At 38.8% G+C, this 288,358-nt stretch overlaps 2 protein-coding genes, 1 non-coding gene and 1 pseudogene across 21 annotated transcripts; 3 read left to right on the top strand and 1 right to left on the bottom strand.

Annotated features, from left to right (window-relative positions):
• Nucleotides 1-2,828, top strand: part of LOC112932746 (archaemetzincin-2 pseudogene) — a 6,698-nt pseudogene extending 3,870 nt beyond the window's left edge.
• Nucleotides 2,829-7,268: 4,440 nt separating this feature from the next.
• Nucleotides 7,269-90,902, bottom strand: SAP130 (Sin3A associated protein 130). Of its 8 annotated transcripts, none has more exons than XM_026015676.2 (21): nt 90,201-90,902; nt 88,451-88,568; nt 78,780-79,015; nt 77,901-78,059; nt 76,628-76,739; nt 75,251-75,375; nt 73,513-73,637; nt 61,866-62,013; nt 61,623-61,713; nt 61,321-61,425; nt 56,628-56,769; nt 53,582-53,703; nt 48,220-48,522; nt 47,352-47,529; nt 39,971-40,075; nt 25,685-26,043; nt 22,425-22,673; nt 22,122-22,247; nt 9,920-10,023; nt 8,690-8,803; nt 7,269-8,203 (listed from the first exon to the last, which is right to left on the bottom strand). In XM_026015676.2, exons 2-21 carry the CDS (start codon nt 88,560-88,562, stop codon nt 8,045-8,047), a joined length of 3,174 nt encoding a protein of 1,057 aa, XP_025871461.1. In that variant the 5' UTR covers nt 88,563-88,568; nt 90,201-90,902; the 3' UTR covers nt 7,269-8,044. The 8 variants fall into 8 exon arrangements, with proteins under 8 accessions (XP_025871461.1, XP_025871460.1, XP_025871462.1 ...); XM_026015675.2 differs by lacking the exon at nt 90,201-90,902 and adding an exon at nt 89,367-89,530; XM_026015677.2 differs by lacking the exon at nt 90,201-90,902 and adding an exon at nt 89,251-89,382.
• Nucleotides 33,298-33,451, top strand: LOC112932752 (small nucleolar RNA SNORA62/SNORA6 family). Its single transcript, XR_003237548.1, has one exon. It is a non-coding gene; the product is annotated as a small nucleolar RNA SNORA62/SNORA6 family (small nucleolar RNA).
• Nucleotides 90,903-143,108: 52,206 nt separating the features above from the next.
• UGGT1 (UDP-glucose glycoprotein glucosyltransferase 1) lies at nt 143,109-268,731 on the top strand. Of its 12 annotated transcripts, none has more exons than XM_072757444.1 (43): nt 143,165-143,450; nt 149,344-149,479; nt 151,935-152,028; nt 152,909-152,976; nt 153,763-153,845; nt 156,446-156,576; nt 164,715-164,827; nt 167,642-167,816; nt 169,568-169,664; nt 170,785-170,863; nt 172,998-173,098; nt 173,988-174,087; nt 175,415-175,475; nt 180,069-180,160; nt 181,616-181,766; nt 182,275-182,394; nt 183,675-183,760; nt 185,483-185,618; nt 187,923-188,054; nt 203,853-204,017; nt 219,810-219,930; nt 222,241-222,339; nt 223,112-223,135; nt 223,637-223,731; nt 225,796-226,002; nt 226,767-226,898; nt 227,704-227,834; nt 230,117-230,212; nt 237,338-237,440; nt 238,953-239,032; nt 240,311-240,500; nt 244,379-244,537; nt 245,037-245,122; nt 246,896-246,980; nt 248,218-248,306; nt 249,058-249,162; nt 250,308-250,392; nt 251,516-251,698; nt 253,516-253,676; nt 254,699-254,813; nt 261,462-261,578; nt 262,049-262,217; nt 264,249-268,731. In XM_072757444.1, exons 11-43 carry the CDS (start codon nt 173,068-173,070, stop codon nt 264,272-264,274), a joined length of 3,732 nt encoding a protein of 1,243 aa, XP_072613545.1. In that variant the 5' UTR covers nt 143,165-143,450; nt 149,344-149,479; nt 151,935-152,028; nt 152,909-152,976; nt 153,763-153,845; nt 156,446-156,576; nt 164,715-164,827; nt 167,642-167,816; nt 169,568-169,664; nt 170,785-170,863; nt 172,998-173,067; the 3' UTR covers nt 264,275-268,731. The 12 variants fall into 12 exon arrangements, with proteins under 12 accessions (XP_025871456.1, XP_072613542.1, XP_072613545.1 ...); XM_072757447.1 differs by lacking the exon at nt 151,935-152,028 and adding an exon at nt 143,946-144,040 and having other exon boundaries at nt 143,219-143,450; XM_072757443.1 differs by lacking the exon at nt 151,935-152,028 and having other exon boundaries at nt 143,199-143,450.
• The last annotated feature ends 19,627 nt before the right edge of the window (nt 268,732-288,358 follow it).

The following is a 288,358-nucleotide window of genomic DNA, read 5'->3' as shown; positions in this document are numbered from 1 at the left end:
AGGTAAAATAGATAAAATATTATATATACATATAACAGAATATTACTCAGGTATAAAAAGGAATGAAGTTTTGATGCATGCTACAGCCTGATTGAACCCTGAAAAGCTTATGCTAAGTGAAATAATCCAGACACAAAGGACAAATATTGTATGAATCCATTTACATGAGGTACATAAAGTAGGCAAATCCATAGAGACAGTTTAGAGACCACCAGGGGTTGGGGCAGGGGTAATGGTTACAAAGGGGTAATGAAAACATTTTGGAAACAGATGGTGGTGTTTACATAATGTTAGTGTAATTAGTGCCACTTAATTGTGTACTTAAAATGGTTAAAGTGGCAACTTTTATATTTATATATTGTTTACTGTAATTAAGAAATTAATAATGTAACATAAAAAACTACTGAAATATATACTTTAAATGAGTCAACTATATGATATGTGAATTATATTTCAGTCAAGCTGTTTCAAAATAAATAAAAACCATATTTAAAAAATCAGTTGTATCTGAGTTTAACAAATGAAAAACTTTGAATACTATAGAACATTGTTGAAAGAAATTAAATTAGAACTAAATAAACGGAAAGATAGTCCATGTTCACATATCGGAAAATTTAATATTAAGGTGGTAAAATTGCCAAATATATAGATTCAACATAATACCTATCAGAATCCCAGACAGACACTGCAGAAACTGACAGGCTGATTTTAACAATGACCTGGAAATTCAAAGGACCCAGGACAACCAGAACAATAGAATTTAGTTCAGGGGCACCTGGCTGGCTCAGTTTGTAAAGCATACAGCTGTTGATCTGGGGGTTTAAGTTTGAGCCCCACACTGTGTGTACAGATTACTTGAAAATAAAATATTCTAAAAAGTTGAGAGTTTAGAAGTAATTCTTCACATATATAACTAACTTCGACAAATTGCCAAGACAATTCCATGGTGAAAGAAGTCTTTTCTACACGTGGTAGTAGGAAGACTGGCAAGCCATCGGCAAAAGAATGAAGTTAGTCCCTCTACTTCACATTAGAGGCAAAAATTAATTCCAAATGGATGAAACTCCTAAATGAGAGTACAGGGAACAGGGCTTATTTGGGGGGCAATGAAAATATTCTAAAATTGATTGTGGTGATGGATGCCCAACACTGTGAATATAGTAAAAGTCATTGGATTATATACTTCAAGTAGGTGAAGCATATGATACTCCAAATACCTTCAAGTAGGTATTTTATCTGAATTATGACTCAAAAAATTTTAAAGATTTTTAGTAATCTCTACATCCAATATGGAGGTCTGAACTCATGACTCCAAGATCATGAGTTGAATACTCTTCCAACTGGGCCAGCAAGGCGCCTCTGTCTCAAATGTTTTTGTTTTTCTTAAGATTTAATTTATTTATTCAGGAGACACACAGAGACAGAGGCAGAGACACCAGCAGAGGGGGAAGCAGGCTCACTGGGGAGCCTGATACAGGACTCGAATCCGTGACTCCAGGATCAGACCTTGAGCCAAAGGCAGCCCCTCAATCACTGAGCCACCCAGGTGTCTCTCAAATGTTTTAAAAAAATAAAAAGAAAGGTTATCACTACTGATCCTGTGGACATGAAAAAGGTAATAAAGGAATGCTACAAAAAAATTCCATGCCCACAAATTTATTAACTTAGACAAAACAGTAAAATTCCTTGAAGGAAACTGTCAAAACTCATACAAGGAGAACTACGTCTATTTTAAAAATTGAATCAATAACTGGTAATTTTCCAAAAAAGAAAGTACCAGATCCAGATGTTTTCACTGATGAATCTGACCAAACATTTAAGGAAGAAATTATACCTATTCTCTACATTCCCCTCCAGAAAACAGAAGCAGAGAGAACACTTCCTAGCTCATTTCTATGATACCAGCATCATCCTGACCCTGATAAAGACCAGTACAAAAAAGAAACCATAGACCACTATCTCTCATGAACAGAGATGCAACTAAACATCAGCAACTTGAAGCTAACAATGTGTAAAAAGAACTATACACTATAATAAGTGGAATTTATTCCAGATATGCTGGTTTGATTGGCTGGTTCAATAATTTAAAAATCAATTAATGTAATCTACTACATAAACAAATTTGAAAAAGAAAACTCATATGATCATATCAGTGATATAGAAAAACACATGACAAAATCCACCATCCATTCTATGATCGAAAACTTGTGGAAAACTAGCAATAGAGGAGAACTTCCTCAACTTAATAAAGAACTTCTACAAAGGCCCCTACAGCTAACATTACACTTAATGGTGAGATATTGGAGACTTTATCCCTAAGATTGGAAATAAGGCAAGGATACTCCCTCTGACCACTCTTACTCAACATCTTACTGAAAGTCCTATCCAGTGCAATAAGATAAGGAAAAAGAAGTAAAGCTTATACAGACTGGGAAAGAAGAGATAAAACTGTATTTGTTCAAAGATGGCATTGTTTATGTAGAAAGTCCCCCCAAATTGACAAAAGAACTTTTGTTAATAGTAGCAACATCACAGCATACAAGGTTAATAGTATATAAATGTTGACTGATTTCCTATATACTACCAGTGAACAATTCAAAATTGATATTAAAAACACAGTACCATTTCCAATAGCATACACACACAATGAAATACATATAAATCTAATCAAATATGTACAAGATGTATATGAAGAAAATTACAAAATTCTTTTGAAAAAAATAAAATTCCTAAATAAATGGAGGTGTCCATATTTATGGACTAGAACATTTAACATTATTAAGAAGTCAACTCCCAACTCAATCTATAGTTTCTTTTTTAAAGTTTTTTTTTAAGATTTTATTTATTTATTCATGAGACACACACACACACACACACACACACACAGAGAGAGAGAGAGAGAGAGAGAGGGGGCAGAGACACAGGCAGAGGGAGAAGCAGGCTCCATGCAGGGAGCCCAACGTGGGACTTGATTCTTGGCCTCCAGGATCAGGCCCTGGGCTGAAGGCAGCACTAAACCGCTGAGCCACCCAGGTGCCCTCTTTTTTTAAAAAGATTTTATTTATTTAATTGACAGAGAGAGAGAGAGGGAGAAGAAATGGGTAGGAAATATCAGAAAGGGAGACAAAACATAAAGACTCCTAACTCTGGGAAACGAACTAGGGGTGGTGGAAGGGGAGGAGGGCAGGGGGTGGGGGTGAATGGGTGATGGGCACTGAGGGGGGCACTTGACGGGATGAGCACTGGGTGTTATTCTGTATGTTGGCAAATTGAACACCAATAAAAAATAAATTTATTATTAAAAGAGAGAGTGAGAAACAGACAGACAGACAGACACGGGCAGTGGGAGAAGCAGGCTCCAAGCACGGAGTCTGATACAGGACTCAGTCCCGGGACTCCAGGATCACATCCCGAGCCGAAGGCAGATGCTCAACTGCTAAACCACCCAGGCATCCCTGATCTGTAGTTTCTATGTAATCCTAATCCAAACTCCAGCAGCGTATTTCATAGCTATTAACAGATTCTAAAATTTATATGAAAAGACAAAAGACCCAGAATAGCTAACACAAAAGTGAAGAACAAAGTTAGAGAACTCATACTGCTCAACTTCAAGGCTTACTATAAAGCTAGTGATTGAAACAGAGTGGTAGTGGTGAAAGAATAAACAAGTACATCGACAGGACAGAGAACCCAGGATTGATGCCACACAAATACAGTCAACTGATCTTTGACAAATGAAGCAAGAGTGATTTAATGGAGACAGTCTTTCAACAAGTGATACTGGAATAATTGGAAGTACACACACACACACACACACACACACACACACACACGTACACAGACCTCACCACTGTCATAAAAAGTATCTCAAAATGGACCACAGACCTAAATGTAAAACACAAAAAACTATAAAACTTCTATAACAAAACATAAGAGAAAATCTAGGTGACCCTGGGTTTGGTGATGAGTCTTTAGATATAACTCAAAAGCACAATCCATACACAAATAAGAAATTGATGTTGTACTTCATTAAAGTGGAAACTTCCGCTCTTCAAAAGGCACTAGTGAGTAAATGGAAAGATGTGACGCAGACAGCAAGAGAGTATTTGCAAAATGCATATCTTTCTGAAAAAGGACTGGTATCCTAAGCATACAAAGAACTCTTAAAACTCAATCAGAAAACAACAATCTAATTAACATATGGGCAAAGATCTGAATAGATACCTCATCAAAAATGATATAAAGATGTTAAATGAGTATATGAAAAGTGCCTGGCATCATGTCATTAGGGAACTGCAAATAAAAGTGAGATACTACTATACACCTATTAGAATGGCTAAAATCCAGAACACGAACAACACTAAACATTGGAGAAGATGTGGAGCAACTGTCATTCATTGTTGGTGGGAATGTAAAATGGTACAGCCACTTGGGAAGACAGTTCCGAAGTTTCTTGCAAAACTAAACATAATTTTACCTTATGACCCAGCAATCACATTCCTCGGTTTTTACCCAACTGATTTGAAAACAAACAAAACTTGCATGCAAATTAATAGCAGCTCTACTCACAATGGTCAAAAACCAGAAGCAAGCAAGACGTCCTTCAGTAAGGAAATGAATAAACCTGCACATTCCCATAGACTCCCACTCGGCAGTAAAAAGGAACAATTTATGATACATATGACGAATGGATGAGCGTCAAATTATGACACAAATAAGTACGTACTCTAATTCCATTTGTCTGAAGTTCACAAACAGAAAAACTAATCTGTGACAATGGACAGATCAGTGTTTACCTTGGTAGGGGTCAGAGGTGTGTGGACTACAAAGGAGCACTCTTTCTGCGGTTATGGTAATGTCACATCTACCTGTATTCGGATGTTAGCTAAGGGTGTATATATTTGTCAAAAAAGCATAAAACTATTAAGATTTGGGGGGATCCCTGGGTGGCGCAGCAGTTTGGCGCCTGCCTTTGGCCCAGGGCATGATCCTGGAGACCCGGGATCGAATCCCATGTTGGGCTCCCGGTGCATGGAGCCTGCTTCTCCTTCTGCCTGTGTCTCTGCCTCTCTCTCTCTCTCTGTGACTATCATAAATAAATAAAAAAATTAAAAAAAAAACTGTTAAGATTTGGGTATTTTGCTCTGCATAATTATACCACAATAGAATTGGTTATTTGATAAAAGTCAAGATAGTGGCCATTTTGGGGGAGGTAGAGATTAGTGGTTAGGATGAAGCAGTTGTGGGCTTCTGAGATGACGCACAAAGTTCTATTTTTTACCCTGGGTAGTAATTTCATAGTTGTTCTTTAAAAAATTTATGAAGCTATACATTTGTTTCATGTAGTTTTCTATATCTGTGCTGTATTTTACAATAAAAAAGTATAAAATATACATCCTTACAAAGGTGTCTGTTTTTTCACAGGTTGGGTTGAACTACATAACCTTTAAATAACTTTTAAACTCTAAAATTGTGTGATTCTATATAATTACTGTGATAAAATACCATAAGGCATTTCCTATTTAATAAGATTCTGAAATATCCAGGTTTTTAAAAAAAAAGCATATGAAAGATTTTCTAGACAAAGCAGATGGGTTAAAACTCCCCCCCACCAAGATTTATGTTTCTTTGATTTTCTACTGTAGAGAACAGAAGCCAAATCCAAGTCTTATCTCAAATATATTTCCAATTCCTTTAATCTTTAAGTTTGTGAATGATAGTTTTCTGGACCAAGCGCTACTTGGTCTCTGGACCATCTCCTGCTTATAATTCCCTGGAAAGCACAACTAATATAATATCAGCAATTAAGATGTACAAACACATGTCCATGTAAAGAAGAGAAACGTACAGAACACTTGTATCTGTAATAACCAAAACCTGCTAACAACCCAAATGTCTTTCTACAGGTGAACGGATAAACCTGTAGAACATCCATGCAGTGGAGAGCTGGGTACTCAATAACGAAAAGTAATGAGCTCTAAAACACGGATACATCTCAGGATAAATTTCCATTATGCTGAGTCACAGAAACCACAGTCTCTCCTTTAAAGAATACATTGCATGATTTCACTCATACAATTCCAAACAATGCAAACTAATCTAGTGATAGAAAGCAGAAAAATGTTTATCTGAAGATAGGGAAGCAGGTAGGGGCAAGGAGAAGAAATCAGAGGCGCAAGGAGAAACCACTGGGACTGATGGAGATGTTCACGACCCTGACCGTGGTGACGGTGAAATGGGCATGCATATGCATCGGGGCTTATCATACTATATACTTTGAGATGTTTCATTTATTGTAGGTTAATCCTCAATAAAGCAGTTTTTAAACAACACAGTAAATGCAGACAAGACTCTCCCAACTTCTGTTTAAGGCAAGGAAATACTGAAAATGCTATTGTTCTAAGCTACATTGAAAAGCTTCCTTTGACCAGGGTTATCTAAATTTTGTTTAAATTGCGGTGACTTTTAGAGAATGCAGGTCAATAATGTGGGATCCCAAGTACCTGAATCATAGCCAGCACACCACATGAGATGACTGGGGCCGTAGTGTGCACAGGAAAAACTGAGGCAAAAGAACATTCTTCTAACAGTCTAGCACACTAGACTGGTGTTTAGCAAAAACAACCAATAACACCTTTTAAGGTCGGCTCTATATCTCAGTGAAACATTCTAGTGAAGCAGCCGTGATTATTTCTAGGACCTCCTAGCCTAGGCCACACAGGGCAGAAGTCTGTTTCAGGTGAGTAAGAGCGCTGGTCCCTGAGACCTGGTCAGAACTGGCACATACTCGTCTTAAATCTACTCAGGTCAGAGCAAAGCGGAGAGCTCCAGGCAGAGTTGGCGCCACAAGGTCTAAGGAAGAACATTCAGCTAGAAGGAGAAGGATGCCTGCTTATACTCAAAGGAGGCAAGCCTAGACTATACCATTTAGGTAGCTCGGAGGAAGCAAGAGTAACCTGGTGAAGAGAATCCACCCTCTGTGGCAGCTCCACCCCAACTCCTGCAGCCTTAATTGTCCTATAATCTGACCAATTTATAGCTGCAATGGGACAAAACAGTTTTATACTTAAGATAACCAAGAGCCAACAGACTTAACCATTGTGACAGCTTCAAAATACCAGGATAAATGGAACCCATTTATGTGGAATAACAAACCTTTAGCAGAGTGGACTCTCAACAATGTGTAAGAAATTACAGTAGGATGTACACTCACATGGTGATCAGCACAGCACTGATTTGCTTTATAAAAAAGATGCAAACTGCTCATGTACAAAAACCTCTTTGAGTCCTTTATTAACATTTGGAGATGTGCGGTACATACAATTAACAGCATCACACAGCTACAGAAGTACAAATAACCAAGAACGTACTTCAGAACAAGGATCTCAGAGCAACTTCAGATGTTGCCTGCTCTGAACCTCCACAAAAACCCAACTCTGACACACGTGGGACAGACGATATAACAATTTCACTTTGAAATGGTTCTTTAAAAAAAATGACAAGAATTAATAGTTCAAACCCTCTAGAGTGTGAGATGTGGCAAGTCTCTCGATGCCATGGCACTGCTGTAAAAGGCCAGCTCAGGCATTTGAAGGTCAGACAGAGTAAGAACCGGCTGGGATGAGGGGAAGAGGTTTGATGTTCAGTGTAGAGAGATAACAGATGGTCCAAGTGGATACTTTCAGTCCGGGCTCAGTATGGGTCCTGCAGGAATCCATCAGATAAATACAGTTTATAAACCAGAAGGCTGAAAGCCACCAGCCATTCATTTGTGTCACTGATTCTAACTGGCAGACACTGATGCATCAGGAGTCATTTATGACACAGCGAGTTTAAGAGGGATACGCCTGAAAGAGAGAATGGAGTTCACCGCGCCAGAACAGCTCTGATCCGTTTGTGCCACTGGGTCCCTCTGCTTTCTTGTGTGAATTAAGGAACACTTCCTTTATTTCAATGTTCCATTTTGAGAATAACCAAAACCCTCCCCCCACCCCTACCATCATTCTTCATAAATTCTGTTTCCAAAGTCTTGATTCTTCTGGGTCTAGACTTTTTCCTTTCGCTTCAATTTCGACACCTTCTTGACAGTCCCGTTCTTGTTTAGAAGCTTCAGGACACGGTCTTTATGATCTAAAACCTTAAGCATGGAGTCTCTAGCCTCACTGATCTGGTCCATCACAAGTTTACACCGCTGCATATTTCCCTGCAACATAAAACATCATAACCAATCAGTAATCAGGAGACCACCAGGCTTTCAAAAAACTTTTCACCTATAGAATGACACCATTTTGAGGCTTCCACATGGAAAAAATGTTTTAGTCTTTCTTAGTAATGCAAGCTAACGTAGTTTGTTTTTTCTTTTAAATGATGTATTTATTTTAGAGAGCAAGTGTGCATGAGCTAGGGGGTGGGTGAGTGCGTGGGAGGAACAGAGGGAGAGGGAGAGAATTTTAAGCAGATTCCCTGCCCAATGCATGGGAGCCCAATGCAGGGCTCGATCCCATGACCTGAGATTGTGACCTGAGCCAAAACCAAGAATTAGATGTTCAACCGACTGAGCCACCCAGGCATCACAAATACTAGGTTTTTACTCAAGATGTTAGTGAAAGGGAGGGAAATGGGAGAAGTAAGACTGTACAGTGACAATCCCATAAACTGGATGATCAGAGGGAAAACGGCTAAGTCAAACCTGTATCAGTTCATTTATTCGGTGTAGATCATCATCAGTTGCTGCTTTTTTCTTTGGGATAATCCCTTCTTGTAGGTTGGTGAGTCTTTCATAAACATCATGTTCTAGATTTGTCTGCAACACATAAGAGGAAGGGTATGATGGCCTCAGAGATACTCTTCCTTGCTAACCTCAGGCAAATGCACCCATGTTGAATCACTCCTGTAAACTGGTATGAGGGCTGTTTGGGTGACAGAATCCCTTCTCCTGAGGACTAGGGCACTAATGTACAGCAAGGGAAATTATCAACAACGATTAATAGAACAATCTGTCATAATATAGGGTCCATCTTCAAGGACAACTTTTAAATACTTCCCTGAATTTATAACTACTCTAAAAAATAAGTCTAAAGGTTTCATAGAAACATGCTTTTTCCAAGGTACAATAAGTAGCCATGGCACTACTTTTTTTTTTTTTTTTTTTTAGATACTCATAACAATATTCTTCAGATCACTGCTACTCCAAAGATGGAAAAACTTCATGAGGTTGTTGTTTTGATTGCTCCTCCTTCACCTCCATGGTGAGGGAAGGATTCCTGCCCTAGGATTATGGAAACAGAAACACCCCCCAACAGTGGACACATGAGATCAATAGCAGCGTCCTAGTCAATATAGTCACAGCCCAGGGGAGGAGGACACCACACAGCACACAAGGCCATGCAGGGGCTGCACTCAGGAACAGAGTGAACAAGCAGGGACTATAGGAGGCAGGTTTTGTAGTATTGGGAGGGATAGGTGTCCCCTGGTTACCATGGGAATGTGACAGTTTATCTGAACAATATTGTAAACTGGCAGGGACCTAAAGCCCAATAATCAAGAAGCAGTGGGAGTTGAGCCTGGTCCCTGTGATAAGGAGTATGGTGGGGAGCAAGGGCTTACAGTTAGGCCATTTGAGTCTCTCTGTTTTAGATTCACAGCAATACAAAATACTGAACCTTAACTGTAGGTCTTATAGCACAGTTGTTCAACGTACTTTGGTTCTGGGTACCAGACTAAGATATGTTTGGACTGTATCTATGGGATAGATATAATAATTATGATATTATATCATAAATTATACATATAAATTCTGCATGACCCACGTTAATTGGTCATGCTTCAGAATTACTCAAAAGGGAACACTCTAGAACTGAGATGTCTCCAGCATCTGTTCCCCTCTTCAGCAGGACATAACTGCTAGAACTCTACTTACCAGCTGTAGTAACTGAGCGGCACAGAGGTGAACTTTCCAGCCTTGAGCTCGACAGGATACCCCTTTCTGGTTAGCTATTTCCTGCAGCATAGCTTTCTTCTCTTCTGGAATCATAAAAAAAATAAAAAGTGTATTTCAATTTGTATAAAGCTAAAATAATCTGGATTCAAGCTACTGATGTTGCTACAGTTTTATCAATTATTTCTTTACTTAAATATCTTTAAATAATTCCTTTGCATTTAAGTCATTAGGAATAGAGGTAGTTTCTCCTTTTTGTTCATCCCTGAAGAATGCTGTAGAGACATACTCTGCTAATCTAGTGAGTTCAAAAGAGAACAAATTAATACTTTAATCTTTTAAAGGAAGGAAATGGTCTCTGATGGCTTAGAGCCTTGCTCATGTGTGATGCATGCAAGCGTGGAGAATTGGGCATGAAGTTTTAGAAGCTTTTTGGTGTTATCTAGATCTTGGAGAAATGAATCAAGTTTGAATAACATTTCACATCTGGATAGGAAGGTAACCAGAACTGTAGTCAAACAAATATGAAATGTATCATCTGGACTGGGGAGATGGAAACTAGGTTTGAGGGGTACTTGTCAAAGTGAGTTGAACTGTGTATGTGAAGCTTTAATTACTGTTTAACAACAACTTAAAATGCATTTATGCATTAATTAAAAAATTTTGGTAATTAAATGTACCAAATGTGCCACTGTGGTGGGGGTGTTGATAGTGGGGGGAAGCTGTGCATGTATGGGGACTGGGGGTAAATGGGAGATCCCTATACCTTATATTCAATTTTGTTGTGAACCTCAAACTGATCTAAGAAGTTCATCAATTAAAAATACAGAGCCCTATCTAGTAGGTGAGTATTAGCGTGCATATGATATAAAGACTTTTTTAACTTCTGAGGTAACTGGCGATTCACATGCAGTTAGTTGTAGGAAAGATCCTAAGTACTCTTTACCTGGTTTCCCCCAATGGCAGCATCTTGTAAAACTACAGTACAAACCATAATCACGATGATGATGAAGCCTGATTACTCAGATTTCACCAGTTGTGGCTGTACCTGTGTACCTCATTTTAAGCATCTGAAATAACTCTTTAGTTTGAAATAATTTTTTTAAAGATTTTTATTTTATTATTATTATTTTTTTAGATTTTATTTATTTACTCATGAGGGGACACACACACACACACACACACACACACACACACACACAGAAGCAGAGACACAGGCAGAGGGAGAAGCAGGCTCCATGCAGGAAGCCTGATGTGGGACTTGATCCTGGGACCTCCAGGATCACGCCCTGGACTGAAAGCAGTGCCAAACCGCTGAGCCACCCGGGCTGCCCCTAGTTTGAAATAATTATAGATACAGAGGAAGTTGCAAAGATGGTACAAGGATGTATCTGAAAAAGACTTGTATGTAGAACATATGAAAAACTCCTATAACTCAATAATAAAAGAAACCAATTAAAAAGGGCAAAGAATCTGAACAGATACTTCTCCAAAAAAGATATATAAATGGCCAGTAAGTATGTTCCAGCTTCTGGCTATTCCAAAAAAAGTTGCTACAAACAGCTATGTACAGATTTTTGTGGGGACACAGGTTTTCATTTTTCTGGGATAAATGCCCAGGAGTCTAACTGTTAGGTCATATGGTAAGTGTATGTTCTAGTTTTAATGAAACTGCCGAATGGTTTTCCAGAGCAGCTACCTCAGCAAAGTATGAGAGAAAACTGACCTGTGGTATGACAGTGCTCTGCTAACTTGCTCTCCAAGGAAATGGTGAAAATTTTAAAAATAACTAGACCTCTGGAAAGGCTCCTAAGGGAAAACAGAAAATCTATTCATGCCACATCTATTCAAGCATATCTGTGGTAAGAACAGTTCAGTCCATGGTATCTGAACTAAGACCCTTCCTCCTCTCCCTTTTTCCCTCCCAGCTCAGTGAAGTGAATATTCCATGCAGACTGCTGCCACCCAAAACATGGGGTTCCCTCTCCTCCAGCTGCTGGGTGGAAGGCTATCTTCCCAGGAGGAACAGGTCGCCAGCATTTCTCATACTGCTCCCCGCTACCTGTGGCTCAGGCTAAGTCCTAGGTGAGCACAACTGAGATGCAAGGGCGCTCTTCTTCTGTTCACTCTCTAATCTGGAATGGAGACTATCTTAGGGCAAAGCATCCTGAGAACAGTGGGCCCTGGGAGCCCTTCTGCTGCTTTGTGAATGGTGGTTTCATGCTAGGAGAGACAAGCCGAGAGGACCCTAGGCTGCTCACTCATCTTCTCCTCTACTGGATGCTCACTTCCTGGAGTGTGGTGTTACTTAGAGTGAGAGTAGCCACTGTCCTCACCTCACCTCCAGAGGCCTAGCTCAGAGATTCTGCCTGGGGGAGAAACAGCCCATAAAACAGGTACCTTCTAAACTGACTCCATTTGCTACAGACTAAAAAGTCAAAACCTAAAGGTGCTCCTAAGAACAATGGAGGCTGTAGTGTGAGGCATTTGGGAGATCTGTAGATCAAATAAAGATACAGCCTAGATGTGGGCTGACTAGTTCGTAGGAGAGCACAAAGAATAAGATGGTTGAGAGAAGCCCTTTTGGGGGCAGAACAAATATCAAACACTGACTTCAGTAACTACTCTGAAAGGAGCTATGATTTGACTGGAATAGTTTGCAGAGGAATATAAATTGTGTGTTCCAGAGCACATCTCAGTATTGTGTTCTGGTAGAGCAAATAGCACGCAATCAGCAGGGCTAATCAGCTGGGTGTGGTCAGGAAAAGAGTGGGCGAGAGCTCTACTGGTGCCACGGTCATCCCAGGGTGACTGCTGGCATACCTGAAGCTATGCCTCCCTGAGGAGCAACACTGAAGGCTCCACACACCTGGTGGTGGAGGTGATAAGATTTCACTAAAATAATCTAGCCAGTCACTACACAAATAAATAAGCAAAAAACAATAATAAGCTTGGGGTGGAGTGGGGAGAGAACAGCATTCAGAGTTTTCTAGAATGTTGTTTTCAATAAAAAATTATGAGGCATGCAAAGAAATAATAAAGTGTGACCCACACATGGCAGGGCAGGAACAGGCAACAGAAACGGCTTATATGAGTGACCAGATGTCAAATTTACCAGAAAAAGACTTCAATGCAGCCATCATAAATAAATTCACTGAATGGAAGGGATGTAGGAATGAAGCAGGATGTAGGAGTGAAGAAGGTATGATGATCATGTCAAATTAAGTAGAGAAATCAATAAAGAGGTAGAAACCATAAAAAGACAGGAATGGACATTCCGGAGTTATAAAGCAAATGAAATACTTAAACAATTCACTTAGAAGAGCACACCAGTGGATGTGAACTGGTACAGAAGAGAATCAGTCACGTCAAAGACAGGTGGGCAGAGATGATGCTGAAGAACTGAGAGCAAAAGGAATGAGAATAATAAGCAGGGCGTTGGAGAAATGTGAGAGACCCCAACACATGGGTAATGGGAATGCCAGGAGAAGAGAGAAAGAAGCAATATTCAAAGAAAAAAAATGGTTGAAATGTCTCAAATTTATTGAAAATTGAAAAATAACCTAAATATCCAAGAAACTCCAGGAACTCCAAATATGAGAAGTGCAACGACCTCACAGAATCAGCAGTTGAGCTTTAGGGAGAAACAAAGGAGACCAGAAGACAATGGGACTATAGGGTTCAAAGTGCTTAAAGGAATGTGTAAGATATCTAGTTTCTCTTCCTTCTCACCAGCATTTAGCATAATCAGTATTTCTTGTTTCAGCTATTTCTTTAATGGCTAGTGATGTTCAACATTTTTTTAAAAAATAAATTTTATGGGGGTGCCTGGGAGGCTCAGTTGGTTAAATGTTTGCCTTCAGCTCGGGTCATGATCCCAGGGTTCTGGGATCAAGCCCCATATCCGGCTCCCTGCTCAGAGGGAAGCCTGACTGTTCCTCGCCCTGGGTCCCTATCCCCCATCTTGTGCACATGCACGCCTTTTCTCTCTCTCAAATAAATAAATAAAATATTTAAAAAAATTACGGCCCAGGACCCAATGAGAATACTGTAGTATGTTTTACTTGTTATGTCTCCTTAGGCAACTCTTGGCTTGATGGTTTCTTAGACGGTCCTTGCTTCTGATGACCTGGGCAGTTCTGAAGAGTACTGGTCATTTTGCAGGATGCCTTCTATTTAGATTTGTCTGATGTTTCTCTCAGGATTAGAATGTAGTTATGAGAGGAGACATAGAGGGGAAGTGCCGATGCTATCAGAACCCATGACAGGTATATACTATTTAAAAAAATATTCCAGGGCAGCCTGGGTGGCTCAGCGGTTTAGCGCCACCTTCGGCCCAGGGCGTGATCCTGGAGACCCAGGATCGAGCCCCACGTCGGGCTCACTGCATGGAGTCTGCTTCTCCCTCTGCCTGTATCTCATGAATAAATAAATATTTAAAAAAAAATTCCAGTATAATTAACATACAGAGTTACATAATAGTTTCAGGTGTACAGTATAGTGACTCAACAACTCTGTATATTACTCTGTGCTCATCCTAAGTGCACTCTCAATCCTGTTCATCTATTTCACCACCCCCACCTACCTCCCCTCCGGTAGCCATAAGTTTCATCAGTTTGTCCTTGAACTATAGCTAAGAGTCTGTTTCTTGATTTGTCCCCTCTTTTTGTTTTTAAATTCCACATGACTGAAATCATATGGTGTTTGTCTTTGACTTATTTCACTTCGCATTATACCCTCTAGATTCATCCAAGTTGTTGAAATGGCAAGATTTTATTCATTTTTATGGCTCAGTAATATTCCCGTGTCTGTATATATGTATACATATATACATGTAAATATACATATATGCACTGTGCATGTGTGTGTATATATGTGTACACACACACACACATACACACACATCACATCGTTATCCATTCATCTGTCAGTGGACCCTTGGGCAGCTTCCATAGTTTGGCTATTGTAAATAATGCTGCAAAAACAAAAGGGTGCATATATCTTCTTAAATTAGCGTTTTCATATTCTTTGGGTAAATATCCAGTAGTGGAATTACTGGATCATATGGTAATTCTGTTTTTAACTTTTTAAGGTGCCTCCATACTGTTTTTCAGAGTGGCTGTGCCAGTTTGCATTCCCATCAATAGTGTGTGAGGGTTCCTTTTTCTCTACATCCTTGCCAAATTTGTTTCTTGTGTTTTTGATTTCAGCCATTCTGACAGGTGTGAGGTGGTATTTCATTGTGGTTTTGATTTGCATTTCCCTGATGAGTGATGCTGGGCATCTTGTCATGTGCCTGTTGGCCACCTGGATGTCTTCTTTGGAGAAATGTCTCTTCATGTCTTCTTTCCATTTTTTAATTGGATTTTTAAAAAAGATTTATTCATGAGAGACAGAGAGAGAGAGAGAGAGAGAGAGGCAGAGACACAGGCTGAGGGAGAACCAGGCTCCCTGCAAGGAGTCTGATGGGAGATTCAATCCCGGATCCTGGGATCATGCCCCAGTCCAAAGGCAGACACACAACCACTGAGCCACCCAAGCGTCCCAATTTTTTAACTGGATTATTTACAGTCTATTGTTGGGTTATATAAGTTCTTTATGCATTTAGGATACTAACCCTTTATCAGAGAGGTATCTCCTACCATTCAATAGGCTTTTAGTTTTGTTGATTGTTTCCTTCACTTTGCAGAAGTTTTTATTTTGATAAAGTCCCAAGAATGTCTAGTTTCCAACAAATTAGGAAGCGTGTTATGGCTAATGTCGGAGAAATTACGGACTGTTCTCTGGGATTTTTATGGTTTCAGGTCTGACATTTAGGTCCTTAATCCATTTTGAGTTTACTTTTGTGTATGGTGTAAGAAAGTGGTCCAGTTTCATTCCTTTACACGTGTCCAGTGTTCCCTATACCGTCTTTTTTTTTTTTTTTTTTAAGATTTTATTTATTCATGAGAGACACACAGAGAGAGAGGTAGAGACACAGAGGGAGAAGCAGGCCCAGTGCAGGGAGCCTGACGTGGGACTCGATCCTGGGTCTCCAGGATCACGCCCTGGGCTGAAGGCGGCGCTAAACCGCTGGGCCACCCGGGCTGCCCTTCCCTATACCATCTGTTGAAGGGACTATCTTTCATTTCATGGTATGACTTCAATTTTTAAAAATTTGTTACGAGTTGTTTTGTGGCCTAAAATGATCTATTCGGGAGAATGTTCCATGTGCACTTGAAGAGAATGTGTATTCTGCTGTTTTGGGATGGAACGTTCTGAATATGTTAGATCCACTTCGTCCACTTTGTTATTCAAAGCCGCTGCTTCCTTGTTGAGTTTGTTTGGATTATTTATCCATTGATTTAAGTGGGGTGCTAAAGTCCCCTACTATTATTGTTTTACTATTGACTATATCTTTGATGTTTGTTATTAGCTGCTTTATGTATTTGCATGCTCCCATGTAGGGTGCATGCAATTGTTAGATTTTCTTGTTGGTTCGCTTCCTTTATTATTATATGGTGTACTTCTTTTCTTTGTCTGTTACAGTCTCAGTTTTTTTTTTTTTAAAGATTTTATTTATTTATTTTTTTTACGAGACACACACACACACACACACACACACACACACACACACACACACGCAGGGGGAGAAGCAGGCTCCTCACAGGGAGCCTGATATGTGACTTGATCCCCAAACTGGGATCACGCCCTGAGCTAAAGGCAGATGCTCAATTGCTGAGCCACCCAGGCGTCCCTACAGTCTCAGTTTTATTATTTTATTTGTTTTTAAAGATTTTATTTATTCATGAGAGAGAGAGAGAGAGAGAGAGAGAAAGAAGGGCAGAGACATAGGCAGAGGGAGAGAGACATAGGCAGACATAGGCTCCCTGCATGGAGCCTGATGCGGGACTTGATCCCAGGACTCCAGGATCACGCCCTGAGTGGGAGGCAGGTGCTCAACTGCTGGGCCACCCAGGCGTCCCTACAGTCTATAGGGAATAAATACATACATTCTAGATATGAGCCCTTTATCAGATACATGGTTTGCTAATATTTTCTCCCAGGCAATAGTTTGTCTTTTCATCCTTCTGACAGAGTTTGTCACAAATAAAAAGTTTTTATTAAGTCCAATTTATTTTCCTTTTTCCTTCTGTGGATAATTTTTTGGTGTCATGTCTAGGAACTGTTCACTATGCTCTAGGTCCTGAAGATTTTATTCTAGGTTTTCCTCTAAAAGTTTAATAGTTATACATTTCATATTTAAATCTATTATCCATTTTGAGTTAACTTCTGTATAAAGTATGAGGATTAAGTTAAGGGTCATTGTCTCTCTTTTTTATACACATGTATGTCCAGCACCATTTGTTGAAAAAAGAAGACTCTTTCTTCCACTGATTTTTTTCTTTTTCCATTTGGTCAAAAATCAGTTGAGCATATTCGTGTAGATCTATTTCTGAATTTTCCATTCCAGTCATCTATATGTATATCCCTGGGCAGATACCACCCTGTTTAAGCTACTATAAACTCTATGCTTTAATATCAGAAAAAATGGGATGCCTGGGTGGCTCAGCAGTTGAGCATCTGCCTTTGGCTCAGGTTATGATCCTGGGGTCTGCTATCAAGTCCCACACTGGGCTCCTGCAGAAAGCCTGCTTCTCCCTCTGCCTGTGTCTCTGCCGGTCTCCCTCTCTCTCATGAATAAATAAAATCTTAAAAAAATAATACTATCAGGAAAAATGATTTCTTTTGTTTTTCAAGGTTATTTTAGCTATTCTACTTTCTATACCTTTACATAAAGTTTAGAGTAAGATTTACCTTTCTTTGAGTCTGGCAGAAACTGTATTAAACCTATTGATCAATCCAGGAAAACTTACACCTTTGAGTTTCAGCTCCATAAACATTGCATGTCTCTTCTTTATTCAGATCGCTTTTATCAGCATTTTAATGTTTACAGCAAACACATCCTGTACATGTTTTGCTAAATTTATATCTAAGTATGTCATTTTTAGAGGAACATCTGCAAATGGTATTGTTTTCAATAATAATTTGTGTAAGTTCATTCCAAACACCTAATTTTTGTGTGCTAACATTGTATCCTGTGACCTTCCTGAACTCATTTACTAGTTCCAGGTTTTTTTTTTGTGGAATTCTTGAGAATTTTTTTTTTTTTTGAGAATTTTTTATATAGATAATGGTGTCATTTGCAAACAGAGACAGTTTTATTTATTCCTTTGCAACCCATATAGTCTTTTATCTCTTTCTTGACTTATGGTGTGTCTAGAACTTCCAGAACTAACGTTGAATGACAGTAGTGAGAGAGAGAGGTCTTTTGGCTAATATCAGGTAGAAAGCATTCAGTCATTCACTGTTTTTTTATTTTTTATTTTTTTAAAGATTTTATTTATGAGAGAGAGAGAGAGAAAGAGAGAGAGAGAGAGAGAGGGGCAGAGAGGCAGAAGACACAGGCAGAGGGAGAAGCAGGCTCTGTGCAGGGAGCGCAACATGGGACTTGATCCCGGGTCTCCAGGATCACGCTCTGCGCTGAAGGTGGTTCTCAACTGCTGAGCCACCCGGGCTGCCCAGTCATTCACTGTTTTAAGTATAATGTTAGTTGCAGGTTTGTTGTAGATTTTTTGATCAAACTGAGGAAGTCTTCTTTCTCTGTTTTTGAGAGATTTATCATGTCTCAGAGATGAGACAGGAAAGAACAGTATGTGCAGATGGAGGCAGAAAGCTGGAATGATGGCGCTGCAAGCCAAATAATACCAAGGATTGCTGGCAACCAGCAGAAACTAAAATGAGGCAAGAGAGAGCATGATTCTGCAGACACCCTGATTTTGGGCTTCTGGCCTCCAGAACTCTGTAAGAATAAATCTGTAACTCTAGAGCACTGAGTTTGTGGTACTGTTATGGTAGCCCTAGAACATTAATACAGCTTGTTGATAATGGTGAATCAGTGACTTTCCAATGGTGACCCAGCCTCATGGAGCTGGACCAAACCCCACCCAATCAAAGTATAAAATGCTATTTATACATTGCTGTATTTAATTTGCTAACATTTTGTTAGGAGTTTTTGCACCTATATTCAGGAAGAATATAGATCATTAGTTTTCTATATTTGTACTCTTGTCTGATTTTTGTGTCAGGGAAATACTGGTTTCATAAAGTTAATATGGAAATGCTTCCTCCTATATTTTAGGAGAGATTATAAAGAACTGGAATTGATTCTTCCTTAAAAGTTTAGTAGAATTGGGACTCCTGGGTGGCTCGACAGTTGAGCATCTGCCTTCGACTTGGGGCATGATCCTGGGGTCCCGGGATCGAGTCCCAGATCGGGCTCCCTGCATGGAGCCTGCTTCTCCCTCTGCCTGTCTCTGTGTCTCTCATGAAAAAATAAATATAATCTTAAAAAAAAAAGTTTAGTAGAATTTCCTGATTAAAGTATCTGAAAATATGTATTTCTGTTTAGAAGCTTTAAAACTACAGGTTTAATTTATTCATTGGTTATAGGACTAACCAGATTGTGTATTTGCTTCTGGTTGAGTTTTGGTAGTTTGTGTTTTCAAGTAATTAGTCCACTTCATCCAAGTGTGTTTTATTTTCTGAGCATAAACTTGTTCAGTGTTTTCTTATACTTTTTTAAAAGGTTGCCCAATCTCTAGTAATGTCCTGTTCCATTCTTGATAGTCATGACTTGTATCTTTCATCTTTTTCAGTTTTGCTACTGACATTTTTTTTTTCAAAGAACCAACTTTTTGTTTCATTCATTTTATCATTTTCCTGTTTTCAATTTCATTGATTTCTCCTATCTTTACTACCTTCTTTGTTGCACTTGGCTTAAGTTTACTTTGTTCTTTTTCTTTCCTTTTTTTTTTTCTTTTTACTTTTTTGAGATAAGAACTTTGATGTAAGCATTTAATGCTATAGACTTCCCTGTTGGTACTTCTTTAGTGTCCTCCCTCCTACGTGTTCTGATATGTATTTATTTTCATTCAGTTTTATGTATTTTAAAATTTTTTCTTGAGATGCCCTTTTTGAGCAATTAAAGTTTTGAGATAGAGATTGCCCAAATGGAGGGCGGGGGGGGGGAGGGCAGAGAGAGGGAGAAGTAGACTTCCTGCTGAGCTGGGAGACGGACGACACAGGGCTCTATCCCCGTACCCTTAGATCATGACCTGAGCCAAAGGCAGATGCTTAACCTACTGAGCCACTGAGGCGTCCCTTGACCAATTATTTGGAAGTGTGTTATTTAGGAGTGGCCTGTGTGGTGCAGTCAATTAAGCATCTGACTCTTGGTTTTGGCTCAGGTTGTGATCTCAGGGTTGTGAGACGAGTCCCGTGCTGCACTCCACGTTGATCCTTCTCCCTCTGCCCTGCCACCTCCAATACATAAATAAATCTTTAAAAAAGAAAAAAAAAAGAAAAAAAAAAAGCATGTTGTTTAATTTCCATGGTTTGGAGGAGTTTCTGTTCTGTTACTGGAGAACTATTACTAGAAACTAGGAGTTTCTAGTTTGATTCCATTATGGTCAATGCAGATACCCTGTATGATTTCGATTCTCTTAAATTTGTTGAAGTTTATTTTATGATCCAGGATATGGTTTATGTTTTGTAGGCACCTGACACAATGTGTATTCTTTTGCTGTTAGAGTGTTCTATAAAGGCCTGTTAGATGTTGTTGGTTTTAGGTGTGTATTCCTTGTTATTTTCTGTCACGTAGTTTTACTAGTTGCTGAGAGGTATGATGTTGAAGTTTTAACCAGCACTGTTCACTTGCCTAGTTCTTTCAGCTGTCCTATTCCTGCTTTCATATACTCTGAAGCTCTTCATTTCTGTTGCCTGTACATTTTAACACTATGCAATGTCCTTCTTTGTCTCTAGTAATTTTCTTTCCTCTGAAGTCTACCTTATTTGACATTAACATAGCCACTCTTGCTTTATTTTTGCATTGTATTTATCATTTCCATCCTGCTACTGTCAATCTACTTATGTCATTGAATCTAAAGTGAGTTTCTTAAAGACAGAATATAGTTGGATCTTTTCTATCCACCCTGCCAATTGGTGTTTTAATTGTTATGTTCAGACTATTTACATTTAAGGTAATTACTAATATTGTAAGGCTGGCTAAGTCTGTCATGTTATTATTTGCTTTCTGCTTATTTCCTGTGCTTTTTGTCTTGTTTTTCTTTTTTTTCCTTCTTATGAAATTACCTGACCAATTTCAGTATCCCATCTTGATTTATTTATATGAACATGATTTTAAAGCTTGGGCAAAGCAGATCAATAGAGTTTAATAGTCAAGAGATTATTTGGATCAATACTTTCAGCTGTTACATTACCTTTCCTGAGATAGTTTTTGATGAGTGAGTCCCAGGAAGCCGTAATAATATTTCAGTATGGCTTAAAATGTTACCAGGCAATACTTTAAAACACTTCCCTGCTAGGATATGGAATTCTTGTGATGTGAAGAGATGTTTAGTGCCCTATGTCCTGCTTCCATCAAAGATCACCATTCTCTGACTTTTGGAAATCTAGCTTCTTTTCAGAGCTCAGGGTACACTCATGAGGAAGAGTTCCTGGAAGTGCAGTCACCTTTGTACTTCCATTCAGAGACTAAATTGTCAGAATCCTCATCTGCACTCACAGACATTAGACAATACCATCCAACTCTGATTCATCTTGAGGCTTCAGTGAAACCCTCAGAGAAGTTTCCAAGTAGAATTTATGTGAGGGAGTGGGAAATGTGACCAATTCCTTCAAACCGTATACTTCTCTGTGTAATGACTATATCTGAGATAATGAGACTTAATCTCAGTAGGAATATCTGTAGATATTTGCAAAGTACTATCAGCTATTTTTACTATATGTGGCTTTATTAAAATGTAATTCTCAGTAACAACAAACAAAATCATTTACTGAGGGCTTGCCCTGGACTATTTCAAGAGCTTCACATATGTTAAACAAAAGCCCTTCTGTAAAATAAACTTTCTGGGGCTTAGAATGTATGTACATCTGACATTCCTGGGATTAATGTGGACTATGTCAAATAACAATCTAGTACAGCTCTTCTGCAACTACTCTGGGAGCTAAAGAGGTCATCCTGTCACCATCAGGATTTTTTTGAAACTACGAAATTGTAATTCTGTCTATTGTCCTATGATTACATTATAGTCAAGTGAAAGACCAATTTCATCCAACTAACCTTTGACTCGGACATCACTGTATCGCTGAAAGTGGTGGTAAGCAGCTTTCCAGGGGTTCCGATAGTGACGGAGCAAAGTAATGGGAGGTCTTGGACGCACTGGAACATACCTCACACCTTCTTCATCTATTCAGAAGAAAAGAAAAGAAAGATATTAAATAACATATACTGTCAAGAATCCTCAAGTATAACCCCAAGAAGTGATCCCTAAGTGAAATCTAATTATGCAAACAGCCTCAGGATGAACTCCTGACTTAAGTGGGAAAGTTTCACATGACAACAGCTAGCCCAAGCGACCATTACCAATATACTCCTTGGGTGGAGACTTGCGCTTCTCAGCCTTCACCAAAAGACTCTTGGCAGTGGACTTCTCATCATCAGTGCTGTTCGTCTCCATCATATCCCCTTCTTCTGTTGAAATCACATGCTGCTGCTTTCGAGGCTTTTTCCTTGGGGAGGCACCAGGTGGTAGGTCACTTGTAGGCATGGACAGATTGTTAGCCAGCAATGCAAGAGATGGAGACACGGTGCTGGTAGCCAGGGGAGGAACTGCTGTCATAGGAAAAAAAAAGCACATACATGTATGGGAACCCCAAAATAAGAGAAAGCTTCACCTGATTTCCAACTAATAAGAATGGTTAAGAAGTCAGAAAAGAGAACTACCATTTACTGAGTCTTCTTATGAGCCAGGCACTGTGCTAATAAGCATTCTATTTATGGCAAAGGGTGCCAATTGCTAATATACCACAACTGCACCATCCTTAGAATGAGGACTCTCACATTTGCAGATGGGCACATTGCCACTCAGCTGAAAGGCTCTACTGATTTGCCTTTTATTTTTATTTTTTATTTATCTATTCATGAGAGATACAGAGAGAGAGAGAGAGAGAGAGAGAGAAGCAGAGACACAGGCAGAGGGAGAAGCAGGCTCCATGCAGGGAGCCCGACATGGGACCCGACCCTGGGTCTCCAGGCCCTGGGCCGACGGTGGCACTAAACCAATGGGTTGCCCAATGTGCTTCTTTTATAGATAGGTATGGCCATTTAAAAATAGAAGTGTGTTGCAGCATTCTTAAATAAATTTCCTTAAAAAAAGGTGTGACCTTCTATTCCTTGTCTTGTCACCCTGGAACTCAGATATAATAGCTGGAGTTCTAGCAGCTCTCCTGAATCAAAAGCATGAGGGCCAGGCAGTCCGGGTGGCTCAGCGGTTTGGCGCCGCCTTCGGCCCAGGGCATGATCCTGGAGACCTGGGATTGGGTCCCATGTTGGGCTCCCTGCATGGAGCCTGCTTCTCCCTATGCCTGTGTCTCTGCCTCTCTCTCTCTGTGTCTCTCATGAATAAATACATAGGATCTTAAAAAAAAAAAAAAAAAAAAGCATGAGGGCCAAACTAGGGGGCGGGGGTAGGAACTTGGATCCTTAATGATTTTATGGAGTCCACATACTATCCCTGCACTGTCTACCTGGACTGTCTTTGCTATTCTCTGAGCATAGCAGGCATGTTCCTGAGGCCTAGAGTTGTTCTTTTTTACAGATATCTTAATGACTAGCACTTTTTCAATGTTTCTATTCAAAGATCAGTTCCTCAATGAAGCTCTCCCTTTAAAACTTCTTAAAATCGGGATCCCTGGGTGGCACAGCGGTTTGGCGCCTGCCTTTGGCCCAGGGCGCGATCCTGGAGACCCGGGATCGAATCCCACGTCGGGCTCCCGGTGCATGGAGCCTGCTTCTCCCTCTGCCTGTGTCTCTGCCTCTCTCTCTCTCTCTCTCTCTGTGTGTGACTATCATAAATAAATAAAAATTAAAAAAATAAATAAATAAAACTTCTTAAAATCACAGCCCCAGCCCTAACTTTCCCTCATAGAACCATACTTCACTTTGTTGTGCTTCACTTCATTGTACCTTGCAGATACTGCATTTTTCAAAAATTGGAGGTTTGCGGAAACCCTGTATTAATAAGCAAGTCTATCAGCACCATTTTTCCAATAGCATTTGCTCACTTCATGTCTCTATATCACCTTTTGGTAACTCTCAGTATTTCACACTTTTTCATTATTATCATATTGGTTATGGTGGTTGTGATCAGTGATTATGACTCACAGAAAGCTCAGATGATGGTTAGCATTTTTAGCAATAAAATGTTTTTTAAATAAAGTATGTATATTAAGGAAAACAGGAACTATTCAAATCAAGAGAAAAGAACAGTAAAATTGAAAACACTTCATTTCCCCTCCTGAATTATCCATCGTGTCTTTCAATGAAGTGCTAAGGCTAAATATGGGTAAGACAGAAGAATATTTCATGGCATAATAAATGAAAACAAACAGGAGGTTTAATAACTGCAGACACAGCACAACCATGTGTCTTACTGAACAAACAGCATGGGGAATGGAGGCCTTTACACTGAAATGGTAAGAGGGCAATGCCGGCTAATTAGAGAACAAAATGATTTGCCATCCACTTTGACTTTATCTGTATTTCATAAATTTTGTACATTAAATACTATGTTTGTAGTCAGGGGAAGCAACATTTCTCAATAAATTACTTACATATAAAAAAGAAAACTTCCAAAATGATCTGCATTTCACACACTGGAAGTTTGGAGTCAAGAAGAGGCGGCATAGTAGGCAGTGAGTAGTTTTATTTTGCTAATCACATGTAAGTTTATCAAGAGAGTATTTTCAACAATGGAAATCTTGCTTCCCTGTGTAACCGGGCATAAAAATTGGCAGGGAATAAATTGTAAATAATTAGCACTTAGCTATGATCTTATTTTGATCCTTTTTCCTATTTTTAATTTTTTATGCTATAAATGCTTATAATAAGGAAAAAAGTTCAAATAAACATTATACCACAAGGAACTAGAAAAAAAAAGAAATTGGGACACTTGGGTGACTCAGTGGTTGAGCGTCTGCCTTTGGCTCAAGTCGTGATCCCAGGGTCCTGGGATGGAGTTCCACATCGTGCTCCCCGCAGGGAGCCTACTTCTCCTTCTGCCTCTGTGTCTGACTCTGTCTTTGTGTCTCTCATGAATAAATAAATAAATAAAATCTTAAAAAAAAAAAACACCAAAGAAACTTAACTGAAATTTAGTTGGGGAAGGAAATAACAAAGAAAAATGAAAAATAAATAAAATAGAGACCAGAATACATAACACTGAAAGTAATGGCCAGTTTTTTAAAAAAATAAGCAAAAACAAACAAAAAAGCATTGCTTTAGCTACATTAACTAAGGAAAAAAGAAGATTCAAAAACCAAAATGAGAAATAGAAGAGAAAACAATGTAACAGATAACCACAGAGGCTTTATTTCAGGATATTCTTACGGAAATGTTAATCTTTTTAATGATTTTGGTAAGAAATAAAATCAATGCTAAAAGGGCAGCAAAAATGGAAACCAAGTGGTCTTCCTTTCTTAAAATGAATGACAGGCAAATTTACAACAGGCACCAAGGGGTTAGGCTTCATAGTTGGGGGTCATGCAAGAGTCTGGCCCCTGAGGAGAGTCAGGAAAAGAGGAAGCAGGACATGCCAAGGAAGAGGACTCTGTGACTGAACCTACCAGAGACAGGTCTCATGATGTCCATTGGTTCTACTTCTTCTTTAACTTTTATCTCAGGTACCGGAGGGCCCAACACAGAGGACAGACTGCCAGCTACGGCAGCTGATGGTGGAGGGGCAGTCGCAATGGTAGTGACAGGGGGAGTGACGGGGACTGCTCCGGGAATGGTAGAGAGGGCGACAGCTGGCTGTGATGGGGGACTTGCAGCTGCGATCATGGTTGGGATGGTCGATGGAGGTTGCTGAGCTGTGGGAGGGACTGCAATGGTGGGCTGATCATTATTTTGACTGGACACAGTCTCCATGGACACAGTAACGGGAGTGGCCATCGATACGTGGATCTCTGACTTAGGTTTGGCACTGAAACACAAAAGCAAAGATAATGTAGCAAACATCTCAGAGGATGAGCATCAGATCTTTTTGTACTAGGTGTAGCACAACTTAGACTTTATTACTTGGTTCTAGAAATTGAATTTCTAAGGTAAGCTTTAAAAAAAATTCAAGTTTTAGAAATATCCTCTCCTTGTCTCACCCCCACCAAATTTAATAATAAATAAAATTAACTTAGAAAATAACATCTTAAAGAAATCACTCAAAGTCACATCATCAAAAGGCAAATAATTTTCACCCTGGTAGTGTTTTTTCTTCCAGAATTCCTTAATGCATATATTGTCTTAGGAAATTCCTTTTTTAAAAAAAATCACAATCGTACTTCTACTTTGTATGTAGTTTCTCATAAACCTATTTCTTATAGAAGAGGAAACTTAAATACATGGCAAAGATCCAAAAGAATATAAACTGAAAATAATTTTTCTCCACTTCACACACCCAGCCCTCTACCCAGAGGCATCACTCTTACAACTTTCCAGTTTATTTTACCAGAATACTCCAGGCATCTAAAGTAGCTACATATTTAATGTTTAAAACTGTATATCCTTTTTTTCCAGTTTTAGAAGTACCCACTCTTTATTACAAATTCTTTTTAAACATTATTTTAAAAAGTATTTAAAATATTCCCTCCACATTTTTTTAATAGATTTTATTTATTTATTCATGAGAGACACAGAGAGAGGTGGGGAGGGGGCAGAGACACAGGCAGAGGGAGATACAGGCTTCATGCAGGGAGCCCGATATGGGACTCGATCCCAGGACTCCAGGATCACGCCCCGGGCCAACGGTAGGCACCAAACCGCTGAGCCACCCAGGGAGCCCTCCCTCCACATTTTTTAAGGATTTTGTTTTTGTGGTACCAGTGGCTCAGTCAGTTAAGCATCAGACTCTTGTTTCCAGCTCAGGTCATGATCTCATGGGTCTTGAGACTGGGCCTATTAGTTGGGAATCTGCGCTCAGCAGAAAATCTGCTGAAAGATTCTCCACCTCTGCTCCTCCCCCCACTTCACACCTGCCCACATGTGTGCTCTCTCTCTCAAATACATTTTTTTAAAAAAGATTTTATTTATTAGAGAGAGCACGCAAGAGATGAGTGGAGAAGGGGGCAGAGGGAGAAGGAGACTCCTCACTGAGCAGAGAGCCCCACATGGGGATGGATCCCAGGACCCTGAGAGATCATGAACAGAGCTGAATGCAGCCACCCAACTGACTGTGTAAAGGCTTACCTACTTATAGTACTAGTAATGAAAATTCAGGATAGGAAAAGCTGTACAAAAGAGTACCGCTTAAGTTCAAGGCCAAAAACAATTGTATTTCCATAGGCAAAAAATTCAACACCAAACCAAACTTTATACCATACACAAAAATGAATTCAATGTGGGTCATAAATCTGAATGTAAGATGTAAAGCTATAAAAGTTTTATACAAAATACAAAAAAACCCTAGGATTATATATGTTATATAAACCCTATATCTTAGACATGATACCAAAAGCATAATCTAAAAGAAAAAAAAACAATAAATTGTGTTTTATTAAAGACTTTGTTTTGCTAAAGAGCACTTTAAGAGGTTGGAAAGACAAGCCAGATTGAAAAAAATTTTTGTGAAACACATTATGTTAATTCCACTATGTGAGGTACCCACAGTAGCCAAATTTATTGAAAAAGAAAGAATAGTGGCTCTCAGGGGGTAGGGCTGGGGAAAATGGGAGTGGTTGAATAATGGGTACTGAATTGCAGTTCTGCAAGATCAAAAAGATCTGGAGATGGTTGTATAACAGTGAGAATATGCATAACACCAAAGAAATGTACATGTAAAAATGGTTAAGACAAACATACAAACCAAAACATGTATCTATGATAAAAGAATTATATTCACAATTAATAAAGAAGTCTGTAAACTTAATACTAGGAAAACAGAATCTCATCAGAAAATGGGCAGGAAATATGAATGATAAACAGACACTTCACTAAAGAAATATCCAGGAGGCAAACAGGCATCTGAAAAGATGTTCAATACCATTAGTAGAGACGTACAAATTAAAGTCTAGATGATATGTCACCATATCTCTATCAGAATGGTAAAAATAGAATTTAAGACCTTTATAATGGCAAGCACAGAAAAAGATGTAGAGCAACTCGATCAACAACAACAAAAAAACTTCTAGCACTAATAAATGAGTTTAACAAGGTTTTAGGACAGAAGGATCTCACATGCTGCAGGTGGGAATTTAAAATCATCCACTTCTGCAAGAACATTTTAGAAGTTTCTTATAAAATGAAAAATACATGTAACTTAGCAACTGCACTCTCAGGATTTTTATACCAGAGAAATGAAAATATATGTCCATCAACAAAATTTTACATGACTATTCACAGCAGCTTTATTTGTAATAACCCCAAACGAGAAACAACCCCCATGAACTTCAATAAACAAATGGATAAACAATCTGGTACATATATGTGATGTAACATCACTTGCTCTAAAATGAACTATTGATACACGCTATAATTTGGATGGATCTCAAAAGTACTATGTTGGGTGAAAATAAGCCAGCATCATCAGGTTATTGTACGAGAAATACACACACACACACATATATATATTTGTGATTTATGAGATTCCATTTACATAAAACTCTCAAAATGAAATAATTCTAGTGGTGCAAAGCTAAGTGGCAAGCTGTTAGGTTTGGGGGAAGGTATGATTGCAAATAAGGGGATGTCTTTTGGCAACAAAACCAATTCACATTCTGATTATGATAATGGTTACATAAATCTATTCATGGGTGGAATTTCAAAGTAGTACACACCAATGGAAAAAAACTGGTGACATTTTATTAACATTTATAGTCAACAGCATTGTACTAATGCCAATTTTTTTTTAAGATTGTACTTATGTACTCGAGAGTGAGAAAGAACACGAACAGGGGGAGGGGCAGAGGGAGAAGCTAACTCCCTGCTGAGCAGCCAGCCCAACTTGGGCGAGGCTCGATCCCAGTACCCTGGGGATTATGACCTGAGCTGAAGGCAGACGCCCAACCAACTGAGCCACCCAGGTGCCCCTCTTTTTATTTCTGAGAGAGAGTGTGTGCACAAACACATAAGCAGGGTGAGGGGAGAGGGAGAGGGAGAAGCAGACTCCTGGCTGGACTCTATCCCAGGACTCTGGTATCATGACCTGAGCCCAAGGCACACACTTAACCAACTGAAACACCCAAGTGCCCAATTTTTTCATTTTGAAAAAGTACAAGGCTTATATGAGATGTAATCACTGGAGGGAGCTGGGTGAAGTGTACACAGGAACTTTCTGTATTATTTTTATAACTTCTACAAATCTTAAATTATTTCAAAATAATGGGGGTAGGGCACAGGTAAGGATTATTCTGGGATTAAAAAGAATTAAAAGATAAAGCATCCAGGAACAACAGCAAAAGTGTGGGAGTAAAGATCTCTGAAAATTCTTTCATAAAAACAAAAAACTGATAAAAAATACCAGAAACAATGTTTTCAGAACTCTGGAAATTAACAATTAAGCAAAATTATTCAAGAAAATCAGCTGAACCTTAGACCAATAAATTCTTGCCCAATTTCTGTTCCTTTATCTCTAATCATGGTATGCTTGCAAACCAACAGTTAATGCTCACAGTGAAAACCAGCAACCTGGCAGGTACCAGAGTGGTTAGAGTCCCTTCAAACCCTCTTTACCAGATAACTATAATTATATAACCTTTCTGGTTGCTCCATTTACAAGACTGTCTTATTTGACCTTGTCTGTTCAGTGTAAACAGCTTTTTCCTTACAGTTTGCTGGTAAAAATTAGACATAACTGATCAGTTTCCCAAATGACGGACAGGATGGTAACAGGCAGGGCAAACAATAAGCTACCCAGGCTGCCCCACTGAGCCATCCAGGCTGCCCAACTATCCAAAAAGCTTTAAAAGAAAAGTTGGAGAATGAAATGTCCACAGGGGCTTTGAGAAGCTCCAACGTATTTCTGATAATTTAGGAAACAACATATACGTGTAGGACTGTGTGCATACCCTAGATAGTGCTTATGCTGAGGAAAGAACTGAGAAGGACTCAAGTTCTCACTGTGACTGAGTGTCAGGCTCTGCGCAAGCAGGAAGAAGACAAGAAGACAGAGATGTAAAACTGCCTGCCTCGGGGTTGATGGGCCAATCCCAAGACACACACAGAGGCCTCTGGCAAAGAGGGGAGACTTACTGGTTCCAGACATTCAAGGAAATCTATTCAGTCATTAGCTGACCACAAAGCTAACACAGTAAAGAATTCAGTGGTCATGCTAGACAAAGGTATCAATTTTAAAGAATTATTGAAGTAAAACTCCCTAAACAAATAACCACAACTACAACAAGCAGCAACAAGAAACCCTGAGGAGTGGGAATCTAATTTCCAGAGTTGCCACATTATATTGTTTAAAATGTCCAGTTTTCAACAATAATTCCTAGGTATGTAAAGAAATAATGTATTATTCAAACACAGGGGAAAAAAGCAAGCAATAAAATTGTCACTGAGGATACAGAGATATTAGACTTACTGGTCGAGGAATGTAAGTTAGCTATTTTAAATATGTTCAAAGAACTAAAGGAGATCATGGCTTAAGAGCAACATAAAAATAGTATGTAAGCAAACATTAATAAAGAGACAGAGATTATAAAAAAAGACCAAAAAGAAATTCTGCAGTTGAACAGTATAAGAGCTGAAAGGAAAAAAAACCCTAACAGGGCTCATAAGTATATTTCAGGGGCGCCTGGCTGCCTAAGTCAGTAAAGCATGCAACTCTTGATCTTCGAGTGTTAAGTGTGAGCTCCATGCTGAGTACAGAGATTTAAAAAAATATATGGTAGTTAAAAAAAAAAAAAGCGTATTTCAGCAGCCATTAGAAAGAATCAATAAACTCAAGTATAGGTCAACTGAGATTATCCAGTCTGAGAAACTAAAAAAAAAAAAACAGATGGGGTAGGTACACAGGCAGAAAAATAAATAGAACTCAGAGATCTTTGGGACAGCAGTAAGTGTACCAACATACACATAATGGGAGTCCCAGAAACTAAGGAAAAAAAGGGGCAGAAAGAATGTCTGAAGAAAGTGGCCAAAAATCCCCTCAATTTGATGATAACCTTCCATCTATCTAAATGTTGAACCAACTCAAGTAGGAAAAACTGAAAGAACCCACACCTAGATACATAAGTAAATTGTCAAAATGCACAAGAAAGTAAAACTCTCTAACTTAATTACACCAGAAAGGTAATATATAGCAAAATATTAAGAATTAAAAAAAAAATTACTCATGAGAGAGACAGAGAGAGATAGAGAGAGGCAGAGACACAGGCAGAGGGAGAAGCAGGCTCCATGCAGGGAGCCTGACGTGGGACTTGATTCTGGGTCTCCAGGATCAGGCCCTGGGCTGAAGGCAGTGCTAAACTGCTGAGCCACCTGGGCTGCCCATTAAGAATAAATCTAGTTAGGGATCCCTGGGTGGCACAGCGGTTTGGTGCCTGCCTTTGGCCTAGGGCGCGATCCTGGAGACCCGGGATCGAATCCCACGTCGGGCTCCCGGTGCATGGAGCCTGCTTCTCCCTCTGCCTGTGTCTCTGCCTCTCTCTCTGTCTCTCTCTTTGTGTGACTATCATAAATAAATAAAAATTAAAAAAAAAAAGAATAAATCAGTTGAATAACACTGTTTTCTCTATTTTGCTCATTTACAGATTTTCATATTAAGAACTTCAAAAGAGAATTTTTAAAAAAAGATTTTATTTATTTATTAAAAGACGAGAGAGAGAGAGAGAGAGAAGCAGAGACACAGGCAGAGGGAAAAGCAGGCTCCCATAGGGAGCCTGATGCAGAACTCAATCCCGGATCCCGGGATCATGCCTTGAGCCAAAGGCAGATGCTCAACCACTGAGCCACCCAGGTGTCCCTTCAAAAGAGAATGTTATAAGATAAAGTTGAAGATATCACCTACAAAGAAAAAAGAGATTTTTAAAAATTAATTGAGAGAGCAAGTGCACGTGCACAAAAGGAAGAGGGGCAGAGGGAGGGAGAGTGAGAGAGACTCTGAGGCAGACTCTGTGCTGAGCCTGATGTGGGGCTCAATCTCATGACCCTGAGATCCTGATCTGAGCAGAAATCAAGAGTTGGATGCTTAATGGACTGAGCCACCCAGGTGCCCTGGAAAAGAGATTTTCAATTTAAACTTCTCCTAGCCATTGTATTATTTAAGAATGCAGGTAGGAATTTTGTTTATGGAAAGATGGCATAGACCTATTTTTTCCTGTTCTTCCTGCTAAGTATAGCTAAAAATTGTATTACACATAAAACAAACAAAACACATGTTGAAAGATGAAGACAGACTGGCTAGGAACCTCAGAACTAAAGTAATGACACAGCAGTCATTTCTTTGGGTTTTTTGCCTCATGTGTTCCAGACTGGGTCCTGGAGAGCCACAATATGGAAATGTCAAAGAGCACAGACAAAAGTCTTAAAAGTCTGCTCAAAGAACCAAGACAGGAGCAGCTCAGCAAGATGGGAAACTTTCAGACAGTAACTGCTCTACCCCAGTAAAATACCACAGAAACAAGTGTGGTCTCATCTCCATTCTCTCTTGCAAATCCTGTGGAGATCCCAGATTTCCACACTTGTCAGGCTATAATGAGTACCCCAATCCTCTCTGTACCATCTCACCACTGAAGTGGTGTCAGAAGAGGCCAAGTAGGGAATCTGGACTTCAATCTCCTACCTGGCAGTAAGGTGGCAATGTCTTTCTCTTCCTCAGCTGGGGTGATCTGAGAGGAGAACTGATAAAACATTAAGCTATCAATAAATTTCCGGGTCGTATAGGACCATACATGTTCAGATACAAATGGAAAAACACTCATTTAATCAAGAGTCAGGAAAATCACAACTTGAGTAGGAGATGAATGATGAAGGTATTATATAAGGACAGATATCAGAAAAATGTTTCAACAAGCAATGACAGATTCACTTGAAATAAAGGGGAAAAAAATCTCAGCAAAGAAATCAAAGTTGTAAAACAAAATCAAATGTAAATTATAGAACTGAAAAATACAATAACTGACCAAATAAACTCACTGGATATTGTCAATACTAGAATGCAGATAGAATCAGTGGGGTTGAGAACAGATCAATATAATTTACCCCATCTCAACAACACAGAGAAAGTAGACTTAAGAGTGAGTGCACTGCACACTGTTAGAGCTTGGGGTTGAGGCTGCTGGCTGGTCTACGAACTCAAAAGCGTAGGTAGTGTGCTACGTGAGGGTTAAGTCCTTTGCTAACACCACAAAGGTCTCTGGCTCAATGAGTGGAGTTTGATGGTAATTCTTGCTACCAGTAAAGATTGAGGCAGAATAAAGCCATTTTCTGATGTGCAAAAAACCCTCTGATGTCTTAAGTACTCCTCCTCTGCCACAAAAGAGATGCTCTAACAAATCAGAGTAAACCAAGGAAAAGAAATGTACAGTTGCCAGGGATGAGTTGAAGGGGACTCAGAGCATGATGGACAAAGAAAACACCAGGGAGAATAGCTAGGCACCAAGTCCAGAGAGCAACCAGCGCAGACTGGAGGAAGCAGAGGCAAGGCTTCAAGGAGGGAGGGATATAATCGAAAAAAAAATGGAACTGACAGATCTGCCTGTATTTGGAGGATTTCTCCAGGTTTGGTGGAGAGTCTGAGGATGTATTAGTGACTGACAGAAAAAAAAACTAAGCATACATAAGTAATAGCCTTATAGTACTATGTGCCTTCTTTTGAAATTCAATTTTTAAATTTATTTTAACAGTTTTTGGATTTATTTTCTACATCTATTTTCTAATATTTAAATTTTCCTTAATTTTTTTTGAATTGGTAATACATTCACGTTTTTAAAAATGTACTGAGAACTTTCCCTCCCTCCTTTAATTCCCTCATCTCCCCACACCACTCGACTTCAGTATTTCATTGAATCTAAGCTGCCAGTAATTGTACATCAAATTGCGTGCCACTTAAAAATAATATAAATAATATTAACGTGTCCTCAATTTTAAATAACCTATTTGTTTCTGAGATGCTGACATGTATGTTTGATCTTATTTGTCTCATAGTATGTTCTATATGGTTTTTGTTTTATCTTTGCTTCCTTTTTAAAATTTTGCTCACTTTTTCCATTTCTATCTTCTATGTCTATACTGTTTTCTATTTGAATTTGACCTTCATTCTGTGGTTTCTTCTGGATCTTTACTGAGTTCTGTTCCTTCACATGTCATCTGTTTTATGTCCTGTCATTTAGTCTTGGGAATCTGCATTTTATTTTTGTGTGTTTTCCTCTACTAAGGTGGTACTGACTTAAGTAATTTAAATTCATAGTCAGATTTTTAAAAATAAGCTTCATCTGTCCTGCTTTTCTGGTAAGTGTTCTTACTGAACAAATGAGTATATTTTGTTGCCCTTCTCCTACTTTTTAATTTTAGTTATCTGCACATGAATATTCTTTTATTACTCATCAGTGAATGAGTTGGGCTATTCCTAAAAACAGCAATTTACATGAGATTCCTTTCACTTGGGCGTGGGAGGGTGGGGGGACTGCTCTGATTTCAGCTAGTTATTTTTCACAGTCCAAATGCTCTCTTTAGGTGCCACAGAAACAGACTGCCAATTCCAAGTAAGGCCAGGTGGATGCCTCCCTGCGCAGGGCCCTACCTCAACAATCTACCCTGGAACTATACTCAGTCCAAGAAAGACTCTGCATATAGCCCCTCCTCACCCAAGTTACTGCATATATTGCTGCTTTCAAGGAATACACTTTTGTACTTCACAGAGTGCTCTTCACCTGGAGGAATTTTTTTCTCCCTATGACTTTAAAAGTAACTCCAGTGCTAGCTACTTAAAAAAACAAAAACAAAAACAAAAAAACAACTCTTTAAATAATGAAAGGTAATGTATTAAGTTTGTAAGATTTAGTATCTAAATTTGGGAACAATGTGGGGGAAATGAGAACACAGTTCATGACGATATAAACAGGTACTGTGATTGGAAATTGCATTTAAACTCTACATGTAATTTAGCCCAGTAATGCTACTTCCAGAAATATATTCCAAAATGTTTTCAAAGGGGTTCAATGATAAACAAAAATATTTATTGCATTACTTATTACAGTAGTAAATGGAAATAACTTTAGCGTTCATTAATGGAGGACTAATTGTAGCATCAACACGTCTGAGAATATCGCACAGTATAGGAATAGTCTCCTTTTCTAAGTTTTTCATTTTCCCAATCTCCTAAGATGACATGTCCTAACGTATGATCTTCATGCCACCTCTATTCTCAACTTATACTATCAACAGACTTTCCTCCACTCTTTTTTTTAAGATTGATTGATTGATTTATGAGAGAGAGAGAGAGACAGACAGACAGACAGAGAGAGAGGCAGAGACATAGGCAGAGAGAGAAGCAGGCTCCTTGTGTGGAGTCTGATGCGGGACTCAATCCCCAGACCCAGGATCATGCCCTGAGCCAAAGGCAGATGTTCAACCACTGAGCCACCCAGGCGTCCTTTTCCTCCACTCTCATGATGCTAAAAAACATATATCTGCTTATAATTCCCAGAACTTAATCATCACCATAGATCTCCATCTTCAATTCTTGAAATGGATCTACTTCAGAATTTTTTATCCAGCTATAGACTTGACATCTCCACTTGGCTGTGTCTAACCACATGAAGATCTCAAAATTTGAAAATATTTAAAACTAAACTCTTAGATTTTTTTCCCTTGTTATTCCCATAGGCTTCCTTACTTCCTATCTGTAGTTGCTTATGCAAAACCTCTTAGCCACTCATTGCCTTCCTCCCCTTCTATCTGTAAATTCTGTCAACTGTACTTTCAATACATATCCAGAATCTGAACTTTTTTTAAAAAAAATATTTATTTATTTGTGAAAGAGAGAGTTCTGTGCACACAGAAGAAGAGGGAGAAGCAGACTCCTTGCTGAGCAGGGAAACCGATGCGGGGCTCTATCCCAGGACCCTGAGATCATGACCTGAGCCAAAGGCAGATGCTTAACCGCCTGAGCCACCCAGGTGTCCCCTGAACTCTTTTTAAGACTTTTACTACCTCCATTCTGGTCCAAGCTGCTATGATAGTTTAAGGTTCCATCATCTCTCACTTGGTATCCCTGCTTCCACTTTTGCTTTCTTGCAGTTTATTCCCAGCATGAAGCCAGAGCAATCCTTTTAAAAGTCAAATCATGTCACTTCTATGGCTTAGCCTCTGATGGCTCTCAGTCTCACTCAGAATAAAATCCAAAGGATTCTGAATGGCCCACAAAGCCCTACATCATCTGGCCCTCAGTTATATCTCTGAACCATGTTGTGCAACTCTCCCCTTGCTCTATGTTGGTTTCTCTTGATGTCCCTTGTGTGTTCTTAACATACAGGCATTCTTGACTTTGTATAATACTGATATGTGTGAAGTGTATGTATACATGTGTAACTACATTATGCCAGTCCCCCAGCTGTCCAAATATCAGTTACCACTGTATATTAACTGTGAGTGGTTACATAAACTTGATGCAACTTTATGCAAACTTTGCAGCTAGCTCCTCAGTCCACAAATAACTATGTAACTAACAGATATGCATCACAATCTATGACCAATCACACCACTTCCTTTGAAGTATATTTGTGACTGGTCACTGCATACCTGTTAGTCAGTTTATGCAGATGGTAAAGTGTGGAGCTGTGCTGTCTCTTGTTTCCTAGAGATAAATCCAGGTGAAATTTTATGATACTGGATGATAGAGAGTGAAAATAAGCCAACAAAAATGAAAACCCAGGAAAAAACAGTAATTCTGAAAGTAAAATTGGATGTGATTAAAAGGTCTGAAACTTGCAACAACAAAGAAAAGAGAGGATAAGCCCTAGGGCTGTATGAAGATATGGTATGGACCATGTAGAGAGAATCCAATGAATATTAAAAAAAAAAAAAAAGGTAAAGTCATCTCATATCATCTTTCAGTTGAAATTACACCAGGAGGGTAGCCCGGGTGGCTCTGCGGTTTAGCGCTGCCTTCAGCCCAGGGCCTGATCCTGGAGACCCGGGATCGAGTCCTGCGTCGGGTTCCCTGCATGGAGCCTGCTTCTCCCTCTGTCTGTATCTCTGCAGACTCTCTCTTTCTCTCTGTTTCATGATTAAATAAAATCTAAGAAAAGAGAAAGAAAAGAAAAGAAAAGAAAGAAAGAAAGAAAGAAAGAAAGAAAGAAAGAAAGAAAGAAGAAAATAAAGGAAAGAAAGGAAAGAAAGGAAAGAAAGGAAGAAAGAAAGAAAGAAAGAAAGAAATTACACCAGGAACAGAAAGCCACTATGGTGAAATGAAGTATTTACTTCTATTCTGGATTATTGATTGATTAATCAATCAATCAATCTGAGTCATTCAGGCCGAAGTGTTACAGTTAGCTGCCACACTGAAAGAAAATGGCTACTTGGGATCCCTGGGTGGCTCAGCGGTTGAGCGTCTGCCTTTGGCCCAGGGCGTGATCCTGGCCTTGGGATCAAGTCCCACGTTGGGTTCCCTGCATGGAGCCTACTTCCCTCTCTGCCTATGTCTGCACCTCTCTCTCTCTGTGTCTCTCATGAATAAATAAATAAAAATCTTTAAAGAAAAAGAAAAAGAAAATAATCTTAGAAAGAAGAGAAAATGGCCACTTATAAGGACAATGAAAAGTAACAACAACAAATCCTTTTCTGGCCAATAAAGGCTGATTTATTCCAAAAGTTAATAAATTAACTCCAATTTGATTAATTAATGTTAAGCTATCTGGTGAAGCCACTAGCACAGTTAAAAGATGCTGCTGTGCAATGTGCATCTGGATTCCATGCATTAGTTAGGGCAGAGGGTTTTGATGAATGGGATGAAGATGTTCCTTGAAGTGATGCTGGCAAAAAGTTTCACATTAAAGGAAATTATCTCTTGGAAATAATTCGCCACCATTGAAAAGACAAAGGATAAAATGTCAGAAGCAGATCCAAATTTAGAAAAAAGCATGACAATTCACCAACACATGGAAGGACTGTTGTGCTCTTCATTGAGTTATACAATGTGAAGACAGCAAGCAATGCTCCAACTACTCTTGATTACTTTTTAGAAAGAAATAAAATATTTTTTAAAGATTTTATTTATTTATTCACAAGAGACACAGGCAGAGGGAGAAGCAGGCTCCATGCAGGGAGCCCAATGTGGGACTCGATCCTGGGATTCCAGGATCACGCCCTGGGCTGAAGGCAGGCACTAAACCACTGAGCCACCCAGGGATCCCCCAGAAATAAAACATATTATTTTATTATTTTTTAAGATTTTTATGTATTTATTCATGAGAGACAGAGAGAGAGTCAGAGACATAGGCAGAGGGAGAAGCAGGATCTCTGTGGGGAGCCTAATGCAGGACTGGGATCATGCCCCAAGCCAAAGGCAGAGGCTCAACCACTGAGCTACCCAGGCGCCCCAAAAGAGAAAACATTTTAATTCTCAGTGTTTCTCATGTTTAAATTACAGTGTACCAAATAAATGTTAGTTTTACTATTCACGGTAACTGACAATAATGAGTTTTGAGTATTTTCATAATGTTTTTAAAAGCACAGAATAAGCACAACCCCCACTGCCTAAAATTAAGGTAAGTTTTATAGCTTCTCCTTGCATGGTTATTTTTACTTTTCTGCACTAATATGCAAAGTAACAATTGCATGTCTTCCTACATCAAATTCTTGGCTCCTGCTCTTTCCTTGGCCTGACGTAGCTGGACATCAGAGAGCATGTGGCTGTTCCTTCATGCTCTTAAACTTCTGCTCAGAGAAGGCTTTCCAGAAAGCATCATCTGTCCAGAAAGCATCACTTCTTCCTCCCATTGCTTTACATTTCCTTCACACTGCCTTCTTTTTCTTCACATATTTATTTCTCCACACCCCCTAGAAAGTAAGCTAAAGGAGAACGGACACCTTGTCTTAGTCATTCTTCTACATTCCCAGATTCTAAAATGGTACCTGGCACACACAAAGCAATCATAATTTTTTCTTGAATGAAATTTTATGATATACATCACCACTGTAAGCTATTACTGATAAAAGTAAGAACTGCAAGATATAGAACAAACTAATCAGCAAAATCCTGTTTTTAAGACTCAATCTATTTACATGTGTACATAAATAAAGATGTGGAAAGATACTTAACAAAAATGTTACCAATCAATATGATTCTGGCTAGTGGTATTGGCAAGGTGGATGTAGAACAGGATAAAGATTTTCATTTTATACTTTAAATATTTTTATATTGTCTCTTTCACAAAGTAACATTACTTGTGAAATTAAAAATAAAGAAAACAGCATATATTAACTACTGCCATGATGCCATTTTAAAAAAAGACTATTTGAGAGAAAGAGAGTGAGAGCGTGAACAGGGAGAGGAGCAGAGTGGGAAAGAATCTCAAGCAGATTACATGCTGAGCACAAAGACCAATGTAGGGCTCAAACTCATGACCTTGAGGTCATGACCTGAGACCAAACCAAGAATCGGTCACTTAACTGACTGAGCCACCCTGGCACCACCCCATGATGCCATTTTTGATAGCAACAATAACTGGGTGTAACTGTGAGGCAGGCTCTATCCTTAGCACTTCAAAGGTACCATTTCATTTAAATATGTAAGAAATATCTAAGAATTACTATAAATAGTAATCGGAGAGGCTGAGCAATGTGTCCAGGTCACAGCTAGAAAGGATACAAAAAGATGCACACAGGCAAATTATGTAAAATTTGTCACATGTTAGACTTTTTCCTCTCTGATTATGTGTAGTTGGAAGCAAGAGTGATAACATTTATGTGCTCACCCTGCAGGCCTAGGTGACCCAGATGTACTCCGCATAGAGCTCTCCACTCGAGGGCTAGCCACTTCAGGAGGCTGAGGAGGAATGAGGGTTTTCCGAACTGCCATTCTGAAAAAGACCAGACAAACCCAGAAAACAACAGTCCGAGGGCATTAAAAGACAGGAAGTACATATTTGCTAGGCATACCTATGGCAAAATGAAAGCACTATATTGGCTAACCCATTTTTTTTTAAGTGGGTTTCAAAATTTTATCAAAGTAATATAGGTATATTATTGAAAAAGCCAAACTGCACTAAAATGCTTTTAACAAAATATGGCATGTCCCAACCCCATCCCTTCCCCATTTCCTGCCCATCTCTCTTCAGGAAGCAACCACTGTGACTCTTTTAGCTTCTACTTCTAGTATGTCACGTTTCCTTTCTACTCATTATCAAACTTGGAATCCATATTACGGGCTCATGATTATTATGTCTATGTATTTACACTGACCTAAGTTCCTCAAAGTCAAATGAAAAGAATTGATCAAGTTAATTAGTGTCAAGTGGGCCATGCAGTAGAGGCCACATATGGCTCAGACTGAGAACTGCTAGGCTCAGTAATGTGAAGCCGTGAGTAATCGTGACATGTTTAGTTCTGGCAGAGTGGTGGGAGCAAATGCTAGACAAGAATGGGTTGAGAGAAAATGGCTAGATCCAGAATATACCATTTTTCAAAGCCTAATTAATGGATCCAGATATTGATCATCAAGTCTGCTAGGATCTCAAAATGGGAGACCGTCATGTATCATTTTAATTTATAAAGTGATCTTGCAAAAAAAAAAAGATACATGAATCTAATCATTAAGTTTTAGATTCAAGTAATGAGAAAATGTGTGGAGAAGACAAGAACAGCAAAACTACACTACAAGGGTAGTGTGTTGAATTGTGGTCCCTAAAAATATATTCAAGTCCTAATCCCTGTACCTGTGAATATAAGTTAGAGATCTCAAAGTGAGGTCCTTCTAGCTTTAAGATATGTCCTAAATCCAATGATTGGTATCTTTATTGCAGAAAAGAGAGGGAGATTTTAAGACACCGAGACACAGGGAAAGCCATGTGAATCGGTCACGTGAGATTGGAGGGATGTGTCCCTAAGCCAAAGGTTTGCCAACAGTCACTGGAAGTTAGGAAGTTAGGAAGGAGGAAGAGGATTCTCTCTGGGTGCATTTTGAAGGAACTCTTTTTGACATCTTGATTTCACACTTCTAGCCATAGGAATTGTGAGAATAAATCTTTTATTTTTTTTAAAGATTTTATTTTTAAGCAACTTCTATTTTTTTTAAATTGGGAGTTGATGTCATTTAATTTTTAAAAGATTTTATTTATTTATTCAAGAGAGACAGAGATAGAGAGAGAGATAGAGAGAGGCAGAGACATAGGCAGAGGGAGAAGCAGGCTCCCTGCAAGGAGCCCAATGCAGGACTTGATCCCAGAACCCTGGGATCACGCCCTGAGCCAAAGGCAGACTCTCAACCGCTGAGCCATGCAGGTGTCCCTTAAGCAACTTCTATACCTAACTTGGGGCTCAGACTCACAACCCCAAGATTGAGATTTGCGCACTTCACCCACCAACTGAGCCAGCCAGGCACCTCTGTTAGAATAAATTTCTGTTGTTAAAAGAACAAATCTGTTGCCACCAGATTTGTAGCTCTAGGAAACTAATACAATGTGGATGCAATTGATAAAATCCAGGAAGAGAAAGGGAAAAGTCTATAGGACAAAAGATCAAGTTTCTTCAACAAATAAATTGCAAGGAAAAAAGATGAAGGAAACCTATAGAAGAGTCTTAGGAGACATATCAACTGATCACAATGTGGGCACCTGATCAGAATATTGATTCAAATAACTTAAAAACAAAAATTTGTGACATTTGAGACCACTGGAAATTTGAACGAGTAGGTATTTGAGATTACAAGATTATTCTATTTTTTAGTAAGTCCCTCAATACACACATGCTGAAATATATACAAATGAAATGACATGGCTGTCTGGGATTTGGTTCAAAATATGGTAGAAAGGAGTGAGTAGGCAGGTAGATTAAACAAAACTGGCCATGAGTTGATAAACTGATAACTGAAATTGAATGATGGGTACAGGTATACATTCATATGTTCAAAATTTTAATTTGTTTAAAGTTTTCCATAAAAAAAGTAAAAAAATAAACAAGACCAACTCTACTAACTCCCCAAAAGCAAAGAAAATAATCAAACCTAATGAGATACACCACTATATATCCACAGAATAACCAAACTTAAAGAATGTCAGTAACAAGTGTTGGTGATGAATGCAATGATCCCCACCTGCTGCTTAGACGGTACAGGGGTATAAACAAGTATAGCCTACAACTCAGCAGATCCCATCCTACATATGTAACAAATGCCATTTACCTATGTATCAAAGGTCATACACAAAAAACATTCAGGATCACATTATGGCCCCAAGCTGGAATCAACCCATAGATCTATGGATAAACTATGGTACTGTTATACAATGGCATTAACTATAGCAATAAAAAATTACAATCACATGCAATAACATGGATGAATTGTACTTTAAGCCCAGGGAAGGAAGGTGGAATCACACAAAAACATATAATACATAATTCAATAGAAGTTCAAAAAGAGGCAAAGCAAATTGAAAGGGTCAAAAGAAAAACTGGTTACTTTTGGGAGAAAGTGTTGGTAATATCGTTTTTCTTGACCTAGATAGTAGTTGTATGCTGTGTTCACCTGTGCTAATTACACCATACATGCATTATCTTTGCAGTTTTCCATACCTCAGTGAAAGTGCTGAGAGAGAAAGAAACTGAAAGAAAAACTGGAGTTAGCAAATATATGTAACTCCTTTATTTTCTTTGCAAATAGGAACAAAAAAATGGGGTAGGTAGTGAAGCAGTGTGGCTCAAAAGAAGGGTTTTAGGATGGAAGAAATGACAGCATGTGTATGCTGAAAAGGCTAATAAGTAAGTAGGAGAGAGAGAGAAGAGCTACAGCACTGTTCTCAGCAGGCTACAAAAGCTGAGGTCAGCGAAGCACCAAGAGTCCATCCAGAGTAACAGATGAGATGAGTAGAGCATGGGACACAGAGGCTGGCAGGTAAGGAGATGTAAGAGCTAGAGTTTGTGGAAGTTCTCTTTTGGGTGTTTCCATTTTTCTCAAAAGGTAGGGAACAAGTTCATCAGCTAGTAACGAACGTGGCTGAGGAAGGGTGGTTTTGAGAGGAGCAGAGGTAAAACAGCTGGTTCTGATGAGATGAAGCGGGGGGACAAGGAAGTGGGGGCTGTATGCAAGGAAGTGATTGTAATGGACTACGAAAGCCAAGTCAGAGAAAGCAGAGAAAGGCCATCCATGAAAAGCAGTGAGGAATAATGCAAAAGTGGTAGCATCAGTGGACTGAAGTTTCCCCGGTGAGTACCCCTGGAGTTGCAATATCCCTCTGGGGTGGTGAGAAGACAGAAGGTAGGCTGTGGGACACTGGAGGACAGAAGAGGTCAGAGAAGGCTTGAGTATGTGCTTATGGTATGTGCTGCTAATAGATGGAGGAGGACAGGGAAGCCTTCAAACAACTGAGAAGCCAGAGAGCTGGGCAATCATTTCGGACACAATGACAGCTAGATGTTATGGACCTTATGAAGGACATACAAACATACCTGCAAGTCAAACTGGAATCTGATTGAGCCTCTTGAGTGGCCCTGACCAACAAGGTAGCCTCTACCCATATGGGGCGTCTAAGCATTTAAATGGTAGCAAGTGTACCTAAGAGCAAAATTTTTAATGGTAATCTGCTTTAGTTATCTGAAAACTTTTCAGTGTGCCTGGAATAATGTGGCTATGTGACAGTATTTTTTCAACAGCAAATTTTATGAAATTGGAGTACAGACTGAGCACTTTCCAAGAGGGATGGCCTGAAAATAGAAGTAAGGCAAAAAGAGGACATCAACTCCACCATCAGGCCCAGTGACAGAAGAATGGGGGAGGAGAGACAGCCATACCATGGAGACAGTGCAGGAGCTGAGACCTGGGGGAGAGCCAGGTGCTAGTTAAAGAAGGCAGGCACACAGGGGTTGGTGACAGTCAGTGACAAATGAGAACAGTGTGTCCCATGGAGGAGGCAGCAGCCAGACTAACCCTGTGACCTCAAGCCTTTCAAGTCCACAGAAAAATGAGCATCATCCAGTGGGAAATAGGCAGACGCTCTACAAGGGTCTTTCTGGAAGAAGAAATGTGAATGTGTTCCTAGAGAAATGCAGACTACAGGGGGAAATCACGACCAGGACTGGGATCGAGGGAAATGCAGGCACTTGGATCTGTGATAGGGGGTGTTAGCTGATGGTTTGTTTTGGAAAGCACTTTGACAATATCTGTCAAAACTAAAAATGTACACACCCCTTGATCCAGAGTTTCCTCCTCTTGAAATTGTCCTAAAAGCTACTATGAGTCCGAAAGGGCCATGGAGGATAATGTCTGTCCTGGCAGTATTTGTTAAGAGCGAAAAATGAAAAACAACCCAAATGGTTTATCAGTAAGGCAGTGATTACATACATATACGATGGCCTATCTTTATACTGAAATACTATGTGTTCATTAAAGAAAAGAAAGTAGATCTGTATGTAACGATATGAAAAAATGTCTACTTTGTATGAAGAGAAAAAGCAAACCGTAAGATCATGAGTAATATTCCATTTTTCTAGAAAATGTTAAATACATAAAAAGAATTATGTTATCACCAAAAAAAAAAAAAAAAAAAGAAGGCAGGCACACTCAAAGAGGAAGAATACAGGGAATTCTCATGATGACAGACTCAACTATGGGGGCACAGCAGAAGGGTTATAGGGAGACAACAAAGTGTAAGAGAACAGGGAAGATCTTTAAGATCTTTTATCTCCAAGGTTGTGAAATTTCAAGATGTTTATCTTGGTGCTGGGGTATTTGTGTCCACAGCATCTACTGTGCTGGGCATTTCATGGTTATTTAAAATCAGGAAACTCATGCCCTTCACGTTTGGAAACTTTCTAAGAATTGTTTTTAAGTGATCTTCATCTTCTCTGATCACCTGCTGAAACTCCATTATTTAGAGGCTCTCCTCAACTGGTTCTTTTAATTTTCTTTTCTGTTTCCTATCTTTTTGTTTTTTTACTCTATTTTTGAGAGATTTCCTCAACTGTATTCTCCAACTCTTCTGAGCTCAATTTCTGCTCTCGTAGTTTAAATGTCAGGACACACTTTTTGTTTTCCAAATGTTCCTTTTGTACAATACTGCCTTCCTGTTTCATGAATATATCTTTTTTTGTCCTGTGAAGACAGCATTCATAGTTTTGGTCTTTACTTGCTTTTACTTTTATTCTCATTGTCTAGCCTCTGTATCTTCCAGGCTGTTTTCCAGTATGTCTTATGGTTTGTATCTTGCATTGTTAGAAGGCCCCTCAGATACCTGGTTATCCTTGGTTGTGTGTTCATGATTGTGAGTGGGGAACCAACACTGGTGGAAATTCTGAGCTTGAGGAAGAGAGGGAGAGAAAGGTGGGGAGGGGCAGAGGAACAGGGACAGAAAGTATCTTAAGCAGGCTCCATGCCCAGTGCAGAGCCCAATGCGGGGCTTGATCTCACAACCTGAAATCATGGCCTGAACCAAAATCCAGAGTTGGATACTTACCTGGGCCATCCACGTACCCCAGCCCTTGTCTATTTTAATTTTCACTGTAAGGTGATCTGATTCCTGATCTTATGAAATCCCTAGTGTTGGGATCTTTGCATCTTTCCCTCTGGGCTGGACAATCCCAGAAAGAAAGTGGAGTCTTCATCTCACTTTTTGCCTATAGCATTCAAATGCCAGGGTTCTGCCAGCTAAAAAGGGAGAAGAGGACTAGGGAGTCTCAGTACTCCACAAATCTGTTTCTGGTAAAAGACTCTTGGCCCACCCTTTGCTGATTGATCCCAATGCACCATCTGGAGAGTTTAATCCCCCTCCCCACTGGTTGCTGGGGTTGGAAGGAGCAGTGTACAACAAAGTACGGACAGAGAAGGGGATGCAGGGCTCTAATCTTCTCAAACAGATTTCAACTCAGCTTCCTTCTACCCCTGGTCCTTCCCATTCCTGGTCCTTCTGAAGACTCAGCAATTTCAATTTCAATTTCAATTCATATTCAATATTTCAATATGCTTCTCAATGTTCTCCATATACTTAACATTCAGCTTTCTCAGAGCTAAGTGAGTGATCACTCACCTACCTGCTTTCCAGCTTCAGAGTTTGGCTGCTGTTGCCTTCTCCTATTCTCCCCATACCTGTGTGTCTATATCTTTACTGAAAGCCTCTTTGCTAAAAGTTCTATAGGGTTTTGAGGGGACAAGAAATTTAGAAGTGTGTGTTCAACCTGCCATGTTAAGTATGAGCTTTGCCTTGCATTTTCATTGATAAGGTTCCTTTGCCACAGACTGACTTATCTTTAAAAGAGACTCTGGTGGGCAGCCCGGGTGGCTCAGCCGCTTAGCACCACTTTCGGCCCAGGGCATGATCCCAGAGACCTGGGATGGAGTCCCACGTCGGGCTCCCTGCATGGAGCCCGCTTCTCCCTCTGCCTGTGTCTCTGCCTCTCTTTCTCTCTCTGTGTCTCTCATGAATAAATAAATAAAATATTTAAAAAAAAAAAAGACTCTGGTGGAGGCAAAGCTCTGCACATCTGGAAACCCTATACAGATGCAGCAGCTTATGTTCTTGCTATGCTTTAACCATTATTGTCTTCTACTGTTGATGCACATTAGCTCAGTAGAGTCACAGAACTCTGCTCTCTAAAGTGTGACTGCCCATCTTCCACCTCTCAAGTTTTTAAGTTTCAGAGCATAGCATATATCTTCCTGCCCATGACCCACACCAACTCAGAGATTCTCTGGCAACACAGGGCACTCCTGTCACTGAATATGACCCTTATACTTAATACACCTGGGGTACTGCTTGCTCTGAGCAACAATCATGTTGGCGGATGAGGAAAAAAATACACAGTACACATTAATGTGCTTACCTAGACAAGCCTGAAGGGTATGTCAGAAGCTACTCAGAAAGTCTAGAATTAAACTCCCCAAACTAAAGAGAACTCCTAAAGGAGTATCCAACAACTACTTATAAAATGACCCTCCACAGGCTCATGGATTCTGACTGTCCTATAGTCTTTGCTGGGTAAGGCTCTACTGAATAAGCCTGCATTCAAGTTCTTTTGAAAGAGATTAAAAAATGCCACAGAAGATGAGAGATTATATATAGAGTTTGCTACCAGCACTGGAGGAGTGCCTACTGTTTCTACTAATTACATCCAGAAATAGAGGTGTCGTGCAGCATTACTGGATCTACCTACCCATCTGTGGCAGGTTTCTTCCGGAGGATACTGGGCCGGGGGGATGAACCCTGGGCGGGAGCGCTGCTGCCAGCACTCTGGCTGTGTGTCGGCACCACAGTTGTTGGTGCTGGAGCAGCGCTGAACGGATTGCTGATAGGGTTGGCTACAATCGTGGCTCCGTCTGCCAACACCACGGCTGGAGGACAGGGAGAGGGTGGGAGAGAACAATGAAAAAAAGGACACAAAAGAAACATTACTAAAATGTCACTTAAGACAAAAACAATTAGACTACCAGAATTAGAGTGCCTGTGTTATGACTGTCCAGTTTCAAGAAGGGAAGGGATGAACACAATGTTCATCTGCCTAAAAGCAGATGGCAAAGTGAGAGAGGTTACTAAGTCTACTGATGCATGATCAGTAACCATTTCTCTTTGCTTTATAATCATAATTACTAAAACATCAGATAAGATAAAGTACGTAGCATATTTCAAGAAATAATTTAGTTTTTGTGAAATATCACTGCCTCTCAATACCTAAAAAGGATACCAACAATCCTTAAAAATGATACATTAATTTTACAGCTTCATATACAACTCTAAAAAAAAATCTTAAATAGAATGAGAACACTGTAATAAGGTGAATTTGCTCTCTCAACTTTATGGAGTGCTTTAACACATGCAAACGCACATTTGGCTGTTTATGTATATATTTCTTAATGTTTACAATGACTCTGACAGATAAATTACAAGCAATTCATGTTAAAAAAGGGAAATTAAGGCACAGAGAAATTAATCGAGACTACCTAACCAAGATGTAGTAGAACCAGGATTTAAACCTAGTATCGCTCTTTCCTCCATACCAACTTCCATGCAAAAACTCAAATTACCTGAAGTCTTTCCTTCAGGTTGTGGCTGCTGAGTACCCATTGGTGCAGGCTGAAGTCCCTGTGTGCTGATAGGGGTTGCTGAGTGAATTCCCTGTGTGCCCATTGGTGCTGGCTGTATTCCTGGGGTCCCGATGGGGGCTGGCTGTATCCCCTGTGTACTGATGGGTGCTGGCTGGATCCCTTGGATATGTCGAGCATGAGAAGCATCTACTGTCATCAACTGCATGGGGTTTAGGTGGACCGTGGATGCTACCCCAACACCAGTTTGAGCTGTGATGGCAGAGTTTGGAGCCTGAGCGGAAACTGAAAATGATGCAGAAAGTGACTACAAGAATGTTAGCTCTGATTAGACACAGTCCACATAAAGAGAAAAACACTAAAATGAAAACAGAATTTTCCACCCTAAAAGATCTAAATCCTCAGTTTTGTGGTTTTTTATTTTTAAGAAGGAGAGAGAGAATCCTCAGCAGATTCCATACCCAGCACAGAGTCCAATGTGGGGTTTGATCTCATGACCCTGAGATCGTGACCTGAGCTGGAATCAAGAGTTGGATGCTCAGCCAACTGAGTCACCCAGGTGCCCTAGTTGTCGTCGTCGTCTTCTTTTTTTTTTTTTTTTCTTTAAGATTTATTTATGAGAGAGAGAGCGCGCACACACAAGTCGGGGTGGGGGGTGGGGAGGGAGAGGGAGAGAGAATTTCAAGTAGACTCAGTACAGAGCACAGAGTCTGATCTGGGGCTCAATTTCAAAATCTCAAGATCATGACCCAAGCCAAAACCGAGTCAGATGCCCAAATGACTATACCACCCAGGTGCCCCATAAATCTTATTTTTTCCCTAAGCACTACATAAAGCTCTATATATTAGAGTTTTTTCCCTCACTTCCTATCAGTTTGATATGATGTTGCTGCAGATTACTAGAAAGAGCATTAAAACAAGAAAAAAGAAATCATCTATTAAATTCCAAATAGGAACAGGCAACTGTGCTAAATAAAACTTCTGAGATACATCCGTAACTCCCACATCAAGAACCTTTGCTCTAATTGATGGAACCACCATCACAGGCATTTCTGATATATGGCAACTATGAATTTTAACTTCCACATATCCACTGAAGAGAGAGAACAAACAAGTTTCCTTTTTACTACTGTATATATTAAAAACAAACTTAACAACAACAGAACTGAAAACAACAGTATTCCCAGGAATCAAAAAAGAATTTCTACTATGGAAAGAATAATATAAATGATGTTTCTTCTCAGTCATCAAAACAATCCAGAAAAAGATATATGTACCCCATATTCACTGAAACATTATTGACAATAGCCAGGATATCAAAACAACCCAAAGGGTCCACTGAGGAATAAATGGGTAGAGAGAATGGGATCTCTATCTACACACACACACACACACACACACACACACACACAATTTAGCCTCAGAAAATTAAATCTTGCCACCCGTGACAACATGGATGGATCCTCAGGGCATTATGCTAAGTGAAATAAGCCAGACAAAGACAGAAAATCCCCGGTATGATCTCACTTATACATGGAATTTAAAAACAAATATAAACAAACCAAGTTCATAGATACAAAGAACAGATTGGTAGTTGCCAAAGGCAGGAAATGGGGGAGGGGGGTGGGAGACACAGGGAAGGGCATCAGAGATACAAACTGCCAGTCATAAAATAAGTAAGACATGGGGATGTAATGTACAGCATGGTGACCGTGGTTAACAATACTATATTGTACATCTGAAAGTTGCTAAGAGGATATTTCTTTAAGTTCTCATCACAAGAAAAAACAATTTGTAATTCTGTTGTCAATGGATGTTAACTAGACTTATGGTGATCATTTAATGATATACACAAATACCATATCATTATGTTGTACCTCTGAAGCTGTCAGTGATACCTCAATTAAAAAAAGGGGGAAACTATGTAATTTTATTTTATAAACCATATAGCAGTTAAGAAAAGGTAAATTGTTATCACCAATGAGAAAATTACAATGAAATGTTAGCACATTTAAATTCATAAGACTGGGCAGCCCAGGTGGCTCAGCGGTTTAGCGCCGCCTTCAGTCCAGGGTGTGATCTCGAAGACCCAGGATCGAGTCCCATGTTGGGCTCCCTGCATGGAGCCTCCTTCTCCCTCTGCCTGTGTCTCCGCCTCTCTCTCTCTCTCTGTGTCTCTATGAATAAATAAATAAAATCTTCTAAAAAAATAAATTCGTAACGACTGCTACATTGCAATTCTTCCCTTGTTGTAAAGAAAGAAAGAAAAAGAAAAAAAAGAACTAACCCCCCCAAATTATTAGTTTCTTCTTAAGAAGTGAGTAAACCTTTGCTTCTCAGTAACAGTTGTGGGCACTTGCCTGAACATGCAGTCTAGTCACCACTCCAAGCCTTTCAAGATCCAATCTCACTCCATGTTCTGCATCCTTACTCACACTACACTCCTGCCAAAACCAAACTGCTCTGTTCTAAGCACGTATTCTATGCTAATACTTTATTCACACACAGGAGGGTGTTCTCCCCAAATCCTACCCCACAGCTCTGTCCTGTGCATTGAGAGGTTTTCCAAATTTCACTTCCTTTAGGAAATCACTTCTGACCTCCAACCCTACCCTCTCAAATGGAAATAACCTCTCTTAACTCAAAAGCAGGCTAGCTTTGCTTAAGCCTCTTTTACTGGAACTTAGCACTTCCTAGTAAGGGCTTGTCATGTCCTCTCTCCCTATGATGCTCTAAGCTTATTTTAAGTGATCTGGTTAGAAGCCAACCTTACAAATAGAGCCTAACACAGAACTTTACATAGAACAACAGGGTTTCAATAAATATCTGAAATTACTAAATGCATGAATGAGGGTACCTGTGTGGCTCAGTTGGTTAAACATCTGCCTTAGGATCAGGTCCCTGCTGCTCAGGGGAGTCTGCTTCTCCCTCTGCCCCTCCCCCTGCTCATATTCTCTAATAAATAAAATCTTAGAAAAAAAATAAATGCATGAATGAATAAATGAATGGACTGGAAAACATCTCTGAAACAAATGAAATTTCAGGAACAATTTGAGAGGGATCAGTTACTTGCAAACTATACAGCTTATGCATATATATTCATACTTACATGTTTACATCTATATCTAATAACCAACAAGATTCGATCTTTATAAGTAACCAGAATCCATGAACAAATTGGTTTAATTTATCATAGACTATGTATTACAGTAATCTCATGTTTGGCCTATTATATATACAAATTTTCCTGTCCTCTCTGATTTGAAAACATCTGCTTTAAAATCATTCAAAAGGAGCCACTTGAAAACAGAAGATTGTAAGCTGGTTAAAAAAAATCACTTCTTTAGTTGCGTCCATGCATGCAAAGATCCACATGTCTGAGAAGTAACACATTACCCATCATCTGCACCAACAATGACAGTATTGGTATTGGAAGAAATAAACTGCTGTTGGCTGGATTATTCATTTTTCTGTGTTCCTATCCATCAGGACTACTGTAGTGGTGAAAGAAGTCACTTGGAAAAAATAATAATGTAGTGAAACAGATTGTTGGCAGGATCCCCAATACTTCTGACGGTGCTCTTACAATGGATTTTTACAAATAAATGTTTATATAAAATGATAGTGTCTGCATAGACTGTTCAGCTGAAGAGAGACTCTGCAGGTATTTTTCAGCTGAATAGTATTCAGAGAAATACATATTGGTCATGAGTTACCTTCCCCAGAAAGGCAACATGACTGCATTGTTATAGAAGTATCAACTGGCTGAGGAAGATTAATGAACCTGAAGGATGTGCTGTTACTGACAGCTGAGAATTTTCAACAATTAGTGTAACACACATACATGAAATTTACTTAACTGTTAACATGGTTCAACCATACTTTTTGCATCCTACTTCTGGCAATAATTAATTAAACATGGTTTTATCTTTATAGGACTGTTAATAAAGAACAGTTATATGTTTCCTTTAAAAAGATGTTATTAATCTGATGTACAGAAAATATGATAGAAAACTCAGAATAATTCATCAGCTATTTCCCCACATTACAATAAACCTTGGGAGGGGCGCCTAGATAGTGTTCAATTGGTTAAATGTCTGACTCTTGGTTTTGGCTCAGGTGGCAATCTCAGGGTTGTAAGATCAAATCCTGTGTCTGGCTCCATGTTCAGCATGGAGTCTGCTTGAGACTCTGCCTCTCCCTCTGCCCCCACCCTCACTCTCTCTCTCTCAAATAAATAAATCTTAAAAAAAATTAATATATAAGCCTTGGGGAAAGTTCTGTGGAAAAAAAACAACAAAAAACCCAATGCAGAGATTGAGGAATCTGTCTCCAAAGCTATTTAAATACCTTAGTATTTGGAAGTTTTAGACGAGCGTTGTCCAATGGAAACATAAATCATATGTGCAATTATAAATTTTCCAGTAGCCATATTAATAAAGTAAAAAGCAGGACAAATTAATTTTAATGATATACTTTAACTCAATATATTTCAAATATTACAATTTCAAAAAATAATCGTTATAAAAATAATTAGTAAGCTACTTTACATTCTCTTTTCCATACTGTTATTTTCAAAATTCAGGATATGTTTTACTAATAAAACACATTTCAAATCAGATACTGAGTTCAATTTTTATTAGAAATATTTTATTTGTATTTTGATTCAATACAATCTACAATTTTCAAACAGTTTCATAATCACTAAGTTGTTCCAAACATATTAAAAAATTCTCTAATTTGAATTAAGTTAAACAAAACAAAACAAAAAACATCAGTTTTTCATTTGTGCCAGGTCCCCCTTTAAGTACTCAATGGCTTGATGGAGCCCTGGCTGCAGTGATGGATCACACAGAAGGGCAATGCCCACAATCTGGGCAATCTGCCTCTCTTATGCCTAAAGTGAGTTTAGAGTCTCATAGGAAAAGAAAACACAAACTGTGAAGAGTAAGCACTGTTTTTTCTGGATTGGCAAAAAGAACACTATAAGTTGGGATGCTAAGTGTTGAGCAGAACTGGACTAATATTAAAAACACAACATATCACAAAACAGAAGCCCCATTAAAGTACAGGTTTTATCATTTTAACTGTACTGCCACTTCAAAGTATAACAAATTGGTAAATTATCATCCTCAGGGTGGGATAAAAACCATACAAATATACTAATAAGTGGATAGATCATAGAGATGTGATCTAAAACCTTAAAGCTTCAGATTTTAACCTTATCTGAATCTGAAGACAGAAGGTAGTTAAATCCATACTATAAATACCCACTCATCAACTTTGATCTCATTGCTTGCAAAAATTGGAATTTTAAAAGTTCTCCTAATAGCAGGGCTCATACCTGGATATTGTCGGATGGTAGACACAGAGCTGGTGATTGGGGTGTACGTGTGCGCAGCCAGTGGGTATGCAGAAGGTGGGTATGTTGGCAAAAAGTACTGGAACTGAACGGGAACAGATGGTCTATAGATGGAAGACAGATAATATGAAGCAAAACAGGACTATTTTCTTCTTCATTTTCAAATGATCCTATCCTCCAGATCCTCTTCACAACCTTATATGTCATGCCAACATTTCCTCAATTGTGTCCCAAAATAAACTGTTAGATCAAAGGACACACTTGAAGAGAGAGTATTTTTAAATGGGTATTTTAAATAACTACATCAATAAACATAAAAATACACACAGTAACAATGACCAAAGCTGACTCAAGAAAACTTAGTAATCAAAGGTTTTCTCTGCTAAATTCCACTTGAAAGACTCTAAGTTTACACTGTTTTTATTGGCAAATCTTATCAAACACATGTAAAACAGATAAACACAAACTTATACAAACTGATTCAGAAACCAGAAAGAGAAGAAACAAGATCTAATTTAATCAACACCGAAACTGGATAGGGAGAATAGGAGAAAAAATTATAAACAAATCTCATTCTCTACATCAATGTAAAAATTTCTAAATAAAATGGAATTAAGTACTGTATAAAACAAAATACATCATGATCAGATACAGTTTACCACAGGAAGAATGATTCAATATGAAAATTTCTATGAATGTTTTAGATCCTATTAAAATACTAAAAGAATCCTTTGAAATATCACAAAAGACATACAAAATTATTTAATAGAAATTAACATACTATATGTTAATTATACTAGAATTAAAGAAAAATTACTTCTCCCTTCCAATTTTTGACAGCATTCAATACTTATTCATATTATAAATACCTGAAAAATAGGAATGGGAAAAAACTCCATTCCTCAATTTGAAAACAGCCAACTACTAAAATCTATACTGAAATTTCCCAAGAATTCCCATTCAGGAATAAGATAAGAATGTTCACTATCTCTGGTCTATTGAACATCACATTGGAAGATCAGGAACAAGAAAAACACAAGTATGCAAAATGGAAATGAAAAAAATCACTCATCCATCAAAAAAACTGTCCTTTTTTTGTAGACAAACACCTACATAGGAAATCCAAGAGAATCTATAAACTTTTAGGCCTGTTAGGTGTGTTTAGCAAGGAGAGTAGACACAAAGACCAGTATATTAAAACCTATAAGGATTCCTACACACGATAATACTCAAACAAGAACATTTAAACATGGGGCGCCTGAGTGGCTCAGTTGGTTAAGCTTCTGCCTTCAGCTTAGGTCATGATCTCATTCTCTGTGAATGAGCTCTATGTTGGGCCCCCTGCTCAGTGGGGAGTCTGCTTCTACGTCTCCCTATACCCTTCCCCCTGTTTATGCTCTCTCTCTCAAATAAATAAAATGTTTTTTTTTTTTTTTAAAAAAAAAAGAACATTTAAAAACGATCCAATTCTGAACTTACTTCATATGCACTATACTGGGTTCTCACTAGAGGAGAAGAGATACAAATATGGAATGGGGAAGGTAATGGGGTTATACTAGAAGTATCAGCATGTCCTAAAAAGTTTTGTTTTTTTTAAAGATCTATTTATTCTAGAAAAAGTGAAAGAGTGAGTGTGCAAGCCGGGGAGGGGTAAAGGGAGAGGAAGAGATCCTCAAGTAGGCTCCCCACTCAAGCATGGAGATTGAGGAGGAGCTTGATCCCATGTCCCCGGGATCATGACCTGAGCCAAAACCAAGAGTCAGACACTTCACTGAGTGAGCCACCCAGGCACCCCTTAAGAGTTTTTATTACATCGCATACTTCCTATCTCTGCCTGCTAAAAGAGCCTGGAAAAAATGACAATCAGGTAGCAATGAACAGAGCTAAAGCCTAGATCCTGGTTTCTAACTGATAAAAAGGAACCAGGGTTCCCTGGAGAAATGGTAGATTACAGGCTCAGACAATGTGCAGGAGGAGCTTGGAGTATGCTTGCAGTGGGAAGTAAGGTAGGGCTACAATATTTGGGACACGGAAAACCCACAGGAAATGGTCTGAAGAAGCTCCCAGAGATGATCTGAGCATCAAAATAGATGACAATAATGGATTATAATAATAAACTAAATCCATGAGCCCACACTCATTTAAAATTAAAATATATGGGGATAGATAAAATTTATTTACATAATTTATTACACTTATACCAACTGATAAGTGTGGAAGAAATGATAGTTAGAAAAAAAAAAATCACTGTTTTGCAACCATCATACTGCAACCATCAACTTGATTCAGTGAAGAATCCTCAATAGATGGTAACACCACTGAGTGACAGGTTATTGAGGAATAGGGTATTTATAGTCTCAAAGTATTTCCACACATTAGTGGTTTACAAAGGAGAAAAATATATCTTTATAGCAAAAATCTGGCAAATATCACTTTCACTAGGTAATTAGTGCTGACTTGGCTAACAATGGGACATAGGGGTGGCATGAGCTCTCTGATATAATAACAGTGAGAAGAATGTATCACTTAAGTGGTATTTCCTTCAAAAACGTACAACCTGAATCTAACTATGAGGAAACAATCGAACAAGCTTGAACTGAAGAATATTCTATAAAAACAACTGGCCTATCTATACTCTTAAAAAAAAAAGTCACTATATGAAAGGGAATGGAAGGCTAAAGAATCATTTTAGTAACTGCACTGTGGTTAACGAGAAGGCCTTTGTTCTCTGGGGATGAAAATGAAGGTCATGTCGCTGCAACCCATACTCTCAAATCAGCTCAAAATCAATCAAACACAGAAATACACCAAACAAAGAAGCAGATACCAGCAGAACATCCATCAAAAGAAGAATGGCTAAATAAACATAGCACATTTTCATTAAACAAAACAAAAAATACGATTATTTTCAGGAGGAAATCTGAAAAGAAGTATATGTATACTATATTTGTGGGACATTTTGTGTTACTGAAAAATCAAAACAATTAATGACATAATGAGGTAGTGTAACTGGCACATTCCCTCCTACCTATTGTCACTTCGGGTTTCCATGGCCACAGGATTTGGAGAGGCCCGATGACCTGAAATGGGAATCAGGCTACTCCTCTCCGCAGGGTAATCAGGCTGGATCCGAGGAGAAGTATGTGTGATCTGCTGAGGCACCACCTTAGCTACAAATGCAAAATCCAATCACATTACCTCTCATAAGCTTTTATTGGCATGCCAAAACATTTTTTGGCCAGCAACAATCTTAAGAATGCAAACAGTAATAAAAAGCCTGGATCTTTAGTTTTAATCAAAATAAAAAAGGAAAGATAAGTACACATAAGGTTCAACTGAATTATTTCAATCCAGTAATCCACTGATACATTCATACTGTTATTTGTTAAAGCAGGGTTCAACATCAATTCTTTAACAAAAATACCAGAAATCAGGCCCCTTTTCCCTGACGTGGCTTCCTGGAGACCTTTTTTTAAAAAGGAGAAACATTTTTAATTAAAAAAAAAAATTCAAAAAAATAAAAAAATAAAAAAAAAATAAAAAAAATAAAAAAATAAAAAAAAATTCAACAAAATTTTGAATACTAACATGGCAAAGACCTTATTAGTGTTTATTCCAGGGACCATAGCTAATTAGTAATGAGTCATTTTAATTTCCAAGTCTCGGTTTCCTCATCTATGGGAAGGCCTTCTTCAGATAATCTTTTTATTTTTAAAATCCTTTCAATGTCTTGTGATTTTCCATAATACTTTATAGTAGACTCAAAATGACTATAAGAGTTTTCAAATCTAACCCGAGACTCAACTTTGCTTTCCTCTAGCATTTGCAATCAAGTTTTGTTTAGAAGGTACAGCTGAACTGGGACATACTTTACTGGTCTCACAGACCTAATTAACTCTGTGGGAGAATTTGGAAAGAAAAGCTGTGATCTACATTAGATATGTAGAGGGACATTAGATAGGTAGAGGGACAGCTACCATCTGTGTAAGACCCAAGTTACGCAATAACAGGTCCTTAAACACTGGAGCTAGGATGATGCCATCACATTACCCAAACTGCAGTGCACTGAACACCAAAGGTAAAGCCCACCATGATTCCCAGCTATTTCCTGAGGGAGGCAGCTAGAGAAGTTTCTGCAGATGATAGCTGGGATGCCCAATTCGACCACTGAGGATGACTTCTATTGGCTAAGGCAGAAGAAGCTGCCCTGACACATTTTCCATCAGTAGTAAGCAGAGGAGGAGTTGAGTGGGAAGCAATGAAGCCTTGTTTCTCCACTGTGCTCATAAAAGGTGGGAGAAAAGAACGTTCCCAATAGGAATGCACCTGTCATTTGGGAGAGTGGCTAACTACTGGTCGGTAAACCATACACATGAATTTATATCTGTATCTTTTTTTCTAATTAAAAAAAGTCACACATTACCAATTACTTTAAAAAAAGTCACACATTATCAATTACTTAAAAAAAAAGACTTAAGTTGAACATAATGCCACCTCCAAAGATGATCCCTGTTTTCTGAATGTTATGATCATCTGATTCTGCTTTTCAGAATTCTGATACCACTATCATATGTAGTATGGAGAGTATGGAGAAAATAAAGATGGTATTGGAAATGAACCTTTATTAAAGGCAAAAGCTCTATGCTCATGGCTAATCAGTCTTTTTTCCCCCTGACTCAACACATTCCTATTAGTAAAAATGGCTGAATTCAACATTTAATCTCACCCAGAGAAAGCGTTACTTGGAAAAAGCTGCTTAGGTGATTTTAATATATCCCCTAAACTGTCCCTTGAAAATCAATGCTCTACAGTTAGTATCAGGTTTTCTTTCTCAACTGAGGTACCTTTGTACAGGGATGCTATAGTGATGTAAAAAGAAGTATTTGATTTAGTATAAAAGAAGAAAAGAAAACCAGAGCTTAGCCTGATGGAACTTATTTTTTTTTTAAATTTTTTTTTAAATTTTTTTATTTATTTATGATAGTCACAGAGAGAGAGAGAGGCAGAGACACAGGCAGAGGGAGAAGCAGGCTCCATGCACCGGGAGCCCGACGTGGGATTCGATCCTGGGTCTCCAGGATCGCGCCCTGGGCCAAAGGCAGGAGCCAAACCGCTGCGCCACCCAGGGATCCCAGCCTGATGGAACTTAGACAAAATTTATCACATTAAGTGGTGGAGGTTAAATCTACTTGGACACTTCTGTCAAGTGATTTTCATATTTAGAATTTAGCAAATGGTTAACACTCAAAAATAGAATAGCTGGGAGTTATATAATACAATACCATAACTTAAGACAGGTAAAAAGTTGATAGTTGTAGCCCAATGAATACACATACTCCTGTCTCTTGGTACTCGGGAGTTTACTTCCACAGTGTGATTACTCAACAAGATACAGTGACATTAATAAGAACTAATCTCTAAGTATTTACAGAGAGGATTCGAGATGAAACCAGAGAGCCCCCCTATAGGGTACACCGCTTTCTCTTTACTGGTCTAATTTTCCTCATAGCTATAGATACGCCAGTGAGGCTGTTTACTATAAAAATGGCAAGAACAAGCCTGGCTCTGTCATCATAATGCTCAGGATAACTGATGACACTGTTAGACAGAGCCAGAAAATGGTGTGAAGTGACAGTATGGAACAAGCAACAATCTTTTTCAACAAAAGTGCATCAGTGCTAAAATCACACACACACTCCCACCCTCTACCCCACTCTTCTTTTCACAGGAGGGAATTAGCCTTCCCTTCAGGGAGGTATGAAAGAAGAACGCTCTTTTTGATGCCAAGGTGCAGTGAGTGGTTACATGAGAAAGAGCCAGCAGCAGTGTTTTCACTGCTAAAACGCTACTATGGGGGCAGCCCCAGTGGCTTAGCGGTTTGGTGCCCCCTTCGGCCCGGGGCGTGATCCTGGGGACCCAGGATCGAGTCCCGCGTCGGGCTCCCTGCATGGAGCCTGCTTCTCCCTCTGCCTGTGTCTCTGCCTCTCTCTCTCTGCCTCTCTCTCTCTCTGTGTGTGTCTCTCATGAATAAATAAAATCTTTAAAAAAAATAATAAAAAAAATAAAACCCTACTATGGGGCTAGTTCCAATTTAAGGACAGATGTGGCTGAGTTATCTAAGAGGAGGAAGGGCTTCCTGGGTCCTGCCATCATTATGGAAGTGTCCTCCAAGTTTGTGCAGAGGGATGTGAAGCTGTCTTACATGGGAAAGAGGGAGGGAGGGAAAGAAAGAAGGGATGGATGGATGGATGGAAGGAAGGAAGGAAGGAGAGAAGGAAGTAAGGAAGGAAGGAAGGAAAGAGAGAAGGAAGGAAGGAAGGAGAGAAGGAAGGAAGGAAGGAAGGAAGGAAGGAAGGAAGGAAGGAATTACCTACCTGCAGGTAAGGTAGATTTCTGACAGTTAAGTATGTCAGTGTATCATCTTACAAAATGCACTCTTCTAAAATGGTATGAAAAATATGGCATGGGCGCTTGGGTGGCTCAGTCAGTTAAGTGTCTGCCTTTGGCTCAGGTCATGATCCCAGACCACTGGGATGGAGTCCTGAGTCAGGCTCCTTACTCAGTGGAGAACCTGTTTCTCCTTTGCCCTCTGCCTGCTGTTCCCCTGGATTGTTCTCTCTCCCAAATAAAATCTTTAAAAAAAAAAAAAAAAAAAATGGCAGCTTTCCTACGTCTCTGGGAGTAACCAGTAGACATGCTGTCATACAACCAAGGTAAAGCTAGCACCAGAGACTAAACCTGGGGCTTGTGAATTAGAGAACAATGCTCTGCCTCAGAGGCCAGACTCTGCTTTGGAAGATGTGACAGTGAGATATCAGCCCCTAGGCGAGGGGTTGGCAACCTGTGGGCAAATCCTGCCTGATGCCTGTTCTTGTATGGCCCATGAACTATTATGTGGGTTCATACTATGGAGTGGTTAGGAGGGAAAAATCAAAAGAACACTTCATGACACATGAAAATGATATGAAATCCAAATGTCTATGTCCATAAAAAGTTCTACTGAAATACAGCCATGCTCATTTGTTTATATGTTATCCACAGTTCAGCAGTTGTGACACAGACCTATGAGGCCTACAAAGCCTAAAATATTTACTCTCTGACCCTCAAGGTTGTCAATCCCTGCTCTTAATGACTGTTGTTTGGCTGCCAGAAACTTTTCAAAGATTTTTTTTTTAATATTTAAAACACGTATTTAAAAGGAGAAAAAACAAAGCCTGTAAGAAACTTTACGATATTCGTGAAATATCCTGAGGTCAGATGAGAGTCAGATGAGAACCTAATGAGAACCTAGGGTAATATCAGCCTGAGGGTTATCCCCTGTCCTGCTTTGCATCACTCCAGAGATTTTTCCTAAACAATCCATCAGTCTACAAGTTCTCTTCATTCCAGATCCTTGCTTCTTTCTTGCTTTATCTGTGGATCTCATCTAACTATGTCCGTGAAGTTAACTTACTTCTTTAAAAGACATATAGGAGAGATAAAATCTGATGAATGAGGAGTCAAAGTTGTGTTAAAATAATGTTAACTTGCAGCTCTCTTTTCCCGACTATGGTCAATGCCAAGTCTGTATGACAAATATACTAAAAATGAAATTCAGTGTTGCTTTGAAAATCAACAATTTAAAAAAAACACAGCCCAATACTAGGCCTCTATATGAAGACCTAGTCAGAGGGGTTGAAAAATCCCTTTTAAGCGCTTTGTGAAGGCTGAAGGACACTTACCAACCGGGATGTTTGAGGTGGTCACAGCAGTAGCATGGGATGAATGTGAGGGCATTGTCATGGTAACAATTGTACTCGTGGGTGCTTGTGTGTGTGACACAGATCCTGAAATGGGAGAAAAAAAGTTTTTAACAATGGCCTCTACACACACTAAAGATTCTCAAAAACCTGAGAAAAGCTCTTGGGAAAAAGATAATTCTTCTAGTCTATTCTTTTTCTCTGACTGAAGCTGAGAAATGAAAAATTAGCTTACCACTCATGCCTCACACTTCCTGGCAGGAAGAGCAGGGTTGCTGACTTACCGGCCGTGGTTGCCGAAGGAATTGTATTGGTTGCCAAAATAGGTGCTACTGTTGCTGCGGCTACTGGTGTGCCAGTACTGAAGATAGTTTTCTGTGGGGAAGACATTCCACAACACAGTTATCAGTAAGAACATTCTCACCTTGGTCCAATTTAAGAGCAACTACTGTCTTCAACACTGCAAGTTTTGCACAATTCCGGTTTTAACCCAGAGCCTCCATAGACGGTTTCACCTCTGGTTTTACCTGCGCCATGGTATGTAGCTGCTGCTTTGGCGTCCCTAACGCAGGGTGAGATGGCAGTGTGATTCTTGTTGTTACATCCCGTGACTGGGCAGGACGCTGAATACTAATTGCTGCAGATGGTGGATGCTGGATAGACAAAGTTGGCCGACTGAAAAAGACGGAAAAGACATGATTTCTCTCTTGCCTCTAGACACAATGCAGGCAGTCAAAGCCATTTACTGTCTTGGACCATCGTCATACAGTTCTATTTCTTTGGTCTGTAAGGTCCATGAGTGAATCAATGAAGTAAATGGCTTGTCGGGTTTCTCTCCTAAAAAGTCTTGTAAACCTTATTTTCAAAGGTATCAATATGTGCCATGAACCGAATCAATGAAACCTTAGTCATTTTCAGCACTCTCAGGGTAGTTAACCAACACTCTAGGACAATCCTGAGTAAAAATTATTATAGCCTATATGCTTCATTACGTAAACAAAGCTGGAGATACACACTAGGGTTTTCACATTATGAGGATTACAGACAATCCTGATTAACAGCACCCTACCCCATGGCCCCCAAAGCACTAACCTGCTCCCAATATCCCATTTTTTCTTCAAAAGTTAGTTATGATTGTTTAATGATTAAAAGGGATATCGATAGAGAAAGCATGTCAAATTAACTGGCAGCAAGCTATTGAAATTGCAACAGTGGCATGAAACGGTGACATTTTAACAAAGTTGGCACCTCAAGTCAGAGGGGGAAGAATGGACTATTTAATAAATGTTGGGAAGCCTATGTAACCCTTTGGAAAAAATAAAATTGGATCCATGCTTCATGCATTACTACACCAGGATAAATAAGAGGATCAATGATTTTACAGCAAACTAAAAAGTACATGAGGAAAAGACAAGAATTCTTTTATAACTGCAGAGTGGAAGAGAGCTTTTTAATTACAACAGCTTTCAAAGTTCAAAAGCTAGGAAAGATTAAAAAAACTTGACTCTGTGAACAAATAAGCAAACCTACATAGTAAAACACACTACAAGCACGGTCAAAATACTCATAAATGAAAGTGTAATCTTTATGTAATAGGAGCTCCTTGCAGTCAACGAGAAAAGTAACAGCCCAATAAAAAAGCAAAGGATATGAGTAGCCAGTTCACTAAACGGAAAACACACGTGGCCCCTTAACAAAGAAAAAATGCTCACTCCCACTCACAGGAAAAGAAATACAATTTAAAATACACTGAGGGTAGCCCGGGTGGCCCAGGGCGTGATCCTGGAGATCTGGGATCGAGTCCCACGCTGGGCTCCCTGCATGGAGCCTGCTTCTCCTTCTGCCTGTTTCTGCCTCTCTCTCTTATGAATAAACAAATAAATAAAATCTTAAAAAAATACACTGAGATGTCACTGTTCACCTATCAGACTGGCAAAAATCCAAAAAATGGACATCATACTGTTGTTCAAGCTGGAAGGAAACAGGCACTTCTAAGCATTCCAGAGGGAGAGCAAAGGAAGGCAACTAGTATGTATCAAAAGTGTAACTGCATATATTCTCTGACTTACTTTCGGGAATTTATCCTACCGGTGTTCTTATATACACAGATAATGACTAAAGTATAAGGTTATTTTCACTACAATATTTACTTAAGATAGTAAAGTACCGGAAACACCTTCAAACCCATTCACATATACTGTACTGCTACTAAAAGAACAATGAAATGGGAAACTTTTTAAAAAAATTTAAAATCCATTAGCCAACATATAGCACATCATTAGTTTCAGATTCAGTTTTCAATAATTCATCAGCTGCACCCAGTGCTCAACCCATCACGTGCCCTCCTTAATACTCATTACCTGGTTACCTCATCCCCTGATTCACCTCCCCTTCAGCAACCCTCAGTTTGTTTCCCAGAGGTAAGAGTCTCTTATGGTTTGTGACCCTGATTTTTTTCTGTTCAGTTTTCCCTCCTTACCCTTATGGTCCTCTGTACTATTTCTTATATTCTGCATATGAGTGAAACCACATAATTGTCTTTCTCGGACTTCTTTCAGCATAATTCCCTCCAGTTCCATCCATATCAATGTAAATGGTAATGTAAATCGTATTTCATCCCTTCTGATGGCTGAGTTTCCCACTGTGTGTATGTGTGTGTGTGTAAAACTTCTTTATTCATTGATCTGTTGAAGAACATTCTGGACTCCTTCCACAGTTTGGCTATTGTGGACATTCCTGCTATGAACATTGGGGTGCAGGTGCCCTTCGTTTCACTACATCTGTATCTTCAGGGTAAATACCCAGTAGTGCAATTGCTGGGTCATCAGGTAACTCTATTTTTAACTTTCTGAGGAACCTCCATACTGCTTTCAAGAGTGGCTGTACCAGATTGCATTCCCAACAACAGTGTAGGAATGTTCCTTTTCTCCACATTCTTGCCAACATGTTTCCTGTCTTTTTCTTTTCTTTTCTTTTTAAGATTTTATTTATTTATTCACGAGAGACCAGAGAGAGATAGAGGCAGAGATACGGACAGAGGGAGAAACAGGCTCCATGCAGGGAGTCTGACATGGGACTCGATCCTCGGTCTCCAGGATCATGCCCTGGGCTGAAGGTGGCGCTAAACCGCTGAGCCACCAGGGCCGTCCTGTTTCCTGTCTTTTTAATTTTAGCCATTCTAATTGTTGTAAAGTGGTATTTCATTGTGGTTTTGATTTCTATTTCCCTGATGACAAATGGGGAGCCTTTTTTCATTTGTCTGTTGACCATTTGTATGTCTTCTTTGGAGAAATGTCTGTTCATATCTTCTGCCCATTTCTTGACTGGATTATGAGGTTTTTGGGTGTTGAGTTTGAGAAGTTCTTTATAGATCTTGAATACTAACCCTTTATCTGATATGTCATTTGCAAATGTTTTCTCCCTTTCTGTAGGTTGCCTTTTAGTTTTGTTGATGGTTTCCTTTGCTGTGCAGCTTTTTATCGTAATTAAGTTCCAGTACTTCATTTTTGCCTTTGTTTCCCTTGCCTTTAGAGACATATCTTACAAGAAGTTGCTGTGGCCTAGGTCAAAAAGGTTGCTGCATGTGTTCTCCTCTAGGATTTTGATGGGATTCCTGTCTCACATTTAGGTCTTCCATCCCTTTTGAGTTTATATTTGTATATGGTGTAAGAGAATAGTCCAGTTTCATTCTTCTGCATTTGGCTATCCAATTTTCCCAGCACCATTTATTGAAGAGATGGTCTTTTTTCCATTGGATATTCTTTCCTACTTTGTCAAGTATTAGCTGACCATGGAGTTGAGGGTCCATTTCTGGGTTCTCAAAATGGGAAACTTTCTTTTTTTTTTTTTTGGAAACTCTCAATACATGCTGTTATATTTAAAGTAAAGAGAATTTATGAATTAATTGAGAAAAAAGGATAAAAGAAAGAACTGCATTTGAATCTGACTATATTTAATGAACACTGGAAGGATATCCAATTAGTTACTACCAGGTAATTTAGAAAGGCAAAAGGGAAGGAACCTGGACAATGGTGGATGGGGGACAGAGAAGAGAGTGACACCCCTTACTACACACCTTTTTATGCTTTTATGTTTTGGAACCATGCAAATACAAATTAAAAAGAAGAAACAGGTAAGCTGAGCTGTTGAGGGTAAAAACTTGACTGGAACAGCACATGTCCAAACTAAGCAACGGTTTCATTATAAGGATTCTCTCTCAAAATGCTTTAAAAACAGACATGGCAGGATTATCAGTGAATAAAGTGTTCAAATGGAATGAAGGATGGTTTTCTCTCTGAAGAAAAACTAAATGCCTTATCATTCGAATTCAAAGGAAAACTGAAAAACTGGCTAGATACAACTATGCAACTTGGTGGAGCTCATTGAGAAGGCCTGCTACTAGAGACTGGATTTTTATGTTTTCCAGAATGAGCCATTTTCAAAGGCCCATTCCCTATGTTCACCCAAAATGTAAAGGACCTTGAAAGATTTCCCCTATGTGACTCACATCATATTCTCAAGTCAGAAAAAAAAAATCTAGAAACATAAAAACCTGGATGATCCTAAAAAGTCCTTTGGTCACTCATTTTAAGTCTACTATGCCTCTTCCACTAATCATTCTAAAAAGGTGGGAATGAGGAATGGATGTTCCCTGATAGTTTAAATGACCACTTTGAGATTTTGTTTAGGTTTCATTTTCTCTCTCCATATTATGGTAGAATCCAATTTTTATTATGAATAAATGCCCTAAGGTTATATCTAGAAACACAAAGAAGAAAAATACAAGCTCTGTGGCTATTCCACAGTTAGCCTTATCAGTCACCACCTGAGAAGTAGCATACTGGTTAAGATTATTGGACTAGATTAGCCTGTAGATGGTAGGCTGCTTCTGACCAGAATCTCTACTATCACAACTGAGAGTTCAAGTACTTCCGTGGCTCCTAAAATTACTGGAGATGACCATTACACCAGTTGTCGTGGGAATCCAAATGCATGCTGCAGCGTCACACATTTGGTACAATCCCTGTGGGATCAGCCTGTGGCAAATGGAGACTCAGACCTTGCTCAAAGTAACAGGATTCTGACCACTACTGGTCCAGTCAATAAATAGTAATTAGGACTTTGTTTTGCAGTCTGGCTTCTTCTCTGTATGCCTTCCACATTCTCTTCAAAGGTGACTTTAGAATAACATGAGAATGGGTATTTGCTGACACAGAGCAAATGCATAAACTTGTCACTGCAGTTATGAGGATGTCTCTGCAGCTTTACCAGGTAAAAATCCATTTTGGAGACTACAGTTTTAATAGTTGACAACCTAATACATGGACCACAGTGAGTGCTGTGTGAGACACCTGCACCCAGCACTTACAATAAAAACCATTCCAAGAGATACTTGTATATATGATTAAGATAATGACAAAATTTAGGACAGATAAACTTAAATATAAAAATAATTTTGAAGAGCCTCATAACAAAAAATAATGACAACATTCAAATCATCAGGAAAGGGTCTCCTCAATTCACCTTAAATATATTCCTATTGAAGATGTCTGGCTCATACAGAAAATACCTAAAAAAAGAATATATTAAGTATTTAAATACATTTTTAAAGTGCTTTTGACAGCACAGACTATAGTACATGGTAGTCTTTGACTTTCATTTATCCTTAATAGAAAAAAACCCCAAACGTTTCTATAATGTATGTTACATTTTAATTCCTTTACATATATTAATATATAAGTACTCCTTATAATGACCTGTAAGGTAGATAATATTATTTCTATTTTCTCTTTTCCCCCAAAGATTTATTCATTTATTTGAGACAGAGAGAAAGAAAGTATGTATGCACAAGCACAGGAGGAGCAGAGAGGGAGAGAGATTAAGCAGATTCCTCGCTGAGCATGGAGCCCGATGCAGGGCTTGATCCTAGGATCCTGAGATCATGACTTGAGCCAAAACCAAGAGTTAGACACTGAACTGATTGAGCCACCCAGGCATTGCCATTTTCTAGGTAGGGAAATTGAGGCATTTACTCTTTGGCTTAGTACTCCACTTCTGCAAACAGACCTTGAAAGTATACCATCACAAACATGCAATAGCATATGCCAAAATGTCCATCAGTACATCTATAAGCTGGGGTACAACACAGCTAAAAGTATTGACTTGGAGTCATCTTCCGAATATATTAAGAGAAAAATGCAAGGTACAGAAAAGTACATATAAATGCAACAAAAGAATGGAAACAAAGAAAATGTATGTGTTTATCTGTGTGTGTGTGTGTGTGTGTGTGTGTGTGTGTGTACTTCATAAAAAGAAACTCTGAGAAACCAAATCAGGGAATAGTAAAATGGTGACTAACCAAGAGCAGATGGCAACTTGGGTGGGGACAGGGTCACTTGTTAGTCCATCTTTTTGTATAGCTTTGATTTTTGAACCAAGTAATTTTTTTTACATGTTTTTTAAAAAGTTTAATCTCGAAGTACTAAATTAAAAATAAATTTAGACAAATAATCCTGACTATGTATTAAATTATAATGAACACACACTTAAAAGATAACCAAAAAACTAGGAACAGGTTATCTTAGAACGCAAAAGAATAAGAACGTGGGAAAAGGGTATCCGAGGGACAGGGAAGACAGTGATTCTCCTAACTGTATACCTTTTCATATATTTATATTTCAGAAATATGTGAATGTAAATTAAGAGAAAATGTTACTATATATTCCACAGAGAAAACAATCACTTCAAGGGATCTTTGAATACATTCCTACTCCATTTAGTGGGATCTAGTTCGAAGACAAAAAAAAACCTGGGAAGGTGTCTTAAACTTCACTTAGTCTTATTGTTAGTTTAATCTACAGAAAATAAGAAGTTAAGACATGTGAACTTGGGACTCTGAATTGTTACTCTGAAACTTTTTTTTTTTTAACATTACTGATCCAAACCTCAAGCAGTTATGTGTTAATGTCTTGAGGACACACAAGGTGTAAGAGAAAGGATGTACAAATAAAAAACTATAGAAAGAATAAACCTATAATGTTAAATTTCAGTTGGAAATAACAGTATGAAGACATGACTTTGTTTACTATATTGATTACCTCTGCCCACAGAAAGAGTCCAAAGGCAATGATACCCCAAGAGCAATGTGCACCACGAGCACCCAGATCTTGGGTTCTAATTACCATTCTCCACTAAAGAGAACCAAGAATCTTTGGAGAAATGGCTGATTTCAAGACTAGGAAAGCAGAAAAATAAAAAATGGCCTCATTTATCATGTACCAAAAAGAAGAAAATACTCAAAAGCCCAAGAGGAGTTATCAAAATGACACTCAAGCCAATTTGAAGGGGTTCTTACTAGCCAAATCTGGGGCAACTGGGAAAAAAAAGGATTTTCATTAAAATACACCTGAATCGATAATGGCAATTCTGCCCTACCCAAAAAAGATCAGAGATTAAGCAGGGTCCGTCAGATAGAAAGTGCTCCCAAGTTTATTGTCTTAAGTATACTCTTTCTCATACTGATGAGATTTTCCTTGATGGCCTCAATTTAGAAACTTCACCAATACGAAAATATGGGGTTAATTTATAATGAGTGAACTTGTGACTATCCTCCAGGGTTGAGCTGGATCTCAAGAAGTGAAAGAAGTTTTACTTCTTTAGAGCAAGGACAAAAGTATTGCAGGCAAAGACTGCCGGTTTGGGATTTGCTCTTACTCTCACAAACAGCAGCAAAACAAAAAGGAATGTAGTCTCCATCTTTGGCTACACTAAGAGATATCTGAAACCTCAAACCACAGAAGATGTAGCAGAATTGCCAAGCACAGTGACATCCAAAGAGGGACATAGGAACCAATGCAGATAGCATCTCTGCAGCTATAATTTAAGGGGCAAAATCAAGTCAAGTATAATTCTCCAAAGTGAGGAACACACTGACACAGAAAACCAAAAGCTTTTGTTTGTAACATTAGGAACTGTCAGTGAAGCAAGACCTAGACACGGACTGGTTCCAATATCCAAGAATCAGTGATGTAGGGCTGAAGTAGGAACCACACATACAGATAAGCACCATGTGAAAAACAGATTGTGGTGAGGGGAACCTGGCTGGCTCAGTGGGTAGAGCATGTGACTCTTGATCTCAGGGTCATGGGTTTAAGCCTCACGTTAGGTGCAGTTTCCTTTAAAAAACAGTAAGAAACAAACCCAAACAAATAAAAATAATAAAAATCTAGCATGTGGTGAGACCCAGGGAAGACAGAAATTGCCATCTAGGCAGGAGGAAAGTATAGTGAAAAAAAAAAAAAAACACAAACACAGTATCCTAAGTCATTAGGAAAATTTCCCCTAACTTGGTACACAGCTTAGCCTACAAGAACCAATTACAAATAGCTGATGCAGAGTAAGTTTAACTCCAATCAAAGATGAGTGCTCAGAAAGCAACCAGCACAAGATCTATTTTATGATGCTACAAGAAAAATGGTGGACAGAATAAGGGGAAGTTCACTAGAAACTCTTTCACTAAGGAGATGAAAATTGTACCATGAATGAGAAAAACTTAATGAGATAACTACTTCCATGAAATGAAAACACAAAGCAAAGATGTAAAAGCTTACAGGACATAATGACAAGACAACAGAAGGAGACAAAATAAATAGGCACAGATCAAGAGAGAAACAAGAAAATATCCAGCTGGGTCAGGAATGAAGGCAAAACTAAAAGTAGAGCATGACAGACAATGTTGGAAATTCAGGAAGAAACAGAGAAGACTGTGAGAAAATTAAGCAGAATTAAAAAGGAAAAAGTTATTAAAGATTAGATAAGGAAGTCATGCAAAAAAAAAAAAAAAAAGAAATCCAACAAGTACATTGTGTACCCCCTTACTAAGATGGAACAAAATGAACATATAAAGATACAATTCATAAATATAGTTTCACGCTGCAGATTAAAAAGGTACACCATGTTTCAGAACAAAATGATACATAATGGTCACTACAAAACACATGCCAGGTCACTGAAATTCAAAAATAAAGAATCTTAGGCAATCAGGCAAAAATATCAAGATTTTTTTAGGGGTTAAAAAAAAAATTAGGCTGGCCTTAGACTTATCCAGTTCTAGAAGGTAGAGGAAAAATAGTAATAAAGTACCTACAGAAAGAATAGAGAAACCAAAAGGATTATTAGCTAAACTACTGCTTAAGTATAATGATACCCACGCAAAATGATTTTAAACATGTGAAAACTCAAAATACTGGTCCTGTAAGTCCTTCTTGAAGATAAGTAATGGAAAATATATTTCATTCAATCAAGCAATGAACAACAAAAAATGATCAAAAAACTGGCAGAAAGGATTACTCTATTTAACACAAAGAGTAAGATCACTTAACTTTTGGGGGGAACTTTCCTTTGTTTCTATGCCTTGAACCAATTTAATTATCATTGGTTTATCTGGTCTTTGAGTCTGGTAGAATTCAGTGAAACTGTCTGGGCCTGGTGCTTTTCAGGAGATAAGACTTTGAAATTTTCTTCCATTTCTCCAATGAAAACTGGTCTATTTAAACTTTTTGGCTCCAGAATTCAAAGGGAGTTAGATATTAGAAATTTATCATTGTTATAGATTTAAGTAGAAAAATCATCTGGTCATTAGGATTTTTGTCTGTTTAACTAATATATTTCTAATGCCCAGAGTAATGACTACCACTACGTTAAAAATAGATTTGACAAAATTCAACATCCGTTTTTTATTAAAAACTGAATACACTGGAAAAGATACTTTGATCACATGGTTAAAAAAAAACTTGTTTCACTGTAAATACATTCATAACTTTTTTTTTTTACATTCATAACTTTTGAGTTTTCTCATACCATCTAAATATACGGAGGTAACAAAGTTAAAACAAATACACAGTATCTTATGTTGGGCTGTTGTATCTCTTTGTACCTCAGGCAATATACAGTGTCCTCATCTTACTAAAAAGGAGACTAAAGATCAGGAAAGTTGAGAAATGTGCCTAACATCACACAACTAGTGAATGATAGAGCTAATATGGTTAAATATAAGTCCTAGGTACACTTCTGCAGTCAAAAATTACTTCCTTCAGAGTTCTCTTCCAGACCCTCTTCTTACTCTATTCATTCCCCCTCAGAGACTCAGAAACCTCAAAACTTTAACTAGAGCCCACAGGCTGATGGACTTTCCAAACCCATTATCTCTGGCAACGGCATCTCTTCAACCACCTGCTGACCCTTGATGGATAAACTCAGTATCCCAAAAGTCAACATTTTCTAAAATTTATTTTCTTCCCTTAGTTCCTTTTTATTTACTTGGTCAAGGAAAAAAACAGGGAGGCATCTATACTCCCTCTTCCTTACCACTTGGTCCTGCCTCCAGCTGGCAATTCAAACTTATGGATGGTCTCTAGTCTGACAGCGTTAGGCTCCATGCCTACTACACCCCTTTTGTTCAGCGAATCACTTGTTTATTTTGCCAAATGCACCACATAACCAAATGCCTGAAGCAAGAAAGACCTTCTGGCAAGACTCACATCCCACTGCACCTCCCAACTTTCGCAGCCTTACCACAATATGGCTTGGGATCAGAAGGACAAACACCATTATGTCTTCACCCAATTTGGTCATTTCTAAGAAGTATCACAGATCACTCCTCATCAACCAGACTTTATCCCTGTATGGCTCTGTAGACCTCTTCCTTTTCAGACACCCAACCCTTCCAGTGCAGCTTCTGGACTTACATTTTACATTTAGCAAAATCCCCTACATCCTCAATTCTCTTCTCTAAATATATCCTTTACCTCCCTCTTTCCTAATGAATCTGGGTTCTCCTCTGAGAATACTCCTTCCCCCTCCAGCGCTCCCAACTGAGAGACATTTTTATCTCTCATAAACCTCTTCCCCATCTATACAGTTTTCCTAAAATTATCTCCTTCAGAACTCTTCCCTGGACTTCAAATTCATCTATTTACCAATCTCAGTGTCTCCACTTGGGGGCTCAAAGTCAGTACAAGCTTCCAATGCCCAAAACCAGTCTGAATTCCTCCCCAAACCCTACTCCTCCCACTGTTCCTCATCTCAAGTTACTGCAACTCCATCTTTCTAGCTACATAGGCCAACTAGCAGGGCCAGAATCCTGACTCTTCTTGTTCTCTCATTGCCCCTACATAATTCCTCTGAAATAAATCCTCAACCAACTTCAAAACTTTATTCTGAATCTAACCATGTCTTTCCATCTCCAGCAATGATCTCTTCTGGATTCCTGCATTCCCTTTTAAACCATATCTCCATTTCTAATTTTGCCTCTCCACAGCAGCCAGGCTGACCTAGCTAAAACTACAGATTATGACACAGCTACGCCCAAAACTCTACTTAAGCTTCCCATTGATTGCACCCCTGCAAAGTCTAAACCTATTGAGGGCTTCGTCAGCCCCTAAGTGATCTGAATACCCTATTACCTCCTAAAATAATCTCTTGGTGCTCTCCATTCGCCCCTTGCTTCTTCTAATATATGGTAAACACACGCCTGTCTCGGGGCCTTTAAACGCTTATTGTTCCCACTGCTTAGAATGCTCTTATCCCACACAGCCACATGGCTCACTTCATTACATCTTTCACTTTTCTGCTCCAGTCTATTGTTAACAACAGTCCTCCCAGATCACCTTACAGAAAACAGTAAGCCTATACTGCCAACCCTGTCACTCCAAATCTAATTCTTCCCCAAAATAGTTTTCACCATCTAAAACTTTTTTAAGATTTATTTATTTATTTATTCATTCATTCATTCATTCATTCATTCATTCATGAGAGACCCAGAGAGAGAGAGAGAGACAGAGACATAGAGGGAGAAGCAGGCTCCTCACAGGAAGCCTGATGTGGGACTCGATCCCTGGACTCAGGATCACACCTTGAGCCCAGGGCAGATGCTCAACCACTGAGCCACCCAGGCATCCCAAAACTTTTATTTGTATGGCTCTAGCCCCTAAGAAAGGAAACTCTAAGAGGGCAGGAATTTCTGGTTGTTTACTGCTTTAACTCCAGCACCTAGAATACTACACATAGCTTATAAAAAGTACTCAATAAATATTTACTGAGCTAAATGAAAGGAAGGAAAGGAAAAGAATGGAAAAAGGGAAGAGGAGACCCTGATCTTCAGACCCCCAAATATACCTAAGTGCTGAATCAGTAGCATGTGCTGCGGTTGTAGTAATGACTGGAGACTGAGCTCTCGTGGCTGAGACAGTTGCTACCACAGCAGGTGGGATGGTATTAGAGGTGGTCACAGGTGGACGAGACTACCAAGAGAAGAGAAAAAATACTTCATTTAAAACTAAAAGCAAAATAAAATACAGTAAGTCAAACACTTAAAGTATAATTTGAAACTTGAGCCTTCAAACAAGAATGTTTATGTCTGAATGAAAGTAAATTCTCAACATTCTGATTAAGGAATTCTCTTTTCATCCAACAAGCAGAATTACCATAAAATATCCTATTTTGGCTGGTTGCACTGTATAAATTCCTCCTTTCTAAAAAGGACTGGATGTAACATTTTGTCCTATTAATAGGAGTTGGGATCCAACCCTTCATTCTATGCCCACAGATTTGTTAATTCTGGTAGAGACACTTTAACACACAACCCAGCACTTTCCACATGGGACTATCAGTCGCTGGATGGAAATGCTGGCTCTCAGGCACTCTAAGTTAGCAAACACACAAAAAACAGCATTTGCCTGTGGAAGATTCAGGGTGCCCAGATGCTCTCTGGCTGTTTTCACATGGATATACTTCTCTTACCTTCCCCTATACTACATCTGTGTGTAAAATATTCACCAGACAAATGAGTTTCACCCTGGGCTTCACCTACTTGTCCACCATTGGTTCTTTTAATCATGTGAGCCCTCCTGAATAGTCCCTTTTTTACTCTGATACAGTTAAATTTGCAAATGCTGCCCATTCTGGATCTGCCTCTCACTTCCAGACTTTTTTACCTGCCGTGCCTACTGCTACAGTCTGTTGTCTCATAGGAGGATCATCATACTATCTTTAGTGAACTCCTTTTCCTGGTTCTTTCTCCCATCCTTTCTGTATACCATTTCCACTCCAGGGGCTTAATGAATCTCCAAATGTGTTTTGTTAGCCAGCAAGGTCTCTTATTTTGTTTTAAATTGAAAACTCTAGGCTGGGCATGTACTACCCCATGTCCTACTCAGCAGCTTTCCTTATTGTCTTAAACCTAGCTGTTACCAGTCTGGCCCCCAAAGTATCTGAATTTTCATCTCCTATCTGTGATTCAGCTACATTAGTCTTTCAAGGATATTTCCCTAATTGTATGTTACTGTGTTAAAAAAACTTGGTGGTTCTCTGCTGGGTACAAAATCAAATTCATACTCTGTATCTTAGAGCTCTGGATTTAGAGACATCACAATGTCACCTCATCATACACTACACCTCAGTAGTACTGAGGCCATAGATTTCCTTAAAAAAAAAGGTTGAAAAACACACGGTCTCTTCCTTGAAAAGCATACACATGCATAAAAATGTGCACAAAATATGTAGAGGCTCATAAATCCTGATCTGAATGAAAACCTCTCAGTTTTGGCTCGCCTCTAGTAAACACTGTACATTTTGCCACCACAGTCTTCCTCACCACTGTTCAGTTTTGCTCCCTTTCACTGCCTCTCACTTCTCTGAATCCCTGTTACCACATCCATCCCAGAGAAAGCTTCCCTTACCACCACTCTTCTAAATCCCTATGGCTAATTACATCACACTGTATATAACTCAACCTTCTTGACATCTTGGATCAAAAGTCACTTAGGGTCAAAGGACTCTCCCACGCTCTAACAGAGTCAGGAATTCAGAGTAGGCACTTAATACTTGCTAGGTGACCACCCACAACCCAACATGCCTGGATTGGTTGGTGAATGATGTGCTGCACTGCTGGTTGAGCCGTAGCAGCATTTGGCAACTGGGAAGTCGGCCTCAGGACTGTGGTTACTTTAGAACTGGACATCACAGCAGCAGCAGCTGCACCTGGAAAAAATTTTTTTCATTAGTATGGCTTCTGGGCTCACAATTTACACAGGTCCAGTTATATGCTCTAGGGAAATAGTGTGAATAGTTTCTAGACCTCAGTATGTCAAGTAGTGTACCTAAGGTGTTTTATATATATGCTTTCCTACCCTTACATAGATAATGAGGAATATGTGCACTCAAGGGTTATGATTCGATAAAATTAATAACCTGTGCTGCTTCTTCAATGACATTCTTAAACGAAACTGGATGCTGTTTTTTTTAACTGCAAGTATGTAGAAGTGAAGCACATTGAATAGCACAGTGTGGTGCCACTGCCTTCATTTAGGCCAAGGCTCCAGCACTGTAACCACTGGTGAGGGTTCAGTGCCTTTGTATCGTCAGTGTGAAGTCAACATGGTACAACAGGCAAATGATGTCTCAGTATTTTCACAAAAGTAGTTTTGACCTAACACAGACACTCTTGTGAACTTCATGCTGAGAAAAACTGAATTGTGTTATGACCAAGTAAACCTGGTTTTGTACTTATGAGCCTGATTTTCCCAAAGATGATTTTACAATCACCAATAGAAGGCTACAATTTCTGATCAAGTAGTTGAGAAAACTCATTCAGTTTAATATTTGACTACCTATTAGAACTTAATTGTAAGAATAAATTCATCTTACGGCTATGTTACTTGAGTAACTGTTATCAATAAACTTTAAGAATAATCCATGTTTGTATTTCTTTCTTTTTTTTTTAAATTTTTATTTATTTATGTATGATAGTCACAGAGAGAGAGAGATAGAGGCAGAGACACAGGCAGAGGGAGAAGCAGGCTCCATGCACCGGAAGCCCGATGTGGGACTCGATCCCGGGACTCCAGGATCACGCCCTGGGCCAAAGGCAGGCGCTAAACCGCTGCACCACCCAGGGATCCCTCTGACTTTCTTATTAATAATGAAGATCATTTTGGACTATCATAGCTTTGAGGAGTTCCTCATTATACAGGACAATCCTTAGACCATATTAAAATTTGAACTGCTTTAAGTTTACACATACCTTTAAGTTTACATACACACACAAACATACACGCACTTGTTGAAATACAACTATAATTTGCATTCTAGACCATGCTCAAAATGTGTCTTATTTCTGTTGTCCTGTCACTTTAATAAGATGATTCTAGAAATATTTTTTGTTAATGGTAACAAAAATCTCTTACCAAACGTATATTTGCCATCACATTTTAACAATTTGTGCAGTCTTTACCTCGAGGTAAATGGGAAGCTCCGATGTGAAGAGGGGGACCAGGAGCATTGCTGCGGATAATAGACATCTGTACATTTGTGGTCATGATGTGATGCAGGTTACTGGGATGCCCCTGCAAGAGACAGAACGTAATATTATTTTCATGTGCTTGGTTTTAGCCATTGATGCTTAGCCATTGCTTCTAGGTCAGCTGCCTCCAACTGTGGGTTGTTCCTTTTAGGCAGTGAGAATCCCAAGGGAAAGGATACACAACATATGCATGATGACCTATGCCAGCAGGCATGTAGTGACTGTGAGGGCCCTCCAACGCCTCAAGGCTAGCTGGCTAGCTTGTGTTAGGTCTCTAACAGATGGACACATATGACTGCCCACTTTGGGACACTCTCATCTTCAATATTAGTCTTTCACACTTGTTTTCTCTGCCTTGGCCAAAAGCTTATTTTTCCCTATTCTATTTCCTTTACATGCTACTGCATTCATCCATCCTTTATGCTATGCAGGACTTCTAAGTAAATGGCAATTAGCAGCCAGCAGGTACTCCCCTATGAGTTCTTCAGCTCCCTGCTTAGATGTCCCCTCTCACATGTTCCCAGGCCTGACACCATTCCCAGGTGGGGGTTCCAGTACTTCTGAAAGTACTCAGCAGTATGACAAAAGGAAGAAAACATAGTATGTCTTCTTGGAATACCAACTTTTTCTTGAAAACTTGAAGGGAAAGGTTTTAGATTCAGGTTTTTTTACTCAGTAATTCAAAATATTTAAATAAATCATATACATATTGTGGAGTAGGAGCAGAATTTCAGGAAAAAATTAAAGTTAAATCATGAAACTACAAAATAAGTGTTCATGACTGATAAGCTGCTTGACGGAACCTGCTAGGTGCCCAGGATACACATTCATTCTCCTCAGAGAAAATTCTAGAGAAGCACTACTGCCATGAGGCTATTCTCAATCCCACAAAACTGGACTCTGAGCACTCAAGGACACGGACTATCTTATCTAGATTTTTATCTCACACCAAAGGCAGTGCCTCACACACAGCAGATGCTCCATACATACTAGCCAAATGACAAACACCACTGTGCAGTGCATGTTAGTTTTACTCCCTGTAAACAGCCTTCTCTCTCAAACCTACCATCTCCCCCTTGCAGAGATCAGTGACCATTTAATTTTTTACTTAGTACAGTGCCCAATGTACTGCTGGCATTCAATAAATAATGATCAACAGTTTGGCATCTCTGTTTGAAAATCAGCAAATTAAGAGGAAAAAAACCTGTTGTCCACTGATTGTTGCCACAGGAATGGCTGAAGCTTGAGGGATGCTACTCTCCATGGTAACGGTAACCTGCCCTGGAACCTTGGGGGGAAGTGACAAGGTAGAAGGTGGAGCAGGAGCAATGGGACGGCTAGGCATGGTGGGCTTCGGGGGCGGCTGCAAACAGAAAACCACACGAAACATATCAATAGCTTTTTATGAGTGATGCATTCATTCTATAGTTAAAAGTACACAAATCAAACCTGGAGAACACCAGGAGAGATCTAGAAGCCTTATATATTTTATCTCTCAGCATCACAGCTTTTCCATTGAAGTACCGGCATTTCCATTTTACAGATGAGGAAACATACAAAGCAAGGCTATGTCACCTGCTCAAAGCCACACAGACCGTAAAAATTGGAACTGGGACCAAGGCCCAGATCGTATGGCTCACAGCCCACATTCTTTCTTCTATACAATTCTGCATCCTAAGTTTGGGTGGAAGTAAATAAAACTCCCAGTAACTGAGACGTAGCTACGAAGTAAAATACAAGGCAGTATTTTCGGATACCCCCGTATTACCAAGTTTTAAAACAAAATTTTGGAGAAGAGTGCCACTCCAAGATAAAATCTGAGTTAGCATGCCCATAACTTGAATAAAATCAATGTCAAAATGGACACTAGAAAAGATCCTGTGATGCCAACTGCCCAGCGGCACAAGACTAGGCACTGCAGAATAGCAGAGCTCTAAGTGACAGAGAAGAGCTATACTGGTGGGTCAAAAAGAAAACACTAAGATCCTGGATATGGCCTAAGACTTTGTGAAAATTGTCAGGAAGATTATTAGCCAGTCTTTTTAGCTGTGGTTTAATGTGAAATTTAAAACCTCTCCATTACCTTCATAAGTCCCTCCGAAAAGGAGAGTGGCACTGCTGGCGTCAGATGTGCTGGTGGGGCTGTCACTGTGACGGGTGTGCCCGATGCAACAGCATGGTGTGTAGACAACATCTGCACCTGTGGATAGGGCCTTACCACAACAGGCTCTTGCTTCTCTTCTCGGGACTGTAGGGAGCTGCTGGAACCCATGTGCTCCCTGGCAGTGACTTCAGCCTCTCGACTAGATTCATCATTGACTAGTAAGGACAGAAAGGGAGAAATAGCATGTCATATGCTTCCAATATTAATTAATATTAATGAATTACACAGCACATACAAGAGTGGCATTGGCATACAGGTAAATTACAGGGTTGATAAAGTGGCTATTTCCTTGTGAGATTTTCTTAAGGAGAATTTGGGCATTAGGTTCCCCAACAGATATCAAACCCAAGAGCCACACCCATGGAACACAGGCCTTTTTTTGGATATTGTAACTTTTCCACTCCTATGAACAAAGGGCCTGATAACTACCTAAAATGAACTCAAACAGTTGAAAGAGCAATAAAAAATATGACACTTTCATTTAAGACATTTATTTAAAAAGTTATAAGAACCTAACATTAGGGATGGTTGGGTGGCTGAGCAGTTGAGCATCTGCCTTTGGCTCAGGGCATGATCCTGGGGTCCAGGATCAAGTCCTGCACTGGGTTCCTTGCAGGGAGCCTGCTTCTCCCTCTGCCTATGTCTCTGGCTCTCATGAATAAATAAAATCTTTAAAAAAAAACACAAAAAAAACCCTAACATTAAAATGATAATTTAAATATAATTTATTTTATTTTTTAATTTTTTAAAAAGATGTTATTTATTTATTCATGAGAGACACACAGAGAGAGGCAGACACAGGCAGAAGGAAAAGCAGGCTCCCCGCAGAGAGCCCAATGTGGGACTCGATCATGCCCTGAGCCAAAGGCAGAAGCTCAACCACTGAGCCACCCAGGCATCCCCCTAAATACAATTTTTTAAAAGACTTTATTTATTTACTTGTGAGAGAGACGGCACAAGTATGCATGAGAGGGAGAAGCAGATTCCCCACCGAGTGTAAACTCCAGGACCCCGGGGTCATGACCCGAGTCAAAGTCAGCCAACTGAGCCACCTTGGTGCCTCTAAATATAATTCTTAAGTCCAAGAACATGTAGGTTTTCAAAACAAATGTCCTACAAAGCCAACATGGAAATATCCATCATTATTACAATGTACACAGCCTTTGAAACTCAACAATTCCACTTACGGGAATATATCCTATAGATATATGGCATATGTGTAAAATGACTTGCGTACAAGATTATTTGTTTCACCATTTTTATTCCTGTAAAGGAAGATTTAAAACCTACATGTCTATCAACAGGAGACTTGCTATCTATATAAATTATGTTATACTCCCATAACAGACCACCATGCAACTTATAAGAATAGAACAAGGAAGCTTTTTAGGTATCTCATGATAGTGAGCATTATGCAAAAATATCTAAGAATATATAGATGAAAAAACCAAGGTACAAAATAATGAAAAAGTAATGAAATACACACAAACATGTATGTGTTTATTTTCTTTTTTTTTTCTTTTTTTTTTTGTGTGTGTTTATTTTCTTATGTAGAAACATAACTCCCAAAGCATCTTGATTTTTTGATGGGAAAGAAAGTGGATTCTAACAGGGATAAGAGATACTTTTCACTGTACACTTTTTCTTTTTAAGATTTTATTTATTTATTGATGAGAGACACAGAGAGAGAGAGCAAGAGAGGCAGAGACACATGCAGGGAGCCTGATGTGGGACTTGATCCCAGGACTTCAGGATCACGCCCTGGGGTGAAGGCAGGCACTAAACCGCTGAGCCACCCAGGGATCCCAACACTGTACACTTTCTTTGGGAATTCTGGACCATGAGAACATGTAACCTATTTAAAATCTAAGTTAAAAAATCAAGGACCTAATTTAATGAAACAGTTTGTGAAAGTATTATCTCATACTTGTCTATCATTTCCCCAAAATAATATTAACAACTTTCTAAACATAGAGATTATACTTACATAAAAAGTTCAAGAATCCGTAAAACTGAAGAAAATAAACCTGTTCCCGAAGTCTATTCCCCAAAGGCACCAAGAGTTAGTATGTTGATAAAGCCTTCAGTTACTTCTCACCTCTTTAATTTTGGGTGGGTTTTATTTATATAGCTTTTCATTGAACTATAATTTTCATAAAGTGCACAAATGTTAATTGTACAGCTCAATGAACTTACACAAACTGAATATACCTAAGTAACCAACACCCACCTTAAGATGCAAAACATTCCCCAGAAGCCTTCTGTTTTGCTGGATTCCACTCACTATCCCTTCCAAGGGTACTCACTATCCTAACTCCTAGCACCACAGATTACCATTATTTATTTTTGAACTTTATATAAATAGACTCATAGCAACGTACCCTTTTGTATCTTGCTTCTTTCACTAATAGGTATGAGATCCACGTATGTCACTGCATGAGCTGCAGATTTTTCATTGTCAGTAATAGCAGGTCATTGTGGGAATCAATCACAAATTACCCATTTTACTATTGATAGGCATTACAATAGTTTTTAGTTTTTTGCTTTATATGAATAGTAGTGCTAGTAATATTCCCATATAGTCTTTTGATGAACTATTTACCATTTCTATTGGATAAACACCCAGAACTGAAACTGCTGAGTAATACTGAATATACACTACATCATTTAAAAAAATGCTAATTGAAATTCCATTGCATAGATATACTGTAGTTTTGTTTTGTTTTAAAGTATGCCCCAAGCCCAGCGTGGAGCCTACCTAGCTTGTAGCTAGAACTCATGACCGGAGATCAAGACCTGAGCTAAGATCAATAGACAGATGCTTAATCAATTAAGCCACCCACGTACCCCAACTATAGCTTTTTAAAGCATTATCACTGATGGGTTTTTAGGTTATTTCCAATTTTTTTTGCTAGTATCAACAACTCTGGGATAAAAATCCATATGTACTTGGAGCTCTTGTTCAATGATTTCCTTAGGAACAAAATTTCTGAAAGTACATGTGCTGAATGAAAAGACTGACGTATATCTTACATTTTGCTATATACTGATTTTTCTCCCTAGTCATTCAGATTTTTTTTTAAATTTTGATTTTTAAAACCACTTTATGGGTTACAGGTATTAAGAAGGGCATTTGTGAGGAGCACTAGTTGTTATATTTAAGTGATGAATCACTAAATTGTACACCTGAAACCAGTATTACCTGATATGTTAACTAACTAGAATTTAAAAAAAAACTTGGAATCAAAACAAATAAAACTACTTACTGATATACAATTTACATACAATAAAATGGCTATTCTAAGAGTGGAGAGTTCAACAAGAGTATTTTTAACTTTCTTACCAACAACCTATGAGCAGACTGGTTGGGTCAAACCAAGTAATTAACCACTTCCAAAGTGTTCTATCATGTTATATTCCCATCAACCAGTGTATTAGTGTTCTAGCAGCTCTTCATCCTCACAATTCTTGATACACAGATATTCTAGTGGGTATATAGTGGGTCTCTCATTGTGGTTTTAATTAGAATTTCCATGATGACTAGTGATGTTGAAATTCTTTAATAGGATCACAGGCCATTCATATATACATATCTTCCTTTGTGAAGTGTGTTTGTCTTTTGCCCATTTTTTTAGTCCATCAGCTTTACTGAGGTACAAGTTACATAAAAATCCACTAACCCTTTATACACAATTACACAAAATTCATAAAAGTAAACAGTACTACGGGGCTCCTGTGTGGCTCAGTCAGTTAGGCATCTGACTCTTGATTTCAGTTCTGGTCATTGATCTAAGGGTCGTGAGATCATGCTCTGTATCAGACTCCATGCTGGGTATGGAGTCTCCTCTCCCTCTGTCCCTACCCGCTCTCTAAAAAAAAACTATACAGAACTATAATCACAATACAGTACAATCATAATACAAAACATTTTCCATTATTCTCATTGGTTCATTCATACCCCTTTGCAGGCAATTCCCTCCCTCCTCCCACCCTCCTATCCCTTAAAAACCATTCATCTGCTTTCTAAGACTATAGCTTTGTGTTTTCTGGAATTTCATACAAACAGAATCATACAGTATGTGGTCTTTTGTTTTTTTTTTTTAAAGATTTACTTATTTTTTATTTATTTATTTTTAAATTTTTATTTATTTATGATAGTCACAGAGAGAGAGAGAGAGAGAGAGAGAGAGATTGAGAGAGAGAGAGAGGCAGAGACACAGGCAGAGGGAGAAGCAGGCTCCATGCACCGGGAGCCCGACGTGGGGATTCGATCCCCGGTCTCCAGGATCGCGCCCCAGGCCAAAGACAGGCGCCAAACCACTGCGCCACCCAGGGATCCCAAGATTTACTTATTTATCTGAGAGAGAGAGAGAAAGAGAGAGAGAGAGAGAGAGAGAGAGAGAGAGAGAGAGAGAGAGAGAAAATCCTAAGCAGATTCTTTGCTTAGCTCAAGGTGGGGCTTGATCCCAAGACCCTGAGACCACCATTTACGCTAGAACCAAGAGTTGGACGCTCAACTAACTGAGCCACCCAAGCACCAGAGTACAATATGTGGTCCTTCATGTCTGCTTCCTTCTCTTAGTACAGTTGACTCTTGAACACTGTCGGTTTCAATTACATGGCTCCACTCATATGTGGATTTTTTTTTTTTTTTGGATAAATACAGTACATTGCTATAAACTGTTTTTTTATGCTTTTCTTAAATTCTTTTCTCTGGCTTATTATAAAAATATAGCATATAATACAGATAAAAATATAAATATGGATTGATTGTTTATCAGTAAGGCTTCTTATTCAACAGTAGGCTATTAGTAGTTAAGTTTCTGGGGAGTCAAAGTTATACTCAAATTCCTGACTGCAAAGAGGGTCAGTGACCCCAACCCCCGGGTTATTCAAGGGTTAACTGTATTAATATTTTTGAGTTTCATCTATGTTGCTCTATATGCTAGCAGTTTCTTTTTAATGTTGTATTCCACTGTACATATAAACCAAACTTAAGTCACCAGCTAATAATTCCTGGGTTGTTTCCAGTTTTTGGCTGTTATGAATACAGTTTCTATGAACACTGAACTATGGGTCTTTGGACATATTTATCTTGGGTAAATAACTAGGAACAAGTTGCTGGGTTGTATGGTTAAGTTTATATTTAACTTTATAAGATACTGCCAAATCCTTTCCCAAAGTGTCTAGATTATCTGGCATTCCCCATCAACAATGTATGAATTCTACTTGCTCCACAAACACATCAAACTTGGTATTGTTGGTCTTTTAATTTTAGTCATTCTACTGGATGTGTACTATTTTGTGGTTTTAATTTGCATTGATCTGAAGACTAATATTACTAAGTATCTCATATGTGCTTACTGGACATTCAGATAGCATCTTTGGTGATGTGTCTATTCAAATATTTTGCCCATTAAAAAAAAAAAATCAGGGATGCCTGGGTGGCTCAGTGGTTAAGCATCTGCCTTTGGCTCAGGGTATAATCCCAGAGTCCTGGGATTGAGTCCTATATTGGGCTCCCTGTACGGAGCCTGCTTCTCCCTCTGCCTGTGTCTCTGCCTTTCCCTCCGTGTCTCTCATGAATAAATGAATGAAATCTTTAAAAAAAAAAATCAGGTTGTCTTACATAGCAAAAGCTACTGAGTTATAAGAGCTCTTTGTATATTCAGGATATAAATGTTCTGCAGATATATTTATTGCAGCCATCTTCTCAATTTGTGGCTTGCCTTTTTATTTTGTTAATAGTGTCTTCTGAAGAGTAGATATTTTGAATTTTGATAATGTATAATATACCCGTTGCTCTTGTAATTAGTATTAATCAGTGTTTTTTGAAACCTAAAGAATTTTTGCTCACCCCAAAGTCATAAGCAATTACCATATTTTCTTTTAGAAACTTTAAGTTTTACATTTAGAGATACACTATGACTTAATTCTTGTGTATGGCGAAAGTAAAGGTCAAGGTTCATTTTTTCCATATGGATACAGTTTTGTTGAAAAGACTATCATTTCCCTATTGAATTGCCTATGTATTTTTGTCGAAAATCAAACGACCATTATGTGTGGGTCTATTCCTGGATCCTCTATTTTCAATGGTCTGTATCTCTATTTTTATGCCAATATCATACTGTCTTGATTAGCATAGCTCTATAGCAAGTCTTGAAATAAGGTAGTAGAGTCCTCCAACTTTATTTTCTTTTTTAGGGGTCAAAATTACTTTGGCTATTGTTGGTCCTTCAATTTCCACATAAATATAAATTCAGACTGACAATTTTTACAAAAGAACAGGATAGGATTTTGATTAGAATTTTTTTCAATCTACAGATCCCATTGGGTAGAACAAGTATATTAAAAATACTGAGTGTTTCAATAGATGAACATGATTGGGCTCCTCATTTATCTAGGTTTTTCATTGTCCTCAGTCACATTTTTCAGTTTTCTAATCCCAAGTCCTATATAATACATTTTGTTAATTTTATCCTTGAGTGTTTTGTGGGGCTTTTTTTGGATGCTATTACAAATGATATTAAAAAATTTCACTGTTCATTGCTATTACTAAAAATATAATTGGTTTTTATACGTTTAATTTTCTTCCTGCAACCTTTACTGATTTCACTTACTAGTTCTAACACCTTTTTAAATATATGACCTTTACATAAGATCATATTGTGAACCTTCCGTGTTGTCCAAACAGATTTTCTCCTGATTAAATCTTTAAGGGAAACGGACAATTTCATAATTTTCCCCCAAATCTATCTGTCCGGGAAGACTGTGATTTTTGACAATTTCAGTACGATATAATGTACTGGCTATCTCCTGTTAAGCTCTTTTTAGAATCATTTAGGACCAAAAGAATCTTGAAAGAATAGTTAAGAAAACTTGCAATCCATACTTCTGAACTTTTTTTTTTTTTTTAAGATTTTATGGATTTATTCATGAGACACACAGAGAAAGAGGCAGAGACATAGGCAGAGATATAAGCAGGACTCGATCCCAGGATCATGAACTGAGCTACAGGCAGTCAACCACTGAGCTACCCAAGTACCCCCATACTTCTGAACTTTGAACGTATATTTAAAATCCTGATATGCTTCAGATCTCATATTAGTTCTTCTGATAAAAGCAATAGAAAATACAGAAAAATATTTAACTCCTTACGGAAAACTTGTTTTCTTTCTGAGAATCACTGAAGGAAAAAACATACACACTATTTAAAAGTGTCAAATTATAGGCAATTTTGGTCTAAGTCAATGATATCCCTCTCAACAAAATCTGAGGGCAATTATTGCTCATTGACACCATTTTTAATAATTAGCAAAATTCTCTGAAAATAGACATTCAAAAATATTCTTTTAAACTACTCTCCTTGGGGCAGCCCGGGTGGCTCAGTGGTTTAGCACGGCCTTCAGCCCAGGGCCTGATCCTGGAGACCTGGGATCGAGTCCCACATCGGGCTCCCTGCAAGGAGCCTGCTTCTCCCTCTGCCTGTCTCTGCCCCCCCCCCCCGTCTCATGAATAAATAAAATCTTAAAAAAAAATAAAAAATAAACTATTTTCCTTTAAATTATTCTATGAACTTATACCAAAGACAAAATATTGTCAAAAATATTTGTTAAGGAGCAAAGAAGTTTAAGTAGTTCTATAAGGACTTGCTGACTACTACTTTGTACCCTACAATGTAGCAAGTATAGTACATACAAAGGTACACAAGGTTCTAGGTTCCAGAACATGGTTCCAGCCTTCATTCTAGGCGGTCCTATCCCTGACTCTTGTGGTCTAGTCAGCAAAGACCTCTTAGAGAATATGATATCTGAGATGAAACCTCAAGGAATGACAGGAATTTATAAAATAAGTGAGTGTAAGAAGGAAGGAGACTGTGGCAAAAGGAACAGAATATATAAAGTCTACAGGTCAAAAATACTGGGAACGTTTTCTCATTTATTTAGAAAATGACTAGTTACTATTAAGCAGGAGACATAAAGTAGCTTAAAATTACTTCAAGTCCTAAGAGAACTAAGACAAATTTGTTACAAAAACTAAGTTGGAGGAGGGATAATGAGGCTGAAGCACCAGACAAAGGTCCATAACTCACATATAAGAGCCAGAGAGCGAGAGTGAGAGAGGGAGCAATAAAGATGATGTCTGTGTTCCTGGTTTGAACAATGAGCCCACAGTGGTACTTTACTTAGCAATGTCATCTTTTTACCTGATGTAGAGAGAAAAAAAAGACTACCTGATGGAGTACCTCAACTGCAGCCCCGTTAACTGGATTGGATAGTTTGTTGTAGGAGACTGTCCTGTCCATTTTGGATGTTTAGCAGCATCCTTGGCCTTTAAATATCAGATGCCAACAGCACCCCCTAGTTGTGACAACCAAAAACGTATCCACACATTGCCAAATACTCCCTGGACTGCAAAATCATCCCTGCTGAGGACCACTGATCTTTAGCATTCAAAGGGCATACAACTAAAAGCTAAATGTGTATATGTGTATATATTCAGTTGACCCCTGAACAATGAGGAGGTTAGGGGTGATGACCATACCTACAGTCGAAAATCTGCATATAACTTTTGACTCGCTAAGAGCTTAACTAATAACCTACTGCTGACTGGAAACCTTGCCTGTAACACTCGATTAACATATATTTTGTATATTATATCTTATATTCTTATAATAACGTAAGCTACAGAGAAAATATTAAAATCATAAGAAAGGCAAAATACATTTGTAGTGCTGTATTACCTTTGTTAGAAAATATCCACATGGACAGCCCGGGTGGCTCAGCGGTTTAGTGCTGCCCTCAGCCCAGGCTGTGATCCTGGAGACCCGGGATCGAGTACCACGTCGGGTTCCCTGCATGGAGCCTGCTTCTCCCCCTGCCTGTGCCTCTGCCTCTCTCTCTCTCTGTGTGCCTCTCATGAATAAATGAATACAATCTTAAAAAAGAAAATATCTACACATAATGGACTTGAACAGCTCAAACCTGTGTTTTTCAAGGGCTCACTGTACTTTTTTTTAAAACCTTCTTTCCTAGCTCATAGTCTCCTAAAAGGCAAGAATTATGCCTTACACACCTTTGGACTCCCTCATGGCACTATTACACCGCTTGGCCTTAAAGACCACATTAACGTAGTTCTCGTAGGCATGCTTTGTTCTAAGTTTCACATATACTCCAGTACATGTGAAAGGATTAAAAAAGAATTTTTATTTTTTATTTATTTTATTTTTTTAAAAAAAGAATTTTTAAAAACCCTTGTTTATTTATTCATTTTTAAGGCAGGGGGTGGGGCAGGGGAGAGAGAGGGAGAATCTTAAGTAGGCTTGATGCCCAGCACAGAGACTGAGGTGGGGCTCAATCTCACAACCCTGAGATCATGACTTTAGCTGAAATCAAGAGTCAGATGGTTAATCAACTGAGCCACCCAGGCGCCTCCGAAAACCTTGTTTACACTAGAATTGTAATATATCCTTTCTTCAAATTCAATAACCTAGTATTTCCTAAAACCCCACGAGGCATTTGCTAATTTTTAAATTAAAAAGCCTGCAATATTCTTAAAGAAGCGATATAGAGGAATATCACATATCTCACCTGTGGCAGCTGGGTTTATCAATCCTGCAGAACCACTGTTTGCAATCTGTGAAGGCGCCTGGCTTAGCCCAGTGGAAGGGGTTCCTAATCGAGGAAACTGTTGAGAACTCATTTCCACCTGCAGTGCATACAGTCATACGGTTATTACTAAATTCTCCCATTAGAATCAATGACGAGAAATCAAAGCATCTCCAATACCTATGCTGTCCCTCAGAAAAGCAAATGCAGCTTCATTCACCTGCAGCAATTACTTGTGGCCAACATATGCAGCAGAAATGGTCTAGATTCTGTAAGTGTTTAAGGGGCACGGGTTCGAGTAATAGTGAAATCATCTGGGCGGTGTTGAGGGAACTACGACACTCGGTAAACACTCATGGATTGCCACTGAAATAAACCAACACTGAATCCTGTACAACAGCCACATGACAGGTATTAGCACGATACACTATGTGTCCCATACACAGGTGTACGGGGAAGCGCACGCTCCTTTGCAATACTGAAGCTCCCACCACGGTGAGCACAACTGTCAGCAGCAAGTCAAGGGAGAGACCCGAGGGGAGATGCCCTGTTCCAAGAATCCAGAAACCTTACTCGCCTGCAGACCTGATCCCAAAGCAACTCTGAAATGCTTTTCCGCACAGGCCTCCCCTTACGGATCTCCTCCCTTCTCTCGCAGACCCCCTACCCCCGCCGGGCCGGAGACCCTCGCCCCTCTCCCTAGGCCACCCCCACTTCTCAGCAGCCTCGCTCTACCCACACTCCCGGTTCGCACACGGCCCCACCCCCACCCCCAAGCCCACCGCTGAGACCGCAGAACGCGGGTTCGCAGCGACACTCCGGGCGTCAGCGACTCTGTCTTGGCGAGGAGGGAGGCCGGCGTCCGGGGAGCCCCGGGGCAAGCGGCGCGCCTCTTTACCTGCAGCCACCGCCCGCCGCCCGCACCGCCCGCTTCCACCTCGCCGGGCTGGGGATGCCGCGGGGGGCCCATCTCGGTAACAGAGCTGGGCCCCCGGGTCGCGGAGAGGGCTCCTGCCCAGGCGCGCCTTGGCCCCGCCGCTGTCCGCCCCGCCGGCCCCGCGCACCCCGCCACGGCTGGGATCCAGCCTCCTTCCCCCGAGCCTGCCCCTACCTCCCCCGCCCGCCCATTGGCCCCACACCAGGCGCGTCACTCGCGGGGCCGCACCAATCCGCGGAGGCCTGCGCGCTCTGGTCCCGCCCCTCCCTCCCGCCGACTCCCAGCCAATCACGCGCGCGCCTCGCCGGGGCAGCCCAAAGCCCTCGAGGCCGAGCCAATGGCAGCGGAGGGCGAGCGCTCCCGGAGAGGGGGGCGGGGGGGCGGCAGGCCCCGCCCCGGCCGGGGTCTGAAAGCGGCGGGCGCAGGGCCCGGATGTGGAGAGTCACTTTAAACTGCTCCAGGAGCCAAACTCCCTGGGCCGCCCGCCCGCCGGCGCTCCCCCGGCCGCTCCACTCGCCCGCCAGGGCCCACGCCCGCCACGCCCCCGAGCCCGAGACAGCCCACCCCTCCCCGAGTCTCTCCCTTCCGCGCCGCAGGACCCCAGGTTCCTGCCGCCGGCCCAACCGCCGTGCTCAGCTCGAGAAAGAGCCTCGGTCTGAGCCGCAGGAGCCGAAGCGCCGCTGCCCTTCCCCAGGGACGCAGAGGGACGGACGCTGCAGCCCGGCTCGGCCGCCCCGCCCCCTCGTCTCCTCCCCTCCCCTCCCCTCCCCTCCCGGGCGCCCGTCCCGCCATTACCTGGGTGCTGCGCCGAGGGGCCGTCGCGCCACCTCGAGCTCGCTCCCGTGCGCTCTCCGCCTGCGGGGCCGACGTCCTCGGGCTCCGGACCAGCCGCCGCAGCCGGGGCGCTAGCACTCTGTCCCCCACCCCTCAGCCCAGCGCCGCTGCTTCCGCCGCCGTAACGAGCCTCTCCCCTATTGGCTGGGTCAAGCCCCGCCCCCCTCTGGGGAAGCCAGTCACCGCTCGGCGTGAGCGGGAGATCGGACGGGCCCGCCCACTGGGCCCGCGGGGGCCTCTGGGAAATGTAGTCTCTGGGGCCCGGAGGGCGGGCCTGGGCGGGATCTGCGGGCGACCCGGCCGGTGCAACACACCCCTTTGCTGCTAGGAGCGGGTTCTCTGCCTTTTTCCTTTGCCTCGTAAAGAGGTAGCGGATCCCACCCTTTTCCTCCACTGACGGCGCTAGACTTCATTTTCCCACGGGAGGTGCGGCACGGGCAGAGGGTGATGGAGGCCGACTGCAGCGGGGCGAAGAGGCCGCAGCAGGACCGAGGGTGGTCCTGCCTGTGCTCACTTCCCCGCGCCGCGTTGTGGGACTTGATGTCACCACCCAAGGCGACGGCTGGCGAAGCCTGCGCATCGCTGGAGGATCGGGCGCGCTGAACCGGAGCGGCTGTGCGGTGTGTGCAACCGGCGCGCCGCCCCGAGAGCCGTGCGCGGCTCCGCGAGGCAGCCCCAGGCCGTGCACCGGGGGTAAAGCCCGCTGGCTCCGAGCGGCCCCGGTGCACGACTCGGGCGCTGTGCACTGGCTCCGTCGGTCTAGGCTGCAAAGAAGCGAAGGGGATGGTGCTGCTTTGTTGTTGTTTCGTTTGGGGTAGACGATTGGAGTTTGCACACTTGTGCAAGTCTTTTTTTTTTTTTTTTAAGATTTTATTTATTTATTCACGAGAGACACACAGAGAGAGGCAAAGACACAGGCAGAGGGAGAAGCAGGCTGCATGCAGGGATCCCCTTGTGGGACTCGATCCCGGGTCTCCAGGGTCACGCCCTGGGCCAAAGGCAGGCTCTAAACCGCTGGGCCACCCAGGGATGCCCACCCTTGTGGAAGTCCTAGCCAAAAATCTTGAAGCAAAATTCGGATCTGTTAATAGACATTACCTGCCCCTTCTCCTTTCCCAGTCGGTAATTTAGGCCTGGAGTTTTGTGGCTAGTTAGAAATAAGTAGGGGTGGAGCTCCTCCTTCCTATCCTGCACAGCTGGGTAAGATAACTGCTTGCTAGGAAGACAGCAGCTCATAGCAACAAGGATGACTCTCAAGTACCCTCTCCTTCCTCAAGCTACTTTCCTTCCCTCTTCAAATTTCTTCTAAATGTAACTGATGTGATGCACTTGAGCCTCCTCTCTTGCTAGGCAGTCTATGACTCTTGCTGGATTCTGCTCCTGCCGCCCTTCTCAAACTGCTTCCCAAAAGTTGCCGGTGATCTGTTTTACGGAGTGGTCCTTGCTTAGCTCTTACCATGTCTTACCGACAGTAATTCCATTTAACGTTTATCCCGTGGCCTCTATAACCGCACTCCCTCCTGGTTCTACTCCTATCCGTATCAAGCTCCATTATACTTCTTTTTTTCTCACAAATACAGCACTCGCCAAGGGCCCAACCGTCTTATAATGCTCTACTATCTTCCTAACTAGTTTAATGCATTCTTGAAAATGACTCAAAATCTTATCCACACAGTGACTTCTCTCTGAGTTGTACACCTACAGTTCCACAAATATGTCTCCCAACCCTCTGAAAGGTAACGGATTGAACACCTTTTTTGATTTGCCTTATCTATGCCCTCCTTCTGATTTCTGGGTTTGATGAATGACATCACCATCCTCTCTGCCTTTGGTTTTATTGTTGTTATTTTTCACTTTTCTATCACCCAATGTCACCATATGTACCTCTGTACTGCCTTTCCGGTGGCTTCCATAATCTTGGCTCAAGCTTTCACTATTTCTTGTCTGGATTATAGTAGTGCTGTAATCGAGTGCCCCCACCTGAATCTCTTTCTACTCCCAATATGACCTCCACAGACTTCTCTTCCTAAAACATTAATCTGAGTCCATTCTTCCCTTCCATGATGTTCCAATGACTTCAGAATAAATCTTTAAATCCAGTATTGAAGGTCTTGATAATTTAGTCCCTCCAACTCAAACATAGGATACTCTCTCAACAGTAGTTTCCACCAATTCTCCACATAGTTTGACTTCCAGGGTTTTGCTCAAGGCTGATGTACCTTCTATAAGGCCTCAACCTTCAGCAATCACCTGGTAGAGTTCCACCAATTCTGCACTACCTACCTGGAAAGAAAATTATTTATCTTCTCCTACAAGCCTTCCTTGAACTCCTCCCCCGCCCCCCCCCCCCCCCCCACAGGATACTTTCTGAAACTTCTTCAGTACCTCTAATATAGCACTAATCTGTCTACTCTATATTCCTCCTGGAGTAGGCAGAGAGAGAAATTAATCATGTTTGTATCTCCAGTCAACAGGAAGGATTCAATAAATGTTTGCTGAGTATAGTCGCAAACACATCATAGTACATGGATGAAATCTGAGTTTTCCTCAGTTACTAGGGACAGCCTCTGCTGCTTTATTCATGCATGTCTCTTGTCCTTCATATCATGGACACTTGAAGGAAAATCCATGGTTATGTTGCTGGGTTTTAGAATCCCCACCACCGAGTTTGGTGTGCTGAAGGCACACCAAGACAATCCTTGTACCCCAGCTGGGCTGAGTCCTCCATACATCCCAAATATTCAAGCCTCCTGTCAGTTTCAGGTGCTTTTCTTGGGTCTAGATAATGATATTGCTCACATAAGGTAGTGTGGATGGATTGAGCAAAGACACCAACAAACACCACACACTGGGTGGTTATCTAAAGGAAGGCAAATAACTACTGCCCTCTACCAACAAAGAGGACAGGGTCTCAATGCAAGTGTCCTGTGGTAGTGAAGTGTCAGTGGGTGGCCTATAAGTGTTGGTGGAGCTGTAGTAGGCTTTTGGCACTGGGCTCCTATGGTTCTCAGTCTGTAAGAACCTGGGTGGTCTAATGATACTCCTTGTGGTTCCTCTCAGTCCAGATGCTCCCCTTGGCCCAACTCTTAAGCCAGAGAAATCTAGTCCCATCCAGTTCACTCATCTGTAAAGTGAGAATGCCATTACTTCTCTCCAACTTATTGTATAGATTAAATGAGCTATAGATATAAAGGATGTGATGTTTTTGAACTTTGTCATATCCACTGTTTTTATAACCTTCATCTGTTTATAACCTTCATCTGTCTCAGGCAAGACTCACCATGTATTACCTCCTGGCACCACATTCTGTACCACTGTCCTTACCCCAAATGTACATGTGCTAGGTATGGTGGATAGATCGTAAGATGACTCCTTATGATCCTCTTTCTGGTGTTTATTCCCTTGTGTAATTCCTTTCCCATGAATGTGAGAAGGACCTGCGATTTGTTCTAATAGAAGATGGCAAAGGGGATGAGATGTCACTTCCTTGACCATGTTATGTTCTATGAGACTGTTTTGCTGTCAGACTTGCTCTAGAGACTTCTATTTGGCCTGATAAAGCAGCCATGTGACATGGCAAGGAACCATAGGTGGCCTGGTAGGAACTGCAAGCAACCTCTAGGATTGGAGGGTGGCTTCCAGAAAACATCTGCAAGAGTTTAGACCTTCAGTCCTACACACCAAGGAAATAAGTTCTGCCAACAACTGGGTGAGCTTGGAAGCTGATTCTTCCTTAGTCAAGCTTCCAGATGAGAACCTAGTCCAGTTGATACCTTAATTGTCACACCTGGACTCTTGACCCACAGAAACTATGAGATAATAAATGTGTGTTGTGGGAGTCGGGTGGAGGATGGGGTAACTGGGTGATGGGCACTAAGGAGGGCACTTGATAGGATGAACACTGGGTATTATACTATATGTTGGAAAATTTAATTTAAAAATATTTTAAAAAATAAATGTGTGTTGTGTTAAGCTGCTAAGTTTGTGGTGGTTTGTTATGCAGCAATAGCTACCTAATACACCCAGGGTAGGTGGCATCTGACGCTAGGGCATCTCTTCTATAGGCTGTCTTGAAGGAATATTCTGTCCAAACGAGAAAGAATATAACTATCCAAACTTCTCAATTCTCTCCAGAATTTGAAAGTATATAATTTGAAAGTAGAATTTGAAATCTAGAGAAGAAGAGAAGGAGCAGAAGCTGAAAAGCCTGAGCTTCATGAAAGCCATGAGGAAAGTGAGCCAGAAATAGGCTGAAGCCATAGACAGAAAAGAGCAGCATGGAGTTCCTAAGGACAACTGGTCGTCAGGGGAAACCCATAAAAGCAGCAACACATGGGGGCCAATTCACCAGGCAGTGGAGGGGAGATGGATAAACACCTCTTAGAAAGTCAGAGCAACCAGCTGACTAAATCTCTTTACCTGACCAGGAGCCCTGTGGGTCTTCATCTACAGCCCACTCTTCATGAGCCAGAGTGAACCTATCTTCTTTATAGCCATTCACAACTTGTTGATAAATTCACATTAATTTGAGTGAGTCTCACTATAGCTGCCCAAACATGTCAAGGTGAAGTATGAAGTCTGAAAGTAGACAGTGAAGAGTTGATGTGGTGGGTGCATTATCTATAAAGATCTAGATTACTGTCTCCTGCTCTGCCAAATTTCATCTGCTGCCTCATGATCCAGGGTGGCAGCACTGGCTCCAGCCATCTACTACTCTATTTCCATGCAACCGGTTTAATGTTAAGTGGACTGCAATTCAGTTGTGACACTAACCATGCAGTTAGTGCGGGCCTCACAGGTGGAGGGCAGAGTCCTCCACAGGCTGCCTTTACTTCCGAAGCCAGCCACAAGTCTCAGGGAGTTCCCAGGCCACCTGCACTTTTAACTTAACTGGCTAAAAATTCAGGGTTTCCCACGAATTTGTTTAATAATTCACTAGAATGATTCACAAAACTCAGGAAAGCATTATAGTTACAGTTTCATTATAAAGGATACACATAGGGCGAGGTCTGAAAGGAAGGAAACACCTTCCATACCCTCTCTTTATAGAATTGGGGTGCATCACCCTCCCAGCACATCAGTGTGTTCACAAAACAGGATGCTCCTCTGAACTTCAATATCCAGAAACTCTATCAATGTTTCATTATGTAAGCATGATCACTTAAATCATTGGCCACATGATTGAATTCAACTCCAGCCCCTTTTTCATCCTCAAAGGTGAAAGTCCCTGCCCTCTGCCCCAATCCTAAAGCTGCAGGGGTCACCTTATTAACATAACAAAATCACCCTTATCATCCAGGAAATCCCAGATGTTTTTGAACCTTGATGCTAGGAACCCAGCACAAAGACCACACAAATTATTTAATATACCGCACCATTACATCTGTATTTTAGCCAGGACTAAGGAGTAAAGGAGCCCCACATCCCTTCCTCTTAAAGATACTTACTGGAAGCTGCACAGGACTATTCTGCTGATATCTAGTGGCTGGAACACAGACACTGTGTTGCAAGGGACCCTGGGGACTGCAGGTGTTTTCTTTGACAGCAATGTGTCTAGCTAAAAATTGAAGATACTATTTTTAGGAAAGGAGGGAAGATTGGTCATTCAGTAGGCAATGGGTGGTATTTGCACGGAACCCATGCAAAGGAGGGAGAGAAACACGAAAGGCAGAAAGTTTTTTCATTTCAGCCTCTGTGGGAAGTTGAGATGTCAAGGAACCCACTAACATCGCTGTGAACAGTTTCCATAGTAACAAATGCCAGTGTCCTGGCCCCCTCCCTTGAGATCTGGTGATGGCTTCCAGAAGCAGAACTGTGAGTATGACCACATTAGAGGCTAGGTTACTGCCTATGGTGTCAAGAAGGACAAGAGAAATCACCCCAGCATCCAGAGGCGAAGACAATAGCACACATCCCAATGGAACAGACAGGATGAATGGGCCACTTATTCCACCAATAGACTGAGTGACAGGCATTCTGCAGAGGCTAGTTACGCAGAGCCAAGGAAACAGATCCATCACCACCCTAGGAAGGCATTATATAAAGACAATAAAACTTCCCTGCAGAGGGGTAGACAGAGTTACAGAACTAATAAGCACTGACTGTTGTGACGATATCTTTCCTCCCAGGCTTGTGTGGCCATAGAAATCCCAGTGAAGAACCATTGTTCAAACACTTTTTGTAGAAGAATGTGACTGAACACTGCAATGAGCAACTGGTGTTTTGGCTAATCCATAGTGCTTCCTTTTTAGGGAAGTCTCATTCCCACAGCCCCACGTGATGTGATGACCATCACGTGGCCCTGTCCCCTGACCTCTTGGATGGGTGTAGGTCCTGCTGGAAGAGTGAGTCCTCTCCCACAACCTGGAAACTGGTGTGAAGACATGCAGAGATTGAATGAGAATGGAGCCCAGTCACCTCATGGCAGCCCTTTGAGGTTCCTGCTACACAGGATGCCAGAGAGGCCTGGGCTCCCACTCTTCCTGGAGTCTGCTCCTTATACTCTTCTTTGGGCTCTATGTGCTTTCCAGTATGTGTCTGAATTAGTTTTCTATTCTGTTATAGCAAATTACCACAAACTGAAAGAACCCACATTTATTGTCTTAGTGTTCCACAGGCCATCTGTCCAACGAGAATCTCACCTGGGGTCAGGCAGGCTGCTCTCTCTTCTGGAGGCTCTAGGGAGAATCCGTTTCCTCACTTTTTTGGGTTGGTGGCAGAATTCAGTTCCCTGTGGCTGTGGATCCAAGGCCTTGCTTTCCTACTGCTGTCAGCTAAGGGCTCACATTTCTTGGACGTGAGCCCCTTCCTCCATCTCTAAAGCCAGCGACGTAAGTTGGGTCTGTCTCATTTTTCAAATCTCCTCTCCTTCCATCTCATCTCTCTGAGCAAGCCAGGAGATATTCTCTGCCTTTAAAGACTCATGATTAAACCAGGCCTGCCAAGATAATGCAGGATAATCTCCCTATCTCAGGGTTTATATCCTTAATTATGTCTGCAAATTCTCTCTTGCCACGTAAGGCTCTATGGATTAGATATATGGTGGGCATCTTGGGTAGGCCATTATTCTTTGTACCACACTACATGTTTGACTAATTCCTGGAGGTTGGGGATCTGATTTCTATCCTGACTCTGCTTCTAGTCAACTGTCTGACCCTGGACCAGACACTTCCTGTCTTTATGCTAGCAGATCACACCAGGAGTTCATGTCTTGGTAAGCCGTGTTGACAGACTTGCGATACAAGTGACACAGGGCAAATGTAACAGGTTAGTTCCCTGGAGGAATCGGGGTAGATTAAGTATGATGGTGGAAGCAGAGCTGCTCCTAAGGAAGAGAGCCATGGGGCCAACTGGAGAGGCCAGACAGGAGCAGAAGCATTGGAGCTAAGGCAGGTTCATGAAGAAAGGATGAGGCAAGGCTATCATGCCAAGTGCCAATACAATGTGAGTGGGAAGTCAGGCAGCAACAGGGCACAGCCAGGCCAACAGGCAGCAGAGCCAGATCTCATATCTACTCCCTGGCCCTAAGACCTCTGCAGACTCCATGGGCCTTTTGCTCAGTCTGGCCCCTTCTGACTCTTGGTGGCCTTGTAGCATCAGGCCCTTTGAACAGTTGGGATGCGATCTCATTCCTGGACACATTCCTTACCTCCCTTTTCTCCTCCCACACAAAAGCCACAGGCCATATAAAAATCCAGCAGGCCCTCTCCTCAGGTGCCGAGACTTGCTCCAGGCCTTCCTTCTGCCCCTTCTACAAAGCCTTGTTTGGTAATTCCCTTGGAGTTCCCCACTGCCTAGCTACTTCCATTGACCACACTTTTGGTCAGCTAAGTCATTAGTTGGAATACAGCCCCTTCAGGAAGAAGACAAGCCACAAATGGACTTGGGGACCTTGTAGCCTCTCTTGGATCTGGACTAGGGAAAAGCTCAGGTGGCTTGCCGACCTGTCTGGGCCCTTTACTTCCTTCCTGATCCACACATCTTGAAATCACCTGACTTTCTCTGGTGCTAGGTTGAGCCATGCAGTTCAAAGACCTCTGTTCTTGAGCCTCTTTTTCAGGAAGTTGGCCTTGAGAAAAACTATCTGCTTCGGGAACAAGAACTCACTATGAAGGTCAACTTTAGGGGCTTGACTCTCTGAGATCAGCATCCTTGTAAAGAGTCCTCAGATGGTTCTAGAGCTGGCAGTCCTGCTTTTCAGTATTTGAGTATATCTTACTATTTGCTTTTTAAAATCATGACATTTATAAAAATTCTAATTCCAGCATAGTTAACGTGTAGTGCTATATTTGTTTCAGGTATACAATATAGTGATTCAAAAATTCCACATTTAACTCAATGCTTATCAAGATAATGTACACTTAATCTCTTTCAGTTATTTTACCCTTCTCCCAATCACCTCCCTTCTGATAACCATCAGTTTGTTCTCTATAGGTAAGAGTCTGTGTTTGGTTTGTCCCTCTCTTTTTTCCCTTTGTTCATTTGTTTTGTTTCCTAAATTCCACATATGACTGAAATAATGTAATATTTGTCTTTCTCTTGACTGGATTATTTAACTTAGCATAATGCACTCTAGCTTCACTCAGTTCCTCTTTATGGCTGAGTAATGTTCCATTATATACATAAACCACATTTTCTTTACCCATTTGTTTATCAAAGGACACCTAGGTTGCTCCCATAATTTGACTGTCATAAACAATGCTGCAATAAACATAGGGGTGCAGGTATCTCTTTGAATTAGTGTTCCCATATTCTTTGGATAAATACCCCAGTAGTGATTACTGGATCACAGGGTAGTTTTTTTTTTTTTTTTTTTTTTTTTTTTGAGGAACTTCCATACTGTTTTCCACAGTTTGCATTCTCACCAACAGTGCGTGAGGATTCCCATTTCTCCACATCCTTGGCAACACTTGCTGTTTCTTCTGTTTTTGTTTTTATGGCCATTCTGAAGGTGTGAGGTGATATCTTATTGTGGTTTTGATTTGCATTTTCCTGATGATATGTGATAGTGAGCATCTTTTCATGTGTCTGTCAGCCATCTGGATGTCTTTGGAGAAATGTGTCTTCATGTCTTCTGCCCATTTTTAATTGGATTATTTGTTTTTTGGGTGTTGAGTTGTATGTTTTTAATACTCTATTGGATATGTCATTTGCAACTATTTTCTCCCACTTTGTAGATTGTCTTTTAGTTTTGTTGGTTGTTTCCTTCACTATGCAGAAGATTTTTATTTTGTTGTAGTCCTAATAGTTTTTCTTTTGTTTCTTTGCTTCAGAAGACATATCTAGAAAGAAGTTGCTATAGCTGATGTCAAAGAGGTTACTGCCTGTGTTCTCCTCTAGGATTTTTATGTTTTCAGGTCTCACATTTAGGTCTTTAATCCATTTTAGTTTACTTTTATGTATAGTATAAGAAAGTGGTCCAGTTTCATTCTTTCACATGTAGCTGTCCTGTTTTCCTAACACCATTTATTGAAGAGACTGCATTTTTCTCATTGCATATTCTTGCCCCCTTTGTTGAAGATTAATTGACCACATAATTATGGGTTTATTTGTGGGCTTTCTAATCTGTTCTATTGATCTATGTGTTTATTTTTGTGTCAGTGCTATATTGTTTTGAGTGTTATTGCTTTGTCTGTACATCTGGAATTTTATCATGACCCTTTTATCTATGCCAATAAGAGTATTTTGGATGTAATGCAACTAATTTAGGCATTGGTCAGCTGTTCTGTATGCCTTTCTTGATTCAGTCTCTAATTTCTTCACTGTTCCCCCATCATCCTTCATGCTCTTTTCCCCTCAGCTCTGACAATGTCCCAGCTCCCTCCCATTTACTATGTCTCTACTCCCCCATGCCTCCCCCAAAAATGAGCAAGGACTAGGCAAAAAAGTATTCTGTGCAAGAGGAATATCAGAATACATCAAGAGCCAGAGTATGTCCCACATTGGCAGGGGAGAAATGGAAACTACTTTAGCTTGGTCCTTGGCCAGATTGGAGTTGCTTCCCTGAGTTAGTGTGGCACTGAGGGAGCCACACAGAGAGAGATAAAGAAGACTCCAGTACACATAGATCAATGGAACAGAATAGAGAACCCAGAAGTGGACCCTCAACTTTATGGTCAACTAATACTCGATAAAGGAGGAAAGACTATCCACTGGAAGAAAGACAGTCTCCTCAATAAATGGTGCTGGGAAAATTGGGCATCCACATGCAGCAGAATGAAACTAGACCACTCTCTTGCACCATACACAGAGATAAACTCAAAATGAATGAAAGATCTAAATGTGAGACAAGATTCCATCAAAATCCTAGAGGAGAACACAGGCAAAACCCTTTCTGAACTCGGCCACAGTAACTTCTTGCAAGATACATCCATGAAGGCAAAAGAAACAAAAGCAAAAATGAACTATTGGGACTTCATCAAGATAAGAAGCTTTTGCACAGCAAAGGATACAGTCAACAAAACTCAAAGACAACCTACAGATGGGAGAGGATATTTGCAAATGACCTATCAGATAAAGGGCTAGTATCCAAGATCTATAAAGAACTTATTAAACTCAACACCAAAGAAACAAACAATCCAATCATGAAATGGGCAAAAGACATGAACAGAAATCTCACAGAGGAAGACATGGACATGGCCAACATGCACATGAGAAAATGCTCCGCATCACTTGCCATCAGGGAAATACAAATCAAAACCACAATGAGATCCCACCTCACACCAGTGAGAATGGGGAACATTAACAAGGCAGGAAACCACAAATGTTGGAGAGGATGCGGAGAAAAGGGAACCCTCTTACACTGTTGGTGGGAATGTGAACTGGTGCAGCCACTCTGGAAAACTGTGTGGAGGTTCCTCAAAGAGTTAAAAATAGACCTGCCCTACGACCCAGCAATTGCACTGCTGGGGATTTACCCCAAAGATTCAGATGCAATGAAACTCCGGGACACCTGCACCCCGATGTTTCTAGCAGCAATGTCCACAATAGCCAAACTGTGGAAGGAGCCTCGGTGTCCATCGAAAGATGATGGATAAAGAAGATGTGGTCTATGTGTACAATGGAATATTCCTCAGCCATCAGAAATGACAAATACCCACCATGTGCTTCAACGTGGATGGAACTGGAGGGTATTATGCTGAGTGAAGTAAGTCAGTCAGAAAAGGACAAACATTATATGGTCTCATTCATTTGGGGAATATAAATAATAGTGAAAGGGAATAGAAGGGAAGGGAGAAGAAATGAGTGGGAAATATCAGGAAGGGAGACAGAACATGAAGACTCCTAACTCTGGGAAACGAACTAGGGGTGGGGGAAGGGGAGGAGGGCGGGGGGTGGGAGTGACTGGGTGACGGGCACTGGGGGTTATTCCATATGTTGGTAAATTGAACACCAATAAAAAATAAATTTAACAAACAAACAAAAAAAGACTCCAGTACAGGGACACCTGAGTGGCTCAGTGGTTGAACAGCTGCCATTGGCTCAGGTTGTGATCCTGGGATCCTGGGATCAAGTCTCACATCAGGCTCCCCTTGGCAACCCTGCTTCTCTCTCTGCCTATGTCTCTGCCTCTCTCTCTGTGTCTCTTATGAATAAATAAATAAAAAATATATTTTTTTAAAGTAGATCCCAGTACATCAGAAGTTATAGCTCCCAGGGATCTCCTGGATGGAGAGATTGAAGGCAAAGTAAATAGAAAAGTCTGGAGGGGTCAGGGAGACATTTTTAAATATTTACAAATGTTTGTATTTGAAATTTTTCCTTATTTTATGAATTTTGTGCACTTAAAGTAAAATGCCAGTACTAACACTTGTATTCCTGTATGAACCCAGATAAAACTGACAATACTGGACTTGTCCTCTTGTTCCACTATGGTAACCACTTCACCACTGCAGTCTTGAGTAGCTGAAATGGCCTTGGAGAGTCAGCACAAATGGGTGTAGGGATCTACCTCTTTCACATATCTATGGATATTGACGCAAAGTCAAATGGTCGCATATCTTGGAAAGTTAGAGAACAACAACTGAGCTAGTGAATATAGCAAGGTTATAGAGTATATGGGATCCATATATAACAATCAATTTATATCTATATAATAGCAATGAACTTCAAGAAATGAAATGTAAAAATAGTACTATTTATAATAACAAAAATAAAATACTTAGGGATAAATTTAACAAAATGTGTATATATAAAACACTGTATGTGTATATATAAAACACTGTATATTGAAAATCTCAAAAGATTGCTGAGAAAAAATGAAAAAACGAAATAAGTGATGATGTATATACCATGAGTTTGGATTAGTGGACTAAGTGTTAAAGTGACACTTTTCTCCACATTGATCTATGAATTCAACATAATCCCAATCAAAATCCTAGCAAACTTTTTGCAGACATTGAAAAGCTGGTTCCAAATGTATAAGGAGAGGGAAACCTGGATGGCACAGTTGGTTAAGCGTCAGACTCTTGATTTCGGTTTAGGTCATGATCTCAAGGTCATGAGATTAAGCCCCCTGCTAAGCCCTGCACTGAGCCCCCTCTTGAGCTCCATGCTGAGCATAGAGCCTGCTTAAGATTCTCTCCCTCTCCCTCTGCCCCTCCCTCCTTGCCCTCTGTCACTCTAAAAAAACAAAATAAAACAAAAAAACTCACATTGAACTTATAAATAAACCCTTTAAATATGTCTAAAAAAAGAAAAAAAAACTATTATCTCAATTTCTTAGTTGTTATATAAATATTCATGAAAATGCCTCAGTGTTATATTTAATGGCCTATTATGTGCCAAAAGAAGAGGACATCTAAGAAATACTCACCTATCATGTGTGAATATAGAACATGGGCTTCTTTTATGTCATTTTAAAATTTTGCAGTGTAGTTGACATATAATACACTAGTTTCAGGGGTACAACATACTGATTTTGTAATTATGTATACTACCAAATGCTCACCACAATACAGTTATCATCTTTCATCATGAAAGTTATTACAATATTATTGTTTATATTCCCTACACAGTACTTTATATCTTTGAGACTTATTTATTTTATAACTAGAAGTTTGTACCCTTTACCTATTTCACCTACACTTCCTGTCCCCCAATTTGACCACCATCAACTTGTTTTCCACATTTATGAGTCTCTTTCTGTTTTCTTGTTGTTGTTTATTTTGTTTTTTTTTTTTTTGGTTTCCACATATAAGTGAAATCATCTAGCATTTATCTTTCAGAGTCTGATTTATTTCACTTAGCAGAATACCTTCTATATCCATCCATATTGTCACAAAGGACAAGATGACTTTCTTTCTTATGGCTGAGTCCATTCACCTGTTAATGGATAGACACACAGATTGCTTGCATATGTTGGCTATTATAAGTAACGCTGCAACAAACATAGGGGTGCAAACACCTTTTTGAGTTAGTGTTTTCATTTTTTACTGATAAATACCCAGTAGTGGAATTACTGGATCCTATGGTAGTCTATTTTTAACTTTTTGAGGAATCTCCATACTGTTTTTCATAGTAGCTGAATCAATTTACATTTCTACCAACAGTGCATGAGAGGAAGTTCCCTTTGCTCCATATCCTCACCAAAACTTGTTGTTGCTTATGTTGCTGATTTTAGCCATTCTGACAGGTGTGTGGTGGATATCTCATTGTGGTTTTGATTCGTTTCCCTGATGACCTTTTTACATGTCTGTTGGCCATCTGGATGTCTTCTTTGGAAAAATGTCTATTCAGGTCCTTGGCCCATTTATTAATCACATTGGTTTTTTGGTGTTGAGTTGTATGAGTTCTCTACACATTTTGAACATTAATCCCTTATTAAATGGATCATTTGCAAATATCTTCTTCCATTCTGTAGGTTGTCTTTTTGTTTTGTGAATGGAACTATGCAAATTATTTTTAGTTTGATGTGGTCCAAATTGTTAATTTTTGCTTTGAGGAAAAATCCAACAAAAAAATGCTGCTAAGACCAATATATAAGAGTTATTGCCTGTGTTTTCTTTTAAAAGTTTTAGGAGAATTTACATTTAGAGGTTATTAATCTTTTTTGAATTTGCTTTTGTATACAATGTGAGAAAGCAGTCCAGTTTCATTCTTTTGCATGTATCTGTTTTCCCAACACCATTTGTTGAAGGGACTGTCTATTCCCCATTGTATATTCTTGCCTCTTTGGTTGAAGATTAATTGACCACATAAATGTGGGATTATTTCTGTGCTCTCTATTCTGTTCTATTGATATATGTGCCTATTTTTGTGCCTCTCCCATACTATTTTGATTACCATAGCTTTGTAGTATAGTTTGAAATCTGGAATTGTGATACTTCCAGCATATTTCTTAAGATTGCTTTGGCTGTTCAGAGTCTTTTGCAATTCCATATACACTTCAGGATTATGTGTTCTAGATATGTGACCACATCTTTTTTGAAAATTTTATTAATTTGGGAGAGAGAGAACATGGGTGGGGGGGTGAGAGGGGAAGAGGAAGAGGGAGAAACAGACTCCCAGCTGAGCAGGGAGCCCAATACAGGGCTTGATCCCAAGACCCTGAGATCATGGCCTGAGCCAAAGATGGATACTTAATCGGCTGAGCCACCCAGACACCCCTATACCACATCTTCTTTATCTGTTCATCAACTGATGGATACTTGGGCTATTTCCATACTTTGACTATTGTAGATAATGCTGCTATAAACATCAAGGTACATGTATCCTTTTGAATTAGTATTTTTGTATTCTTTTTTTTTTAAATTTTTTATTTATTTATTTATGATAGTCATACAGAGAGAAAGAGAGAGAGGCAGAGACACAGGCAGAGGGAGAAGCAGGCTCCATGCACCGGGAGCCCGATGTGGGACTCGATCCCGGGTCTCCAGGATCGCGCCCTGGGCCAAAGGCAGGCGCCAAACCGCTGCGCCACCCAGGGATCCCCCGTATTTTTGTATTCTTAAAATAAAATCTAGTAGTAAAAATCTAGTAGTGTGGTTGCTTGATAGCAGGGTAGTTCTATTTTTAACTTGTTGAGGACACTCCCTATTATTTTCCATAGTAACTGCACCTGTTTGCACTTTGCATTCCACCAACAGTGCAAGAGTGCTCCCTTTTCTCCACCTCCTCACCAACACTTGTTGTATCTTGTGTTGTTCATTTTGTTTTTTTTTTTTTTTACTTTTTAAAGATTTTATTCATTTATTCATGAGAGACACACAGAGAGAGGCAGAGACATAGGCAGAGGGAGAATTAGGCTCCCTGCAGGGAGCCCAATGCAGGACTTGATTCCAGGACCCTGGGATCATGACCTGAGCTGAAGGCAGACGCTCACCTACTGAGCCACCCAGGCATCCGTGTTGTTCATTTTAGACATTAAGACAGATGTAAGGTGGTATCTCATCATGGTTTTGATTTCTATTTCCTGGATGATAAGTGATGCCAAGCGTATTTTCATGTGTCTGTTGGCCATCTGTATGTCTTCTTTGGAAAAATGCCTATTCATGTCTTCTGCCCACTTTTCAATTAGACTATTCATTTTTTGAGACTTGAGTTATTTTGTTTTTCTTTAAGTAAACTCTGCATCTAATGGGGGGGCTTGAACTCATGACCCCACGATCAAGAGTTGCATGCTCTACAGACTGAGCCAGCCAGGTGCATCTAAGTGTTGAATTTTAGAAGTTCTTTATATGTTTTGGATACTAACCGTTTATCAGATAAGTCATTTGCAAATATCTTCTCCCATTCTGTAGGTTGCCTTTTAGTTTTGTCAAGTGTTTCTTCACTGTGCGGAAGATTTTTATTTTGATGTACTCCCAATAGTTTTTATTTTTGCTTTTGTTTCCTTCCCTTAGGAGACATATCTAAAAAGAAGTTGCTGTGGCCAACATCAAAGAAGTTACCAACTGTGTTCTTTTCTAGGATTTTTATGGTTTTAGGTCTCACATTAGGTCGTTGATCCATCCTTTTTAAAAAAAGATTTTATTTATTTATTTACTTGAGAGAGGGAGAGAGGAGGAACAGAGGGAGAGCTCAGAGCTGAGCTCAGAGTTCTATGCAGGGCTTGATCTCATGGTGCTGAGATCACAACCTGAACCAAAATCAAGAATTGGTTGCTTAACTGACTGAGCCACCCAGGTGCCCCAGGTCTTTGATTCATTTTGAGTTTACTTTTGTGTATGATGTAAGGAAGTGGTCCATTTTCATTCTTTTGCATGTTGCTGTCCACTTTTCCCAATGCAATTTGTTGAAGAGACAGTCTTTCTCCCATTAGATATTCTTTCCTGTTTGCCAAAAATTAATTGACCATATATTATATGACCACATATTCATGTCTCTTGTTTCTATTCTGTTCTATTGATCTATGTGTCTATATTTGTGGTAGTACCATACTGTTTAGATTACTGCAGCTTTTAATATAACTGGAAGTCTGGAACTGTTAATACCTCTGGCTTTGCTTTGCTTTTTCAAGATTGCTGTGGCAATGTAGGGTCTTCTGTGGTTCCACGCAATTTTAGGAATTTTCGTTTTAGCTTTGTGAAAACTACTGTTGGTATTTGATAGGGATTGCTTTAAATGTATAATTGCTTTGGGGAGTTTACACATATTAGCAATATTTGTTCTTCCAGTCCATGAGCATGGAATGTCTTTCCATTTCTTTGTGTCATTTTCAATTTCTTTCATCAGTGTTTCATAGTTTTGGAATATAGCTCTTTCACATCCTTGGTTAGGTTTATGCCTAGGTATCTTATTGTTTTTGGTGCAATTGTAAATGGGATTGATTCTTTAATTTCTCTTTCTGTTTAATTTGTTATTGGTGTATAAAAAGAAATGCAACAGATTTCCGTACACTGATTTTGTATCCTGTGACTTCACTGAATTCAGTGATCAATTCTAACAGCTGTTTGGTGAGTTTTTCAGAGTTTTAAAAAATATATATTATGTCACCTGCAAATAGTGAAAGTTTTACTTCTTCCTTCTTGATTTGGAGGCCTTTGATTTCTTTTTGCTGTCTGCTTTGCTCTGACCTCCAGTACTACGTTCAATAAGTGGTAAGAGGGCAGCCCGGGTGGCTCAGCGGTTTAGTGCCACCTTCATCCCAGGGCGTGATCCTGGAGGCCTGGGATCGAGTCCCACGTCGGGCTCCCTGCATGGAGCCTGCTTCTCCCTCTGCCTGTGTCTCTGCCTCTCTCTCTTCTCTGTGTGTCTCTCATGAATAAATAAATAAAATCTTAAAAAAAAATAAGTGGTAAGAGTGGACATCCCCATTTTGTTCCTGACTACAGAGGAAAACCTCTTGGTTTTTCCTTATTTAGGTTCATGTCAGCTGTGGGTTTTTCATGTATGGACTTTTATTATGCTGAGATATGTTCCCTCTAAATCTACTATTTGAGAGTTTTTTTTTTTTATCGTGAATGAATGTTGTACTTTGTCAAATGCTTTTTCTGCATCTATTGAAATGATGATATGGTTCTTATTCTTTTATTGCCATGAGGTAGAGCATTGGTTGATTTGCAAATATTGAACCACCCTTGCAACCTAGGAATAAATTCCACTTGATCATGGGGAATGACTTTTTTTTAGTGTATTGTTGGATTCAGTTTGCTAGTATTTTGTTGAGGATTTTTGCATCTATGTTCATCAGAGATATTGGCTTACAGTTTTCTTTTTTTTGTAGTGTCATTGTCTTATTTTGGTATCAGAGTAATGCTGGCCTCCTAGAATGAATTTGGAAGTTTGCCTTCCTTTTCTACTTTTTGGAATACTTTGACAAGGATAGGCATTAACTTTTCTTTAAATGTTTAGTAAAATTCAGCCATGAAGGCATCTGGTCCTGAGCTTTTGTTTGTTGGGAGTTTTTGTATTACTCATTCAATTTTGTCAGTAGTAATCTGTCTGTTCAGTTTTTCTATTTCTTCCTGATTCAGCTTTGGAAATTTATGTGTTTCTAGGAATTTATCCATTTCTACTAGGTTGTCCAATTTGTTGGCATAGAATTTTTCCTAGTAGCATCTAATAAAACTTTGTATTTCTGTGGTATTAGTTGTAACTTCTCCTCTTCTATTACTGATTTTATTCATTTTGGTTCTCTTTCTCTCTGATGAATTTTGTATTTTCAAAGAACCATCTTTTTATTTATTTTATTTATTTATTTTTACAAACATTTTATTTATTTATTCATGAGAGACACAGAGAGGGAGGCAGGCATAGGCAGAGAGAGAAGCAGGCTCCATTCAGGGATCCCAATGTGGGACTCGATCCTGGGACTCCAGGACCATGCCCTGGGTTGAAGGCAGATGCTCAACCACTGAGCCAACCAGGGATCCCCCATCTCTTAATTTTAGTGATGTTCTCTCTCTCTTTCTCTCTCTCTTTTTAGTCTCTGTTTAATTTACTTCCACTCTGATTTTCAGTATTTTCTTCCTTCTGTTACTTTTGGCTTTGTTCTTCTTTTTGTAGTTCCTTTAGGTGTGAGTTTAGATTTTTGCTTGAGACTTTTCTTATTTCTTGAGGTAGGCTTATGTCAGTATAAATTTTCTTCTTAGAACTGCTGATGCTGTAACTTAAGATTTTGAACCATGTGTTTCCATAATCATTTTTTAGGTATTATTTCCTCTTTGATTTCTTCATTGACCTCTTGGTTGTTTAGCAGCATGTTGTTTAGCCTCCATGTGTTTGTGATCCTTTTCAGGTTTTCTTCTTGTAATTGATTTCTAATTTGAATCTGTTGTGGTCGTAAAGATGCATGATATAATTTCAATCTTTTATTGAGACTTGTTTTGTGGACTAACATGTGACCTATCCTAGATAATGCTCTATGTGCGTCTGAAAATAATGTGTATTCTGGTGTTTTTTGGATGGAAGTTTCTGTATATATACCTGTTAAATCTATCCGGTCTATTCAAAGCCACTCTTTCTGGGGAACCGAGTGGCTCAGTTGGTTAAGCAGTTGCCTTCAGCTCAGGTCATGATCCCAAGGTCCTGGGATTGAGCCTGGAATCCAGGGCAAGATGGCAGAAGAGTAGGGTCCTCAATTTATCTGGTCCCACAAACTTACCTAGATAACTTTCAGAACATCCTGAACATCTATGAATTCAACCTGATATGTAATGAGAGAACAGCTGGAATGCTACAGAGAGAAAAAGGATTGCTTCTGACAAGGTAAGAAATCAGGCCTCGCATCAGGCTCCCTGCTCAGAGGGGAGTCTGCTTCTTCCTCTCCCTCTGCCCATCCTCACTGCTCGTGTTCTCTCCTTCCCTCTCTCTCTCTGTCTCTCAAAACTAAATAAGATCTTTTAAAACAATTGTCCACCTTTCTTCCTTAAAAAAAAAAAAAGCCACTTTTTCCTTATTGAATTTCTGTCTGGATGATATATCCATTGATATAAATAAGGTGTTAAAGTCTCTAATTATTATTGTATTACTGTCAAGTTTTCCCTTTATGTCTGTTAATACTTGCTTTATATATTTAAGTGCTATGTTGGATGCATAGATATTTACAATTATCATATCCTCTTATTGGATTGATTCCTCTATTATTATGTAATGCTATTCTTTGTCTATTGTTGGCCTTTATTTTAAAGTCTGTTTTGTCGAATATAAGTTTAGCTACCCCTAAGCTTTTCGTCATTTCCATTTGCATGGAATATTTTTTCTATCCCTTTTCTTTCAGTCTGTATGTGTCTTTATGTCGGGTCAGAAGTCACTGTCTTATAGACAATACTTAGATGGGTCTCTTTTTAATCCATTCACCCATGTTTTTTGATTGGATCTTTTAGACCATTTATATTTGAAGTAATTATTAGTAGGTATGTATTTATTGCCATTTTGTTAATTGTTTTCTGGTTGTTTTTATGGATTTCCTTTGTTCCTTTCTTTTTCTCTTGCTCTCTTCCTTTGTGAGTTGATGATTTTTTTTTTTTTTTTTTTTTGGTGTTGTGCTTGGTTTTCTTTCTTTTTGTTTTTTTGTCTATCTGTTACAGATATTTGGTTTGTGGTTGTCATGAGGTCCATATATAACATCCTATGTACATAGCGGTCAATATTAAGTTGACGGTTAAGTTTGAATATGTCCTAAAAGCACTCCTCTCCACAAGAGTACAAGAATGAGAGTTTCCTTTTTCTAGTTGAAAAGCAATCTCAAAAGAAAGAAAGAAAGAAAGAAAGAAAGAAAGAAAGAAAGAAAGAAAGAAAAGCAATCTCATTTGGAAAATATTTTAAAGATGTGATTTGAGCAACAAAATTGGTGTGTTTAATTAAGTTTTTATTCTTAATAAACTAAATTTGAAACCAGAGGGGAAGCATGATTTCAACATATTCAGGATATTTAAGGGTTCTAAAGACATTATTGTTAACAGCAAGTAAAAAAAAAAAAGTGATTGCCTTAGCTACAATATGAAGAAAATGTTACAATGAAGATAGTTTGAACAAACACAACTGGAGATATTTTTCTATCTCATATTATGTGTCTCAAACTTTTGTTCATCATTTTATACAAAAATTGAAACATTAAAGAAATACAGTTAGATAAAATACCCATTTACTGATAATTTAGTTAAACTTTGAGCTTGGAGAATGAACTGGTTTCTTATTTACCTTGAAGGATGACTATAAAATGTTAAGATGAAAAAATTTCATTTGTCAAGGAAAAAAGAATGTATCATTTCATTTTTTATAGTCACTGTTCTATTAGTATGAACTACAATTTTCAATGCTGACCAAATAAAAATCAAAAGACAGACTTGACAGTCCATCAGCTGTTCACATTGCATTGCCCCGTGTATTTCAAGCCATATTAAGCCTACTGATTAGCATGCTTACTCATTACAATGTATTTTTCTTAATTTGGGGGAGGATTTACTTGTTACAATTAAATATTAGTAAATAAGATTTTGTGTAAGTGTATTTATGATTTTACTTTACTATATGTTATAGGCTGAATTGTGTCCTCCACAAATTCATATCTTGATGTCTAAACTCCCAGTCCTTCAGAATGGGCATTTCAAAAGGCAATGTGGTTGACAAGAGGTCATTAAGGGTGGTTTCCTAATCCAGTCTGATTGGTGTCCTCACAAGAAGAGATTAGTTAGAACAGAGACACCAGGGTTTCAGGTGCACTGAGGAAAGTCATTTGGGGACACAGGCAGCCATCCTCAAACCGAGGGTAGAGCCTTCAGGAGAAACCAAATTTGCTGAGACTTTGATCTTGGGCTTTTAGCATCCAGAACTGTGAGACAATAACTTCCTGATATTTAAGCCATGCAATCAGTGATATTTTGTTTGGCAGCCTGAGCAAGCTATATACAATATATGCAATGGTAAGGGTATTGTTTTGTGAAATTTTAGTTTCAGTTGTGTGTATAGGTACTGAGTCTCAATGCAAGATGCATTTCTTATTATTGGTTACAGGCCAAAATATTTGAAAAACATTGAATTAGAAGAAATGAAGGATTTTGCCTCCCAGCTCTGAAACAAGCCAGTTGAACTGGATTATACTTGCACTAGGCAAACCTGGAGAAATTCTGGCCCCACTTTTCCCAGAGAGAAACTAAGGAAAAGAAATGGCTTACAAGGCTTTGTGTTCCTTGGAAAATAATTCTAGAATAGTGTTCTTTTTTAAAGAAAAAAAAAGTGTGTTTTAAAAAAAATATTATTTTTATTTATTTGAGAAAGAGAGCAAGTGAGAGAGAGAGAACACACACAAGGGGGGGAGGAGCAGAGAGGGAGAGAGAAGCTGACTCCCCGCTGAACAGGGCGCTTGATGCAGGGACTCCATCCAGGACCCTGATAACATGACCTGAGCCTAAGGAAGATGCTTAACTGCCTGAACCTTCTAGACACCTCTAGAATAGTGTTCTAAGGTGGAGTTTGGGGACAGAATTGACAAGGTCTGTGAACTTGGTTGAGAAAAAGGTACATATTTATTTTTTACTAATGTGTATCTCAAAATTACCTTTTCTATCAACTAAATAGAAAATGGAATGGAATAAATGGAAGCAACAGATTTCAATAATATTAGAAATACCTGTAACTTTGTCATCAGTAGAAATCAGACGTTTCATATCATGTCACACAAACTGTACCTTAATAGATTAATCACAACCATTATTATATCAAAAGTATAAGTAGATTTACTGATACAACTTATTATTTAATATATTAGTAAAGAAACACATGTATTACTATGTACAGATTTTAAATATATATACATATATGTACGTGTGTGTGTTTTTAAGAGAAAGGGGGGGGGCAGAAGGAGAGAGAAAATCCTAAGCAGGCTCCATGCCCAGTGTAGAGCCCAACATAGGGCTCAATCTCACAACCTTGAGACCATGATCTGAGCTGAAACCAAGAATTGGATGCTTAACTGGCTGAGCCACGCATGGCCACAAGGCCACCCAAAGAGTTGGGCCATTTGAAAAATAGCTTATATTGTCAGCAGCACAAATGGGAACTATTTCGTTTCAGGAGCCATGGACTTGTTCCTGCCTCCTGAGGATGTTTGGCTTACTTTTGCGGTTTCCCCAATCACATCATTTCATATTAGATCCCCCCTCATGACCTGAATGTGTAGCTCCATCCAAGGCCTTCTAGACTCCATATGTGCACACTGCCGTGGCTAACCTGCACCATCAGTGGCCATATAGGGTGTGTCCATCTGCCAAAGTGTGTCCTTGCACAGCCTGTCTTCCAGTTCACAGTAATTCGGATCTTCACCCATTGAGGTTTCCCCAGGCACACAACATTCCCATTCTGGCTTGCCCACCTGGTCAACACTGGGGGGAATGCCAAGCTACTACAAAGAACAGAGTGATACCTTCCAGTAACCACCCCTTTTTACTGGAGAGATCATCCTAAACAGAATGAGGGATAATTTAGCTCCTGCACAACCCATGTGTCAGTGGCACACTCTGGCCTCTAGAGGGATCCCTATGAATGAGGGAGAGAAGGAGAAGCAGTTCTGAGCCTCTGGGAACAGGAATCTGGAACCTTTCGTCACTAGCTGTCCTGGAGAATGGGGCTCATGTCTCATCCACATATCCTAAGTTCACTGATGTCCTTTAGTGTTCTTTGGGCAGGAATGCCTTACTTGATGTATCATGTCTAGTCTGTCTTCCCACCAGCCTTTGCCCACCGCCAACATTTATCTATGTGGGGGTCACAATGCAAATAGATTCTTGACTGCTTAGGCTCAGCCTAGCCCAAGTACCCAAGTACTTTGTACTAAAGAACCCCATCAGTGGAGGCTCCAGATTGTAACCAACAGATGTAATGGGTATATCTAGAAAACAAGAGTCAGGGACAAATGCATATCTCTAATCTCATCTGGTCTTCTATCTAGGAATAAACAATGCTCTGTATCATGTTCAGTTTTGTTTTCCCTTTACACTGATCGTTAGAAGCACTTCAATATGTTATTTTTCTTTTTTTACCTTTGTATTCAGAAATATTTCAAACACACAGAAGAGTTGAAAGAGTCACATAATGAACAGATATATTCCATCCATACATGTTAAAAATTCAACAATTTTTAACATTTTGCATGATCGTTTTTAACATTCTGTTGCCTTTGCACCCTTACCCGTCCCCTTATTTGTGTGTAGAATATTGTGTTGTCCGTAAATGCTCACTTCCTTCTCCATGGACCATTAGAAGGTAAGTTCAGACATCAAGATGCTTCATCCTAAAATACTTCAGTGTACATCTACTAGAACTGTCTCCCAGAAAACTTTCAAACCATAAAGGTTGTTCTAATGAGCTCCATATCCCCAAAGAATGCAGGCCTTTTGTTATTCAGCTGGGAGACTGGTTTTCTCAGCAGATACGTCAGCATTGGTGGGCACCAGGTGCCAGGCTGTTGCCTCTGGCTGCTCCCAAGGGCCAGCTGCTGGGCCTGCCTTTTATTGTTCTCCTGGGCCTAGTCCTGATTCTGATTGAGAACCCAGACACTCAGGGTCTGGGCTTCCCAGGCACAAATAACCTGCTTATCCTTCTATTTTATGTTTTAAATGTTACTCTTTTGAGTAGGGAATACATTCACATGTTGTAAAAGCATGAATAATGCAAAGTTTCCTCCCTATTGCCAGTCCCTTGCAACATTGTCCCGTCTCATAGCCCCTCTGTTCCCCTTCCTGGAGGAAACGAATCTTTTTAGCTTCTTGCAAGCCTTTCCCCAAATCGCTTATACGTTTACAAGCAAATATATGTATATGAATGGCTCCTTTTCACTACAGAAATGATAGCACATTATGCACACTGCTCTGTACCTATGTTTGTCAATAACTTAAAAAAAATATAACCAAAAGATAGGCACTATCCTATATTCGAAACTGGTACCTCAATTCAAACTGCTCTGTTGTACTCAAGCTTCAATGATCATATGTATATAAACACCACAGAAAGTGGTGTTTGCCCAGGGATCCTCCACTCTTACAAAGCGGTTTCCCCAGGAACTCCTGCCAAGTGCCATCAACAGAAATCCAAAATCCAAACTCCAAACTCCATATAATATAAAAGACAATCCTAGCCAGTACCAACGTAACCCTAATAATACAGTCCCAAGACCATGTCTTCCTAGCATGGTGTATACCATATTAAGTACCCCTTTCTAATATGTAACTTAACATAGAGGAGTAGTAGACAGCTCCTACATTTTGGAGCCTGCTGAAATAATTTATATTTGCAAATCCTAAACCCTTAGCCTGCCTACCCTGCCTTGCTCATTCCTTCCCCTGGAAACCACAATAAAAGCTATTGCTGGGCAGCCCGGGGGGCTCAGCAGTTTAGCGCTGCCTTCCACCTAGGGTGTGATCCTGGAGACCTGGGATCGAGTCTCACGTCAGGCTCCCTGCATGGAGCCTGTTCTCCCTCTGCCTGTGTCTGTGCCTCTCTGTGTGAGAGTGTGTGTGTCTCATGAATAAATAAATAAATAAAATCTTAAAAATAAAAATAAAAAGCTCTTGCCTAAGTTTTCCTCTTGTTCTCTTTATCGCCTGACGGATCTGGTGCTTCCCTTATGGCTCTCGATGGCATAGCATGCCCCTTCCTCTTATAAACTACAAGTAACTATCTTTTTTTAAGATTTGTTCAATCATTGTGTACAATCACCACAGATAAAATCATTACAGAATTTTTACTCCTTTTGTTGTTCAATCTCCAGCTCACTTCTTTTTTGCCAGCACCAACGCTGGCTTTTGCAGTCTGTTCTTGGTTCCTTTTGCTGTTTTCCTGAAGTCTTTCTCTTCTTGTACAGGCTGTGTCTTGCAAATCTATGTTTGGGTTTGTTTTTCTTTGTATAATTCAAGGAATCATAAATCATGCCAAAGCCAGTTGTCTTGCCAACCCACCAAAATGGGTTCTGAATCCAAATACAAAGATGGTATATGGTGTGGTCTTGTACACTTTGGCTGTTTTTTCCTGAATGTCTGTCTTAGGTACTGTTGCCTTTTTAGGGTGAAGAACATCAATGACCATCTACTTCTGCTGCAGTAGTCGGTTGGTCATGAGCTTCCTGGTCTGGATAGTTACTGTGTCGTTCATGATGGTGGCCAAGCTTCAAGCAGCCAGGGAGGGAAAAAACTATCTTTTCAATGGCAACCATTTCCTGGTCTAGTGGCCTCATTATATCTGGATAATATTTAAACCTGCATTTTAAAACAATCATGAAGCTTATATAATTAAAGGAAGGTATGGTAACATCTCAACTGAATGTTACTTAGAAGTTATATATCTGTGTAGGTGGAGTATGAGGGAGAATTGCAGTGGCCTGTCCAATACTAGATAAATTAAGTTAAATTATTCCCAAGACTAAATGGCAAAATGAGATTCAAAGTCAATGAATCTAATTCATGCTGATTTATTTATCAGGTAAACTGATCATTTAAAATAGAAAAAGCAGAACTAGCCATTTAATTTCTTTATTCATAAAAGGAAAATTTGACAGTTTTCTTAGTAGTCTTCAGATGTTCCTCCTGTTACAAGCAGTAAAGAGCGTGACATCTAGTTCTGTCTAGAAAAAGGTGTATCTTACAGATTCAACACAATTTCTATCAAAATATTGGTGAGCTTTTTGTAGAAACTGACAAGCCAAAATTTACATGGAAATACAAGGGATTCACAGTATCCAAAGCAATCTTAAAAAGAATAAAGCTAAAGGACTCGCATTTCCCTATTTCAAAACTTGCTACAAAGCTATGGTAATCAAACAGTGTGGTATTGGCATAGGATAGGTATATAGATCAATGGAATAAAATTGAGAATCTAAAAATAACCCCTTACACTGTGGTCAGTTAATTTCCTAAAATGGTGCCAACATAATTTAATGGGAGAAAGAATAGTCTTTTCAACAAATGGTGCTTGGGCACTGGATACTCACATGCTAAAGAATGAGGTTGGATCCTTTGCTTACATTGTACACAAAAAGGAGTTTCCAGTGGATTATATAAAACTGTAAAATTCTTCGACACAGGTCTGAGAAACACAGAAGTATGTCTTCATGAATTTAGGGTAGGCAAAGTCTTCTTAGGTGTCCATCAAAAAAGTGAAAAGACAGGGACGCTTAGCTGGCTCAGTTGGTAGAGCATGTACCTCTATCTCAGAGTTGTGAGTTTGAGCCCATGTTGTATGCAAAGCCAATTAAAAAAGGTAAAACACAATCCACAGAAAGGAAGAAAATATTTTCAAATCACATATCTGATAAGAAACTTATATCCAAAATATATAAAGAATCTTATATCTCAATAATAAAAATATAACCCAATAAAAATAGGCAAAGAATATGAACAGACATTTCTCTAAAGAAAGTATGCATGTGAAAAGATATTCAGCATTGTTAGTCATTAGGGAAATACAAATCAAAAGCACAATGAGATACCACGTCATATCCAGTGTGATGAATATAGTAAAAGGGAAAATAATATTGGTGAGGATATGGTGTATTTGGAACCCTCATTCACTGCTGATGGGAATGTAAAATGGTGCAGACATTTTGTAAAAAGATTGTCATTTTCTGAAACACAGAGTTGTTATATGAACATAAATTCCACTCTTATGTATGTCCTCTGGAGACCTGAAAATTTGTACATGAGCTTGCAGTGTTATTCATAATAGCCCCAAAGTGGAAACAATTCAAATGTCCATTAGCTGATAAATGGGTAAATCCATTGAGATATAGTGATACAATGGAATATTTGTTCAGTTATAAAAAGCAATGAAGTACTACATTTAATGCAATAAAGTGCTACAAATGGAAGAACTTTAAAAACATTATTCTAAGTGAAAGAAGTCAGTCACACAAGACTACATATTTTATGATTTCATTTGTATGAAATGTCAAAAAGAGCCAAACTCACGGAGACAGAAAATAGATTAATGGGAATGGGGGTGGAGAGTTGATGGGAAACGGGAAGTGGAGGCTAACAGGTGCAGGGTTGCTTTTACGGTCATAAAATATTCTAAAATTGATTGTGGGTGATGGTTGCACAGCTCTGTGAATACACTAAAAACCGCAGAATTGTACACTTAAGTGTGAATTGTAGTCATCTGAACTACATTACAATGAAGCTATTTTAAAAGTGTCTAACTTACCTATCTTAAATGCATAAATAAAATATTCATGCCAAAGGGTACCACACTTCCATTGTATGATGAAAAGAATGTTTTAAATCCAGTCGTCCTTAAACTTTGATATCGCTTAAGTTTTGCATTATGTTTTATGACATCATAGGTTATTACACGTAGCAATCTTTTACTTTATTATCCTAAAGTTAAGAAAATAAAAATAATAGTTACTTGAAAAAAGTTATTCCCAGTAGCCATTTTATTTTCCCAGAGAAATTAAACTTTCTAGATCTTAGTGTCTCCCTAGGCCAAATCTGTTAGCATAAGTCACTAATCAGACTTTGTTTTTGTTAATGAAACAAAGGGGCCATTTCCTAAATCCCAGATAGGCCTCTTCACTTAGAATATTATAGGAGGGTACTTCCCCTGACACATCACTGGCTTGGTGTTTTCCCTTTTTTTTTTTTTTTTAAATTTTATTTATCTATTCATGAGAGATAGATAGATAGATAGAGAGAGAGAGGCAGAGACATAGGCAGAGGGAGAAGCAGGATCCATGCAGGGAGCCCAATGTGGGACTCGATCCCAGGACCCGGGATCATGCCCTGAGCCAAAGGCAGATTCTCAACCGCTGAGCCACCCAGTCGTCCTGGTGTCTTCCCTTTTTGTCTGTGTTAATTGCTCTACCTACTCTCTTTGTTATGGTCCTCCATGGAAATGTGAAATATCTGTTAAAACCATCTTCTGAGAGCTGTAGGAGGATGAAGCACTGGAGATGGAAAATATAAGACAGGCATATTGGCTATTAGAATGTCCTTGAATTTCTCAACTTTTGTTGCAAATTTCTTTGAAGGAACTTGATAAGCCTTTTTAAATTTATAATTCTATTGTTTATTTTTTCATTTTTCAGGGTTTGCCTTCAAGGAGTGGTGCTGTTGTTTCTCATTCTTTTTATGAAGCAAAATATAGTAGTGACTTTAAGTTCCAAATAAAATATAAGTTCTTGCACCTTGCAAAAAGCATAGCATTTTGGTGGGCCACTTTGGATTGATTCTAGAGGGAACATATACATTTGAGTGTGTTGTCTGACCTGATTACTAACACATAATCTTTCAGTTTTGAGACAAACTCAGAGCAAAAGAAGGCCCTGCAGTTTATTTAACTTTATTGCTAGCTACTCTGCCACTTGAGCCTTATGACCCAGCAGATTCAGTGGCTCCCAAAATATTTCTGATATTTTTTTTTTATTTCTGATATTTTGATAGATACCATGGAGCTTCTGGAAAATCCCAATAGAGGACCTCAGCTCAGACTTCTAGGATTTTGGAGCAAAGAAATGCCCCTGAAATGCCATCTTGTGAAGACAGATATTCCCTTTCTGAGAAACAGCTCCTGATTTACTTCTGAGTCTTGATAGACACCAAAGGGAAACTCAATTATCATCTGACCTCAGTTGCTTATCCTGATCTGGGTATTACTGGGTCCATGAAGCCATAAAACTGGTCATGCATACTGATAATTCAACATCAAGTGAAAAAGTATATAGGAGATTGTGCATGAACATGTCCTGAGGACCCAAGTGAGTTATGAGAGCAAATGGCTTGGATTTCCATGGCAGTTACTTCTGCTGTATTTTTTTTTTTAATTTTTTATTATTTATGATAGTCACACACAGAGAGAGAGAGAGAGAGAGAGAGAGGCAGAGACACAGGCAGAGGGAGAAGCAGGCTCCATGCACCGGGAGCCCGACATGGGATTCGATCCCGGGTCTTCAGGATCGCGCCCTGGGCCAAAGGCAGGTGCCAAACCGCTGCGCCACCCAGGGATCCCACTTCTGCTGTATTGATACTTTCTCTCAACCCACATTATGGCCTCATGGGAAGTTTCCTATGACCAGTTGACTGAGAAGGACTAGTTTTCTTCTCAGGCTTGGTCTAGGAATCATTCTACATAATTTGCTAGTACTGATTTTAAGGTGTATTTGTGTTTTTTTTTTAATTTGGGAGGTATATTTAATTTTATTTTTATTTTAAAAAGATTTATTTATTTGAGACAGAGAAAGAGAGAGAGAGAGAGAGAGAGAGAGAGAGAGAGAGATTCAGGGGCAGAGGGAGACAGAATCTTAAGTAGACTCCAAATTGAGCCCAGAGCCTGACATGGGGCTTGGGAGCCCGACAAGATCATGACCCTGAGATCAAGACCTTAGCCAAAACTAAGAGTTGGATGTTTAACCAATTGCATCACCCAGGCACCCTGTTTTTGTCTGTTTTTAAAAATAATCTCTACACCAGATATGGGGCTTAAATTCACAATCCTGAGATCAGGATTGAGTCTCATGCTCTACCAACTGAGCCAGCCAGGTACCCCATTAAAATATATTTGTTAATGTTAACCTTGTAGCTTTAACTTTGCAGTATATCAAAAGTGGATTGTAATTGACCTAGAAAAGGAAGTGGACATCACTTAGAGACACAATGACTTACTTATAAGGACTCAAGATCTCTCTTAGGGAGAGCACAGGAAAATCTCTGATGGTACAAGGCAGCAGGATGTGTGGCAGAACTAGGATGATGGAATTATTATTGTTGGTTGGCATTTTAAATATGAGTGGAGGAGTATGCATGCATGCCAAGGTTTTATTATGAAAAAGTTTAGACTCACAGAAATTTGTGAATATAGTATACAGTTCACTTCTCTTTCCCTAATGTTAACAACTATATAATCACAGTACAATGATCAAAACTGGGGAATTAACAATGGTACCATACTATTAACGAAACTGTTGTGCAAACGTCTAACTTTTTTTAGGCCATCTATAGTGGCTTCTGTTTTACTGATGGAATCCTGGTTGACCAGCCGTCTTGTCATGATTGTATCTATATCCCTTCTGTGAACTAAAGACTGCTATCTGGTCTAATCAAAACTGTGGAGATCATAAAACCTGTAGTTTCCATCTTCATGCATCCAAATAATCTTTCCCAGCAGACTAGGCTGTTTGGACATGCCCTCCACCCCTGAGATTCTTCAAGTATAAGTGGTGTTAGAAGATTTTACTCAGGTCTTTCTTGAGTCCAACTGCAACACCAGACACTATGAGCAGAATACAGATCAGAGGAACTCTTATCCTATAACTTCTAGTATAAGAATTTGGGAGATTGATGTTTTCCAAAAGAGGCTGGATTTTACCTTTCTCACCCCATTCACACACATTTCCTGACAATAAAGTGAGAGGAAGGCATGATCCCTGATCCGAGAAGTAAAGAAAAAAGTGTAAAAAAAAAAAAAAAAGTCATTTCAACAAATGGTGTTGGATGGTCAACTAATCTTTGACAAAGCAAGAAGGAATATCCAATGGAAAAAAGACAGTCTTTTCAACAAATGGAGAAGTGGATAGCAACATGCAGGAGAATGAAACTGGATTACTTTCTTACACCATACACAAAAAGTAAATTCAAAATGGATGAAAAACCTAAGTGTAAGGCAAGAACCCATCAAAATCCTAAAGAAGAACACAGACAGCAATCTCTTTGCCCTCGGCCATAGCACCTTTTACTAGATACATTGCTAGATGCAAGGGAAACAAAAGCAAACATGAACTACTGGGACTTCATCAAGATAAAACCTCCTGCACAGAAAAGGAAACAATCGACAAAACTAAAAGCAGTCTCCAGCATGGGAGAAGATGATTTGTAAATGACATATCAGATAAAGGGCTGGTATCCCAAATCCATGAAGAACTTATCAAACTGAATACCCAAAAAACAAATAATCCAGTTAAGAAATGGGCAGAAGACACGAATAGGCACTTTTCCAAAGCTGATATCCAGATGACTAACAGACACATGAAAAAAATGCTCAATATCACTCATCATCAGGGAAATACAAAACAAAACCATGATGAGATACCACCTCATACCTGTCAGAATGGTTAAAATTAACAACACAAGGGGATCCGCTAGGTGGCTCAGCAGTTTAGCACCTGCCTTTGGCCTGGGACATGATTCTGGAGTCTCGGGATCGAGTCTCACATCAGGCTCCCTGCACGGAGCTTGCTTCTCCCTCTGCCTGTGTCTCTGCCTCTCGCTCTCTCTGTGTCTCTCATGAATAAATAAATAAAATCTTTAAAAAAATTAACAACACAAGGTACAACAGGTGTTGGTGAGGATGTAGGAGAAGAGGAATTCTCTTGCACTGTTGGTGGGAGTACAAACTGGTGCAGCCACTCTGGAGAACAGTATGGACATTCCTAAGAAAGTTAAAAATATAACTACCTGATCTAGCAATTCACTACTGGGTATTTTCCTAAAAGATACAAAAATATAGATTCAAAGAGGTACATGCATCCTGATGTTCATAGCAGCACTATCTACAAAGCCAAATTATGGAAAAAGCACAAACATTCATTAACTGATAAATGGATTAAGAATATGTTCATATATATATATTACTCAGCCATAAAAAGAATGAAATCTTGCCATTTGCAACAACATGGGTGGAGCTAGAGTATGTCATGCTAATTAAAATAATTTAGTCAGAGAAAGACAAATACTGTATATGATTTCAGTTACATGTGGAATTTAAGAAACAAAACAGATGAACATACAGGGAGGGAGAAAAAAGAGGGACAGAGAGGGAAACAAACCATATGAGACCCTTAACAATAGAGAACAGAGGATTGATGGAGGAATTAGATAGGGGATGGGTATTAAGGAGGGCACTTGTTATGATGAGGACTGGGTGTTGTATGTAAGTGATGAATCACTGAATTTTACTTCTGAAACCAATTTTGCACTGTATGTTAACTAACTAGAATTTAAATAAAATTTTGGAAAAAAAACCCCAAATGGTGCTGGGAAAACTGGATGTCCACCTTCAGAAGAATGATGTGGGACTCTTACCTAACACCATACACAAGAATTTTTAAAAAATATTTTATTTATTTATTCATGAGCGACAGAGAGAGAGAGAGAGAGAGGCAGAGAGAGAAGCAGGCTCCATGCAGGGAGCCCAATGTGGGACTTGATCCTGGGTCTCCAGGATCACACCCAGGGCTGAAGGTGGCGCTAAACCGCTGAGCCACCCAGGCTGCCCCATACACAAGAATTAATTCAAAATGTATCAAAGACCTACATATCAGACCTAAGCCTACGAAACCATAGAGTAAAACTTCATGACATTGGATTTGGCACAATTTATTGACAAGACACCAAAGGTACAGTCAACAACAAGAAAAGCAGACAGATTGGTCTTCACAAAAATTTAAAACTTTTGAGCAGCAAAAGACAATATCAACAGAACAAAAAGGCAATCCATAGAATGGAAGAAAGTATTTGCATGTCATATATTGACAAGAGATCAATATCCAGAATATCTAGAGAATTCCTAAAACTCAACAAAATAAAATCAAACAGCATGATTAAGAAAATGAACAAAAAACTCGAGTAGATATTCCTCCAAAGAAGACATCCAGATGGCCAACAAGTACATGAAAAATGCTCAACATCTCTCATAATGAGGGAAAAGCAAATCAAAGCCACAATGAAAACTACCTCCCGCTCATTTGGATAACTACTATCAAAAACAAAAAGCAAAACCCAATCAATCACGTGTTGAAGGATGTGTAGAAATTGGAACCCTTGTGCAGTGTTGGTGGGAATATAAGGTGGTGCAGCCTCTGTGGAGAACAGTAGAGCAGTTCCTCAAAAAATTAAAAATAAAATTATTATGTGATCCAGTAATTTGACTTCTGAATGCCCAAAAGACTGAAAGCAGAATCTCTCTCTCCTTTTTAAAAAAAGATTTTATTTATTTATTCATGAGAGACACAGAGAGAGGCAGAGACATAGGCAGAGGAAGAAACAGGCTCCCCTTAGGGACCCCAATGTGGGACTCGATCCCAAAACTCCAGGATCATAACCTGATCTGAAGGCAGACGCTCAACTGCTGAGCCACCCAGGTGTCCCTGAAAGCAGAATCTCAAAGAGATATTTGCACACCCATGCTAATGGAAGCATTATTCAGAAGAGTCAAAATAAGGAAGCAACCTAAGTGTACATCAATGGATGATGGATAAACAAAATGTGGTATATACACACAGTAGAATACTATTCAGCCCTAAAAAGGAAGGCAATTCTGATATATGTGGTAACGTGAATGAAACTTGAGTATTTCATGCTTAAGTGAAATAAGCGAGTCACAAAAAAGACAAATACTGTATAATTCCACTTCCATGAAATACTTAGAGTTGCCAAAATCGTAGAGACTGAAAGTAGAATGGTGGTTGCCAGGGTTAGGTGGAGGGGGGAATGCGAGCTTATGGTTTAGGTTATGGTTTGGATATATAGAGTTTCAGTTTCACAAAATGGAAAGAGCCATGAAATGGATGGTGCCTGTCATTACAGAACATTATGAATGTATTCAATACAACTGAATTATACACTTAAAAATGGTTAAGATGGTAAATTGTATGTTACTTCTCTCTGTTTCATTAAAGTTTCTGAGGTTTTAATTTGTTTTTTCATTTTTAGTATATTCCTCTGATTCTTTATTTTGATCGAATCTCTGTGTTGGTTTCTATGCGTTAGATGAAACAGCCACGCTGCCCAATCTTGAAGGAGTGACTTTGTGTAGCAAATGAAACTTTATCATTGAATCTTGCCTTAGCTCTTAGTTGTCTCTGAAACTTTTGTAACTTTTCCAAGCAGTGTGGTTTTTTAAAAAAAAGACTTATTTATTTATTTTAGAGAAAGAGAGAGAGAGAGACAGCAAGCCACAGAGAAAGAAAATCTCTAGCAGACTCCCTGCTGAGAATGGGGCCTGATGTAGGGCTCAATCTCATGACCCTGAGATTATGACCTGAGCTGAAATCAAGAATTGGATGCTTCCCCAACTGAGCCACCCAGGCACCCCTTGTCTTATTTTTAATAGTCCCCATTTTTTTGAGGGTATGCCAAGACCAGTCAGTGTCTCAAAGGGGAGGATCCCATCTAGCACCTAGATTCAGGATGTTTGGAAGCCAGACCTTCAGGCAGTAGCTTTTAGAATATATATGTGCAAATATATACAGTCCTGTGGGGACACAGGCATAATCCTGCAGACCACCAAGCCAGGTGATCTAGAGATATCTCCTTGGTGACAATTGCAAAAACTGGGGCTCCAGACAGGTATATGTAAGTTATTTAAAAAAAAAAAGATCTTTAAAATTTATTTACTTATTGGGAGGAGAGGAGCAGAGAGAGAGGGTGAGAGAAAACCCCAAGCAGACTCCATACTGAGCCCAGAGCCCAATGCGGGGCTTGATCCCACCACCCCGAGATCATAACCTGAGCTGAATTCAAGGGTTGGACACTCAACTGACTGAGCCACCCAGCAAGTTCCTTTTTGAGAGATACCAGTGAGCACAAGGGTGGCATCTACCGGCCTACTTCCCCAAGAGCACCTTTGTAGACTCTCAATGTGTGCCAAACCTGAAGCCTGTCTCTCAGGCTGAAGCTCCTGGACAAATAAATAGGCCACTTTCACAGAAGACTGGGATGGCATTTCAGTCAGCTGTTTGTGCAATGTCCTGGCTGTGGTATCCTGCAAAAACTGTCTGATGGTTACAATCCTGTGAGACACAAGAATGCAAGGAGATTGAAGATGACACAAACAAATGGAAAGATAGTCTATGCTCAAAAATTGGAAGAATCAATAACATTAAAATGTCCATAATACCGAAAGCAGGAAGGCAGGAAACCACAAATGTTGGAGAGGATGCGGAGAAAAGGGAACCCTCTTACACTGTTGGTGGGAATGTGAACTGGTGCAGCCACTCTGGAAAACTGTGTGGAGGTTCCTCAAAGAGTTAAAAATAGACCTGCCCTACGACCCAGCAATTGCACTGTTGGGGATTTACCCCAAAGATGCAGATGCAATGAAACGTCGGGACACCTGCACCCCGATGTTTCTAGCAGCAATGGCCACAATAGCCAAACTGTGGAAGGAGCCTCGGTGTCCATCGAAAGATGATGGATAAAGAAGATGTGGTCTATGTATACAATGGAATATTCCTCAGCCATTAGAAACGACAAATACCCACCATTTGCTTCAACGTGGATGGAACTGGAGGGTATTATGCTGAGTGAAGTAAGTCAATCGGAGAAGGACAAACAGTGTATGTTCTCATTCATTTGGGGAATATGAATAATAGTGAAAGGGAATATAAAGGAAGGGAAAAGAAATGTTGGGAAATATCAGGAAGGGAGACAGAACATGAAGACTCCTAACTCGGGGAAATGAACTAGGGGTGGTGGAAGGGGAGGAGGGCGGGGGTGGAGGGGAATGGGTGACGGGCACTGAGGTGGACACTTGACAGGATGAGCACTGGGTGTTTTTCTGTATGTTGGTAAATTGAACACCAATAAAAATTAATTAAAAAAAATACCGAAAGCAATCCACAGATTCAATGGAATCCCTATCAAAATACCAATAGTATGTTTTACAGAACTGGAACAAATAATTCTAAAATTTGTGTGGAACCACAAAAGACCTTGTATAGCCGAAGTAATCTTGAGAAAGAAGAACAGAGATGGAGGAATCACAATCCCAGATTTCAAAGTATACTACAAAGCTGTAGTAATCAACACAATATAGTACTGGCACAAAAATAGACACATAAATTAGTACAACAAAATAGTCCAGAAATAAACCCATGGTTTATGGTCAATTGGTCTATGATACATACAGGAAGCAATAATTGTATACAATGGGGAAAAGACAGTCCCTTCAATAAACAGTGTTAGGAAAACAGGACAGCTATAAGCAGAAGGATGAAGCTAGACGACTTTCTTATACCATATACAGAAATAAACTCAAAATGGATTAAAAACCTAAATATAAGACTTGAAATCATAAAACTCCTAAAAGAAAACATAGGGAGTAAACTTTTGGACATTGGCTTTAGCAATATTTATCTGGATCTATCTCCTCAGGCAAGGGAAACAAAAGCAAAATAAACAATGGAGACTACCTCAAATTAAAAAGCTTTTGGACAGCAGAGGAAACTATCAACAAAATGAAAAGGCAACCCACAGAATGGGAGAAGATATTTGTAAATGATATATCTGATGAAAGATTAATATCCAAAATAAGTGAAGAACTCATACAAATTAATACCAAAAACCCTAGGCTGATTAAAAAATGGGCAGAGGACCTGAAAAGACATTTTTCCTTTTTTTTTTTAAAGATTTTATTTATTTATTCACGAGAGACAGAGAAAGAGAGGCAGAGACACAGGCAGGGGGAGAAGCAGGCTCCATGCAAGGACGTTGAGACTCCATCCCTGGTCTCCAGGATCATGCCCTGGGCCGAAGGCGGCGCTAAACCGCTGAGCCACCCGGACTGCCCAGAAAAGACATTTTTCCAAAGAAGACATACAGATGGCCAGCAGACACGTTTGACATCACACTAATCACCAGGGAAACACAAATCAAAATCACCGCTTCACACCAGCCAGAATGGCTACTATTCAAAAGTATGTGACAATATAACAATTGTTGATGAGGATGTGGAGTAAAGTGAACCCTCTTGCACTATTGGTGGGGATGTAAATTGGGTTAACCACTATGAAAAACAGTACTGAGTTTCCTAAAATAAAATTAACCATAGAAATACCATATGATCCAGTAATTCCACTTCTGAGTATTTTCTGAAGAAAACTAAAACTAAAACTAATTAGACTAAAAAACTATTGTTTTAGTTTTCTTCAGAATGGATGGGTGGAGGATGGAGGTATATGCGTATATACAGATTCCATTGAATCTGTCGATTGCTTTCGAATGGATGAGGAAGATGTGGTGTGTATGTACAAAAGGATAGTACTCAGCCATAAAAAACAATGGAATCTTGCCATTTAGGACAACATGCATGGAACTAGAGGGTATTAGGCTAAGTGAAAGAAGTCAGACAGAGAAAGACAAGTACCTTATGATTTCACTGATATGCAGAATCTAAAGAGCAAAGCAGTGCAAAACAAAATAAAACAAAACAACTGGAAAAAGATTTGCAAATATAGACACATTGGTGGGGATCCGTGGGTGGCGCAGCGGTTTGGCGCCTGCCTTTGGCCCAGGGCGCGATCCTGGAGACCCGAGATCGAATCCCACATCAGGCTCCCGGTGCATGGAGCCTGCTTCTCCCTCTGCCTATGTCTCTGCCTCTCTCTCTCTCTCTCTGTGACTATCATAAATAAATAAAAAATTAAAAAAAAATTTTAGACACATTGGTGGTTGTCAGAAGGGAAAGGGGCAAGGGATGGGTGAAATAAGTGAAGAGGATTAAAAGATACAAACTTCCAGTTACAAAATAAATAATTCACTGGGATGAAAAATACAGCATGGGGGAATATAGAAGATAATTTAATAACTTTATATGATGACAGAAGGTAACTACACTTATGGTGAGTGTTTTATAATGTATATGATTATTGAATCACTATGTTGTATATCTGAAACTAATGTGACATGTGAACTATACTTGAATTGAAAAAATAAGGAAAATCTACAATTAAAATAGATAAATAAATGAAGATAAAATGAAAAAATAAACAAACAAACAAATATCCAAGCTCATAGTTACAGAGAATATATTGGTGATTGCCAGAGGCAGGGCGTTAGTGTGGGGGAAAAAAAGAACTCTTTCTCCTTTGGTTACAGTTCTGTGGGATCTAAGAGTGTAAGCTTTACTGGCCATTAGAGTCAGGTGATACAGAGTTGTCCCCTTGGCAACAGCTGCAAAAATCAGGGTGTTAGACCAGAGTATAATATTCTTTCTGGGAAATACTGGTGAGCTAGAGCAAGGCAGAGGAAGAGCATAAAAGCTGTGTTCACCAGCCTCCATTCCCCGAGGGCACCTTAGTGGGTCCCCAGCTGTTTGCTAATCCAGAAGCCCACCCATCAGGCTAGAGCTCCTAGACAAGCAAATAGGCCTCTTTCACAGAAAGACCGGCGTGTGCTTCAGTCTGCTGTGTGTGCAGTGCCCCTGGAGTGGTAGTCTGCCCAAAACTTCGATTATGATAGCCCCATAGCAGTGGGATTGGAAAGCCCCTATGACCTCCAGAGCCTGGTGATCAAGAGGTGTCTCCTGAGCAGTAGCTGCAAAACCCAAGGCACCAGACTCACGTAAAGCTTTCATTGGGGAGATCCTGGAGCTCTGAAGTATGACTGAGGGAGAGTAAAGTCGGCATCTGCTGGCTGGAATAAGGCAGAGGGATAGGACAAAGATGGTGCCCATCAGAGAGCAGGCCCCTAGATGTGTGCTAAATTAGAGGCCTGCCTCTCAGGCTGACATTTTAAAGTTAGCAAATGAGCCTCATTCACAGAAAGTCTGAATGCCTCTTGATCTCTTGATCGACTGCCTCTATACTGAGCCCTGGGGTTGGTGAGTCTATGTGAATCCTTTAAGAGCCATTCTTAGTTTGGTCTAGCCATGTGGGTTTTATGGACATGAGCCTCATTGGTTTTCAAAACTAGATGTATTTGGGGCTTGTCTCTCAGTTTTAGGTCATAAAAATTGGGGTTCCCAATGGAGGGTTCAAATCCTTTGCTTCTTGGGGAGAAGCTCCAGGCTTTGAGTTCCCTCCCAATTCCCTCCCAATTGAAATTCCCTCCCAGCTTCCCTCCCTGGTTACTGTGCCAGGGATGGGGTTTATGGTGAGATTGTACCCCAGGCTGTCTTACTTGCATTGATGTAGGCCTTCTCTTATTGGCTCTGTGTGTAGGAGTCACTGAGCCAGTTTTAGGTTTTTGTTTTGTTTTGTTTTGTTTTGTTTCAAAAGAAGTTCTTTCATATGTAGCTGTGGATTTGGTGTGTCCCTGGGAGTAATTGAGATCAGGACTTAAGAGTCCTGGCAATTCCTAAGTTGCCATCTTAAACCAGAACCTGGTAAATTTTATGTTATATGTATTTTATCACAATAAAAAAATTTGGAGAAAGAGGTAGTGTGGGCGACCACGAACTAGCTGGAGTAACGGAACCAAACCAGGCCCGGACTTGCGTCCCTCATTCATTCAAAAGGCTCGAGAGCCCAAAGGGTGAATAGTTGGTAGACGCTTGAGAAAGGGCTTGAGCAATGGTTCTCAGGGCTCGCTTGTGCGTGATCGCCCACATAACACAATAGATACAACTTATTCTGACCTGGTCATAAATGTAAATAAGGGTCTGTCTGTCCTTGCTGGTCTGTTTACCAGACCTAATATTCCTTTGAAGTATGCACATCTGGAGCAACCAGCTTATCTATTTACCAAGGTCTTCTGGCACCCGTGAGTCTGTCTTGCATGCTGAGAAAGGGGAACTTTGGAGGGTTTCACAAACCTGCTAAAAATAAACACCTTCTTGGCTTTGTTTTGCTCATGCTATAAAATGTTGTAAAACCTTGAATAAAGCTGGCACTGCTTGGACATCATCCACTGTGTCCCTCCTGTCCCCATCTCTTTACTTTTCTTTTATTTTCCTCATCCCCTTATCCTCAGGACCCTGATCGTGTTGCCACAGCGTGCACAAGAAGGTAGTGACTGCAAAGGAAGGAACAATGTACTATCTTATTCCCAGTAAACCTATAGGTGTTCTGCACGAGATCTTCGGGTTGCAGAGCTATGAGGAGCCAGTATACAGCTAAGGCCAGTTAACAACTCACAGCTGCCAGTGGGTCCCCACGGGACTAGAGCGACGGGAATACAAATGCCAGGACCTGGTGGTGCTTTCATGGAAGCACTCCCACAGTTTTGACTCTTGCTCTAGAGTAAGTGCAGTGAAGAAATAGGATGTTTAGAGACAGCATATGACCTCTTATGGCAGCCAATGAAGTAGAAGTTGATAGTAGCCAATGTTAACGCAACTTTTTAATATTAAAAATGCCCTGAAGCATGTGTAGTGTGTTCTATTGGTCAATTCTAGGGAGTCCCAGAATAGACCTGACATTCCTCTTTATTTTTTGTTAATGTTGAAATAAAATTTTCATAGATAAGGATTCTTATTACACTGGGGTACAATAGAATACACCATGACCTTAAGACACTCCAGGAGAGGGAAAGATAAAAGGGAGATTCAGTTGGAGTATGCAACTATCACCAAATTTTCAATTGGCAAGTTAATCTAAAGACAAAACAAACCAAGCCCTCTTCCCCAAACCAGTGAAAATATTACATTTATCATATTGGAGAGAAAGAAAAACTGGGTCCCTCAACATAAATACTAGAGGGGTGAATATAAGAACTAGATTATACCTTCAAATAAAGAAACTTTTCCAGTGAAGCATTCATAAGCTGGTTTATGCATTCAGTGAAGATTTAATCATATGTATTTTAAGCCCCACAGTGTTGTAGGCACGGGGAATACAGTTACAAACAAAACACATGAAATCTCTGCTCTTAGGGAGTTTAAATTCTTGGAGAGTGGGTGGAGACAGATCATATATGCTGTCTAGAAGAAACCTACTTTACAGATAAAAGCAACACAGGTAGGTTCAAAGTAGATGTTTAGCCTGGGTGGCTCAGTGGTTGAGCGTCTGCCTTTGGCTCAGGGCATGATCCCGGGGTCTGGGATCAGAGTCCCACATTGGGCTTCCTGTATGGAACCTGCTTCTCCCTCTGCCTGTGTTTCTGCCTCTCTCTCTCTGTGTCTCTCATGAATAAATAAATAAAATCTTAAAAAAAGTAAATGATTAAAAGAATAGATGATGTGAACACTAAGAACAAATGACATACCCCAGCTGTATTGGCAACATTAACACAAAAAAATACACTTCAGAACAAGGAATATTAGCAAAGACGGATATTGCATTACGATAAAGTGGTCAATTCACCAAGAAGACATAACAGTGTTAGGATATCTGCACCTAGCAATGGAGTTTTAAAATACATGTGGCAAATAGTGAAGGAAATAAAAGGAGAAACAGACAAATTCATTATTATATTTGGAATATATATTCCAAGTATTGATAGGAAAAGTAACACAGAACATTAGTAAGAACATAAAAATCCTGAACCACACCACCAACAAACTGACCTAGCCAGGATTTATAGAATACTTCATTTAAGTAATCTCTGCACCAAGCATGGGGCTGGAACTCACAACCCTGGGGTCAAGAGTCTCATGCTCTTCCAACTGAGCCAGCCAGGCACCCCAAGAAAAGCAATTTAAATACAAATTATGCAGAAAGAAGGAAATGAAGAGCAAACTTTAATGAAAATAAAGATAGAAAATCAATAGAGATAGCCACAGAAGGGAAAAGCTGGTTTTGTGAGAAGAGCAACTAAATGGATAAATCTCTAACTAGACTGGTAAGGAGAGAAAGAGAATGCACGAACTACCAATGCCAAGAATGAGACAGGTGACATATTTTAGCCATTCTACAGTTATTAAACAGACCAAAAGAGGAATATAAACTTTATGCTCCAAAATTTGATAATTTAGGACAGAGGTCAGCATGATATGGTTTCTGGGTTACATAAGCCTATGAGTTAAGAATGGTTTTTACATTTTTAAAAAGGTTGTAAAAGAAGAAGAAGGAACAGGAGGGATAGGGAGAGGAGAAGAAGAAAAGGAAGAAAAAAAGGAAGAAGAAGAAAAGAATGTATGACAGAGAATAATATAAAGTCTGCAAAGTCTTTAATATTTACTATTTGGTCTTTTATATAAAAAGATTCCTGATACTTAGATGAAATAGACAAATTCTTTGAAAAATTAAAATTACCAGTGATTGTAGAAGAAAAAACAGCCCGAATAGTGCTATGTGTATTAGGATGGGGTTTGTGCTAGGTAAGGTGTGTGAGGCTAAGTGAGGGTACCAAATCTGAAGAGGTACTTACTTTTGGGATCTTTCTAATTAAAGAAGGTGAATGCTTCTTAACTGTGCCACTCTGGAAAACATTTTGTCAATTTCCTAGAGTTAAATATATATTTATAATATTATCCTATAATATTATTCCTATGTATTTATCCAAAAGAAATGAAAACAAATGCTTCTACTAAATGTCATATGAGTGCTTAGTATAGCTCTATTCATAATCACCAAAACAACCCAAATGTTAAAAAACTGGTGAATGGACAAAAAAATTGTGTTAGATCTATTCAATGGAATACTACTGAGTGATAAAAAGGAATAGCACTACTGTTTCATGCCAAGTGTATGAATCTCATAAAGATTATCCTAAGTGAAAGAAGTTAGAATCAGAAGGCTGCACACTGCATGATTTCATTTGTGTAATGTTCTGATAATGGCGAAATTATAAGGATAGAAACACAGAGCCATAGTTGACAGGAGCTGGGGTAGTGGGAAGGGTTTGATGACAAAGGGGCAAGGGAAATTTTTGAGGGGTGATGAAATTGTCCTATACTAGGATTGTAGCGGTCATTACACAACTGAATATTATCATCAAAACACACAGAATTATTTATAAAAAAGAGTTAATTCTGTTATATATAAATTAGAATAATTCAAAGAAAGAAAAAAATGAGGAAGCTTTTTAAGAACATGCAGAGGGGATCCCTGGGTGGCGCAGCGGTTTGGCGCCTGCCTTTGACCCAGGGCGCGATCCTGGAGACCCGGGATCGAATCCCACGTCAGGCTCCCGGTGCATGGAGCCTGTTTCTCCCTCTGCCTGTGTCTCTGCCTCTCTCTCTCTCTCTCTCTCTGTGACTATCATAAATAAATAAAAATTAAAAAAAAAAAAAAAAAAAAAAAAAAAAAAAAAAAAAAGAACATGCAGAGAATTTCCAGGATACATTTTTAAGTGGGGGAAAAAAAGTGCAAAGTGCAAAAGAATACCTAAAATATGTTCACTTTTGGATAAAAGCAAGGAAAATAAGAAAATAAGTGAGAATATAGAAGATTGGAATAAGACTAGTAACCAAATGATTCAAATGACATTTTTAGAGCATTCTGTTCAACATGAGCAGAATACACATTCAAGCGTTCCCAGAACATTCATTGTGATAAAGCATATTGTTGTCTATGAAACAAGTCATAATAAATTTTAATAAGTTGAATCCTAGGAAGTATGTTTTCTGACTATAACAGAATTAAATTAGAAATCAGTAACAGGGGGACTCCTGGGTGGCTCAGTGACTGAGCATCTGCCTTTGGCTCAGGTCGTGATCCTGGCGTCCTGCAATCAAGTCCCGCATCGGGCTCCCCACGGGGAGCCTGCTTCTCCCTCTGCCTGTGTCGCTGCCTCTCTCTGTATGTCTCTCATAAATAAATAAATTCTTAAAAAAAAATAGAAAGGTATGTGGAAAATCCCCAAGTATTTGGAAATTAAATTAGTGAAAGAATTTGGGGGAAGAAATGTCAAATGTATTTCCAAATATATGCACTAGTGATCAGCTAAATTTTCCAGGCCTAGAAGGTGGTGCTTGCATGTAAAAGTTGTTTGTTAAAACAAAATCTCCTGAAGTAAAAAAATTATGCATAGGAGAAAGAGTAGAAGGAAAAACATGGAAATTTAGAAATGAAGATTTGTTTGGATGATAGAAATATAGGTTAATTTTTCTACACCTGAATTTTCCAATTTTTTTTTTTTTTTTAGCTAATGGGTTGTATTTTTTAATACCGAAAAGGATTACCACACAGAAATCTGAGGTATCAAAGAACTTCTTAGCACCTCTTAACTGGAGAGTTATCTCTTCCAAGAAGCTTTCCTAGACTTTCTTAGCTGCTTTGTGCCCTTTCTCTGCATACCACTGTGACCCAAGGTGGCCTCTGTCTCAGCCTTTCACCTGTTTTATAATCATCTGTGTCTATGCCTCTCTCCTCCCAATCTGGGCTCCTTGAGGGCAAAGATTTTTTCTGCACAGAGCAAGCATTAGTTTACTGGATGAATGAAAGAATGATAAATATACCATTTAACATTAGATATAACACCTATATTCTTTATACCATAGGTTACATTGGATACACCATCCCTCTTACATCAAGAAACAGGAAATGTGCGAGGAATTCTGTGAGACGGGGCTTTGGAATGGAACCAGAGGTGTGGCCACAGGATGTTGGTTCCAGAGGCCAGATACTATGTCAAAACCAAGCTGAACCTATCCCATATCAATGAGCCATGTTTGATCTCAAAACAAGGGATTTTGGAGCATGAGCCATGGGCATTAATAAGTTATAGAGGGTTCCTGCAAAGCTAATACAAGATGGCCTGGGTCCTTAAGGAAGATTATTCGGGTACCACATAAAGAACTGTCTTTCCCCTTTGGGATATCAGGGTCCTAACTGTGCCTAAGCAGGGGCATAGAGCAAGTTCAGCCCAGGCTGATGCCCCTGAACGTGCAACCTGGGTCCATGCTCAGAAAGTTGAATGTGAGCTCTAGAGAGGAAGAATGGGGACTGGAAAAGCTGGCCTGGAATGGGAAATAACTCAAGTAGTAGGAGGGCCTTCCATGGTCGTCTGGCCAACGTACTGCTGCATTATTTTAATTCCATATGGCCAAAGCTTTGCTCCATCACAGGAGACCTACAAGCATCATATCACCAACATTGCACAGAGCTCAGTGACAGTTACCCCGAGCAAAACTGCAGCTGGATGCCAACTCTACACCACAGAACTGCTGTGTGTCAATTGCAGGTTTTCCTTTTCACATTTAACAAATAACAAGTAAAGACTGGCAGGGATCTCTTTCTTTAGTATTCTTCTGGATTTACACCGAAATGTGAGTCCTGTGTGCTATTGTGTGTACCCAGATTTATGTAGAAATGTTAAAACACCATCTGGAAGAGCAAATGGCTCTTTGAAATCTGTGGAGAAGCACCAGATGGAAGCTTATAAGGCTCTTGCTCCCCACAGCCCTGCATCTAAAACATCCTCAAGTATGATTAAAAAAAAAAATCATCCACCAATCCTAGGCTTTGCTACTGATAAAATGTACACGTGTAAGGCTGCATTTCTGTGTTAATGTGGTGGGCAGAACAGTGGTCCTCAAATTTGTTCATGCTCTAATCCTCAGAATCTGTAAATGTTAGCTTAGAAGGCAAAAATGACTTTGCTGATGTGATTAAGGGTATGGACCCTCAGACAGGGAGATTATCCAAATGTCAGGATCTAATCACACGAGTCTTTAAAAGTGGCCAACTCTTCCAAGTTGCAATGAGAGAGATGCAGCAAAAGAGTCGGGGAATGGTAGAATGAGGAAGATTCAGTGCCCTGTTATTGGTCTGAGCTGTAGGGGGCTATGTGCATGGGTCAGAGAGAAGCCTCTAGTGGCCAGGGGCAGCCTAAGATGGCAAGGAAATGGGGACCGGAGTCCAACAGCCACAGGGAACTCAATTCTGCCAAAGCCAGAGTGAACAAAGAAGTGGGTGGGTGCTTCCCTGGAGTCTCAATAGAGGAATGCAGCTCTTCCACTATCTTGGTTACAGCCAGCAAGATCCACATTGGATTTCTGGCCCGTAGAAATGTAAGACAAAAATATTTATGTTGTTTTAAGTTTGTGGCGATTTGTTCTATTAGCAATAGAAAACTAACACAGGCAAGAAATCGTATACTGCATTTATTTAAAAGGTGAGAGCTTCTGAACCAGGGTTTTCAAATCTGTGGACCACAACGCATTAACCTGTGGGCTGTAACAAGTTTACCTTTTTTTGAGGTGTCCTTATTGTACCTTAGTAAAAAAAGAAAAAGAACAGAAAATATCACAGTGCATTTCCCAGATCCTGACCCCACAACTGTACCCATTGTGACAAATATTGTCACCAATTGTGACAAGATAGTGAGGGAGGCCGTACAAGGGATATAGGTGGGCTGCCGATCACGTTTCCAGCTCTTGTTTACTGATATCACTTGATTCAGTGGTAAATGACAACCAGTTTTGCCATTATCAAAAGGGAGGAGGTAGATTTGTAGAGTTTAATATTATCGTAATTTACAGTTGTGAAATGTGAGAATTTTACCTGCATTTAGTAAGTATGAGATTTCCCACTGAGTTTATCTATGAAGATTCACATAAGTTTCAACTAGATACATTCATAGTAACTTTGTCCTTGAGGGTTCTGGGATGGAATAAATTTGTGAACAGGCATTAAACAAAGTTATTCCTAATTTTTAGTTTATTTTTTCCCCTGGGATATATATATGCATATGAATAGAATAATACTTGACATAAACTTTGTAATCGTTTTTGCATGATTGAATGTGCAAGTGTAAAGTATTGTTTCATGAAATTTTTCAGTTTTGTAGATATGTTTATCAGCACTAGGTCATGATGTGAGATGTATTCTTGTATTTCAAACACTGCTCTAGATTGGTTCATTAGAATGCAGCTGCTATGCATAAATCTTATATTACGATCGAACAATCTGTGGTGTTGGGATTTTTTTTTTTTTTTTGGTTACCTGCTTATAAAGACAAAATATTAGGGAAAAAAAGAATTCCCAGTGAGTAGTTTTGTTCTCAAGGTATCATTGAGATATAGGCCTCCAGTTACCATGTGGGGTAGAGATTCTTCTTCCAAACCTCTATTTCTGGTCAGAGTAATGAGGATACAATTTCTAGTTGCTCTCTTTACTCCCAGCAAGGGGATCCCTTGCGCATCCAACTTCAGGTCTGCCTGGGCTGTTATACCCAAGGCGACTCTGTGCACCGGCACAGGGTCACACTTCTTTGTGGCTTTGAGCTGTGTAACAAATTATACAACACAGTGGCATTAAAAAATAAAAAAGAGACATTGTCGTACATAGTTTCTGTAAATCAGGAATTAGAGAATGGCTTAATGGGGTGATTCTGGCTTAGGGTCTCTCACGGGGTCAGAGTTAAGATATGGGGAAATATTGTAGGCATTTGACAACAGGAAGATCCAGTCCCATGAGACTGCAAAAGTGATGCCTGCTCTTGGTTCCAGGGCTCACTTCCTGCTCATGTAGATGTTTCCTCGGGGCTGCTTGACTCTCAACACCAATGTGGCAGTTGGCTTACCCCAACTGCAAGAGTGATGCAAGAGAAAGCAAGATGGAAATTGCAACGTTTTATGACTTAACATCAAAGAACATACTTCATAATTTCCAGACTATCCTTACTGGTAATGCAGGTCATCTGTGTTTGCTTGGGAAGGGACCACATAGGGTGTGAACACCAGGAGGCAAGAATCTTTGGAGGCCATTTCCAAACCTCCCCACAACCTCCTGAAGCAATGTTATACAGATAAACTATTTGAGGATGAATATAAATTGAGTTGAATCTATATTAAAAGAACAGTAAGGGATCCCTGGGTGGCGCAGCGGTTTAGCGCCTGTCTTTGGCCCAGGGCGCGATCCTGGAGACCCGGGATCAAATCCCACGTTGGGCTCCCGGTGCATGGAGCCTGCTTCTCCCTCTGCCTGTGTCTCTGCCTCTTTCTCTCTCTCTCTGTGACTATCATAAAAAAAAAAAAAAAAAGAACAGTAAGAAATCATTATGACACGGGCACCATATTGAAGAATCCTACGGCATAGAAATGCTTAGAGAAAATCAGGACTTGGAAACCATCCCTCCTCCCATTCCAAATGCCAAAGGCTTGTGTGATGATAGTTGGAAATTATTCTTCCAGTTGCCATGTGGAAATGCATCAAGTGATGACCTCTGACTGTTGTACATACTGTACATGTTGAACATCCAGATGATAGAGGGGGTCTGGCCAAGATGGATCAGGTGCAGCTAAAGTCTCCCAAAAGACTATTAGTATCTTCTCAGTTTGAGGAGGGTTCAACGGAGCCTCTCCAAGCGGAGTGGGGAGGGAGTGGCAATGAAGAGAGTCAGTTCTGTGTCTGGAGGGCTCGCTCACTCAGGAGCAAGAGCACGACATGCATCCTACAGAGCTGGTGAGCACCAGGGCTGATTCTTGAGTCTTGAGACATGGTGCAGCCTGCTCATCCCAAGGCCATGATCACCCCAAAGGTCAGGCTTTATCTTTATTTTTATTTATTTATTCATTCATTCATTTATTTATTTATTTATTTTATTGGAGTTCAATTTGCCAACATACAGCATAACACCCAGTGCTCATCCGGCCATGTGCCCCCCTCAGTGCCCATCACCCGGTCACCCCAAGCCCCCGCCCACCTCCCTTTCCACTACCCCTTGTTTGTTTCCCAGAGTTAGGTGTGTCTCATGAGGCTTTACCTTTAGACCCAACCAGGCCATAGCTAGTCAGTCTGTGGAATTAGGGCTTATTTGGGGGAGAAAGTAAAACCTGTTGGTACATGTGGACCTCACTACCCACATGCCAGTCAAGCCACTGCTACTGTCTCACAGGTGGGGACACATTCTAGGTGTTGCCTTTTGAAACTTCATCTGCATATTCTTTTGTCTCTTCTCCTTTTCTTCTACTTTATTTGGCCACATATTTAAAATATGTTTTGAAAATAAGTTCATTTACTTTTTCTTCAACAGGTAGTGTCACATGTTTTAAAATTTAGAGGCTATAAGAGTGATATAAAAGGACATAGAGTGACACTTTCCCTCCTATGCAGTGATGGTACATGTTTAACAACTTGCTTTAAAAAATGTGGCCTCATATCACAATATCATAAATCAGATGGCACCAGGTGTTTCTGTTGCCACAGCCCTGGGGCACAGGCCTGCTAAAATACAGCCTTCATTGGGACGCCTGGGTGGCTCAGGGATTGAGCATCTGCCTTTGGCTCAGGGTGTGATCCTGGTCAGGGGGATCCAGTCCCACATTGGGCTGTGAGGAGCCTGCTTTTTCCTCTGCCTATGCCTCTGCCTCTCTGTGTCTTTCATGAATATATACATAAAAATCTTAAAAAAAAAAAAAAAGACAGACCTCATAGGATGGATTACAAATGCTTGCCCTCCCATCAACCTTACCACCACATCAACAGGGCTGCTGTATAATAATGTGGATTACAGCGGACAGAACTATAATGATCAGGCTCTATTTAAGAAGCAGTTTCTAGGGGCACCTGGGTGGGTTAAGCATCTGCCTTTGGCTCAGGTCATGATCTCAGGGTCCTGGGATCCAGCCCCATGTCAGGCTCCTGGCTCAGCAGGAGCCTACTCCTCCCTCTCCTCTCTGCTTGTGCTCTCTCTTGCTATTTCTGTCTCTAATAAATAAATAAAATCTTAAAAAAACATGCAATTTCTAGGGAAACTCAAATATTACAGAGGAAACAAAAGCAAGGGCACTAGAGGAAATGGAGGTCTCTGACGTGTACAGCTGTGGCAAACAGTAAATACAGCCTAACAGCTGGCCAGAAAAACACAAAACTTCACACTGAGGCCTATTTACTTCAGTTCCTTTCACCCAGTATATTGTATGTGGGTTTTAAGCAAAAATTATAGGTATACAGGCAGAGATTTTGGAATTATCACAGTAGGATCTTTAAAGTCACTTTAACAAGCTAAGGGGTCTAATAGAAAAAGTGGATAATACACAAGAACTTCTTTGTCCTCACAAGATGGAAGGGCAAGGGAGGTCTCTAGGGTTTCTTCTTATAAGGGCACTACCCTCATTCATGAGGGTCCACTCTCCTGACCTAATCACCTCCCAAAAGCCCCACCTTTAAATACCACACACCGAGGGTTAGGATTTAACATATGAATTTTGGGAGGATGCAAATATTCAGTCTATAGCAGATGGTGAAAGAAGGTCAGTGGTTGCCTGGGTTTGGGGGGAGAAGTGTAGAGGTGAAGAATAATTATATGAGTGGTGAAATTATTCTGCATGAAACTTAAGGATAGATACGTGCTTTTATGCATTTGTGAAAACCCATAAAACTATACAATGCTGAATGAAACTTGATGTCATTTATGGACTTTAATTGATAACAATTTATCAATCTTATTTCCATGATTTGAGTTTTGGGAGTCCTTTATATATTTTATATACAAGTGTTTTGTCAGATATGTGGTTTGGAAATTATTCCCACTATTCCATTGTAGGGATATAATCCAAATGTACTACACTAATGCAAGATGTTAACAATAGGGCAAATTCTGTATCAGGTGTGGGAGGTGGGGTATGATGAATATGTGAAACTATATGTACTACCTGCTCAATTCTGTAAAATTAAAACTGTATTAACAATAAAATCTAGCAATTAGTTTTTAAAGTCGGAGTCTCATTTTTTCTCAATTTACAATGAGGAGAGAGGAATAGGTTATTTCTTATATTTTTTCCATCTTTAACATTTACGATTTCCCCCTTCTAAATACACTATTTTATTATTTTTTTATAAGATTTTATTTGAGAGAGAGAGAGAGAGCAAGCTTAAGTACAAGGTGGGGGAGGGGGAGAGGCAGAGGGAGCAGCAGACTCCCCTGCTAAGCAGGGAGCCTGGCATTGGGCTGGATCCCAGGAACCCGAGATCACCACGCGAGCCAAAGGCAGTCGTTTTACCGACTGAGCCACCAAAGTGCCCCTATACTTTATTTTTTGAAGCAGTTTTAGATTCATAGCAAAATAGAGCAGAAAGTAGAGTTCCAATAAACCTCCTGCCCCCCCAGAAGCACAACTTTCTCCACTATCAACATCCACAGTGATACATGTGTTATAATTCATAAACCTACCCTGACACAGTCTAATCACCCCAAATCTGTAGTTTATTGCAGGGTTCAGTCCTGGTGTACATTCTGTGGGTCTGACCCATGTATGATTATCTGTATTCTCTCTAGAAGATCCCACAGAATAGTCTCACTCTTAAGTCAATCAGAAAAGGACAAACATTATATGGTCTCGTTCACTTGGGGAATATAAAAATTAGTGAAGGGGAATAAAGGGAAAGGAGAGAAAATGAGTGAAAACATCAGTGAGGGTGACAAAACATGAGAGACTCCTAACTCTGGGAAACGAACAAGGGTAGTGGAAGTGGAGGTGGGCAGGGGGTTGGGGTGACTGGGTGATGGGCACCGAGGGGGGCACTTGATGGGATGAGCACTGGGTGTTATGCTAAATGTTGGCAAATTGAACTCCAATAGAAATTTTAAAAAGATAAATAAAAATAAAATGTAAACCCACAAAACAAATGATGGAAACAAAACAAAATAAAACAAAACAAAAAGAATAGTTTCACTCTCCTAGAAGTCCTCCACGCTCCACCTACTTGTCCCTCTTCCTTCACCCAACAGACAGCTCTGTGGAATGGTTCTGCATCTTGGTATTTACAGTGATTACACAATGTCTGCATGTGATAAAGTGACAGAACTAGACACACTTTTCTGGTTTTGATGTTGCGTTCCAAGTTACTTAAGATAAAGATCATTGGGGGAGCCTGGGTGAAGAAGGGTAGACGGGGCCTCACTATCTTTGCAGCTTCTTCTGATTGTGTAATTATCTCAAAATAAAAACCTAAAAAAAAAAAAATAAATAAAAAATCTGGTTTTGTTCAAATAAAACAGCATCGAATTTTCTGAGAAAGGTCTGGAAAAGCAGAAAGCCAACTTTCTTAGGAGCTCTGAGTTATCACGTGGTTGTACGTCATCACTGAGCAAACCTTGGTAGTGTCTATACATCTCAAGGCTGGAAACCAGGTGAAGACCCAACTCCTCTGGCCTAGAAGCATCACCTCGCTGCCGCGGTGGCACAGCGCATGCGCAGCTGTGACGTCCGCAGGGCGCGCTGTGCACCCGGAGAAGCATCACCTCGCTGCCGCGGTGGCACAGCGCATGCGCAGCTGTGAGGTCCGCGGGGCGCGCTGTGCAACCGGAGTAGCATCACCTCGCTGCCGCGGTGGCACAGCGCATGCGCAGCTGTGACGTCCGCAGGGCGCGCTGTGCACCCGGAGAAGCATCACCTCGCTGCCGCGGTGGCACAGCGCATGCGCAGCTGTGAGGTCCGCGGGGCGCGCTGTGCACCGGGAGAGGCGACTGCAGGTCACACTCGGACGCTTCTTGGGGACGTGCCATGAATGTTCAGTTTTCAGTTCATTTCGACTTGGTTACAAATATGCACTCCAGAGGGAGTATGACCTGCCCGGCGCGACATATTCTAAAACAATCTGGCACGGGGATTTATATTTGCCAAAAAAAAGTAAAAAGCAGAAAGGACAAAGCAGTCCTTGCACAGAGACCGCACCGCCATTGTACGTTAGATCGTTTCTTCCTGTCCCCGCGTCTCCGGGCGCGGCGGTCACCACCGTGGAGGCCAAGACGCTCAAAGCGTTAGCGATTTTGTCCGCCCGTTGTGCAGGGTTTAAGGATGTAGACGGTCGCACGCCCCCGTGCAAGCAGGAAAAGGGGCTGAAACCCGAACCCGGCTTCACCACCCCGCACGGTTTTCGGTCTCCGCAGGCAAGCGCGGGGCGGTCCTCCCGACCTTAGAGCCGCCACCCCCCTCCCCCACCCCGCCGCTCCCGCCGGCACACAGGAAGGCGGGGCCTCCGCGATCAAAGATGGCGACCACGGCCGCTCTGGGCTGCCCCGGCCGCGACTCGGCAGCCGGAAGTCCTCCGGCTCTCGGCAGCCGGAAGCGGAAGTAAGAGGCGGTCGGCAGTCGGGCTCTGCTGTGCGAGACCGGCTTGAGAGCCGAGCCGCGGGGAAGGAAGGCGCGTGTCGGCCGCTCACTGGCGCAGCGGCTGCGGGTGCCGTCACCGCCCCGCCCCGGCGTCGTCGCTGGCATCGTCGCGGACTGAGCGGGGCCCCAGCCTGGGCAGGAAGCGGGACTGGAGCACCGCGTGTGTCGCGGCTGCGCTGCCGGTGACAGGTACCCCCGGCGCGGCGTGGGGAGGTCGGGGGGACGGGGAGCGGGTCTGGGAGGCGCGGGGCGACCCTGTGCCCCGGTCACCTTGAGCCTCGGCTCCTCGCTGGACTCGCTGTCTCCTTCCGCGTGTCCGTCCTTCCCGGATTCGCGAGCGCCCGGAGTTGCCCTCGGTGGTTTGCAGGGAAGGAGACCGCGTGCCCGGGCGCAGGAGGTGGGGGAAGCGCCCCGACCCCGAGCAGGTGCAGGACTCCGGTTGCTGGACGACTGCGGCTTCTTTTTTATAGATTTCTGTTTTCTCTGAGATGAATTCGGGGGATGCCTGCTGGCCGTCGCTTTCATTGCACTACGAGGATCTGTTGGCCAGAAACTGGGCGACCCACTTTCACTTCTTGTGGGGCCTGCCAGAAGAATAAGGTCTTGGTCCATCGCCCGTACATTATGGATGTGAACCGTGGCTCGTTGGCCGAAATCTCTAGATTGTTTTGCATTTCTTACCAGATTCGAGAACTCGCACATTTTGTCCAGTTGAAGCCCGGAGCCCTTCTGCCTTGCCGTGCTGCACTGTGTCGGAGACGTTCATCCTGCACTCGCCAGCGAGTTTCAGTGCGATGTTTAAAGACACTTAAAATAGTTGCTTTACGACAGCACAGAATTTGGGTAGCCTTTCCACTCGGCTTGCTTTTGACAAACTTAGTTGACGCTTATTTAAAAAAAAAAAAATTTTTTTTTTTTCTAAATTTTTATTTATTTATGATAGTCACAGAGACACAGACACAGGCAGAGGGAGAAGCAGGCTCCATGCACCGGGAGCCCGATGTGGGAGTCGATCCTGGGACTCCAGGATCGCGCCCTGGGCCAAAGGCAGGCGCCAAACCGCTGCGCCACCCAGGGATCCCCTAAAAAAAGATCTTATTTTTACAGAGAGAGAGAGAGAGAGATAAGTGAGGGCGGAGGGAGAAGGGAAGAGAGAATCTCGAGTGACTCCGTGCTGCGCCTGAAGGGGTGAGGGGCTTGGTGTCAGGACCCTGAGATCACGACCTAAGTGGGAATCAGATTCTGAGTTTCACTGAACCACCCTGGCGCCTGACAGCTCATTTTTATTAAAGGAAGTAAACATTGCTTCTGTACAGGAGCAAAGCAACTTTACAGTGCACGTTAACTTTTTTTTTTTAATTTTTATTTATTTATGATAGTCACAGAGAGAGAGAGAGAGAGGCAGAGACACAGGCGGAGGGAGAAGCAGGCTCCATGCACCGGGAGCCTGATGTGGGATTCGATCCCGGGTCTCCAGGATTGCGCCCTGGGCCAAAGGCAGGCGCCAAACCGCTGCGCCACCCAGGGATCCCCCCCTGTGATAATTTTCATACCAGATGTATGGTAACTACTTTTGTAAAAAAATTAGATTTGTGTGGTTCACAGCAAATGGTTTTGCTAAGAGTTATAAATGCACATCGATTTTAATTATTTGGGAAGTAAATTTATTTCTTAAGGGTGCTTCCTAATATTTCACCTCACTGTTATGTATGTTGGAGCTCAGATGGATGTCTATGAACTTGTAGAGTGCAAGTTGGTTTTTTGAGTTTGATAGCATTATCTTCAGTTTAGACAGAATAAGAAGTTGGTGATTTAAAATTTTACGCCTCTTCTGTTTCCCAAAAACTGAAGTGTTTTCCACGATACAGTTTTTGTTAATATTTCCATTATCTTACTGTAGATCATTAACCAAGAGTTAGTCATTAATTTAAATTAAGGAAAATAACCCACAGACTAGATTTTACAAATAATACACTTAGGCCTAGGATTTATTAAAGAATGTTTTAATTTACCCACCATGCCACAAGCATTATGCTTGTGATCATGCAATACCACATTGTAAATTTTGACAGCTGTTATTTCTCACACTTTTTATATTAGCAACATTTAAAGACCACTAGGATCAGAGTGATAAGATTCTCATAAAATGAAGGCATTGTCAAACAAAAGGCCACTTCAGTGAAGTTCTTACTTATGCTTCTCTAAAACAGTCTTTCCCTGTAGTTTTACCTGTGGCATCAAAGATGTAGGGTTTGGGTATGAAAGCTCTTTTTTTTTCAGTCTTTTTTTTTTTTTTTTTTTTTTTGGAGGGGGGGTTATCTTAACAGGTGCTATATCTTGCCCCAAGAACTCTATCTCTTTTTAAACAGTTCAAGGGGATTTCTAGGTAAATTTTGGTGCACAGAGTTTTCGTTTTAACCATCCTTAAGTCCTAGGCTTTTTGTAGCATCTTTCTTCTTGGTGTCACACTCCTATTTGTTTTCCTTCCTTCTTTAAGGAATGAAGTCTGTATTCGTTTATTTCATTTTGAGTACCTCCTATGTTCCAGGCATTATGCTAGGCATGTGACTCTTACAGACAAAACTCCCTGCTCTTGAGGAGCTCACATTCTGTCCCCGAAGCAAGCCTGAATACACATCTGTCAGGCTGGTTGGTCAGTTCACTTTGGTCCCAGCTTCAGGCTGGCATGCTTGGTTTCAGGTTGAAACTGTGCCTTCCTCATCTACCTGTATCCCAAGGACTCTGCCCCTAGAAAGTTTCAGGTTGAAACTGTGCCTTCCTCATCTACCTGTATCCCAAGGACTCTGCCCCTAGAAAGTCAGTCTGGGTCCTCACAATATGGATTCTTACCCTTCCAAAACCAGAGAATCGGGAGATAGAGTGATAATTGTAAAAAACAGGCAGGCAGTTGTGGATTCCAAGCATTGCTGTTCATTAGGCAAGTTACTCAGCCTCTCTGAGCTTCCATTTTCTTATTTTTAAAGTGGGAATGAGAGTGTTCCATTATGCAGCATAGTTATAGAATATCTACTGTTTGCCAGGCAATGGTCTACTTGTTGTGGTGAACAAAGTGGATGTGGCTGCCACCGGTCAGGGACAATAGTTTCCTGGATAGTTGTGTGGAAGGACTAGATATTATGGTATTATATTATGGGACCCAGTGCTTGTCCCAGGCAGTTGCTCAGAAATGCTAATGTTCCCTAGTGGACCTTTTGTCCCTTACCACTGTGTGCAGCCTGCCTGGGGTTGCTGGCAGTGCTGTCCAGTTTCCAGTCCAGAATCATCACTTTTGGGATTACACATCTAGGCCCCTTTGGGACAAATTGTAAACAGAACTGTAGCACAGTACTGCTGGAACATAGTTCATGTATTCTCTTTCCAGTTTAGAAGTTTCGTGACTTTAGGGAGGATATTTTCCCCCTAACCACAGAAAATGTATTTCCAAGACATCTTTTTTGAGCCCATGTGATAACGATGCATTATTATTCTATAATTTAGAAGGTGGTTTCTTATGAGAACATCTTTTTTTTAAAAATAAATTAATTTTATATTGGTGTTCGATTTACCAACATACAGAATAACACCCAGTGCTCATCCCGTCAAGTGCCCCCCTCCGTGCCCGTCATGACCCCAGTCACCCCCACCCCCCCGCCCTCCTCCCCTTCCACCACCCCTAGTTCGTTTCCCCGAGTTAGGAGTCTTTTTCTTCTTATGAGAACATCTTTTACTAGAACAGTTAATTTGGTAGAGTACTTGGCACTACACAAAGTGATTTTCTTTTTTTTTTTTTTAAATTTTTTTTTTTTTAATTTATTTATGATAGTCACAGAGAGAGAGAGAGGCAGAGACACAGGCAGAGGGAGAAGCGGGCTCCATGCACCGGCAGCCCGACGTGGGATTCGATCCGGGGTCTCCAGGATCGCGCCCTGGGCCAAAGGCAGGCGCCAAACCGCTGCGCCACCCAGGGATCCCCACAAAGTGATTTTCATGTTGCTTTTTCATTCTCACAGTGTCCTGGTGTGGCAGATTCTGATATTCCTATTTCAGAGTCTGGGAGTCTAAGGGCCACAGGAAGTTATTAGGGAACTTGCTTATGGTTGAACTGCTAGTAAGTAGCAAACACAGTAATTTATCACAAGTCCCTTACTTTAAAAGGTTCTCTCTTTTCACTAACCAAATTTTTCTATCATGCAGAACAGGTTTCTGAGGCTGCAGTCCAGGGACCTGTAGAGGAGGGTGTCTAAGAGTTCTTGAGTGGTCTGAAATTATATGTAAAAGTTTGGGTCTTTGCTTGCCCCTCTGCAGGAAATGTGTAAGTTTTGTTACGTTCTGAAAGGGCCACCCTCCCCACTTCCCCAACCCCTACTCTAGCCAGAAATCACTGCTAACAGGTTTCAGTGTCAGGGGTCTAGTTGGTTAGCCCTAGGCTTTATAAATGTTGGTTATTTATATATTTGTGCTTATTTATAAATGGGATGTTAATATTATCAGTTAATTAAATCAATTAAGTGGGCAGTGCTTGAACTAAAGACTCTTAAAAGTAATAACGTTTCTATTTGGTTTAATTTATTTTTCTTTTGACCATTTGTTCTTTAGAGATATTTTGTGTTACTGAAGCAGGATGTTGGCACAAATAAATGTTAATGCTTTTTGTAAAAAGAGGATACTGACTGGTCCTACAAACAATAGCTTTTCCAACCAGTATCTCAAGAAATTGGGGTGAATCTGGGGTGAGCCTTACCAGACGTTAGCCTGCAGAAGCACAACTTTGGTTTGGTGTTTTCCACATATTTATGTCCTCTTTGGGTTTCCATTAAGTGGGTGGAACTTAGATGCTGACTTATCTAGTCCAGGGGAAGTCTGATTAAGGTTCTGTCAGGCAGACTTCTGAGATGAAAAATCAGGCCAAAGAAGCCTAAAGCTAGAGGCCTTTTTCTTTCTTTCTTTCTTTTTTTTTTTTTTTAAGATTTTATTTATTCATGAGAGACCCACAGAGAGAGGCAGAGACACAGGCAGAGGAAGAAGCAGACTCCCTGCAGGGAGCCCAATGTGGGACTTGATCCCAGGACTCCAGGATCATGCCCTGAGCCAAAGGCAGGTGCTCAACCGCTTAGCCACCCAGGGATCCCTGGAGGCCTTTTTCTGAAATGATCTGGACACCTCAGTATGCTTGAGGAGGTTACTGCTGGGAGTTCAGGAGGCCTGCAGTCAGTGGCCATGCCAATTTACCATCGACCCCGACTTCCTTATTTTGTAGATAGGGGCCCATTGAGTTCTAACATTTCTTCATTCTGTACCTTTGCTTTTACGTTCAAGGCCCATCTGTAAGCTCCCTAAGGCTCCAGTGACCAAACTGTGTAGCTTAGAGCAATGACAGTTTCTTGTCTGACAGTTTTGGATGCCAGACATTCTAAATAAAGGTGTCACAGGATCATGTTCCCTCAGAAGTCTGTAGGGGAAGGTCTGTCTTTGCTTCTTCCAGCATCGGCCAGCTCCAGATATTCTCTGGTTTGCAGTATTCCAGGGGCTGCCCCTGTCTTTCCTGGCATTTTCCCTGTGTCTCTTCACATGGTGTTTCCACTGCATGCCTGTCTCTCTCTCCACATTGTCCTTTTTTTGTATCACCAGTCATATTGGACCCACCCTATTGACCTTGTTTTAATGAGATTACCTCCGCTAAGACCCTATTTCCAAATAAGTTCATATTTCAGTGTGCTGGGGTTAGGACTTTGGGAGGACACCATTTAATATCCATCATTTACATTTTAATCTACCTCAGCTTTATTTACTCTCATGCTTTGTAATTTTGATTGTGTGCAACCACCTGGCTTTTATACCTGTGTATAGCATAGACTCCCCAGTAAATGAAATAGAGTCTTTGTAGGAAAGAGTCTATGATCTACACACTTTTAGTTATGTATTAGTCACTCAGCAAGTTGAAACCATGGAGATATTAGGTGCTGTTAAATTTCAGAAGCATTTCCATTTCTTTAATTTTCATGTTTATTTTGTGTCTTTAAGTATTAAGATTTAAATTTAAACATTTCTTTGTAGCAAAACCTTTTTTTTCCCCCCTTTTTAGGGGTTTGCAATAAAATGGGACTTCTGATTGTATTCATTGGACTATGGCTGTTTTCCTCAGTAAAGGCAGATTCAAAAGCCATTACAACTTCTCTTACGACAAAATGGTTTTCCACTCCATTGTTGTTAGAAGTCAGGTAAGAAGATGTCTTTTTTTTTTCTTTCATGTATTTAAGTAATAATGTAGGATCTGCTAGTGAGTATTCAGGAGGTTTTTTTAGGCAGTAAGATTGTCATCATCACATGCATTTGGTCAGCGCCTCTTTCGTTGTGCACTGTGCTGTATGCTAGTCAGAGGCTGTTAGAATATAGAATCTGTTGGTAGGACAGGATGATACTAATTCATAGAGATACTTAGGGACTTCTTTGGACAAATATATTGAATTGGTTACATTATCTTCTCAGAAACGTGTACCTGTGGTAATAAAGGAAGAGAGAGAATTGTACTTAAAGGAATTTTTCAATTTATTTGAAAAAAGTTTTAAGAGGTGTTTAATAAAAGAAGGGAGCTTGGCAAGATGAGGGAGAGAGGGCATGTGCCTTCTAAGAAGTTGAAAGAAGACCTCGAGATACAAGAGCAGAGAAGGGAGGCTGAGGACACAGCTGGATTTTATCTAAGATGTACGTGTTCTATTTTTTAACATCTCCAAAATTAAGAGACACTTTAATGAAATCAAGATGTTACCTTAAAATTAAAATTGGTAGCATTTTCCTTTTTAGTGTTTCATAAAAACAATAATATGCCTTAAAATTGATGGTTATCTTCAAATCAATAAAATACAATATGGTCAATGATTTCTTGGGAGATTTTGTATTCCAAGTGTATTTCTTAGTTAATGTTTATAATATAATTAATCAGATACCCCTCTTTTGGTCAGTTTTTTTGTTTATAGAGAGAAACTTATTGTATCTGAAGTAATATATAGCTAGGACTTGTAGAGAATAGTCCTAAAGTATAAATTTAGGTAGATTGAATGTCAAGCAGTTGGTAAATCTCAGATTCTGATAGTGCTAGAAATTTGAACTGTTGCATTACTTTACTTAATTTTGGTCTTTATACTCTTCAACTTAGAATTATGTCTTCTAACATTTCCTCCTTAATCCCTAGAAAAATGTGAATGAAGAGTTTTTGTTATGTTGACTGTAGTTATGAATAGCTGCATCTCCTAAGGAAACAGCTTCATTTGGTATTGATAAGAAGGCCAGTGGGAAAATAGGACTTGTAGGACCTGATTTTGACTTGCTGAGGAGCCTCATGGGCTTTTTGCTGATCAACTCTCTGTGCCTCCCTTTTCTCAGCAATAAAATGGCCAAAAGAAAGAATTCCTACTGCATTTATTTCATAGCAGGGTTACAATCTGATCACTGGGTTCCAGTATCAGAACTTTATTAGATAGAGGATAGTTTATAAAAGTTAAGCGACCAAAGGTTGTTTGACATCTAAACTGCCTGAGCCGGGACTTAGCTGAACTCTTTTCCCCCCCAATCCTATTTTGGATGATTTGTCTGGTATAAATCTAAGTGTTTGAGATTTACTATCACTTTCTAAATAATTTTGTGTAGTTAACTGTAACAGATGTTTTATAATACTCTGCTTGACATTCCTTAGTTCCACTCGGTTGTTCTCACACTAATTTTTTGGTTTTTGTCTCATTGTCTCAGAAGATTCTTATGGTACATACTTATGGGACTTTTGAAAAAGTATGTTAAAACTGTCAGCCTTAATTAATCCACTTTTTTTTTTCTGTTTCTTTGATCTCTGTGAAGTGAATAGTGTATACCACTTCCTTCACCAACTTTCCTCTCACAAACATTGCCCCTTTTCATAATTTCCTGGCCATTTGCCATTTTGGTTGGTTATTTTTAGTTCTCTTCTGTGGCTATTTGCAGACAGTTTGCCAAGGTAATGGGACATCTAGGCAACTCAGAAATAAGTTGTGCATATTTGAAATCCTCAATATTTACCTCCAGAGTTAGCTTAGGCCACCATTCTTCCCTCCCAGGTCCATGGCAGACATCAGTGGCGGATCACAGCACCGTCCATCTGAGTGAGGGTGATGGGACAGAATATTTTTCTACATATTGAGGCATGCGGCTACCACAGATATTTTGCCTTCCCTGTATCTAGCCCTTAGGGACTAAAAATATTCCCATGTATATTTTTAGATTAGGTGTGATCCTATTGAAGCGGTTGTAGCTTTCTGGTTGTTCATGAAGTGATACATATTTAATTGAAGTAGAACACTGAATATGTTTTGAACAGCCATAGTGACTAACAGAAATATTGTATAAGTAAAGTAGCATTAAAATTGAAACCAATAATCATTTATTGAGCACTGGATACTATAATGGCCCAAGAATGCAGCATGATAGAGATAAATCAAATAGATTGGAGTTTGCATTCCAGAATTTTCATTTGCTAGCTCTGTGCCCTTAAGCAAATCAGTAACCTCTCTGAGTTGTAGTTTTATTCTAAAAATGGTTATAACTCAGAATGGCTTTGAGGCTTTAAGGACATGGATGAATATGCCAAGCATAGTGCCTGTTACATAGTATGCCCACCTTAAATATTCATTTCCCTTCCCTTTCTAGTTCTGTATGGAAGGAAGACGAGTTCTGATCAACAGCTTTGGAAATCTAGAAAACAAGTTTGCTACCAGATTTATGCTATCTGGTGGACATTCAGGTGGTTTATAGTTTTTTTTTTTCTTTTGCCATAATTGAAAACTTTTTATTGTGATCTTTCAAAACATTTCTAAGTGGAGAGAGTGTGGTACGTATAATGTGCTCTCCCTCTACCTGTCACCCAGTTTTAGCAATTATCAACTGAAGTCCAGTAATCTAGCACCACCACTGCCACCCTCCTCCCTTATCCTACTGGAATATTTTAAAACAAATCCTGGACATCATATAATTTCATCTGAAAAACTATAGATGTTTTACTCAATGGAATAAGAAGCTAAAAAAAAAAAAATAGCAAAGCAAACAAACTGAATTATATTGTAAACAGATGGCAGCGTTCCTTTTAATAATATCTTGTATTGTTCTTACTGTTCTTGGATTAATTCAGTGGATCTAGTAATTAATTTTCTTAAGACTGTTTGAAACTTAGATGTTGTAAGACTTATTTATGCAGTGGGATGAAGAAGAACGTGTGTTTCAAGTTTTCTTGTAATTATATGAAGAACATATATGTATTTGTACATGGCCTTTACATGGAAGGCCTTAGCTTCAGTGAATTCTTCTCACCATTACAACCTTTGAGTGTATTATCCCCTACCCCTCTTCCACAAACTTATCTTGTAGACGCAGCTTTAATTAATGAATTTAGTGTTTATTTGCATATTACAATCTATTTGTCTTAGTATCTGTTTTCTTAGACCACAAGCTATTATAAGGCTAGTATGTTTTTCTTAGTTACTAGAAAGCCTAGAAAAGTTCCACATTCAAGGAGGTACTAAAGTATTTAATACATTATGATAATGGGTATTTTCAGAAACCTATTTTTAGAGAGGCTGTGTATTACCAGGAAATGTTTCTTATTTTTCCCATATTTCTGTGTCTAGCTGTGGAGTAGAGTGAGAGTTGTACATCCCAGTGTTGACAAGTAATGGGAAAGTCTTCCTTTGGCTAGGTAAGCTGAGATCCAGATCTGTAGTTTGCTTTAAGAAGTGAAAGATCACGCCTACATTGGTATTCTATCTCAGAGAAGAGAACCAATTGACATGAATCATTCAATCAGTACATGTGTTTTCTTTTAGGGATTTTATACTCTCCAATGAAAGGAAATTTAGAATGGCCATTATTTTAGATCTGTAAAGTCAAGAAAAAATGAAAGTGGTATTAAGTTCTAAGAACTTTATTAAACTGAAATTTGGTAATCTTGAAAATTTGGATTTATGGATGTTAAAAGATTACAACATGCTGCCTTTAGTCTCCTAGAGATTTTTCTAGGGTTCATGCTTTCCTTGGGAGAATCTTAGGCAAAACATATTTTTTTGTTCTTTGTGAAGTCTTTCAGAAAATAAATGAGCAGAACTAGTACCAGAATTATCAGTTCTTAATTCTGCTTCTACTACCAGCAGCATTATCACAAAACAGGGTTTCATAAGCTTTATTTATATTGGGACTCCCTTCTTGTTACATTAATCCAGGTTTCTTAAGGAATGTCTATTAAGCTATTAGTAGAGTAAGTGAATAAGTTACTAATAAGCTAATTAGTTATAAATAGCCAATACGCTAATAAGACTTGCTTATCATTAGGATATATATTATACATGCTCGTGTATAATATATGTTATAAAAGCCAAACTGTGGACATTTGTATACTTAAAAACCTCTTTTTGCTCTCTTTTGTAATGTAACTTATATTAGAGGATTTTATTATTTTATTTCTGATATTTCCTCCCTTTTCTCCCAGTGAGTTTTTAGCAGAAGACAGTCAAGAGAAATTTTGGAATTTTGTAGAAGCCAGTCAAAATATTGGATCATCTGATCATCACGGTAAAATTGAAGCAAATGCTTCTTTGACTTTGGTATCTGGGAAAATATTAGGAAAAAACGGTCTCTTTCATAGTATTTGTGGCATGGCAATTAATGGAAAACGTTTTTATTTTTAATGACTAGAGCTGTGATGGTAGCCCGCAGAGCCAATACAAACTAATACTTACTTCTGAAGCAGTTTATGACTTCTCCTATAAGTACTGTTTCTTCCCCACTTTGTCTTTGTTCTTTTGTGTTCTTTTATTAGAAGTGCTGTATAAATGTTTTGTAGAAGTCAAATTCATTTAAAATTATTTAGTATTAACATAATTACCATCAGTTTTGATTCCCTTTTTCTTTTGTTATGAATTAACTATACAACTTATCTGTTATCTGTTAGGTTTATTATCATTAATTTAGTGCCATTCAAAATGTTTCCCGTTAAGCCTGCCAGTCACCCACAACTTGAGTGTCAAGGTATCAAATTCATGACAATGTAAACTGTATCACTTGTTTACAGTTTATGATGTGCATTCATATTTTCTACCTCAATATAAGCTTTATAGAGTGTAAACATTACTAATCAAAGATGGGGATATATGGGTAGCTAAAACCTTGAATATTATATTGACAGGCTTTATTGAAGAGCAGATGTATGAAAACAGTGTGACTGCTATTAATATTTAACTGAATTTATTTTTACCTTTTTGATTTTTATTAAAAATAATGCAGATTTCAAAAGTCAAATCTGAATTTTTTTGTGATATTAGTACCTAAAGGTTTGAACTAACATCTGTAAGTTTGAGTTACATAATTTAGAGTCAATTGGAATTGTTTGCATTGTCAAAAAAAATTGTTTTACTTTTTGTTTACAATTTCATAAGCAAATTTATTGAAGTGGGTTTTATAATGAAATTTGAACTCTAACATTTAAAATGAAATTTGCTCAATTTAAATGATAATGTGTTCTTGGTTAAAGTTAGGGAGTTATGATTTCTTGGAAGTGATCATAAAAGTATGTTAAATATTTTATTTGAAATATTCATTGTTCTACCACCCAAAGGTGTTCACCATTAACATTCTGGCAACATTTTAAGTATTTCGTCTTTTTCTGCTTAAGAAGATGCTAATGCATTGTCAAACCTTTCATATGCTTTTTAAAATGTTAATTATATTCCTTAAAATTTTTTTTGATACATAATATGTGATTTAATAGTCAAGCTTATGAAAGGCTTAGACAGAAACATCTTGTTCTTTCCTTGTCCCCCCTCCTGTTTCTCCCCTGCTTTTTATAACTGTTTAACCTTCAGTGTTTTGTTTGTTTGTTTAAGATTTTATTTATTTGTTCATGAGAGACAGAGAGAGAGAGGCAGAGACACAGGCAGAGGGAGAAGCAGGCTCCACGTAGGTAACCTGACGTGGGACTCGATCCCAGGTCTCCAGGATCCTGCCCTGGGCTGAAGGTGGTGCTGAACTGCTGAGCCACCGGGGCTGCCCAACCTTCAGTTTTTTTAAACAACAAATACATACATATGTATTCTTATTTTTCATTATTTCTTAGAGTAAAAAAGATAGCTTACTATGTATAGTTGACCTTTGAATTAACGCATTTGAACTCCATGGGTCGACTTATACTCGGATTTTTTTGGTGTGTGACTACAGTATGGTACTTAAATGTATTTTCTCTTGTTTATGATTTTCTTAACATTTTCTTTAGCTTTGTTGTAAGATTACAGTATAAAATTATATATATAACATATAGAATGTATGTTAATTGACTTTTATGTTACTGGTATAGCTTCCTGTCAACAGTAGGCTGTTAGTAGTTAAGTTTTTGGGGAGTCAAAGTTATACATGGACTTTTGACTGTGGGGCAGTTGATGCCTCTAAACTGTGTTCACGGGTCAACTGCACGTTGTTTTGTACCTTGCACTTTAAGAATATATCCTGGGGATTTTTTCATACTGGTACATGTAACTTTTCTCCCCTCTGATAGTTTGTTTCAATTGTTTAAATATGCTTCTCCCCAAACTACCATTTCCTTAATATCCTTTAATACTTTGTACTTCTCATTATACAGCTCAGTTTTGTTGGGTTATTGATTAAGTAATAAACATGTTAGCATTGGGGATACAAAGATACGTTGGAGCCCCTCTTGGGGCTCAAAAACCATTTGGGGAGGGGTGGATAGTGAATAAATAATTTAGTGTATGATGTGATAAGTGAAAGAGGTAAGCAGAGAAATATTAAGGGACCAAAGAAGAGATGTACTTGGTCCAGTGAGGCATGGGGTAGGGATTGGGAGTGACTTTACAGAGTAAGTGATGTCATAACTGAATTCTTCCAGTGGAGATTAAGTAGAAGTTAGTCATCCAGGTAAGTGGGACACTTGCAGTCCAGGTAGAGGGAATAGTGTGAAAAAAGGAAAGAAGAGAGGAAGTGTCCAATTACTTTGTGTACTCTAGGGAATTCTAAGCATTTGACAATAGTTCAAGATAGGATAGTGGTAAAATTTTGCCATCATATACCTTTGTAACACATAGCTTTATACTTTGTGAACTATCTTATTTGGGTATGTCTAGTCCTATATAGTTACTTTGGTTAATTTGTTCCTTTGACAGGTACTGATTATTCCTATTATCATGCAATACTGGAAACTGCATTTCAGTTTCTGTCCCCTCTACAGCAGAATTTGTTGAAATTTTGTCTGTCCCTTCATTCTTACTCAGCTACAATTCAAGCCTTCCAGCAGGTAAGTTCAGTGCTTAGAGATAACAGTATTTTTTAGGGATTGTATAACATGATGATTGGATATATTGGGGTTGTCCTGGCATTGTGTTACAGAGCTATAATTTTTCTGCGTGAAATTTCTGACGATTTATGATTTGTTTAGAAAGCAAAGCTGACATTAGATCTTCAGATCACAGGTGTTTTTAAATAAAAAAACATAATTTGCACTCATTTTCATTTAAGAAAAAAGAAAAAATATCCACACAAAGATGAAACTACCAGACTTCATTTATACAACACAGCATAGGAGGTATAGTTTTGCTAAACCAATTGACTGTAAATCTGGATCACAGCCTTTAGATCTAAAGTTCACAGGGAAAAAAAAAAGGTTCACAGGAAATACAGGTGATGGGAAATATGAAGCAGGATCACAGGGGTAATAGTCAGGAAAATCCAGAATGTAGGAGACTTTGTAGTAAAACAGTCTGTTACTTCAACAAATATGTTATGAGGAAAGAAAAGAAGGAAGGAAAAACTTCAAGGGAGACTTAAAATATGTATCTGCTTAATGCAGTGTGTGGATCTTATTGGAATTTGAGTTGAACCAGACTCTCCTTGTAAAAAAAAAAAAAAGGTGAGAGACTCAAAGATGAGCACATACTGATCATATATTTGATGTAAAAGAAATGTTAATTTTAAAATCACTATTTTATTATAAAATAAAGTAGGCATAGAAAACCACTCACATGAATTATATTGTGTAATGAATTTTTGCAAAGTGAGCACTTGTAATTTTCCCCCAGATCAAGAAGTAGAACTTAGCCAGGCCCTCTGGCAGCCTACCCTTCTTGTGCTCTGCTCTCATTACAGCCACCTTTCACCCTCAACAGGAACTACTTTATCAACCTCTGTTGAAATGACTTGCTGTGTTTCTTTATCATTATGTTGTCTAAGAGTACATCTCCACACAGTAGTTTAGTATTGCTCAGTTTAAAAAATTTTGATAATGTTTTTGGTGGGTGGTGCTGAATTTATAGGTTCTTCCTCTCTTTTCTTTGAGTGACACGAACTGTTGGCCCTGTAAATTTTTTCAGTCTGTATTTTGGTGATCACATACTCATGATGCAGTTCAGCTTTTTTTGTCCTCTGTTTTTTTTTGCAAATTGGCAGCTGATCCAGAGGCTCAATGAGAATTGTGGTTTTTTTCCCCTTCGGCAAGTGTATAGGTAGTACACTGTTTCATTAGGAGACCTCTTCGATTTAGCAGCCATTACTGCTCTGTGCTTAATCTAGTAATTCTTTAGGTTGTAAAGTGGTGACTCTCATTCTTGTGTTGTTGTTCGTGGAATATGGATTTAAAGAGGTACCTCTCCTCACCTGGTACTGTTCACATGGGGATGGCAGAGTACATGCTTGATTCTTTCCTGTTGTTTACCAGGTTTTTGAATGAGTTTGATTCACTAGCATCTTTTTATTTTAACCATTTAAGTTTTTTCAAAAATTGTTTATTTATTCATGAGAGACAGAGAGAGAGAGAGAGAGAGAGAGAGAGAGAGGCAGAAACATAGCAGAGGGAGAGAAGCAGGCTCCATGCAGGGAGCCCGACGTGGGACTCAATCCCAGGTCTCCAGGATCACGCCCTGGGCTGAAGGCGGTGCTAAACCACTGAGCCACCCGGGCTGCCCAACCATTTAGTTTTTTGCTTCAACTTTTTTTTTATTGTGGGAAAATGTACATAATGTAAGATTTATCATCTTGGCTGTTAATTTAAGTGTACAGTTCAGTGGTATTCAGGACATTCTTGTTGTACAAGCATCACCACCATGCATCTTCAGAACTCCTTTCATCTTGCTATGCTGAAACTATATACTTTTCAAATAATAACTTCCCATCCCCCGTACCCACCCTTCCCATCCCTGGTAACCATCATTCTACTTTCTATCTCTGAGTTTGCCCATTTTGAATACCTCCTTCAAGTGGAATCATAATGGTGTTTGTCTTTTTGTGTCTGGCTTATTTCACGTAGCATAGTGTTTTTAAGGTTCATCCATGTGTGGCATGTATCAAAATTTAATTTCTTTGTATAACTGAATAATATTCCATTGGATGTATAGAACACATTTGATTATGTATGTCCTCTGTTGATGGACATTTGGATTGTTTCTGGCTTTGGCTATTGTGAATAATGCTGCTTGGAACATTGGTTTATGACTCTGTTTTCAGTTCTTTTGGGTGTGTACAAAAGAGCGTAATTCATGGATCCTGTGGCAATTCTGTGTTTAACATTTTAAGAATCACCAAACTTTTTCACAGCAGCTGCACCGTTTTACATTATCACCAGTAATGATCCAGGATTTCACTTTTTCCACATACTTCCCAACACTTTATTTTCTGTGTGTTTGATAATAGCTGCCCTCATGGATAGGAAGTTGTGTCTTGTGGTTTTGATTTTCATTTCCCTAGTGACCAAGGATGTGGAGCTTTTGTCCTTATTGTCCATCTGCGTATCTTCTCTGGAGATTTGCCCATTATTTGTTTTTACCTGTTTCTCAGGTAGATTATTTGTTTTTGTGTTGTGGTAGGGTATTTTTTTTATATATACATTGGGTTTTAGTCACTTACTAGATATATGCTTTTCAAATATTTTCTCATGTTCTATGGGTTGCGTTTTCACTGTTGATGGTGTTCATTGATAGACAAAATTTAAAATTTTGATGAAATCTGATTTATCTATTTTTTCTTTTGTTGCCTGTGCTTTTGGTATTATATCCAAAAATCATTACCAAATCCAATGTATGAAACTATGTTTTCTTCTAGAGTTCTGTAGTTACTGTATTAGCTCTCAAGTTAGGTCTTTGATCCATTTTGAATTAATTTTTGTATATGGTATAGAATAAGAGTCCATCTTCATTCTTTTGCATGTAGATACCTAGTTTTCCCAGCACCATTTGTCAAGAGACTGTCCTTTTTCTCTGGAATGGTCTTGGCACCCTTGTTGAAAATCAGTTGACTGTATAATATGAGGTTTTATTTTTGGAGTCTTTATTCTATTTCATTGGTTTATATATCTTTATTTATGAAAGTACTATACTGTTTTGAATGCTGAGCTTTGTGTTAATTTTGGAAAACAAAGTATGAGTCTTCTACTGAGTCCTTTTGATGCCATGCTGGTAGTCTTTGATTGCTTCCTTCCTATCTGATATGTAAGTAGTTTCAGATTTATCTTGTATATCTCTGTCCCTAGATTTGAGATCAGTTATTTCTCTAAGAGGCTAATTAAAGTTCTTTGTTTACCTGTTTGTTGTTTTCTTTGGTGGAAATGGTATTTTAAGAGCCCAGTGAAAGCACTAGGGGTTTTCATTGCAAATGGGTAGGTCATTGTTCTTAGGCCTTTTAAATGGATAGAGGTAGGAAGTGACTACATGTATCTAAAGGCAAAATATATAAAGCTATGTATAGATGAAATACTTCATCAGTTCATACTGATGTTTCCAATTCAAATTTAGGACTACTTTGTTATATCTTTATTCTTCCACACTAAGAATATTAGTTCTCAAAGTTATAAGGGATGATAGAATTAAACTATCTTATGGTTTGCTTGTTTTATCCACATTACATACGCAGTAACCTTAATAACAGTAGTCATACCGTTTCCACAATTATGTTTCCTTTCCCCTTCCCTTACCCTTTTCCTTTCCTTTCTGTTCTGTTCCATTTTTGAGTAGGCTTCATGCTGGGTGTGGAGCCCAAGGCAGGGCTTGAACTGAGATTAAGACCTGAGCTGAGAACAAGAGTCAGACTGAGAAGCCAACTAGGCGCCTCCACAATTACATTTCCTATAAACAGTTAAAAATTTTTCTTTTGGCATAATGATTGCCATTTTCCCTTCTCCCATTTAAAAAAATGAATATTTTTTACCTAGAACATAGATATTTCATATTATACTTTACCCTTCAACACTCATTTAGTCGTAGTTCTATAAATAATTTATATCTTAATGCTCCCCACTAGTCTTTTTGCTACATGTCTCTAGTCAGTTGGCTTTTCTGATTCTTGCTTCTGGTAGATTGCTCAAGAAGGGCTCAGGGGAACAATGTTTCCTCAGTTTTGCATGTTTATATATGTTAGATATAAAATCCTTAGTTTATATCTTCTTTCTTTGGCTAAAACCAGTTTTCTTTTTTTTCTCTTTTCTTTTCTTTTCTTTTTTTCTTTTCTTTTCTTTTTTCTTTTCTTTTCTTTTCTTTTTTTTTCTTTTCTTTTCTTTTCTTTTCTTTTCTTTTCTTTTCTTCTTTCTTCTTTCTTTCTTTCTTTTCTTTTCTTTTTTCTTTCTCTTTCTTTCTTTCTCTCTTTCTTTCTTTCTTTCCTTTTCTTTCTTTTTTTCTTTTCTTTTCTTTCTTTCTTCTTTCTTTCTTTCTTTCTTTCTTTCTTTCTTTCTTTCTTTCTTTCTTTCTTTCTTTCTTTCTTTCTTTCTTTTTTACTTATTTATTCATGAAAGACACACACACACACAGAGAGGCAGAGACACAGGGAGAGGGAGAAGCAGGCTCCATGCAGGGAGCCTGATGCGGGACTGGATCCTGGACTCCAGGATCGCACCCTGGGCGGAAGGCAGGCACTAAACTGCTGAGCCACCCAGGGATCCCCCTGAATTTCATTTTCTTTTAGCATAAAATCTTCCTGCAGAAAGTTGTATGATAATCTAATTTTCTTTCCCTTAAAATCTCTTTCTCTTTTTGTCTAGAGGCCCAAAGAATTTTTAATATTTTTTCAAAGTCATAATTTATTAGAATAAAGCTTACACTTTATAGCTGGAATATAACTTATACTAAATTCTAGTAAATTATGACTTTGAAGAAATTTGAAGAGTGATTATTCTGGGTTAATATTCCCAGGTATCCTATGTTCTTATTAATACAGAGTTTCAGATCATTTTTTATTTCAAGAAATTTTTTTAAAAACTTAAAATAGTTTGTTTTAGTCCCTTGTTTTGGAATTCATATTATCTCTATGTTGAATTTTCTTTGCTTAGTTTCATTGTCACTTTCTCTGAATTGCTTTCTCTTTTCTTTCTTTTTTTAAAAAAGATTTTATTTATTTATTCATGAGAGAGACACAGAGAGAGAGAGAGAGAGATAGGCAGAGACAGGCGGAGGGAGAAGCAGGATCCATGCAGGGAGCCCAATGCAGGTCTCAATCCCTGCACCCTGGGGTCACGCCCTGAGCCAAAGGCAGATGCTCAACCGCTGAGCCACACAGGCGTCCCTATTTCTTTATCATTTTAAAATATTTTCTCTTTTCATCTTTTGTTTTTCTTAAGTCATTACTTCTCATGTTTGTTTTTGTGCCCCTTCTAGTTTAATTTTCATTTCTACGCTGATTTTTCTTTTACAAATTTTCTCTTGAGTCTTTCACCTTCACCTCACTTCTGAGTTTTTCTGATTCTGCCTTAGGTTCTTAAAGAAGAACCTAAAAGCAGTATCATGTCTAATACGATTTTTTTGATATATTTTAACTTGTTTGAAATAGTAGTTCATATCTATTTTTTTTTTAAGATTTTATTTATTCATGAGAGACAGAGAGAGATAGAGAGAGAGAGAGGCAGAGACACAGGCTCCATGCAGGGAGCCCAAGGTGGACTCGATCCCGGGTCTCCAGAATCAGGCCCTGGGCTGAAGGTGGCACTAAACTGCTGAGCTACCTGGGCTGTCCCCGCATCTGTTTTTTGGCTGTGTATTTCTGACATGGCTTTATTGAGTATAGCTATGCTGTCCAATATGGTAGCCAGCCGCCATGTGTCAGTATTTAAATTTAAATAAGTTAAGATTAAATGAAATAAATTTAGCTCTTCAGTTGCATCAGCCATATTGTAAGTGTTTGATGGTCACTGGTGGCAAGTGCTACCACATTGGACAGTGTGGATATAGATTTCTGTTGTTGCTGAAATTTCTCTTGTACGGTCTTCATCTATAAAGATAAGGATGTTATTCTATTTCTCCTTCCAACTTTTCTTAGCTTTGTGAGGGATTTGACATTGGGACTTTTCTGCTCCTTCTGATGTGAAATGGGTTTTCCTGTACTTTTAAAGGTTGGCATGGCTTCCTCTTCTGTTTATTTTATAGGTAGTGTTAAAAAAACATGGTCGCTTTAAAAAAAAATGGTGGTATGGTTTTTGAGATTTCCTCTGTTCCCCTCCTGCACTTTCATTGGACTTTCTCTTTAGTTGTCTTAATATCTCTCTGATATTCAAGTTTTGTTGTACCCTCAGCAGCTTCTCCTTACAATGGGGCCCTGTCCTAGCAGGTACTCCTAGCTTGTGAGTTTTGAGAGCTCAGAGCAGCTAAATTGCACTAAGCCCTTTAACCTTTTCATGGGCCTCCTTGTGTTCACCTGGTACTAGATTGAACAAATGCGTTGGCCCACATACTTTGCAGTGAAAACCTGTTGGCTGTTTTGTTTTTTGTTGTCAGGATCATCAAAATCTGTTATTAAAACATCCCTCTGCTTCCTTCTCTATGGCATCTGATACCTGCAGGTCTTATGTCTTAGGGATATCTTTTCGCATTCATTTTGTCATAATGTGATCTGTTGACTATCTAGTTGCTCTGTTTTAATGAGGGAGCTTGGGAAAATTGAAAAACTATTGCCAGTTGCCATCTATGCAGAATTTTATTCCTTTTTAAAAGTGTGATAATGAGGTATTTAAAAAAAACTTTTATTGAGATAAACTGAACATTACAAATGAAATGTTATTTGGGATCTTGTCAAAGTGATCCATCCATTGGAGTGTGGCAGGAAGGTGCATGAAGTAAGATTGGCCATGAATTGATAATACTGAAGCTGGGTCCTGGATACAGGGGGGTTTATCATACTATTCTTTTCTTTGTCTTTGTAAGTTTTATAACTCATAAAAAAATCAAGACTGTAATGAAAAGATCTCATGTCAGTTTTTCATGGCAAGCTTTCCATTTCTATATCTCTGGATTATTTCTCTTAAATTTATAATTAATAGAAAAGGACATCTTAATATTATTGTATTACGTAAATGACATCAACGCACACAACATTGCTTGTCATTATATCCTTTGTTTTCCCATCTCATTGTACTCACTCTTCTCACCGTGACTCTCATTAGAAAGTTGCAGCTTGGGGATCCCTGGGTGGCGCAGCGGTTTGGCGCCTGCCTTTGGCCCGGGGCGCGATCCTGGAGACCCGGGATCGAATCCCACGTCGGGCTCCCGGTGCATGGAGCCCGCTTCTCCCTCTGCCTATGTCTCTGCTTCTCTCTCTCTCACTGTGTGCCTATCATAAATAAATAAAATTAAAAAAAAAAAAAAAAAAAAAAAGTTGCAGCTTGACTCATCTCATGCATTGGCATTTATGCATATTCACTTAAAATAAACTTATGTCTCATTCAACCTTTCCCTGAAATATCTTACTATGCTTTGTAGATAATTTTACCTTTTGTCTACATTCCTTTTTAGATCCAGGTTACTTATTTATTTAAAAGGTTTTATCTATTTATTTGAGAGAGAGAGAGAGCAAGAGAGCGTGCACACAAATGGGATAGTGGCAGGGGGAGGGAGAAGCAGGCTTCTAGCCAAGCAGAGCCTGATGGGCTTGATCCCTGAACCCTGAGATCATAACCCTGAGCTGAAGGCAGATACTTAAACCAGCTGAACCACCCAGGCATCCCAATCCAGTTACTTTTTTAGATTCTATGTCATCTTCCTGTTTCAGAGAGGGGATTCAAGTTAATTTGCATTTTATACTTATTATATGGGCCTAATACACTTAATAAGAACTGTGTAGTTGCACTTTGATGCTTGAAGTTGACATTTGTAAGGTTAGTTTTCTTCAAGGTACATACTGTGTCCCTGGACATCTTTTATTATTTTCTGGAGATAGAATTTAAAAATTCTCTTCTGGCGATATTAACATCTACCTCTTGGAGTGATATTGGGAGTAGCTAGGTGAAATAATATGTAGGAAACATAAAAACCCTTAAATCCTGTCACATCATGGGGGTTCAGTAGATGTTAATTTTTGTTTTTATTGATGTTATTTTATTGCCATCTGATTACCTATTTAGAGTAGTCACGTCCTTACTCTTCTTTGGTTAGAAATCATTGCAAGCATGTCTTGTGTCTTAAATGGCAGATAGCAGCTGATGAACCTCCACCAGAAGAATGTAACTCATTTTTCTCTGTGCATGGAAAGAAGACCTGTGATTTTGATACCCTTGAGACTCTTCTCCTCACGGCATCTGAAAGGTAGATTGTGTGTTTCTTTGTGTAAATGTCATGCATTGCATTATGCTTTCTTCTATATCAAATCCATCATTGGATTTTTCTGATGGGTTTTGTGGTCTGTAGGTACAGTTGCTTAGAGTATGGATTCTGGCGCCAGACTGACTAGATTTGAATCCCAGCTCCATTACTAAAAATAGTTTTGTAAACTTAGGTAAATTACTTAACCTTTCTTTTTCTATCTCATTTCGAAATGGAGATAATAAGAGTACTTAATGTAACTGTTATTATTTAGTAATAACTGAGAGATTACATAGGTGTTGTCATTAGCTTAGTAAAGAATTACCTGGTGTATTAAAGCAAGGGCCTGAAGTAATTATATTAATAATAATGATTTCTCAGGGTATTATTAGTTTCAGGCAAAGGAGACCATTTAAAAGATAATTGCAAGCTTAATTTGAATATTAAATTGGTAATTAAAAAAATATTTATCTATTCATGAGAGACACAGAGAGAGAGAGAGGCAGAGACATAGGCAGAGGGAGAAGCAGGCTCCATGCAGGAAGCCCAATGTGGGACTTGATCTCGGGATCACGCCCTGAGCCAAAGGCAGATGCTCAGCCACTGAGCCACCCAGGCATCCCTTAAACTGGTAATTAAAGGGCTGACTTTTTTGCTTAAAGTTATGTTTCCTGTGGTGGACAGATGTAACAGGTGCCTCTTGCTGTCTGGCTATGGCAATAATTGCATTGTACCTTTTCTCTACTGGCATTATAAATAGGATAACAGTGATCTCTCTGTGGTGTTACTCTGTTGATTCAGAAGAGCGTTTTAGGCAGGGTAGTTCTTTAGTAAGATTATCTGCCTGGCATATGTTCTCTGCTCACTAAATGGCATGAGAGCCTTTTACTCAGAATGACAACCAGAAAATGGGGTATGTGTTCCAGCTATACCTTCAGGTCAAGGAATGGACATTCGAAAATGGTTCATATGGTAAAGTAGTGCTCCCTTGGGGCAAACATAATTAATTGATTAAAAAAAAACTCTTTAACTTTTTTTTAAAAAAGATTTTATTTATTTATTTATGAGAGACGAGAGAGAGAGAGAGAGAGAGAGGCAGAGACACAGGCAGAAGGAGAGAGAGAGAGGCAGAGACACAGGCAGAAGGAGAAGCAGGCTCCATGCAGGGAGCCTGACGCGGGACTCGATCCCGGGACTCCAGGATCATGCCCTGGGCCGAAGGCAGGTGCTAAACCACTGAGCCACCCAGGGATCCCTACTCTTGAAACAATAATATAAGCCTTCGTAAAGAAAAGAGTGATAGTGTTTCCTCTTCTGAGAGGTGATAACTATTTTCAGTGGTTTGTCATAGTGTTTTGGAGTTTTTTTCTGTGGTTATAAATTTATACAGGTATGTAGGTTTATTTTTACAAGAGATTTCTTTCCAGTAGTGTATGTAGTGTATCTCCATATTTTTACCACATTCAAGATAACTATGTAAGAATGTCCTGTAGTTTTTTAGTGATAGTTTTAAAGTTGTTTTCTGTTTCGTTGTTTGTTTTTGTTATTATGGTAAGGCTATCGTGAACATCCTTATTTATACATTTTTACTTTCTGTGAAATAGTTTAATTATAGTTCATTGTAAGAGGGAATGGCAGATCATTAAGTCTGTGTAATAAGACTTATTAATATCTTTTTTTTTTTTTTTTTGAGAGAGAGAGAGATAGAAAGTGAGTGAATAAGAGGGGAGGGATGGAGGGTGGGAGCCCAAGCAGACTCTACATCTGACACAGAGCTCCATCTCACAACCCTGAGATCATGACCTGAGCAGAAATCAAGAGTTGGACACCCAACTGACTGAGCCACCCAGGCACCTGTGATCTCTTAATATCTTGATGCCATTGTTAAGGAATTGTTTTTGAGGGTGAAGTTTTGAAATTTGGGAGGAAACTTAAATGTTAAATCATTTAGTAGGAAGATCATTTAATAAAATGATAGAGGAGGGAGATGCTGTGGTTGGCAAGTTATATGCTTAAAGTCATCGTGCCTTTTCACATTATTTGTACTTATGTTTTCAGATAAAAGGATAATCTATTTAGGGTTGCCTGGGTGATGAAGTCAGTTAAGCATCTGACTCTTGATTTCAGCTCAGGTCCTGACCTCAGGGTCATGGGATTGAGCCCCTGAGTTGGGCACTGAGCTCAGTGTAGAGTCTGCTTGAGATTCTTTCTCCCCCTGTCTGTGCCCCTCCCCTTGCTCATGTTCTTTCTTTCTTTCTCTCTCTCCCTGAAATAGATAAATCTATTTTAGGTCAATAGATTTTATTTTAGATAAATCTAAAAAAATGATTATATAGTAGAATAGCTTACTAAAGTTTGGTATGCTTTTTCTGGCTTTCATCCTTCTTTAGGAATTGGTAACAATTACTAATCTTAAGTCCGCATTTTATAGTTAGTATTTATATAATGCATGTATTTTTATTATTTTCAGTCATGAATAAGTAAGACTCATATTTGACAGTATTCTTACTGTCAAAACTATTTCAGATTTTGATATTCTTGTATTATTAAGATACTTAAAATCTTAAATCATTGCTGCTGTAGCTATATCTTGTACTGTTTTTAAAGTTTAAGTATTTTTTTAAGTTTAGGGGCTGTAGGAGGATGGGTGAAATATGTATTGGGGATTAAGGAGTACACTTGTGATGAGCACCAGGTGATATATGGATTTGTTGAATCACTATATTGTACACCTGAAAAAATATAACAGTGTGTTAATTAAATGGACTTGAAATAAAAACTGAAACAAAACTTTAAGCTTTTGATATTTATTTTCAGACCCAAGCCTTTATTGTTCAAAGGAGATCACAGATACCCCTCATCTAATCTTGAAAGCCCAGTGGTGATTTTCTATTCTGAGATTGGTTATGAGGAATTTTATAATTTCCACCACCAACTTATATCAGAAAGCAATGCAGGCAAAATCAATTATGTATTCAGACATTATATACTTGTAAGTATTGATTTATTTTATAACTTCTGTAAATATTAATTTGCCCAGCATGACTTTGGCATGTAAGCTAATAATACCACCCCTTTATAAAATAAAATAATTTGAACTACTTTTCTTCATGTGCACATGGATTTGCACAAAGGAGGTACTTTTGCTTGCCTTTCTGAAGAAATAGAAAAGAATTATGATTAAAAAATGGCTTAATAAGATTTATATCATATTTAAATTTTTTTTTTTTAATTTTTTTATTTATTTATGATAGTCACAGAGAGAGAGAGAGAGAGGCAGAGACACAGGCGGAGGGAGAAGCAGGCTCCATGCACCGGGAGCCTGATGTGGGATTCGATCCCGGGTCTCCAGGATCGCGCCCTGGGCCAAAGGCAGGCGCCAAACCGCTGCGCCACCCAGGGATCCCTATATCATATTTAAAAATGTAGCATGTAATTTATATTTTCTAGGTTTAGTATAATCAGTGTACTGTGAAACTGATTTTTTTTTTAAAAACTGATCCTTAAATTTGGTTCCTTTCAAACCTTTTTCTTCATTTTGGAATGTTTTCATTTGATAGAAAGGGATTTCTAGAGAGGTAAAAACAAGTGAAATTGATTTAAAATTAAGTTTTAAAAATCTTTTGTAACATTTAGCATCTAATATATGTGTGTAAACACATTAGCCTTTAAAGTTTCTGTGTCATAATCTCAGTAAAATTGAGTGGTAAGTCCATACAAGTAAAATAAATTTTTTAAAAAAGATTTTATTTATTTATTCATGAGAGACAGGGACAGAAGCAGAGACATAAGCAGAGGGAGAAGCAGGTACTTTGTGGGAAGCCTGATGTGGGACTCTATCCCAGGACACTGGGATCATGACCTGAGCTGAAGGCAGATGCTCAACCACTCAGCCACCCAGGCGCCCCAAGTAAAATTTTTAAATGAAAATTTGTATGAACAGAAACAGATTAAAAAAAATACCCAGTTTTTGGCAACTGCTCTCCTTCTCCCTGCTTCCCAGACTTTATTTCTGTTTTTAAAGATTAAAATGTCTAAAGCTCCATCCTCATTCAGGATGGTGGTAAGCCTGTGACAGTGATAGCTGGTCAGCCTAAGCCCTACCTGAAGACATTTATTTATTTTTTTAATTTTTTTAAATTTTTTATTTATTTATAATAGTCACATAGAGAGAGAGAGAGGCAGAGACACAGGCAGAGGGAGAAGCAGGCTCCATGCACCGGGAGCCCGACGTGGGATTCGATCCCGGGTCTCTAGGATCGCGCCCTGGGCCAAAGGCAGGCGCCAAACCGCTGCGCCACCCAGGGATCCCCCTTTTTTTTTTTTTTTTTAATTTTTTATTTATTACCTGAAGACATTTAAATTCATTTAACAATGAACGCATAACACACATGATGCCAGCAAAGTACTGCTGGGTTTGAAACCTCATCAGTTTTCAGCTCTGCTATGTAGGTTCTGGAATTTCCTTTTCTTTTCTCCATTTTTTTCACACGATTTGGTTACTTTTGCCCTGTCAGCTGTCCCTTCATCTGGTTTTCCTTTTACTTTAGAATTCCCATTTCCATACTTGTGGCAGGATATTAATGAAGTCTAAAGGAGGCTTGAATTCTCATGGAAGTTTAAGTATACTTTGAGCGCATAATCCTAGTGGCATCTATGTGAAGTTAATACCCTCCACGTCCCCTTCACTGTGACATGTAAAGAGCCAGATGGTAATGATGGAATACTTAACTCTGCTTGCAGAATCCCAGGAAGGAGCCTGTTTACCTCTCTGGCTATGGTGTGGAATTGGCAATTAAGAGCACTGAGTACAAGGCCAAGGATGATACTCAGGTGAAAGGTGAATTTGTAAATTAAGACTGATGTGTTTTCTTTTTTTAAAATGTGAATGAAAGGGAATTTGTTTCCTGAAGGTAAAATAACAGATTTAGGAGTTTGATGAACCTGTGTTTGAATGCTGGTTCTGTTACCTCTGAGTTGGGTGATGTTAAGCAAATTCCATAGGTCCTAAATTTTTCCTTTGTAAAGTGTGGATAACAGTTTATGCGTCCTAAAGTATTTGTGAGGAGAGAATAAGATATATAGGTAAAGAAGGTGTAGCACAGTATTTTTGCACAAAAATTTCAATAATTGTAGCAGTTATTTATTGATGATGCATAGTTCACAAGTAGACATTGATTTGTGATCTAGTGTGAAATCTTAAATTATCATATACTTAATGAACAGTTTTGTTTTTTATTATTTTCTGCATTTAGAATAGTTTTTTATGAATATATTTCCTATTGTACTACTTTAGAGTTTTGAAGTCATTATTTCAGCCACAAGGTTTTTGTTTAGTTTTTTTTTTTTTTTTTTTTTTAAAGATTTTACTTATTTAATTCATGAGAGACACACAGAGAGAGGCAGAGACATAGCCAGAGGGAGAATCAGGCTCTCTGCGGGAAGCCTGATGTGAGACAGTATCCCAGGACCCTGGGGTTACCTTGAGCCATCTCTCAGCCACAAGTTTTATGTGCAGTCTATTATAATCGTTGTGAACTCACTTTAAAGAAAAAAATGATTGGGTAAATGGAGGATAGTCTAGTACATCATACTGTACTCAATAATTATATTTAGGTTTAGGTTCCCTAATTTCAAAGTCTTCAGAGTTTAGATAACCGAAAAATCCACTATTCATAATTTTAAAGGTATTAATTTTGAGCTTTTTAAAATATAAAATTTTCCAAAGTTTAAGGGGAAAATATATTTTTGCTTTATCCAGAATACAAAATACATTGAAAAACAAATTTATTCTGTTAAAAAGAAATTGCAAAGTGTTCATTGAAGTATTCAGTGTTTTAAATAGTATTAGAGTTTCAGGTGTTTCTAATTTGGTTTACATTACTCAAATTATATGAGGTTAATAACATTTTAATTTCTCTTCTGAACAATTAGACATGTATTTGCCTGTGCTTTTATAGGAACTGAGGTAAACACCACAGTGATTGGTGAAAATGATCCCATTGATGAAGTTCAAGGATTCCTCTTTGGAAAATTAAGGTATGGCATAGTCTTTTGGGAAATGCCCTTATTCTCTTTATGCTCTAGGCTTCCTCCCATTATAAGCATCATCTTTCTATTTACTGTCCAAAGTTACAGGTCTTGCAGTAATACTGTATATATGCAATCTGATATGAAGCAATTACCACTTCACTAACTGTGTAGTTTATGATCTCCAGGCATCTGTAGCATGTTATTATTAAATGATATTAGGGTGGCCTGCCTATGGCTTTAGTTGATTTCCTTTCTGAGCCTTGCAGTTGATGACAGAAAGTTACATGCCAGTTTTTGATTCACATAATAGGAGACATCTGATTGTTTCACCCAGTTTTTCCCAAGAGAATAAAAAGTATTTTAAGTGAAAGAGCTTATAGTTGTTTACTTAAACTAAGAATAGCCTGAAACAATGCAAAAACGGTGCAATAGATCTTATACATGTTCAGTTGAAATACATTAGACTTTGCTTTATATGAAAGGGGACAAAAGATGTTTTTTGAAGAAAATTTCATAGCCATTTTATGAAAGTGTCATAGAAATTTATAGCTGAAAATTCTTAGTTGTCATTTTAAGTGTTATTTCTGTTATGCCGTGATAATTGTTTAGAGCCTTGAATTCTGCTTTATCTGGAAATCTTAATTAGGACAGCTGCAGTGGGGTTTGGTTTTTGTTTGTTTTGTCTTTTTTTTTTTTTTTTTTTTGTAAAGGAATGGATCGTGAAGAAATATGTGTAGGCCCAGTTTCATGTACTTGAGCTTTATTTAACATTTGGCCCAGTGAAATGACTTAATCATATGAACAGGTTAGCAGAGGTGACTCAGTTCATGTTGAATTCTGCGCATGTCTTCAGTTCATCCTATGCATATGCATGTTTTTTGTGTTTAACATCAGTTTTAGCCTCATTAGTATACAGTCAGATTCCAATTTCATTGGACCCAGGTTTTCAGAGTTTCTTTTCATATTCATGTTTTTTATGTTTGGTTTCTGGATAGCATCATGATCTTATGTATTTAGAGCACAAAGGTAGTATGTAAAGCATTCAAGAGATTTTCTTATGTAGGTGTTCAGAATGGTTATTTAGCTGTCTAAAGTAATGGGACCATTTTCTGATAGTCTTAACATGAAGAAAAGTTTGTAGTAACTGACTGGAAATGGATTGCTTGGAAGGTGAAGAATCTGAGTAAATATTTTACTTTATGTATGTGGCATTTAAGAAATTTTGAATTTCTAGCACTTAAAAGTACAGAATTACTCTACCAACCATCTGTTGTCTGATCTAAATGATACATATCTACCTCTGATACCTTCTGTTTTACTAATTTTAAATAGAATGTACTCTATTTTGAGATAAAACTAAAGGAAATCCAATTATCTTGGTTAGTTTAAATTGTATTTTTTATGTGATTAAAGGATTTATGTGCATGTAGCTGAAAGAAATTCATTTTGGGACTGGCAACGATATATTTCCAGTTTTATTTTGAGAAAGTAGAAAGATTCAGTCTAGTATGGAAAATAATAGAATATACCCAGAATTGATTGTTGTAATTGTACTTGCTTTTCTGTTCCAAAGAACTATTAATCAAGTTTATGCCAACATATGCCTTTTACTTAAAAAAGAAACAAACAAGGGTTAAGCACCTACAGGTAGAGTTGAGGTTCCCTTTGTTCCTACTCTCAGTCCTGTCCCCTCTCCCCAACACAGAAAATCACTACTGTATTGATACTTCTTTTTAAAGATTTTATTTATTTATTCATGAGAGACACACAGAGAGAGAGAGGCAGAGACATAGGCAGAGGGTGAAGCAAGCTCCATGCAGGGAGCCCCATATGGGACTCGATCCCAGGACTCTGGGATCACTCCCTGAGCCAAAGGCAGACGCTCAACCACTGAGCCACCCAGGCGTCCCATGACTCAATTTTTAATCTGTAAGTTTTATGGTTTTTAAAATTATAATTTTCTATATTAACTTATTTTTCAAGAAAAATAATTATGCTTTAATATTTTTCCTATATTGTAGGAGTTTTCTCCTAATTGCTAAGGGGAGAAAAGCATGAAGATAAAATTGGAGCCAACTTCTAAATGTGCTTTTAGAAAGAAAAGGTACATTAATAAGACTTGATTTTATGTTTCTTTCAGAGACCTGCACCCTGACCTGAAGGGGCAGTTGAAAGAACTCAGAAAACACCTTGTGGAGAGCACCAATGAAATGGCACCTTTAAAAGTTTGGCAGTTGCAAGGTAATAAACATATAGAAGAATCACTGGTTTACTTTTTGACTAAATTTTATGGTATTAAGAAAATGTAGAATTAAAAATTAGTGTTCTTTATTTTTAAAGATTGTATTTATTTATTCATGAGAGACACAGAGAGAGAGAGGCAGAGACATAGGCAGGGAGAAGCAGGTCCCATGCAGGGAGCCCGATGTGGGACTTGATCCCGGACCCCGGAGATCTCGACTGAAGGCAGACACACTCAACACTGCTGAGCCACCCAAGTGTCCCTAATGCTATTTATTTGCCTGATTCCGAGGGTACACAGATTTTCAAGATAGAGTGATTATGATTAATCAGAAAAGTCCTTTTGTAGACAGATACTGTGCAGAAGTAGATGAGTGCCTGATCTTTATCTAAACAGATACATAAGTATAATAGTACAAACTTGTTTGTCTTAGTTTTTATGTTTCTTTATATATACATTTCTTAAACAGTGTATCAGTCAAATGTTAAAGAAGTATTAACATGGCAGGATATATTTGTGCTTTTCTGGTCCAAAGATCTGTCGTATTATTATTTTTAACATATTGTATTAAATCTTTTGCTATACTTTGTGGTATGTTGTAAATTCAGAAAAAGGAAAAAGATTTGGGACAGATTTATCTTGTGCTATGTAAATGTGTTAGTATGTATTTCAGTGTTTAAGCAAGTATAGCAAAGAAGGGCAACAATAAACATTCTAGGGTCTATGAAGTGAATACGAACTGAAATTAAACCATCTGTACTCTCTGAAATGGTTGTATTCTCAGGCATTCTCAGTTACCAAAAAATTGTGAGAAAGAAATGCATTTTTTTTTCTTATTTCTCTTTGCATTAGAATATGCACTTTCAATTGTATTTGACTTTGTTGCAGATCTCAGTTTCCAGACTGCTGCCCGAATCTTGGCTGCTCCTATTGAATTAGCTTTGGTGGTTATGAAGGATCTTAGTCAAAATTTTCCTACCAAAGCCAGGTAATAAAGAGTAAGGCTCTGAGACATTCTTCTTTGACACTATCTAATTACCTTTATGTTTACATTACATGCAAAACGAGGCAAGTAAAATATGAAAATGTTTAGGAAATTAAAGTTTTACTACCAGTACCATACTACTGATAGTGCTTTTTGGGAAGGTGGCAATACCATGTATATAGTGAGGTTGGAGAGACCCATCTAGCTTGTGTCCTTGGCTCTACCATTTGGTAGTTGTGTGATGTTTGCAAATAAGCAACCTCTCTTTACCTTACTTCCTCGGCAGTAAAATAGAAATAATTATACCTGCCTCTCAGGATTAGAGGAGTTAACAAAATCTGATGTATGCAGATGTACCTGCAAGCTCCTGAAGAGTTTCATATATATCATCTTATTCAAACTGGGTGAGGAAAATGAGTTCTAGAGGCTGACTTGTTCATTATGACACAATAAGATTTTGAATGCAGCTTTTTTTTTTTTTAAGATTTTATTTATTTATTCATGAGAGACGCACATAGAGAGAGAGAGAGAGAGAGAGAGAGGCACAGACATAGGCACAGGGAGAAGCAGACTCCATACAGGAAGCCCTATGTGGGACTCGATCCCAGGACTCCGGGATCACGCCCTGAGCCAAAGGCAGACGCTTAACTGCTGAGCCACCCAAGCGTCCCTTGAATGCCGCTTTTTGATACTGCTTTCAATTGTATAATGATCCTCCACATCACATAAGTAAATAATTTTAAAAGCCAAATTTTTAGAGACTATAACAACTTAAATGATTGCCAGTATTTTTCTTGAGTAACTGAACAGGTGTTTTGACTTCTGATGTGAGATATTTTATCAATAAATTTGTTTATTTGATTAGTCTTGGAAAATATTTCTTAGACAGGACTTATAAATCATATGGTACATTCTCATTTAGTTCAGCGTGCTATTGAAGATATACATGTAGAATTCCACCTCCATCAAAAGTGCTCAAATAGGATGAGCAGTCTGTCACCTTAATTTAACATTAGCCTTTAGCCTGTGAACAGTAGAGCTCATATATAGGAATAGAGTTACATATATTTAATTTAAGATCTTGGGAATAACTGCCCTTGCTTTAAAATACTGCTATTTCTGCTACTTTTCTGTGGTGTCATATCTTGTAATAATGAAAATATTATGTACACCTGAGTGGGGAAATATATTTGTAAAGATGAGGTTTTTTTTTTTCCATTTAGTTTTTTGTAAAGTATTGAGCAATGTGTTTTTTCATATCTAAATATAGGGAAATTGAAGACATTTATATCAAATGTTAACCTAAACACTAATATTTTTATTTCTTTAGAGCAATAACAAAAACGGCAGTGAGTTTGGAACTTAGAAGCGAAGTGGAAGAGAATCAGAAGGTATTACCCAGTGGAAAATCACTATTTTCCTTTCTGTTTTGTATTTTTAAAAATGAGGAAATCTGAGTTACATCAGTGACATTTAACAGTTTTACTCTCCTTTTATCAAGAATGGTAGTCTTTTATTTCTGTAATCTTTTTTTATATTTTTAATTTTTAATCAAAGTTGAATATTAATATAATTCGAACAAGAGTGCCTCAGTCATTTAAGCATCTGCCTCTTGATTTCAGCTCAGATCATGATCTTAGGGGTCCTGGGATCAAGCTCCGTCTTGGGTTCTGTGCTCATTGTATAGTCCTGCTTGTTCCTCTCCCTCTGCTCCTCTCTGCGCTTGGGCTTGTTCACATGTGCTCTCTCTCTCTCTCTTTCAAACAAACAATCTTAAAAAAAATCAGATGGTGCCACCACTTTGTTTATATAAACAGCATACTCCTAACATGATTTATTCCCTGTTTTATCCCCCTTGTCAGAAGTATTTACTATCAACACTTAGCTAATTGTTTTGATATTTATCCCCAGATTTCTAGCAAGTTTGAATTGGTACTGTTTTCCAGTTTCAAACTTTGTTTCAGCCTCCCATTACAAGGATGAAGTTTAAGTTTCTTTTACTGTCCCTCACCCCCATGTCTGCCATTAATCCATATTGGCACTTCCATGTCTCTCCATTTTCGTGTTGTAATTTTATCAATTTTTGTTCTGCTCCACTGTAGTCTGGTGGTTCTTTATGTCTAGGGCATACCAGTTATCCTGAGACCTTGCTTTAAAGCAATCTTTTGTTGGATCTCCTATTCTTGGATTCCAGGTCTTCTTTGTTTTTGGTTTACTTCCTTATTTTGGTGCAGCACATCATTCTTCATGAGAAAAGTTGTGTGCAAAATAAATTTCAGACTCTGAGAAATCAATTTTCCATTTCTGTTTTTATTGATAGATTGGCTGGGTATAGAATTCTATATTGGAAGTCATTTAGAAGTTTTGTTACTAGGTTAGGATGGGCCTGCTCCTTGGTGGGCAGGTTGAGACCATACCAGGTGGGTTGCCTCTGAGGTCATCTTTATTTGTATAAATAGGGAGGTTGTGGGGAATAATTTCCAAAGCCATGACTGTCCCAGTAGGGGTAAGCTGGCTCCTTCTTTAGGGTTTGGGATGAATATTCCCCAAACCAGGGATTTACATTGTAATGAAGCTGAGGATGTGGAGCACGTTTTGATTTTTCTGAATGGGTGTCATCTATCTTCCTCAATTGTTTCTTTTTCTGTTCCAGCAATTTGTTAGTTTCTAAACAGTAAAATTGCCTGTAGAACCTTTTAGGAGTTTCCTGAGTTCAGTAGGTCAGTCCTGAGTTCAGGTGGTCAAGGGTGGCAGTTTGAAAGGCCTTGCTTCTTGGAATTTTGGTTTCTGTTGTGAATATTGAGAAATCTGAACTTAGATCTGGTTTTTCTTTTCCAGAATTATTCACGATCTTTTCTTTGGCCCTAGTAATCCAAAATTTCACACTGTTCTTCCTTTAAAAAAAAAAAAAAATCTCTGTACTGTTAGGTGGTTAGTGGTCTTCAAATCTGGAAAGTAATTTCCTTTAATTTTGGGAAGTTTGCTTGAATTATTTCTTTGTCTCATTCCTTCTGCTTTCTCTCTTTTGTTTTTCTGGAATTCTTCAGTTTTAAGGTATTGCATCTCCTTGGCTAGTTTGACCAATTAAAAAAAATTTTTCCCCCCTATTTTCAATTCTTTTATATTTTTAAACTTTCTGGGAAAGATATTCAAGCCCTTTGGTTGACATTTTTCCTTTAGTTGTCAAATCTTTAATTTCTAAGGGATATTGTATTTAGATTCTTTTTATAGTGTTCTCTTACCTTTTGAATTATCAGTGGTGCATGTGTATGTTTTTTTCTCTCTTGCATCATCTGTTTTCTCTTAAGTTCACTTTCTTTTTGTCTTGGTTTCTTGCTTTAGTGTTAGAGGCTTTCCTTACATGTTTGGTGTGGTGATCTGCTCTTATTGAAGAGAATGGGCAGTAAAGAGCTGGTGGGAAGCCTTAAGGATGAGGCTTTTTGACTGTAGGCTTTCCTAGGTTGCCCCAGTGTCAGTATCCTGAAACCTCTCTTCTTGAGCTGTTCAGTCTCCAGAAAAGGATCTTCTGCCTGGAGGGTGAAGTCTGTCTGCCTGGGTGGGAGAAGCCCAGTAGGAAGAACATTAGGGAACTTATACTCAGTCCCCTGTTTTCATTATGGGATCCCTCCCCTCTTTGGGTTTCCCAAGTTTCAGGTTCTATCCTTCACTCTTTCCAGGGAATGAGCTTCCATTTTTTCTGGAGTAGAGGGAGTCATGACAGCAGTCATCTCGCTGCATGAAATCAGCAGGGGAGTCTGAGGGCTCTTATCTATAAAAAGCTGTCCACCAGAACTCATTTTTTAACTTAGTTATTACCCCCTTGTACATGTGTTCTTTGTGCTGTCAATCTTGATTGAGTCTTTTAAGGAGTTCCATAAAATAACTTGTGGTTTTAGTTGGCCGTTTCCACTACTGGCCTGGCATTTAGCTTTCTTAGGGTTGCTAAAACAGTTGCTATTCATGCAGCTCCTTTCTACCTTCTAAAATTAATTACCCTTTTTCTTTTTTGTTCTGTTTATTGTTTTGGATTTATGACTTTATAAAAGTCCCTTTTTAAAAAACTGACATTTTGGGATGCCTGGGTGGTTCAGTGGTTGAGCATCTGCCTTCAGCTCAGGTTGTGATCCCGGGGTCCTGGGATCAAGTCCTGTATTAGACTCCTTACAGGGAGCCTACTTCTCCCTCTGCCTGTGTCTCTGCCTCTCTCTGTGTCTCTCATGAATGAATAAATAAAATCTTTCCCCCCAAAAACAAACAAACAAACAAACAAACAAACAAAAAACCCTGACATTTCAACAGAGTTTCAGGAGGGAAAAAAAGAAATGCTTGTGTTCAGTCTAATATCTTTACCCCAGATTTTTAAAATGTTTGCATATGAGATATTAACTAATAGATTGGAGGAATAAGGAAACCAAATTTATCTCAGATGTTTACTAAATTGAAGAAACCTTATTGATAATTTTTTTTTTTTTAATTTACTTATTTATGATAGTCACAGAGAGAGAGAGAGAGGCAGAGACACAGGCAGAGGGAGAAGCAGGCTCCATGCACGGGGAGCCTGATGTGGGACTCGATCCCGGGTCTCCAGGATCGCGCCCTGGGCCAAAGGCAGGCGCCAAACCGCTGCGCCACCCAGGGATCCCCTTATTGATAATTTTTATTTACCTTTTTTTAGGGCTTTTTCCCCCACAAGAGAATAAAACACTAAATCACATAAACTGTAGTATTTCCTGGATTCTTTTTTTTTTTCATATTGTATTAAAGTATAAAATATGGAAGTATAAAACACGCAAAAATGTACACAAACCCTAAATCTTTAGTGTGATGAATTTTCACAAAGTGAACTTCAGTTTGTTACTAGCACTCAGATCTTGAAATAAATATGAGTTGTATTTATCAGTTCAGAATCAGTACTTCTTACAGTCAGAGGATGGCTTGGGTGTGAGTGGACCTAGACATGGAGTTTTTCTTTCCCATGTAAGAAATTTCCAGTTCTGAATTGATGTAACTCTCCAGTTTCCCCTTATTTTACTTGGCAGTTTAAGCCTTATAGGGAAAGAAGCAAAAGCTGTGGCTTCCTCATCGTTTTATGCTTCACTCATTGCAATATTGGACCTTAAAGTTTACTTCTCTTAGTTTGCTGATGACTGAGAAATGAAGGAAGTTCAGCAGTCCCTGTCTTCCTCCTCTTAGCACTGCGAGAACTGAGTTCTGTTTAGTATCTGAGTAATTTCTTCCCTTTGCTGTGTGGGTTAACTCCCTGTGGTGTGGAATATGAATAGTAGTCTCAGTTTCCTTGGAAGGAGAGTAATTAAATGGAAAGAAGTCAACAGAAGCTACAGCATGACATCCAAGCAGTGTGTCGGATGGGTCAGGCAGGTCTGAAGGGCTGTAGGGACTGCAGTCACCTGTGTGCCATGGCAGCCATGGTCTCAGGGAGTAGACCTGGTCTTGGAGAGTTAGGTTGCATGTAGGTGCTATCCTCAGGGCAGCAACTCAGTTTCTTAGTGTGCATTAGTTTGAAGGTTTAAGGGAGCTGTGGGGGTTTGAAACCATTTTAGATTAGATCCCTGGAGTTCATCAAGAAGGCCCAGCTATTAGTGACTGCTGCTACCACCTTGGTGTCACAAGCAGGGAAAAGTAATAGAAGTCCTCTTTTATGAAAAGTGACCCTCAGCGCTTGGCTTATTTAACCAATCTCCCTCTTCCTCCTTCCCCCAACATTATAGGAAACCATTGTATTAATCATGGTTGGAAGGAAGAAGGGAGGAGAGGTATATTTCTCATGAACCAGCAGTTTCATTACCATGAAATAAATGCTAAGAAGGGTCTTTGGGAGTACATAAAAGGAAATCTTAACCCAGCTTCAGGATTTTCTATAATACAAGGGTGCAGCATTTGTACATGAAATCAGAAATATGGAAGTTTTTGTTAAACATTCTCTTGCTGCTTCTTAACAATTTTTTTTTTTTTTAATATTTCAGTATTTCAAGGGAACTTTAGGATTACAGCCTGGAGATAGTGCACTGTTCATCAATGGACTTCATATTGATTTAGATACACAGGATATATTCAGGTATGGATAGTATTCTCTGGAAATGTTTCATAATGTTAGCTCCTTGTAACATGTTCAAATTGTTTTTCTTACTTGATGTGACATGTGTAAAGCCTAATGGCTTACTAGGTGCAGTGAGAGCACTTTAGGTAGGTTCAGGACTGGGATGGACATGATGATACTGTCATTTATCATAATGGACATTGAGGGCCCAAGTGTCTTCAGAGGATGCCTTTGAATATCTAGAGGGACGCTTGGGTGGCACAGTTAAGTAGCTGACTATTGGTTTTAGCTCAGGTGGTAATCTCTGGACTGTAATCTTAGGGCTGTGAGATTGAGGCCCACGTGGAGTATGCTTGGGTTTCTCCCTTTGCCTCTCTCCTCTTCCCTCCCTCCCTCCCTCCCTCCCTCCCTCCCTCCCTCCCTCCCTCTCTCTATGTCTGTCTGTCTCTCTCTCCTTTGTCTCTCAAATGGATAAATCTTTAAAAAAAAAAAAAAAAGTATTTCTTTTTTGTGTTGTTAAAATGTGGTTCAGGACTAACTTGCTCTTAGTTGGCTTCATGAATTTACAAGGAGGGGTGTGGATTGTTAGGTAGAATTCAGATTTTTGTCCATAGAATTAAGATTGACAGACTTGACACTGTGGCTTCATAATAGTAAAAATGAAAGTTATTGCTAATCCTTCAGAAGAACGAGTTCTCTCACAATAGGATATTTTATACATTATTTTAATTGAGCTTTTATGTTCTCCTACTTTTCAGAGTTAGTAAAATGGGTATGGATACTTTAAAAAATTGCCCAGATCTGTTTTTTTTTTTTTTAAGTAAAAAATAGACGCATATCTCTTTAATTTTTCAGAGTTTACAACTGAGTGCTTTGCTCATTTAAACAATTTTAGATGATACACAGGTAAAAGAACTAAGAAAAGTAAAGTCTTCATCCTGATTTCTTACTTCTTCCTCCTCCATATCTCTTCTACCTTTCCTAGCAAACCTCTTCGTTGGGTATAAATTCCTCCATACCTTTTACTGTGGTTGTAAGTGTGTGTACTTTGTAAATTGACACTGATGTAGTAATTTATGTTAAATCTATGTAATGTATTCTTTGAGATAAATTTTAAATTATGAGATAATTGTAGATTTATGTGCAGTTGTAAGAAATAATAGAGGTTACCATAGTGTTTTTTAAAAACATGCAGTATAAAATTCAGGTGAGGATTATTTAATCCTCAAATTGGGTGTTTATATTTAGAGATGTTTATATGTGGTAGATAACATTGATAAGTATAAATAAGAAGCAAGTCCTACCTACTTCGTTCTACATATTTTGACAAGATGAAGCAAGGGGAAGAACTCCTTTTTGTTTGTTTGTTTTTTTTATTTGAACAGAGCATTGTGTTTGAACTGATAAATTTTTTCATGGTGAGGTTTTTTTAAATAAAGTTTTTTCTACTAAATACCTTTTTTCCTCCCCCAGTCTGTTTGATGTATTGAGGAATGAAGCTCGGGTAATGGAGGGTCTGCATAGATTGGGAATAGAAGGCCTTTCTCTGCATAATGTTTTGAAGCTGAACATCCAGCCCTCTGAGGCTGACTATGCTGTAGACATCCGGAGTCCTGCTATTTCAGTAGGTATTCTGTTGGGGTGTCCAAGGAGCGTTCTAGCCAGGCATTTTGTTATGGTTTTCTCACTTGTCTTTTGTGAGAAGTAAGTTATTTCTCCCATCCCTTACTTACATTATTGGCATTAAACAGTGATTTAGAACAATTGCTTATGTGGGACTTTGTATATAAGATAAAGTAGTCTCTTAAATCCTCCAAAAAGTTAAATTATTATGTTTAATTTGGTTACGACAGTGATTTTTACACTTTTGTTTACCCCTAGAATTCAGCTTGAGTGTCTTTTGGGAAAAAGAATGCTAAGTTTGTATTTTCTCATTTGCATACAAGTTCTGTGTGATTTTTGTGTATGTATTTTTTGGCCAATCCTTCTTTAAAAGAACTTTGATTATTTTGTATTTAGAGGTCTTTCCTATGTGATTCTTCTTAAAATCATTTCAAGTCTTACTGTTATTTTTGGTAATTTCACTAATAGTAACTAAAGTGTATGCCCCATGTTGTGCTTTTTTTTCCTAGTGGATCAACAACTTGGAGGTTGACAGCAGATATAATTCATGGCCTTCTAGTCTACAAGAGTTGCTTCGACCCACCTTTCCTGGTGTTATCCGGCAGATAAGGAAAAACTTGCATAACATGGTGAGTAAAATTCCTTATTGTCTGGCAATGTGCTGTTTCTCCCTTGCCTTCTTCCCTGCCTTTCAGGCAAATCTAGACTATTCATTTTTCCCCTGTAGTAGCTGCTTCTTCCACCACTATGACCACTAAATATGTTCTTCTACCTCCATATTCAAACTGAAAGGGTTTTAAAATGTATTGATCATGTGTAAGGCTGTGAGATGTCACAGTAGCAATACTGCCTCCATCAAGTCATAAAAAATGTTCCTCATCCTTAACCTGAAAGTTTAGATTGTATTGTTTTAGTTTTTTTTAAAGATTTATTTATTTATTTTAGGGGGAGAGAGAGAGAGAGAGCATGTGTGTGCATGCAGGCAAGAACGGGGAGAGACAGAGGGAGAGGGACGGAGAGAGAATCTTAAGTGGATTCTGCACTGAGTGTGGAGATTGATGTGGGGCTTAATCTTAAGACCCTGAGAGCACAACCTGAGCTGAAACCAAGAATCTGACACTTCAGTGACTGTGCCGCCCAGGCACCCTTTGTTTTATTTTTAAGATATTTTTACTCAGAAGATGAATATGCCGCTATTCTTTTCCTTTAATATCTTAATTTCTAAAATTTCAATACATCTTTCTGTGAGCTCCTACTTGTTAGAGAGAGGAGAGGTTTTTAGTTGGCCTTCTTTTCCGCCTCTCATTTCTTCTTTTTCCACCATTTGCTCTTAGAGATTGGGGGCAGGTCACCTTCCCCGGAGCTTGCAAGGGAAACTATCCTCTATACTTGCCTCACTCTTGAAACTACTTCTTTTCCTTCCCAGTCAGTATTTCACTCTTTCTCTTATTATGTTTATTAAATGAGATTATAAATGTATTTAATGCACATCATGAGGTGTTAATACATGATAGTTTATTGTGGTCTAAAAATTGAATTCTGAATGAGTTCTTGATTAAAAGATGCTTAGAAATGAATACACAAGAAAGGTAATCTCTGTTCTCAAAGGTAAGAGAGTTAATAAAACCTGGGTTTTGTTAGGTGTCATAAAAGTATGGGTGTTGATAATCTGGAACACAGTTCCCATGTTATTAGCAGAACACCATGGAAAATGAGTTTGCTTTTCAGTACCATATTCTCTGAACATTAAGGAGGGAAACTGCTGTTTGTGTAACTCCTTTTATACGTGGTTCAAGAGTCACTGGGAAAAGATTACCTTTAAGTACAAAACGTAACAGCATTTTTATTGGCCCTGTGATATTTGAATAAATTTCATTTTATGTGTTCCCTTTTCCTTTCCCCTTCACAGGTTTTCATAGTTGATCCTCCTCATGAGACCACAGCAGAGTTGATTAACACAGCTGAGATGTTCCTCAGTAATCACATACCATTAAGGTAACACTGGTATTATTGTATGCTATAAACCTAATTAGCTAAGGTTTTGTTTGTCATTCTTAAGTGCAAGTCTGGTGCTATTAGATAAATAATAGTTGGATCAGGGATCCCTGGGTGGCTCAGTGGTTTAGCACCTGCCTTTGGCCCAGGGTGTAATCCTGGAGACCTGAGATCGAGTCCCGCATCGGGCTTCCTGCATGGAGCCTGCTTCTCCTTCTGCCTGTGTCTCTGCCTCTCTCTCTCTCTCTCTGTGTGTATATCATGAATAAATAAAAAATCTTAAAAAAAAAAAAATAGCTGGATCATTAATGGCAGTTGTATCTTTTGTTTAAGTATGAAGCAGTATCTTTTGAGTTAGAAAATTTGATTCTCAATGAATAAAAACTTACCACCACTGAATTATTAATAAATAGCCCATGTAAAAATAGACCATAGTCTCAGCTTGCTTCCCAGTGGATGGGAATTTTCCTAGGTAAGCGTCAACATAGCAAAGCCTATTTCCACTTTCAGCGAAGATAAAGAGCTCTGCCAACAGCTTCTTTAGACTGTTAAAGACCAGGTGTACATGCTGCTTTTTGTAGATGCAGACACACTTGTTTTATTTGCGTTGCCAAATCTACCAACAGCGTACTTGATTGGCTGGATTTTTCACTGTGCCTTTTAAGAACTGTGTTTTAATGCTTTATGTATGCGTATTAAGATATTTTCATGAATAATGTCAACAGAAAATTTGAATTCTTAGAAAACGTGAAAATAGAGAAGAAGAAAAGGCTAGTCAACAAATGTTGTGTGTGTTCTGTACCCAGCACTGAGCTAAATGCTGTGGATAGTATCTAAGCTGTATTCCTACCTCCTTGGAAAAAATACCGTATGTGATTTCATTCACTTAAAGATACTTGATCAGGTGCTAGGTTATGTCCTAGCTTTATAATTTCAGGGAAACCAAAGATTATAAACAAAGGTTATTTGGGCGAGACAAAGGTTTTATGGAACAGTTGGATATTAGTTAAGCTTTGAAGAAAATAGAGGGTTTTTATCATTCTTTTAATATGTAATAAACATTAATCTCTGTTGTAGCTTTTTGCCAACAGGTAATATAATGATTTTCATGTTTTCCATTTACCTATGATTTTCATCTTGCCTATGTTAAATAACCCCCCTTTTTATATATTTTCACATTCTGAAAATGTTCACTTCCCCTAAGTTTTGTTTAAAAACAAAATCCCCATCTAAAACTATAGTGAGGGGATCCCTGGGTGGCACAGCAGTTCGGCGCCTGCCTTTGGCCCAGGGTGCGATCCTGGAGACCCGGGATCGAATCCCACATTGGGCTCCCGGTGCATGGAGCCTGCTTCTCCCTCTGCCTATGTCTCTTCCTCTCTCTCTCTGTGTGACTATCATAAATAAATAAATAAATAAATAAATTTAAAACTATAGTGAAAGCCTTCATTTCGTTAAAGGCCTCATTTCACCATGTGGAACCAGTGTGCCTTAAGAGTTGCAAAGTCTAAACCACCTTTGGGAACCTGATTTTCTCTTCTTTGAGTGATGAATGCCTTTGCCAACCGTGTTAGAGTAGGATGTGAACTGTGCTTTTCAGAAGAGGAAGTTTTCAGTAGAGGAAGTTACAATATGTGAGTAGGATACAGGCATGCCATTCCTTTTAACCAGTTGCGTTTTTAAGTTCTTTTTCTTCTTTTTGCCCTTCCCCTTCTCCCTCAGAATTGGTTTAATCTTTGTGGTTAATGACTCTGAAGATGTTGATGGGATGCAAGATGCTGGAGTGGCTATTCTGAGAGCATATAATTATGTTGCTCAAGAAGTGGATGATTATCATGCCTTCCAAACGCTGATACATGTATGTTTTCAATCAAAATGGTGAATAATTTTCTTAATTTAACTCTAAGAAACAGTATGAGTTAAAAGGATTTTATGTTTCTATAAAGAGAAAAAGCTTGATAAATTATTCTCTCAACTTTTGTGTTTTATATTTAAGGAGTTGCTTTTACTGATTCACTGATGTTAGTAATAGATTGCTGTGATTTCAGCTAAGATAAGATTCCTTAGGAGCCCTACTAATATATCTTAGTCTTCTGCCTTTTGGTGATTTGAAATCACTAATTTTTTTTGGTAAATGTAATGTTCTCTTCTTGTTTAAAAAAATGTTTGCTTTTATCCCCTTTAAGGTCTTTATGATATTTTAATTCAATTTAATATTCAAATTATAAATTCTTATTGTCTGTTTTCTCTATATTTTTTGCCTTGGGAACTGAAATGCCCTAAGTTTTAAATATACTTAAGATATTCAAGTTCAAACAAGGAAGTCTGGTGTTTTCTTTTTTTCTATTTTTGAATATAAAAAATTTATAAGTAACAGTTGTTTTGCTTACAGATTAGTGGTAATTATTAGAAAACCATCTTTAAAGCAGTTGATTTTCACCACTTTTTAAAAAATTTATAAACATGTGAGCCTGCTGTTTATTATGTTTGTTATGTTTATTATTTAGAAATTCAGTCTGGGGCATTTTTTTATTAGTTAAAATGTTCATTTATTTATTTGGCTAACATCTATTAAAGACTTACCATTTGCCAGGCCTGCTACAAGCTGCAAGGAATACAAAGAAGAGTAAAATTTTCCCCGTCCTCAAAGACTTTGCAGTCTGGTGGGAGAGATGTCTGTGTAGGTGGTTAATGCAGTGTGGGAACCACAGCCAACTATGGCAACATCACGACCTCATTCCACTAGGGATGGCATTGTTTTGGAGTGGGAAGTTGTCCCAACTGAGTGTAGGAGGGAAAACAGAAGTCAGTTGAGCAATGGCTACAAATCAGAGGTAGTGATTCCCTGTTGTCCATTTGGCTTGAGCAGACCTGAGGGGGGGGAACCTAGTCATCGAGGCCATCAGCCAGGCAACGAGTGTCCGGTTTGCAGAAGTTAAACTCCAGTTAAAAACATTCTGATGCATGTATAGAGGCAGATCTAACAGAGTAAAGGTGGTGGCAGTGATAGTTTCTGAGCTCTTGTCGGGATCTCTGAGAGAGACGATGGTGAATTGCGGTTAGCAATAGAACTAGGGAGAAAGAAATAAGTTCAGAAGAAGCTGCTGAGGATGTGTTTTAAAGTCTGCTTTTTAAAGTTGGTCCACCACCCTGATAGCTGTGTATATGAAGGAAAGGATAATACGAGTTTTCATTTTTTAATATCTTTAATTGCAACAAGAAAAAACATTGTATGTGGATTGTAAAATTTTTAAAAATAATATTAAAGTGTATTGATTTAAAATTTCTCATTCTCTGCCTTCCCAAATCCTGCTCCTTAAAGGCAGACACTAGTAGAAGGTTGTCTTATGTCCTTCTAGGTGTTTAACTGTATGTATACAGAGACAGTTGTGTTATTTGGTTTATACCTGCTGTTTTAAAAACAAGGATTTTGCCATACATATAACTTTCTCCCCTAAACATCATGGCCATGAGTTTGTTTGTTTTTTTTTAAAGATTTTATTTATTTGTTCCTGAGAGATAGAGAGGCAGAGACATAGGCGGAGGGAGAAGCAGGCTCCCTGTGGGGAGCCCGATATGGGACTTGATCCCAGGACCCGTGGATCACGACCTGAACCAAAGGCAGATGCTCAACCACTGAGCCACCTAGGTGCCTCAAGGCCATGAGTTCTTATTTCAATGATTATATAAAGGCAGTCAGATTTTAAAAAAATTAACACATTTTTGCATTTGAGACTTAATATGAGTATGAACTAATTGGGTCGTTTTAAGAATATGTAGTTTCGGGCAGCCCTGGTAGCTTAGCGGTTTAGCGCTGCCTTCAGCCCAGGCCATGATCCTGGAGACCTGGGATCGAGTCCCATGTCAGGCTCCCTGCATGGAGCCTGCTTCTCCCTCTGCCTGTGTCTCTGCCTCTCTCTCTCTCTCTCTCTCTCTCTGTGTCTCTAATAAAGTCTTAAAAAAAAAAAAAGAATACGTAGTTTCTAATATAAGAAGATACCTTAAGGAAGTATATAAAAAAGGGAGAATTGCTAACATGTTCCATTTTACCTTTCGAGAAAAATAGCCGTGTTTTCGCTTTACATTCAGAAATCTTTTGTAATAAACATTCTGAAATTTGGATTTAAAAGTATATTTGATTACTTGATTTTTCTTTCTTCAGATATATAACAAAGTAAGGACTGGAGAAAAAGTAAAAGTTGAACATGTGGTCAGTGTCCTGGAAAAGAAGTATCCGTATGTTGAAGTGAATAGCATTTTGGGGATTGACTCTGCTTATGACCAGAACCGGAAGGTGAGAAATTCTTTGGCAGTTCTCATTGGACTGCAACGCTATTCTTTCCTTACCTCCCCTTTCTAGGGAGTTGTTATTAATAAAGGTAGTGGTGGTTCAAGTATTTAGGTACCTAGCATTTAACTTAGAAACCAGGTTACTTTTCTGTGTTTACGAATGCAGTTTATATTTCAATTTTGTGAAGATACCACTGATTTTTGGCTGGCATATTAACTGTTAAATTGAAAAACAAATTTTCTTCTTCACAGGTGCAGTGGTAGTACTTCTATGATGTATGTTCCACATAAAAGCTATTAGAAGTGTATGATGTATGACTTATCATATTTATGTATATCATTTATTTAGTTGTGTAGGCTAAAGATAAAAACATATTAAGAAACATAATAAGCAGAATGGGAAAGGGTGGTAATAAGGATATAGGGAAACATTTAAAATTTTTATTTAAAGATAATACTTTATTTTGTGAAACATTAAATACAGTTAAAAGGAACTTTATCTATTGCAAGCAGGAACAATGTAGTTGGTTTATTGAAAATAAATCTTCAGGCAAAGGATCTAAATACATTTCTGAGACATTTTAATTTAAAATAATAAAAATATTTATGAATTATTTTTTTTTACTTTTAAGTGAAGGACATATTTCTTGCTGGTTCAGTCTTGCTATTACTGGTTTTAGAAATGTATCCATTTCTTCTTGGTTTTCCAGTTTGTTGGTGTATAAATTCTTCATAGAAGTCTCATGATCCTTTGCATTTCTGTGGTGTCAGTTGTAATGTCTCCTGTTTTATTTCTTTTTTAAAAAATTTATTTTTATTTTTATTTTACATTCGTTTTTATTTAAGTTCGATTTGCTGACATATAGTCTAACACGCAGTGCTCATCCCATCAGGTGCCCTCCTCAGTGCCTGTCACCAAGTTACCCCATTCCCCCCACCCATCCCCCTTCCACAACCCTTTGTTTGTTTCTCAGAGTTAGGAGTCTATCACGGTTTGTCTCCCTCTCTAATTTTTCCCACTCAGTTCCCCTCCTTTCCCTTATAATCCCTTTCACTATTTCTTATATTCCACATATGAGTGAAATCATATGATTGTCCTTCTCAGATTGATTTATTGCATTTAGCATAATACCCTCCAGTTCCATCCACATCCAAGCAAATGGTGGGTATTCATTCGTCCTTTCTCATGGCTAATATTCCGTTGTATGTATAGACCACATCTTCTTTATCCATTCTTCTCTTGAGGGGCATCGTGGCTCTTTCCACAGTTTGTCTGTTGTGGACATTGATGCTATGAACATGGTGCAGGTGTCCCGGCGTTTCACTACAGTATCTTTGGGGTAAATCCCCAGTAGTGCAATTGCTGAGTCATAGGGCAGGTCTATTTTTAACTTCTTGAGGAACCTCTACACTGTTTTCCAGAGTGGCTACACCAGTTCACATTCCCACCAAGAGTGCAAGAGGGTTCCCCCTTGTCCACATCCTCTCCAACATTTGTTGTTTCCTGCCTTGTTTACTTTCGCCATTCTCACTGGTGTGAGGTGGTATTTCATTGTGGTTTTGATTTGTATTTCCCTGATGGCAAGTGATGCAGAGCATTTTCTCATGTGCATGTTGGCCATGTCTGTGTCTTCTTTGGTGAAATTTCTATTCATGTCTTTTGCCCATTTCATGATTGGATTGTTTGTTTCTTGGGTGTTGAATTTAATCAATTCTTTATAGATCTTGGATACTAGCCCTTTATCTGATAGGTCATTTGTAACTATCTTCTCCCATTCTGTAGGTTGTTTTTTTAGTTTGTTGATTGTTTCTTTCCGTGCAGAAGCTTTTTATCCTGATAAGTCACAGTAGTTCATTTTTGCCTTCATGGATGTATCTTGCAAGAAGTTGCTGTGGCCAAGTTCAAAAAGGGTGTTGCCTGTGTTCTCCTCTAGGATTTTGATGGATTCCTGTCTCACATTAGAGCTCTCAACCATTTTGAGTTTATCTTTGTGTATGGTGTAAGAGAATGGTCCAGGTTCATTCTTCTGCACGATGGCTGTCCAGTTTTCCCAACACCATTTTACTGTCCTTATCCCAGGGGATAATTGTTCCTGCTTTGTTGAAGATGAGTTGACCATAGAGTTGAGGGCCCATTTCTGGGTTCTCTGTTCTGTTCCATTGATCTATGTGTCTGTTCTTGTGCCTGTACCATACTGTCTTGATGATCACAGCTTTGAAATACAGCTTGAAGTCCAGAATTGTGATACCCCCAGCATTGGTTTTCTTTCTTTCCAGTATTCCCCTGGCTATTCAGGGTCTTTTCTGATTCCACACAAATCTTAAGATGATTTGCTCCAACTCTCTGAAGAAAGTCCATGGTATTTTGATAGGGATTGCATTGAACATGTAAATTGCCGTGGGTAGCATAGACATTTTCAAAATATTTATTTTTTCCAATCCATGAGCATGGAATATTTTTCCATCTCTTTATCTCTTCCTCAATTTCTTTCAGAAGTGTTCTGTAGTTTTTAGGGTATAGATCCTTGACCTCTTTGGTTAGGTTTATTCCTAGCTATCTTATGCTTTTGGGTGCAGTTGTGAATGGGATTGACTCCTTAATTTCTCTTTCTTCAGTCTCATTGTTTATATAGTAATGCCACTGATTTCTGGGCATTGATTTTGTGTTCTGCCACACTGCCGGATTGCTGTATGAGTTCTAGCAATCTTGGGGTGGAGACTTTTGGGTTTTCTATATATAGTATCATGTCATCTGTGAAGAGGGGGAGTTTGACTTTTTCTTTGCCAATTTGAATGCCTTTTATTTCTTTTTGTTGTCTGATTGCTGAGGCAGAATCAGACGACTTCTTCTTTCTTCTTTCTTCTTTCTTCCATTCTAGTACTATATTGAATAGCAGTGGTGAGAGTGGACATCCTGTTGTGTTCCTGATCTTAGGAGAAAGGTCTCAGTGTTTCCTCATTGATAATGATATTTGCTGTGGGCTCTTCATAAATGGCTTTTAAGATATAGAGGAATGTTCCTCTATCCCTTTGAAGAGTTTTGATCAGGAATGGATGCTGTATTTTGTCCAGTGCTTTCTCTGCATCTATTGACAGGATCATATGGTTCTTGTTTTTTCTCTTGTTGATATGATCAATCACATTGATTGCTTTAGGAGTGTTGAACCAGCCTTGCATCCTGGGGATAAATCCTACTTGGTCATGGTGAAAAATCTTCTTAATGTACTGTTGGATCCTATTGGCTAGTATCTTGGTGAGAATTTTCCCATCTGTGTTCGTCAGGGATATTGGTCTATAATTCTCCTTTTTGGTGAGGTCTTTGTCTGGTTTTGGAATTAAGGTGATGCTGGCCTCATAGAACGAGTTTGGAAGTATTCCATCCCTTTCTATCTTTCAGAACAGCTTTAGTAGGATAGGTATTGTTTCTTCTTTAAACATTTGATAGAATTCCCCTGGAAAGCCATCTGGCCCTGGACTTTTGTGTCTTGGGAGGTTTTTGATGACTGCTTCAGTTTCCTTGTTGGTTATTGGCCTGTTCAAGCTTTTTTTTTCTTCCTGTTCCAGTTTTGGTAATTTGTGGTTTTCCAGAAATGCATCCATTTCTTCTGGGTTGCCTTATTTGGCATATAGCTGCTCATAATACGTTTTAAAAATCATTTGTATATCCTTGTTATTGGTTGTGATCGCTCCTCCTTCATTCATAATTTTATTAATTTGAGTCCTTTTTCTTTTTAAGAAGACTGGTTAGGGGTTTATCTCTCTTATTAATTCTTTCAAAGAACCAAATCCTGGTTTTGTTGATCTGTTCTACAGTTCTTCTGGTCTCTATTTCATTGAGTTCTGTTCAAATCTATATTAACTATCTTCTGCTTGGTGTAGACTTTACTTTGCTGGTCTTTTCCAGTTCCCTTAGGTGCGAGGTTAGCTTGTGTATTTGAGTTTTTTCCAATGTTTTGAGGGATGCTTGTATTGTGATGTATTTCCCTCTCAGGACTGCTTTTGCTGTATCCCAAAGATTTTGAACAATTGTATCTCCATTCTCATTAGTTTCCATGAATCTTTTTAATTCTCCTCTAATTTCCTGGCTGACCCATTTGTCTTTTGTATGATGCTCTTTAACCTCCCTGTGTTTGAGTTTCTTCCAGATTTGTTCTTGTGATTTAGTTCTAGTTTCAAAGTATTGTGGTCTGAAAATATGCAGGGGACAATCCCAATCTTTTTGTATTGGTTGAAACCTGATTTGTGATACGAGACCGTATGTGGTGTAGTCTGGAGAAAGTTCCATGTGAACTTGAGAAGAATGTGTAGTCACGTTCAGATGGAAAGTTATATATATGTATATATCTGTGAAATCTATTTGGTCTAGTATATCAATTAAAGCCCTTGTTTCTTTGCTGATGTTCTGCTTAGAATATCTGTCATTTGCTGAAAGTGCCGTGTTGACGTCTACTACTGTTAGTGTATTATTATCTAAGTATGTCTTTACTTTGGTTATTAATTGATTGATATGCTTGGAAGCTCTCACATTAGGGGCATAAATATTCATGATTGTTAGGTCTTCCTTTTGGATAGACCCTTTAAGTCTGATATAGTGTGCTTCTTTATCTATTACAGTGTTTGGTATAAACTTAATCTGATATGAGGATTGCTACCCCAGCTTTCTTTTGAGGACTATTTGAATGGTAAATATTTCTGTACCCTTTCATTTTCAGGCTGTAGGTGTCCTTAGGTCTAACATGAGTCTCTTGTAGACAGCAAATAGATGGGTCCTGCTTTTTTATCCAGTCTGACACCCTGTGTCTTTTGATGGGATCATGTTCAGAGTAACTATTGAAAGATACGAATTTAGTGTCATCATATTACCTATGCAGTTCCTGTTTTTGTGAATTGTTTCTTTTGGGCTCCCTCTTTCTTTTACAGGGTCCCCCGTAATATTTCTTGCAGAGCTGGTTTGGTGGTCACAAATTCTTTCAGTTTCTGCCTATCCTGGAAGCTCTTTCTCTCTCCTTCTATTGTGAATGAGAGTCTTGCTGGATAGAGTATTCTTGGCTGAATGTTTGTCTCATCTATTATCCTGTATAGATCATGCCAGCCCTTTCTGGCCTGCCAGGTCTCTGTGGAGAGGTCTGCTGTTGATCTGATATTTCTTGCCATATAAGTTCAGAATTTCTTGTCACAAGCTGCTTTAAGAATTTTCTCTTTATTTTTGAAATTTGCAAGTTTCGCTATTAAATGTCGAGGTGTTGAACGATTTTTATTGATTTTTGGGGAGTCCTCTCTATCTCTTGGATCTCAATGCCTGTTTCCTTCCCCAGATTTGGGACGTTTTCAGCTATTGTTTGTTCAAATATAGTTTGTGGTCCTCTCTCTCAGCTTCTTCTGGAATCCCAGTTAGATGTATATTCTTCCTTCTCAGGCTATCATTTATTTCCCTAAGCCTTTTCTTGTGGGCTCTTAATTGTTTTTCTCTTTTTTCCTCAGCTTCCTTCCTACCATCAACTTGTCTTCTATGTTGCTCACTCTCTCTTTTACCTCATTAACCCTAGCAGTTAGAACATACAGTTTGGACTGCATCTCATTTAATCTGTTTTTAATTTTGGCATGTTTATATCTGAATTCTGCAATAACGAAGTGTCTAGATTCCTTTATGCCTTTTTCCAGAGCCACCAGTAGCTTTATAATTGTTTCTGAATTGGCTTTCTGACATGGTATTGAAGTCTGCATTTTGTAACTCTGTGGCAGAGTGTATTGTTTCCGGTTCTTTCTTTTGTGGTGAATTCTTCCTTCTAGTCAATTTATCCAGTGCAGAGTGGCTGTATGAGCAGGTTGAGTCAAAAATATCAACCATCACTTAAGTAAAATCCATCCTAGATGATTCTGAAATGATCAGAGACAAGAAAATAAAAGAAAAAGATCAGAACAAAATAAAACAAAAGAACCACTAAAGTGAAAAAAGGAATTTTAAAACAATGTGGTAAAAATAAAAAGCCAAAACCAAAAACAATGAAAAAAGGAACAGAAAAAAAAAAAAAAGGTAAAGAGGAAAAAAAAAAGGCAAGGGGGGATGGTAGTGGTGAGGAAGTAGTAGTAGAGAAAGAATGCAGTCTACCTGAGGGGTCCTATGAGGTGATCTTCTTGGTTTTGAGTGTGTTTTGTTCTGTATGTTAGAAGATTCTCAGTCCCAAATTTATATAAACCAGCAATACTTATAGAAACCCCAACATTGAACACTAAAACATAAAGAAGATAAAAGAAGGGGGCAGAATGGGAATGAAGAGAGAATATAATCTCACAGAATGAACCACACAGTGTTCCACTTGGTTCTGGGTGTATGTTGGTCATGTTTTAGAAGTGCTAATTTCCACCAGTGGAAAAAACAAGGCGAGGTAGAAAAGACAAAAACACAAAACAACCTGTATCTTGTATGTCTACCAAAATTAAATTGAATACGTTGAGGGGAATCCTGAGGTGAAAAATATGTTCAAGACATGTAATTATAGAAATTTGAAGGCAAAAATGAAAAGACTTAAAAATGAGTTGATGAAATTCTATAGTTAGGTGGGAAAAGAGAAAAAAGCATTGGAAAATTTTAGTATGATATAAAAATGAGTCATAATGGAAAAAGAAAAAAGGAAAAAAAAAGGGACCCTCTAGTTCTATATACTATTTTTCTTCTGTCATGGAAGTTTTCCAATGCTGTTTGTTGAGTAAACTTGCTTTCCCCTTTCCTTCCAGCAGTTCTTTTGGGGGTAGGGTCTGCTGTGCTGATTTCCAGGTGTTTGTGCCTGGTGGGAGATGTCCTGCCTCCGGGGTGCAGGGCTCAGTAAGAGCTGTTTATCCAGTGAGGCCTTTGTTCCCTAGAGGCTTGGCCTCTCACAGCCACAAGGTGAAACAAAGAGGAGCAACAACAATGGCGACAGCCAGATTTCCAGCTCTGGAGTTGGCTCCTAGCAAGTGACTAATGGCTGCTCTCAGTCTGCAGTGGGCTAGATGCTGTCGAGGCCAGAGCGGGTGCGCTGATCTGCACCGCTTGGGGGTGCCCAGCGGCAGGAGAGTTCTCCCTGTCTTGTGCCCTCCCTGATTCCACTTGTCCCAGGGGGAGCGCAGGATTGTGGGCCTTGTCCCCTTGGGCACCCTGGGATCCGGGGCCCTGTTCTGCTGGACTCGGTGGTCCTGGGGGCCACCTCTCCTGAAGGGAATAGGGCACAAACACCGTTGCCAGCCTCTAGGGTACAGGCAGCTCTGGAGCAGCCCATAACCTACTGGCTTCTCCCAAATGCCCCAAAGGTTGAGGCGCTCTTGGGCTTTACTGGTGTCAGACTGCAGTTTGGGGTGCGCTTTCCCCCAGGTGCCCCTCCCCTTAAAGTGACTCCGGAATTCTCTAGGTTTCACTGCCCCTCCGGCGATTCTGCCCGATTTCCCTGCTAAGCACTTTTCCATCAGGGAAAACTGCGCAGATTTTTAAAGTTCCCACTTCGCCAGGGCTGTTCTTCCTGTTGTGCGAGAAACAGATTGCGAATCCGAGAAACCACCAAGGAGCCGACACCAATGCAAGTACACGAGGGTTTATTTACAAGCTCGAGCTTGGGTCCAAGTGTACTCCATACAGCAGAGCAGGGACTTGGACCCCGAGGTGGGTTACAGCTGGGTTTTTTATGGGCTGGTCTAGGGGATCTTCAGAAGGAGTGGAGGAATTTTTTCTATTCCAATATGCGGGAAAGGATGGGAGAGTTTCTTAAGATCCGATACGGCATTCTCTGCCGAGGGCATTCTGAGCTTTATTGTCTTTCTGATATGGGATTCCCTGCCTAGGACAGTCTGCAGTTTGTCCTGTAAAGTTCAGCTCTTATTCCCAGGGACCTAAGATGGCTGTGCTTGTGCTAATGCTAAACTTGAGGTGGAATGGCCTTAATTTTTCTCGGCCTCCACACTTCCCTGCCCCAGAGGCTTTTGCAGCTCTGCTCTAGTCCTGCTAAGTCACAGTTCCCTTACCCCACTTCATTCTTTTTTATTTTTTTGCACCTTCCTCCCTTGTTAGAAGTGAAAACTTTTCTTTGGAACATTCCAGCTGTTCTCTCGTTAAATCTCAGGTCAAATTTGTAGGTGGTCAGGATGCTTTGAAAATTATCTACGTGGGACGCCTGGGTGGTTCAGCAGTTGAACATCTGCCTTTGGCTCAGAGCATGATCCTAGAGCCTCAGGATCGAGTCCCGCATCGGGCTCCCTGCATGGAACCTGCCTCTCGCTCTGCCTATGTCTCTCCCTCTCTCTCTCTGTGTCTCTCATGAATAAATAAATAAAATCTTTAAAGAAAAGAAAAAGAAAATTATCAATGTAAGTTTGTGAGGCCAGATGAGTTGAGGACCCCTACTCTTTTGCCATCTTGCCCCTCCTCTCTCCTGCTTTATTTCTGATTTTATTTAAATTTTTCTCTTTTTTCTTCATTTAGCTAAAGGTTTGCTAAATTTTTTTATTTTTTTAAAAAACAGCATAGTTTTACAAGACAGTTTGAACTTTCCATTTGTCTTTCTGGTCTCTGATCTTTGTTGCTTTCCTTCAGCAGTTTGGGTGTAGTTTCTTCCTTTTTTTTGTCTAGTTCCTAGAGGTATATATAGTTAAGCTTTTTACTTGAGATCTTTCTTTTTGCTTAATGTTAACATTTATCACTATAAAATGCCTTCTTAGACCTACTTTTGCTGTATCCTTTAAGTTTTGATGCATTGTTTCCATTTTAATTTTATTTCAAGGTATTTATTTCACTTTTGATTTATTCTTTGAGACTCACTGATTATCAAGGCATTTGTTAATTTCCACATATTTGCAAATTTTCCCGTTTTCCTCATGTTACTGATTTCTAGAAGATTTCATATGTGCTTTTGAAGCCATGTATTCTGCTGCTGTTGGATGGAGTATTCTGTATATATCTGTTAGGTCCATTTGGTTTACAGTATAATTAAAGTCCAGTATTTCCTTACTAATTTCTGTGTGGTTTATATATCCATTGTTCAACGTGAGGTATTGAATTCTTCACTGTACTCACATTGTGTTGTCTGTTTCTCCCTTGAGATTTGTTAATATTTGCTTAATATGTGTTGCCTGTACATACACTTAAAATTGTTATGCTTTCTCAATGAATTGGCCCCTTTACATAAGGATCTTTTTTTCCATGTGATTACAGTTTTGTGTTTAAACTCTTATTTTGTCTAATATAAATATAGCTACCCCTGCTGTCTTTCGGTTTCCATTTGCATGGAGTATTTTTTTCCATCACTTCACTTTGAGCCTATCTGTATCCTTAAAGCTATAATGAAACTCTTGTAGGTTTATATAGTTGACTCTTGTGGATTCATATAGTTGAATCTTGTTTTCTTTCTTTTTTCTTTGATCTACCCGGCTATGTTCTCTGCTCTTTGATTGGAGAATTTAACATTGTCACATTTAGAGTATTATTGATAGACTATTGATGTATTCCATAGATTATTTACAAACAAATGCCATTTTATTAGTTATTTTCTGGCTGTTTATGTTTCCCTTGTTCCTTTCTTCCTGCCTCTTTTGTGAATTGATTTTTCTGTAGTGGTATGCTTTGATCTCTTTCTCTTCATGTTTTGTGAAGCTACTGTAGATTTTTGCTTTGTTATTTTGAGACACTATACATCTTATGCATAGTGTCTGCTTTATGCTGCTGACATCTTTTATTGCATACAAAAATTTATTTACTCTTTTTTACTCTCTCCCTGTTTCTGTTTTTGTTGTCACAATTTATCTCTTTTTATATTGTGCATTCATGACCCAATTAGTATAGCTATAGTTATTTTCAAAACTCATGTCCCGTAACCTTTATATTAGAGGTAAGTGGCTAACACGTCTCCATTTTATAGTATATGAATATATACTTGTGTTTACCAATTTTATATATTTTCATATGTTTTTATGTTAGTATCATCCTTTCATTTCAGCTTGAAGAGGTCCTTTCACCATTTCCTGTAAAGCAAGTTTAGTGGTGATGAAGTGTCTTAGCTTTGATTTATCTATAAAAGTCTTTCTCCATTTCTAACGGATAATGTTGCCAGGCAGGATATCTTTGGTTAGCAGTGTTTACCTTTCAGCACTTGATATCATCCCACTCTTGCTTGGTCTGTAAGATTTCTTTTGGGAAGTCTGCTCTTGGCCTTCCCCGATAAGTGACAAGGTGTTTTCTGTTGCCGCTTTCAAGATTCTATCTTTGTCTTTGATTTTTGACAGTTTTCTTATGTGTCTTGCAGAGGATTTCTTTAAGTTGATTTTGTTTGGTGACCTATAAGCTTCATGAACTTGAATATAAAATCACTCCCCACATTTGGGGACTTCTCAGCCATTATTTCTTTAAGTAAACTTTTTAACACCTTCTCAAACCTCTTATCTCCTGGAACTCTAGTAATTTGGAAAACATCTAGATAACATTTTTTTCCTATTGTTTTTGTTGTTATTGTTATCCTCTGAGTGGATAATTTCAGAGTTCTTTTTAACTCACAGATTCTTTTTTCTGTTTGATCCATTCTGATATTAATGCTATTTCATTCTTCTTTCCAAAGAATTTATTGTATTCTTTAGCTCCAGAATATGTTTGGCTTTTTTTTTTTTTAAATGATTTCTCTCTCTCTCTTTCTCGTTAAACTTGAAATTTTGTGGGGTTTTTTTGTTGTTGTTGTTGTTGTTGTTGAATTATCTTTGTGTTTTCTTCTAGGTAATTGGGTTTCTTTTTAAAAAACTTTTTTGAATTCTTTATTAGGTAAATCATAGGTATCCACTTCTTTGGAATTGGGTACTGAATGATTATTGTGATCCTTTGGTGCAATTGTGCTTTTTTGATGTTCCTTGCAGTTTTGTTGCTTCTTTGCATTTGAGGTAGTAGTCACCTCCCATAGTCTCTACTAAACTGCCTTTGGGAGAGAAGTACCTTCTGTCAAACCTAGGAATTCTGAGGCTTTCTCAGGCCATCTGTGGATGTATATGCTCCATACTTATTCTTTCTTATACAGAATTCTTAACCGTGCCTAACTTTTGGAGTCTACATTGCCAAAGGCTGGGGTGCTGACTGTCCTTCTTTTGCTTTCCTTGAGGTGGCCATAAAGCTCCAGTATTTTTTCTCTGTTGCCCTCATGTTTGGGCTGGCTTTCTGTGCTTTCTCACTAGCCATCTGGTAAAGCTCACTCTTGCCACTACTGTAAGGAGCATATACAAGGAGCTGGACACAGGGTGAGGGTGAGTGTAGATGAGGTGTGCCAGTGAGCCATTTGGTGGGATCTGTGGCTGAAGTGTCCCCAGTGGTTCATGGGTGAGCTCTTGATGGAGTTTGTGATGCAGTAAGTATGATCCATCCTCTTTGAGTGCTTTCTGAGTACTATTGGCTGCCCTTTTCCAGCCTTTTTCTACCCCATTACACAGTTCACAATTCAGTACTCTCGATGGGTTAAGAGAAAAATGAGCTTTTTTGGCAGTGTTGCTTGTAGTGGGGGAAATCGACTGTTTGCTCACTTGTTCTCTGTTTCCCCAGCAGGAGACATCATAGGCCCAAAAAATCTTTCTTGGCCCTAAGCTGTGCTGGGGCCAAGTGAAGTCAGACTGTTGTTTTTATCTTCTCTGGTGCATCCAATCTCTTTTTTCTTTTGCTCCAGTGGTGTTTTGGAACTTCTTTTCTGGAAACCTGGACTTACACAGAGGTCTCTTGTCTGAAGGTGTGATTGTTTAAGACAGTTTTTTCTAGGGGTCCTCAGGCTGTGACTGGGAGGGGCTGGAGCCAGTTGATGAACCAATACAGAGTCCACAGCCAGGGTTGAACTTGTATGGCTGTTACCTGATGCATGGGTAAGTGAACTTCTTGGCATATGGTGCTGGATCCCAAAGCTTCCACAAAGGCACTTTTGTCTGTGGTTAAATGCTGACTTATTGTTCAGGATTGGGGGCACCAATGGTGTATGTCTTCTTCTTCAGCCATAATACTGATGTCACTCTTGCTTTAGTGTTGAGCTCCTTCGTTTTTAAGGTGTATTAAGTCAGATTTAGGGTTGCAGCTGGTCATGAGGTCTGTTCTGGGTAGACTGAACACAATTCCATTGTTCTGTTGTATCTTTCCATTTGCTCACTTGCCTTGTGTGTGTGTGTTTTAAATATTCATTCATTCATTCATTCATGAGAGACAGAGAGATTGGCAGAGACACAGGCAGAGGGAGAAGCATGGTCCCTGTAGGGACCCTGATATGGGACTCGGTCCCAGGACCCTGGGATCATGACCTGAGCCAAAGGCAGATGTTCAGCCACTGAGCTACCCAGGTGCTACCCCCACCTTATTTGTTTTTTAAAATAAAATAAAACTGATATGGTGCCCAGTAATTTTCTAGATAGACAAAAACAGCAAGAGGTAATGCTCTGTAGAAAAAGAATAGGTGAAATAAAAGGAAAGAAGGACCACTTTGGGAATATGAAAGAATTGAGGGAATTCATGAAGTTTTCTCATATTTTTCATTTGGAAAATGTTTATTTTTAATTTTTAATTTAATTTTTTTTTCCCCTGGAAGGGCGAAGTGCCTGATTTTGCCCCAGTGTGCTTGCTTGGTTGCTTTTTACCATTTTAACATTAGATCTCACTTGTTTAAATAATTTTTTTAATTCAAGTATAATTAACATACAGTATTATATTCATTTCAGATGTGTAATATAATGATACAACAGTTGTATACACTACTTGGTACTCGTCCTAAGTGTACTCTTGATCCCCTTTATCTATTTCACTGGTCTCACCTGGAAAACAGTTCCCTTTAATCTTCCTTCATCTTCCTGAAGGAACAGTACACATTGCATTTCTATTGTGGATGATTGCTGTATTAAAAGTATTTTCTTAGGGCACCTGGGTGGCTCAGAGGTTTAACGCCTGCCTTCAGCCCAGGGCATGATCCTGGAGTCCCAGGATCGAGTCCCACATCAGGCTCTCTGCATGGAGCCTGCTTCTCCCTGTTTGTCTCTGCCTCTCTCTCTCTCTCTCTCTTTCTCTTTCTCTTTCTCTTTCTCTTTCTCTTTCTCTTTCTCTTTCTCTCTCTCTGTGTCTCTCATGAATATACAAATAAAATCTTTAAAAAATAAATAAAAGTATTTTCTTGAGATATATTGGACAAATGGAGTATAAGGGTATTTTTATTACATGTGTTACAGTCTTCATTTTACTGATGTATCAGATAAATGTATTACAGACATAGCTCCTTAGTAGTTTCCGAGTCTTGGCTCTTTTCCTTATCTGTACTGATTAGAGGTCCTTCCCATGTAAGCAAATAACTTTATACCACTTAATTTCCTTGCTATTTGAGTAAACATACACTTTCATATTAAGGATGTTGTGAGAGTCTCAGAAGTCCTAAGAATCTAATGATTAATAAGACTTTCAAAACTGTAGTAGCTGTGCTTCCACGTGATAAAGACCACAAAAAAGATTGTTCTGAAATTTTTTAAAGGAGGAATAAATTCATTTAGCAATTGTTATTACACTTATAAATAACTGTACTGGAGTGTTTGGGTAGCTCGTTCAGGTTAGTGGCTGACTCTTGATTTCAGCTTAGGTCGTGATCTTAGGGCTGTGAGATGAGCCTTCATTGGGCTCTGTGCTAGGTGGGGAGCTTGGTTAAGGTTCTCTCTCTCCCTCTGCCCTTCTCCACCTTGTACGTGCACAGTCTCTCTCTCTCTCTTAAATAAAAATCTTAAAAAAAAAAAAATAGATACCTGTACCTTTTGTTATAAATTTGAAGCTATGATATCCTCTGTGTATGATATTTAAAAGTTGTAATTATTTGTACTAGAGTGTACAATTAAAGTAGAAATTTTAAACTGAAGATAATGTCTGATAGGTATATATATAGCTATATATATATATATCTATATATATCTATATATCTTTCAAGCTAATAAGATAATGATACTTAAGTCCTAATTTATACATGTAGACATTTTGCCTTTGGCATGTTAACTTTGAGTCCTTATTAATTTCAGTTATCATTTGTGAGTGGCTAATTCATAAGACCTTGCCTATAATTAATTAAGGTTTTTAAATTACAGTTAACATTTTTAGTTAGTATTGATAGAAATTCTTATGTAATTTTTAAGTTTGGCTTTTTGGTAATTAGACTGCATTCTGTTATTTGGTTGGTAAGTTATTTACAATTTGTAAGGAAGGAAGGTCTATATAGTCAAAACATCTCCTTCTTAACTCCTGATTTTCACTCATTTGCCATTTCTGGAGAAAACCAGTGTTACTTTTATTGTCTCTTAAGTTATTATTATTATTTTTAAAGATTTTATTTATTTATTTATGAGAAACACAGAGAGAGAGAGAGAGAGAGGCAGAGACATAGGCAGAGGGAGAAGCAGGCTCCATGCAGGGAGCCCGATGTGGGACTCGATCCCAGGACTCCCTGATCACGCCCTGGGCCAAAGGCAGGCGCTAAACCACCGAGCCACCCGGGCTGCCCTGTTGTCTCTTAGAGTTATAACGTGGGTTTGTTTTTTTTGTTGTTTGTTTGTTTGTTTTGTTGGGGGGATGATTTTTGAAACAAAGTATTTTAAAATTGAATTTTTAATGAATGTCTTTGAAATAGTTGAGACATTAAAGAACAGAATTAGCATGGTAAAAATTTTGGAAATGTAAATTTTAAAAGTATAAACTATGATATGTGGAAATGGCAGAAATAACATACAAGGCCTTTCTGCCTGTGCCATGTTCTCACCCATCTGGTAAGTGTTACTGTTATGGCTAGATCTGATTAGAAACTGAGCAGTGTGTTGCTGCTGCTGATTGTCAGTTACCCATTTGAAATACTTTTCTATTTATATATAAATACATATAATTTTGCTATTTTTCAGAGGTATTAGTTAAAAGATGTCTTAACAAGAATGTTATAAGGAATCCTTTTACACCTTGGGTAATTAAAGTTTTTACTGTGACAAGTTAGCTTTGGGGCTGTGGTTGATATCCAGGGGGAATGTATATCTATATATTGACCATCAGAGAAGAGTGCTCATCTTAGATATATTTGCTTTTTTGTTAGCCTAGCATTTTCCTCCTAAGGAACCTCTTTTGTCTTGGAGAAGAAGGAAAAAGATTGGGTTTAGTATTATCATAGAGCAATTTTTAAGCACTCTTTTACTACCAGTTTTGTTTTGTTTTCTAAAAGTGTAATTTGTTTGTCAGTGATAGGGATCTTTTAAATTTAGATTGGGGTGTAAATATTTCATCTTATCTGCCCAAGAGCACTCATAATTTATGGCAGTCTGTCATTGTGCTGCCCATTATGGTAGCCTCTAGTCGCATGTGGCTTTTAAAATGGAAATTAATTTAAATTTCAAGTGCTCAATAGTTACATGTGGTTAGTGGCTATTGCATTGGACAGCAAAGATAGAATATCTCCATCATTGTTGAAAGGTTTGTTATACAGCCTTGGCTTTAGTATATGTAATTAAGGTTTGGTAGCCTGGGTAGCTTAAAATTACCCTTACTGTGAAATCACTTCCTAATTTGCAAAGTTTTGTGGTTTTATAAAAACTCAGTAATTCAGGTTCAGATTACCCAGTTGGATATGAACTCTGTCTCTTCTGATATTTCTTTAAAGGTATTTCTTTAGTTATTTCTTGGTGATCATATTTCTGTTGATTTTACTTTTCCTATTAGCACATATGCATGAAAAATATGCTTTGTTCCATTTATCTTACAAAGGACAAAAGATATTATTTTTTTTTATTTTTTTTTGACAAAAGATATTTGTTGTCCCTTGTGTCTCAGGAAGCGAGAGGCTATTATGAACAGACTGGGGTTGGTCCATTGCCTGTTGTTCTGTTCAACGGAATGCCCTTTGAAAAGGAACAGTTAGATCCTGATGAGTTGGAAACCATCACAATGCACAAAATCCTGGAGACCACAACCTTCTTCCAAAGAGCAGTGTACTTGGTGAGTGGTAATTCAAGACTGATTTTGAAAGAGAATGGTTTGCTTATGTTTTTGTAATCTCTGTAGTAAGCCATAACATTCTTTAAGTATTATTAGTTTTTATATATCAGTTGTAATAAATATGTAAAAAATATATATATATTTACACATATACAGATATAATGAAAATATTCACAAGACTTTCTGTGAATTCTATTTGAAATAGCTAAGTTTATTGTTGTCAAGATTAAGTGTTTATTTAAAAAATTCTAAAGAACTTAGCATTTCCAATAGTCATTTGTTCTATTTGTAGGGGATTTTGACTTAGGAAAGGCTCACACATATATATATGTGTGTATATATACTTGTGTATATACAGTTATTGTTGAGATATAATTCACATGCCATAAAATTCAGTCTTTGAAGTGGACAATTCAGTGTATTTAGTGTGTACACAGAATTTATGCAACTATAACCTCTGTGAAATCTTAGAACATCATCATCACCCCCAAAGGCCAACACCCTGTAGCATTCGCTCTGCATTTGCCTCTACCCTAAACCCTAGCAACTTCAAATCTATTTTCTTTCTGTATGGATTTGCGTATTTGAGACATTTAATATAAATGGAATCATATAATATGTGGTCTAGTGTGTGTGATTTCTTTCATGTGTAATATTTTCAAGGTTATTCCAGTTGGAGTATGTGTTAGTACTTTTTATGGCCAAATAATAGTTCCTTGAGTGGATATAACACATCTTAAAAACCCACTAATCAGTTGATGCATATTTAGGTTTCCTCTCTGTGGCTACTTATGAATACAGTCATGTACAAGTTTTTGTGTAGACATAGGTTCTTATTTGTCTTGTGTGTATACCTAGAAGTGAAATTGCCTGTTTAGTCTTTTCCAAAGTGGCTGTACCATTATACATTGCTGCCGGCAATGTATGCAGGTTCTAATTTCTCCACATTCTAGCTGATACTTGATATTGTCTGTTTCTTTGACTATAGCCTAGTGGGTATTAAGTAATATCTCATTATGGTTTTTACCTGTGTTACTCGAAAACGAATAATGTTGAAAATTGTTTCCTGTACTTATTGACCATTTATATCTTTTTTGGAGAAATGTCTATGTGTTTAATTGACTAACTTGTTTTGTTATTTTGAGTTCTCTATGTGTTCTGGGTAGTAATCCCTTATATATAGAATTTCCCAGTGTTTTTCTAATTTGTCTTTTAAAGGACAGATGCTTTAAATATTGATTAAGTCCAATTTACTTTTTTTGTTGCTTGTGCTATTTGTGCCATATGTATGAGCTTATTCTAGGTCATGAAGATTGATACCTTTTATAGTTTTTTCTCTTAAACATTTAGTTCTTGGATGGATTTTCAGTTTTTGTATATGGTGTGAGGTAGGAGTCCACTTTTTTTTTTTTTTTTTTTGTCATATCCAGTTTGGCATGCAACTGGATGTCTTTTGGGATATGCAGTTGTCCTAGTACTGTTTATTGAAAAGAATGCTCTTCTCCCATTAAAGTGTCATGTCACTCTTGTAAAAAAATAAATTGACCATTAATATATAGATTTATTTATGAACTGCCTATTTTTCATTCACTTACATATTTGTTCTTATGTAAGTACTGCATGGTCTTTTTTTTTTTTTTTTTTAAGATTTTATTTATTCTTGAGAGACAGAGAGAGAGAGAGAGAGAGAGAGAGAGAGAGAGAGGCAGAGACAGGAAGAGGGAGAAGAGGCCCCGTGCAGGGGGCCTGACGTGGGACTCGATCCTGGGTCTCCAGGATCAGGCCCTGGGCCAAAGGTGGTGATACACTGCTGAGCCACCCGGACTGCCCAGTACTGCACAGTCTTAATTGTAATCAAGTATGAGTTTTCCAACTTTGGGTTTTTGTTTCTCTTTTTTAAAGATTGTTTGAACTATGTCATCTGCATTTTCATATGAATCTTAAAATTAACTTGTTAGTATTTGCAAAAAAGGGCTGCTGGGATTTTGTAGTAATTGCATTGAATCTGTAGATCAATTAGGAGAGTAATTAACATCTTAGTAACATTGAGTTTCTAACCCATGAACCCAGGATGTGTTTCCATTTATTTAGGTCTTGTTATTCTTTCAGTGATGTTTTGTTGTTTCCAATGAAGCATCCTTACTCTTCTTTCACTAAATTTATTGGCTAGTATTTTTTTGATGCTATTATAAATGGAATTATTTCCTTAATTTAATTTTTGGATGGTTCATTGATAGTGAATAGAAATACAATTGATTTTTATATATTGATCTTAGATGCTGCAACCTTGGGATTGTTAGTCCTACTAAAGCCTTTTTTTTTTTCTTTTAAAGAATTTATTTATTCATGAGAGACAGAGAGAGAGGCAGAGACACAGGTAGAGGGAGAAGCAGGCTCCATGCAGGGAGCCTGATGTGGGACTCGATCCTGGATCCTGGGATCATGCCCTGAGCCAAAGGCAGACGCTCAACCACTGAACCACCCAGGCGTCCCAGTTCTAAAGCTTTTTAAAAAAATTTCTATATAGAAAATCTTGTCATCTTACAGATGACAAAAACATGCCATCTATGATTAGAGTTAGTTTTGATTCTTCCAGTCAAATCAGGATATCTTTATCATTCAATCATTTATTTATTTATTTATTTATTTATTTATTTATTTATTTATTTATTTATTTGATTTATTTATTAGAGACACAGAGAGACAGGCAGAGGAAGAAACAGGTTCTATGCAGGGAGCCAGATGTGGGACTTGATCCCTAGTCTCCAGGATCAGGCCCTGGGCTGAAGGTGGCTCTAAATCGCTGAGCCCCCGGGCCGCCCTCATACCCTCTTTTGACTAGCTGTTAATCTTACTGAGGATCCAGTCTATGTTAGGAGTCTCTTCTCATTCCTGTTTTCAGAGTCCTTTATTTGTGTTTCATTTTTGACACTTCATTAATTTGTCTAAGTGTGGAACTGTGAATTTTTCCTATGTGGAGTACATTACATTTCTTAAATATCAAAATTAGGAGCTTTCCAATCATTGTTTCTTTTAGTAGTCTTTCTTCCTGTAATGACTTCTGACACCAGAACTATTCAGAGTTAGGCCAAATGTGATGTTTAAAGACACAGTTTGCCACAAGATTGCCCTCGCTTCACACGTCAGCCACAAATTTGGGAGTCCTCAAGTCACCCTCACTTAGTATGAACTGGCTAAGTTTTGGTAATTTGCTAGAATAGCTTACAGAGTTCAGGATAGTGCTATGCTTACAATTTGTGTTATGAAAATAAAATAATGCAAATGTGAACTAGCCAAAGGGTGAGGTGCATAGGGCAGGATTTCAGAAGGTTCCAAACATAAAGATTCTGTTATCTTCTCCCTGTGAGGTCAGGATACATTGCCCTTCCTGATTATTGGTGTGTAATGGCACATGGGATATTGCCAACCAAGGAAGCTCAGCCAAGTTTTGGTGTTCAGTTTTTATTGGGACTTCCTATGTAACCACGATTGATAGAATCATTGGCTGTGTGATTGAATTCAGTCTCTAGCCCCTCTTCCTGTTTCCAGAGTTCGGACTAATACTATGCTGCTCAAAATCCCAACCCTTTAGCCAGTTGGTTGGTCTTTCTGGCTTGGGCAGCCTTCATTGAGTTGTCTCATTAGCATAAACAGTCTAAAGGACCACCACCATGAGTCACCTTATTAGTATAAACTATCAGATGTGGTCTGATAGATAGGTCCTGGCATGAATAACAAAGATGCCACTACTATCACTCAGGAAACTCCAGAATTAAGAGGTTCCCTTATGAGGGCACCAGCCAAATTCTTTATTACACACATTCTCTTTCTTTTCTTTTTCTTTCTTTTCTTTCTTTCTTTCCTCTTCTTCTGGATAGATGCATGTATTGATACTTTCTCTTCCTTAAATGGAATGGTCTCAGTTGACATATCTTTAAATTAATTGTTTTTTTTGTTCTTTTTTACTGGTAATAGCAGTAAATTAGCTACTCACTAGCTAATTTAATACCTGCTAGTGTTAGCTAATAGCTAAAATCTGCTATTGAGTCTTTCTAGCAAATATTTAATTTCAGTTATTATATTTTTAACTCTGGTTTTTCTGTTTGGTTCTTTTACATAATTTCTTTCTCTTGATACAATCTGGTGAGATGTTAAGTCTTAAAGTTTCCTTTAGTTTGCTAGACAGTTTCCTTTAGTTTTTTAAAATATATTTAAAAGAGCTGATGTGAAGTTTTTGTGGAGTAAGTCCAATGGTTGGGCTATTTTAGGAATTATATGTGTTAGGTTTCTTTTCCTTAGTGTGGGTCATACAGTCTTTTTTTTTTTTTTTTGGCATGTCTTTTAAATTTTTGTTGATAATTGGACATTTTGACTAATATTATATTACACTTCTAGAAATCAGAGTCCTAGCTCTGCCAAGGTTTGTTGTTATGGTGGTTGGTTGTTTAGGGACTTTCCTATGCTAATTCTTTAAAGTCTGTATTCTTTGTCTTGTGTTGCCTCTTTTGTGTGTGTGTGTGTGTGTGTGTGTGTGTGTGTGTTGCCTCTTATGTCTCTGTTAGCTTATTGGTCAGCTATTAAATAAACAGAGATTTTCTTAAATGCATGAGTCCAAGAAAGTCTCTCATTTTTTCTCAGGAGTGTTTTGTGTACATGTTGGGATACACCTTCAATACTTACTTGACAATTTACTACTCTGCCATAGCCTTCAATTCCTACTTGAACAGATGGTCAGGTTAGTCAGAAGCAAGAGTGTTAGGACTGTCCAAGATTTTTTGTGGACATGCATTCAAACCTGGGCACTGTGCATGTGGCCTTTGAGGTTCCAAGGAATATGGGAGAGCTTTTCAAAACCCCTAATGGACATCTCATTCGCCACCTTTTTCTCTCATGTTTTTGACACTTGTCAGTCCAACTATTGTCACCACGTTAAGCAACTGAGACATTAAACAGTTGCTTCTGATTCTTTTTGAAAAGGTCGTCAGAAAAAAAAAAAAAAAAAAAAAAAAAAAGAAAAGAAAAGGTCGTCAGGAAAAAGCTATTGGCACTGAGTATGATCTAATTCAGCTCAACTAGAGAAAGAACACCTGGGAATATTCCCAGCTTGCTGGTTTTTACATTTATTTCAGGGCTATTGGTTTTCAAGATTCCTGTGTAGCTGGGTAGATAAGTAACAGGGCAAGTTAAAGTCTATGAAGGTTATTTTTCCTGCCAAGAATCAGCCATTTTCTCGAATAAAAGTCATTTGGAATTTTGTAAGCCTTTGGTTAATTTCCAGAGTTTTGAAAAAGTTTGATTTTTTCTCAGTGTCCTTGATGGTTTGTTTTTGAAATAGAGGCTTTTTAGAGATCTTCACTGGATCATTTCTGTTGAATGTCACTCACAAATACAGTATTTTTATTGTAGTAAAATATATGAAATATAAAATTTTACCATTTTAACCATTTTAAATTATGCATAGAGACATTAAGTAGGTATGGTGTTGTTTGACTTTTACTCTTCTATCTCCAGAATATTTTTATCACCTCCAGCACCAACTGTTTACCCACTAAGCAATAACTCTCATTGCTGGCTTTCATTAGCCACTGGTAAATACTCTTCTGCTTTTTGTGTTTTTGAGTTTGCCTATTCCAGATGACATCATAGGGTTTTTGTCAGTTTTGTGTCTTGCATATTTTAAGGTTCATATGTGTTGTAGCATGTATCAGAATTTCCTTCCTAAAAATTGAATTATATGTATATACCACATTTTATTTATCCATTCATGTATTGGACATTTGGGTTGTTTCCACCTATTGGTTACTGTGAATTAATGCTGCTCTGGACATTAGTGTGCAAATAATTGTTCAAATCTTTGCTTTCAGTATTTGGATATATACATAGTGGAATTGCTGGACTGTATGGTAAATCTGTCTAACATTTTGAGGAACTACCCTATTGTTTTTTAAAGCAGCCATACCATTTTACATTTCTACCACCAAATATGCAAAAATTTCATTTTTCTACATCCTCATTAATACTTGTTTAGTTTCTATTATTTTGATGATAACCATTTTAGTTGGTGTAAAGTGGTATCCCATCATGGTTTTTTTATTTGCATTTCCTTAAAGACTAATGGACTGAGTATGTTTTCATGTGCTTATTGGCCATTTGTTTATCTTCAGAGAAATGTCTATTCAAGTCCTTTATTTATTTTTGAACTAGGTTATTTTTTGTTGTTGAAGTATAGAGTTCCTTATATATTTTGGATATTTATCTCTTGTCATACACGATTTACAAATATTTTCCTCCATTCTATTGGTTGTCTTTCCACTTTTTAAATAGTGTCCTTTTATGCATAGAAGTATTGAATTTTGATGAAGTCCAACTTATTTGTTGTTTCTTTTGTTAACTATGATTTTGGTATCATATTTGAGAAATCATTGTCAAATCCAATGTCACGAAGATTTTCCCTAATGTTTTTTCCCAAAAGTTTTATAGTTATAGCTCTTATGTTTATGTCTTTGATCTATTTTGAGTTAATTTTTGTGTGTGGTGTGAGTATGTGAGTAAGGGCCCCACTTCATTCTTTTGCATATGGATATCCAGTTTTCCCAGCACCATTTGTTGAAAAGACCCAAAAAATATTTTTAAAAGCTACTTATCATGCTGATAATCCTTTCATAAAACAAGCAAACAAGAAAACAAACCCCAAACAAAAAGTATTGACTAAATTCTATTGCATGCTCCCTCATGAATAAGGTAGTTTTGTTAAGTAATTTGTTCTTCATGGAGCTACTAGAACAAAATATGAAAACATAGAGTTTTTTTTTTAATGAGTTTCACTTATTTTCCAAAGTTAAGGATAATCTAGAAGAAGTGATAATTATTCTCTTTGTTTAAATAATATTAATGAAAAGATAAAAGATAATTCAAACATGTTGGTTTTCCAGCATCTGTTTAAAACATTTCTTTTTCAACATTGTTGGATGTAAAAATTCAGAAGAGTTTTTGTTTTTCAGATATCTGTGGTTTATTATTATTTTTTTTAATTAATTTTTATTGGTGTTCAATTTACCAACATACAGAAAAACACCCAGTGCTCATCCCGTCAAGTGTCCACCTCAGTGCCCGTCACCCATTCCCCTCCAACACCCGCCCTCCTCCCCTTCCACCACCTTTAGTTCGTTTCCCCGAGTTAGGAGTCTTTATGTTCTGTCTCCCTTCCTGATATTTCCCAACATTTCTTTTCCCTTCCTTTATATTCCCTTTCACTATTATTTATATTCCCCAAATGAATGAGAACATACACTGTTTGTCCTTCTCCGATTGACTTATTTCACTCAGCATAATACCCTCCAGTTCCGTCCACGTAGAAGCAAATGGTGGGTATTTGTCGTTTCTAATGGCTGAGGAATATTCCATTGTATACATAAACCACATCTTCTTTATCCATTCATCTTTCGATGGACACCGAGGCTCCTTCCACAGTTTGGCTATTGCAGCCATTGCTGATAGAAACATCGGGGTGCAGGTGTCCCAACGTTTCATTGCATCTGAATCTTTGGGGTAAATCCCCAGAAGTGCAATTGCTGGGTCGTAGGGCAGGTCTATTTTTAACTCTTTGAGGAACCTCCACACAGTTTTCCAGAGTGGCTGCACCAGTTCACATTCCCACCAACAGTGTAAGAGGGTTCCCTTTTCTCCGCATCCTCTCCAACATTTGTTGTTTCCTGCCTTGTTAATTTTCCCCATTCTCACTGGTGTGAGGTGGGATCTCATTGTGGTTTTGATTTGTATTTCCCTGATGGCAAGTGATGCAGAGCATTTTCTCATGTGCATGTTGGCCATATCTATGTCTTCATCTGTGAGATTTCTCTTCATGTCTTTTGCCCATTTCATGATTGGATTGTTTGCTTCTTTGGTGTTGAGTTTAATAAGTTCTTTATAGATTTTGGAAACTAGCCCTTTATCTGATATGTCATTTGCAAATATCTTCTCCCATTCTGTAGGTTGTCTTTTAGTTTTGTTGACTGTATCCTTTGCTGTGCAAAAGCTTCTTATCTTGGTGAAGTCCCAATAGTTCATTTTTGCTTTTGTTTCTTTTGCCTTTGTGGATGTATCTTGCAAGAAGTTACTGTGGCCGAGCTCAAAAAGGGTGTTGCCTGTGTTCTCTTCTATGATTTTGATGGACTCTTGTCTCACATTTAGATCTCTCATCCATTTTGAGTTTATCTTTGTGTATGGTGAAAGAGAGTGGTCCAGTTTCATTCTTCTGCATGTGGATGTCCAATTTTCCCAGCACCATTTATTGAAGAGACTGTCTTTCTTCCAATGGATAGTCTTTCCTCCTTTATCAAATATTAGATGACCGTACATTTCAGGGTCCACTTCTGGGTTCTCTATTCTGTTCCATTGATCTATGTGTCTGTTTTTGTGCCAGTACCACACTGTCTTGATGACCACAGCTTTGTAGTACAACCTGAAATCTGGCATTGTGATGCCCCAGCTCTGGTTTTCTTTTTTAAAATTCCCCTGGCTATTCGGGGTCTTTTCTGATTCCACACAAATCTTAAAATAATTTGTTCTAACTCTCTGAAGAAAGTCCATGGTATTTTGATAGGGATTGCATTAAACGTGTAAATTGCCCTGGGTAACATTGACATTTTTACAATATTAATTCTGCCAATCCATGAGCATGGAATATTTTTCCATCTCTTTGTGTCTTCCTCAATTTCTTTCAGAAGTGTTCTATAGTTTTTAGGGTATAGATCTTTTACCTCTTTGGTTAGGTTTATTCCTAGGTATCTTATGCTTTTGGGTGCAATTCTAAATGGGATTGACTCCTTAATTTCTCTTTCTTCAGTCTCATTGTTAGTGTATAGAAATGCCATTGATTTCTGGGCATTGATTTTGTATCCTGCCACGCTACCAAATTGCTGTATGAGTTCTAGCAATCTTGGGGTGGAGGCTTTTGGGTTTTCTATGTAGAGTATCATGTCATCGGCGAAGAGGGAGAGTTTGACTTCTTCTTTGCCAATTTGAATGCCTTTAATGTCTTTTTGTTGTCTGATTGCTGAGGCGAGGACTTCCAGAACTATGTTGAACAGCAGTGGTGAGAGTGGACATCCCTGTCTTGCTCCTGATCTTAGGGGAAAGGCTCCCAGTGCTTCCCCATTGAGAATGATATTTGCTGTGGGCTTTTCGTAAATGGCTTTTAAGATGTCGAGAAAAGTTTCCTCTATCCCAACACTCTGAAGGGTTTTGATCAGGAATGGATGCTGTATTTTGTCAAATGCTTTCTCTGCATCTAATGAGAGTATCATATGGTTCTTGGTTTTTCTCTTGCTGATATGATGAATCACATTGATGGTTTTACGAGTGTTGAACCAGCCTTGTGTCCCAGGGATAAATCCTACTTGGTCATGGTGAATAATTTTCTTAATGTGTTGTTGGATCCTATTAGCTAGTATCTTGTTGAGAATTTTTGCATCCATGTTCATCAGGGATATTGGTCTGTAATTCTCCTTTTTGGTGGGGTCTTTGTCTGGTTTCGGAATTAAGGTGATGCTGGCCTCATAGAACGAATTTGGAAGTACTCCATCTCTTTCTATCTTTCCAAACAGCTTTAGTAGAATAGGTATGATTTCTTCTTTAAACGTTTGATAGAATTCCCCTGGGAAGCCATCTGGCCCTGGACTCTTGTGTCTTGGGAGGTTTTGATGACTGCTTCAATTTCCTCCCTGGTTATTGGCCTGTTGAGGTTTTCTATTTCTTCCTGCTTCAGTTTTGGTAGTTTGTGGCTTTCCAGGAATGCGTCCATTTCTTCTAGATTTCCTAATTTATTGGCGTACAGCTGTTCATAATATGTTTTTAAAATCGTTTGTATTTCCTTGGTGTTGGTAGTGATCTCTCCTTTCTCATTCATGATTTTATTAATTTGAGTCTTCTCTCTCTTCTTTTTAATAAGGTTGGCTAATGGTTTATCTATCTTATTAATTCTTTCAAAGAACCAACTCCTGGTTCTGTTGATCTGTTCCACAGTTCTTTTGGTCTCGATATCATTTAGTTCTGCTCGAATTTTAATTAACTGTCTTCTTCTGCTGGGGGTGGGGTCTATTTGTTGCTTTTTCTCTAGTTCCTTTATGTGTAAGGTGAGCTTTTGAATTTGAGTTCTTTCCAGTTTTTGAATGGATGCTTGTATTGCGATGTATTTCCCCCTCAGGACTGCTTTTGCTGCATCCCAAAGATTTTGAACGGTTGTATCTTCATTCTCATTAGTTTCCATGAATCTTTTTAATTCTTCCTTAATTTCCTGGTTGACCTTTTCATCTTTTAGCAGGATGGTCCTTAACCTCCACGTGTTTGTGGTCCTTCCAAACTTCTTGTTGTGATTGAGTTCTAATTTCAAGGCATTATGGTCGGAGAATATACAGGGGACTATCCCGATCTTTTGGTATCGGTTCAGACCCGATTTGTGACCCAGTATGTGGTCTATTCTGGAGAAAGTTCCATGTGCACTTGAGAAGAATGTGTATTCAGTTGAGTTTGGATGTAAAGTTCTGTAGATATCTGTGAAATCCATCTGGTCCAGTGTATCATTTAAAGCTCTTGTTTCTTTGGATATGTTGTGCTTGGAAGACCTATCTAGTATAGAGAGAGCTAGATTGAAGTCACCAAGTATAAGTGTATTATTATCAAAGTATTTCTTCAGTTTGGTTATTAATTGGTTTAAATATTTGGCAGCTCCCACATTCGGGGCATATATATTGAGGATTGTTAAGTCCTCTTGTTGGATAGATCCTTTGAGTATGAGATAGAGTTTGAGTATGAGATAGATAGATAGTCCCTCTTCATCTCTCACTATAGTCTTCGGGGTAAATTTTAATTTATCTGATATAAGGATGGCAACCCCTGCTTTCTTTTGAGGACCATTTGAATGGTAAATGGTTCTCCAACCTTTTATTTTCAGGTTGTAGGTGTCCTTCTGTCTAAAATGAGTCTCTTGTAGACAGCAAATAGATGGGTCCTGCTTTTTTATCCAGTCTGAAACCCTGCGCCTTTTGATGGGGTCATTAAGCCCGTTCACATTCAGAGTTACTATTGATAGATATGAGTTTAGTGTCATCATATCTATTCAGTCCTTGTTTTTGTGGATTGTTCCACTGAACTTCTTCTTAAAGGGGAATTTTAAGAGTCCCCCTTAAAATTTCTTGCAGAGCTGGTTTGGAGGTCACATATTCTTTCAGTTCCTGCCTGTATTGGAAGCTCTTTATCTCTCCTTCCATTTTGAATGAGAGCCTGGCTGGATAAAGTATTCTTGGTTGCATGTTTTTTTCATTTAGGACCCTGAATATATCCTGCCAGCCCTTTCTGGCCTGCCAGGTCTCTGTGGAGAGGTCTGCTGTTACCCTAATATTCCTCCCCATAAAAGTCAGGGACTTATTTTCTCTTGCTGCTTTAAGGATCTTCTCCTTATCTTTGGAATTTGCAAGCTTCACTATTAAATGTCGAGGTGTTGAACGGTTTTTGTTGATTTTAGGGGGGGATCTCTCTATTTCCTGGATCTGAATGCCTGTTTCCCTTCCCAGATTCGGAAAGTTTTCAGCTATGATTTGTTCAAATACGTATTCTGGCCCTCTGTCCCTTTCGGTGCCCTCGGGAACCCCAATTAAACGTAGGTTTTTCTTCCTCAGGCTGTCATTTATTTCCCTTAATCTATCCTCATGGTCTTTTAATTGCCTGTCTCTTTTTTCCTCAGTTTCCCTCTTTGCCATCAACTTGTCTTCTAAGTCACTCACTCGTTCTTCCACCTCGTTAACCCTCGTCGTTAGGACTTCTAGCTTGGATTGCATCTCATTTAATTGATTTTTAATTTCTGCCTGATTGGATCTAAATTCTGCAGTCATGAAGTCTCTTGAGTCCTTTATGGTTTTTTCTAGAGCCACCAGTAGCTGTATAATAGTGCTTCTGAATTGGCTTTCTGACATTGAATTGTAATCCAGATTTTGTAACCCTGTGGGAGAGAGGGCTGTTCCTGATTCTTTTTCTTGAGGTGAGGTTTTCCTTCTAGTCATTTTGCTCAGTGCAGAGTGGTGAAAAACAAGTTGTATTGGGAAAAGGAGAAAAAGAGAGAGAAGGAAAGAAAAGAGAAAAAGAAAAAAGAGAAAGAAGAAAAAAAAGGGGGGGGGGAAGAGAAGAAAAAGAGAAAGAGAAAGAAAGGAGAAAAAAGAAAAAAAAAAGGGTGGGGTGGGGTGGGGGAAGCAATCAGAAATCAAGAAGAAAGAAAGAAAAAAAAAGCACAAAACAAAAGAAAACAAAAACAAAAACAAACAAACAAAAAAACCACGGGGGAGTATCCTCCGATTCTGTATACTTTAAGTCCCTTGACTTCCCTTGGAACTGGTCCCTCTCTGGTCTTCTGGGGGTGGGGGGGCCCTGCTGTGCTGATTCTCAGGTGTGAGCACTTGGGGGAGCTGCTCTGCCCCTGCCTGGTGCAGGGCTCAGTGGGGGTTGTTCACCCCGTGAGGCCCCAGGAGGAAGCCACAGTGGCGGGGGCAGCTCTGCAGCCCTGGAGTCAGCTCCCGCAGTAGCTCCGGGGCTCTCCGTCTGTAGGGCCTGAGGGCTCCCGGGCGGGGCCGCTGATCTGCTCAGCTCCGGGCAGGAGCGTCCTCGCTGTCCTGGGCCCTCCCGGCCTCTGCCTGTCCCGGGGGGAGGCCGGATCCTGGGCTGTGTCCCGGCGCCCTGTGCTCCGGGGCCGGCGCTGTTGGACTCGCTCCCGCCCCGCAGCCGCCTCCGCGGAGCCGCCGCCCGAGCCCCTCCGAGCTGCTCCGGGTCCCGCGGTGCGCGCTGCAGCCCTTAGGGAGCTCGGGGCGCATCTCCCGGGGCGCAGGTGCCTGTTAGTGTCCCCGGAGCCCGAGGGCATCCCCGCCCTCCTGGGTCCTGCTCCAATTCCCCGGGGAGCCCCTTTCCGCCCGGGAAGGTTGGTGCAGCTCCTGCTCCTCCGGGACGGGGCTCTCCTGTCCTGGGGACACTCGCCCCGGCCTCAGCCCGGCTCCTCGCGGGCCCCTCCCCCTTGGATGCTTTTTTATCTCTTTTTTATTTTTTTTTTCCATCTTCCTACCATGATAGAAGCGCAAACTCTTCTCACTGTAGCGTTCCAGCTGGTCTCTCTTTAAATCTCAGGCCGAATTCGTAGATTTTCAGGATGATTGGATGGTTTTCTAGGTAATTAGTTGAGGACAGGTGACTTGGAGACCCTGCTCTTCCGGCATCTTGCCCCTCCCCCCGATATCTGTGGTTTAAATAGTCTTCCTTTGAATGCTAGTTTTCCTCTGCTTCTCCTTAAATTGCCAGTGAGAAGTTTGGTTTGCTCTAGCTAAAGAAAGTTTTATTTGAAATATTGTGACAAAAGTCAGATGTTCTCCTATATATATTTAGAAAATACTAAATTTGGGAGAATATTAAAGTGTCTAAAGTAAATATGAGAGTTGTTCCCTTCTTCAGAATCCCTGAAGAAATAGCTCTTTGTGTCCCCATATATATAGAAATATATATTTATATATGTATTTTTTAGCTTACCTTTCTTTTTTCTTTTTTTAAAAGATTTTATTTATTTATTCATAGAGACACAGCTAGAGAGAGAGAGAGAGACGCAGAGACACAGGCAGAGGGAGAAGCAGGCTCCACGCAGGGAGTCCGACATGGGACTTGATCCTGGGTCCCCAGGATCACACCCTGGGCTGAAGGCAGGTGCCATACTGCTGAGCCACCCAGGGATCCCTCTGGTTTTTTTATTTTTAAGAATGAACAATCATTTATTTCATCCCCTAATGTTGGACATTGCTTGTAGAATTTCACTGTTACAAATACTGCTGAAATGACTAGTCCTTTTTTTTTTTTTTTTTTTTTTAAGATTTTATTCATGAGAGAGAGAGAGAGAGAGAGAGGCAGAGATAGGTAGAGGGAGAAACAGGCTCCATGTAGGGAGCCCGATGTGGGACTTGATCCCGGGACTCCAGGGTCATGCCCTGAGCCGAAGGTAGATGCTTTAACTGCTAAGCCACCACGCGTCCCAAAATGACTAGTCTTATATGTATATCTTTATACCCCTTCTTTTTTTTTTGAGAAATACCAGTTATTGGAATTGTTTTGTCGAAGGGTCATGTACATTTAAGATTCTGAACTAGAGTCACTGTAAAAAGGTACGATAGGCAGATGGTGTGAAACTGAAGGTGTGAATAGAGGTGTGAATGCAGAGAAACTTTCACTCATTCACTCCTCTTTCCCTGCAACTTATCTTCTCTTTCTAGAAACAAGCTGTGTGTGTGTGTAGGTGGGCTGCATTAAAAGTTAAGTACATTTGAAATTTTGACAGATGTTACCAAATTGCCCTCCCTTAGCTAGTTAAGGCTTCTGAGTTGAATCAGGCCAGATTTATAATAGAGACCAAAGTTACATACATGGGCTTCCATATATTCTGAATCATCTAGTAACTTTGTAGTCTTGTATGATTGGTTCGTATATTCATTATTAGGTTATAGTTTGAGAATTGTATGAGTTTCTCTGGGTAAGTAGCCACAGAAGATGCCTCATTGCAGTTTTCTAGACTTGACTGTGTATATTTGATTTACATCTATCTCTCCCTTGAAAATTGCTTTAGGACAGCCCAGGTGGCTCAGTGGTTTAGCACCACCTTCAGCCTGGGGTTTGGTCCTGGAGACCCGGGATCGAGTTCCACGTCAGGCTTCTTGCATGGAGCCTGCATCTTTCTCTGCCTGTGTCTCTGCCTCTCTCTCTCTCTTTCGCTCTCTCTCTGGCCTCTCGTGAATAAATAAATAAATAATTTTTAAAAAAGAAAGAAAATTGCTTTAAAATACGGTTTTATATGAAATTTTTTGAGTGTGAAGAACTTGCTATTTATACTTGGCTTTGAGACCACCTTCATAAAGTACAAGTATTTCTATACATCTTGGAGGTATATAAAAGGGAAGAAAAAATGATAAATGAGTTCTAATCCCTGAAGTGTAATTATCACTCTGGAAATTACTTGGATGCCTGAGATTGAAAAAAGCTTGGGATGATTTTTGTTTTTTAAGATTTATTTATGTATTTGAGAGAGGAAAATGCGAGGGTGTACGGGAGGTGGGGGGGGCAGGGGAGAGGGAGTCTTAAACAGACACTGCTGAGCAAGAAGCCTGACATAGGACTTGATCTTACCACCCTGAGATTACAACCTGAACTGAAACCTACAGTCAGGCGCTCAACTGGCTGCACCATCCAGGCGCCCCTTGGAGTGATTTTTATTATAAAATACATTAACTGCTTGAGAGAAGGCATTTGGCTTTTCCTTTAGAATGAGGCTATGAGCAGATTGCAGGATGGATTTTTGAATTTGGTAACTCTTACCCAGTTTTCTAGAGCTTACTTATTTTGGGGGAAGCACAGTGGTGCATGGAGAGACAACATAGACATGGCTTTGCATTTCATACTTGAATCTCCTTAGGTCTATGACTTTGAATACGTTTGTTAACCTTTCTGTACTGTACCTCAGCTTCCATCTTTAAAACAAATGTCAATAACATTTGCCTCATGGTGTTGAAAGAATTAAAGATAATGTACATACATAACATGTCAAGCTGTGCTTAACAATAGGCACCTCTAACATGGAGACTTCTGTTTTTAGCTGTTATCGATACATAAGAACCTTTAATTGTAAAGTTAATAACTTTTTAGTTCCTAATAAATTATTATTGCTCTAATTTTTTTTAACATTTATCCCACCCCCATCTTGTTAATTTTTTTTTCTTGTAGGGTGAACTGTCCCATGATCAGGATGTGGTAGAGTATATCATGAATCAGCCAAATGTTGTTCCACGAATCAATTCTAGGATTTTGACATCCGAGCGAGAATACCTGGATTTAACAGCAACCAGTAAGGAGTGTTTCAGGAACAGCTTTGGGCTTTTTCTCATTTTTGTTTCAGAATCTTTGCATCTGTTTGATTGTAAAGTCCAGAAGATAACCCAAGATTGTGACACAGTGTTTTAATGTTTTACGTTTTCATTCATCACACATTTAGTTCATAACATGAGCCTCTAAATTCATAAGCGTTTCCTCCAAAAACAGAGAAATTCTTCCTGTATAAATCCTTATAAACTTTGAAAAGTATCCATTGTCTTTTTTTGTTTTTTAAGGGGAGGTAAGGTAGGGAGGGAGATAAAGAATCTTAACTAGGCTCCACACCTAGTGCAGAGCCTCTCACAACTCTGAAATCCTGACCTGAATCCTGAACCAAAATCAAGAGTAGGATGCTTAACTGACTGAGCCACCCAGGCACCCCTCATTGTTCTTTAAATGCCAGCTGTTAAGGCCTTAAGTGATGGGACTACATCTGTATTGTTAACTTTCTTAAGAGTAGTAAAGCTGTTAAGCAGCTGTCGATTCTTCAGCCTTGTTCTAGAATCAGCTAGCGGTGATGTGGACAAACAACTCAGGTGGTTTTACTCGGAGAGGCTAGGAATGAATGCCTATCTAAAACTAAACTTTCATTGAGATATAGTGTACATGCCATAAAACAGCCTTTTGAAACTTTATACAAGTGCACAATTTTTAGTGTATTCTCAAAGTTGTCTGATCATCACTGTCTAATTGTAGAACATATATCATGGCCCCTACCATGTACCCATTGGTAGTTACTCTCCATTTCCCCTTCCCCTACCCGCTCTGCAACCGCTGATCTAGTGTCTGTCTCTGAGGGAGTTTTCTGCTGGATGTTTTGTATAATTCTGAGTTTTCTGTGATTGGCTTCTTTTCCTTACCATGTTTTTAAGGTTTATCCATGTTGTAGCATGTCACAGTACTTTTTGCCTTTGTATGGCTAATTAATATTTTCTTACATGGATCGTCCACACTTGGCATACCTAATCCTTAGTTGATAGATGTTTGCATTATTTCCACAAGAATACCCTTTCAGAGGTAGTTGTGTGAAGGCTAGGTACAGTTTGTTCCATATGCCTTCCCTTGCGGCTCCGAAGGCCATTTGAACAAAGAGCTGGAAATAGGTGGAGCTGTGGTCACTTGCAGAAGTCTTACTCCACAAGAAAAGATAAATGTAACAAAGAAGTACAAGCCAGTGGCCTTTGCTATTGTGAGTGGGGTGTGATGCACACAGAGCTTTAGGTGTGCTTGTTACTTTATGGCACCCGACTCTAATCTGCTTGAAACTGAATGCCTTTTCTTTTAGACAGAGCAAGATGTACATCTCTGCTTATATTTGAAAAAAGGAAGTAGTCAGAAAGTGACCTAAACTGTTTCTTCATAATTAGGTTTTAGCTTTTTACCTAAAGTTTTAATAGAGTCAAGCAGTATTAGGAGCCTTTGTCCTAAGTTTTTGTAGTTTCCATCATTTAAAATTAAACTGTAAGGAGCTCTCTTTGAGGTATTCATGGATGAGGAGCACAACAATAGTTCTGTGTTTTGGATATCTTTCTCCATTGAATGTTGAAGTGATCAGCTGTGAAATGATGCTAGTTCATAGTGGCAAAAATGCAGTTTGCCTGGTAAACATTTTGGAGCTGTCAGTGGAGGAGCAGCTAGCATCCTTCTGACCCTGCAGTCATAGTTCCATGATTACCTACACAGCTGTTGGCCTTTGCTGTCCTGGGACCTTCTTAGAAGGAGACTGTTTTAAGGCTTTAAGGCTTTTGGTGCTTTTGTCCCCATGAGCTGTGTCTTACTTGCCATTTCTTTCCTTTTACTAGAATATTGAGTTTAAGGATAGTAGGTGCTTGGTATGGTCTGTTGAATGAAAGGATAGACAGGTGAGTAAGTGGACATAGATAGGAGGGGTAAATAAGCCAGCTGTACTTGGAGGATGGTGAGAGAAGAGTGACATTTGTGTTGGAGTGCAATAAGGCACGAGATTGAGGAGGTTCTTGGAGATAAAGGATGATACACGATGGAGACCATTTTGTATGTAGGAAGAAATTACTGGGTAGTTTAGATCAAAGGAATGACTTGATGAAAATGGGATTTTAGCAAAAGTAACTCGAGGGGAAATGATTGATAAGAGTGTTGATAAGATTGATTATTGAGGGCACTAATCAATAAACATGAAACAATAGATTTCACTCATGCATTTTTATAAATCTTGTATTATGGTCAAGTCAGATTATCAATTGAATATTAATGTTAGATTGAATTTAGTCACGTTAATTATAAATCTTTCAATTTTCTTTTCCAGATAACTTTTTTGTGGATGACTATGCTAGATTTAGTGTCTTGGATTCCCAAGGCAAGACTGCTGCTATTGCAAATAGTATGAACTATCTGACAAAGAAAGGTAATCAATTTTAGGCTTATCTTGGATTCAACTTTTTTTTCTTTCTTTTTTTAGTATTTTTAGAAATAACTCAGTCTTTAGTGTCTGTCAGATTCTGTCATTTTTTTATTAATAATTTCTTCAAATGATTTGAATCCAGAAAATACCTATTTAAAATTCAGTTCTTTATGTTTTTGAAAGTTTGGATGTTTTTATAAATTTTATTAGATATTAAGGTCAAATGAAAAGTTTTTTCATGATTCAAAATGGGAAAACATTTACTATGTAAACATGGGTTAATGGATTGAAAATTGATTTGACTTGCCTCTTCACTGACAACATTGAGTTAATTTTTTTTAGGGTTTATAAGATAAACTTGGTTCTAGGAATCCTTGTGTACATTTTAAAACTGATTTTAATGTGGAGTCAGTTATTTAGGCTAATATTGTGTGAAATTGATATCATTTTAATGACAGACAGATGCTTTCTTCCTCTGGTCTTTCTTATTATCCTTTCAAAGCACTGACTGTCATTTAAGGCAGCTATTTTTATCCATGCTATAGTCTTGTCCTAGAGAGAATTTCTGGCTTTCCAGATTACAGTAATTGCTCCATTTGGTTCCTCAAGGAAATTGTTCTGAGGGGTCCTGGAATAGTGCTATACCACTAAGGGGACTACAGAGCAGAGAGAAGATTGATCATATTAGGAATTATTTAAAATTTTGACTCTTATGATAGGCATCAGTTATAGCAATGACATTTTCTTCTACTCTTTTTCCTTTACCTCTGTCTAGGAATGTCCTCCAAGGAAATCTATGGTAACTTTAAATTTCAGAATGTTCGGTTTCTTTTCTTAATTATCTTATGTGATTTCAGGCAATGTTGTGATTCAGAATTTATTGACACTTTATTATGACATTTCTGGAACTTGTGGGTAACAGTAGATAATTTATCAAATGCAGATAAAATTTGTATAAATGTTTACAAAGAATTCTATTTTAGAAAATTACAAATTAATATGCTTAAAGACTAGATATGCTACCCACACGTTCAAAGATTATTTTTCATTGTATATGCTAACAGATGCCTAAATCACAGAATTAATAAATGCATGTTCCTAGTTTGTAATTAAGCCACATAGAAGGTTACCCTGCTTTTGTTTTAGTATAGAAGTTTTACTACTTTTGCTTTATATCTTTATTAAACTTGTCATTTTCTTATTTTTTGCATGGTTTTCAGAAATTTTTGGCTTAAATAATATTGAAACACAGAATGTGCTTTTTTCCCTCTGACTCTGTGTTGTTTTTGTTTTTCTATAGATGATTCTTTCATTAGGCCTGTAACTTTTTGGATTGTTGGGGATTTTGATAGCCCTTCTGGAAGACAATTACTGTATGATGCTATTAAACATCAGGCAAGTATCTACACCTTCATTCTGTGTGCTGATGTTACTGTACTAGATGGGAAGTGGGAGTCCTGCTTTTCTACTGCTTGAGGGAAAGGAGCATTGTTTCTCTGAAGGTCTGCCCACTAGTGAGAAAAGAGAGGAGACTGCAGTATTCTGACTTTACTTAAGGGTGTAGATTCTTTTAGAAAAAAGAAATAATGAGATCCTTATCATAGACAAATTTTTGTTGGGTGACTGTTCATGTTCTTTGTACAGAGATGCTGCAAAAATCAGGCTGTATATTGTGTGGGGGGAGGGAGGACCTTTACATTGAAGGAGGTCCAGATGTGGGGGAAATACCATGCAGATATCTTAGTGCTCATGTAATAGCAGATCTTGACACACAGAGGAATGCATATATAGATGGTCTGAAAGATACATTGCACATAAATTGTAGAACTTGAGTGAATGGCAAGGGTGAATGGTTGAGAAGAAACGGACTCTTCTAAAGAGTGTCATTGTCAGAGACTGAGCTGTTCCTTTTCCTGAGCAGTTTCAGATTGGATCTTCATCCAAATTTCACACCCTTCCCATGTTTCCTTGCCACCCTGTGTCCCAAGGAGGCTTATTGGAGTACTGAAATACCGAGGTGATTTCAACTTCCCTAACATGCTAAGTGCCTTTATTGTCTATAATTTTTGAGTGGTGATAGAGTGGGAGAACAAGAAGGGAGAATTGAAATTTTTTTTTTTCTTAATTTATTTTAGAGGAAGAGCACAAGTGGGAGGGGCAGGGAGAGGGAAAGAGAATCTCAAGCAGACTTCATGCTGAGCACACAGTCCTATGCGGGGCTTGATCTCAATGACTCTGAGATCATGACCTGAGCTGAAACCAGGAGTCAGGCACTTAACCAGCTATACCACCCAGGCACCCTAAGAAGTGAAATTTAAAAAAAATATATTTTAATTGAAGTAAAATATAGGATCAAAAGAAGTACACAAATCTTAGAATTACTTAATGTCACAAAGGGAACATCCAGATGGCCCACCACCCTGGTTTTAGACATAGAGCATTATCAAATTCCAGAAAGACCTCTCCTGCTTGTGTCTCCATCACCCCTCACATATTTGTTTGTGTTTCCTTTTATTAATCAACATTTTTGAGATTTATCCATGATATTACAAGTAGTGGTAGTTAGTTCTTTTTTCACTGTGCTGTATCATGTTATATGGCTGTACCACAAAGTTTTGTTTGTTCATTTAATCTTTTTGATGGATAGTCTTTTTTCTAGTTAGGGGCTATTCTGAAGAAGGTTGCTTTCACCGTTCTTATATGCATCTTTAGATATACCTTAGTATGAGTTTTTGTTGCTCATGTTTGTGACACAAGGTTTTATGGATCCCAGATAACTTTTCCAACATAGGTTCTTATCTTTTTACTCAGAGAGAGATTAATTTTTTTTTATTATTTTTTTATTTATTTATGATAGTCACAGAGAGAGAGAGAGACAGAGAGAGAGAGGCAGAGACACAGGCAGAGGGAGAAGCAGGCTCCATGCACCGGGAGCCCGATGGGGGATTCGATCCCGGGTCTCCAGGATCGCGCCCTGGGCCAAAGGCAGGCGCCAAACCGCTGCGCCACCCAGGGATCCCAGAGAGAGATTAATTTTTACAAGGAATCTGGGAAGGCCATGTGAACAAAGAAGTCTTTGAATAGAAACTGAAGATTGGTTGGGACTGAGGGAAGGAAGGATGGGATGGACTTGGGGTTTGCATGCCAACAGGAAGCATGGAGTGTGTTAGAGTGATACAAAATGTGTTGGGGAACATGGGACTCTGACAGCCTGTAATGGAGCTGTATATATAGGGATGGTAAGAAGTGGAAGTTGGAACGGTAGTTTTGGGACCAGTTCATGTAGGGGTTTGAAAACCTGGCTATAGCATTTAAATTTTATTCTGTATACAGAAGAGCAGTACCAAAGACTTTTAAGAGAGATTATATTTGCTTCTTAATAAAATACGAAGATGTTAATGTCACTCTTTAAGTTCAAAACATCTACTATATAACTCTTATTTCCCATTTTGCAAATAGAAATCCAGTAACAATGTTAGAATAAGCATGATCAATAATCCTAGTGAAGATATAAATTATAAGAACACTCAGATCTCCAGAGCAATCTGGGCAGCTCTCCAAACACAGACCTCCAACTCTGCTAAGAATTTCATCACAAAAATGGCCAAGGAGGAGACTGCAGAGGCCCTGGCTGCAGGAGCTGACATCGGGGAGTTCTCTGTCGGGGTAAGTCTCTGTGTGTTGCATGGAGCTGTCTTGTCTTGTTACTTTCCACAGAAATGCAGTCTCAGGGGCTGATGTATCTTGTTCATGATTGGGATTTGTGATTTTAGTACTGAGTTTCAGAGGATTTTTCTTTCTTTGGAAGTATCTTTCCAGGAAATAACAATTGTGCCACATTCCCTTTACCACTTTTAATACCTTTAAATAAAGTTTCAGGATTGAACTCTTAAATATTTTAAGCACAAAGCCATTTGTTTTGTATAGTTTTTAAAAGACAGGCAATATTTGATTTGTTTATAGAGCAAAAAACTATGATTGAAGCTTCTTATGAGTTAGAGGCTTACGTGTTCTTGATGTGTTCTGATATAAGCCCATATGTATTCATTATATAAGTTACTACCTTTTGAACTATTTCGTAATTTTAAAATTCTTACAAAATGATAAGTATATACTTGATGTTTCAGTTAGCAAAAAGGCTCTTAAAATTAGCAGGATTTTAAAATACAGAATAAAGATATGATGAAGAATAACTTGCCAATTGAACAATCACATAAAAGAATAGTTACAGGAAATAGGCATTACTTGATAAATTAGAGGGTGGGAGAAAATGGGAGGAGTAGAGAATTGAGACATCATTAATGTTAATTATTAAAATTAGTTCTGACTCTCCATTAAGAGATCATTTTATGATTTATTCATTATGATTATTCACTTTTATAGCTTGCTTAATAACAATTACTTTTCCTTAATAACAATTACTTTCCTAGGGCATGGATTTCAGTCTTTTTAAAGAGGTCTTTGAGTCTTCCAAAATGGATTTCATTTTGTCTCATGCCATGTACTGCAGGGATGTTCTGAAGCTGAAGAAGGGACAGAGGGCAGTGATCAGCAATGGACGGGTGAGGATTTTTTTGTCCTGAGACAAACTTGACTTCAGATTAGATCAGTGAGCAGTGTTGGTCGTGTTCTTCTCTGAAGCTAGTGAACTCCTCAAACAGAGCCACTCTTTCCAAAGGGAATTGGGGCTTATGCAGTGATGATGGTAGTTTCTGCACCCTTATTTCAAAGGTGATTTGCTTTTGACAGAAGCATCCTTATGTAAAACTAAAACCTTCTTGCTGTTTAATTATGTCCTGCCACATGTACAGTGGCGGCAGGAGTGTGTTGTCTCTCAGAGAATAAGCTGATAAGGCTTTGATACATGAAGTATACATCCATAGTGGGAACTGTGTTCATAGTTTTGTAGTCTCTGTCAACTTCAGTGGTGCAGGCTTAGACTATTTCATACATATCTGCAGCCAGGGACATGAAACTGGGGGTGGGGGGGTGGGGTACCAAACTTTGAACTCTTAGCACCAAGGGTGAAATCTCTGCTGTTACTCACTACACTGCATCTCTTGTTTGGTTCTGTTATTTATATCCAGTGAGAATCAATGAAACTCGCTATTTTGTTTTATTTCAGAGTTGCTTAACTATAAAAATATTGTGGAGTATACAAGTCTACATTCTGTAATTGAGGAATTGTTAAATAAGTAACTGGATGAGTTGATTTGGGTTTTATTTTTACCTTTTTCACTGATTTTATTAGATGTATACATGTCTTGGGTCTTTAAAGTGATTAGGTTTATAAGATAGCCTAAGGACAACAGAGTCCTTCTTTTCCACTTATAATGCTAGCACTGACTGCCCTGCTCCTCTTCACAGATCATTGGGCCACTGGAGGACAGTGAACTCTTTAATCAAGATGATTTCCACCTCCTAGAAAATATCATCTTAAAAACTTCGGGACAGAAAATCAAATCCCATATTCAACAGCTTCGGGTAGAAGAGGATGTGTAAGTTTTGCTGTGGAAGAAATTAATTAGTGAATGTCCTAGATACTGTGTTGAACTTTACTCCTGCTACCTATTTCATGGTGTTTATTTCCATTGTGAGCTCACACCTTTGAGATCAAGAGATGCACACTATACTAACTGAGCCACCCAGGTGCCCTTACTTTGCGCATTTTTTATTGTTTTTCTTTTACTGTTGAGTTATAGGAGTTCTATATAAATAAGTAAATATTCTGGGTATTGATCTCTTATGGATAGACAATATGCAAATATGGTCTCCCATTCCATGAGTTACATTTTCATTCTTTTGTTAGTGTCCTTTGGTGAAGAGTTGGAGGATATAAAGTTTGAAAGTTCTGGTTTTTTCCTTCATCTCTTTCATATACCTTCATGCTGCAGTGAAGTATTGACTTTGATAGCTGCCAGAGCAGTCCCTTTGCCAAGTCTTGTGATAGAGGAAGGAATCTTCTTTTATCTCAACCAAAAACAAGGCAACAGATAAAGAAGTTTCCTTCTACCTTAGTGGCTTTGTAGTGATGTCCCTTGTTCCAGCCTATGAAACACTTCCCTGATGTAGGCCAGGAGGTGCGCCCCTAACTTGAAACCATCATATCACGGCATAGGATTGGTGTGCTTTGCCCTTGGACTGTTCTTTCTCCTTTTGGACTATATAATGCCAGACTAGGCATGGAAGACTTGGCGTTTATTAAAGAGAGGTGGCACCATCTCTCGAGGGTTAATTGAGGGAAATAAGGTAGTCATAGGGCTACCTAAAGATAAACTAAAACTATTTGGGTTCTCAGAATTACCTTGCCTGCCTAGGGTTTTCATTAGTGCCATAGCTGCTCCACCTTGGAGAGGCCCCCTGTGATAGCCACAGCTTTCATTCATGGCCCAGACCTGCAGCCACAAGGCCATCCTCCACTTTCTGAAGTTCACTGTGGGCTGTTTGATCACAATTGCACTGACTAAACATAAGCGTGCTTTGTGAAACTTTAGGGGGTCTGTTGTTTGCCTGCTCACCCACGTCCACATTGCTTACTCAAGTCTACATAATCCAGCATTCCTTTAAATGTTTTGTGAGTGTTGACATATCACAGGATACAAGTGGCCTGTATTATATAGGTTCAGACTCAGTGAGAAGTACCAAGAGAGATAGTTTGATTTGGTTCAGTGAGAAAATGTATAGGCTTGTTTCCAGTTCAGATATATTCACAAGTGTTTTTTTTAGAATTCTTAAAATTCAGTCCTTGGTTCAGCAGATTCAAGCTTTTTTTTTCAGTCTTATGGTTTAGTTCACGATCTTCCTTGGTTAGAAATCAACTTTAGAAGAGGCAGGGAAAGCAGAAGTGCTTTTTTAAGTTGTTCACTGCAGTGTTGATTGTAATAGTGAAGTAGGAAGCAACCTAGATGTTTACTAGCCAGTTGGTGATTATTGTGTATCAGGAAATCTAATGATAGTCATTGAAAATATTGATGTACCCTATATGTATTAACTAACAAAAAGATGTTTGTAATATATGGTTAAATGAAAAAGCAGGTCATCAGGGGCACCTGGGTGGTTCAGTCGATTGAGCATCTGACTCTTGGTTTCAGTTCATGTCATGATCTCAGCGTTGTGGGATTGAGCTCCATTTTCAGCGTGGAGTCTGCTTGAGATTCTTTCCCTTTTCCTCTGCTCCTTCCCCAGCTCACAGTCTCTCTCTCTCTCTCTAAAGTAAATAAAATCTTAAAACAAAAAAAAGGAAAAGCAGGTTATCAAATAATATAATCCAACTTTTGTTTATATATATGTATATATTTTTAAAAATGTAGGAGAATTATGAACCAAAATGTCATTAATGCTTATTTCTTGATAATGATATTGTATATATATCAGTTTTCTCATTTTTTTCCTGAATTTTTTTTCAGTGAATTATTACTCTAATAATCCTAAAGACTAATAAAGCTATTTAGAAGCAGGTGAGGGAGAAGGTAAATAACACAAACTTACAGTCTATTATGGGCCAGGCCCTGAGCTTGGTGCTTTATAAAATGTTTAGCCGGTGCAATATTTACAAGTGTCATACAAAGTATGTACTATCCCCATTTCACATATGCAAAAATGCAGTATCTTCTTCAAGGTTATGAAACTACTCAGTTACAAAATCAGTAGTTTTTCTCTTGCCTATTGGTAAAAGTTCATATGTTCTTTAAACAATTTTGGTGGCATTCAATACTTAGACTGGTAATTGGAAAACTTTCAGTTAAAGAGATACTAAATTTTCACCAACCATGTCTTTCAGGGCAAGTGACTTGGTAATGAAGGTAGATGCTCTCCTGTCAGCTCAACCAAAAGGAGATGCAAGAATCGAATACCAGTTTTTTGAAGACCGACACAGGTACAGAATTAATATTGAATTTATGCATATTCTAGAATAAAATGGTAAAATTGCCTTTACCTCATCTCCTTTATTTTTCTATCTGAAGTGTGTATATAAGTTGTTTGAATGGAAAATTTTGCCTGGTTGTGCAGTTTTCATATATACTCATTTTCTTATGCAGAATTCATATACAGACTCAGTTGCATAAAAGTTGACATTTTTTCTAAATAAATCTGAAATACTTCTGACTGTACCCTTCTAGAAAACAGAAAGCATAAATAGAGAAAAATTAGTTGTAATTTTCTGATACCCAAAAATAAACACAGGGCACAGGGCACCCTACCAATGAAAACGATTTTGTTTTCAATAAAATAAAAATAAGTTTTAGCATTGTGAAAAAAAGTCCTTGCCTTTTGGTTCTGAGTTATTTATTTGAAAAGTTTCAAACCTAAAGAATAGTGGAAACATTTTTACAGTGAACACCTAGATATCTTTACCCTGGGTTCACCAGTTGTTAACATTATGCCACATTTATCTGTCATCTATGTGGGTTTGTTTGTGCATATGTATGTGTAGCACATAAAATGTATATTTATGTTTGCATACAAACATACGCGTACTTATATTTTTCCTGAACCATTTGAAGGTACATGGTAGACATCATTACACATCATGCCTGAATTCCTCAGCATGTTGTTTCCTGAGCACCAGGAGTGTCTCCACTATTGGCGTACCTTAGAGATTTAACCTTGAAGCAGTGATATTAAGTAGTACACAGTCCATATTCACATTTCTCCAAGGCCCCAGTAATGACCTTTGAAAACTGTTTTGTTCTTTGATTTGATTTGACCCAGATCACATGTTGCAGCTCTTTGTTGCGGGTCTCTTTTAGTCTCCTTAAATCCAGAACATTTCCCTACATGCTTTTTTTTTTTTTTTTTGTCTTTTATGACAATGACATTTTTTTTCCACGTTCTGAAGTTAGAGATTTATTTCAATACTTTACCACATACCAAATATCATGAAATCTATTTTATTTTATTTTATTATTATTTTTTTTACTGAAGTTCGATTTGCCAGCATATAGTACAACACCCAGTGCTCATCCCATTTTTATTATTATTATTTTTTTATTGAAGTTCGATTGGCCAACATACAGTACAACACCCAGTGCTCATCCCATCAAGTTCCCTCCTCAGTGCCTGTCACCCAGTTCCTCCTCTTCATTTTCAGGCTGGAGGTGTCCTTAGGTCTAAAATGAGTCTCTTGTGGACAGCAAATAGATGGGTCTTGCTTTTTTATCCAGTGCGATACCCTGAGTCTTTGGATGGGATCACTTAGCTCATTCACATTCAGAGTAACTATTGAAAGATATGAACTTAGTGTCATCATAATACTTATTCAGTCCCTGTTTCTGTGGATTATTTTTTTAGGCTTCCTCTTTCTTTTATAGGGTTCCCCTTAATATTTCTTACAGAGCTGGTGGTCACATATTCTTTCAGTTTCTACCTATCTTGGAAGCTCTTTATCTCTCCTTCTCTTCTGAATGAGAGCCTTGCTGGATAAAGTATTCTTGGCTGCATGATCTTCTCATTTAGGACCCTGAATATATCATTGCTAGCCCTCTCGGGCCTGCCAGGTGTCTGTGGAGAGGTCTGCTGTTAATCTGATATTTCTCCCTACATAAGTTAAGAATCTCTTATCTCACTCTGCTTTAAGGGTTTTCTCTTTATCTTTGGAATTTGCAAGTTTCACTATTAAATGTTGAGATGTTGAACAGTTTTTATTGATTTTCGGGAGGGGGTCCTCTCTATCTCTTGGATCTGAATGCCTGTTTCCTTCCCTAGATTTGGGAAATTCTCAGCTATGATTTGATCACATATACTTTGTGGTCCTCTCTCCCTCTCAGCCTCTTCTGGAGCCCCAATTATATTTAAATTCTTCCTTCTCAAGCTATCATTTATTTCCTTAAGCCTTTCCTCATGGTCTCTTAATTGTTTTTCTCTTTTTTCCTCAGTTTCCATCCTTACCATCAACTTGTCTTCTATGTCACTCAACTCTCTCTTCCACCTCATTCACCCTAGCAGTTAGAACATCCAGTTTGGATTGTATCTCTTTTAATCTGTTTTTAATTTCATCCTGTTTAGATCTCAATTCTGCTGTAACGAAGTGTCTAGAGGCCTTTATGCCTTTTTCCAGAGCCACCAGTAGCTTTATAATCATGCCTCTGAATTGGCTTTCTGACATCGAATTGAAATCCGCATTCTGTAACTCTATGGCAGAGAGTACTGTTTCCGGTTCTTTCTTTTGTGGTGAATTCTTCCTTCTAGTCATTTTGTCCAGTGCAGAGTGGCTGTATGAGCAGGCTGAGTCAAAAATATCAACCACGACTTAAGTAAAATTCACCCTAGATGATTCCAAAGAGGTCAGAGACCAGAAAATAAAAAAGATCAGAAAATAAAACTAAGGACCACTAAAGTGAAAAATTAAAAAAAAAAAAAAAAAAGTAGTAAAAAATAAAAGGCCAAAAACCCCAAAGAAAAAGAACAAAGAAAAAAAGAAAAGACAAAGAAGAGAAAAGGGGGTGCTGGGGGCTGAGGGTGGTGAAGAAGTGGTAGTGGAGGGAGAATGTAATCTACCTGAGGGGTCCTAGAGGGTGATCCCCTTAGTTCTGAATATGTTTTGTTTTGTATGTTAGAAGATGCTCAGTCCCAAATTTGTATAAACCAGAAATACTTATAGAAAGCCCCAACAATGACCACCAAAGCATAAGCAAGATAAAGGAGGGGAGCAGAATGGGAATGAAGAGAATATAATCTCACAGAATGAACCAGCACGGTATTCCACTTGGTTCTGGGTGTATGCTGGTCATGTTTTAGAAGGTATTAACTTCTGCCTTTGTAGAACAAAACAAGGTAGAGAAAACAAAAAACACAAAACAAAAACCTATATTTTGTATATCTCCTAAAATTAAATTGAATATGTTGAAAAGAATCCAGAAGTGAAAAATGTATCTAAGACATGTAATTATAGAAATATGAAGCCCAAAAAGGAAAAAACTTAAAAATGAAGAGTTGATAAAATATTGTAGTTAAGATGGTAAAAGAGAAAAAATATTGGAAATTTTTAGTCTGGTTTAAAAACGAGTTGTAATGGAAAAAGGAAAACAAAGGGGTACCTTCTAGTTCTATATACTATATTCCCTCGATTTTCCCTTGGTCTAGAGCTTTCCAGCGCTGCTTGGTCAAGAGCTTGCTCTTCCTTTTACTTCTAGCTGGTCTTCTGGGGGAGGGGCCTGCTGTGCTTATTGTCTGGTGTCTGTGCCTGGGTGGAGATGCCTGCCCCTCACCAGGTATAGGGCTCAGTGTGAGCTGTTTATCCTTGGTTGATCCCTCAGCAAGGTGTTTATTCCCTGGTGGCCCCGCCTCTCACAGGCAGAAGATGAAACGAGGAAAAACAACAATGGTGATGGCCAGATTTCCAGCTCTGGAGTCGAGCTCCCTGCGAGTAATTAATGCAGTCTCCCAATCCTCACTGGCATAGATGCTCCCGGGGCCAGCATAGGTGCACTGCTCTGCACAGCTTGGAGGTGCCCAGTGGCAGGAAAGTTCTCACTGTCCTGTGCATTCCCTGCTTCTACCTGTCCCAGGGGGAGCACAGGATCACTGGGTTTGTCCCCTTGGATCCCCTGGGATCTGGGACCCTGTGCCGTGGGACCCGCACTTCCAGGGTCCACCTCTGCTGAAGGGAACTGGGCATAGCCACCTCTGTCTGGAGCCGGCCCACCTAACCGACTGGCTTCTCCCAACTGCCCTGAGGGCTGCAGTGCTCTAGCCCTTTACCGATATTGAATGGAAGTTTGCGGTGCGCTTTACCCCTGGGTGCTCCTCTTCTTACAGTCACTCCAGGAATCTTGAAGCTTCACTGCCCCTCCTGGGAGTTTTTTTTTTTTTTAATAAATTTATTTTTATTGGTGTTCAATTTGTCAACATACAGAATAACACCCAGTGCTCATCCCGTCAAGTGCCCCCCTCAGTGCCCCAAAGGCTCCTCACGGTGTCCCTCCCCTACTTTATTCTTATGTCTTGTCTTTTCTTTTTTCTTTTTCTTTTTCTTTTTCTTTTTCTTTTCTTTCTTTTCTTTATTCCTTCCTTTCCTTCCTTCAAAAACTTTTCTCTATAGCATTCCAGCTGTTCTCTCTTTAAATCTCAGGTAAATTTGTAGGTGTTGAGGATGTTTTGAAAGTTATCTAGGTAAGTTGGTGGCACCAGGTTTGTTGAGGACCCCTTACCATCTTACCCTTCCTCCTCCTCTTTTTTTTAAGAGTCCAGGCCAGTTATCTTGTAGAATGTCCCACAGTCTGGGTCATCTCCTCTGGTTAGTCTTAAGATTAAGTTATCCTTAGGGAAGAATCCTTGCAGTTGATGTATATAGCCAGGCAGATTATATATCTTGATTGTGCCTTAGAGGTTTTAGATATTGAAGCTTGCATCATGCTCCTTTATGATTCTGATTTAATTAGTCTGGGGTAGATTGGACTTTGGTTTCATTGATCTGGGCTTTCTGACAGCCGGTTCTTGTGGGGATCAAATTTGACCAGACTTATTTGATGATTCAGGCTAGAGAGGAGACCCTCTCCTTTCTCCCTGGCTGTATGTTCTAATTTCTTACATTGTCATTGGGGGAAGACTTCTGGGCTCCTCGCTAGCCCTGGTTGGATTTTTCCCATTAGCACTCATCTTTTTATCATTGTATACTTTCAGGAAATAACTTACCCAGTTACCACCACAGGAAACATATTTCCTAATTGGCTTCCTATCTTGTTTGCCTTTCATGGCCCAGATAGTGAGTCCCGAGCAAGAATCTCTTCTTTTTAGAGCATCATTTTTTCCATGAGTTTTAAATAATTAAAATGCTCCAATTACAAATTCTATTATGAGACAAATTCTAATTAGAGAAATTCTTCTCATTGCGGTTGTGTTAAATAAGTGTTTGTTATATTTAAATCAGAAGTTTCTTATTTGTGTGAGAAATAGAAAGGTCTGAATTATTGCTTATGTTTATCCTTGCCCTTGAAGTGTGGCTCACAGAACAGCAACAGCATGAGCTAATCTTTAACATGAAATGATTGGTTTGGCTTTAACACACGTTTCTTCCCTTTCTTGTCTGTCACTTTTGGCCTAACTCTGGTCCTCTCTCTAATACAGCAAGTATCTTTCAACATGATATTGTTAGTTTATACTGTTCTCCATTTCCATACTGTTAGTTCTCTAATCTTGGTTTTTGTCTTATTCTCTTTTTTGTGATAGAAATGTGGAGTGGTTAAAAGAACACACAAGGTCAATTTCTGGTACTGCCTGTTGCGGATCACCTAGAACATTGGGTCAGAACATTAACTTGTCACACAGAACTCTACCCAAACCTACCAGGTTCACAGGTTTTGACCTGGGTGTGCCTTACTCAGATGCTATAGAGCATTGTTTGGGACGTTTCTTCTGGTTCCTTTTGTGAGAATTTATATAATGCCATTCTCTAGTGAGCTTCTCTGTCCAGAATTCTGGAATAGCACAGAGGTCCGGGTTATCTGAATGGCTCTCATACTTTGACTTTTACCTAGAGTTTGTTAAAGTGTAAATTGCCTGACCCACCCCCTGACTTTCTGATTCAGGAAGTCTGGATTGTTGCTGACAGTTTGTTTCTGACAAATTTCCAGATGAAGCTAATACTGCTGGTCTGGAGCCACACTTTGAAAACAGCTGTATTAGAGTGGGGAAAAAGGTTATTGTGGAATAATTATTGGCAGCTGGAAATTTTATCAAAAATTGAAAACATTTGCTTTGATAACAGGCACAAAGCTATTTTGATGGTTATTTCCAAAGCAGTTAAGATTTGAAATAGCCTTCATCACCATTTAAACTATAGTTCCTCAGTTTTATTAGTTACATTTTATTTTGTACTTTTGTTTTTCCTCCCACTGAGTAAATTGCTTTTGCACAGAACAGTAGTGATTAGCACCAGAACTACATTAAAATATTGTTGAGAGCAACCAGAGATAGGCATTGATTTGACAAATGTAGATTTTGGAAAATTGGATGTGTTTTAAAACCCTTTCAAGTTGATTCATTTTCAAAATGTATCAGAGGCTCCTCTTAAGTCATCTAAGTCAATATGACTTCAGAAGGAGGCCATGTGACTAGAAACAGCAGCTGGGAAGGTGCACCTTCTCCTCAGAAAACCTAGATGTACAACCTGACGTCTAAACGGCTACTGTTTTTCACTTACTAAGACAAAATATGTATGACTTAATGTCCTTGTAAAGGGACTCAGTTCTTTTGGAAATGCGATTAATAACATGTATTATGCACAAAAATATTTCTATCCTGTGACTCAGTAATCTCATGTCTAGGACTCTGTCAACTCTAAAGAAATTTCTAAGTATGAAAAAAACTTGTATGTATGGGGTTACTTATAGGTTGCAAAAGCCGTCCAAATGTCCAGCAATAAGGAATAGCTTAAGTAAACATGCCAGATTCACTTGGTATATTGAAGATTATTTCCTATTCAGGATGCTTGATGTGTAACAATATGGAAAAATGATTGTGATAAAGTGGTGGGGGAAGCAAGGATATTGTTCTAAAATTGCTAATATTCGTTAGGTATAGCTGCTCTTTATGGGCTTTTGAGAAGGTCTATGGAAAAAAATGCCACAGCATGGTTGGGTTGGGATGGCGAGATTTTATGATTATTTCCTTTTTCTCTCACAAGTTTTCTGTAATGTTCTTTGTATTATTTTTAAAAATCTATTTCTTCACTACTCATTACTCTTCTTGCCAAGAAATTAAAAAATTGGTATAGTGTTTATAATTGTCAAAAACAAACATCAGCTTTTAGCATCAAGCTGGTTTTCCTTCTCAACACATATCTCTTTGTTCATTTGGAGTGAACTTGAATCTTTAGCAGGTTTTGCAAACTTTTAGGTAGATATAATTACATGATTAACCACCATGTAACCTTACTGTTCTAGTAAACAAGTGTTTTTAGAAATGCTGAGAGGGCTGATAGGTTATATTGACCTTTTAAAAAAAAGTTAACTTGTTTTCTCTTTTCCACTAGATTAATGTTTTGTCTTTTTTATCTCTGTAGTGCAATTAAAATGAGACCAAAGGAAGGAGAGACGTATTTTGATGTCGTGGTTGTCATTGACCCTGTCACCAGAGAAGCACAGAGACTTGCCCCATTGCTCTTGGTAGGCATACCCTAAATGGCAGTTCACATTTCTTGGTCCCAGGCCCTGTGACTCTCTGAGTGTCATTGTTCCCCTGGTTATCTTCAGAGAGCACTGGAAAATGTTACAGGGCATCTTGGCAAAGCACAAATGTCTTCATAAATATTGATAATGGCTCTGCAAACAGCCTTATAACCTTGAAAGTTGGCACAAGTTTGGTTGGTTTCCTCATGTAATTTTTAAAAAATGTCCTATTTAGAGCAAGGTGTCTCTCTCTCTCTCTCTCTCTTTTTTTTTTTTTTTTTTTTTTAAGATTTTACTTATCTGGGATCCCTGGGTGGCGCAGCGGTTTAGCGCCTGCCTTTGGCCCAGGGCGCGATCCTGGAGATCCGGGATCGAATCCCATGTCGGGCTCCCGGTGCATGGAGCCTGCTTCTCCCTCTGCCTGTGTCTCTCTCTGCCTCTCTCTCTCTGTGTGTGACTATGATAAATAAATTTAAAAAAAAATTAAAAAAAAAAAAAAAGATTTTACTTATCTATTCATGAGAGACAGAGAAAGGCAGAGACATAGAGGGAGAAGTAGGCTCCCTGGGGGGAACCAGATATGGGACTCGATCTCCAGACCCAGGATCATGCCCTGAGCCAAAGGCTCAACCTCTGAGCCACTCAGGCGTCCCTAGAGCAAGATGTCTTTTAATTAAATTGATTTGGGGCAGCTTGGGTGGCTCAGCGGTTTACTGCAGCCTTCAGCCCAGGGCCTGATCCTGGAGACCCAGGATCGGGTCCTGTGTCGGGCTCCCTGCGTGGAGCCTGTTTCTCCCTCTGCCTGTGTCTCTGCCCTTCTCTCTGTGTCTCTCATGAATAAATAAATAAAATCTTTAAAAAAAATAATTAAATTGATTTTTTCCATATTTTGATTTATAATGAATAAGAGTTAAAAAGAGTAAAATAATTTTATCATTTTCCTTTTTAAAAACTAGCATTTTTTAGATTAGCATGTCTTGTAGATTTGTATATTACAATTTTAAGAAAATTTAAGAACTCTACCAAAAAGACAGTTGCCTCAACATCTTTTTTTTGAGTTGTATTTCTTTTTTGAGGTGACATTTAATTGACATATAATCAACTAACCTTTTGGTGGATGTGTGTATATAACGTTTTTCCTACTATAGTATTTAGACCATACTGATGAACCTTTAAAATTTTCCTTGTATAGACAGCTCTCCCATTATCCATCAGTTGCTTCATTACATGAGGAGGAGCAGTGATTTGCAGTAGCCCATTGGCCATGCTTTTGCCAAGTGATACGTGTTTGTGATTTAGATTGTGTGCCAGAGTTGTGATTTTCAGAAATTTCTCCAGTACAGATTTTATGGCTTTTATTACCTTTCTGTGTTTCTTGAGATATTAAGAGGTGTTAACTTAGTGTCAGAGTGGATGTTTCTGAAGAGAATATGTAAATATTTTGCCTCAAATATCAGTCACTTTCTATGTAGGAAAATTTTATGTTTTGTCCCTGGCTTACTCTTTTAGGTTTTAACCCAGCTGATCAACATGAATCTAAGAGTGTTTATGAACTGCCAATCTAAACTTTCTGACATGCCTTTAAAAAGGTAAAACAAACTGTTTAAGAAAATCAATTGAAAATGTGGTACTAAATCTGAGAGGTGATATTAAATGTTAAAGATCAAATGGGTTTATAGGTGGACTTCATGTTTGAAAAGATTGTCAACTGTATGTTCAGTTTTGCTCAATTTCTGCTCTCATCCACAGTTCTAAGAACTTAGTGTGGGCATGGAAGCATTTAAGTGGCATTAACTCAGGTTACTTGAGCCTGCCTGCCTCTCTCCCTCCCTCCCTTGGAATTTATGTAGTTCTTTAATTTTAGAGTATTTGGATCAATGTAGCTATTAAATTTACCTAGTTAAAAAAAATGTGCTGTGGTACAGAAAGACACTTGTCTGTTCCTTTTTATCTTAAAAGTGGAGCAGTTATTTCAAGTTGGAGTATATTTGTCAGAGGAAGCTCATTTGCATGTATCTTGAGAAGAAGAGCAGGCTTAGCTCTATGTTGTCTGAACCTTGGAATGGTCATTTATGAAGAAAGTTCTATAAAAAGATGTTAATAGTAATAGGGTAGCCATCTGCTGGGTCTGTGGGAAATTCCTGATGTGCAAATGTGCTGTGTTTGTGGGTTTTTTTTTTTTTAATTTTTATTTATTTACTTGAAAGAAAAAGAGAGAGCACAAGCCAGGAGGCGAGTTGAGAGGGAGAGATAGACTCCCTGCTGAGCAGGGCTCTACCCCAGGACCCTGGGATCCCTGCTGAGCAGGGCTCTACCCCAGGACCCTGGGATCACGACCAAGGCAGATGCTTACCAACTGAGCCTCCCAGGCGCCCCTGTATGTGCCATGTTTTAGAAGTTAGATTCTAAGTGAACTCAAGCACCGTTTGAAAGTGACTAAACCATTCTCAACCTCCACCATTGTCCTTGAGTAGGAGAAATGTTTAAACTGCTGCATGTAGTGTTTTCAGGGCTCACCTGAGAACCATTTAGGACTTTGTGTTTAAGAGAAAAATAAGTTTCTCTTACTGATGGGAGGCATGTGTTTAGGAAATTTTGTGACTCCAAACAACAGCCACCCTTACCAGTACCAGAAAGAATGACCTCTCCTCTCAATTCTCTTCCTCCTGCTCTTGCATCTGCAACAGCCACAGGAGGCATAATTAGGTCAAGAGATGGTATTGGATACACTTTTCCCAGTCTGGGAGGATACCCTTGCAAATCTAGTTTGTTTTATTTTAAGCTAGCTAGTGACCTGTGTGAATGCCTGTGAACTTAAAGACTATGGGAATACTAAAAAGACTCACTTTTTTTTTTTTTAATTTCAGCTTTTACAGATATGTCTTAGAACCAGAGATTTCTTTCACTCCAGACAATAGCTTTGCTAAGGGTCCAATAGCAAAATTTTTGGATATGCCACAGTCTCCTCTTTTCACCCTGAATTTGAACACACCGGAGAGTTGGATGGTGGAGTCTGTCAGAACACCGTATGATCTTGATAATATTTATTTAGAAGAGGTAAGAATGTCATTGCTCCTACATATGTAATCTCGTGTTGTAAAACTGTTTAAGATGGAGTGGTGGTAGTTTCTGACTGAACAGAGATGTCTATTATCACTTATAATTGTATTATTAAAAAATAATAGCTTCATTGAGATCTGTTTCACACACCATAAAATTCACTCTTTTAAAGTATACAGCTCAGTAGTTTTAGTATATTCACAAAATTGTTCAGCCATTACCACTACTTAGAAACTCCATACCCATTAGCAGTCATTCCCCATGACCCCTAGCAACCACTATTCTACATTCTGCCTCTGTGGATTTGCCTGTTCTAACATTTGATCTAAAGAGAATCATATATTTTTGTGACTGGCTTCTTTCACCTAAATTATTAGTTTTAAGGTTTGTCTATGTTGTAGCATGTATTAGTATTTAATTCTTTTTTATTGCCAGAAAATATTTTATTGTATAGATATATCACATTCTGTTTATCCATTCATTGATAGACATTTGGGTTGTTTCTACTTTTTGCCTATTATAAATAATGGCTGCTGTGAACATTCATGTCCAAGTTTTTGTAGATGTGCTTTTATTTCTCTTGGAATTGGTGGATCATACAGTAATTCTTTGTTTAATTAGTTGAGGGCCTGCCAAACTTTTCCAGGGTGAGTGCACCATTTTCCATTCCTGCCTATGATGTTGAACATTTTTTTCATGTGTTTATTGGCTTTATATTCTCTTTGGGGGAGAAATGTCTGTTCAATTCCTTTGCCTATTTTAAAATTTTTCCTTGTCTTTTTATTGTGGAACTGTAAGAGTTCTTTGTATATTCTGGATGCAAATCCCTTATCAAATACACGATTGGTAAATAATTTCTTTTTTTTTTTAATAATTTCTTTCATTCTGTTACCTGTCTTTTACTTTTTAGATAATGTTCTTTGAAGCACAAATGTTTCTAATCTTGATGAAATCTGTTTTGTTTTTAAGATTTTATTTATTTATTTATTTATTTATTTGAGAGAGAGAGAGAGAGAGAGAGAGAGAGAGAGAGAGAGAAAGGCAGAGACATAGGCAGAGGGAGAAGTAGACTCCATGCAGGAAGCATGATATGGTACTCAATCCCGGGACTCCGGGATCATGCCCTGACCCAAAGGCAGATGCTCAGTCGCTGAGCCACCCAGGTGTCCCTGTTTTTTTGTTGTTACCTGTGCTTTTGGTTGTATACCTGAGAAATCAGTGCTTAATCCTAGGTCACGAAGATTTACTCCTATAAGACTTTCAAAGTTTTAAACTCTTCCAATTAGGTCTTTTATTCATTTTGAGTTTTTTGTATATGGTATGAGGTATTACTACACCTTTCTTTGCATGTGAATATCCATTTGTCACAGTACTATTTGTTGAAAAGACTATTCTTTCCCCATTGAATGATCTTGGTACTACCTTTGTCAAAGTTCTGTTAAACCTACATGAATTTAATTCTAGACTCTCAGATCTATTCTCTTGATCTGTGTCTGTCCTTAGGCCACACTTGTCTTACTGTAGCTTTGTTGTGAGTTTTGAAACTGGTGAGTTTTCCAATTTTATTCTTATTTTTTTGGGATAGTTTGGCTATTTTGGTTTCTTTGTATTTTGGAATCAGCTTATTAATAGTTGTAGGAAAGGCTGCTGAGATTTTGATAGAGATTACATTAAATCCCTAGATCAGTTTGAAGAATATTGCCATCTTAACATTAAGTGTTCTGACCCATGAATATGGGATGCCTTTCCGTTTATTTGAGTCTTTAATTTCTTTCAGAAATGTTTTATAGGTCTTAGTATACAAGCTTATAAAAGATCATGTCATCTGCAGATAGAGGTAGTTTTATTTCTTCAAACAAAATATCTTTTATTTAACTTTCTTACCTATTTGGGAAAATATTAAATTACCAATTAATTCCTTTATTATGGATTTGTTTAGATTTTCTATCTCATCTTAAGTCAGTTTCTGGAGTTTGTGTCTCAGGAATTTATCCATTTTATCTAGATTATAATTGGTCTGTAGTTATAGCATTTTTCTACAGTCTTTTAAATTTAAGCTTAATAGTGATGTGTCTTTTTCCCTTGCTGATTTCAGTGAGTTGGCTCTTCTCTCTTTTTTTTTGTGGTCACTTTAATTAAAAGTTTGTCAGTTTGTTGATATTTTTGAAGAACCAGCTTTTGGCTTCATTGATCTGTTTTTCTCTGTTTTTCTGTTCTTTATTTCATTTATGTTCATATAACTATTTTGAGTGTCTAAGGTAAGTGGTCCTTTCCCTCAGTCCACTTTCAAAGATCGAGAGTTCACAAGTGTAGTTTCACTGATGTCTCTTTACAGCCCTCACTCTCTGTACCTGGCTCAGAGTGTATGAACAAAAGAATTAAAACACATGGTCTTTACTTACAAGGAGCTAATGGCATCTCAGAGCCTTCTTCCTTTTAAGATAACTGTCTCTGTGTCTGTCCTAAAGATCTCTTCCTAGAGTTGAAGCCTGTTTCCTGGCTCTTCTTCTTAGGAATTGGGAGATCAGGAACTTGAAGATAGTTATTAAAGGACTTCTCAGCCTTCTTTTCATTAGGGTCAAGAAGAATCTCACAGGTGCTAATAAGTGAGGGGAGAGTATGTGTACACATTTGCCTTATTCCCCACCTCAGACCTGTCTACCATATTTGTAACAAATGGGAAATACAGTCTTTGCCCTTGAAGAACCAACTTTTGGCGAGGAGATTGTACAATGGCCACAGAAAGCACTAAAGAGCAGTGCAAGAAGGCACAGAACAGATGCAGAGCAGCTCTCTTCCATATCCTTAGAGTTTTTGCTGCTATTTCCTAGGCTTTCTCTGTATCTGCTGAAAACAGAGCATGGGACTTGGTGAGCTTGTGGAGGTTTACCCCTTAGCTTTCATTATTATGCTTTTGGAATTCAGTGTTGCAGTAACACATTAAGTTCCAAATGGTGCATTATTAGCATTAGGTAGAATTACAGAGCCAAGTGTGAACTAGCCTGGGATAAAAACCCTTTAATTAACAAAAGCCAAGCTGCCCCAAGACCTTGCAATTATATTGTATTTTCTGCAAGGAATCAGTAATAATTTAGGCAATTGATGTAGAATATGAATGGTTTTATGTCATTATGGAGCTATGATACATTTTAGGTATTTGCATTTAGAACAGCATTAGTATTTTCAGCTATATCCTGTAGGCCAAGATGAATTTACAGTTTTCTCTGCTGTTCTTATTGTTATCTTCCTTATTCTTTAGCTTTTAGATCTATTTGTTCTTTTGACAGTGTATTTTACGTACTTTTCCCCATGCTACTTCCTAGATGATAATGTGATCTTTCCATCTGTACAGAACCTCCTTATTGTATTCTTTTTTTCCTGATTCTTTTCCCAACCCATCTGAGTTTTGAAAATTGTATACGGTTGTTAACCACCAGCATATCAAGATACTGAGCATTTCCATCACCCCAGAAAGTTCTCTTGTGCCCCTTTACAGGCATTCCCCTCCCCTTTCTGTCACTATAGTTTTGCTTTTCCTTAAATTTCTTAGAAATATGGCCATACAACGTATAGTCTTTTATGTCTGGCTTTGTTCACTTTGCACAAGGTGCTTGAAATCCGTGTTATTACATGTCTCAACAGTTTGTTTCTTTTTAAGATTTTATTTATTTATTCATGAGAGACACATGAGAGAGAGGCAGAGGGAGAAGCAGGCTCCCTGTGGGGAGCCCAATGCGGGACTCAATCCCAGGACCCTGGGATCATGACCTGAGCCAAAGGCAGATGCTCAACCACTGAGCTACCCATGTGCCCATAACAGTTTGGGTTTTTTTATTGGTGAGTAATTTTCAAGTGATTTAATTCTGCTGTTGCAGGTGGATAGTGTGGTGGCTGCTGAGTATGAGCTGGAGTACCTCTTACTAGAAGGTCACTGCTATGACATCACCACAGGCCAGCCCCCACGAGGACTGCAGTTTACATTAGGAACTTCAGCCAACCCAGTCATTGTGGATACCATTGTTATGGCCAATCTGGTAAATAAGCAGTACATCACGTGGTGGTATTGAGTCATATTAATTTGGACACTACGATTTATGATGAAGGAGTTTGTAATGTGAACATGAGGGAGATTAAAATCCATGTTCGACTGAATTTGGTCAATATAAAAATTATAAGTTAACCTTGTAGGTCAGAAGTACATGTCAGCCTAAAAAAAAATGCTAGAATATTTTTAATATTCTTTTCTAAGTAAAGTGGCCCCTGCAAATAAATTGCTTATGAGCTGACAGTGTTTTTCTTGGCTTTAAAGGTTTGTAGCTTATTCACACATGACACATTGATCCTTCACTCACAGATCAAGAACCCCCTTCTTGGCTTCACTGGCCTGTATTTTGCTAGTGTTTCTAATGTGTAGGGTTTTGTTTGTTTGTGTGTTGTTTTTTTAAAGAATTGCACCGAAATTATAACTATCCCTCGAAAACAGTATTTTGATATTTCAAAGAGAACTAAAATTTGTCTTTCTTCTTGCTGTAGGGCTACTTTCAGTTAAAAGCCAACCCGGGAGCTTGGATTCTCAGACTAAGGAAGGGTCGTTCTGAAGATATTTATAGAATCTACAGGTAGGATAAAGTGATGTAAGTGCTGTTTTTCCAGAACATTTTGTAAAGAATCAGCTTGAATTGAGTACTACACTGACAGCCAGGGAATAAGGATTTAATTTATGTATGATGAAACAGTGCAATTCTAGAAAATTGAGTACAGAAGAACTGTCAGGGTATGATAGGGCAATAACTGGTGTTAAATACTAGGAAGTGTAGTCAAATTTCACTCTTTAGTCTTTCCTTTGTGCTAATAGCATCTTTGAATCAGACCATTTTCTCACTGCAATGAAAACCATAGGCAGATGAAAAATTGAGTCATTTCAAGAAAGGAAAGAAAAAATGAATAACAGTTTTTTTCTACCTAGACAGTGTATTTCTGGACCCTGGGTGAATTGCAGATACACAATAAGTATAAGCTTTGGCCATGAAATCCGTAGTACTGGCACTGGCTTTCCCAGGCTGTGGGAGTATGGAAGTATGTCAGAGCATTTCGTTGGTTAAGGGTTTTTGCCTTGAGATTTGCTCTGACTGCCGATTAGTTTAAAAAAATTATACTGCCTTTTAAAAGGTATAATCTAAATTCTGCTTAACACAATTTAATTTTAAGCTATGTGAACAGAGTTCATGTCAATTTTTAGGGAGTGATTCCCATTACAGTGTATCTAAAATATTCTCTTGTGTCATCTTACTTCTATAGGATCTTTAGAGCAGTGTGGATTTTTGAACCTGTATTATAATAACAGATTCATAGTAAATACCAGGTTTTCTTCCAAGTAATGTTTTCCAAATATTGTTTTGTAGAATTTAATCCCATCATTAGAAGTTTTACTTGTTCTTCTTCTAAACTTTGTCCCTTTGTTTTCCTGGCTACTCTTTGCCTTCCCTAGCAGTGGGGAGTCCTCCTTTCTTCCTACTGTCTAGGGCTCCCTTTATCTTGGATATTCTCAGATTCTGGAGTATTTAATGTTCCCCCATTAGGAGTATTTCATGTTCCCCCATTAGAAACTTACCTTGCCTGAGAACTCTGCTCTCTGCTGGATTACAGTGAATGAATACAGTGAGTTCATATTTTGTTGTGGCTTTCTGCACTTAACACCTTGAAAATTGGTGCTTGGAAATTTTAGGCATTGCAGTTGATTGGGGATATCTTGTTTTTAATTATAAATATTTCTTCCTCTGCCGAAGCTCTGCCTGCAAATAGAGCTTATTATAGTTCTTATATATATATTCTCCAGAATATGGGCACTGGATTGAGTACAGGGCTTACAGTTGGCTGGTTGTGTGCCTCTAGGCAAAAGGATAGAGTAGATAGATGCCTGTACAGAACTCTGAAGTAGAGTCATGCTTTATTTGTCCATGAAAGAGTAGAGTAATGTGTTCCTAGTGATGGTTCAGAGTGGCTCATGCGCCTGGGCACTCCTTTATTGCTGGTACTGAGCTTGGCTCAGACTTTGTGAATATAGGCCTTGATTAAGTGCTCATCATGAGCTTGCCAGCACTGGCAGCTTTTCACTCTGTGAAAGGTAATTTAAAGAGGAGACTCAAGAAGGAGGTTTGGGTTGTGACTGATTAGAATGCTCAATGTTTGACGGATAGAGATTCTGACAAAGTGCTTTTGTGTAGCTTAAAGGGGCTTCCTACAGGTTGTGAGAAAATAATTTGTTCTGGAAAACTCCTTTATGATAAAGATGATGGACGAATATGGCAGATTGATGTCAGACCACTTACTGCATTTTGAGAATTGTAATTTGTAATGTCTGTCTTACTCTTTCCCTTTCTTTTCTCTCTAAGCCATGATGGCACAGATTCTCCTCCTGATGCTGATGAAGTTGTTGTTGTCCTCAACAACTTCAAGAGCAAAATTATTAAAGTGAAGGTGAGTTTAGTAATGCTAAGGCAGCCACTCTTTTATAGTGGGTAAAGGTGGCGATATTCTGGCATTCAATAGCTCTTACCTAGAAATAGATGGATGTGTTAACTGATAATGCTATCACCATGGTCATCGTTTTACAATATATATGCATATCAAATCATCACATTGTACACCTTCAATTTATATAATGTTTGTCAATTTTATGTCAGTAAAGCTGATGGGGGAAAAATCCAGCTTAAAACTTTAATTCATCCTTTGGAGTTTTATAGTGTTTATAGGAATGCCTTTTTTTTTTTTTTTTTTTTCCCCTGAGAGAGAGCATGTGCAGGGTAGGGTGGTGGGGATGGGGAGAGAGAGAGAGAGAGAGAGAGAGAGAGAGAGAGAATCCTAAGCAGGCCCCATGCCCAGTTGGAGACCAATGTGGGGCTCAATCTCACAATCCTGACATCATGATCTGAGCCAAAATCAAGAGTCAGACACTTAGCCAGCTGAGCCACCCACGTGCTCCAGAATACTTCTTTAAATGTAAAATGTCTTTTGTAAATATACATTTGTGGCTTTCTTCAACTGAGAGATGGCACCTTTTGGGAAATCTCAGTGAGAAATATCAGTCTCATTTTACATAAAGTGTTTTCCTAGATACGATTTTGCTTACATAGCCATAGTTCACATTACTGTTCATGACTGTTCTCAAAAAATTGAGAAGAAAATTTCAATGACAGTAATAAGTGGTAGCCCTCTTTCATTTCTTTTCACTTAGAATTTTGAAGTTCTTAGTGCCTTAAATTCAAGTAAAAGGTATTATGGAATAAATAATCATTACACACAGTAAAATGTAAGGCAGACCATACACGGTGGAGCAGAAAACTGGTCTCTGCTGGTGAGAAGATTGAACCTGTCTTTATCCTGGTAAATCCTGAAAACAGGCTGTGACATGAAGTGACTTCCTCCTGACCATGCTAATGCCAACTGCACACTTCCTCTGCAGCCAGCTGTCAGCTTGGTGAATGAGGCTTCTAATTTTGCTCAGATTCTGTTTCCTACACAGTAGAATTTAAGGTTCTGTGACCATTTTTCAAAGTAAAAACAAATTAAAAGAGGTTGCTGTCTCGTCACCTGAGGCTTTGGTATGATATGTTGAAGATGGTTCTGTTGAATTCATCTGTACTCCAGGTGGGTTGTCTGCTTGTGGGAGAATTCATTCCCTGTTGTTGATGGCACTCCTCGCATGTGGTTGCAGGTTCAGAAAAAGGCAGACATGGTGAATGAAGACTTGCTGAGTGATGGAACTATTGAGAATGAATCTGGATTTTGGGACTCCTTCAAATGGTAAATTGGCATCATTAAAAAAAAGTAAGATTTTTTAAGGAAAGACTGAGATATGACACCATCCCTCCCTTCTTTTGAGTATAAGAATCCCATCTGAGAAGAAATGTGTGGGAAATATCAGAAAGGGAGACAACATAAAGACTCCTAACTCTGGGAAACGAACCAGGGGTGGTGGAAGGGGAGGAGGGCGGTGGGTGGGGGTGAATGGGTGACAGGCACTGAGCGGGGCACTTGACGGGATGAGCACTGGGTGTTATTCTGTATGTTGGTAAATTGAACACCAATAAAAAATAAATTTATTATTAAAAAAAAAAAGAATCCCATCTGGGCCTTTCAGCATCTACACTCTGCCACCAAATCTTCTGCTTCTCTTTAGAGTAGATGTGTGTTTTCCACTGACAAAGTGAAGGAGGCTAATGTCCCCTTGTGGGGAAGTTACTTCCTGCCTCTCGTTGCGTTGTGCCTGTCCTTCCATTGAGCAGATCACATTCCGTGGAATCGCCTGTGTTCAGTCTGTCCCTGAAGCTACGTGGTAGCCTGCAGGCAGCATCCATCTCTTTACCCTGTGGTGGCTTGGTTGCCTTATGCCCTCTACGGGTGCCAGCAGATGCTTCACCGGCTCCTCCTGCACCCCCACCCCCCCAGGGAAGGAACTGGAATGGAAAACACCATCTCTGTAGCTCTTCCCTTAAAGGGCTATGTGTCTGTACTAGCATTTCAAGTGTTCTTGTTTTTACCTTTATTATTATAGGGGCTTTACAGGAGGACAGAAGACTGAGGAAGTGAAACAAGATAAAGATGACATAATTAATATTTTCTCTGTGGCATCTGGTCATCTCTATGAGAGATTTCTCCGGTTAGTCATGTTGATTATTTCAGTATATACCAATGAGTTTGTCACCATATTCTTATTTAGAGAATGTTTTATGGGATTCTGTCTATTACGTTTCTGTGTATCTGAAGCACTCTGAAGATTGTGAATATATCATTGTATTGTTTTGATCTGCTAGTCTCATAAAGTCTGGCTGTATCATAAATGCATCTTTGTGGATATTACAAGACTATAAACGTTTAATACCACTATGCACACATTATAAATAATTGGCCCCCAAGCATTGCTTAAGCCAGAAATTAGGAGGTTAACACAGAGAGTACAAGTAGAATAGGGCCTCCAAAGATGCAGAACACCTTTGTTTTATAGACATATTCAGAGGGTAAAGGGAGGCCTGAGGTCACCCAGCTAGAGCCACAGGGAAGTCACAGCCTTGGGCTGGTTGATGCAGTGGTGGCCAGGGGAAGGCTTGGCTGTGAATATGCTCCTTTACTTGAGGGAGTTTCCTAATGCCAGGGTTCACTTTACTTTTAACTTTCCGTGACAAATCTACTATGGAAAAGAATTAAACTATCATGTTAATCAGATTCAGCCCTCCCATTTCCAAGAAATAACTGACCTAAAATAGTTATGTCAAGTGTTAGTAATAATTTAATTAAGTTCCTTGACTCAGTTTGTTTTTGTCTGTTTTCAAAGTAGGAAATCATGACGCTGTTGCCATTTGCCATCCCCTGTCCTCTCCCTGTTCTCTTCCCTGGCGGGGTCTCTAATAGAGGCTGTGGGGGGCATGCAGCCACACAGAGCTGCTGTGGCCTTACAGGTTTTCTTTTCAGAGTCCTGTAGTGAGTTTACCACAAACTTTGTTACTTATTTGTACCGTAATTAAGACAGCAGTTCATGAAGCAAGTATATTTAAAGAATGTAACATGATTAAAACATTTGTCTTTATCAGATATATTTTTATGGGTGAGAAATACTCTTTCTTTTCCATCCATTGATAACCTTATAATAGCTGCAGTTTTCCATTTTCCATTAGTAAAGGTCTCTCTTTGCCATCAGTCTGCTCTGCCATGGAGAACACTTAATGGTTTCATGATTGACTCTACTTGATTTTGTTGACATTAAAAAACATTGAAAGATTATTATTACTATTTGCTTTTGTTTGACAGTATAATGATGCTATCAGTACTGAAGAACACTAAGACTCCTGTGAAATTCTGGTTCTTGAAGAATTATTTGTCTCCCACATTTAAGGTTTGTTTCTCAGGGGGAAGGAGAAGATTCTTGTTAAGGAGATATGAATGGAATGATATACTTTTTACTGCTTCTATGTTTTTGTATGATTAAAAATTTTCCTTTTGATTAGATTTCCTTAATTCAGTTGCATATATTTTTAAAATGATTTATCTTAAGTGATCTCTACATCTAAAGTGGAGCTCGAACTGGTGATCCTAAGGTCAAGAGTCACACACACTTCCGACTAAGCCAGCCTGGCACCCCCAGTTGCATATTTCTGTGTTCATTGCAGACTGGATTATTTTGGAGGAATAGTTGTTATGATACCACACACAAAATTCTGACCTTTTTGAAGCTTGGATAACATTGGAGGAGAATCTTTTGTGTTGATGAAATAACATTCTCTTCCTCTGAGCACATATATTATAAAGCACAATTAAGAAAGCATAGTGCTGGTTTCCAGTGAGGAGGATGATTCATTCTATCATGAGCAATTAACTACCCAGTGGTCTCTGGAAGTAATGTTCCCTATGTGCAAAATGAAAACAAGACTTGGAAAGTTTTCTGCTTTATTTATATTAGTTAGTATTTGTTATCTAAATTGATTTATATATATCTTTTGGTTGTTATTGTTCTATAGAATTTGCTGAACAACTTTTAATGTATTCAGCAGTATCTTTCCTAGATAGGCAATTCGCTTCTGATCCTCTGAAGGTACTTATATTTAGGATCTGAAAGACTTAACATAAATTTGTTCAGAATATTTGGATTGGCCATGTTATTTCCTGGGTTAGGCATAGGTATGAGAAAGGCTTTAAATCAATCCCAAACAACGTTTTACTGAAATCATGTTTTGACAGTTTTTTCCCATAAAACACACATATAAACACAAAAGCCCTTCATTGAAAGATTTGTCATTTCATGTGGTAATCAGAAGTCATAAAGAAATGGGGGTTTGACACAGTATTCTGTATTCTTTTATGTAGTCGTAGGTAAGTCAGGGTCAGATTTCTGTATTAGACTGCTCTTATGGTAAATGTGTTTTACTTGTTCCATAATCATGATGACTGATTTACATTATACAGTTGATTTTCTTCATCAAAATAAATGGTGGTTTGTTGTTTCCTATGTCCAAAAATAGGAGTTCATACCTTATATGGCAAATGAATACAATTTCCAATATGAACTTGTTCAGTACAAATGGCCCCGGTGGCTTCATCAACAGACTGAGAAACAGCGCATCATCTGGGGTTATAAGATCCTCTTCCTGGATGTGCTCTTCCCACTAGTTGTTGACAAATTCCTGTTTGTGGATGCTGATCAGGTAAGCTCTCTTACAAGCCAGATTTAAACAGTTTGCATTAAGGGCATTAGACTTCCTTTTCATTAAAAAAAAAAAAAAAAAAAAAAAAAAAAAAAAAAAAAAAAGACTTCCTTTTCATTTTTTAAATGATTTTTTCTTTTGTTTAAGATTTTATTTATTTATTCACAAGAGACACAGAAAGAGAGAGGCAGAGACACAGGCAGAGGGAGAGGCAGGCTCCCTCTGGGGAGCCTGATGTGGGACTTGATCCCAGGACCCCAGGACACGACCTGAGCCAAAGGCAGAGGCTCAACCACTGAGCCACGCAGGTGCCCCTGTTTTTCTAGTTACAGAAAAATACATGCTTATGATACATTATTTTAGGATATATGGAAAGTGACACCCAAATGTGTCACCTTTAAAGTTTGAATTTAATCTATCTCCTTTTCATCTTTTTTTTAATGCCTCTTTTGCACAGTTGTGATTACATCATGTATGCAGTTTTGTTTCTTACTTTAACTAAAAACTAAACTAAAACTAAAAACTGGAAGATTGAGGTTTAACAGTGCTTGCAATTATCTCCAACTTTTTACCCAAAAGCTAGGAGTTGTTGACATGGTTAAGAGAGGGGAAGCTCTAGTTGATAGATGCTTGGCCTTGATAATTTGGAAGTCTTCAGCTATTCTTCCCCGTGTCAAGATTTGACCAAAAGGAACACACTTTAGTTTTAAAACATACAAACTCAAAAAGTGTGATTATAGTTCTCCTTTACAGCCTTCCCCCTTACCCTGATCTGGCTGAAATCTGAGGTAATCATCTGAATGGAAGTGATATATAATATGTGTAAAAGCCATACGGCCAGAAACTTCATCTACCTCTTTGGAATTACCTGCCTCATCTGGCTCATGGTATCACAACTGGCTAGACCTGAAGCATGCTTTCTGGATTCTGATATAAGCACACTTACTCTTTATTGAGTACTTGATATGTGTCAGGCATCTTTCCACATTTGTCCATAAATTGATTAATGTAATCCTGTGGGGTCTCCATTTTACAGATGAGGAAACTCAGTCATAGAGAGGCTAAGTAGTGTAAATTTATTTTATTTCTGTCTTTTTGAATACTTAGAATACTGTGTGCCAGGCACCAGACAAAATAACTTACATGTTAGTGATGGCAGTCAGCTAATCAGTGTAAGAATCTGGGTTTAGATTGAGTCTACCCATAGACCCTGTGCTATTAACCTCAGAGCTACCCTCTGTAATGTCTCAGTGAGGTAGTCTGTACTTTTTTTTTTTAAAGATTTTATTTATTCATGAGAGACACAGGGAGAGAGAGGCAGAGACACAGGCAGAGGGAGAAGCAGGCTCCACGCAGGGAGCCTGATGCGAGACTCGATCCCGGGACTCCAGGATCACACCCTGGGCCAAAGGCAGGTGCTAAACCGCTGAGCCACCCAGGGATCCTGGTAGTCTGTATTTTAAAGAAACTGCTGTCTTTATGGCTATTTAACAAATGACTTGTGGGGCATCTACATGTCTCAGCTTGTTAAGTGTCTGACTCTTGATTTTGGCTCAGGTAGTGCTCTCATGGTCATGAGATGGAGCCCTGTGTTGGGCTCTGTGCTGGGCGTGAAGCCTGTTGAAGAGTCTCTCTCTTCCTTTCCCTCGCCCTTTGTATCTCTCTCTCTTGCTTTCTCTGTTTCTCTCTCTCCCTTTCCCCTTTACCCCTACCCCTTTTCTCTCTCTTACCTTCTTCCTCTCCTTTTCTTCCTCTAAAACACTCAAAACAAAACAAAACAAAAAAACCCAAATGACTTGGGATCTTCTTTTCTCCAGATTGTACGAACAGATCTGAAAGAGTTAAGAGATTTCAACTTGGATGGTGCTCCTTATGGCTATACTCCCTTCTGTGATAGCCGGAAAGAAATGGATGGCTACAGGTTCTGGAAATCAGGGTACTGGGCCAGTCATTTGGCTGGGCGAAAATATCATATCAGGTATTGAAAAAGCGATATTCCTAATGCTATTTGATTTTCTTTTCTTAAAAAATTTATTTTGCATATTAGAAATTGTGAGTAGGTAATAAATTAATATGGTTCAGAAATAAAAATTATAAAAAATATGTCATGAAAAAGAATCTTCCCAGTCCTTTCTGTCTTCTAGTCAGTTCCCACTTCTATAACAGATAATCTCTTCTATTAATTTATATATATCCTTCCAGAACTTAGTTCTTACATAAACAACTAGACTTCTTTTTTACACAAAATAATACCATCATATTTACAGTTTTGTGCCTTGTTTTATTTAATATCTCTATTAAATCTTATGTCAGTGAGTTGAGAGAGACCTTCCTTTACATCTACATATTATTCCAGTAGATATATGTTTTTTATGATCTTTTGCTGTGACATATGTCGTTGTAGTGAATAATTAGGTACATCACTTAGTATATTTCAGACATATCTGTAGGACAGAATCCTAGAAGTAGAACTGCTAGAACGGACTGTGTAATGTTACATTATCTGCTCTGGGCCGGATGTGGTTTGGAAGATCTAGAAGGTCAGGGGATGTGTAGGTAGCAGCATTTACAGAGATATCTATCTCTGAGGTTTGGTGATTTATCCTTAGTTATGTTCTTGGTCCAGAAGATCCATAACACTGTGGGGATTTTTTCCTGCAACATTTAAGACATCAGGGTATCTTTGATGATTAGCTTTTATTACTTTATCTGCTGACATTTCATAGAAGTTGTCTTTTGTCAGAGATTTAAGGCAGCTAAGTAAGGAAGATAGTTGAATAAGGAGGAGTGACAAAGTGAGCTTGTGATGGCAGAATATGGATTTTGCAATAATTTCCTGAGCATCTTTGAAGAGGCACGTACTGACCCTGAGCTGTACCATGAGGCCATAGTTCACTTTTTCAAAGAGCGGCCAGGATGTTTACCTGGTGACTGTTATTTAGTGAGGTTACTTTTGGTGCCACAATCCATGGTTATAACAAGTAGTTCTTCTCTATCCAGTGCACTGTATGTCGTGGATCTGAAGAAGTTTAGGAAAATAGCTGCTGGTGACAGACTCAGGGGACAGTACCAAGGTCTGAGTCAGGATCCTAACAGCCTGTCAAATCTTGATCAAGTAAGTGGCTATTTTTTTGGTTAACACTTTCAGTGATGGGTATGTAGTATTGTGTCAGGAATTATTTTCCTCTCTGTTCTCTCCTGTTAGGACAGTGTTTTGTTTCTTCGTGGAAAGGAATTGTGCAGTGTGTGCGTGTGGGACATTTTTATCTCTCCTGAAAAATGTCATAGTCATAGATGCCATAGATGTTGGTTTGGAAGGGAGATAGAAGGATGATGCGGCCTCTTCAAACCATTACCATATTTTTAAATTTTGTACCCACGGTAATCTGATAAATTTGTTTCTCTGCCTGCTAGGACCAATTTGTTTCTCTTTAGGAGCTAATTAACAAGGATTCACTGTATCTAGTCTCACAATTTCAATTTCCCTTTTTTCTGTGTCAAAAACCATGGGTTTTCTTAAGTTTAGCCAAATCAGTGTATTAGCTAAATATTTTTCAGAAGTGAGTCTAATAGTTTTAGATACCTAGTTTCACATATTTTGTTTTGCATGTCTGCTTTAAACATGTTAAAGCCTTTATTGTGATATATAGCATCTATGAAAGAAAGCATACAAAACAAAAATATACCAATATGTACATATTCACATGCATTAATTTCTTTGTGGAAATGCCTGTATGCCACCATCCAGTTCAAGAAATAGAACATTGCAAAAAAAGAAAAAAAAAAGAAAAAAGAAAAGAAAATAGAACATTGCTAGCATCCGAGCAGCCACCCTTCTCTAACAAAGGTGTCCAGCATCCTGACTTTTGTGGTAATCACCTCAATGCTTTATTTCTAAATTACTGCTTTAACATGTATCCTTAAATACTTTAGATTGTTTTTTTTTTTTTTTTTTTTAAATTTATGATAGTCACAGAGAGAGAGAGAGAGAGGCAGAGACACAGGCAGAGGGAGAAGCAGGCTCCATGCACTGGGAGCCTGATGTGGGATTCGATCCCGGGTCTCCAGGATCACGCCCTGGGCCAAAGGCAGGCGCCAAACCGCTGCGCCACCCAGGGATCCCTAGATTGGTTTTGAATGGTTTTTTCCTCCCTACCTCAGTATCTTAAAATATGCACTCTTCTGAGCTAATTTCTTTTGTTCAACATTATGTCTGTACAATCCATCCATTTTGTTGTGTGTAGTGGTACAGTGCTTTGTTTATCCAACATTTGGGTTGTTTTCCATTTTTTGTCTTCCATGGATAATGCTGCTGTGATCATTCGTGCAACTGTCTTGATGCACATGTACACATATTTCAGTTGTGTGTACAGCAACACATGGAATTACCAAGTCATCAGATTAGTGTATTTTTCTTTATTAGATGATCCTAAACAGTTTTCCAGAGTAGTTGTAATTTATGTTCCCACTAGCCATGTAAGAATTCCTATTGCTCATGTTTTGACCAGTATTTATTGTCAGTCTGTTAATTTGGTATATGTGAATCATTATCCTATGTGACTTTCATTTGGAGAGTTTTTTATGTTTATATTTAATATAATCATTAGTGAAGTAGAATTTACATCTGCCATTTAAATTTCCTTGTTACCTTTGCTATGTATTTTTGAGTTATTTTCTCAGTGGTTGTCTTGATGACTATCATTAACACTTTAACTTATGACAGTTTTTTAAGATTTTATTTATTTATTCATGATAGACACACAGAGAGAGAGGGGGAGAGAGAGACACAGAGACACAGGCAGAGGGAGAAGCAGGCTCCATGCAGGGAGCCCGATGCAGGACTTGATCCCGGGTCTCCAGGATCACACCCCAGGCTGAAGGCGGTGCTAAACCGCTGGGCCACCGGGGCTGCCCACTTATGATAATTTAGTTTGAGTTACTAACTACTTAATTTCAGTAGTATTCAAAAACTTTGTTCCTAAATAGCTGTGTTCCCCTCGTCCCCATACTTTTATTATCATACAATTTGTATTTTTATACATCATATGCTCACCAACACAGATTTATAATTATTACTGTTTGGAATTGTTTTTAAACTGGGGGGGGGGGAACTCTTCATAAGAAATACATTGATATTATCTTTTATATTTACCTACATACCTTTACTGCTGCTTTTAATTTTTTCACGTGTCTAGTGCTCTTCCGTTTCAGCCAGAAGACTCCCTATAATCTGTCTGATAGGATAGCCCTGGAGCTACAAACTCTTGAAGAATGTATAATTTTCTCCTTCATTGTTTTTTGATGAGTAATTTTGCTAGATATAAAATTCTTGCCTGACAGGTTTTTTTTTTTCCCCTTCTCATGTTTTTCTTTGAATCTATTGTTCCACAAATTCTTGGCCTCCATATTTTGTGATGAGAAGTTAGCATTAATCTTGAGAATCCCTTACCTGACAAGTCACTGTCTCTAGTCTTTTCTTTTGATGGTTTAATTATGATATAGCTAGGTTGGATCTCTTCTGAATTTATCCTGCTTGAAATTCATTGAGCTTGTGTAGATTAAGATTTTTCACCAAATTTGGAACATTCTGTTTCTTTAAGTATTATTTCTACCTCTTTCTCTCTCCTCTTGGGACTGCCATTGTATGTGTTCATGTATTTATTTGATGGTTTCCCACAGTTCTCTGAGGCTCTGTTTAGTTTTCTTCATTCTTCTCTCTGCTTCTGGATAATCTCAAGACTGAATAATCTCAATTGATTTATCTTCAGTTGACTGATTATTTTTTCTGCTGCTCAAATCTGTGGTTAAACCCATCTAGCGAAATTTCATTTAAATTATTGTGTTTTTCAACAGTGTATTTCCTGCTTGGTTCTTTTGTATAATTTGTATCTCTTTATTATCTAATTTTTGAAACATCATTCTCATATTTTCCTTTAGTTCTATTAGACATGGTTTCTTTTGTCCTATTTGAACATATTTAAGATACCTGATAAAGTCCTTGTGTTATAAATCCAATGTCTAGGCCACCAAAAGTATAGTTTCTGTTGATTGTTTTTTACCCCTGTATATGGGTTTTATATATTTGGTATTTTGCAAGTCTCTTCATTTTTGTTGAAAACTGAACATTTCAAGTAATATAGTGTGGCAACTCTGGAAATCAGACTTTCCCCCTCCCCCAGAGTTTGTTGCTGCTTATTGTAGTAGTAGTTGTTTTTGGAGTTCAAAACCATTTCTGTGAAGTCTGCATTTTTGGTTTGCTTGATTAGCTTAGTAGCTAAAATTGAACGGAGATTTCCTTAAGTGTTCAGAACCACTAAGATTTGCATTCTTTGCCATCAGTCTCTGGGTGTATGTTGGAACATGTGCTCAACAGTCTGCTTTTGTTTCTATTTGTTACTGGTGTCTAAAATTGCAGTTGATTTTTGTATTCAGCTACCCTGCTAATCTTATATACTTTTGTCTTTTCTATATATGTAAGTGTATCATCTACAGATAATGGCTGTTTTACTTTTTCTTTTCCAATCTTATGTTACAAAAACTTTTTTTTTTCTCGCTTTCAGTATTTATTGGGACTTCTATAATGTTGAATAGAAATGTTGATAGTGGACATTCTTGACTCAAAATGATGAACGCATTCAGCATTTCACCACTAAGTATAATGTTTGTTGTAGATGTTTTATAGATACCCATTATTCACATTGAGGAAGTTCTTTTTAGTGTTGGTTTGCTACTTTAAAAAAAAAAATCTTTTGTGTTAAATTTTGTTTTTGACATCTGTGATCATATGCTTTTCTTTTTTATTATAAATATAGTTAATTTTATACCTAAATATAATTTCTGAATTATATAATCAAACTTGATCATGATTTATAATTTTTTTATATAGTCCTGGATTCTGGGGGTATAAGTATTTATTTAAGAATTTTGCATTTATGTTTTTATGTGACATTGGCTTATAATATCTCTATCAGATTTTGGTATTGAGACTTAATGAAATGAGTTGGATTTTGTTTTTGTTTTTGTTTTAATTTACCTGTAATTGGTTTGTATAAGGTTGGCCTTATTTCTCTCTTAAATGCTTGGCCGAATTCACTAGTGAAGCCTCTAATTTCTTTGTGTTTAAATTATGATTCCAGTTTCTTTAATAGTTATGGGACTGTTGACATTTTCTGTTATTTCTTTTATCACTGTTTTTGTTAAGTTGTTTCTAAATTTCCTTAACATATTGTCATGAAATTGCTTTTACTATCCTTTCATTTTAAAAAACAATATAATTTTATTTCAATATAATTTATATATAGTGAAATGCTCAGATTTTAAGTGCACTGTGTAATTTTCTGATGATACACATCAGAAAATGTATATCCAGAGCCAGAATGCTTCCATTACTCCAGTTATCATTTTAAAGTCCATAGCATCTATACTGGTGTCCTCTCTTTCTCTTTTAAAAATTCCTGACATTGCTTATTGTGCTTTTTTTTTCCTTTATCACCTCGCCAAGAATTAAAGAAGCATCTTTATTTCACTGATTGTTCTTTATTGTTCTTACCTCTTTCTTTTATTTAATTTGATTTTTTTCCCTAATTTCTTGAGATAGGTGTTTAGTTCATAACTTTTAGTCTTTTCGAATATATACATTTGAAAGGATCAGATGCTACCTCAGCAAAACTTGGTTGCATTCCACATGTTTTATAGGTAGTATTTTCCTTGACATTTGGTCACTTTAGAATTGCTTACATGGTTACTCTGCATTCTTTCCTGCATTTCTGGGCTTTCATATAGGATCATTTTCCTTCTCCCTAAAGAATATCATTTTATTTTCCTTAATGTAAGTTTACTAGTAACAATTTTTTTCTTTTTCTTTTTGTCTGTTAGTGTCTATTGTACTTGCATTATTAGGTATAATTCATGTAACATAAAATTTCCCATTTTAATCATTTTTAACTATACAGTTTAGTGGCATTAAGTACATTCACACTGTTACAGCTAACCGTATCCAGAGCTTTTTATCATCTCATCCTGAAACTCTGTAAACATTAAAGAATAACTCTCCCTTCTTTCCTCTCCCCAGCCCCTGGCAACCTCTATTCTATTTTGTATCTGTATGAATTTGCCTATTCTAGATACTTTCAGAATCATACAGTATTTTTCCTTTTTGTGCCTAGCTTATTTGCTTATTTCACTTTGTATACTATTTTCAAGTTTGTCTTTTTTCTTTTTCTTTCTTTCATTCATTCATTCTTTCTTTCTTTCATTTATGAATGAATGAATGAAAGAGAGAGAGAGAGAGAGAGAGAGTGTGTGTGTCAGATACACAGGCAGAGGGAGAAGCAGGCTCTATGCAGGAAGCCTGATGTGGGACTCCATCCCGGGACTCCGGGATCATGCTGTGAGCCGAAGGCAGATGCTCAACTGTTGAGTCACCCAGGTGTCCCTATTTTCAAGTTTCATCCATGTCATAGCATCAGAATTTCCTTCTTGTTAAGATGGAAGAATATTCCATTATATATATATATATATATTTTTTTATATTATTAATTGGCCTTCTCAGTGCTTGATGATATTTAAAAGACAGTTATGTCTAACTCAGCAAAGTAACAATACCTTAAAATCGCTTTCATTATTTGAATTCTACAGCTATAGCAAATAATCATTTGTTAAATTGTTACATTCAGAACAAACATGGTTATAAATTAAATCCTGGTTCTCCATCTGTAAATTTTATAACATAATTTACTATAGCTTAATACTTAACCACTTTTAAATAAGGAGTTAAATATATCTGATTCAGTAGACGATACAGGTTGCATGTGGACACTTAGCCACATTAACAACTTGGGGAAAAAAAAAATCAAATGGCAATGCTATAATTCTCAGGTGAACTTTTTTCAGTTTTGAAACACCTATTTTGAATCTGTAAATATTTTAAGTGTTTTATTAGGCATGTAATAAACTATTCTTTGAAATCTATTGGGCAGTTTGAAAATTTAAAGCCATAATGGTAAAAGTTGGCATACTGATGGTGAAATAAACAGAAATAATAACAAAAAAAAAAAAAAATATATATATATATATCTCCCATATTTTGTATATCTCTTCATCTGTTGATGGATATTTGGCTTATTTTCAGCTTTTTGCTATTGTGAATAATGCTTTTGTAAACATTGGCATACAAGTATATGTTTGAGTCCCTGCTTCAATTCTTTTTTGCATATACCTAGAAGTGGAATTTCTGGATCATATTGGTTGTTTGTTACAAGACAATGGAACACTGAGAACAAAGCTTCAAGGCATATAGTTGACTCAAAAACATGTGAGCTTCGTCCACTTGGGATCAAGCCCCAGGTGACAAGGTGGATTCAGAGCTTCCTTTATGCAAAACTGTGAAGTATAAAACCACACTCTATGCTTAGTTAACTTTCAAGAGGCAGTAGTACCTTTTCTTAGAATTGTCCTCATGGAGGGAAGTCTAAGTGCAGGTTATTTGTGAATTTTAAGCTAAAATTTTTCAGGTGCTTATCATAGGTAGTTTTTTTTTTTTTTTTTATCATAGGTAGTTTGAATCCTCTAAACTTTGTGGTTTTAAAAAACATCACAAATATTTTAGCTTCTCTGAGGTTTTTAGTAGACCCTTTCAGTTCTAAAAATTTGTGATTGGTATGTGATACGTAATGAGCAACTATCATCACTAATTTGCTATTCATTCATTTAAATTTCTCCCAGAACTTTATATTGTTGTTTTATTTTCTTTTTTACCAAACAGGATTTGCCCAATAACATGATCCATCAGGTGCCAATTAAATCACTCCCTCAAGAATGGCTTTGGTGTGAAACGTGGTGTGATGATGCCTCTAAGAAAAGGGCAAAAACGATAGATTTGGTAAGCTCTTTGTGGTTCTTTTCTGCGTCCTAGTCCAGTGTGATTTACAACTAGATCATTATTAACACACAGAGAGAGTCTTACTTAGTGTTCTCTGTGGTTATACCGTTGGGGGACTGCAGCTTGTCCGACAGTAACATACATAGATTTCTGCTGCTGCAGCCAAGTCCTCTAGTGTCTGATGGGGCTGTTTTCACTAAAATCAGCAAAGTTACTACTTTTCTTATGGATTATCTCTGTGCCTTGTGATTTTACTACAAGAATGTTCTTTTCCTGCTTTCCTGTCACTCCCCACAACTTTGTAGAAGCTTTATGTGACCATGTTGCTTCTGCTCATCTGTCATTTGATTCCTCAGTGTTACTCTTTTTTGTTCATTTGGGATTTATAACCCAGGAACAGACATACCTTTGAATTCTGGATAATGTGCCCTGTCTTTACCTTGGTTGAAGTATACGATTTGGTTTTTCAGTGTAATAATCCAATGACCAAAGAGCCCAAGCTGGAAGCAGCTGTTCGAATTGTCCCAGAGTGGCAGGACTACGACCAGGAGATCAAGCAGCTACAGACCCGTTTCCAGAGGGAGAAAGAGACAGGAGTGCTGGACAAGGAGAAGACGACACAAGAGTCACGCTGGGAAGGTAGGTCCAACCTTCGGCCCTAGAGAAATATTATTTACGTTCCTGATTTGTGTTTATTGCAAAAACAGAATAATGAATAAAAGGAATCTCAGCACTTCTGTCCTGACGTCAACCAGTATATATTTTTATTTTCCTTTTTTTAATTGGCCTTCTAAATGGTATGTATTACCATTGTAATACATCAATTGTATTAATACAATCACTGTCCTCTTTTCTTTTCCTTTTTATTTACTTATTTATTTATGTTTTTGAGAAAAGGTGCTTTTTTTGACTTGGTTTTGTTTTAAAAGATTCTATTTATTTATTTATGAAAGATACAGAGAGAGAGGCAGAGACATACGCAGAGGCAGAAGCAGGCTCCCCATGGAGAACCTGTTGTGGAACTCAATCCTGGGGCCCAGGATCACACCCTGAGCCAAAGGCAGATGCACAACCACTGAGCCACCCAGGCATCCCAAGAAAAGGTGCTTTAATTGAGATTATTGTTAGGTAGGCCTATGAGTTTTGTGATACATAAGACAAGCAGGGAGTCTTCTGGTGTGTTGTTGGCCTGTTTAGGCATAAGGTTCTAGGTCCTTCCCTCTATCTGACAAGCCCAGTGTTATTTTGGGGATCTCTTGTCTTATTCCTTGGCTTTTTATTAAATCTCTCCAGGCACTAGTAAATGAACACATTTAGGATCAAGACAAAGTACATATTGACGTGAAAAAAATATTCTTTCAGAGAAGCATATTAGGGTGGAGGATAGAGTGTTTTTATTTAATTTAGGCTAAGAATAGAGGGACTAAATGTTCATGTAATATTTTCCCTATGCTATATACATTTCAAATGGTATGCAGTTGACAAAAATCATTAGAATACAAAAGTGACCTTTTGTAAACTATTAATAAGCTGAGATCTGGATTTTAAACATTTATTCAGCTCAAAACTAATTCTAAAAGAGCAATTACAGAACATGGATCTTGAGTGATTCACCCAACCATCCTGGAGACTGTACCATGATATTAAGTATCACGGCCGAGAGGCTGGATATTCAGCATAAAAATAATTAAAATTCAATAGTGAAACCTAAAGGATTTCTGTCGATGCATACATAAAGAATGTAGACAAACTGTTCAAATAAGAGAAGAACACAAATAATAAGTGAAGTTGAGGAAACAGTAATTACATTAAAGGAATCTGTCATTAAAATATATACTCCATTGAAAAAATATGTATATTGTTTCTGATAATGCCCTTTGTTGGGGAGATGGTGAAGAAACTGCTCTGGGTCTACCTTGCCAGAGCTTTGCATATTAGAACAGCCCTTATTAAAAAGCAATAATAAGGTGCCTGGGTGGCTCAGTTGGTGAAGTGTCTGACTCTTGATTTTGGCTCAGGGTTGTGAGATCGAGCCCAGTGTCAGGCTCTGTGCTAGGTATGGAGTCTGCTTAAGATTCTCTCCCCCTCTCTCTGTGAGCTCCCCTCTTGCCCTCTATTAAAAAAAGGAGGGAGATAATAAATTGGCTGTCAGAAACCATTAACATGTTTATTCCCTTGATAGTTCCTTTCTTGAGAATTTACCTTAAAGAAATAAGTCCACACAAGAAAAAAGTCATATACATGAAGAAATATATTATTTATAAACCAAAAGCATTAAAAACAGTTTAAACATCCAAGAGCTGCACTTTACTGTATAAAGTATATGAGCTGCACTTTTACTTAGGAAAATGTTTACATGTTAAGTGAAGAAAGAAGAATCCTGACTAAAAATATGCACGTTTTCACCAGAAGTAAATATTGTATTTGTGAAAACAGTTCTGCTGGAGTAGGAGTATGCAGGTAGTGTCAGTGTTTTTAAAAACAAAAAGATCTTTATTTCTTTTTCAAAATTAATACACCAAACCAGAGCTCCTAAAAATTTTAAAAGAGAGATAAAATGGAGGTGGGGCTGTAATTAATAGGTTATAATACCAGAAAAGAAATCCAGTCTGTATTTTTGTAACTTAAAGATTGAACCATTTTATTTTGAATTGTCCTCTTTTTCCATAGGACCTCAGAAACGAGAAGAGTTATGATCTTCATTCACAAGCGGATAGGAAATTACACCATTTGAAAAACACTTTTTATATTAAATGCTAGTTTTTTTCTGATCTGTCTCTACAACTGCTGATAAACTGGCTGGGCAGGTGTGCCACACCTTTTGATTCTGAGCATTTGATTTTGACTTCTGCATACCAGTGGGCTCTGGACTTTTAGAGTTAAGGCTCTATTGGATTTGTACCTCATAGGAAGACAAGTGACTGATCTTTTGAGACTCTGTAAAGAGCAGTCTTCTGACCAGAAGGGAAAATGGCAAAGGCAACTGGAAGAAAATGAGTCCTGTGGTGAGCACACCCAAGAGCACACACATGCTGCACCACCACAGGAAGCCAACCAGCCAGAGCAGCCGTGTTCTTCCTTACCTCAGTTTACTGGCAGTGGAGCTCAGTCTGCAGCCTGCACTGTGGTGGCAGAAGCTTCTGTGTGGCAGAAGCTCTGTGCAAGGTCCACACACCTTGAGGTTTATGCCAGTGTGCTCCTGTGTCCTTTTGTTCTCTTCTCCAGCATCAAGTTCATTGTCTAATTGAAACCCAACCAATAATCATGTGTCTTTGGAGTTGGCTCGGGACAGATTAATTTGGGGACAGGATGGGGTGGGTTGGGGTGAAGGTGGGGAACATAGCAGAAGTAGGACGACTCTGGGGTGTCTGAGGGGAAATGAGGAAAACAGAAATTGACCGTTCTCTTTTATAAACCATCAGTACCATGTGACTAATTTGAAATGAAAACATGATTTTTAATCCCCACCCAACCCCAGTAAACTTTTTAGATAATTGTTTTGTAAACAATTTTTGTATTTGTGAAGGTCTGCTTTTTCTTCCCACTTTCTAAAAAAAAAAAGAAAAAAAAAAGTCTGTTATTGATTTCCTTACTGGATACAGCCATAGCGAGCCCCTCTGGTGATCCATCTTGCAGGGCTCGGGGCTTCCTCAGGAAGGTCGTTGCATCATTCATCCCTCTGCTTCCTGGGGAAGGGATTGTCTCTTCAGACCCAGGCAGAGCTGGCTTGACTTCTCTGTGAGGAAATCCCAGAGCTGAGGACAGGAGAGATGTTGAACAGGAGAGGTGTTAATTTGTTTCTCTTCACTGTTCTATATTCCTTTTAGTTGAGCCTGTGGGTTGCCTTTGGTTTGCTGAAATTGCCGGAATGCCACCTCTTCTGATTGCACAAAATCACACCTTGAAGGTGTGTTGGCCCTTTAGTCCCTGCTTTTAGTGTCTTTGCTTTAGCAACCCAGCACAGTCCTTCTGGAGAGGCCTCTCCTGGTAAGTAGGCAGTGTGGGGAGGCACCCACAAGGGAGTCTTCTGGTGTGGTGTTGGGCTGCATGGGTGTGAGGCTCTGGGTTCCTTCCCTCCATCTGCCCAGGCTGCAGAGTACAGCAAGCAGCAAGAGTACTCCCATGGGACTGCACCTTCTTCCAGGGCAAACTGGTGTTGTCTCCAATATTTTGCCTGCTTTTTAAAAATGTGAGGAGGGGCTGCAAATGAATAGGAGAATCCTCACTCTTCTAAGCCAGGGAACATTGATTTGCAGTCTTTTTTTAAAAATCAAGTCTTGTGACAACTACCAAGGAATTTTTTCCATATACACATAAGCAAAAGTTAGCTTAGGAGTCTCTCAGCCTGAAGGAGCTTTTCAGTTTGCTTTTATAATTACATTAAAAATTGGGACAAGGGGAGCTCAAAAGATTTTTATGTAAATTGATCCAAGACTAAAAGATACCTCAGAATCACTGCTGTTGACAAAGGCTGTAGCTTGAGTTCCCCCTGCCCTGCTGCTCACCTGGTCAGAATAGCTAAAGGGATAGAATCAGAGCAAAAAATATCTGTTCAGCTTCGTCTTCAATTTAATTAAGCCTTCAGAGAGGCTTCTGCTCCCGCAGCTTTAGTCTATAACCGTGAACAGAGTTGTGCATTTTCTGAGTTTATTTTCTGGGAGACTGAGCAGGAAATACTAGTCACTGGAGTATGCTTTTTAAATGGTGGTTCCCATGGGACATGGAACAAGCCACCTTTCTTCATGTCTTTCCACCAGGTCTCATGTGCATATTCCATGTGAGGAAAGTACAGTGTGAAATCTGTTGTCTGTGTAGTATGTGTGTCCTCACTGCCCTTATTCATCACCACCCTAAACGGAAGTTTTACCAGTAGCTGAATCTAAATATGTAAGATCCAGCTTACTTCTGAAATAGTCGAGGGCCTGCTTTCCTTCTCTTGGTTCATGTGTCATCAGCATCTTTCAGGATGAACCTCTGATGACCTAGAAAGTGATAATACCACTAAAATTTGGTCTTGGTCAGCTTTGTCTAGTCTTTACTGTGTGAAAACAAATTGTGACTGAAAAGATTTTTTTTTTCAAGAGGCAAGAGCTGATGGCAATGAAACACACAAGCTTCTGGAAACTTCACAGTGCATTATTTTTAACCATCATTTATTTATATGTAATGGAATTTTTTCTCTTATCATGCTATAATGGGAAATTTTCTTTCTGAATCAGTGCCAGAGTGCTGTAAAATAATGTTACATGTCAGAGTGACACGCAGCAGTGTGTTTTTATGTTCTATGAGTAGTGGTATTTGATTGAGATCAAACCCATGCACACAGCCTACTGCTGGAGCTGTGGGGGCATGCCTATGTTTATTTTAAAATTGTACTCAATCCTTACACATTGAGAATGATGACACATTAGTTTTCCGACATAAGGCCGATAAAGTGTAGAATCTCAAAATGCGGCATTTCAAATGGAAACGTACAGATGTTTGCCTACCTACTACATGCATATGCCTCATGATATGCCTGTGTGTTGTATGAACTCAGCTCGTGGGAGAGCAAAGATTATCAAATCATTTCCAGGAATAGAGCTTAATGAACTCTCCTGTCCTCAAGTCCTCATATAATGGACTGTGTTGAGGCTCCACTTGAATGAACAGCTTTTGTCTGGTTGCAGGGACTCAGTCCTCAGATAAAGAGTTGAAAGCTAGAGGTGGCATTACAGTTTTCAGAAGAGACTGGCCCAGGAAGGGAATAGGAAGGGAATCCATTTCCTTAAGCTGGGAGTTACACTTGAAGGATGCCATAATTTGGAACAAGTCAGACACCACCCTCCTAGCAATGAGTAAAATTATTCCCCTTACCCACATTTCCCCTAGGAGTAAATTTAGGTACTTAAGAGCAGTCCTTTTCTAAAATTGCCATGAATGATTGAAAGAAATAATTCAACTCAAGAGTTATAAGGAAATTTCTAGTGCATTTTTCTGAATATAGTGTTAGTGCTGTGGCATCAGATTTCATGGAAATGGAAATGTTTAGGTAAAGTCACCTAATGGAAACTGTTTGTTGGCAACAACAAATGGAAGGTGAATTGTGTGCAAATTTATTTAAATATCGATTCCATTGTGTAATTTTAATAATTTTTAAATATTTGATTTTATGGAAATACTTTTGTGGGATGATAAGAATTAAATATAGCTATCATGTCTAGTTTGGTGGGATAACATTTTTTACCTAAATTCATGTTTTCCCTGCCTTGATGTAGTGGTGGAAGATCTCAATCATGACTTTGGTAATTAATTACCTGATTGAATTCAAGCTAATGAGACTTTATTAGCTCAGGTTGTAATCGATATTTCAAACTATCTGGAGGATACCAGTTTTCTCTTTCATTTGGTATTTGATCTCTTGGTCTAATACAGAAACAACACTTCCAGGTAACAGTGTGTCAGTGCATGGAGTAGTGGATCTCTCCTTTCAGGGTGCCATTGGGTGCTGACAAGTTTATAAGAAGAAACTACAAAATCAGCTTCAAGCAGCTGCATGCTCCCCAAAAGTAGTGCATTTAGGTTGTTTTTTATTGTTGTTTGTTTTTTGTTTTTTAGTGCATTAAGTTTAAACTCACTGATAATGATTTTGCAAGCAAGAGACTATCTCCTGAGTCTTAAATTACCTAGCAATGCAGAGGGCAAATGTGGAGATTTAAGAGGAAACAAGTTAGGGTATGAGTTAAGGCCTTCACCCACCTGTAACTTACGCATTGCCTTACTTGTCACCATTTAGATTTCCAGAGAAGTGGCATAATTCCTCTTCAAAATAAAAGTAGCAAAATCTAAGGTTAACAATCCGAGAGAAAGATGATCAAGTACCATTTTATCCTTGGTAATAACAAGGTAAACATAGAAAAATGAAAAATGTTAGAATTTTTAAAGAACTGTGTGTATTCGAAAACCTTCTTTATAACTGTTTTGTTTTACTGTAATCTATTCCATCAAATGCAACATTGGTCCAGGTGCTGCCCCTTGCTTGGGAAGAAGCGCTGAGGCTCTAAATGTCTGCAGAGCCCTCTGCACCTGAAGTGAACTGAGAATGAATTTCCTGGTACTGTAATGAAAATAAGGTCTGCTCAACACAATAAACTTTTCCTTGTCTTCTTTAAAACTTTCTGGTCAGTCATTCAGCTATTATGTTTAGGAAGAACTGAATTATCAGAATTTAAGGTTCCAACCTTTCATCTGACAGAAGAAGCAGGGCTGGACAGGAAGACCTTTATCGGAATGTCTCCTCTGGTATTGGAGCTAGGGGTACTTGTTTCCAGTTCTCTGAATTCTCACAATAGCATCCGTACCTCTTCAAGGTCACCAGCCTTGGGGAACTGCCGTAGGTGGGATCTTGTAGGCAAGTTGCCCTAGGAAGGCTAACCATAACGAGAAGGCATAGTTTGAACATTTTGCACACTCTCTGAACTACTCGGGCTAGACTTAAAGATCTGGTTCTTGACACTCAGATGCTCATTGGACACTGCAAGCTAGTTTAACGAGTGCTCTTGCTGAGGTGGGGGTCAGGGAGTGGGACCTGGTGGCTGTGACAAGGCAACAGAGGACACCTAAGGTGGAAGAAAGGATGGATTAACTTGGTGGCCAGGACAAGCTTCTACAAGACGATGCTTAAATTGAAGCCTGAGGAGTAAGTAGGAGTTATCCATATAGAATGTGGGAGGTGGGGATAGAGGGAAGAACAGGAGCTAATGTGTCTCATTTAGGAAGCTGCAAGTGAACCTAGAGGTTATAGCCAGGAGAGAAGTCTGAGGCAAGGATCGGAGTTTGATCCCAAGGCCAGAGGAAAGCTGGAGTGGTTTTTAACTGGGTACTGACATGAAGTTGGCTTTTTCTCATAATGAACTTTTTATTGGCAAATGACAGACCCCAGTACACAAACATACACGTTGATGGATTTTCAATGTGAACACACTTGTGTAACCATTACTGAGATAAATAAATGGAAGCTGGATTTTATTTTAAATAAGGTGTTTACATGTTATTTAAACATGTTATCTAGTCTGGCTTCCTGTGAGGGCAAGAGTGTCATATCAGACAAACCCTCCTATTGATAATCATACACATTTTTGAAATGCACTGGGAAGTAAGGAAAGTGATCAGAGACGGACGAAAACTAGAGGGGATTCATCTACTGAAAGAAGAGTAAGACACTGGATAGGATCTACATTTCAGTGACTATTCCTCATGTGCTCACAGGGAATAAAACAAAAAGTGACAATCTCATGAAGCAGGAGGCAAGTCAGAATTCAGGGTTGTTGGAACAGCTTGGAAATTCAAGAAGGAAATCCCAGAAAGGAGGAAACTACAGAGTCTTGGGTTTGCCTGATACTCCCCTCAAATCCTTGGCTGACTCTTAAGTTATACATAAATTGGTTGGGATTCCAGGGAGCCCAACGGAAAACAACACCTGAAAGGCTGGACAAGCTCAACTAAGATTTCAGCAGAGGCTGGTGCTGGGGAGGGAAAGTTTGGGATTTGTGTCCCAAGTCAAGAGATGTAAATATTTTGGGCTTTTCATTGAAAACCTAGTAGGTTGTGCCTTAAGATAAGAACCACAGCTCAGAACTCAGGTCTAGGCCCTAGGACTAAGGGCAGAACTAAAACAGACTCACTCAAAGCCAAGAATCAAGGTGATCTGCTGGTAACTTAACTGCCTACTAAACAAAACTCAGCAATTCAGGGTCTCTACACATATCTGCAATGTCCATACGCAATTACAACTCTGGAGAAGTTGTGTTGTGGAAGAAACAGGGATGTATGACATAAAACCAAGGGAAAAAAAAAACAGACCAACAAATAAGATGTTAACATTATTGAATAAGAATTTTAAAATAATTATAAATACATTAAAGTATCTATAGAAAAGGATAAATACAAAGGATGATGTGGGGAATTTTAGAGGAGACCTACAATTTAAAAAATTAACTTCATGGAAGGGCTTAAATGATTAAACACTACCAGGTTGCCTGGATGGCTCAACCAGTTAAGTGTCTGAAGGTTGCAAGATTGAACCCCATGTCAGATTCTCTGCTGGGCATGGAGCCTACTTAAGATTTTCTTCCTCTCTTTTTGCCCCACTCTCAAAAACAAAACAAAACAAAAATTCTGTAAAAAGATTAAACACTGCAAAAGAAAGGATCAGTGAACTTGAAGACAGGTTAATAGAAGTTATCCAAATTGAAGAGCAAAGAAGGGAGACAGTCACCCTACTCCCCTCAAAACAGGATAAATATAAAGGCCATACCTTAGGCATAGCTTAGTCAAACGCTAAAAACCAGAGATAAAGACAATCTTTTAAAAGTAGCCAGGAAAACAAGACATGTGATACACAAAGCAATAGTGAGAGCTGACTTTTCAATAGGAAAAAAATGGCAGTGAAGTAATGTTTTAAAGTGCTGAAAGAAGGAAAAGCAAAAAATAAAAAAATAAAGAAAAAGCTGTTTTAACATTCAATGTGTGAGGCAGAGACATAGGCAGAGGGAGAAGCAGGATCCGTGTAGGGAACCTGATGTGGGACTTGATCCCAGGACCTGGGAACATAACCTGAGCTGAAGGCAGACACTCAACCACTGAGCTACCCAGGGGCCCCTACAAAATAATTTCTAAGAGATGCACAGTAAATGGAAATAGTTTGAAATTAAGAAATATACCACACAAGCATAAGAAAACTAATGGGGCTATGTTAATATAAGTCAACGTGAACTTTAAGACAATGAATATTACCAGAGGATAAGAAAGGACATTCTATAATGATAAAAGTCAATCAAGAAGATGTTAACAATCCTAAATATGTATGCATCTAATGACATTACTTTAAAATGTATCTGTGGTCAGCCACTCATTGAGTCAATGACTAAACGGAAAAGGGTATTGGAATAAACTATTTTGGAACTCTGGAACACATTTGGACACAATAACCAGAATAGTGCTGCATGAAGGGAGAGGCTTCTGATCTTTAGTGAATGGCATTCATAAACCCACTACTACTCCCATATTTTGGCACAATTTTGGCCGTGGGAACAGCAGCCTGTATTCTTGAAACAGCTGGTTGGTGCCAGTGTGGGCAGAGGGGATCTTGTCTTCAAAATGTTTGGATTTGTGCATTTGAGCTGGTCTAGTCATGCCTGGGGAACTGGCACAGATACCTGCATTGGTTTTGGCCCTCAGTAGCGATGGCTTTTCCTGGTGTCATCTAACAGAAATTGTAGAGACAGGACCCTCTTTTTTCCCTTGTTGGAGAGATAGATGTTTAAGGAAATTGTTTTCAGTCATTGCTTGACTACAGAGAAAATGGGGCAGAAACTTCAAGAACCACACACAAGGAATGCATACTTTGCAAAAATAGTTTGGGAAAACCACAAACAGATGGATTCAGCTTCAGTAAGCAAAAATCATCAATCCTTGAGGACTGGGAGAATCCGATTTCCAAAGTTAGCATATTATAATACCCAAAATGTACATTTCTTTAAAAAGAAAAGTTAAAAACATACAAGGAAATAGGAAAATATGGCCAGTCACAGGAAAAACAAAACAAAAGAATTTGACAGATACTCTTCTTGAAGAAGCTCAGACATTGGAATTATTTTTTAAAAGATTTATTTATTTATGATAGACACACATACACACAGAGAGCCAGAGACACAGGCAGAGGGAGAAGCAGGCTCCATGCTGGGAGCCCAATGTGGGACTCGATCCCAGGACTCCAGGATCGCACCCTGGGCCAAAGGCAGGCGCCGAACTGCTGAGCCACCCAGGGATCCCCAGACATTGGAATTATTAAAGACATTGAATCAACTGATTTAATATGCTCAATGAACTAAATGAAGCCATGGACAGAGAACTAATGGAATTCAGGAAAAGGACATAAGAACAAAATGAAAAAAATATTTTAAAAAGATAGAAATTTAAAAAGGAACCAAATCCCAGTGCTCAAAAGTACACTAAGTGATATGAAACATTCACTGAAAGTATTCAAAGGCAGATAAGAGCAGATAGAAAAAAAGGATCAGAAAATTAAAGACTAAGACAGTTGAAATTATCTAGTCTGGGAAACTGAAAGAAAATGGAAGAATCTGAGAGACTAGTGGGACACTATCAAGTGTACCCACATAAGCATCATAAGAGTCCTAGAAAGAGAAGAAAGTGCAGAGAAAGTATTTAAAGAAATGATGGCCAAAAGCTTCCCAAATCTGTTGAAGGATATGAATCTACACATGCAAGAAATTTAATGAACTTAAAGCAAGATAAATTCAGAGATCCACACCAAGACATACAGTTGAATTATTGAAACCAAAGGCAGAATTTTGAAGGTAGCAAAAGAAGCAACAAATCAAGTACAAGTTTAGATTAATAGCCAAATTCTCTGCAGAAACCACAGAAACCAGAAGACAGAAACCAAAACTCTCAATCAAGGATTCTATATTTGGCAAAGTTATCTTTGAAGAATAAAGGAGAAATTAAGATGTTTCTAGAAAACAAAAGCTGTGAGAGTTCATTAATAGTTGACCTGCCTTACAAGAAATGCTAATGGGAATATTTCCGGTTGACATGAAGACACTAGACAGTAGCTCAAAGCCATAAGAGAAAACATCACTAAACATAACTACAAGGGTAAATATGAAAACCAGTATCACTTACTTTTAGTTTATAGCTCATCTTTTTGCCTATATGATTAAAAAGGCAAATATATAAAACAATAGTTGAAAATGTTTATTAATGAGCACAAATTATGTAAGGATATAATTGGCAAAATAATAGGGGAGGGACAGAATGTATTCTATTGAAACCAAGTTGTTTTTCAAACTAAGTTGCTAGGTAAGTTTAAGATGTTAATTGTAATACCCAACATAACTACTAAGGAAATAATTTTAAATTTTAAATTTTAGTTAACATACCCAATTGCAATTGGTTTCTGGAGTAGAATTCATGATTCATCACTTGTATATACAACACCCAGTGCTCATCCCAACAAGTGCCCTCTTCAATACCCAACACCCATCTACCCTACCCACCTCCCTCAACTCTGTTCTCTATCCTTAAGAATCCTTTATGGTTTGTTTACCTCTCTCCCTCCCCCCCCCCTCCATCCTATATGTTCATCTGTTTTCTTTCTTCAATTCCTCATACAAGTGAGATCATATGGTATTTGTCTTTCTCTGACTAACTTATTTCACGTTAAGTGCAAATGGATGGAGTTAGTCCATCCATGTTGTTGCAAATGGCGAGATTTCATTCTTTTTTATGGCTGAGTAATACTCCATTGTATACATGTACCACGTCTTCTTTCTTCTTTGTCCATTCATTAGTTGATGGAGATTTGGGCTCTTTCCATGGTTGGCTATTGTTGATAATGCTGCATTATACATTAGGGTGCATGCATCCTTTTGAATCCGAGTTTTTATATCCTTTGGGTAAATACCTAGTAGTACAATTGCTGGATCATAGGATTGTTCTATTTTTAACTTTGGGAGGAAACTCCACACTGTTTTCCAGAGTGGTTGTACCAGTTTCCATTCCCATGAACAGTGCAAGAGTGTTCCCCTCTCTTTGCATCCTCACCAACACCTGTTGTTTTTTGTGTTGTTAAGTTTAGTTAGCCATTCTGACAGGTGCGAGGTGATATCACATCATAGTTTTGATTTGTATTTCCCTGATGATGAGTGATGTTGAGCATTTTTTCATGTGTCTGTTAGCCTTTTGGACGTCTTTTTTGGAAGAGTGTCTATTCATGTCTCCTGCCCATTTCTTAATTGGATTATTTGGTTTTGGGGTATTGAGTTTAATAAGTTCTTTATAGATTTTGAATACTAACTCTTTATCAGATATTCCATTTGCAAATATCTTCTCCATTTTGTAGGCTGCTTTTAGTTTTGTTGATGATTGCCTTTGCTGTACAGAAGCATTTTATCTTGATGAATTCCCAATAGTTCACTTTTGCTTTTGTTTCCCTTGTCTCTGGCAACATGTCTAGTAAGAAGTTATTACGGCCAACATCAAAGAGTGTGCTCCCTGTGTTCTCCTCTAGGATTTTTATGTTTCATGTCTCACATTTAGGTCTCTCATCCATTTTGAAATTATTTTCGTGTATGGTGTAAGAAAGTGGTCCAGTTTCATTCTTCTACATGTTGCTTTCCATTTCTCCCAACACCATTTGTTGAAGAGACTTTTTCCATTGGATATTCTTTCCTGTTTTGTGGAAGATTAGTTGACCATAGAGTTGAGGGTCCATGTCTGGGTTCTCTATTCTGTTCCATTGATCTAAGTATCTGTTTTTGTACCAGTACTACTGTCTTGATGATCACAGCTTTGAACTACAGCTTAAAGTCTGGGATTGTGATGTCACCAGCTTTGTTTTTCTTTTTCAAGGTTGTTTTGGCTATTTGGAGTCTCTTCTGGTTCCATACAAATTTTAGAATTGTTTGTTCTAGTTCTGTGAAAAATGCTCATGTTACTTTGATAGAGATTGCATTGAACGTGTAGATTGCTTTGGGTAGTATAGATGTTTTAACAATATTTATTATTCCAATCCATGAGGATGGGATACTTTTCCATCTTTGTGTCCTCTTCAATTTCATTCATAAGTGTTCTATAGTTTTCAGAGTACAGATCCTTTACCTCTTTAATTAGGTTTATTCCTAGGTATCTTGTTATTTTTGGTGCAATTGCAAATGGGATTGATTCCTTGATTTCTTTATAAGCTGCTTATTTATTGGTGTATAGAAATGGAACAGATTTCTGCATTTTGATTTTATATCCTGCAACTTTGCTGAATTCATGTATTTCTCCTCACAATTTTTTGAAAGAGTATTTCAGGTTTTCTACATAGTATATAATGTCATCTGCAAATAGTGAAGGTTTGACGTCTTCCTTGCTTATTTGGTTACCTTTTATTTCTTTTGTTGTCTAATCACTGAGGCTAAGACTTCCAGGGCTAAGTTAAATAGTAATGGTGAGAGTGGACATCCTTGTCTTATTCCTGAGAGTAGCAGAAAGGCTCTCAGATTTTCCCCACTGAGGATGATGTTAGCTATGGGCCTTTCATATAAGGCCTTTATTATGTTGAGATACGTTCCATCTATCCCTACTTTGTTCAGGGGTTTCATTAAGAAAGGATGCTGTATTTTGTCAAATGCTTTTTCTGCATCTATTGACAGGATCATATGGATCTTATCCTTTCTTTACTAATGTGGTATATCACTTTGGTTAATTTGTAAATGTTGAACCACCCCTGGAGCCCAGGAATGAATATCACTTCATCATCATGAGTAATTCTTTTTTTAATCCTTTTTTAATTGGAGTTCAATTTGCCAACATATAGCATAACACCCAGTGCTCATCCCGCCAAGTGCCCCCTTCAGTGCCCATCACCCAGTCACCCCAAGCCCCCACCCACCTGCCATTCCACTACACCTTGATCGTTTCCCAGAGTTAGGTGTCTCTCATGTTCTGTCACCCTCCTGATATTTTCACTCATTTTCTCTCCTTTCCCTTTCACTAATTCTTAATTTCCCCAAATGAATGAGACCATATAATGTTTGTCCTTCTCCGACTCAGCATAATACCCTCCAGTTCCATCCACGACAAAGCAAATGGTGGGTATTTGTCATTTCTAATGGCTGAGGAATATTCCATTGTATACATAGACCACATCTTCTTTATCCATCATCTTTCGAAGGACACCGAGGCTCCTTCCAGTTTGGCTATTGTGGACATTGCTGCTAGAAACATCGGGGTGCAGGTGTCCCGGCGTTTCATTACATCTGTAACTTTGGGGTAAATCCCCAGCAGTGCAATTGCTGGGTCGTAGGGCAGGTCTATTTTTAACTCTTTAAGGAACCTCCACACAGTTTTCCAGAGTGGCTGCACCAGTTCACATTCCCACCAACAGTGTAAGAGGGTTCCCTTTTCTCCACATCCTCTCCAAAATTGGTTGTTTCCTGTCTTGTTAATTTTCGCCATTCTCACTGGTATGAGGTGGGATCTCATGGGGTTTTTTTATACTTTTTAAAAAAAGATTTTATTTATTTATTCATAGAGACACAGAGAGAGAGAGGGGGGAGCAGAGGCACAGGCAGAGGGAGAAGCAGGCTCCACGCAGGGAGCCCAGTGTGGGACTTGATCCAGGGTCCCCAGGATCAAACCCTGGGCTGCAGGTGGCACTAAACCGCTGCGCCACTGGGGCTGCCCCCCCCCTTTTGTTTTTATAAATACGGTATCTCGTGGTTTTGATTTGTATTTCCCTGATGGCAAGGGATGCGGAGCATTTTCTCCTGTGCTTGTCAGCCATGTGTATGTCTTCTTTGGTGAAATTTCTGTTCATGTCTTTTGCCCATTTCATGATTGGATTATTTGTTTCTTTGCTGTTGAGTTTATTTTTTTTTATTATTTTTTTATTTTTTTTTCTGTTGAGTTTAATAAGTTCTTTATAGATCTTGGAAACTGGCCCTTTATCTGATACGTCATTTGCAAATGTCTTCTCCCATTCTGTAGGTTGTCTTTTAGTTTTGTTGACTGTATCCTTTGCTGTGCAAAAGCTTCTTATCTTGATGAAGTCCCAATAGTTCATTTTTGCTTTTGTTTCTCTTGCCTTCCTGGATGTATCTTGCAAGAAGTTACCGTGGCCGAGTTCAAAAAGGGTGTTGCCTGTGTTCTCCTCTAGGATTTTGATGGATTCTTGTCTCACATTTAGATCTTTCATCCATTTTGAGTTTATCTTCGTGTATGGTGCAAGAGAGTGGTCTAGTTTCATTCTTCTGCATGTGGATGTCCGATTTTGCCAGCACCATTTATTGAAGAGACTGTCCTTTTTCCAGTGGATAATCTTTCCTGCTTTGTCGAATATTAGTTGACCATAGAACTGAGAACCCATTTCTGGACTCTCTATTCTGTTCCATTGATCTATGTGTCTGTTTTTGTGCCAGTACCACACTGTCTTGATGACCGCAGCTTTGTACTACAACCTGAAATCTGGCATCGTGGTGCCCCCAGCTATGGTTTTCTTTTTTAAAATTCCCCTGGCTATTCGGGGTCTTTTCTGATTCCACACAAATCTTAAAATAATTTGTTCCGACTCTCTGAAGAAAGTCCATGGTATTTTGATAGGGATTGCATTAAACGTGTAAATTGCCCTGGGTAACATTGACATTTTCACAATATTAATTCTGCCAATCCATGAGCATGGAATATTTTTCCATCTCTTTATGTCTTCCTCAATTTCTTTCAGAAGTGTTCCGTAGTTTTTAGGGTAGAGATCCTTTACCTCTTTGGTTAGGTTTATTCCTAGGCGTTTGGGTGCAATCGTAAATGGGATTGACTCCTTAGTTTCTCTTTCTTCAGTCTCATTGTTAGTGTATGGAAATGCCACTGACTTCTGGGCATTGAGTTTGTATCCTGCCACACTGCCAAATTGCTGTATGAGTTCTAGCAATCTTGGGGTGGAGGCTTTGGGGTTTTCTATGTAGAGTATCATGTCATCTGTGAAGAGAGAGAGTTTGACTTCTTCTTTGCCAATTTGAATGCCTTTTATTTCTTTTTGTTGCCTGATTGCTGAGGCGAGGACTTCCAGTACTATGTTGAAGAGCAGTGGTGAGAGTGGACATCTCTGTCGCGTTCCTGATCTTAGGGGAAAGGCTCCCAGGATTTCCCCATTGAGAATGATATTTGCTGTGGGCTTTTCGTAGATGGCTTTTAAGATGCTGAGGAATGTTACCTCTATCCCGACACTCTGAAGAGTTTTGATCAGGAATGGATGCTGTATTTTTTCAAATGCTTTCTCTGCATCTATTGACAGGATCATATGGTTCTTGGTTTTTCTCTTGTTGATATGATCTATCACACTGATTGTTTTATGAGTGTTGAACCAGCCTTGCATCCAGGGGATAAATCCTACTTGGTCATGGTGAATAATCTTATTAATGTATTGTTGGATCCTATTGGCTAGTATCTTGTTGAGAATTTTTGCATCCATGTTCATCAGGGATATTGGTCTATAATTCTCCTTTTTGGTTGGGTCTTTGTCTCGTTTTGGAATTAGATGTTGCTGGCCTCATAGAATGAGTTTGGAAGTATTCCATCTCTTTCTATCTTTCCAAACAGCTTTAGTAGAATAGGTATGGTTTCTTCTTTAAACGTTTGATAGAATTCCCCTGGAAAGCCATCTGGCCCTGGACTTTTGTGTCTTGGGAAGTTTTTTTTTTTTAATAATAAATTTATTTTTTTTTTTTGGTGTTCAATTTGCCAACATACAGAATAACACCCAGTGCTCATCCCATCAAGCACCCCCCTCAGTGCCCATCACCCATTCACCCCCACCCCCCGCCCCCCTCCCATTCTACCACCCCCAGTTCGTTTCCCAGAGTTAGGAGTCTTTATGTTCTGTCTCCCTTTCTGATATTTCCTACCCATTTCTTCTCCCTTCCCTTCTATTCCCTTTCACTATTATTTATATTCCCCAAAAGAATGAGAACATATGATGTTTGTTCTCTGATTGACTCATTTCACTCAGCTGTCTTGGGAAGTTTTTGATGACTGCTTCAATTTCCTCCCTGGTTATTGGCCTGTTCAGGTTTTCTATTTCTTCCTGTTCCAGTTTTGGTATTTTGTGTTTTTCCAGAAATGCATCCATTTCTTCTATATTGCCTAATTTATTGGTATATAGCTGCTCATAATAAGTTTTTAAAATTGTTTGTATTTCCTTGGTATTGGTTGTGATCTCTCCTTTTTCATTTGTGATTTTATTAATTAGAGTCTTTTCTCTTTTGTTTTAATAAGGCTGCCTAATGGTTTATCTATCTTATTAATTCTTTCAAAGAACCAACTCCTGGTTTTGTTGATCTGTTCTACAGTTGTACTGGTCTCTATTTCATTGAGTTCTGCTCGAATCTTTATTAACTCTCTTCTTTTGCTTGGTGTAGGTTTTATTTGCTGTTCTTTCTCCAGTTCATTTAGGTGCAAGGTTAGCTTGTGTATTTGAGTTTTTTCCAATTTTTTTGAAGGATGCTTGTATTGTGTTGTATTTCCCTCTCAGGACTGCTTTTGCTGTATCCCAAAGATTTTGAGCAGTTGTTATCTTCAGTCTCATTAGTTTCCATGAATCTTTTAAATTCTTCTCTAATTTCCTGGTTGACCCTTTCATCTTTTAGCAGGCTGATCTTTAACCTCCATGTGTTTGAGATTCTTCCAAATTTCTTCTTGTGATTGAGTTCAAGATTCAAAGCATTGTGGTCTGAAAATTGCAGGGGACAATCCCAATCTTTTGGTATTAGTTGAGATCTGATTTGTGACCCAGTATGTGGTCTATTCTGGAGAAAGTTCCATGTGCACTTGAGATAAATGTGTTTTCAGTTGTGAAGTTCTGCAAATATCTGTGAAATCCATCTGGTCCAGTGTATCATTTAAAGCTCTCGTTTCTTTGGGGATATTGTGCTTCAAAGATCTGTCATTTACATGAATGTCATGTTGAAGTCTACCAGTGTCTAAGTGTATTATTATCTAAGTATATCTTTACTTTGGTTATTAATTGATTGATATCCTTGGCAGCTCCCACATTAGGGGCATAAATATTCATGATTGTGAGGTCCTCTAGTTGTATAGATCCTTTATGTATGATATAGTGTTCCTCTTCACCTCTTACTACAGTCTTTGGGATCAACTTTAATATATATGATATGAGGATTGCTACCCCTGCTTTCTTTTGAGGACCATTTCAATGGTAAATTGTTCTCCAAACTTTCATTTTCAGGCTGTAGGTGTCCTAGGTCTAAAATGAGTCTCCTATAGACAGCAAATAGATGGGTCTTGCTTTTTTATCCAGTCTGAAACCCTTCATCTTTTGGTGGGATCATTAAGCCCATTCACGTTCAGAGTAACTATTGAAAGCTATGAATTTAGTGTCCTCATAATACCTATTCAGTCCTTGTTTTTGTGGGCTATTTCTTTGGGCTCCCTCTTTCTTTTACAGAGTCGCCCTTAATATTTCTTACAGAGCCTGTTTGGTGGTCACATATTCTTTCAGTTCCTGCCTATCTTGGAAGCTCTTTATCTCTCCTTCTATTTTGAATGAGAGCCTTGCTGGATAAAGTATGCTTGGCTGCATGTTCTTCTCATTTAGGACCCTGAATATATCCTGCCAGCCCTTTCTAGCCTGCCAGGTCTCTGTGAGAGGTGTGCTGTTAGTTTAATATTTCTCTCCATATAAGTTAGGGATCTCTAGTCTCTTGCTGGCTTTAGGATTTTCTCTTTATCCTTGGAATTTGTAAGTTTCACTATTAAATGTTGAGGTGTTGAGCGGTTTTTATTGATGTTAGGGGTGGATCTCTCTACCTCCTGGATCTGAATGTCTGTTTCCCTTTCCAAGTTAGGGAAATTCTCAGCTATGATTTGTTCAAATAGGCTTTCTGGTCCTCTGTCCCTTTTGGTGCCCTTTATAACCCTAATTAAACGTAGATTTTTTCTTCTGAGGCTGTCATTTATTTCCCTTAACCCTTGCTCATGGTCTTTTTATTGTTTTCTCTTTTTTTCCTCAGGTTCCTTCCTTGCCATCAACTTGTCTTCTATGTCACTCATTCTTTCTTCTACCTCATTAACCTTCATCGTGAGGACCTCCAGTTTGGATTGCATCTCATTTAATTGATATTTAATTTCGGCCTGATTGAATCTAGATTCTGAAGCCATGAAGTTTCTTGAATCCTTTATGCTTTTTTTTCCAGAACCAATAGTAACTTTATAATTGTGCTTCTGAATTGGCTTTCTGACATCAAATTGTAATCCAAATTCTGTAACTCTGTGGGAGAGAGGACTGTTTCTGATTCTTTCTTTTGTGGTGAGTTCTTCCTTCTAGTCATTTTGCTCAGTGCAGAGTGGCTAAAAACAAGTTGTACTGGAAAAAGGAATGAAAAAAAAGAGGAAAAAAAAAGGGGGGGAGGACAAAGAACAAAAAGAAAAACAAAACAGAAACAAAACAAAACAAAACAAAACAAACCAAGGAGGTGTATCCTATGGTTCTATATACTGTAAGTACCTCGACCTCCCCCGGAGCTTTCCTTCCAGCTGGTCTTCTGGGGGAGGGGCCTGCTGTGCTGACTTTCAGGTGTGTGCACGCTCAGTGGGAGCTGTTTATCCTGTGAGGACCTGTTCCCTGGAGGCCCTGCTCTGTCCCGGGCACAGGGTAACACCAGGAGGAACAATAACACTGGCAGCGGCCAGCTCTCCAGCTCTGGAGTCAGCTCCTGCAGTAGTTACCCCAGTCTCCCAGTCCGCACTGGCCTGGATGCTCCGGGGGTGGGGGGCCACTGATCTGCACAGTTTGGGGGTGCCCGGTGGCAGGAGCATCCTCACTCTCCTGTGCCCTCCCTGCCTCTGCCTGTCCCGGGGAGCGCAGGATCTTGGGCTGTGTCCGCTGGGCGCCCTGGGCTCCGGGGCCTGCGCTGCTGGAATCGCGCTCCGGGGGCTGTGGCTCCCGAAGGCAGCAGGTGCAGCCCCCTCCCCCGGCGCCGCCGCCTGACCCCCGGCTCCTCCCTGAGGCCCGTGGGCACCCCAGCCCTGTACCGAGATCGGCCCAGGTGTGGGGCGCAGCCCCTGGCACACTTCCCTGCGAGTGACCCCGGGAGACTGGAGGCCCCACCGCCCCTCCTGGGATCCTCCCTGGTTCCCTGCTGAGCACATTTCCCTCCGGGAAGAATCCGGTGCGGATCTTTAAAGCTCCTGCCTCTCCGGGGCTGCGCTCTCCTTTCTGGAGGCACCTGCTGGGCCTCAGCCCGGCTCCTCGCAGGCCCCTCCCCGACTGGATTCTTTTTTTTTTTTTCTTTTTCCCGCCTTTCTACCTTGTTAGAAGCACAAACTCTTCTCTCTGTAGCGTTCCAGCTGTTTTCTCTTTAAATCTCAGGTTGAATTCGTAGGTTCTCAGGATGATTTGAAAGTCATCCAGGTAAGTTGGTGGGGCTGGAGGACTCCTCAACTTGCCCCCCTCAACTTCTTTCCTTGTTGACATAACTTAGTTTAACTGAGTTAATTCTCCGTCTCTCTCATTTGCTTAGTTGTCTACTCATTCATTTTTTCCCCCAAACGGTCCAACAGGTCTGTCAAAGGCCTTTCTATCATCCTCCTGAATAAGCACAGACCTCAAATCATCTGGATGTGGGATACTTGCCCCATGGCTCTCCTTGCTCAAGCTTGGCCTTCATCCTGGCTGAGGGCGCTCAAGACCAGGGTCCCCATTGCCTCTCAGTTGTGGGAGCCCTGTATCCTGGATTCCAGGGCCTGCCCCTCTCAGAGCCTCACCTGGTTTTGCCAAAGGACATCCATTCTAAGAAAGAGTGTATGGGAGGTATTTCTAAGTCTTTATAAGCCTGAAGATCTGTGAATTCTGCCCTTACAGTTGATGGTATGTGGATGAATGTGGAATTTGAGGCTGGGAATAATTTTCCTACATTTTGCTGGACTTACAAAAATTATTTCCACTTTTTCATATTATAAATACTTCAGTTGGTGCTATTTTTTTTTTTAAATGTTGAGTTAGGATACATTCTTAAAATGGTGGGAAAGTTTGCATATTTTTAAGGTTTAAAAACAATATATGTTGCAGAATGTCTCCCAGAAGCAGCAGATATGAGTATGTCTTATTTTTTCCCCCATCTTCATCAACCCTGGGTATCAGCACTTTAAAAACCTCTTTGTTAGTTTGGTGGAAAAAGTGATGTTTTCAAGATTAGGCTCCGGTGGGTATTAGGTTGTGGGGCTGGCAGTAGAGGGTCTCAGAGATGTAAGGTGTCTGAGGGCTGCGTCTCCTTTCACCTTCCTTGCCAGGGGTGGAAACTCCCAAGACATCTGCCTTTGAGGACTGGGTAGGTTTGCAATTCTTCAGGACTAGAGGTGGGCTAGTTTGCTGACAAGTCTTCTGCTCTCCCAGGGCTTGCCTGGAGGTGGGCGAGAGTAAGTGCTCTGAAGCACCTTCCCCCAGACCTGTCCCTAGCCCTACTCTACCTCCTGCCCACATCCTTTGTCTAAGTATAAACCCCATGTGACTATGGGAATAACACTGACCTAGACATATGAAAGTATAGGTTACCCTCGGTACCTGTGCGGCTCTGGCTAAGTAATCATGGTGGTATCATAAATAGAGCTGCTCAGAATATTTACTCACATGCTTTTGTACAGCCACCTTCCTCTTGGGTACATACTTTGGGGTGGAAAGTTGAGATCATATGAAAGGTGTATGTTTAACTTTCTAAGGAACTGTCAAACTGGCTTCCGAAATGATTTTACCATTTTAAAAAATTTCCACTAGCAGGGTGTAAAGTTCCAGTTTCCCTATATCATTGCCCAACACCTGGTATGGTCTTTATCTTTAAATTTTAAGATAAAATTTATCTTTTAAAATTTATCTTTTATCTTTAAATCTTTAAATTTTAGTCACTCTCCTGGGTGTGTGGTGGTCTCGTAGAGGTTTTAATCTGCATTTCCCTAACACTAGTGAAATTGAATATTTTTCTTCATGTGCTTGTTTGCCATCTGTTTATCTTTGGTAAAGTATCTGTTCAAATACTTTTTTTTTAATAAATTTATTTTTTATTGGTGTTCAATTTACCAACATCCACAATAACACCCAGTGCTCATCCTGTCAAGTGCCCCCCTCAGTGCCCATCACCCATTCACCCCCACCCCCTGCCCTCCTCCCCTTCCACCACCCCTAGTTTGTCTGTTCAAATACTTTGTCCTTTTTTTTTTTTTTTCCAAATTGGGCTATTTGTATTTTTCTTATCAAGTTCTGCAAGTTGTTCTAGACACAGGTCCTTTGTCAAATACATGTTTTGCAAATATTTCGTTTTGGTTTGTGGCTTGAGTTTTCATTTTTGTAAATTTTTTTAGCTTTTAAAAAACTTTTAATTTTAAAATAACTATAGAATCACAGAAAGTTGCAAAAATGGTACAAAGAGTCTCATTTACCCTCCCCGCACCTTCCACTAACAGGGCCGTGTGGTTTACCTGCAGTACAACATTGAACTCCGGAAACTGACATGATACAGTACTGTCCATTTTCACCAGTTTTTTATATGCACACGTGTGTGTGTGTGTGTGTGTGTGTGTGTGTGTGTGTGTAGTTCTATGCAGATTGATGTCACATGTGTTTATGGAACTACCACCATGGTCAAGATATGGAACTGTTCCCCCACCATGAAACAATTGCTGTGTACTGTTCTTTATAGTTGCTTTTCTCTCCGTCACCCTCGCCTCTCCTTTAGCAACCATTAACTGTCCTTCATTTATAGAGTTTGGTCATTTCCAGAATCTCACAAGGTGTCATACAGAAAATGGAATCATATAGTATGCAACCTTTTGATATTGATGTTTTCCCACTAAGCATCATTCCCTTGAGAACAATTGAAGTTGTGTGTGTTAAAGGCTACTTTTTTTTTTAAAGATTTTATTTACTCATGAGAGATAGAGAGCGAGAGAGAGAGAGGCAGAGATACAGGCGAGGCAGAAGCAGGCTCCATGCAGGGAGCCCAACATGGGACTCGATCCTGGGACTCCAGGATCACGCTGTGGCCTGCAGGCGGCGCTAAACCGCTGCACCACCAGGGCTGCCCTAGAGGCTACTTTTCATTGCTGTATAGTATTTCCTTGTGTGGATACACCAGAGATTTTCTTTTTAACCATTCACCCATTGAAGGAAATTTTGGTTGTTGTCAGCTTTGGGCTATTATGAATGAAGTGGGATGAACATTTGTGTAAACGTAAGTTTTCATTTCTTTGGCGGGGGGGGGGGTGATGTTGAAGAGTGCAATTGCTACTTTATTTTGTAAGTACATGTTTAGGCTTATTGAAAAACCATCAAATTGTTTTCCAGACTGTCTGTATCATTTTACATTTCCATCAGAAATGTATGCGAAACTGTTTCTTTGCTTCCTCACCAGCATTTGGTGTTGTCACTATTTTAAATTTTAGTCATTTTAATAGATGTGTAGTGATAGCTCATTGTGGATATCATCCTCTTAGCTTGCTTCATGGAGCAAAAATGTTAATTTTGATGAAGTTCAATTTATCCAGTTTTTTTGTGTGCTTTTAGCTTCATGTCTTACTTTGCTTAGCACTAGGTCCTGAAAATACTCTTTTGTTTCTCCTTAAAAATTTTAAATAGTTTTACAGTTTATATTTAAATGCATTGTCAACTTAGAATTAATTTCTTAGAAAAGCATGAGACTTACTTAGATTGAGGTTCATGTTTTTGCCAATGAATGTCCAACTATCCTGGCATCATTTGTTGAAAAGCCTATATTTTCTCCATTAAACTAATTTGTGCCTTTGTAAAAAAAAAAAATCACCTGGGTGATTTTGCATGAATCTATTTGGGATTCCATATTTCTGGAGTAGTCTATGCTGTTCCACTGTTTTTTGTGTCTATCTCCCTTTTAATAACACATAGTCTTGACTTACTGTAGCTATGAGCTAGTTTTAACATCAGTTAGGTGGTTCCTCTCTATTTTTCCTTTTTGAAATGGTTTTACAGTTAAAAATATTCTCTAGGGGATCCCTGGGTGGCTCAGCAGTTTAGCGCCTGCCTTTGGCCCAGGGCGTGATCCTGGAGTCCCGGGATCGAGTCCCCCATCGGACTCCCTGGAGCCTGCTTCTCTCTCTCTCTCTCTCTGTGTGTGTCTCTCATGAATAAATAAATAAAATAAAAAATAAAAATAATAAAAATATTCTCTATATCCGCAAAACAGTCTTTCTGGCATTTTGACAGAATTGAATTAACTCATTTTGATAGATTGAGTATATCAATTTGAGAGAATCTTTACTATGTGAGTGTTCCAATCCACAAACACAGAATGTTTCTCCATTTATTTTAAGCTTCTTTGACTTCTGTCATCAGTGTTTTGTAATTTCCAGCATACAAGTTCTATGTATGTTATGTTTAACTTTTTGAATGGATTGTAAATGCTTTTTTTTTAAAAAAAAGATTTTATCTATTTATTAATGAAAGATAGAGAGAGGCAGAGACACAGGCAGAGGAAGAAGCAGGCTCCATGCAGGGAGCCTGACATGAGACTCTATCCCAGGACTCTAGGATCGTGCCCTGAGCCGAAGGCAGGGGCTAAACTGCTCTGAGCCACCCAGGGATCCCCTGGTTTTGTGTTTTTAACTCTGGTTTCCACTTTTTGCTGCTAGTATATAGAAATACAGTTGCTTTATATTTGTTCATCTTGTATCTTGCAACCTTACTAAATTCATTTATTCCAGGAATTTTATTTTTAATAGATGCCTTAGAATTTTCTATGTAGATAGTCATGTTGTCAGCAAATTGGGACAGTTTTATTTCTTCCTTTTTCACATGTGCAAATTTTGTTGCATTTCTTGCTTTATTGTTCTGGCCAAGACTTCCAGCACTATGTTGCCTAAGATTTGTGAGAGGCATGTTCCTGATCTTAAGGGGAAAATATTCAGTCTTTTACTGTTAAATATGATATTAGCTGTAGGATTTTTTTAGATGTATTTTTTTAATCAAGTTCAGGAAGTTCCTCTTTATTTCTAGTTTTCTGAGAGTTTTTAGTATGAATGGATATTGAATTTTGTAAAATTATTTTTCTACATCAATTGACATGATCACACGAGTTTTCTTTTAGTCTACTGATATAGCAGATTATATTGATTACTTTTCAAATATTGGACCAGCCTTTTAGCCCTTGAATAAATCCCAGGTGGGTGTGTTACATAATGTTTTAAAATTATGCTCATTTCAATTTGCTAATATTTTGTTGAGGAATTTTTATGTTTAAGTTCATGAGAGATATTGGTCTATAGTTTTCTTTTTTAAAAATCTCATCTTTATCTGGTTTTGGCTTCAGAGCCGTGTAAAATGAGATTGGAAGTGTTCCCTTCTCTTGTTTTCTGGAAGAGATTGTATAGAATTCATGTTAATTCTTTAAATATTTGATAAATGTCTCCAGGGAAACTATCATGGCACAAAGATTTCTTTTTTATAGATTCGATTTCTTTAGTAGACATAGAATTTATTCAAGTTATCTAGTTCATTCTGGGTGTGTCTTGATAGTTTGTGACTCTATAGGAATTGGCGCCTTTCATCTAAGTAAGTAGTTTCATAATAGTTTATTTTTTATACTTTTAATGGCTGTAGCATCTGTATTGATATACCCCCCTTTCATTCCTGATATTGGTGACTTGTGTCTTTTCTTTATTTTTATCAGTTTTATTCAGTTTTAACCAGTTTTATTGATCTTTTCAAGAACTGATTTTTATTTCATTTTCTGTATTTTTTTTCCTACTTTTCCATTTCACCGATTTCTGCTCTTGTTTTTATTATTTCCTTCCTTCTTTCTTTGGGTCTATTTACTCTTCTTTTCCTAGTTTCTTGAGGTAGGAACTCATCTTTTCTAATGTAAGTATTTAGTGCTATGTAGTCGCCTCTCAGTACTACTTTAGATGTATCCCACAATTTTGATATGTTGTGTTTTTCTTTTCATTCAGTTTTTGTGTTTTTTAAATTTCATTTGAGGCTTCCTCTTTGATTCATGGGTTATTTAGAAGCATGGAGTTTAGTTCCCAAATGTTTGAAGATTTTCTAGTTATTTATATTTTTAATTCCATTATGGTCAGGGAATATACTCTATATGATTTCAATTTCTAAGAATTCATTAAGGTTTGTTCTATGACCCTTGAAATGGTCTGTCTTGGTGAATATTCCATGGACACTTGGAAATCATGTATATTCTGCT

This window comes from Vulpes vulpes, chromosome 5, assembly GCF_048418805.1.
Source record: "Vulpes vulpes isolate BD-2025 chromosome 5, VulVul3, whole genome shotgun sequence".
NCBI lineage: Eukaryota > Metazoa > Chordata > Mammalia > Carnivora > Canidae > Vulpes > Vulpes vulpes.
The sequence above is the reverse complement of the archived record's forward strand: the minus strand, read 5'-3'. Positions and strand labels throughout refer to the sequence as shown.

Excerpts from the sequence above, each read along its gene's own strand:
- SAP130 (XM_026015675.2), bottom strand. The coding sequence starts at position 89,438 with ATGGGCCCCCCGCGGCATCCCCAGCCCGGCGAGGTGGAAGCGGGCGGT. Across the intron at positions 88,569-89,366 it reads GCGGCGGGCGGTGGCTGCAG|GTGGAAATGAGTTCTCAACA; the intron begins GTAAAGAGGCGC and ends TATGCACTGCAG. Across the intron at positions 40,076-47,351 it reads AAGAAACCTGCCACAGATGG|AATGGCAGTTCGGAAAACCC; the intron begins GTAGGTAGATCC and ends GGTCTTTTTCAG.
- UGGT1 (XM_026015671.2), top strand. The coding sequence starts at position 149,358 with ATGGGACTTCTGATTGTATTCATTGGACTATGGCTGTTTTCCTCAGTA. Across the intron at positions 223,732-225,795 it reads ATGATGCTATTAAACATCAG|AAATCCAGTAACAATGTTAG; the intron begins GCAAGTATCTAC and ends TTTTGCAAATAG. Across the intron at positions 261,579-262,048 it reads GGGCAAAAACGATAGATTTG|TGTAATAATCCAATGACCAA; the intron begins GTAAGCTCTTTG and ends TTGGTTTTTCAG.